General features: G+C 40.4%; 7 protein-coding genes across 15 annotated transcripts; 5 read left to right on the top strand and 2 right to left on the bottom strand.

The window, feature by feature from the left end:
- The first annotated feature begins 36,863 nt into the window (after positions 1-36,863).
- On the top strand, positions 36,864-48,281 carry LOC113031974 (CTP synthase 1-like). 2 transcript variants are annotated; one of them, XM_026184564.2, is made up of 18 exons: positions 36,864-37,036; positions 38,767-38,946; positions 39,996-40,166; positions 40,317-40,417; positions 41,354-41,470; positions 41,713-41,796; positions 42,305-42,385; positions 43,072-43,223; positions 43,840-43,972; positions 44,142-44,230; positions 44,811-44,905; positions 45,392-45,454; positions 45,593-45,636; positions 45,722-45,818; positions 45,899-45,954; positions 46,190-46,286; positions 46,481-46,625; positions 47,075-48,281. In XM_026184564.2, the coding sequence occupies exons 2-18, from the start codon at positions 38,781-38,783 to the stop codon at positions 47,148-47,150; spliced, it is 1,767 nt and encodes a 588-aa protein (XP_026040349.2). In that variant the 5' UTR covers positions 36,864-37,036; positions 38,767-38,780; the 3' UTR covers positions 47,151-48,281. The 2 variants fall into 2 exon arrangements, with proteins under 2 accessions (XP_026040349.2, XP_026040350.2); XM_026184565.2 differs by having other exon boundaries at positions 36,868-37,005.
- A 583-nt stretch (positions 48,282-48,864) lies between these two features.
- On the top strand, positions 48,865-50,999 carry rab42b (RAB42, member RAS oncogene family). Its single transcript, XM_026184566.2, has 3 exons — positions 48,865-49,133; positions 49,282-49,569; positions 50,317-50,999. Exons 2-3 carry the CDS (start codon positions 49,352-49,354, stop codon positions 50,765-50,767), a joined length of 669 nt encoding a protein of 222 aa, XP_026040351.1. The 5' UTR covers positions 48,865-49,133; positions 49,282-49,351; the 3' UTR covers positions 50,768-50,999.
- A 1,595-nt stretch (positions 51,000-52,594) lies between these two features.
- On the bottom strand, positions 52,595-57,535 carry taf12 (TAF12 RNA polymerase II, TATA box binding protein (TBP)-associated factor). Its single transcript, XM_026184595.2, has 6 exons — positions 57,340-57,535; positions 55,954-56,174; positions 54,124-54,201; positions 53,814-53,928; positions 53,091-53,179; positions 52,595-52,949 (listed from the first exon to the last, which is right to left on the bottom strand). Exons 2-6 carry the CDS (start codon positions 56,029-56,031, stop codon positions 52,914-52,916), a joined length of 396 nt encoding a protein of 131 aa, XP_026040380.1. The 5' UTR covers positions 56,032-56,174; positions 57,340-57,535; the 3' UTR covers positions 52,595-52,913.
- Positions 57,536-59,684: 2,149 nt separating this feature from the next.
- LOC113032388 (CD166 antigen) lies at positions 59,685-70,157 on the top strand. Its single transcript, XM_080308457.1, has 7 exons — positions 59,685-60,127; positions 60,752-60,873; positions 61,447-61,645; positions 62,825-62,970; positions 65,002-65,146; positions 68,285-68,429; positions 69,427-70,157. Exons 1-7 carry the CDS (start codon positions 60,076-60,078, stop codon positions 69,512-69,514), a joined length of 897 nt encoding a protein of 298 aa, XP_080164583.1. The 5' UTR covers positions 59,685-60,075; the 3' UTR covers positions 69,515-70,157.
- Positions 70,158-72,198: 2,041 nt separating this feature from the next.
- cadm4 (cell adhesion molecule 4) lies at positions 72,199-238,148 on the top strand. 7 transcript variants are annotated; one of them, XM_026185325.2, is made up of 10 exons: positions 193,946-195,977; positions 203,156-203,302; positions 209,736-210,023; positions 212,713-212,874; positions 215,246-215,336; positions 220,053-220,225; positions 229,077-229,193; positions 234,855-234,983; positions 235,955-236,033; positions 236,183-238,148. In XM_026185325.2, exons 1-9 carry the CDS (start codon positions 195,881-195,883, stop codon positions 235,993-235,995), a joined length of 1,245 nt encoding a protein of 414 aa, XP_026041110.1. In that variant the 5' UTR covers positions 193,946-195,880; the 3' UTR covers positions 235,996-236,033; positions 236,183-238,148. The 7 variants fall into 7 exon arrangements, with proteins under 7 accessions (XP_026041109.1, XP_080164579.1, XP_080164581.1 ...); XM_026185324.2 differs by lacking the exons at positions 193,946-195,977; positions 235,955-236,033 and adding an exon at positions 72,199-73,546; XM_080308455.1 differs by lacking the exons at positions 193,946-195,977; positions 235,955-236,033 and adding an exon at positions 193,670-193,916.
- A 2,052-nt stretch (positions 238,149-240,200) lies between these two features.
- On the bottom strand, positions 240,201-244,217 carry LOC113032325 (adenosine receptor A1). The gene is made up of 3 exons (XM_080308456.1): positions 243,968-244,217; positions 242,304-242,673; positions 240,201-241,582 (listed from the first exon to the last, which is right to left on the bottom strand). Exons 2-3 carry the CDS (start codon positions 242,669-242,671, stop codon positions 240,733-240,735), a joined length of 1,218 nt encoding a protein of 405 aa, XP_080164582.1. The 5' UTR covers positions 242,672-242,673; positions 243,968-244,217; the 3' UTR covers positions 240,201-240,732.
- Positions 244,218-244,946: 729 nt separating this feature from the next.
- rps19 (ribosomal protein S19) lies at positions 244,947-252,369 on the top strand. Of its 2 annotated transcripts, none has more exons than XM_026185335.2 (6): positions 244,947-245,069; positions 245,787-245,857; positions 246,068-246,168; positions 246,519-246,702; positions 249,261-249,315; positions 252,316-252,369. In XM_026185335.2, the coding sequence occupies exons 1-6, from the start codon at positions 245,019-245,021 to the stop codon at positions 252,343-252,345; spliced, it is 492 nt and encodes a 163-aa protein (XP_026041120.1). In that variant the 5' UTR covers positions 244,947-245,018; the 3' UTR covers positions 252,346-252,369. The 2 variants fall into 2 exon arrangements, with proteins under 2 accessions (XP_026041120.1, XP_080164578.1); XM_080308452.1 differs by having other exon boundaries at positions 245,061-245,198.
- The last annotated feature ends 15,643 nt before the right edge of the window (positions 252,370-268,012 follow it).

Genomic DNA, 268,012 nt, shown 5'->3' with positions numbered 1-268,012 from the left:
CTGTACTCAGGCCATCACAGTCATTTTTCAGGCTGTTGACAGCTATAACGACTAACTATGTGCATAGTCAGTTGAGCTGAATCAGTGTGCCAGACTGCTGAATATACTCCCTTCATTGCATGACCTTTAGTTGTTGGTAGTGCATTTACCATTATGAAACCATTGGTCTATGACTTTAAAAATACATATGGTCATTGAGCATCAATTTAAGAGGTGTTGACCAATCTGCCATTCTTAATTTACCTCATTGGCGTTATTCCTGCAAGCCCTTAATTTATGTTACTTCACAAACCAATCAGACTATTGTGATGTTAAGCAGGTAAGCTTAAGAAACACTCCACATATAAAGAGTTACAAAGCTTGTCATCTTAGATTTCATCAAGAGTGGCTAGGTTGTGAAGGTTAATCCATTCATATAAACATACCTACATACCACTTGTGAAAGTGTTAAAATAGAAGAAGAAGAAAAAACTAATCCAAGTATATCTAAAAACAGTAAATGAGTGTTAAAATTTGTCTTTGCATGGGCATGGACCCCAATCGCCTGGGTCATTGTTCCATATTGTTCTGCTTTGGCATTTTATAATACCTCTCACACTGGATTTACACTGGGCCAATATAACCAGGCAGCCACATGTGATCAGACTTCCCTGCTCTATTTGGAAATAAAGAGATTATTTCTGTTTCTGCTCTGACCACATCCAAAACAAGTCCTGCAAAGCTAAGCTTTTGCAACTGCATTCACAACACCTCTTTTTCAGAGTTCTGTAAGTTTTCCAACCATGATTAAGAATGTGAAATACATGGTTCTATTTTTACTTGATCCCGAGACACTCTGTGTCCAGGACTAGACTGTAAGACTAGCTACAAGGGAGTCGCCTGCTTCAGCTCTGGATTTTTCTAGACATGACATGAGAGAGGAACAGGTGAGACAGCAACAGTCCAGTGTAGTCATCTCATACATTAGCCAGGTTTAAACTGCCAACACCCTAGTAAAAAGTCTGCATGATGACAGATTGCACTAGTATGGGAATCTTTTAGGTAGCTGTCCTGTGTAGTTACTGTACCAGTAGTGACGCGATATCATGTGTGTTGCTCCCTATTTCCTGCTGTGAGCTACATGTCCTAAATGTCCAGAGCAGATTTTTCCAAACTGGAGAAAATTCATCAGTGAAATCAGCTCAGGGTAAACTAAATATGGAGGACTGGACTTGAGCAGAATCAGCTGAGCACTAAAATAGCCAAACGACCAGATGCCAGGTTACAGGGGGAAAGTAGACACTGATAACATTGTGAGTGATTATTGTAGGAGCAAAAGCGGAAAAAAGTGGAAAAAATGCATCATGAAAACTGTATTCCCTGGCTTAGCTTTCACACAGCCCTTTTGTTATATCCTCTCTATCCACTTCACTTAATATCCTTGTCAATTACGGGTTTATCCACGTTCTGTGATAGTCCCCTCTCTTTGAGAGACGACCACACAACTTTTACAGCGTGATCAGGGTGTGATGCAACAACTTAACATGTGAGGAAACAAGCAAAGCCAATGAATAGACTAAGGTATCTTTGTACTAAAGAACAAGCATTGCAGAAAGAGATGCAATCTTAAAAAAAAAAAAGAACATTTTTTGAAGATATGCCCCTGTGTATTGGAGAGATGGTGATTATTCTATCAATATTTGAAGGGCAACGTGGGTAATTTTAGGTTGACTGACATGCTGACTATGTAGCTGAAGTAAGCCTTCGTCAGTGCAGTCCCTCCACACTTAAGTACACTCACAAATAATGTCATTGTTGGTGTTGTGTATTTTAAGGGAGGGTCAGTGGGACTGAGGCATTGATCAGCACTTACAGGGTATTGTGAGAGTTGGTATTATATATGCACGTGTGTGATTGTGCACACGTGTTATACTGTATTTCAGGCCACACGATCCAATCTTCTTCTCTTGTCCTCTTCTATCAAATAAGACCCCCACTCTGTTTCTCCACCAGGCTTATCTCACACTGCCATTCATTCTTGTAAGGAGCACTCTGCAAAAAGAGACATCTGCTCAGTGAGAGAATGCCCTAATTATTCATGACCATTTAACCATTCAGGATTTGGTCTGCGTGGCATATGTGGTGTTTCTCATAAGTGTGTGTCAGCCACACTTGTAGTGGCAGTTTCATTACGGTTGCCTTGTATGCTGTACCTCCAAATGATCAAATCGCAGCACATAATAATGCAGTTTTGGCGATTGATTGTTAGTTGATATAATAAGCTTGAATGTAGTATTTATATTTTGTTGCTACTTTATTTTTAATTCATTTTTTAAATTGCTACAGTTCATATGTTTGAATGACCCTTTTTCAAGTCTGAAACACCAGTCAGTTATGTTGAGGACCCAGTGTTACAAGCTGTGCTATGTCCACATGAATGTGTTTCCAAAATGCAGTCCGACAAGCTCTTCCTTTAAGTTTTGATGTGTAAAAATCTAGCATTTTATTAGTCTTTTATTTAGCACTAATTAGCAGATGCAGATCTATCTGTATTGCAATTGGACACTTTATGGATAGAGCTTCCTAACAAAGCTTGCCAATACTAGTTGCTCTCTGCCCTCTCATCCAAATGTGATCACTTCTCTCATCCAAAAACAAACAGCAACAAAAATTACTTCAGAGACCAAAAAGTGGCATCTCGGTGACTGAGCCAATCTTTTCTATACAGTCTATGGGGAAAGCTAACCAATGAGCTGTGTTCATGTAAGTGATGTTGTTCGTTTTTTGACTTAGCTCATTGGAGAAGATGGAGGTCATATTATGCAAAAAACATCTTCGGCGTTAAGTGAAACTGAGTGTGACAAACAATGAAAACTGTCTGCTCCAACCATTGTCTGTTCTTTCAGTGTGCTTTTTTGATCTTTGATGTTTTCTGGGGTTGTCTTCCTCTTCATGGTGAACTGTTTGCTTTCTTTGTTAAGCAAAATTTTTTAATCGGTCAGCATTCTAGCTACAAATAGCTTCATTGTAGTCAGGCTTTTTAGAGGACTGCACAGAAGTACATCTCTCTAGAACTGCTTGAACTCCCACAATCCCTATCTCTGGATAACCAAAGAGCTACACGACTGGACACCAATGCAGGACTACAGGGAGTGCAGAATTATTAGGCAAATGAGTATTTTGCCCACATCATCCTCTTCATGCATGTTGTCTTACTCCAAGCTGTATAGGCTCGAAAGCCTACTACCAATTAAGCATATTAGGTGATGTGCATCTTTGTAATGAGAAGGGTGTGGTCTAATGACATCAACACCCTATATCAGGTGTGCATAATTATTAGGCAACTTTTCAATTCAATTCAATTCAATCCAATTTTATTTATATAGCGCCAAATCACAACAAAAGTCGCCTCAAGGCGCTTCATAGGTACAGAGAAAAACCCAACAATCATATGACCCCCTATGAGCAAGAACTTTGGCGACAGTGGGAAGGAAAAACTCCCTTTTAACAGGAAGAGACCTCCAGCAGAACCAGGCTCAGGGAGGGGCGGCCATCTGCTGCAACCGGTTGGGGTGGGAGAAGGAAAACAGGATAAAGACATGCCGTGGAAGAGAGACAGAGGTAAATAACAGATATGATTCAATGCAGAGAGGTCTGTTAATACATAGTGAGTGAGAAAGGTGACTGGAAAGGAAAAACTCAATGCATCATGGGAATCCCCCGGCAGCCTATGTCTATTGCAGCATAACTAAGGGAGGATTCAGGGTCACCTGGTCCAGCCCTAACTATATGCTTTAGCAAAAAGGAAAGTTTTAAGCTTAATCTTAAAAGTAGAGATAGTGTCTGTCTCCTGAATCCAAACTGGAAGCTGGTTCCACAGAAGAGGGGCCTGAAAACTGAAGGCTCTGCCTCCCATTCTACTTTTAAATACTCTAGGAACAACAAGTAGGCCTGCAGAGCGAGAGCGAAGTGCTCTAATAGGGTGATATGGTACTACAAGGTCATTAAGATAAGATGGGGCCTGATTATTTAAGACCTTGTATGTGAGGAGCAGGATTTTGAATTCAATTCTGGATTTAACAGGAAGCCAATGAAGGGAAGCCAAAACAGGAGAAATCTGCTCTCTCTTTCTAGTCCCTGTCAGTACTCTTGCTGCAGCATTTTGGATTAGTTGAAGGCTTTTCAGTGAGTTTTTTGGACATCCTGATAATAATGAATTACAGTAGGCCAGCCTGGAAGTAATAAATGTATGAACTAGTTTTTCAGCGTCTCTCTGAGACAGGATATTTCTAACTTCAGAGATGTTGCGCAATTGGAAGAACGCAGTCTTACATATTTGTTTAATATGTGCGTTGAAGGACATGTCCTGGTCAAAAATGACTCCAAGGTTCCTCACAGCGTTACTGGAGGCCAAGGTAATGCCATCCAGAGTAAGAATCTGGTTAGATATCATATATCTAAGATTTTCAGGGCCGAGTACAATAACCTCAGTTTTATCTGAATTAAGAAGCAGAAAGTTAGCGGCCATCCAGGTCTTCCTTTCCTTTGGCAAAATGGGTCAAAAGAAGGACTTGACAGGCTCAGAAAAGTCAAAAATAGTGAGATATCTTGCAGAGGGATGCAGCAGTCTCAAAATTGCAAAGCTTCTGAAGCGTGATCATCGAACAATCAAGCGTTTCATTCAAAATAGTCAACAGGGTCGCAAGAAGCGTGTGGAAAAACCAAGGCGCAAAATAACTGCCCATGAACTGAGAAAAGTCAAGCGTGCAGCTGCCAAGATGCCACTTGCCACCAGTTTGGTCATATTTCAGAGCTGCAACATCACTGGAGTGCCCGAAAGCACAAGGTGTGCAATATTCAGAGACATGGCCAAGGTAAGAAAGGCTGAAAGACGACCACCACTGAACAAGACACACAAGCTGAAACGTCAAGACTGGGCCAAGAAATATCTCAAGACTGATTTTTCTAAGGTTTTATGGACTGATGAAATGAGAGTGAGTCTTGATGGGCCAGATGGATGGGCCCGTGGCTGGATTGGTAAAGGGCAGAGAGCTCCAGTCCGACTCAGACACCAGCAAGGTGGAGTACTGGTTTGGGCTGGTATCATCAAAGATGAGCTTGTGGGGCCTTTTCGGGTTGAGGATGGAGTCAAGCTCAACTCCCAGTCCTACTGCCAGTTCCTGGAAGACACCTTCTTCAAGCAGTGGTACAGGAAGAAGTCTGCATCCTTCAAGAAAAACATGATTTTCATGCAGGACAATGCTCCATCACACGCGTCCAAGTACTCCACAGCGTGGCTGGCAAGAAAGGGTATAAAAGAAGAAAAACTAATGACATGGCCTCCTTGTTCACCTGATCTGAACCCCATTGAGAACCTGTGGTCCATCATCAAATGTGAGATTTACAAGGCGGGAAAACAGTACACCTCTCTGAACATTGTCTGGGAGGCTGTGGTTGCTGCTGCACGCAATGTTGATGGTGAACAGATCAAAACACTGACAGAATCCATGGATGGCAGGCTTTTGAGTGTCCTTGCAAAGAAAGGTGGCTATATTGGTCGCTGATTTGTTTTTGAATGTCAGAAATGTATATTTGTGAATGTGGAGATGTTATATTGGTTTCACTGGTAAAAATAAATAATTGAAATGGGTATATATTTGTTTTTTGTTAAGTTGCCTAATAATTATGCACAGTAATAGTCACCTGCACACACAGATATCCCCCTAAAATAGCTAAAACTAAAAACAAACTAAAAACTACTTCCAAAAACATTCAGCTTTGATATTAATGAGTTTTTTTGGTTCATTGAGAACATGGTTGTTGTTCAATAATAAAATTATTCCTCAAAAATACAACTTGCCTAATAATTCTGCACTCCCTGTATAAATCCTAGCACAAAACACAATCACAGAGTTCTCAAACAAGGTCTGGGTCAGCAACATTTCCAAAAGTCTCCATTGTATGGGTCCTAAAATAGGATAGTAATTTGGATGCCAGGCATAAATTCAGGAGATTTTACATGTTCTAATACTAAAATACATCCTCAGACAGCCAAATAATCCCACACAAATAAGCGTCTAAAATACTCTAAAACATATTTATTTAGGGACTTTTTGACTTCTCTTGGATCCTATCCCTCCTCTGTCTCCCTTCATGTATTTGTCCCTATCACAACAAAACCTTGTCACCACAGTAGCTGTGGCCACATAAATCAGTCGGGCCAGCATCATCTGTTCCCAGCTGTTTACCTCCAGCCAAACAAAGAAGTCTGCCTTTTTGTTGTCGCTGGGGTGGAGTGCTGCGTCGGCTGAGGGCTGTTATTCAACAGTGCATGCTGCCATCCATCCCCCTCGCTGAAAAGGCCAATTCAACACAGACAATCAATGGAATGGGTGAGGAGACAAGGAGGGAAGATGTCACTGTGGGGGTTGTTGGACACTTAGAAACTCTGAGCAATTCTTCTTTCCCAAAGGAGGCAAGACAGGGTACAAAGGCGGCACATCACAAGCAAACGCAAAAAGCAAATAAATAGTTGTGCCTCCCCTCTCTTCTCAGCTCAGGTGTATGCAGGAGCAGCTCTCTGGGGAGGAGGGGATTCAGTTTGCGTCTCCAGAGGAGGCTTAGCGAGCGTCTGTGGGAGCTGCGAGGTCTCGTTTGCATCTGCAAATGAGACAGAACCCGGCTGGCCCGTGTCACCTTGGCAACAGGCCATCAGCACCTCCCTCTCTGCTATATTAGCAGCCATGGTTGTCTGTCTGCTTGTCAGTCTGCACCCTGCCTCCCTCCATCCCTCCAGTGCTGGTCTCATCACCACAACAGCAGCTGTAGCACTGTCTACCTGACTAGACCCACAGAATTAACCAATGCCCTAAATCTTTTATTGACTACGTCAAATAAAGGCTGAAAAAACCCCCAAACAGCATTATAAAAGATGAATGCCTTAGGCTTTTGTCAATGTACAAGTGAATCCAACTCAAAGCAAAAGAATTGGCAGCGGCAACATGCTGTGGTCATGAAATTTGCATGGTGTTTCTGTGCCAAGCGATGAGAGACTGGCAGCCTGGGTTCCTTACACTTTTTGGGGGGGTTTTCTTTGCAAATATGTGTTGGTCATTTAAGCGTCTGCCAACAAGTTGCATACAGACACCAGGCAGATCTATGACACTGCAACTATCATTGTTAGAAAAACCATATGGAGCTTATTAAAACATCTTTTGTTTCTTCAGTACTGCTCTTCTGAAGTATTCTAATGTTAGGTGCACTGCTCAAAGTGAGCTGATGTTTCAGTGTCATGTGTCAGACCAATCAGCGACAAAATGCTGCACATCATGTTTCTCTCTTCCTCTTTGGAGAACTATTTTTAAAACATCCGGGAATACCAAATGCTGCCTGTCAAAATACTCTGTGACCATGGAAGTTTTGATGTCTGTCATTTTTTCTTCAACTTCATCGTTATTGTTGTTTTTCTCTAAACTCTTCAGTGGAAAAAAGCATGTGTAGATTATACCTTCTTTCTTTCTTTCTAAGCTTCTTCCTCCCCTCCCCTTCTTTTGACATGCCACATGCTTCCTGTTTACTCTTCACACAACTGGAAAAGAAAAGCAGTGTTTTTGGTTTGGGTTTGGCTCTTCAGTTTTCCTCATATGCCAAAAGCAACCTGCATAATAAAAAGACAATGAATTAGTTCCACTACATGAATTAGTGTTAAGTTAAAGCAAAAGGATATATGTTTTGCTGAATGTCAGTATATGCATAAAACCTTGCTTGACTAGAATTCAGCATGTAGTTAAATCCAATTGTAGACAGAAATTTGCATTGTATGGAATTACATTTCTTAAGTAAAGAGTAATACAAGGCTTCAGCTCAGTGTTTGCTCACTTCAATAACCATGCTGAAAATGAGTTTCCTACATGAGAGACAGTTTTATTTCAAGACAAAACATACAAAGAATTGAATTTTCTTTAAATGCTTAACTGTGTAAAGAGGACTGCTCAGAAGCTCTACTAATGGTTTCACCATTTAATATAGACTTGGTCATGACACTTGGGCATGATAATTTACCCTAAGTGTAATACTTAGATGTTAATGTGACCTCTTTGGGTATTCATGTAAAAACAATCCAACACCTTCTGACCTTTGAGCCTGAGTGCAGAGTGGTTATGTTTGCCTTGGTGACTAGTGTAATGCTAGCCCCAGTGCTGCAGCCACAGGGTGCGTAACTTAATCACATCCGGTGTGATTGGCAACACTGATGAATGTCCACTTTGTTTGCTCAGCCCATCCATCCATCCCCCCTCGTGTTAGGTGCAACCAAGACTAAATCTAATTAAACAAGGCCACCAACCCCCAGTGCTATGTCAACATTAGTAAGGGAGTCATCATGGCCAATGTGTATACTGTAGCAGGTGTGATTCCTTTTATTTTCTTTACCTCACACAAAAGGATCAGTCCTCCCACGTGTGACCCACTTTTCAGAAATCCTCTAGGCAATGAGCCACACCTCTAGCCGCCTTGGCTGATTTTTTTTTATCACAAGTCACAGCACTTTTTTTAATGGATCCTGTGGAGTACAGCTGTTGTAGTGCTCAATGACTCTTTGTCACCGTGGTAGAATCATCTTTAGTCGTGAAGATAAATTAGAAATGGATCAAAGCAAAGTAAAGCAGTGACAACAAGAAGACAAGGTCCTTGTGTCTTTTTGCTTTTCAGTGTGTTGTTCTCAAGTAGGCCCTTGCTGATACATAATGCACACACGCGCACACATGCGCACGCACGCGCGCGCGCGCACACACACACACACACACACACACACTGCTGTAGCATTTGCAGTTACTAAAATGGTACAGCTATCCTTATTATGCAAATTAAATGAAAGAGTGATAGCAAATATATATATATATATTTTCTGAACCCAGAAATTATGTAAAAATGCAACTAAAATAAAAGCTACAACAGAAGCACTCCATGCTAGACTGTGTAATGACCAAATTTGAATAAGTTCCACCAAATACTGCCTCAAAGCAGATATAATTATCATCCACTAAATTTAAATGTTTTTTCAAGTGAAAAGAAACAAAAGTAGATTTCATATGTATATCTTATTGTTATTGTTATGTCAGCATATAAACTAACTTCCCCCACCCGTAGTGTCCCAGCAAATTCTTTTTTGCATGTTTTTTTTTTCTCTTTTGTGTATTTTTATTTGTGAATTTCCCTAAATATTTGTGTTTCTCTTTTTTACAGTTTTTCTCAATCGGTTCGACTCAATTCTCACAGCAGAAAAGTCATTATCACCCCTGTTAATGCATTTCTCAAAGCAAAAACAAAAAAATCAAAACAGTTTTCATAACATAGAATCACCTCTGCAAAAGACACTCAACCGCTCAAAACCTTATGCGCATTTGTCAAAATATGAATAGTCAATCACTTCAACTCTGTGTTACTATGCATAAGAGCATCTCTGAAAGCACAAGACATCTGACCTTGAAGCAGATTACAGCGACAGAAGACCACACTAGGGCCACACCTGTCAGCTAGGAAACGGAGGCTACATCCACACGTACCCGGGTATTTTTGAAAACGCAGATTTTTCTATGCATTTGCACCTTTTGTCCACACGTAAACGGCGTTTTCAGTCACTGAAAACGGAGATTTTTAAAAACACCGGCCAGGGTGGATATTTTTGAAAACTCAGTTTTTGCATTTATGTGTGGACGAGAAAAACGGAGAAAACGCAGCGTCAAAGGTGTGCGCCTTTTTTGATGTCACACTGTGCGCCACGTCATTGTTTCGGTGAAATGAATTTCTACAATACTGTTACTGTTAATTGTACTCTCTGCAGTGTTTAAATGCTTACATATACACACACAGTTACTGTCCCTCCACACATACGACTCTGTTCTGCTTCTATGCCCCAGCTTTGTTTACTATTTCCCACCGAGGCTTCTAGACTTCTGATTGGCCAACATTTCTACATGGTTAGGAATATATCGCCACCTGTTGCTTTGGCATGTTCCTAGCAGCGTTTTCCTTCATTTCTGCATTTACGTGTGGACGGGATTATTTTTTAAAACGAAAATGGAAAATCTCCGTTTTCAAAAATACCCGTGTACGTGTGGACGTAGCCTGAGACGGGAAAGCGCCGTCTTCAAATGTATGCGTGGACGGGAGGCCAAAACGGAGCAAAAACGATGCGTTTTCAAACGAAAACGCATTAGTGTGGACGTAGCCTCAGGCTACATTCACACTGACTCACCAAAATTAGAGGACAGAAGGCACTGTACTGCAATGGTCTCCACAGTCACCAGATCTCAGTCCAGCAGAGCATCCTTGGGTACAGCTATCCTTATTATGCAAATTATTATGCAAATTAAATGAAATTAAATGGGAAATTTGAAGAAAAAAAAACAAACAATCCAGCTGACCACAACTGCAGTAACGAGCGTGGCCACTGTGAAAATCTGTGTGAAATCTGTGTATATATGAAGAAGAACATGAATAACCCAGTTCCAGTTCCCTTTTTTAAGTAACAGTGCAAAGTCAGAGTATTGTATTTTACAATGACAAATAAAGGAACCTTGAACCAGTCAAATCCTGATCCATATATATGGTCATGAAGTTAATGTTACTTCAGATTTTTCTGATTAATTATTTAATATTGACAGACATTTGAATATGTTATGTAAGAGAGCTTGAAACCAAAGGGAAGTTAAAAGTAAAACATGAAAGATGATCTGTGTGATGATGCAGCAGAATTCTGTTTGCACACAGCTGAGAACAAATTCGGAGACTCTTGTGTGCACTGCAGGTTTTATTAAGGACTAATCACTCTGTAGAAATTAGTTAAAACAAGACTTCTAATACTGATAGAAACCCAGTGGCAGCTCAGTTTAGAACTGTATATTTGGAAGATACTGAAGATAAATACAGATGGACACTGGAGAATTGGCTGTCTCCTTTGCACAATCTTGAGTTGAAACCAGAACAGTAGCATGAAGCAAGGAGAGACAGACTGAGCAAGTAAACAAAAAGGAAGTTTGCTTTTCCTAGTCAGCCATTTGGACTAAGGGCCAAGCTATGGTGTTAAAGAACTAAAACGAAGAGTTTCTAGGACTCAAAGGAAATGGTTAACTCATACGCATTTTCATCTCCAAAAGAAATGCAAACTTATCCAACTTTCTGCAGCCCTAACACCAGCAGCTATAGTGAACCTTTGCAAGGCTTTGGTAATGGTGAGTAAGCTGGACATCATAAGTATGAACACAGAATCAAGTGAAATCTATCAAATGGCTTAGTGTGTAAATTAATTTCAGGGTTTCTGCCTAAACCTTGAAGAGAGTATAATGCCATTGATGTCAAGTTTCATTCATTTAGTAAAAAAATATGAAAAAAAATATGGTCAGGCAGAGAAAGGGAAAGAGAAGGAGAGAAAACAGAAAATATTAACCACCAGAGATTAAAAAAAGAGAAAGACACTCAGTTTTTATGCTGTAATTGCTTGAAATAACTTTCAATTGCATATTTTATTAATGATGTATGTGGAAACATCCATACCATAACATCCATAAAATTAAGGGTCTATAAGGACTACCACTGTAAATCTTTCTCATTAAGAAATCATACAGTAAGTAAATTTTACTTGGTAACAAGCCAGATAATAATCATCTCTCACTGCACATCAAATCCATGTACAAGCAGAAAAACATACCATCCTCTCATTGGGTTGATAAGATTGGTCGCAGACTTTATTTGGCAAGTTAATTATGCTGGAAAAACTTTAAAGTTTGTTTCTGGTTTGATTCACACCCCAAACTGTCCTTGAAAGACTGCTGTGAGCCAGGATGACAATAACAAAGTAATGTGTGCTGATAAGGAGCAGCAAAGAAGTGAAAGCCTGAAGGTCAGTCCTGGTTGCGCTGGGAGCTCCCAGAGCGCTGAGGATTCTGCTGACATCCACCGTCTTTGTTCTGCGTAATTGGCTAAAAGACTGAGCAACTATATTTACACATCCCCCGAAGAACATTAATTACAGACTGAGAGAGAGAAAGAAGTAGCATCACTTTACTGGTAGTTGTGCATATGAATGCTAAATAAGGGATGGTAGATGCAGATGGCTTATATAAGCTTTACAATTATGGATGTTCGCTTATGCTAAAATCTTTCTGAACTAAATTTGAACATATCACCTTTCACAGATGATAGGTGATATCTTCTGTACGATCACGTCTTTTTTGTTTTTGGAAATAATGGTAGCAAACACATCATAACAGCAAAATGTTCATTAACTGTATGCTCAGTTTTTTTCCACTTTATTTGCTCATAGCAGCAAAGTCTTCTGTTATGTTTAGAAACTTGGGAACATTATTTCAAAGAAACATTGTTCTTGGGATGTTAATCCTGGTCTTTGCTGAGTTCTGCTGTTAGTATTCACACAATCAACCCTATTCAGCTCCAGGAGATTTTCGTGCACCCCCTCCAAATGCAATTGGCAGAAATTATTTGTAAGAATGTAAATGCCTTTCTTTCAGGATGTCCAGAACTTTGTCAACATCCACTAGGTGGATTGGATTGTAGCGCTAAAATTAGTTATTATTTTTAACTGGATCTGGGTTTTGTTTTGTTTTTTTAACTTTTTGGTCAGGCAGAATTTTCAAAAGATTTGCAAGATCATAGTGTGTAAGAAATACTTGTGAGAGAACCACATGGTTTTCCCAAACAGCAGACATGAACAAAGACAGCTGAATAATCATTCCAGTTTTAGTTCTTTGAAGTCCATTTGAAGGGTGCACATGTATTTGGTGCATTGTATTGTAAGTCCCTGATTATACTCTGTTGCAGATATAGACACTGGCAGCTAGAGACATCACAGCTGAGCAGTTATTCCTGGTATACTCCTTTGAAGTCCAAAGCTTGGGGCGCACATGTGGTTAATGGGTTGTGATGTACAGTCAAAAACAATAAGCAGGCATGTGGACATCTGCATGGACCGTGGTGCTCACTGTCTGATGATGAAATTTAGGTCACTTGGACCCAATTTTTCAATTTAATTAATTAAATTTTATTTATATAGTGCCAAAGGGACCCTAGTGGACCCTAATACATGTGCAGGGGCTGAAGCTATAAAGATGCCTCTAGGGTATTTGCCCACACCCAGCTTTGCTGACTGTCTACATGTTGCAGTTGTTTACTTTCACCAGTGGGCAGTGAAATTATAATTTTTTTCATGCTTCTGCCTTTTCTGCTTGACTCAGCTGTCTCTCCCTTTCCTGTTCTAGCCAAGTTTTCAACCAATCAGTGTTCAACCAATGTGCAGCATCATTAGCATCACACTGTTTTTTGGAGGATTCCATAAAATCATGGGTTTCATGCATATTTGCATAGGTTCTACATAGGCATATAGCTAAAACGCCTATTATTCTGACAGCTATGGGCATATTTTAGGTGTGAGGACAACTGAAACCCAATTTAGGATTCTAGGTGTTAATACAAAGATTTCCCCACCTTTACCTGCCTCCCAGCTCACACTGTACCTAGTCCAAATGCCTGTCTGCGATAGAATTTGACCTAAGCGGCTAAAGAATGGCAGAAGACTGATGCTGTCCAGTGTAGCGAGTGATTTATTCACCATTTTTATGACCAAATAATATTTAAAAAAATAAATAAGAAACTCAACTCCATAGTTAACTCAGTAGAAATAAAAATAACTGAACTTAAATCAACAGAAATTAAGGTCACAGCTACACTGACCTGGTCCTTTCTCCTCAAACACCTGCGTTCATCTACTTAAATAGTCCACTTAACCAAACAAGCTCAGCACTGGACTTTTCCATTCCGTAGGTAAGACAAACATTTCCTTACTCAATCCTATACTGCTACTCTTTCCTAGCAATAAAAACTCTAAGGTGTAGTCAATACATATCACAACACTAAATCCATTTCTCTACAAACACACTCTAAAATCAACTTTATTAAATTACAAGGATTCTCCCCCTTCTTCACCTGGTGACCTCAGACTAACCAGGAAACTATAAATACAGGAAGTTAAGCTCTATTTCCTCCTTTTGATCCTGGAACACAGGTAGGTAATGTGAGTTCAAACTAGACAAATTAACAGTTGAAATAAATAACATGTTAACTTAACAAACTTTTCAGAATTGATTTAAATCAAGATGTTACATTACATAGTCTGTGAAAGTGGAAAACATAAACAAACCCGGGATAGTACATGTTTGCCTGCTACAGAATACATATGAGATATGGCTGAATCAAAACAAGAATGTTAACTAAGAATATGGACAAATGGTGTTCTCACCCACTTTGTCACACTTTCCCTTTTGGTAGTGGCAGCTGATCTATGATTGGCAGCTCCTAAAGAGGCAGAGGCAAAGAAATACTAGCAAAAACCAGGCTTGATGCACCGTTTCAAATTATTCATTTCATATTTAGTGGTGACTTGAACGAAATTCCATTAGGGATTAAAATTTTAGTGACCATCAAGTTATGTATGGTTAACATACACTGAGTGTGACACATGTAACCAAAACAAGAAAAGAACATTACATTGCATTCAAATGGGACAAGATGATATAATATAAAAAAAAGTATCCAAAAAAAATTTATTTACAAGATTTTTTTATGATAAAGATGTTAATAATCACTGTATGTGTGATGATGTTCATTCAAGGTTTTGTAGAGATTGGCCCAAGCCATCAAGGAGGAGATAGGGCACATATAGACATGTATGCATACATATGTTACATATAGACATGTATGCATACATATGTTACATATAGACATGTATGCATACATATGTTACATATAGACATGTATGCATACATATGTTACATATAGGCATGTATGCATACATATGTTACATATAGGCATGTATGCATACATATGTTACATATAGACATGTATGCATACATATGTTACATATAGGCATGTATGCATACATATGTTACAATCACTATAGTAAGATTATTAACAATTATTGTCTGAACTGGTGAGTATTTTTCATTTAAAGAAAGAAAAGCATGGCACTGAGTTTTTATGTTTTTAATGGATAAGATGTCTTTTGCTCTTCTGCCAAAATGATAATAAATTCAGCAAAGGTTTGATTTCCCAGCTGGCTCTACTGATACTGGTTCATTCATCTAATTGTTTAAATCTAGCCACGATTCACAGGGATAGACAGGCAGTTTATTTAGTCACTTATTAAGTATTTTTAAAGATGCCTGCCCTTCCCTAAACCTTATTGCCAATCCCATCTGCCTCAGGTTTACTTTCTTTCTAGGCTTAATAAGAAAATGTGTTTTAAGCAAACCACCCTCTAGTGAACTAAATCATACAGACACACCCTTACATGTGTTTGTACAGAGCTCGGTCACATGCGAAACGCTCAAACTGAGACCTCACCTTTTCCTGCTGTTCACAGTTTGTATCCTGCTTTTTTTTTCTTTTTTTTTTGAGTAAAAAAAAAAATCCTGTATTTGTGGCCCTTTGCTCTGTGACACCGAGGCTGAAAACGATATGCTGTTTTGGAAGGAACTGTGTGCGTTTTCAGTAATGGGGATGGCTGTCTGGGACCTTGTTAACCACTTCCTGTTATTGTGTGTCGCAGGAAGTGGATGGTCACTACACTACAGAAGTTCGATAGCATACTTTCAATTTTTCTCTGCTGTGCTTGTGTTCATAATTTGTAACAGATAAACACAGATTGCAACAAATTCAGGAAATAGAAAAAAAAAAACTCAGAGGAAAAAGGCCAACCCCCCCCCCCCACACACACACACACACACACACAAAAAACATGCACACTTTCTTTGTACATAGTAACTCCAGCTTAGTTATTATGTGCAGTCTGAGCCAATTTGCCAAAATACCCCACTCAGCAAGCAGTGGACTAATCATTTATGCATCAGAAACACTGCAAATCAGTAAAGCACTTTTGAGCACAACCCACAGCAGCTTTAATCATCACAGTTAATTTTAGTATGATGCATTTACAGATGATGCTTCAGAGGTTAGTTTCAAAAGGCAGTTGATTAAGTATGGTGCTGTGCAGTGGTGCACAATACAGGGACTTGACCAGAGAGCAAGGAAAATATCAAGAGAATTATGATAAAAGGCTGCAGGGATGTAACAATCTGGATCATCAAGCTTTATTTCTCTGATATTTCACCCTGGAATTGTGATGAAACACTACACAGAAGGGTTGATAATAGAACACTTTGCAAGGTTTGATATTGTTTGAAACACAGAGACACCTGTGACTTGTAAATCTGACTTAAAAGGGCAATGTTAGGATGAAAAAAAAAATATTTGCTGCTATGGGGAAAGAAAAATCAATTCTGTAAAAGTGTTCTATGCTACAGTAGGATCCTAATCGCCTATGTTATGGCTCTCCTGCCACAGAGAATGATATACCTGAGCAGGTAAGGAATAATTGGGATTTTCCCTGCCTTTAGAAATCATTTGTGAAACTGGGAAAGAGGAAAGGGGTAATTACAGGAGCTGCACATAACCATGAACAAAAGAGTACAAGTGATAAATTAAATCTTACAAGCACTGTTGCATTTGTCTGATGTGTCAAATTACATCATGCTATGCTTAATGTGTGACCAGTATGGCTTATTTATTTATTTATTTATTTTTTTTACCAGGAGTAGTGATGCAACTCAATGCAACAGCCACTCATTCCCCATGGAACATGTTTTTGTGCCTCTTGTGTATTTGGCATAAATTAACAAATGCTGTTGGGTTGTAAACTATCAATTGGCTAGAAACAACATTTTCACTCTTGTTTGTTTATTTATTTAATGATTTTCTAAAGAAAAGGTACCTTAAAAACCAGCTGAAGGAGACAGGGAAAAACAGAAACGTAGGGAAAGAAGAAAACAGTTTCTGCTAAGGAGGATAGGGAGTTGGCTGATGTAATTGAGAGAGAATGAGATGGTATCAGTGCTGGGGTCATCATAAATAAACACAGGGAGGGCACTGAGGACAGCAAAGTGTGTGAAGAAGAAATACGCCTGCCTTGTGCATGTCTGTGAGAAAGCCTTCTCCTGTACGCCTTTAAGTGTACGTGTTGTCCATGTGTGTGTGTGTAAGGCTCATCTTAGTGATGGGGGAGGGGAAGCCTTCTCTTTTAAGCCCTGGGACTGACTGACTGGTGCTCTCCTCTTTAAAGAGCTGTTTGTGTTTGTGCTGCATGGAATAGAGACTTTGCTCTCTGGGAATACCCATGAGACTGTCACCTACGCAAAACACCATCACACACACAGCGTTGTCCTCTTTTAGACTCACGCATGTCTCCCAAATGCATTTCCGCAAACGCCACGCACTCGTGAGCACACTTCTCAGTAACACATCATTCACGTCAGCAGTGAAGAGCTGGGACTCAATATAAAGTGACAGCTGAAGGGGTGATCGTGAGAGACACTCTTCTTGAATATAGAGAGCAGATGCGATCGTGAAGAATTTGCAGAATTATTAGCATTTTTCACACCATGAAGTGGAGTTGACATCCTCCCAATATAAACAGTGTCAGGTAATTTGTCACACGTACTTGTCACTGAATTAACTTTTAGACACGCCTGTGTAAGATGTAATTTGGTTTAAAGCAGGCGATGATTGCACCTACAAAACAGACACAAGTGTGACTTGATAGAACACATTAAGTTTTTCTGGATTGGGATGGGTGGAGCAGGGCTCTGAATAAGTGGATTTAGTAACTGTTCCCTTCCCCCATTTGAGAAAAAGGCTGAAGTCTGTACTGGAGATAATGCAGATGATTTTGCTTAAATGGCCTCAAACACGCTTCAGTACTTCCTGTGTATTAAAAATGCTTGAGAGGAGAATAAATACAAAGCTGTTGCTGGTTTATTTATCATACCTCACATAGCACCTATTTCCTTTTTTAAATACACAAAATGACGTGCTAATCTCATTCCAACAGCAATCTTTCTCGATTGGTGCTAGTAACATTTTTGTTAATGTTTAACAATCCAAATCAGAATGAATGCAGTCAGCACACCTATCAATCACAGCAGTCTAAGGAGTGATGGTTTGAAAGCTGCGACCCAATCACAGCCATTCATTATTAAGTGGCAGATTTAACTGCAAACTATGTCAGCCCTTTTGACACTTTTGACGTACAATGACAATTTTTCCCAGCAATGACTGAAACGTAGCGCAACACCAGTAACACAGAGCTAAACTCCCTTCTAGCTGAGAAAGGAGCTAGCAGGCAGCATAAGGCCATGTGGAGTTAAGATTCATCTTTTGTGAATCTTAACTTATTCCATGTCTAAAAACAATGCTTACTTTCAAGATTCAATCATCAACCACATTTTTAAAAAAAAGAAAACATCTCTGAATCATTGTAACAAAAAATTCACCTGGCTCTGACTTTTTGCACTACATTTTAGTGACTAGCCTGATCAGCTGCTCAGTCCATTGAGCATCTTGGCAAGTAAACAAAAAATGGCTGGTTGTTCAGTCCAGAAAAGCAGTGATATCACATGTGTCTGGCCACACCTCGCAATTACACCAATTGCCCTTAGAATTATTTGCCAGTGCAATGACAAAGGCATGAACCCTCAGCAGCTCTCTATAAATGTATCAGGAGACATGGCCAACACACCACTGGGAAATAAACGTAGGGTTTTACAACCGAGTGGACATATATTTTATTTGGAATATGATTCTGGGATTCCATGGAGTCTTAAGATAAACACATTATGGAAATTTTGGGTGGTGCAGATGTGGTAGGTGAGGTAGGTTAAGTAAGAGTGAATACAAAAACAAATGCATTTATTTCTTTAGGTAGTCTGCCTGAAGCTAATATGAAGCCCAAGTCCCTGGGAAGCGTCTAATAGTCAAGGGGATCCATCTAAAAGCCAGCTCAAGTGATTTTCCACCAGAGAAAATCTTTTGGGTGTGAAGAACTCACCACCTGTAGGAAAAATACTTGCTGACACATCACGTTCACTTTTGAATATTTCTGATTTGACTCTGTAAATTTAAAAAAACAAACAAAAAAACCTATACAGATGGCTACAACATGAAGTCCTGCACATATGCCATAAACACACAAAAGTACCGCAGACGGAGACAGACATCTGCTTTGAAAGCAAGCATGTTGTGGCTAGTGTACCTGGAAACAGCGTCTGGAGAGCCCAGGGACTGAATGAGGCCTTTTGAGATGTGGGTGGTGAGGGGTAGGTCTATTGTTAAGGACAGCTGGGCTTCTTGTTTCTTGGTTACTCTCTGGGGGCAACAGGCACCCAATATGAGGAGATAGGGTTTCTAGCAACTCCCTCGCTGCTCTCCTCACATCTGTAGCTACACTGACTGTCTATCCTTCTTTCCAACAGTACTTACAGACTCTCAGGTATGACAAAACCTTTTGTTGTATTTAAGTCTGGACATGCACTAACATGTAGCAAGAAACTTTATTCTTGGAATATAATAGTAAAGAACCTGTATTGTACAGGACTCTGTAAAATAATATTAGACTGAAGAAGTTAGTTGTTTTTGTTGTTCCTTAGGTATAAACAGAGCTGGGCGTAGCTTTGATAAAGGAGGAAATTTAAATAGAAAAAAGTCTTCATTTGTTTCAGTATCATCCATTAGCATTTAGTGGAAAGGTAATTCATGTGACTATATGGAGGTAATCAGCTTTTTTGTAGTATTTCGTAAATGGCTTTTCAAACAAAGCACAACGTACCGAGGTAATTGAGCACATCTTGTCCACTTCCACTCCTCCACCTCTCTCCTTTTTCCCACACTTGCCTCCTTCCTACTCTGCCTGAGGGAGAACCATGAGTGGGTGAAGCGAGCCACTTCTTACACAGTGTTCTCCTTCTGTCACCATCCTTGTTGCAGGAGAGGGGAATGGAATAAAGCTCCCAAACTGGGCTATTAAAGGCTATTTTTGTCCCTGCATGCCTGTTTCTGTGGGCTCATGCTCCAAATATAGATCTGGCACAAGTGACGCTAATGAAACATGTCCCCCTTTTCACTGGTTTAAATCTACTTATGTAATCCCTTCCTCGGATCAACAGGAGCTGGCCATACCTTACCATCTGGGCCTGATCCTGCAGTTGTCTCTTCCTGTTATTACTCTCTTACCAACTCAGTCCTGCCCTGTGTTTTACTTTTTTTTTTTTTACCCTTGGAGGTCAGGTGCATGAGGGTAAAAGTGGGAGTATGGGTGAAAGGAGCAATGTGTTTCCATTTGGTTGATGACACAGTTCCAAGAAAAGCACTCTGGGTGTGACCTACGAGTATCCTGCCGTTCCAGTGCACAGTTACGGGAGGGAGGTGACAGATCTGTAGATGACTTTGTGTCAGATATAAACACAAATAGAGCAGAGCTCTTTCTGACACATGCCATGCACACTGTGTTAAAAATAAATAAATAAACAAGTCACACAGTTCTGTTCACTTGTTGTTCTCAACCAGGGGTGTCAAAGATAATGCCCTGGGGCCAGAATCTGGCCCACTGGACAACTTCGGAAAATGTGACGGAGGGCATAAATGTTAGACTTAATTGTACTTTTAAAAGTTTTACAGCTTTTCCTATTATTAAAGACAACCCGTATGGCAATTTATAGTACACACTCAAAACCTCAAGAATCATGAAGCAATCATTTTGAGTAAATAACAGCTGAAATATGAAATGAAATATATAAAAGAAAGGTTTATTTATTCAAATAATTAATCTTTTTCTAAGTGTTTAGTATAAACTGAATGTATATTGGCCATTCCATTCTATTAAATCTTATATTTTCCATTGTACTTTTGTAACAAAATAACATGGAAAATTTACATGTAGGAAAATCACTTAAAATTGTGGTCAACAGTGGTCAACAGAAAAAGACAGTATGTGCTGAAATCACCAGTAATCAGTTATGTCACCTCAGATGCAGCTTATTTGTCTGACCTCTTTTTGCAATGAAATTATGGTTTGAGGTCTGAATTAAAAAAATACAAAAAGGCGAGGCAGATTTTAACAATCTCTGGTTGTGATGTTTTATAGTGGGGAGGATTTTGAATGAAGCTGTAAAACAAAAGAAAGAGTTATGTTGACATGAATGATAGGATCACAGTATTCCGAACAGACACTGGATCAATTTTGGCAAACTTGGTGATTTATAACAATAAAGCACCATTCTCTTTTATTCAATAGCTAAATGTGAGTGCGCGTGGCAGCATTCCCCTGTCTCTTTGCTGAATAGAGGTACTATGGGTCAGTGGAGCAGCTGGTGACTGGGAGGAAGAACTTAACCAGGCTTCCTTTGTGGATCAGCTGTCTCTGGCAGAGCTTTGTCATTCTAAATTGGGTCCTTTACATCCAGGGCCTGGGGAGGTTTTGACATGTAAATGGAGGACTGAGAGCTCCAAAGCCCCATGATTACTCACTAAAATGCTACAGGGGCCAAAAATGGTTCCCTGAGATGTGCCACTGGAGGGGTAGAGGGGGAGATGTTCTATCTTCAGTCTGTGTTCTTACCACAGACTGAAGCGTGCCTCAGAGTCAGGAATTATGGTAATGATCTGGACACCAAACACCCTTAAGAGAGTTATTCACCCCTGATACAGGGATACACTGTGTGAGCATGCAACATGTAAGCTCTGTAAAAACCCAGTGGGACAATATAGTTGGTGCAATGAATAAACCTGACTATGACACTTTGTTTATCCCCTGAGAAGACTGACAAGTAGTAGTAATGGAGAAAAGAAACGTTTCCAGTCACATTAAAGCCAGTTTGCAACATGAGATTGCTGTTGGTTTTTATATTTAGCTAAAAGTATGCACAACAACCACAACAACAATAGAGAACTTGATTTAAGCTGAGGTTCTGGAGTTTGTATGTAACACATATGTGGACAGTTCACTGTTGGCAGCATTTTATTGCATGTCATTGGATCTATCCACTTTATAGTCTTTTGTGCTTAACCTGCTCAGGTGTGGTCCATCCCTAACCAGTTTAGCTCCACCCATCAATTTCCTAGAAGAAAGGTGAAGAAATGCCCTGCAGCAATCACGCTAAATATTACACAAGATCCAAACGCTTCAGCTTTTTCTGAGAAACAAAGTGTACAATCAAAAAATATTTATTCTCAAAGTGCTGACTTTAAGCAATTACAGTTTCCACCAGATTTCGTTAGATAAGTGCAAGGTGAAACGTTCATTCTAATGGAGTCTAGTCAAATAAAATGTACTTGATTTGTATGCATTCAGTTTATACCAAGCATATTTTGAATTATTTGAATAAAAAAACTTTGATTTTATATATTTTACTTGCATTTTAATTACTATTATTATTATTATTATTATTATTATTATTATTATTATTATTGCTTTATATGCAAGAGGACCAAGTAATATTTTTATGACCATAGGACTGAAATTGTTTGGTATTGTCGTATTTTGTAAACTGAGAGGCTAAAAATGGGTGGATATAAAAATCAATAAATGTCCTTCTTAACATCAAAATTACAACAAATGTAAACCAAAGAAGTAAAAAATATTAGTAAGGATAAGCTGGAGGAGGTGGCTGGGGAGAGGGAGGTCTGGGCCTCTTTGCTTAGGCTGCTGCCCCCGCGACCTGGCCCCAGATAAAGCGGATGAAGATGGATGGATGGATGGATATTAGTAAGCTTCCAAAAAGCTAAAATTAACAAATCACCATATATTTAATTAGTTTGTAAACAATGAATTTAAATAAAAAATAAAGAGAAAATATACTTTTTGGATATTTGTCAGAGTTAAATGTTTCAGATCCTCTAAATAAATTTTAACATTAGACAAAGATAACCTGAGCAAATACAAAATATAGTTTTTAAATGCTGATTTCACTTATTAAGAGAAAAAAGCAACCCAAACCAAATCTTTCCTTATGTGAAAAAACAATTTCTGCTTAAATCTAATAACTGGTTGTGTCACCCTTGGCAGCAAGAACTGCAATCAACCATTTGCGATAACTGGCAGTGAGTCTTTCACAACGCTGTGGAGGAGATTTGGACCACTCTTCTTTGCAAAATTGTTTTAATTTAGCCACACGGTAGAGTATTCCAGCACGGACAGCTTATTTAAAATCATGCAAGCGAATCTCACTGCGATTTGTCCTGACTTTGACTAGGCTACTCCACAACATTCTTTTTTTCTTATTTGTTCGCTTTTTGAGCCATTCACAGGTGGACTTGCTGGTGTGGTTCAGATCATTCCTGCATAACCCAGTTTGCTTCAGGGCACAAACTGATGGTCAGACCAACAGGTAAGGAGCAGAATTCATGTTCCTGTCAATTATGGCAAGTCGTCCAGATCCTGACCATCACACATTTTGGTCAGCAGTGGTTTTCACCTTGAAATTCTCTTCTTGTTGGTATTTTGTTTTGGTAGTTCTTTCTTATTGTTGAATTATAAACTCTGACCTTAACTGAGGCTTGAGTCGTCAGTGCACTGATGAAGTAATTTGAGTAGGCGGTCCACTCCTGGGAAGGTTCAACACTGTCCTAAGTGTTCTCCATTTGTGAATATTCGCTCTCATTGTGGCTCATGTATTGCCCAAAGCCTTAGAAATGGCTTGTACCCCTTTCCAGACTGATTGATGTCAGTGATTTTGATGAATGTGTTTTTGAGTTTCTTTACATTGTGGCATTATGTGTTGCTTTTTGAGATCTTTTAGCCTACTTCACTTTGTCAGACAGGTTCTATTTAAGTGATTCAACAGCTCTGGCATTAATGTTGCCTAGGTGTGGCTAATGAAATGTTGTTAATCTCTGTTAACTCATGAGTAAGTATGAGGGGCAATTACTTTTTCTCCCTCAATAAACGGAATCATCATTTGAAAACAAATTTTGTATTTAGTTGTGTTATATCCGGTTAATTGGGTTATCTAGTATTAGGATATATTTGATGATCTGAACCACTGAAGCGTGAGAAATCGAAAAAACAAAAAGAAATCTGGAAAGCGGCAAGGACTTTTTCATGACACTGTACAATAAAAAAGTGCATGAAAACCATCTAACAGAAGCCTAAACTTTAATCATTTCAGCAACTCTATAAAATGAAGCTGACAGCCGAACAGCAACGCCCCAGTTAGGTGGTTATTACGTCTGTGTGCCACATGTGTGCATGTGCACAGGCTGCAAAGTGCCCAACACTTCCAACTCACTCACTTGCAGAAGAAGCTGTGCATGCGTTTAAATAGATTTGCAACACTGCTTTAACCGAAAGAGCAAATAAAAACAACTTGGTACTTTTGAACATGCGCCAGAGCTTCAAACATATTGCATTTACACAAACAAAATACACCGTGGCCTGAATAATGCACATCACACATCTGGAGCACGTCTGTCTCGTATTAGAAAGAGAGAAAACCAACAGCACAGAGCTGCTGAGTGGCAAAAGCAGCAGACATACAGGAAGTGAAATTTGCTCAATATACTGTAGCCTGGGGCAGTTCGAGGCATAATTGCTGACACTCCTAGCTTGGGCCATTCTGTGCTGCTGTGGTCAGGGAAACCCTTCTGTTATTGACAGCTGCCTGATGCACGACACACAAAAAGGACATGACACGATGCATGTAAACGTGGATTTATCCTTGTCCTCTATGCTTGCACAGCTTATTATAGAAGGAATCTAGCAGCATAATAAACTAGGAATTCCTGCCTGCTGTGGCAGTGCTTCTTTCCAGGCTGCCCTACTTTCCGCCTGTGGCTGTTGACTTGGATTATTTGTTCTGAATGGCCACGTAGCATAGTTTTTTTCTTTAGTTTTCTGTTAATGAAGAAATATGGTAGCTTGGCAATTGGAGCAAAGAATACATATTCCTATTGCAGTGGATCTGCAATTAATATTTTCCCTCAGCGTCATCACAGTTGTGAGGTCAGGACTGTGTGTATAAAGAAATGTTTTTCACAGTCCTTAGAGAAGACTGTGATAATGAGCTTGAATTATCAGCAGTCCAAACAGCTTAAGTTGCAGAATGTGTTTTAGAGCTGTAAAGCACTTGATAATATGTTTACATTTAATACCTATCAAACAGTATCTGATCCGATGCATCTTTGCAGTACGCTGACGCAGTAAGAGAGAGAGGGGGGGCACGGGAGTATGGGGGGTAAGGAGATGAACAGAACAGCAGATAATGACCTCAGCTTCCATCTGCTGGGCACCGCAGGGCGGAGACACCTTCAACCTGCCATCGGTCGGTCGCCACGGCAATCTGCCGCTCCCCATCGTCCCAGTGACATCTGCTTTTGGGTGACTGAAAGATGAATGCAGTACCAACCGCATGGGCACAGAACAGACGTCACACGGACCTCTAGACGCGCACACTAACACTGCGGCACAGATGGCCACAGACACACTACTGTGGAGATTACAATCCAGGCATTCTCCACTGCCTCTAACCTCTCAGTAAAGTGGATGTAAAATAATCACAGATTTGTACCACTGTTAGCTGTGACTATGTTTTGGGTCTCTTCCTAAAGAGATGGCATAGACTACTACTGGCTGGCATTTCAAAAACCCTGCCTCAGTGCCGTTTATTTTGGCTATCTAATATCCAACCTCCTGTTACACTGCTCACACATGACATAAGCTTCTACTGTTTTATGAAATCAGCATAGTGTTTATGCCTGTTTGAAATCATGACTCTGTTTGTTTTTAAGAGTATGGGGATTAAATGTCTTTGTTTACTAGTACTATGTATCTATGGCAATATCGTTTCGCTTGACTAGAGTCCCCAGCTACAGCTGTCACAGTTATTTAGTGCCTCTGCGGTAACCTTGGAAACACCCATCCAATAAAGTGTTTTCACAAAGTGAGATCCTGATAAACAGGTGACGAGCTGTGAATATGGTGATTACATACAAAGCAGTCGGGGAAAAAGTAACAAAACCACCTTATGTGCTGAGTTCACTTTGAGGAGAAGGACAGCTGAAGAGAGCGAGAAGAGAGGGAGAGAGAGCTGGGGGGTGGGGGGATTAAGGGGTGGGGCGGCAGTGACAGGGGAACAGTGGAGCAGAGAAAGCAAAGGGAAAAAAAGGGGAATTCAGGTCAGTGTTGTGGATTATACATGCTGGGCTGGACATTTTGATCTATCTCTGGTTTGTAGAGAGAATGAAACACTGGGTGAGAAAGGCCAGTTGAGTGATAGATGGATAAAAAAGAAAAAGCGGGAGAGTGAGAGCACGAGAGAGGAGCTGCAAAGTGACATGATCAATTGTAATTGGCTTTCATAATTTCTCAGGGAGCAGGACTGAAACTTTGTCGCAATCATCTCATGAGACAGCCAGTTAGATTTAAAGGGGGAGCTGACAGGTTATGCTTGGCTTGAAATATTACTCAATTCCCAGATAGATAAATGTGATCCCAAATGAAACTGCTCTTTGAAATCAAGGAGGTTAAGCTGAAAGGGGTATTTTTGAGAATCAGAAGTTGAAAAAGTAAACTCAGCCTTAGATGCAGAAGAGCACCAAGCGTTAGCAGAAACAGGCTAATTTCACTGGGTTGACTTGCAGGGATGACTGAATGTGTACTGTAGTTGGGTTAAACAGAGCTATTTAGAATCAATAAAAGCCATTTTTTTGGTTGGCAGAAAAATAAAATATCTGTCAGACCAGAGTCAGAGGTATCCAAATGTGAAAGTGTGTCAACAGTTTGTTTACTGGGTCAAGAAGAATCTAGGTCATCCTGGACACAGATGTTTGTTTTTCTGTGATCCTGCTTGATGACCCTAAGTTGACCACAGAAATATCTGAGTCTAGTAAATAAACAAGCTACAGCCCAAAATAATTGAACAAACTATCTTAATTTTAAATATGAAGATTGTTTTCAGTGAATATCCATAGATGTTAGAAAATACCGTTTTTCCTTGAGATGCTCTACCAGGCCTTTACTGAAGCCACCTTCAGCTGCTGCCTGTTTGTGAGTGTTTCTGAAGTGAGTTTTGTCCAGAATAACTCTAAAGCATGCTCTACTGGGCTGAGATCAAGTGGCAGACTTGGCTACTGAAGAATATCCTATTTCTTTGGTTTAAGAAAGTAGTGGGTTGCTTTAGCAGTATTCTTTGGGTCATTATTAACCTTCTCTGAACTTTTTTTCAACATTTGCTTTTCAGTCCCATACACTTCAGAGTTCTTCCTCTTACTCATATCTGCAGTCATAATATCGTCAGTAAACACTAGTGACTTAGATCTACTTGTGTTTTCTGACTGTACCTACATGGACATCTTCACCTTTCTGCACTCCTTCCTGACTTCTTTTGGCTGCTCACTAAAGGATTCCCCACAGCGGATCATTTGCCTACATCTCACCCTATCCCGAGGATCCCCTTCTGTCACACCAACCCTCTGCATGTCCTCCTTCCCTACTTCTCTGTGATCTTTTTCTTTTCCTTCTGCCTGGCACTTCCATTGTTTAATCATCTCAACCAACTTTGTGTCCAATCCACTAAACTCTGCTTGTCTCTCTGAAATATAAAAATGTGTCATTGTCCAAAAAGTTACAAACCTAACTCTAAAAATCACATCTTACCCATCTGACATTTAAAGGGCTATCACCTCTGTTTTCAAGCTGAATCATGTTAATTTAATGTGGGTGGATAAGTGAGAGTGTCCTATTAAAATTCAAGTTAGAGTTTTATATTCTCACATTGTGCTCCTTGTCTCATTGCCATTAGATCTGGCGTCTCAGCAGGCAGGCATGTCCAGCCTACAGTTCAGATAATTTGTTTTTATAAGCCCACCTGTAACATGACTTTGCCCATATCTAATAACATTAATCAAACATATCCTATTGCAACCTTTTTAAATAACTCATTTTAATTTGAAACGGTCATTAGTTCACCTTTTTTCATATTTTTCTGTGCCATTCTCTTTTTAGCTTTTCTTTAACCACGATGTGGCAATGGAACTCAAACTCTTTATTCGGCTGAAAGAAACAGCTAATGCTTTCAAGTCTTGAAGATTAGCTGACCTGACCTCATGATGAAACACTATCTGGTTTTTGATTAGCCATGTAAAATGTCACTTCCATACATTAGCTTCAGTTACCAGAGGCCAGTGAACTTGCACAACGGATGAACTAAACCTTTTCAGCTGCATAAAAGCGATCCATGGTATTCTAAATTGATCCACTGGTTAGTGTTCGTCTACACTCTTTGTTCCTATTACAAAATTTCAGTATGATCTTCAAATTATATCTTGAATGTTACTTCATGTGACTTTTGAAGAGATGAAAAAAGATCCTTTTATAAATACCTCTTCTTCTTCTGGCTACTCCGTTTACGTCTCCCTATAGCAGATTGTCTGCCTCAGTCTCACACTACCCCTGCTGTCACACAAACTCTCTGCATGTCTTCCTTCACTATATCCTTAAACCTTCTCTCTGGTCCTTTACCATTCATAGTCCCTACATTCAAAGTCTCTACTCTCACCTTCAGGCTTCTAGCTGTCCTTCCCTCTCACTGACTGTGAATATGCCTTCCCCCTCTACTCTTTTTTTGTCTTCATCAAACAGTACCTTAGTGTCCAGCACCCAGCAGGGGCACGAGAAGTACACTGGATTGTGGCTCCCACTATTAATTGGTTACATTTTAATTACTTCAACTTCAGAAATGAACTTTATTTCAACCTCAAACAATTTATGCCCCATTTGGCACGAGTTTTGTTTAGATCAAGGGTGCTGATAGTGCCAACCAGGGGACCTTGCTAATATTATGTGAAGCCTGCATGACAAGAAAATAAAGAGAATAAAGAGGAAAAACTACAAAAAAAACCAATAGAACTAAATAGAAATTTTTACAGTAGTGCTTACACTTGTTTGGCTTGTATTTGTTTTTTCATAGAAACAAAAACATTGTTACTCTACAGCTGACTTCTGGAACTCTTGCTATCCTGTTTCTTGCACTACAGTCTTCAAATTCAACATCACACTAAGAAGATTCCACCCTCTTCCCCCAGCTATGTGTGGCAGCCCACAAAACACACTCACACACACACACACACACAAAATCACATGTTCCCTAGTACACACATCATAGGCACCTACTCACACGTGCCTCCTTGCTCACTACATGAACACACACACATTCAGATCCTGCTGTGCCTGTAAAGTCAGCATAGCTCTCAGAAATTCCTCTAACACCTCCTACCCCATGCACACATACACATTTGAACACGCATGCACGCACTTGTGTGAACCCACACAATTAATGTGAAATCACATCCATCTTCCACCCCGCTGCCCCTCCCCTGTTCTCCATTACAAATAGCTGAGGATTGCATTCTCTCCCTCTAGCTTTGCCTGATGTTGTTTTTACATGTCTTGTTGTGTGCAATACTCTCCCTTATGTAAGACAAAATTACCCAACATGAGTGTTATTCTCAGTGGGGGTGATTGCACTGGTGCATTCCAAACTCAATGAGTGATGGAAGGAGATTGAGAGAGAGAGGTGAGAGAGAAATAATTTTTCCTTAATGATTATCTTCATTGCAGCCCTGCTGCACTCAGTGGTCTACAATGAAGATAAGGGAGGGAAACTGGAGGGATAGAGGTATCCTGCAAAAGCCATGAGTCAAAATTAAACTCACAAGCACCTGCTGAGCTACCACAACCCCCTAGAGTCAACAATGTTAAGTGGATTACTTCTTTGCAGATTTAACCCTTACTTTAGCATGAGTACTGAGGAGTTTTGATAAACACTGACCAAAAGATAAGCAGGCACTGTGTGCAGTTCAGATCCTGTTTGCTCTTTAAAGAATCACATGTGCTAAGAGAGGGATCTGAGAGTCAGTAATATAAGTTCTGGGGGTTTTTGTTTCAGATTTTTCTTCATGTACAGTACTGTGCAAAAGTTTTGAATCTCTCCTAATTTTTTTTTTTTTTTTTGCTGCTAGGAAAATGGAAAATATATAGAAATACAGTACAGAAATACCTTTGAGTTTGAAAGTCAATATTTGGTATGGTCACCTTTGCTCTTCAGCACAGCGTTAGATCTCTTAGTCAAGCTTTATTGTCATTTCTTTAGGTAGACTTCAGAAATGGATCTCTGGGCTTCTTGAAGGACGTTCAAAGCTCTGCTTTATATGTTGGCTGTCTTTTATTCTTTTCTCTGTCAGGATGATCCCACACTGCTTCAATAATGTAAAGGTTCAGACATCAGAGAGGCCAGTACATGACTGATAGTGTTCCATTGTATGTTTCTTTTCCAACCGGGCATGTTTTTACAGCATTGGTAGAGTGTTTTGTGTTGAAAACACTTTCCAGATATCATTGTTTTGTGGCTCAAAATCTGATAGTATTTTTTCTGTGTTCATGATTCAGTTTAACAAAATCCACAAATCAGCTGTCTGAAATGCCGCCCCAAACCATGACACAGCCTCCACCGTGTTTTACAGATGGTTGAAGACATTCATTGTTGTACCTCTCTTTTTACTTCCTTCATACATGTTGTTAACAAATTGAACCCAATAATTCATGTTTGTAATAATGTTCTAGTCTTGTGTCAGATCTTTCTTGATTTTTTTCCCAATTTCTTAAGAACATTACTTGTGGATAACTGTTTGGACCCATCATTCCTTCCTTTGTCCTCCACTTGTCCTGTTTCCCCATATTTCCAATGTCACACTGAAAACCATGGTAAGCTATACCATGTGTCCAGCTAATAGGTATGGGAATCAGTTTGCAAACTGTGTCATCTTTGGCATTTGTTGTTTCTTGAAATTGAAAATGTCTTTTTCCGATAGGCTGATAGTAACAAAATCTTACTATCAATTTTTCAACTTGGTTCTTTTCAAATTTTTCTGGTATCTGTAGACACATCCCCGGTTCATTCCTTGTTTTGGTGCCTTTTTATACTTGAAAAATTAAATGGTGAGTGTTAACTTGCTTAACAAACAAACAAACAAACAAACAAAGCATTCATCTGAAAAAGGAATGTTTTGAAAAAACAGCCAATGTCCAGAGAGAAATCCTGAAAGAAAGCCCAGAGAACTACTGTTGTAAACCATTATAAAAATTAGAAGAAAGTCTCATTCCTTGGAACCAAAATATAAAGAAACAAGATGTGGCTCATGTCTTTTCTACAGTATTAAATCTAAAACAGTCTCTCGGTGAGAATTGATGAACCTTTGCTCTGTGCACATCAGCGCTGAATCCAAACTTGTTATCAAACAGGTCATAATTCACATAGACCCAGCCACTTTGGTTCTGGTTGGGTCATGTTCCTTCATTCTTTTAAACATGTGATCCAAAGTGATATGTCCTCCTATCAAGTCGTTCATTGTCCTTGCACTCCTTCACGAAGACTTCTCACAGACTAAGCAGGGGGCTTAGATACTGACAGAGACAGATCCTCTATTGATAAGGACACCGAAATAGAACACTTCATTGTATAACACTGTAGCTTCTTTGTGGGCACTGGCATGCCCACATGAGGTATGGGACAGGAATAGAGAGAGACATTTGACTGATACTGGGTTATTGTTGGCAAACTAAAATGTATGTGGAATTGGGAGCGTTGCACGGTTATGAAATACTCTGAAAAAATCTAAACATGTTGAAAGAGGTGTTCAAGTGTTAACCCTATGAGTTACACACCATACAAATATTTGTACATCAAATCTGAAAGCTGCACTAATGAGTAGCTTCAGAAAGACATAAACTGGTCACACAAAGAACTTTAAAATTTGCTTTGGTCAGTTAGAAAATGCCTTCCTCTGAAAACAACAATATTAAGATGTTTCATTAATATAGGAATTAGCAAGGACATATCTCAGGTAAGTCATGTTTAAATGGTAAATGGTGTCAAACTTTGAACTTGATAGCATCAGAAGTATCAGCAGCGAGTTGCACCTCTCTTTACTGTGACGGATATTCACAGCTAAGTGGTGTAAGCAAGTCGAGCAGTCTTCAGTGCGTGAAGAGGTTGAAATAACTGAATAACTGAGTTAGTGATAAAAGGACTGCTTGTTCGGCTCAGTCTAGCATCTGACTTGACATGACATGTGGTCTAGGAGTGCTAATGTGCAGGGTCACAAGGCATCAGGGCGTATCTCCTTCTAGAGTATGATCTGTTATCAGACTGACTTTTTTAATGTTACTGGTGATTTGACTGCCACATTGATTATTTTAGGAAGCAAAATTCCATTTGACAGTTAGAGATTAAAGTAAAATCAATTATTTTGTATTTTGAGAAAAACGTTACACAACTGAATTGTTGTTACATAATGACATATGTTACATAATGACAATTCATGATTGTTTGGTCATTTATATGGTGTATTGTTAATGATGTATACACATTTGCCCTTTCTTAAAATACGAAATACTGAACATCATTTCAAATTAAGACAGAAAAATTAAAGACAAGAATCTCCCGTGGATCATGTTGGCTTTGACACATTGATCTTGTCACCGTTCCCTCACTGAAAAAGTCTTAACTGCACATACATAATAGCAGTGCTGGTCAAAGGCCACAATCCTTAGTTCCCAGGCTTGTTTGCACTTTACACACATTATTTATAATGGGATACAGAACTTGATGAATGAGCCTCCATGATTTTGCTCTCAATCTCTCTCTGTTGGGCAGGCATGTTCTGCTAAAGGGGGGCTCAGAGAAGAAAAAAGAGGAGAGTGTGCTTTTTAAATTAATCAATCCTCATTTCCCCCTCTCGTCTTAAGCAGACGGACCTCTCCTGGAGGGGGGTCTGTAGCAGTAACAGGGGGAAAAAAGCACAAAACTGTCATCTGTTTTCAGGTGGCAGAGGCCCAGCTTTAGCTGTGCATTGGCCAGGAGAGTGAAGAGATGGACAGGAAGAGTGTAATAAGGAGGAGTAGGGGGTCATAAGGATTGAGAAGAGAGGAAGGATAGAGTAGAAAAAAGGAAAAAGGGTGAGAGGCAGGTGGTGAAAGTAAGCAGGAAGAGAAGCAATAGGCAGGAGAGAATACTAGGCCCCATACTAGGAGTTGGGTCGGGATAATAGCCGAGGATCATGAGATATGCTGGTCTCCATACATGTACAAAGGCAGCTCACAGACGACAGTGCAGTGGCATACCGGGCACTGATCCAGTCTCATCCCCCCATGGGAAGAGTCTCTCGTTCCCTCTGTTGAAGTGTCTCTCTCCCTTTCTCTCTCACAAATCACTTAATTCCTATTTCTCTTTCTCTCCATTTCACTCCCTCTCATCTCTCTATTGTCATCGTTGGTCCCATGTTATCCAATAAACTCTCACTCTCAATGCTTTTCCTCACTGGTGCTCATAATCAAATTAGATGTGCTCCAAGTAGCAGGAGGAGAGACCAGTAGAGACGCCACAGACAACGCCCTTTAACTGACATTTATTTTCTCAATAACTTGTGGTTTTGGCAAAGAGAATGGTAGGTGTTACACTCCCATAGAGATGCATCCGCACACATGTGTATTAAATAGGTTTAAGATAATGACAACAAACTCAGCGTGAGTTTCCCCTCAAGGTCTACGAGCTGCATTTCTCAGAGAAATTACAGGTCACTTTCGGTGTGTTTACAACCACACATCCTTTTTGTCACATGTGGTTGTCACTATAACTGTAGATGATTGTGTGTGTGTGTGTGTGTGTGTGTGTGTGTGTGTGTGTGTGTGTGTGTGTGTGTGTGTGTGTGTGTGTGTGTGTGTGTGTGTGTGTGTGTGTGTACATATATGTGCTAACCTCTCAGATCTCAAACTGACAACAACACCAGTTCACACGAAAATACAATATTACACAAATATGATATATGTATATATAAAAATAAATAATACATTTGTAACATTATCAGTGGTTACCTGAATTGCTGACTTACAGGAAATTAGAAGTCAACAACTGTGATAAAAAATACATTTTAATGATTCAAAACTTTGCTTTTTATTGCTTTGCATTCACTGTATTCTGGACTAGATTTGAGTCCCCCGTGATTCTTTAAAGAGTAAACAGGATCTGAACTGCACACAGTGCCTGCTTTTCTTAGTTTTTATATTGTTGTTTTAAATAGAATACATTTGGTTTTGGTTTGGTTTTATGATCATAAGTGGTTTGATTTTTCTAGTTCCTTTACATTCTTTTTTCCTCTTTACCTTTGCTTTCTGACCAGTATCTATTTAAAGCTGTTTTGTGTGTGTTTATGTGTGTTTTTGTGCATGCGCTGCTCTGCTGCAGTACAGCACCGATCATTATTATCCATGCTACCCACATGCCTAACCCCTAGAAGCCACAGCCACTGTTTATCCAGCCCACCAAGCACATGAGCAGCCATAATGACACTAATTGCCCAAGAGCTCACTCTTCCTCTGAGTGGTTTTGAACTGCATTGTGCCTTAAGAGCCATCTGTGTTCCCATCCTAAATCGATTTGTCTTTAAAATTCCAAAACTACAAGAGGACAGGGAAAGGCACCACTCTTATTCATAAATAATGTGTGTTTGGCATGAGGGGTGTGGGCTACTGTTTCTGTGTCTGCTTGAGCTGGGAGTTGGCCCTCTCTTGCCCACTGGAGGTCTGGGAGAGTAGAGCAGCTTGTGACATCTGACCCTGCTGCTATGCAGCTTACAGAGAGGAGTGGTGGGGAAACCTGCCAAAACAAACTGATGTTTGACTTTGGTGGAATATTTCTCATCATTCTTTTCTCGTGGATAATTCACTTTATTTGCACAACAGGGAAATGGTTGTTTTCATTATGATGATATTAGTCATTTTTTTGAGTCACTTAATTGAAACACAAATAATCTTCAGCAAAAAAAGCAAGCAGTCTTTTATTTATGATTTCATGGAATCAGATAATTGTGCTTTTTATAACTAATGTAATCAATTACAGATAATTATACAATTAAGGCAGAAATTAACACATACTTTCATCCTGGATTTAACTGCTGAATTTTCCCAGCTGCCTGGTTAATCATCTGGTTTTTAAACATCAGAAAATTGTAAAATTCTCATTACAAGATCATAGTCCAACAGTTAGCATAAATGATCCTAAGGAAGTCTAACATTTCCTTCATAATGATTCCTTAAGACCTGAATATATTTAGCCAACAAAATGTTTTGGCAATAAGTTGCCTTTGTTGTGTTTGTTGTTAGCGTAATTCAAACCATAGCTACTAACCTCATGCTCTAACAAGACAACATAACCACATAATAGGAGACAACAGCTGTCCCGATGAAGTTTAAAATAAACTACATCACTTCTTCTTTTTCTTCTTCTTCTTTTGGTTGCTACCTTTAGGGGTTGCCACAGCAGATAATCTGTCTCCAACTCACCCTATCTCTATAGCCTCCTCCTCTGTCACACCGACCCTCTGCATGTCCTCCTTCGCTACACCTATGAACCTCCTTTGAGATCCTACTTTTTTCTTCCTGCCTGCCAGTTCCATTTTCAACATCCTTTATCCAATATATCCACCATCCCTCCTCTGCACACGTCCAAACCATCTCAGTCTTGCCTCTCTAAGTTTGTCTCCAAGCTGCTTAGTTTGAGCATGTTCGTCTGATATACTTATTTCTAATCCTCTCCCATCCTGGTCACTCCCAATGAAAATCTTATCCTATTTTACACCTAAAGTTCAGTTCTCATAAATAAACATATCTCATCTGTCTGTGCGCAAATAACCTTGAGTGTCAAAAACAGTGCTATATGTTTCAATACGTCTATTTTATTGGGAGTTAGGTCAACAAGTTTCGCTCTAACTTAAGCTTCTTCCTTTTGGCTTCTCTCGCTGTTTGAAAAAGGTATACACACTGATAGTGTTGCATTTATAGAGAGTGACTTTGGATGTTGTGATACACATGACCACTAAGCATTGCAAAATACAACATTGCATGGCACTCTCTTGTCATTTGCATCAAAGAAAGTCTACATCAGACTGTGGGGGTGGTGGGTGCGGCCTTATCCTCAGATATGTTTTGCAAATAGGTAGATTGAGAGAGGTGGAATTAGCTTTGAATGGCTCTCTTGTATTTTAATGTTTCAAAGACACGAGGAAAGCACAGTAGTTCTTCCTGCAGGAGGTTAATGTGTGTCTCTGCTCACTTGTCAGATGTAATTGAAGGGAACAGCTTATGAAAATGAGGTGGCAGGGACGAGGTCTTTAATTAGATCATGGACAGAAATGAATTAGAATCACCACTCTCATTACCCACAGCAAAACTGGAGCAGCACAACAGTGAATACAAAAAACTTTAATATCTTCGAGGCTGTGTTAGGGTGTAAACTGGGTTTTAAGTGGGACTAGTGCTTTGTCTCATTGTGCCACACTTGCCAAACAATAATACATGAGGACATTGAATTTCTGTGTTAGTAAATGTAAGGCTTATTTCCTTCCAGATCATTATTTATTAATAGTATTATTATACTTGTGAAAGGTCAAGCTTTAGCCTGCTTAGGGGATGAATAATGCAACATAGAAAACTGAGGACATCTAGTGGTGAGTCGGACAAATATGATAATTAGAATAAAGTTCTTCTCCACATATTTTGACTTTCAAATTAGAATAATAGCTATATATTTTTTTTGCTTTATTTTAATTAGTAATCACTACTAAGCATGATAATATCTCATCACAGTAGTGGAGAAAATCTGTCAATTTATACAAAGAAAAAAAAGATTAAGAAGGCTTTAATAATCCAAAATCATTTTCCTGATGATTTTTAATTTCTAGTTTCAAAAAAGCTGCACTGACCTTGAAATGCTTTACATTCGCCCCAGTGTGTAGACTCGGGCATAAAAATTCGACCGTAGCTTAATCTGTAAGGCAGAGTTTCTCCGCAGTTCAGCTCTCCCATTGGTTAATCCTGTGTGAGCGGCGCCCAAGGTTTGCCTGAGCAAACAAAAGAAAGGAAAATTTACTTACATTACGAAACGGAAGGACGCAAACTGTCTGTTGGAGAAGTGGCTCAACCAGTCAGCGCAGCCTGTCATACACGTGTTTGCTGTACTGCAACAACGTGGGCTTTCTTTACGAACAGAAAGAAATTCGTTAGATAAACACTACATCAAGGTATTTCTGGACACTTTGCTATAGCCGTTTGGTGAGTTTGTATGGATTTTTTTTATTGACGCTGTATCTCGGAAAGTCGTTTAATAGGTGAAGAAAATGCCGCTAACTTGGTTATTGGTGTCCCAAAATTGGTTATAACCAGTTAACTGATATAATAACACGATAAATATGACATTTTTCTTGTTGGATGCTAATGAATGAATCATTTTTTTTGTCTCTGTAAGTAAAATCCGTAAGCCAGGACTTCACACAAGACAGTATGGATAATGTTAGCTGGGTTACGACAGGTGAAAACTAATCAACCGACCAGTTTTCCTCTGTGAAATATGTATGTAGCAATCCTTTAACGACAAATTACCTGCGGCTAAACTCAGTAACCCGCGAAAGCTCTCAGGAGCCCCTCTGGAGAAGTTACTCTTGCGCTCTTTTTTCCCGCCAATTTAACTTCATACATTGTCAATAAAAACAATAACAAAAGTTAATGATTCACTGCGTGTTTCACACCGGTGTAATTCGATCACATGTTAACACATTCTTAGGTTTTACAATTTGGATTTACCCATTTGTGTTCGTACAGTCTCACTGTAATGCATAGGTCCGAACAATGTAAACAAATGGATGTAAACAAAGGGTTAGCCACACCTCTATAAGGAAAAACACCATCATGCTGTCAGTTTAATCAAACCATGAAACAGACAGGCTGTGCTGTTAAGTGTTATAGCTATAAATTTACTGAGCACATAGCGAAATTCTCCATTTAAATGTTGGTGCAGGGCAAGTACCTTGTTAAAATAGACAGTTTAGGAGACATTCTGTGCAGGGTTTTCCTTGAATCTGACCCCGCCCCCAACGAACACACACACATACGCACAAACAAAATGATCTTTCTCTTGTCCTAACTTCTAGATAACTAAATTAATAAATATAACATATTATTTAACAAATATGACAATTAAAATAAGTTGTTGTTTTTTGTTGCTACAGAAATGTCTTTTAACTGTTAAACCCATTTACTTAACGTCAATATATTTAAAGGACAGTAAGGGTGGTAAGTCCCACAACTTATGTGCAGCCCTTGAAACCTGTTTGAGATGTTTTGTTTTCTTCCGATCTTGTTTGACTTGACTGGGTGATCAAGTCGGTCATTCTGACAGATGGAAGCCTGTTACATATTACCAAGAAAGAAATTCCTTTCAATTCTGTTTACTTCCTTTATTTTTATAACTACATTTTCGACTTTTATAGTCCAATACATTCCACAGCTTGGGTCTTTTTCTGAGGAAACACAAATACTAGCACTGGTTTGATACCCTGTTATGTTTATGTCGTCATCTACAAGTAAAAATAATGTATTGATTCAGCCATGTAAATTAAGTCTTATCTGAAATTAAATGCTCAGTATGAGTTTGATTATCCTTACCTTAAAAGAAGGCCAAAAATGTATTAAACAACATTATTCAATTCTACTTATTTAAGTTCTGGAGTATTGGTGACAGGGTCGTGTCAAGCATAGCATACAGCAACTAAAATATCTCGCTGGATAGCGGGACATGTGTTTATTTATTTTCCCCAAAAACACTATAGAAAATTATAAAATAAAATGTCTTTTTTTCCACTTGCAGAAGGACCCTTGGGACTTTTAATACTATTTGTCTACTTGAGTAAATAAAGCTTGTAAATGCCAGTATTGCTAAGAACTTGTCCTAGAAATGTAAAGTACATTTGCAAGTCATTTACTGGATTCCTGTTTTCTGTGTTTAGTCTTAGATGCCACTATGAAGTACATCCTGGTTACTGGTGGCGTTATATCTGGTATTGGTAAGGGCATCATTGCCAGCAGTGTGGGAACAATCCTTAAGTCCTGCGGTCTTCATGTCACAGCCATCAAAATCGACCCATATATCAATATTGATGCTGGAACCTTTTCACCCTATGAGCACGGTAAGTAATTTATAATTTACTGCTTCTAACAATGTCCTTGTCCTCAGTCAATTGCCATCAGCAGTTTGATTCAATTGTTTGATGGAGTTCCGTGGTTAACATTTGACAAGAAGCGCTGTGGGAGTGTTAGAGCCTTTAAGGTAGAGTGGTGTGGGCACAGGTTGTTTCCATACAGTGTACAGTCCCTGACCATTTTTTGAGGTGCACCTGTTTAACTGATTGCCAATGGAAGTGTAAAATCAACCAATCACATGGCAGCAACTGAGGGCATTTAGGCATTTAGATAGGGTCAAGATGAGCTGAAGAAGTTCAAACTAAGCAGCTGAATGTGAAGGAAAGGTAGATTAAGTGACTTTGTACATGACATGGTTGTTTTTGCCATCTGGGTTGGGATTTCAAAAACTGTTGATCTCTTGAGATTTTTTTATACAGTGGTCCCAAAAAAGAGAAGATATCCTGCATATTCGTGTGTTTGTAACCACAAACACCTCATATACAGACCACCGACAGTTGTGAATGTCTTGCAGCAGCATTTTTAAGCAAAAGCAAGCATTGGGTTGTACTGCTAGTGATGCATTAATGGCATTGCTTGCTTTTCCAAGTTTTTGTTGAACAAACTAAATTTAGGAATGGCATCATTCATAGCTCTGACTTTGGAGGCAAATGGAACACAACATTAGTTCACTGTGCCAAAATCACAGATCTCATTCCAATAGAGAACCTTTGGGATTTGGTGGAATAGGGAAGTTGCATCTTGGACGTGCAGTCAACAAATCTGCACCAAAGTAAGTCATACTTTTATGTCAGCATGGACCAAAACCTCTGGACTGTTTCCAACACATTGATGAATCTGTGCCACTAAGAATTACGGCAGTCCTGAAGGCAAAGGGGGTTCCGACACAGTATGAGCAAGGTGTACGTAATAAAGTGTCAAGTATATATTTATTTGTTATGTTAGTAAGTGGGGCTCAGGAAGGATTTTTACCAGGTGAAAAGCTACTATGAAACAAACTGTGTGAAAACACTGATGTACTGTTTGTCTTTTCCAGGTGAAGTGTTTGTTCTCGATGATGGTGGGGAAGTGGATCTAGATTTGGGTAACTATGAGCGTTTCCTGGACATCCGCCTTATCAGAGATAACAACATCACAACTGGAAAGATCTATCAATCAGTAATCAACAAGGAGAGAAAAGGAGACTACCTGGGCAAGACTGTACAAGGTTGGATATTACTGTTTACATAACTGCTTTTATTGCCAAAACGGGCCTTAGGAAAGCGGATTTGACATGTGTGCATGCATTTCTCAGGGTTGAGTTATACAATGCAAATGCACAGATAACTATAGCTAAAATGTTTCTTTTCTTTGTCAGTGGTGCCACACATCACAGATGCTATTCAGGAATGGGTAATGAAGCAGGCAACCATTTCAGTGGATGAGGACGGTGTGGAGCCTCAAGTTTGTGTCATAGAGGTAAGCTGGGATTTATGTTGTTGGCCAAGGTGACCTGTAGTGTAAATAAATATGCTGCAGTGGGAAGTATCTTATTTACATTACCATGGGTCATTCTTTAGTCTAGTAGTTCTCAGACTTTTAAAAAAATAATGCTCCACTTCAGAAGTGGAATACTTGTTGAATTTTTCTGAAATAAAGTAATTATAATATCTACAACAAATGTATTTTTCACATAAAAATGGATAATTTTCATTCAACTTAGTTTCATTTAACATTTTTCAACTGGTCGTCCATGCCCCACTTGCGGTAGCTCCACACCTCACAGTCTGAGTACCACCGCTTTAATCATTTGTGCAATTCTGTTTTTCTAGTGATTTTGAGAAGTAGATGACATTTTCCAAAAGGATTGAAAAAAAAAAAAAAAAAGCTTGTTGCCTGAAGCGATAGCAAATATTGGCACCATTCAGCAGCAGGTCTGAGAAATAGCTGAACCCGAACAAATGAGTGTCACTGTGATGCACCAAAAAAAAACAAAAAACAGTAAAAACTGGTAAATAGAGGGATTTAAAAAATGATTTGCTGTTGAAAGGTTGTAAAAACACTGGCGCTGTTTCTAGCCTTGGGAAATAAATGTTTTATGTATTTTTAAAAAACAGTGTTAAATCATTGTGTTATAAATCAAGTGTTTATTTTACAGTATGTGCTGCAGAATTATTTCGTCTTTAATATATTTGCAGCTTAAAAGAGTCAAGTTCTCATAAACCAAGTTAAATTATTATCCTGCCTCTAGCAGTTCTTTCTATACAGCATACTTCAAACCAGCGCTGACAGTATTATGGGCTTGGTACTGCTGACAGTGTGCTGTATTTCCCAAGTCTTTCCAAAGTGCTGAGGCTCAGCCTGTGTATTCTTGCATGTAATTCTGTGCTTTAAGCTGGTGTTTTGTGTCCACAGCTAGGAGGCACAGTGGGGGACATCGAGAGCATGCCTTTTATTGAAGCTTTCAGACAGTTCCAGTTTAAGGTGAAAAGGGAGAACTTCTGCAACATCCATGTCAGCTTGATACCACAGGTATGGTTTGCTAGTGACCATGCACAACCAAGTAGTGTTAGCAGATATTGTAGAAAAATTGATTACCTGTAAGATCACCAGATCTAATGAGTAATTTGAAATATTTTTGTTTCATTAGTCTTAAATTCATTCTTTTGGTAATTGAAGGAACGTGGTATTGAACAGGGGGGGATAATCACTTTGGACTTATATTGCACGGCCATTTATGCTTTGTTTTGTGTGGCTGTATCTTTTCTCTAAAGCCCAATACCACAGGGGAGCAGAAAACCAAACCAACCCAGAACAGCGTCCGAGAACTCAGAGGGCTGGGATTGTCTGCAGATTTGGTGGGTAGTCAGATTAAACTGATTCTTATATCTGCAAGTCAAATGGATATCAAATGCACTAAGCATTAAAATGGCTAACTTGAATTAATTTTACAACTGCGTGCTAAATCAATAGATGAACTGTTTTCTGTAGGATTGATTTGGCAGATTTTTTTTTTTACCACTATTATATCAGTATCATCTGATAATGTCTGTCACTGGATTGGGGGGAACTCACAGGGATCATTTTGTGAGGACGAAGAGTCATATGAGATGTGAAATGCCCGGTTTTAGGTTTTCTCAAGTCAGTTAGCACAAAGAAGCTGGTTTAAACTCGCTTAAGAGTGTACCTCTCAGATCTTGTCCTCATTCTTCTGATAAAGCCATCCTTTTGAATCACATGTTAATTTCATTATGTACACAATCAAATAAAATTTGGAGTGTATTAAATCGTAAACACTCAAGTGTGCGCTCTGGCATTATTTTGTTTGTATACATTATCCTGATATATATGTCCTTCTTTTGGCAGATTGTTTGTCGCTGCACAACTCCTCTAGAAACATCTGTCAAGGAAAAGATCTCCATGTTTTGTCATGTGGAGCCCACACAGGTGATTTCCTGTAAAACTGTAGGTAGGGTAGGCTACTTATGTTAGTTATGAGCTAGTGCAGTTCTCATCACTACTCACATCTACTCTTTCAGATAATGTTGTCATATTTTATAAATAGATATAACATTATATAATAATTTATTATTATTAAGTAATTACTTTTTGTTGCTATGATATCATTAGATTTAGATAGATGCTGACCTCAGATGTGGAAAGCATATCCTCTCATCAGCCACTTTGTTAGGTACGCCTGCTCAGGTGCTTGTTTGAGCCAAGCATCAGAATGGGAAAGAAAGTTGATGTGACTTTGAAAGCTGATCTACTGGGATTTTTCATCTCCAGGTTAATTCCAGAGTTCGGAGAAGAATAGACAGACTGCTTTGAGCTGATAGGAAGGCAGCTGTACCTCAAATAACCACTCGTTACAACCAGGGTATTCAGAAGGGGTCAGAATGTGGTGTAGAGAAATTGAAAGCGTGGATCCATCCTACTTTGTATCAACAATTCAGACCAGCGGTGATGTTGCAAAGATGTGGGGGATTTGTAACATTTTATACCAAGAGACACTGTGGTCCTTTTGATAGCTAAGGCATACCTAATAAAGTGACAGGTCAGTGTATTAAAATGGTTTTTAAAAAAAAAGGTAGCAGATGACAACAAATAACACGTCTTCTAATTCCTTTCAGGTGATCTGTGTCCACGATGTCTCCTCAATTTATAGAGTTCCTCTGCTGCTGGAGGATCAGGGTGTTGTGAGGTACTTGTGCGAGCGGTTGAACTTGCCCATTGAGATGAGACCCAGAAAGATGTTAACAAAGTGGAAGGAGATGGCTGACCGGTAGGAAAGAGTATCTCAGCCTTTAACTATTTTGAATTTTGTCTTGAACAGAGAAAACTAGATACATTCATTTAAGGTACAAAAAGGTGGACTTGGCTGCTATGTGTTTTGGACTGTGTATTTCGAAGCCTTGAATATCCACGATGCTGTTTTTGTTTGTTTGTTTGCTTGTTTGTTTGTTTTTGCTCCTTGCTCATGACATAACCTCAAATACAACACAAAAAAAGGACTCTGTGTGTTTATTAAATTTAAAACTTGGTGTCAGACTTGTAGATCATCCAGGCATGATCTTTTAGTCACCATTACACTGCTAATGAAAAAAAATATTATATTCACTTCTTGAACATAACATTACTAGACAAGTAGGCGTGACAGATTCAATCTAAGTTTCAGAACCTCCTAATATGTCAGCAATAATGTTGCTTGTTATGATTTTGGTCACAAAACTTTCCCTAAAGAATGCTGACACCAGAAGCAGATTTATTTATTTATTCTTTCCCTAGTGAGTACAACATACTGAGCGTTGAGGGGATCGGGTAAAACGGGTAGCTGAGGAAGTAATCATTCAAAGAATGCACCAGATTCTGTACTATAAATCATCTCCCTCTCTTTTCAGATCCGACCGTCTCTTGGAGCATGTTTCCATAGCCCTGGTGGGAAAATATACAAAGTTAGCTGACTCCTACACATCTGTTATTAAGGCCCTAGAGCACTCAGCCCTTGCCATTAATCACAAACTAGAGGTCAAGGTAAGGAGACAACTCTCTTCTAATTTCTGAATTTTGCATCGCTGTTTTCAGTTTGGACTGTTTTTAGATAAACTTGCTATACTTAAATAAAACCTCACATATTCCTGTATTTGTACAGCCTGTTGTTGACTGATCTCTATCCAGATTACACTGTTTGTTGTTATTGCAGTACATAGACTCTGCAGATTTGGAGACTACAACCCTGCAAGATGATCCAGTGAAATATCACGAGGCCTGGCAGAAACTCTGCAGTGCTCAGTGAGTAGACAAAACAAGGCGAAAACACGCTAATAAGTGTGGATAATCTTGGATAATCAGCAGCTGTTGATATTAAAATGTACACTCTATTATATATATATAGAGTATTATAGTTCGTGCAGCTATGGTAGTAGCAATATTGCAAATGGGTTAAAAGAAAAGTCCTGCTTGTCTGTGGCTGTTTCAAAAGAAGCAGTAACAGGTTATGCTACAAGTTGGGGACAGCGAAAAAGATTATTGTATTACCGCAGGGGGTTGTTTTGATAAAGGAAACACAATTTAGGATAGTGTTGTTGTTTTTTTTCTTCTTTCTTCTTCATCTTTTTGAAGAAAAATGTCACTAGTGTGTCTTAATCAGATACTATCACAAACGAAAGCTTTTCTAATTATGTTACTTAGTTCACTAACCATACGATACTGAATTATCTTACATTGGCTGTACAATACCAGCCTGGCATTTTGCTTTTTTAAGTTTTCCAGAGAGAGTGACACAAGGTTTAAATAGATTTAAGTGGTTCTACATGTGTCTGTGAAATCTCAGTGAATTGAGCATTGATGGTCTTTTCTTTCTTTTCCACAGTGGTGTCTTGGTGCCAGGAGGTTTTGGTGCAAGAGGGACAGAAGGCAAGATGGAGGCTATTTCTTGGGCACGGAAACAGAATAAGCCATTCCTGGGTAAGGGAGATGTCAGGCTATGCTGTATGTTGTGTATCATATTATATTGCAGTTGGACGTAGTTTGAGCAGTTATTGAAAGACAAATAGGGGGAAAAACATTGAGTTGATTATAGATATAGACTCAGTCTAAGCAGAGACTCTGTCCTACACACCTTAGTGCTGGGTGGTGTAGAGGATGTGCTGGGATGCTGTTCATATATTTTATGTATGATATGAATTTTTCAAATACCGCTTACACCAATGAAAAGACAAACCCCCTACTGGGGTTTTGTTTCAAGGTCTTGTATTTGTTTTGGCTGCTGAAATTCTCTCTGGTGCATATTGAAAGGGTAATCTGTATTTACTGCACACCTTTCTTTACTGACAATTAATCATATGAGGTAGCATTTAATATCCAAATTCATTACATGTAGTCAGTGATTTATATATTATGTAAAAAGATGTTGTTTAATATTTAGAATTCCACTGGCCTTGTTCTTTGCAGGCGTTTGTTTGGGCATGCAGCTGGCAGTGTGTGAATTTGCCCGCAGTGTTCTTGGATGGGAAGGTACGTGATTGTTTAGTTCTGCTGAGGACACAGCTAAGAAACATTTGCTTCCAGTGGTTTCTAATTTAATGATGATTAAGGCTTCCACCTATTGGAAAGCTGATTTGTGCTCAGATCAGTTCATCTTGTGTTTTTCAGATGCCAACTCCACAGAATTTAATCCAGAATCCAAACACCCTGTGGTATGTTATCTTCTTTGTTTTGTTTTTTTACCATGCATGTTTACCATCCATTATTAGTTATATAATCTTGATTTGATCCCTACAGGTAATTGACATGCCAGAACACAACCCAGGCCAGATGGGTGGGACTATGAGGTTGGGAAAGAGGCGGACCATTTTCTCATCCAGCACCAGTGTGCTGAGTATGTATCTCCCTGGATCAAATGATACCTGGACTTCTTCTACCTAATTACTGTTGATAAAATATTTTTTATTCTTCCAGGAAAGCTATATGGAGATGTGGAATATGTTGACGAACGGCACAGACACAGATTTGAGGTAGTGATCCAAACAAGGGTTAAATTTTTTTTTATTATACAGCGAAAAGTGTGGAAATTATTTTGTAATTACAAAATTTATTAAGCAAAAGTATTGTGTGCAGTATCTTATCTAACTTTGAGATTTGATTTGAACATTATTTTGTTTTGTTGGGCCCATGGCTTTTCTTCTAGAAGTACTGCAAGAACAAAACAAAAAATAAAACCTTGGATCACAGAATCTTATCTTATTTCAGGTGAATCCAGAGCTGAAGCATCACTTTGAACAAAAAGGACTTCAGTTTGTTGGTCAGGATGTGGAAGGAGAGCGGATGGAAGTCGTTGAATTAGAGGGTATGGGGAAAGTGTGTTTGAAATCCAGCACCCACCAGCTTCTTCTAATACATACAATTCTTGAACACGATGTAGAGAAATCATGTTTAACCCCAAACTGTCCTTCGTTATGATATCAAACATTTAATCTTTGTTGTTTAAATGAAGCCTGAGGGAGCAGAAACGTGCAGTAATATGCAATTTTTTGGTTTCAGACCACTGTTACTTTGTTGGAGTGCAGTATCATCCAGAGTTCACCTCCAGACCTATCAAACCTTCTCCTCCATACTTTGGTCTCCTGCTGGCCTCTGCAGGAAAACTCCAGAGCTACCTGGCCAAGGGCTGTCGCCTTTCTCCACGGTAAACACCAGCACATCAATCACTTGCCAATCCAAAAGTTATTTAAAGGAAATGAAACTGCAATGGTGACAGTCCAACAGTTTTGAAGTTTAGCTGTAACTGCAGCTATAACTTCCCAGTTCGCTTATTCCATCACGGTGTTTCTCCAACCTCCAAACAGTTGAATGTTATTTCACCTTTCTCTCATTTTTTATCATATTTAGCTGACATTTATGCTTTGATGACACTTTTAATAAGTAATCTGAGTGGTAAACATGTGAAAAAACCTCTTACAAAGAACCTACAACTTGATCAATATTTAACATCAGTCATTAAGCATTTTGCCCACACATATTATATCTGCATTTAAAACTGATGCTATGTCACATCAATTCCCGCAGTTACAGAAAAAATTGCCCCTATAATGTCTTGCTGATGTAATAATCTTCTGAATTTACCTTTCATTTCAGGGACACCTACAGTGATCACAGTGGTAGCAGCTCTCCCGACATGGACATGCGTGAGCTGAAGTTTCTGCCTTTGTAGAAGTAATTTTTGTGTATGTGCCGCTCATGGAGATCACCCAGGAAATACCCTGACTGACTCTGCACAAACAATCTTTGTATTACTCTGTATTTTTGAATTGTTAATACTTTATTGTCATAACAATTTATAATTTATGTTCTTCAAATATTTTGCCTACAGCAAAATATTAAAGGTAGTGAATTCTGTTTATTTTAGTGTTTTAAAGTTGCTGCAAAAATCAAGTATTAATAAAGGTTTTATGAGGGAACTTAAAAAAATTGTTGCTGTAATGGAACTTGTTAAAAAAGAATACACTAAGGTACATGATTAAAGGGAAGACATCAGCCCATCGGTATAAAGTGTACTGCCGTTATCATAATGATGTTCTGGTAAAATAATGAGAAGATGTGTATTTTGGAGTTTTTCAGAGAAATATTTTTCAGAGACTTTCTCTGTTTTTGGAATTGAGAAAGGGTTAGGTGGGATTATATATATATTGGGAATTACTGATATATTTACCTTTTTAAATTGTTGTAATTGTCAGTTTTTTCATCTGTATTTCCCCCATAGTTTAATACTGGTTTGGTTTTAAGCAATCTTTCTCTGTATTACATCCAGATCTGTTTGGACATGAAGCTGTGACTCTTGGGTGAAAATGTGAAATATTCTGCTCTGATAATGTTAAAGATTTAGGCATGAATCAATCACATGGATGCAGGCTTTTAATTTCTGCACGTAAGCTGTCATTTGAAGACTCGCTCACTTTGGAACGCCATTAGTTTGTGAAGCCCTAAAACTGAACTGACCAGTTCATGTTGCACAACTTTTGCCTATGACCAGGAAACATGATTGCCCTTTACTGCTATTTCTGACTAAGAACTGTTTAAATTGAAATATGCTGATGCACAATCATCTGACAGCTGGGGAAATTTAAGCAACCTTTGCGACAACAACAGAATAAAACTAAAACTACGATCTCAAATGGATCTTGAAGCATCAGTAAAAGCATCTAGTAGGTTATAACTATCAAATGTCCCTCTTGCACTTTCAGTCTACTAAGTAACATGAGATCCCATTTTGTTACCATTGTGTGACCCAAATGTACTGAAATGCCTTTTATTTATTAAATTTAGATGCATGTGTTATGCAGCACATCTGTTTATTTGTATTTTTTGGGGGGGGGGAGGTCCTGGAGAATACTACACCTACAAGCTGTAAGTATCTGTGAATGACTTTTCATAAATATGCTGGTGTCACAACTGCCTAAGGATGGACTTTTTATCCTACTAACCAGGACAGTGGAGAGGAAGCTTGTTGCTCTCCATGGTCCCTTCATGTAACTTGAACCCGTTCCATCACTGCATAATGTTAAGAGGTCACAGTCACTTTACATATAGCTGTGAGACCAGTTTGGCTTTCCCAGAGGATAAAAACCGACATTGTTATCAACTTCCCTTTTCAGATCTTCGCTGCACATATGAGATCATAAAGTGATAAAAACTGTTGCAAATAGTGTGGCAACTGTTAGAGTTGCCAACAGTCACCCTCATTTTGTATGTTTGGTGATGATGATGTCCCTACTGGCTCTCAACTACAGGAAACTGCACAGTTTCCCCTGATAAGTTTTTTTTATGCAGCCACTACTTCCTTAAACTTCCCCCTTTCCCACATCTGGCCCTCCCTTTGTCCTTGTGCTCTTGCCCCTCCTTTAGTCAAGTATCAACAAGCAACCTTTAGAAGTACACGCCCCTGCAAAGCCACACTTGTGTACAAGCTTACTGTACTAGTTAAGATCAGCAGCTCAAATGGATCCACTTTGTGGGGAAGATTTTTCTACATACCTGCCCTCGTAGAGGATTTGAAGAGCCACCATGAGAATGAGAGCTGTACTGCAGTCACAAAAGGAAAGAAGCTTGGGATGGCTGTGAACACTGCTGCTGCATTGGTAGTGAGATTAATAAGGAGTGGCTTAATGCCTGTTTCTCAACATTTGGATTGTCAGAGGTAAGAAAGCAACTGGTGTTGAGTTTGTGTGGTAGATAGTCTCCATGAAGTTATGTCTCTTTCTTTCTCTTCAGTCTCAGTAATCTCTCACTATATTTGCTTTTAACCTTTTCTAATCTTTATGACAATCTGTTTTTCTCTTTCCCAGCGCTTGTGCACACCTTCATATCTCCAAAAGCTGTCATTCCTGTCTTAATCTCTTGTAACTGCCAGCAACAATGGACCTGACTTTGTGGCAGTACCAGTTCAGGATCATCATGCTGGGCGATTCAGCTGTGGGAAAGTCCTCCCTACTGAAACGCTACACAGAGGACTTGTTTATGGAGTCCATCAACGAGACAGTAGGTGTTGACTTCTACGTTCACTTCCTGGAGGTGGAACCGGGGATCCGTGTAAAGCTGCAGTTCTGGGACACAGCAGGACAGGAAAGGTTCAGGTATGGATGATCTTTGAATAAGATATATGCAGTCTACAATGATATGAGCTTTATGTTGGAATCCAGGTAACATTTATGTCGTTTTTAATGCATTAGGCCACATTACAAGGACCCTGTTCAAAAAATGAAAATTAGAGACACTTTAGTTGTGTGCGACAACTGAACTAGGGCCTATTCCGTTCACAATGAAGTTGTTTTGCTTTGTTTACTTTCAGCTATGATTGTGTATCCACCCTGTCAGTGCCACAAGATAGGTGTGTACTGTGTACAGAAGTGCAGTTTGTGCAATACTTCTAAATGGAAGATTGAGCTCTTTTAAATGTATTATTTTCCAGGCTCAGCGTATTTAATGAAAGAACTAGGAGAAGCATGCTTCATTCTGTCTCCAAATCCTTTATTTTCCAGTTCTCCAGCTGAATGAACTGAAACAAATTGCAAACTACGCCTGTTTGCATTTAACTTCACTCTGGATGGGATCTATAATCCCATTAAGTGAACCAAAGGCTTGTCCTGTTTTCAGAAATACCTGTTTAGATGAAGTTTTCACCACCTGACAGTTTAGATGACCTTTGGTTCAATAAATCAGGGGGAACTGTTTGTATGAATGCTTGTCCAAAAGAGCTGAAGTTATACACAGCAGCTGTTAACTGCTCATTAGAACAGGACATAAATGTTGATTCTGTTTGCCAGTGTGGGTTTTTCTATCTCTCAAGATTTTTTACCCCTTTGTCTCACTTCTTTCCTCAGATCAGTGACCCGCTCCTATTACCGCAACTCAGTTGGAGGCATGCTAGTGTTTGACATCACCCATCGAGCCTCCTTTGACCATATTAAAGACTGGCATGCTGAGGTGTGCGAGCGAGTACAGCCACATAAGGTTCTGTTCGTCCTGGTGGGTCAAAAGAATGATCGAGATGCTCACAGGGAAAGGGCGGTGAGCCGAGAAGAGGCAGAGAAGCTGGCCCAGCAGCTAGGAACGCCCTACGTGGAGGCATCTGCAAAGTCTGGGCAACATGTAAAGGAGTGCTTCGAGCTCCTCACTCGACGAATCTACCAGGGACTATTGAGTGGAGAGATAGAGCTGCAAGAGGGCTGGGATGGAATCAAGTGCACTGTCCCACAGGCGCTACAGTTACAGCGAGCCAACATGCCTCAGCCAAGAACAGCAACTAAGGACAAGAAAAAGTGTTGCGGTTAAACTGTGGACATGTGGTGCCTATCTATGTGAACTCACGTGACTGTAAAAGCAATAAATAACTGTGAGCAGGTTGGATCGGTGGTGGCATTACTGTAAGGCACAAAAATCATAAAACACGCTGGTATGAAAAGTATTTTTGCACATTTTTTGTGAAGATGAATCTTTTAGAACTATAAGATGCTAGTATTTTATTTTGTGTTGGCTCTGTGAAATAAAATGGGGAAATAGGTCAGTTTAGTGTTTCATTTTTTTCTGTAACAGATATTTTTACACTTTTTGCTTTTTTGCCATCAGCAGGTCATGCGCTCGACTCCTGTTGTATTGATTATCATTTAATGAGACCGAACTTTTCACTGTAAAGCCCAATAACCTTTCCGATCTTGATATAGCTTCACCATTAGGTTAAAATTTAAGTTTGCTCAATGTCACTTGTAACACTGAGCTCAAAATATGCCTTACAAAGTACTCAAAGCTGCTAGTGAAGCTGTGGACTTTTAATAGAAAAATCTATATTCTGTATTTATAAGAGAAATATGGTAATTCTCTCTTTAGTGAGATGCCAGCTCCACAGCATATTACGCTAATGGACTTATGAGGTCATGGCTAACCTCAGTTCAGCTGGGGCAGAGGCTGTAATATGACAAGTTGTTTGTTCTTTTCTCTAATTTGTCTAATGGGTGCTAAAGATGTAATTGTGTCACAGTCACAATTATTCAAAAGTGAGAGAAGAAATGAACAAATCTAAATTATTGATTTCTCTACCTCGAAACCCGTACACTGGTAAAGTGGTTCCACCGGCTTGAAGGTTGAGGAGGCGAGGTAGTCTGCACAGCTCATGCCCACACAAAGACATTACAAATAGCGGTTTGCAAGCAGGTTTATGACTTTGAGGGGTCAAAAGTGATAGGATTGGAGCCACTGCTCCACAAAGGTATTCTGTATTTTCTTTTCAATTTCTATATTCCTATATTGTTTGTTCTGCCAGTAACTGGCAGCTATTAAGGTACTTGGTCCCTTGGTTCAGATTACAAATATTGTCTTGAGCCTTCATTTGTCTCTTCAGTTATTCTTATGAGCCTGAACAGTTGTCTTGTAACATGACTAGTAAACATCCTGCGAGGAACTGGTTGTCTGTAGGTGTTTCTGTGGAAATTCATTAAACTCTCAGGTGCATACATTAAATTGGGGTTTTCCCCCAGTGTCTCTGCAACTAAAACAAGGTCATTAAATGATGGCTGGTAGCCATCTGCTGTTTCTGAATATCTTTCTTTATCCTTGGTTGGCTGCAAGTATGCAGGAAGTCCATTTAATCACATCTGAGCCTTTGTGGTGTATTAATGTAATACATAGTGTGGCAATTTCACATCTACTAGGTAGCTGACTAATAAATGTGAAACAGCATCTCAGATAATTAACATATCCATGTAATTTGACCAACTTAAGTCTGGCAATACATACACCATACTCCAACCTTCCGATTGGTAATTTCAGTCATTAATTTCTTACAATGACAATTTCTTCCATCTGAAGTTTGGAAAATTGCATCCAAATAAGACAAAGTAAACAAAAGAAAAATTAAAAACCAAAACAATATGCTAAAAAATGTGTTAAGGTTGGTGTAGTAGTTTACACCTGAATTAACTACAAAAACCTATAAAGAAGTATAATGATAATCATTGCACAAATTGATTCAATAAAAACAGAGGAGTCCCAATCAGTCATTTACTTTACTTGCAATATATCTAATCTAATGATAAATCTCTAATGAGAAAGGTAAAACCAAGTATTTTAGGAAGGCACGTGAGTCAGGTAACACTGACATCCAAGTAATGAACGATACCAAGAAAGTATTTTTATTGACAAAGATGCAATGGAGTTCTGCCAGGTTTAGCTTAATGGCAACAATACAGAATCAAACATACAAAGACCACTATTGTGCAATGACTCTGGCAAAACACATAAAACTTACAGAGCTATGACAATGAAACATTAATGTCAAGAAAAATACATCCACCAATACCACCTCTCTATTTTAGTCAAAAAAATAAACAAACAAACAAAAAAAAAAACATCCCAGTTGACAGGAAAATAAAAGAGAATGGGGGAAAAAAAAAAAAAAACCCACAATAGGTACATCTTAGTCGTGCTACTTTTTGGTTGTCTTGCGGATCAGCGCCATTCTCTGAAATGAGAATAAATGAAAACAATTAGGCCCAGTGTTCATCATAATACAAACCAAATTAACCATACTGACAAATATAACATCAGCAGTTATTCTACCATTTACAGTAATCTAACATGTGCAGCAGAGGCAATCGCTCACCTGTTTGTGGGCCTCTGTGGTACAAGCCTTCTTGAACGGCCGGATCTCATCTGAGCCATAACCAGGAATCCACATGTTCCACTGGCGCTCTGAGAAAAGCAATGCACAATGGCAGCAGGCCACAGACTTTAAAAGGCTCATCGGGATTTACAATAGATATTGATATCGAAGTGATCATATCTGGCAAATAACCCAGTCTATAAGGAAAGATCTAATTTCCATCTCATTTTCAAAAATTGATATATACATGTTTTTTTTTTTTCTTTCAAGGCTTTTACAGTAAATAATTTAAACTCCCTCTGTGATATTCAAACTTATCACAGAAAGCACATAGTTTACCTAACATTTATCTGAAACCATCTACAAATATTAAATTAAGTTCTTATCATTAATATAATTTAAGTGATAAAAAAATCAATTCATACCAGACGTTTTTTATGCATATAAAGTCTGCTAAATCACCTTGTGCTCTCAAAGTAACAACAAAATTTGAATATAAATAGCCAACAAATGATAGCAGCAAATAAATAATTCAAATCAAATTCTCAAAAGGCATGTAGCACTGAATTAAATATAAGCCTTGATAATATTTCTGTAAACAGCTGCCAACCAATAACTGCAGAATAAACATTCTTACGTTTTTTGTGAGAGCTCAAGGCACACAGTACAACCTGACAAAATAAAGAATGACCCAATCATTCAAAAACGTCACAAGCAACTTACCTAGATGTAACTGAACATCTTTCACCTCCAAGGTGTTGGACTTGCGGTGGCGTGCCAGCTGACAGGCTGCCGTCACTACACTCTCTATAAAATCATCCGCAATTTGTAGCAGCATCTGAGAAGAAAACAGGGATTTTGAAAACCAGACAGCGAACTGAAGAAACCATCCGTTTCACTATAGCTTGGATACCATCATGTTAACAGCATTAGGCAAGTTTTAATTGCAGATGATGAAAAAATATGTAAATGTTATTCAATACAGAGAAGATCAAAAAAAATCTTGCACAATTTATTTAAACTACTGACAAACCTCCTCAACGTCCTCATCCAGCTGCTCATTTGGGTCAATCTCTCTCACCAGGTCCTGCAGCTTTTTCTTACTTAGCACCTGGGAAAAAAAGAAGATGCATCCATCATCCTTTAACAAAAGCTAATGGGTGCAGTTGTGTGGTCTGCATAATACCTTAGTGATAGTAAGAGATAGAGATGGCACGATACCACTTTTTTATGTCCGATACCGATACCGATATCATAAATTTGGATATCTGCCGATACCGATATGAATCCGATATAGTGTGTTTTAATCAACAAAACTGTTTTTTAAATATCTTGCTGCATTTTGTATAAGTTCATACTCAAGTTTAAAACAACAACTACACTAAAGCTATTCTGTTATACCTGTATGCAAAAAAAAATATTTCATAGTTCAGCAATACTGATCAATCTAATAAACTTAAACCTACACCATCCTCCCTATTCTGGTATTTTAAAGAGTACTTAGCGTAAATATTAAGCAACCTAACTAATAGGGTTCCAACTCCCAGCAACAACAAAAATAAATAAATAAAAAATAGGGAACCACCCCTCACACTCCACCTCATGATGCTTAATCGACGTAATCAACCTTAATTTGATGCAGTGTGAAAAAAAAATGCACAGAAATCAATTATTTTTCAAGAAATATTAAATAGATTCAACATCTTTCTTCAACAAAATTGCAGACTGCACAGATGGTACCTTCCCAAAGGAAAAAGTACTATAGCTTACTAGGGTATATTAGACTTAACAGTTACTATATACAATAATGGACTTCTATACATTTTACATCAGATTAAAACTTTGGGTGTAAGATTCAGATAAATATTAAATAATTAAAAGCTCGACATTTTAAATGAGAATAAGAAAGAAAATTATGTCTTTGTGCCCTCTTTTCCCTGTTAATGCCCTATCGGCCCCCCTGGCTAAACTTTGCTAGATCCGCCCCTGCACAGTTACCAGCCGTCAGCTACGTAGAAAAAGATCCTGGTGTAGAAAGTAATATTAAATAAATTCTAACAACAGCTGATCAAGCTTAAACGTGCTGCTGTTGTTCAGCCGCTGGTTTCCTCTGTCTGGTGCAAAGTGGGCCAAAAACAAACAAGAGACACGGACTCGCGACAGAAAAGCCGATCAGCTGATCATTAAGCAGTTTCATGATTGAAGTAGCAGCCGGAGAGCGAGAGGCAGTCGCTCGTTAAGCTTAACGCAGGAATGCTTTACAAACATTCAGAGATGGACTTACACACGTGCTTTACTTCTCTCGGGGATAACTTTGTCGGAGATGAAATGCCGGGTTGCTAGCGAAGCTCCACATGCTATCCAGACCACCTACAGGTCCCGCATGCCACAGCCGCTCTATCACGTGATGCCTACCGCTCCGACGTGCTAACGTTCTGAGGTGAGTTACGGCGTGTTGCAAGTTTTGTGAGGTGCTTTCGTGATATTTAATGGATCGGATTACATTTTTTATTTTTCTCCGATATCCGATCCAGTAATTTAGGTCAGTATCGGACCGATACCGATACGTAATATCGGATCGGTCCATCTCTAGTAAGAGATAAAAAATAAAATGAAAAAACACAATACAACACAGTTTTCTCACATTTAAAGCAAGGAGCCATAAGTTTTGCACTGATATTTTCATGATATTTCATGTAAAAAACAACAACAAAAAAAACCCCAAAAAAACAAAACAAAGAAAAAGAAAGAATCTTCATGTAAAACAAAATACACTCTCAATCTTTTGCATTTTAAGAGGTGAAGTCAGTAAGTTATTACACAGATCCTGGCTTTGGTTCTACTAAGCAAAAAATTAACTAACCTGAGAGCCTTCTGGACTACTTCTACCCGCAGGGCCTGGTGGCAGACCCTTAACCACTGTCACAGTGCTGTTAGCCATGCTGGTGGCTAATGGAAAAGCAGAGAGACTCTGAAGCGTCACTGCGGGGCAAAACAGTTGTGGTAGGTCTCTCTCGAACCCTCAGCAGCAAGTTGAACTCAGATGTGATGAATTACCTCTTTACCAGGACCGCAGCCGTGAATCTGAAATTAAAAGTCACAAATTAGAGTTACTACAGAAATTAATCACAGGTTGATCAAGCTGTTTAGGCTGAATGTCAGGACATTCATAAAAAATCCTTGTATCATCGTCTTCTTTGGCAAAAATGCAGAGTTTATGTCTTTGAAGCCTCTCAATTCTCAGAGCTTGAAAAAGGGGCCAACTGTCTTTGGGTTTGTGAAGCCAGACCTTCCATTTAAGAGGCTTCTTCAGTTCTAAGTCAAAGGAGCTTGCAAAGACAAATGGTGGGATGTCCAGGTATTTAACCCGTACTAGCGATCATCCCCTTTGGAGGTGGTCCTTAGAGTCGTTGACAGACTACTGATCATGAGCCAAAGTGTCAAAAAAAAGTGCGGGTCATTTCCATCACTGGGGGATAAGGGCAAAACTACTCTTGCCCACTCCATCATGTGACCTATTGAGGTTATGACCATCTACACCCACTGTGAACGACCATTATTGATATAATTAGAATGTCAGGTATCAACAAACTCATGATGATGATGATAATGGCCCACTCCTTTACTCACACCTTGGTTCATGTGATGAGTCACATTATTAATAGTGGGTTAACGACTCTCAGGACCACGTAAAGGGGAAAATTCCTGGGATGTCCCACCTTTTCTTTTTAAAATTGAATAAGACTCTTGGATTAAACGTCTTCAGAAACCTAAAGAAGTCCAGTTGCTTTCTTTATTAAAGCTCTCAAGACTTTCCTGGTTTTAAAGTAAAAAATAACACGAAGTTTTACCATAAAACCCGGTGCTTTATATTTACAATAAAGGGCCTTTTAGCGATAGTTGACTTTACTTATTGTTTACAACATTTATTAATAACTCTACTACCTTTACAATACCGAAAGTATGCATAGACCCAAGCCATGCAACTTAGCCGACAAACAATGGCATGGGTTTACTGAAAACATTAATCGAGTTAGTGAAAAATACGACACTCAAAATATAAAAACAACAGATCATAGATTAATCATGGCCGTGGAGTTTCACCGAATAAAACAAACAATAAAAAACACACCGAAGTTTGCGCTAACATTGGTGCTAAAAACAATAGCGGCTAACGTTAGCACCGAATCCGGTGGAGAATCTATATGGAGGCTAAATCTTAAAACTGTGCGTTAAATTGTCAACTTACTCAGTTAAACAAGCACTATCTGTCCATCCTTCGGCGTTGCTGTGATGCCAAATTTGTTGTTTGACACAAAAATCGTCTCTCACTTTCCCCTTTGGGTAGCTGGAAAAATAACCGAGGTTTCCTTTCAATACTTCCGCTTTGTTGATCTCCGTTTCCTGTGGGCGCCGCAGTCCTGGGTCCTCTACTATGCCACCTGCTGGATGTTTCGTGGAATTACAACAACAAAAAATTGATCTTTTAATAAAGAAGCGTTGCTTTCTTTAGTATCTACACGAACTAATTTTACTAAAAAATAAAAGTTTACATGCTTCGAACAATAGTTATAATATATATAATAATATAATAATAATATTTTCATCACATAACTTATATACTTATTCCTTTCCCTTCTGCACAATACAGTGCAAAAGTCTTGAGTCACCCATATTTTTAAATACATATTTTATTCTATTTATTATTCATTATTACATTATGTTTATATATTTTATATTCTGTTCTCAAGGAGTTGCTTTCTTGTAATTCTTTAAAATTTAATCGAGCAATAGTTCTCTCATTTTCATTTTTTTAGTTCTTTCTCGTTCGTTTTCACTTCAATCATTGCACCTGAACATTTTCAAATGATTATTGTGTGATTGTGTGTTTGTTTTGGTTTTTATTTGTTTTCTTTTATACTATTAACACGGATATTATCATTGAAGCAAAAAAAAAAAAAGAAAGAAAAAAGGAGTTTTTCCTTTCCATTGTCCCAGGCCAACACGGTTGTTCATAAAGGGCCATCTGATTGTTGGGCTTTTCTCTGTTTTCTCTGTATTATTGTAGGGTCTTTACCTCACAAAACAAAGCGCCTTGAGGCAACTTTTGTTTTGATTTGGCCCTGCAGAAATAAAACTGAATTGAAGTAAAATATCAGATGAAACTGGACAAGCAGAAGACAAAAGAAGAGGTGGTGGGTCCAAAAAGTTTCATCCAGCATATGAACAGTATCTGAAAGTCATGTCCTCAAGAAACAGAAGTCCAGCAAGAGAGATGTGTTTGGAAAGATGTATCTGGACCTTCAGTTGAACCATCTACTGTTCACTGAAGCCTCGTCAGAAATGGTCTCAGTGAAACAGGGAGAAAAGGCTGAGGTATGACAAATTACACAAAATTTATACAGAAAATCAACGACAACACGTCTTATAAAGTGATGAATCAGAATCTGAAAAATTTCATTCCTCGTCAATATGTACAGTGGAGGTCAGGAGAGCGATACAACAGTGAGTGTCTCAGCCATCTGTAAAACATAGTGGATGCTCTGTCACGGTTTGGGGCTGCATTTCAGCCAGTTCGTTTGGGGATTGTATGAAAACTGGTGGAATTATGAACACAGAAAAGTAGAACACAGATTTTGATCCACCATGCAATACCATCTGGAAAGTGTTAGCAATTGATCTCAATCACACTACCAAATGCAGTGAAAAGCCCACCATAATAGAAACACAAAGAACAGAGTTCAGGTTGTGTTGAAGAATAAAGAAGGAATGTATTTAATTTTAAAAACGTTTGCTTTATTTTAATGTATGTTTGTACGTTTCAATAAATCAACTGCACCTTTTTCCCATTTTCCCAGCAAAATATAAAGTAATGAGAAGTGGCTCAATAATTTTATAAGACACTGTAGTCTCTCTTTTTTTTAAGTAATATGTTGTTTCAAGGCCAAAAATCTAACAAAACATTTCTTTGTTGTTGCTTTTTACTTTATTGGTGTTTTTATTCATCCGCAGTGAACAAATACACAGTAATCTCAAAATATTGCGCACAATATCCCCAAACCCCATGAATGTCCACTGCCCATTTACACCACGGCCACCATCGCTAATAATAACAATAAAAAACATGCAATAAAAACATTAAACCATGAAGTGTTTGACAACATATGCAGTGAAACGGCAATGATAATGAATTACCAATCACTCCCTCAGGGCGCTTTTTAGGGAAAATGGATTTTTATGTTTATCCAGTTCATTCTACTAAATGGAGACATAACAGCACACGAGAGCAAATGACATTTTATAGGATTTTGACAGGTAGTCTCTTTGCTCGGCTGTCTTGCATTGTTTTTAACGAGCTGTCTGCGCGTATTCAGATAACTCGAACATGTGTAGGTCAGCGCATCTGAGGCCCACAGAGTCTGCGGTTCAGCTCCGGTTAACAGCTAATCAATCAAAGGTCAGAGAAAATGAAGCGTAAAACGCTGTGCTTCCCCGGTTTTAGATAGCACGCTCTGCGGTAACGTGTCACAAGTGCTTTCACATTCCGATGAACTTGAGCAGCAAAACACCGACCTCAACGAGTTCAGACGTGACAGACTCCACCGCCCTAAGAGACAAGTGACGCACCGCGAAGTGAATTTCATTATTGGAGCAGCAGCAGCGGTCCTTGTTTTGTTCACTGAGTTTACACTGCGTTCACTTTACAGTGTTTCTTGTGTATGTGACAAATGAGTCACAACATATTCGTAACTAGACTCAGTAAGTCGTGTATTTATGGTTTGGTGTTGACTGGTTGTTTACTTTTTTAAATGCTGGCTGGATTTTCAACTTTTCTTCGAACGCGCTTCCTGAAAATCACACGAAGAAGAAAGCCACACCTACACCCTCCTATACATAAATACTGAGCAAACTTTCATTTCGAGAAAGTGCGCAGGAGCCCACGACGTGTTCTCAGATATTTGTGTTGATATTGTTTTCCACAGCCATGAAAGCGCTTCTTCTTGCTGCAGTGGTCTCCCTGATTCATGGCAGTTATGGTAAATATTTTTCATATTACTCATGGACTTTTATGCGGTTCTCTCAAAGAGCTGAATATTATTTGCTCGTCTGTAATGAGATATTGGTTTAATCTTTCAGCGGGGTTCTGGTCTTCCTTTTTTCATAAATATATTCATACAGCTGAAGCCCCTGGGCTTCGTGTGGCGTCTGCTCGCCTGTTTGTCTCCTTGTCTGTGTGTCTCTTAGTTGATCTGTTCTCTTGAGGAAAGGCTTTGTTTTTCTCTTCTGTCACACTGATAGGTTTTCCCTTGCGACACACAGAGTGAAACAGGAAATATTGTTAGAATTATCGAGAGACTAACGCATAAGAGCAGCTAAATGTTTTATGTAGAGTGTGCGGAGGCCAGCCTCGCATTCAGTTCTTGTGAAAAAAATATGTAAACCATGTTATGCAGCACTTCTTGCCTGAAGTGAAAGAGAATCAGTCTCTGTTATCAACAGTATCCGTCAAGTTGAAAAACCTGTTGGTCATGTGCTTGTGGTGTTTTTATGAGTACTCCAAGGTTCTCCGGGAAGAAAGCTGTTTTGAAAGCAGTGCTCAGGAGGTACACCCACCTCCGCAACCTCTCACTTAATCATCTGTTATGTCTGTCCACATGCAGCGTCTTTGGTCATCAAAGGGCCAACTGAGCCAGTTTTGGAGGGAGACACGGTCACGCTGGAGTGTCTATACACAGACTCCGACCTGAACATCAGCCAGGTCCACTTTGAGGTCTACTCCAAGGTGAGCTGGAGGAAGATGGGTGAAAAAGGAAAAGAGTGCACTTGAAAAATATCACGATGTGCATGTCACAGCTCTGTTTGTAACGTTGGAGATTTTGTATACCTGAGAAGGAGCTCACTGCTATGATTCATTACTGTTCCTAAATTTCGTTTTTCAAAATAAAGATTAAACTTTCTTATAACTATCAAAAGTTCAGTAAACATTATCACTTCATAACATGTAACTCCTAAAAATGATCCACCACAGTAATTCCCAGTAATGACAATGATTATGTAACTTTTCCTCCTGAATATGATATTTCAAATGTAATCAGATGGCTGCAAAGTAATAATTCAAGACACGTGACTTTTATTTTTTTTTATGTTTAATTAAATCATTTTTAAATCACTAGGGATGTGATTACTATTGTATAACCTTAGACTGCTAATGTGTATAACTATCATATTAATTTATTTTCTCTGAGCTTATGTAAGCTCAAAGAAGTATTATGCAGCAGAGAATTTTCATTACTGAAAAGTAAATGTAAAAGAAGACCTCTCTTTTTCTTTTTCTTCCCCTTTTTCTCTTTAACAGTACATGCATGGCTGGCGTCCCGTTATGGAGAGATATTGGTGCTTCTACTCACTGAAGATCCAGCAGCTCGCAGACACGCTAGTGCTGTCTATTCCCCATGCAGGAAGGTACTACGAGGGGCCCTACCGCTGTGTGTCCAATGACGAAAACGTGACCGAGCCAGACAACTCCTCGCAGCCCCTGTCCTTCAAAGTGCATTGTGAGTGTGTCGGGTGGCGTGGGTGGGAGCTGTGAGGAACAATGACTCTGTGACGCTGTGTTTTCCTTTTGACAAATAATTAACCTTAGATCGTTATAGCGTCTGTGTGTGTGTGTGTGTGTGTGTGTGTGTGTGTGTGTGTGTGTGTGTGTGTGTGTGTTGTACATGTCAAATAGGCATCTGCAAAAATCTAGATAAATATGTGAGTAGAAAATAATGCATGGTATTGCTGAATTTCACTTTCAGTAAGGAAAACACAGGACAATTTGAGATTACTAGTATTGCTAACAAAGGGACGAGGATAAAACACCTAAATATACACCGGTAAACAGTCTAAAACGATTGAACAGATAAACTGCGAAACCAATTTCCGTCATATTTCCCACCCAGCAGGAGGTAAAGACAATCTTTCAGACACTGTGGACACAGCTCTCTTCACAGTGAGGGATAGAAAAACATATTAAATATTAATAGACATATCTATACAATGGCACTGCAGAGGTTGCACAACAAAAACAACAGGAAGTAGAGCTCCGATGCAAATATGTACTCTTACCTACGAAAGATTGACCGCAGTTGTTTTATTTTTTTTTTCCATTCGCTTCAGATAAACAGAGCCGTGTCCCCAGCGGGGCGGCTCCAGCTTTAAGGTATCCGTTATCAATGCAAAGCTTCAAGAAATGTCATTCATGGCATAGCTAGTCAGATTTTCAGTGCCCTCTAACTTCTCAGTGGCCATCGAATCGACCATAATGTTGTTTGATAGGCTCCTCAGCCTCACAGGGGTGATCAATATGAGGAAAAGATTAGAATGGACTGTAGGACCGAAGGAGAGAGAGGAGGAAAGAAGCCAAGAGCTGGATGGACGTGGGCCATCTATTGAGATAGAAGAGAAAATGAGCCATTATTCACAACATTGCCTCTCTAAAGACTTCAATAAGATGAAGCCTATTATCATTATTATTGACCGCTTGGTACAGTCTGTACCACAGGGAGGCAATCAAACTTGAGCATTTATGCTCAAATATACTTAAAATATCTGAGTGTTTACCAGCTGCTGCCACTGCAAACATATGTTCAGTTACGGCCTGAACGGTTGACAAAGTTGTTTCAGCTTATATTAAATTTCCTGCTTCATTAATGCCCGATCACACGTTCTCATTCCCGACTGCGTCTTAGATATGGGGGAGCTGTCACTGTCCAGGGAAGGCTACACCGGATACCTGGGTACCCCACATGAGCTGAAGGTGCGACTCGGAGACGACGTGGTGGTGAAATGCTCTGCCAGCTCATCAGAGGAGCCGAGCTACTTCTGGTACAAAGAGGTGAGAAAGCCTCGGGAGCGTGCACAGTGGCTGTGCCCTCATTATGCTTTTGGAAACTTGTCATTCTCTCTCTCACCACTCTCTCCCTCCCGCTCAGTTTGACCTTTTTTTTTTTTTTTTACTGTCCTGTCTTCTTCCATTCTCACCCAGTCTCTGCTGGCTTCTTGCCTTTGTTCAAGCACTCTCTTAGTTTTCTCTCCTCCTTTTCTGTTTCCCTTTCTGACTTTGTCAAGCCACTTGTTTCCCCTTGCCCGCCGTCTTTCCATCCCCTTCACAGAAGAAGTGCTCTGTATTTAAGTGACCGGTTGGCTTGGGCACACCACTCGCTGGGGATTGCAGCTTGCCCACTTACAGAGGATTAATAGTTTAATGAGGTCTAGACAAGAGCCAGTCAACCTGAAAACAATTATGCGGATAGATTTCTAATGATTTTTTTTTCCAGTGTTTGGTTAACCGGCATTGAATTATTCAACTGGGCTCTTTGCTGAGCGAAGAAACTCTTGCCCAAGGGAAATTAAGACATCGCAGTGTAAAATGCCAAACTGACAACTGGCATGGCGTCCAAGAATAAGTTGATGAGTCAGGAAATACACCGAGTCTTCACAGTGAGAAAATTATATTATGCTTTCAAGGTGTCAAAATCGCAACTTGTGTAAGAAGTGTAATGAAGCTATGCAACTATTAAGACATCTAGGGACATGCAGACACACTTGCCAAGTTTCCCGTTTTGTTATTCCTCTTGATAAGTTGGCTTAGGGTTAATATGCTTGTTAAAGGGTCACTGCTAATCCGGGTTTTAAATGAGCTTACAAGTCCAAATCCAATTCAGTGGACATTTTATGCTGTTAATACTGTTTGTCCTCCACATGATCATATGTAATACTTCAAGTTTTTTTGTGGTTATTTAATGTACAACACTGTCACTTTGATGAAGACTAATAATTATAACCAGTAGAAGTGACGGTGTATTGTATGTGCTCACAAATCACTTGGGACCATTAGAAAAAAAGGAATTACGCATTCAGGGAAATAATACGACCAAACAATATGTTCATGTCACAGTTTATGTGAGCGCGTGTGTGTGTGTGTGTGTGTGTGTGTGTGTGAGTTTTTCTGTCTGTGTCTGCAAGCCCACTGTGTGTTTGACAGAAATGGATGTGGGGTAGAAAGTGGCGTACAGTTTGACAGACAGCCGCCGTGGGCACATTGGCCCCCGGTAATGACAGCAGGACAGAGGCAGAAACAGGCCACTGCTTTGGGAGCCAGTGGATTTGCATACAAAATGCTGCTTTGGCCAGACCTGGCCTTTATGGGAAATCCTCTTAATTCAGATCCATTCAAATTGAAATGGACTTTCTTGGCAGGAACTGTAGCTCCCAGGAGCCAAATCATTTACATGGTATAATGTTTTTTTTTTTTTTTAAACTCTCCTCCACGCTCATTTGTTTTTCAATCCTTGTGTTTGGCCTATTATTTGTTTCCTCCCATGTTGGGCTCTATCTCATAATAGTGCTGCTATTTCTGTGTCAACAATTCATCCTTCTCCCTTGCCATCTCATTATGTGTTGTGTTAACAGTGTGTTGTTGCAGCATCATTCTTTGCGGATGATGGTGTTATCTGGGTTATTGACTTGTGGTGATGTGTGTTCATTCATTGGGATTATTGCTCAGGTAAATACGTTTGATTTGGGACTTTTGGGGGCTGCTCTCTGAGGATCAAACACCCGCTGATATTTCTGTCTTTCTGTCCCATTACCAGTCCATCTGTTTCTTCCAGTCTAGATTTCACTTGCTCTCATTTTCCATCCTTGCACAAGTCTGCCTAAAAACGATTCCCCTTTTTCTCTTCTCTTTTTTTTTTGTCACATGGCAGTATATGTTCTCTGTTTCATCTTTTGCGCTCAGCTAAGTGCAGTTTTAATTTGTATGTGTTTAGCTGTTTGTCCTAAGGCTGCGAACAGTCTGGTAAATAGACATATTTTCCTCCTTTTTTCATTCTGTTTTTCTCCACCGTATGTCTTTCTCTCTCAGGGAAGTGACTGGGTTCTGCCCTCTTCTTCACTGAAACTGTCAAAATTGAATGCGATGGATGAAGGACAGTACACTTGCTCTGCTAGGCATCCATCTGTGGAGTCCCTCAGCAAGAGACGCACTATCAGCATTACTGTACTGCCGGGTAAGAAAAGATTTACCTGGGTGAGGCCTTTTGTCCTTTGTACTGATTTTTCTACATTTCCTCTTTCTGAAAACTAGCTATGGTTTCCTTGTAACTGAGGGGAAATTTCATCCATCAATATTAAACATCCCCTGAGCAAAAACAAAACTAAATATTATGTTCCATTTCCTTTTCGCAGTCAAATATCACCAGAAAGGTCAGGTATTAGGATACTTTTACGTCAGCAGGAGCGTATGCAGAAGTTGTCAGATACGAGACGCCAACCTTTGATGCTTTAAATTTATGGGAAGTACAGTACAGGCTTGAGGTTTAATGTATCTGAAGGAGAAATTACAAAGAAATATGAAAAAGGCCACATCGCCCCAACAAAGACATTTATTAAAACACCTCACGTTAAAAAAAAAAAAGGGGGGGGAACAAAGTCCCAAAAGAAATTACCTCTAAAATGTCAAACATGTAAGAAGGTCATACCTGAGGATATAATACATTTTAAATATCATAAACAAATGGTAATAGTACAACTGCCTCGACTTTAAAGGATAAGAGGGTAATTATAAGAAGCTGTGGTTTTACCTGACCTTTGATTCCTTTTTTTCTTTTGACTGAAATATCAAGTGATGGTGTGTAAATGAAGAGCTCTACTGAAGAGTTGTGAAATTTAGACATTATGAGCCATTTTCCCACTGTTACATCTAAAGTCCTATAGTCCCTTAGACATCATACATATACATAATGTACAAATGACGGTATAATATATGACGACAATAACTGACGAATCAGAAAGTGTAAGATTTTGTCAGCTCTGTATGCAAAAAAGTTAGGACATTAAGGCAATGGTTTGAAAATTGCTTCAAGTTTGGGTTTAGTTAAAAAATGAAATGATTCAGTATAAGAAGAGCATCACAGATGCCAAATCTTTCATGAGTAGAGATGCGGGAGGGGTTCATCATTCATAAAACTCAGCAGTCAACATAAAATTGCAAATAATTTGGACGTTTATCATCTGAAATCCAATACTGAATTAAGTTAGGGTCCTACTCAGACACGCTGCACTAAAACCAGACATGATTCTGTAGTAGAAATCATTGCATACGCTCAGGAAGAGTTTTAAAAACCATCATCAGTAAACATAGTTTGCAAGTTAAAACTCTACCATGCAAAGAAATGAATTTACAAATGAGGCACATAAATGATGCCAAAATCTGGTTCACTGAATCAAAATGAAAAATTATTTTTGACAATTGTGGTCACCACATCAAATGGGAAGGAAGCACTAAATTCGCTTTTGTTCAATTCAGTTGTATTTGTTATCAGCAAGCACTTGGTGACAGTGGGAAGGATAAACTTCTGGCAGAAACAGGTTGTGACCGGTTGAAAAGTGAGGGAGGAAAAGGGAGAGTATAGAGAGATGAGGACAAAACAAACCATGTAAAAGAGTAGACAAAATGCAATGACATACAGAAGGGGTGTATAAATATATCAAGAGTGAAAGGAAAAATTGCTCAGAAACTCCCCCAGCAGCCTGAACCTACAGAAGCACAACTAAGGGATGGTTCAGCCTCACCTGATCCAGATCTAACTCTATAAGCTTTATGAAAAAGTAAAGTTTTAAGCCTAATCTTAAAGGTAGATCTATCTCCCCACAGCTTTTTATCAGTGCACAGTGGAGCATTAGTTCCCATCGCATGGGTAACATTAAAGTCTGTAAAGATCCTTGAAGCCTGACCGTGTATAATGGTTTTAGAGCAACACATGGTGGCAACCAGATGACTTTTTCAGGAAACAAAGACACTGCTAAACCACATTCTGCACATTACAACAGCATGACTATGTAGTAAAAGTACCCAGGTGTTAAGCTGGCCTGCCTGCATCTCAGACCTGCTATTCATTACAAAAACAAACAAACATTTAGAACATTGTTAAATTAAAAGCCCAACAGTTCAGGGAGACCCTGTGCAGCTGAAATCCCATAACCAGAAAAAAAGTAAAAAACATTTGCTTTAAAAACAACACTTGGTCTCTTTAGAGTGTTGTTAAGAGACAGGTAATCCAACACCATGCATATAAACATGAAGTTGTTGTTAGCAATAAAGTGATATAAATCTTTTATATTTTTCCAAATATAAAAACAATCAAAAAAATCAGTTTACTTTAGTTTCATTTGCAAATCAATGCATTCTTGCATGCATTCACATTGTACTCAGCTTTAGGTATTTAGGCGCTTGCACAGTCTCACTTTGCCTTTGTCTAAAATCTGCATGATTGATAAGTGATTTTTTTTTTTAAATCTTATGAAACATGATGGTTGCTTTCAAGTACAAAAGTAATTCCATTACAACATTATAGCTAATCCAATTAACAGAAACTCATCAGTCTTCATCGTCTTCATTGCTGATCTGTGAATGATTACAAACTGTTAACACACTGCAGTGTTTAAATGCTATTCTCTCACCCAGTAGGAGCTTTATAGTTCCAATAGTTGAAATTATGCAATCTGTAAAAATGCAATTAAGCCAATAATAATAATGGATTGGATTTATATAGCAAGGCACCCAGAGCGCTTTACAATGCCACTATTCATTCACTCTCGCATTCACACACTAGTGGAGGCAAGCTACAGTTGTAGCCACAGCCAGAGACTGACAGAAGCGAGGCTGCCATATCGCGCCATCGGCCCCTCTGGCCAGAACCAGTAGGCAGTAGGACACAACAACCAGGACAGAGAGCCCGGGGATCAAACCGGGATCAAACCGTGTTGCCTCCAACATGTATTTGTTGTTGCCTCCAATACTCGTAATCTTAATTTTTCAGTGTTTACTTTATCCGCAGCTCTAAAGGCTGGATTCAGAAAAATCCCTCTTTTCTTTTTTTTTTCCCCCAAACATTACCATTAAATTGGGAAATTGTGCACATAACAGGGCCGATCAGCCAGTTCTTGCAAATTGTAACAAGCAGGCTTCTTGAAGATCAGCGCTGCGTATAAGGCTGTAACAGTTTGAACTGTGAGGAATACAGTCTTTTCTATCACAAACAAGCATAAGGTTGCCTTTCGAAGCTTCGCCTGGAGGCAGAATGTGAATACTTTTGCTGATTTCGCATTCCGTGTGATACATGTTTTCCTTCATGTCTGTCCCACAGAGGATGCCCACTGGTATGAGACAAGTGATGGCCGTCTCATGCTGATGATCTCGGCAGTAGCTGTAGCTCTTGTGGTGTTCATCCTCTCGATGATTGTATTCCTGTGCCGCAGAGCCAAAGAGACCAAGACCAGCAAGGGACCCATGTAAGAAACAACTGCGTGTTTGTGTCTTGTCATCTTAAGTCTTCACTTTTTAGATGTGATCTTTTTAAAGCGTGTTTACAATTTGATGGATTGTGTGTCTTCAGTGCAAGAGAATGTTTGTGCTTGTTTATCTAGTCACCCTCCCCCTCCTGTTACCCAGAGGATAGCTTTTTAAATGATTACAGCAATTTCCACAAAATTTCACTCTGTCTAGTGTGATATCATGTGAACCAAAGTCATTTCAGTCACCGTGTAAGTGTAGGTGTGTGCGGCAGTGTGCACCTTGGTGTATGCTTCACTCTCTGACTGTTCTCTCAAAAGAAAAAGAGAGGATGGAAAAAAAAAACTTTACATATGTGCCGACTTCCACCTATTTGAAAAGGCATTTACCATCATGAATATTAAATTCAATCTCAGAAGCCCTGATCCACTTGACCTCATCCTTGATCTTTTTCGTCCTCCCTTTGCTCCCATGCGTTTCCACGCACTTCCTACTCGCCAAAGGCTCGGGCTTATGACAGTAGGTTAAATTCTCTGTCTAGTGTAAAAGTATAAAGAAGGCTACAGCAATTATAAGGAAATTAGTGGAACTCTCATTAATCGTGAAAGCTGACAGTGCCTTAATGTGCACCGTGACCCAATGTAGCTTTACCCATTAACTTCTTTTCCATGTAGATTAAAAAAAAAAAAAAAAAACAGTTACAAAAGGCAGAATTTTCACAAGATTCTGCAGCAATCAGAAGTTCTGCATGTTTGTAGTGGCCTAAAAACAACTACTAAACTTTACAAACCTGTGCTGAGTATACAAGCATGTGTGTACAAATAGATACAGATAAGAGAGGGAGAGGATAATGTACTTTCATATCAGCAGCCAGGTGCGCTTCCAGTGCTTGGTTCTAGTCTATAATTTCCTCACTTATACCTTTCGAGCACCTACTGAGAGATCGATATACTGATAATCATGCTCGTCTTTCTTCTCCTTTCTTCCTCTCTCCAGTGATGACCGGTCTCAGAAAAAGCCGATCTACAAAGCAAGCTCGGAGTCCCTACCCTCCACTTGCGGAGACAATCAACCTCTGGTGTAACTGCAGAGGCAGGTGGAAGGAGAACGGATGAAAGGATGGAGCGAGAGATGGAGTTGTTGTCCATAAAAAAAATAAAGAATGTCATAAAGCAGTAAATGGGTATATTGGGAGACATTATAGGGCAGAGTACAATAAAAATCAGCAACAAGCGGGGTATTTAAAAAAACAAAACAAAAAAAATCAACTGAAGGGCAAGTGATTGCTTTAGAGATGCCTGAGCAGCTTGGCTTGTGAGCGCACGCTGCAATTCTGCATCTTGGACAGAAAGGTGGGCAATTTTCCTTTCATGTATACTGCAGTGTGAAAAATGGCGGGCTACGTTCTTAGAAAATGATGATGAGGATTCTACTCGCAGCGCTATAAAGATGCTCCATTCAGTTTTCTTCTTTTAGTTGCACACATAATTGCTCAGCTGTGTATTGTGAATGAATCGTTTGGGTGATAGGACAAGGTTTTATGTTGTTGATTTGTTTCTCTTTCAACCTTCATGTTTTCCAAAGCAGAACCAGCTCAAAGCGTCTTCGAGAAGGTTATTGTAATCTCTTTACTGTGACAGCTCTCAAGCACATTGCGGATATTTAATTTAATGTAGTTGGGATTTTCTGTGGTATTAAATGGCTTTCAGAAAATATTATTTACCATCCTCCAGTGTGCCATTGATTTTGTTCCATTTAAGAGACACTAAAGGGGGTGAGGAGTATTGACAACATGGTAAGAGCCGGACATGCATGCTTGCTTGGCCGCACATCCTCTCCATCCAATGCCATCTCAAGCTCGCATCAGCTTGTTTACCAACCTTCCTCTTCGGTCTGAAAGACCTTACTTTGAAGCGATGACCTTTACTCAGAGTACTGTGCATGTGCATTCTTGCCTCTATTCCCATCTGCCCGTAAGCAGAGAACTCAGCCCTCAGTCAGTTTGTATACACGTGTATGGACTTGCATTCACAAACTAGAAACTCTCATAATGTGAATAATCGCATTGGCAAGTAACCTTGAAAGCTTTCCCGTCAGTTGTAAGGGCAGACAGTGTTGGCCATTACAAGTAAGTTCTATTTTAACTAGACTAGATTAGTCTTCTCTGTCTCCCACCCAACCCCTCCCCAAAAAAAGCATCACAGACTACAACTTCATCTTTTTAATTTTCTCCTCTGTTGCCTTGTAACCCTTAACGCTGTGCCTCACCACCACCACCACCGCTTATTACCATAACCGTGCTCATAATGCTGAGAATTTCATTACGCTTGTCTGTAGAAGTTATGTTGGGTTTTATGCGGTTTTTATTATCGTGTGTGGTTGACCGTAGGCCGTTGTTAATAATGGGCAAAGCGGCAGTTTAACACTGACACTCCATTAACGGGTGCATGCGCCACAGAGCACAGCCAGGATAATGTTATTAAACTGATTATTCAAGCCCCCTGTACAGCTCAGCTCTGCAGCAGCAGCCTTCCTTTGTTTAGCATTTTACAGACTCCTTGTATTTCTTCTCCAACTCTACAAACTTCTGCTTGCTTTATGTCTGAGGTCAACCCAAGGAATGTGGAAGCATCAGACAGGGAGACTATAACCAAAACAGAAAGACTTAGGGGGGAAAGAAACATGCTTCATAGTGGGGGAAAGAAAAAATACAATGTTGTGAATTTAAAATGCTCTCCTGAATGTTAAATGCCAGTGAGCACCATTTCGTTTTGGCCTTTGAGTCAGTCATGAGTAAATCATTCTGTGCTCCCTTGTGGATTTTGGTCTGGGGGCTTCTGATGTGTGGCCAAAAAAAAAAAAGAGACACAAAATTATGTATCAGGAATTTCACACACTGGAGCTTTCCCTGAGGTACAATGCTCTGGTCGGGAGAGAGGGAAGTGAAGTTTACAGTGACATTTTGACCTTGACAGTGTCTCGATGGATAAAGCACCGGACAACAGCTTAGGTGCTGTGCAGTGCATACAGATTTCCTAAAAGTGTTTTGTCTGGTGCACGCAAGGTCCTGTCCGGATAAGGATGCAGATCTGTACTGTGGCATTAAAGCTAAATAGCTCCTCACTTATGTCCGCAGTTTGTCAAGTACCCTAGCTGCCCTTAGTGCACGCAAACCAATATCTAAAGGTGACTTATACCAAACGTGACACCGCACTGACTAATGCCTTACAGTGCCAGGCATTTGTAACACTGTGTCGTTGACTACTGCTGTTCCCGTCACGGTCACTTGAGTTTGTATGTGCATTCTGCATATGTTGTGTCAAATGGCTGAAAATGAAGGAGTGGAGTTCGCAAGAGAAGCAGGTGTTTTCCCCTCATTACTTCCTGACAATGCCCCATCTGGTGCGGGGGAGCTGCTGCCACAGACTCCCTGCCAACCCGGGAACAAACACTCGCAGAGAGGCTGACAGGGAAAAATGGGATGGGATGGGAATTGGGAAATGAGTAGGGCAGATATTATCCTCGCCAAACAACAAGGTTAAAACTTGTGTCGAGTAATAAGATCTCTCAGTGGAGAGACCCCAAAGCGGGGACCTTAAGATCTAACACAGATCCATTAGTACAGGTTAGCTAAGGGGTAAGAGTTCAAAGCAACTTTATGGGAGTCAAGAGTAGAAATATTAATATTAATACAGACTGCCCAGGTGCTCTGGCTGCTTGAACTTTCCTGACTGTTCAAACTAAACTGACCAAAGTGTCTGGAGGACTTGTCAGAAGAGGCGGAAGCAGATTTAAGACGTGTGACGTGCCATCCCTGCAGTTACCTGAGAGGGGCGCCAAAGACACAGTTTCAAAAAGATGCCTTCAAGCCGTGGATGCTATAAGTCCATAGTAAACACTAGATTAGAGGGGGGACAAAAAGAGATGTGGAGAGAGAAACAATTTTCATAATGGACCAGCGCTCTCTGACTGGAAAACACAATTATGGGCAAACTGTGGCCGCAGCATGAGGGTAAAGTTAAAGAGCCCCTTTAGCACGACCTAATAAGCCCTGACTACAGATGATCAGAAACACCGGCTCATCCTTAGCCCAAGTTTTTGTTCCGAGCTATTACCGTCATTGTAAACGGTGATTTAACAGCTTACACTCAGGTCTGTTTCTTGTTCTTCTTGATGAGTCCTATGCACATTAATTGGATTCAAAGCAGCCTCTGCAACAGAATTGAATCTCAAACTACCCAGAGGCTACTGCTTGGACTGATTTGGCACTGAGTTTCACGGAGTTTCTACCACCAAATAGCCAAACAGTAATTTCAAACGAAGTGCCATCTTTCAAATGATCGCGTTTCTTAAGCTGCGTTTCCCTCCCTACAGTCAACTTTACATTTTTTGCACCACTTGTCCCTAAATTTGAACAATAACAACCATTCATTTCCGTCATCTTAATCAGCGTGCCTTGCATCTTTTAAGTCCTTGGGGTGGAATTTGAAATAAATTGGTTATTTGAGTCGGGAAATTAATGCTGGTTATCAATCACATTTAGAGCGAATTGATTTCAATTAACTGGAAGACGCAGCCCCTCTTGCCTCCCCGGCTCTCCTCCTGGATAGCCCATTTCTTTTTTTTAAACCCAGCCCCTTGCTCACATCCGCACACCCCTCCACCTGCTCCTGCTCTCTGCAATTGGCTAGAAAGACATCCAGGACCGCCCAATTGGCAAGCTTTACAATATATTTACAATGTAAAGTAACCAAGAAAAACCGGCCAAGCCGTCATATTCGGGGATTCAGAGGGAGAGAAAGTGGGTGTGTATGAGAGGGGAGCATTACTATGTAAAGACCTGCTATTACGCTCGGAAAGCCTAACAAAGCACACATTCGTTCACGCACAGTCGCACGCGCGCGCCCTGTCACACACACACACACGCGCACACACACATAGACGCTAAAGGCGCTGTCGGAGGGTGAACCTGCGGGTTCATGTCACTCTGATTTCTCAAAGGAAGAGGAATATTAAGAAAGATATCAGAGGGGAATACCCGCGATGGCTTTCGCGACCGTGTGGAACTACTGCGTCCCTCTAACCATCGTAACAGTGGCTTGGCTGCTCAACACTGGTAAGGCTCAAATGAAAGTGAACGAATGTGATGTGAATGGGAAGAGTGTCACGCCGTCTCGATGTGTTTGGGCTTTTCTGTGCAAGTTTATCTAAGTCCTCTAAGTAGAAGCTGAATAACGCTTAAAATGCACCGGGTCCACTCTGACTTACTGTGCACTTGGACGGGAAGGAGGAGGAGCGCACCACGGAGCAAAACACGTGCAGATGTGCCAGTTTACTGTTGTTTTGTGGACTGGTGTTAATATTTCTCAGTGGGTAATTAGAGTCAATGCCCTTTGCGGAAGCCGGGGCTGTATTGTTACATGGATATGAGTCATTGTCTTAATCACATGTCGGAACTGCTACGCTGGGAAGACCCCTAAAATGTCAAGTCGTTGAAAAGAAAAGTGAAAGGTGGCCACTTTTTTTTGACCATGCATGAATATTTAATGAAAGAAGCCAATGCTCTCTCAACCCTTGTGCGTCACAGAATTTACATTTTCTCCTGATGTTGGGATTCATTTTATTACAGCTGTTGTCTGTTTCGGAATGGGAAATGGGAGCCTGTGACTTATGCAGCCTGTGAATGCAGCGACACACACAGAGCTCCGATTAAATATTCTCATAGAACACACGAGAGCTCATAACAAATGCCCGCAGTGGACCAGACATGTCTCAGACACACCAGCAGCGGCAGTGCTGTTTGTTACTGCTTTTATATTCTGGAGAAGGGTGAGGGACTGTAAAGACCTTTGAGCCTCCCTCTTATCAGCTAAAATAACATCTAACAATGCTTTACAGCAACTTGTAACAGTACCTGTAGTGTTTTGTATTGCTTTTATCACCGTCACTGGAACACTTCAGGTTGGGATAGTCCTGCTTTACTTCTTTTACACAGTAGTTGGCTAGTTATGGTCACTCAGTAGCTTCTTAAGTGCCACATTTGCAAAATATGGGGATTTGGATTAGCCTCTGAAGAACTTCAGCTGGATATCTTTGTGGGATTTGTTTGGATGCAATTTGAAATAAAACTTTCAAAAAGAAAAGTCCATCTGAAGCCTCTGTGATTTTGACTAAGGAGGATTGATGATGACAATGTGCACATACAGTGGGGCAAAAAAGTATTTAGTCAGCCACCGATTGTGCAAGTTCCCCCACTTAAAATGATGACAGAGGTCAGTAATTTGCACCAGAGGTACACTTCAACTGTGAGAGACAGAATATGAAAAAAAAAAAAAATCCATGAATTCACATGGTAGGATTTGTAAAGAATTTATTCGTAAATCAGGGTGGAAAATAAGTATTTGGTCAATAACAAAAATACAACTCAATACTTTGTAACATAACCTTTGTTGGCAATAACAGAGGTCAAACGTTTACTATAGGTCTTTACCAGGTTTGCACACACAGTAGCTGGTATTTTGGCCCATTCCTCCATGCAGATCTTCTCGAGAGCAGTGATGTTTTGGGGCTGTCGCCGAGCAACACGGACTTTCAACTCCCGCCACAGATTTTCTATGGGGTTGAGGTCTGGAGACTGGCTAGGCCACTCCAGGACTTTCAAATGCTTCTTACGGAGCCACTCCTTTGTTGCCCGGGCGGTGTGTTTTGGATCATTGTCATGTTGGAAGACCCAGCCTCGTTTCATCTTCAAAGTTCTCACTGATGGAAGGAGGTTTTGGCTCAAAATCTCACGATACATGGCCCCATTCATTCTGTCCTTAACACGGATCAGTCGTCCTGTCCCCTTGGCAGAAAAACAGCCCCATAGCATGATGTTTCCACCCCCATGCTTCACAGTAGGTATGGTGTTCTTGGGATGCAACTCAGTATTCTTCTTCCTCCAAACACGACGAGTTGAGTTTATACCAAAAAGTTCTACTTTGGTTTCATCTGACCACATGACATTCTCCCAATCCTCTGCTGTATCATCCATGTGCTCTCTGGCAAACTTCAGACGGGCCTGGACATGCACTGGCTTCAGCAGCGGAACACGTCTGGCACTGCGGGATTTGATTCCCTGCCGTTGTAGTGTGTTACTGATGGTGACCTTTGTTACTTTGGTCCCAGCTCTCTGCAGGTCATTCACCAGGTCCCCCTGTGTGGTTCTGGGATCTTTGCTCACCGTTCTCATGATCATTTTGACCCCACGGGATGAGATCTTGCGTGGAGCCCCAGATCGAGGGAGATTATCAGTGGTCTTGTATGTCTTCCATTTTCTGATGATTGCTCCCACAGTTGATTTTTTCACACCAAGCTGCTTGCCTATTGTAGATTCACTCTTCCCAGTCTGGTGCAGGTCTACAATACTTTTCCTGGTGTCCTTCGAAAGCTCTTTGGTCTTGGCCATGGCGGAGTTTGGAGTCTGACTGTTTGAGGCTGTGGACAGGTGTCTTTTATACAGATGATGAGTTCAAACAGGTGCCATTCATACAGGTAACGAGTGGGGGACAGAAAAGCTTCTTACAGAAGACGTTACAGGTCTGTGAGAGCCAGAGATTTTCCTTGTTTGAGGTGACCAAATACTTATTTTCCACCCTAATTTACGAATAAATTCTTTACAAATCCTACCATGTGAATTCATGGATTTTTTTTTCACATTCTGTCTCTCACAGCTGAAGTGTACCTCTGGTGCAAATTACTGACCTCTGTCATCATTTTAGGTGGGGGAACTTGCACAATCGGTGGCTGACTAAATACTTTTTTGCCCCACTGTAAATGTTGCTCTGCTGGTTTGTGTCCTGTGGCTGTTGCACTCTGTGACCCCTTGTTTATGTTGTCCTGAGGCAGTGAAATAGTTAAGTGCTTGGTGAGGCATGGACACACTCAAACCTGGACGGTGCTGTTATGTTGATGTCTCTTGTATACAAGAACTACCTTACCAAAGCCATTTTTGTGGCTGCACTAATACCGACCTCACCAGAGCCAGTATATTGATAGATATTGATTTTTTCCTTTGGAGAAAGTGTGTGTGTTTGTGTGTATGTATGTGTTTAATGAACACTGGGTGGTTAAGGTATGCATGAGCTATAGGTATTTGTATGTTGTTCTCACTGTGTATGGGGTTTGTGTTTGTGGGTTTGGGCACCCATCTATGAATATGTGTGTGTGTTGCAAGTATGTGCTTTACATTAGTGTGTGTGCATGGGCGTGCGTGCTGCGTACAGTGCAGGGTTTTGCCTAAGCTGCAGGCAACCTCAGCTGGGGGCTGCTCACTGATCACTGTCATTAATCTAGCCTCTGACAGGGGCTGAGAGAGACAGGAGGCTGGGGAGTTTAGGGGTGTTACAGGCATAAGGTCGGTGGAGAAAGGAGGGAGATGAGGTAGAGTAAAGATGGTCTGTTTCTAAAAACCTTGCAGATGTGCACCGATGCTGTGTCTGCATTAGGAAAAAAGAGATTTAATAAAGATCTTGTCTCGGTTATTTTTCTTCCACCAATCTGAAAGAAGGGAAAGGTGGGAGGCTATAGAGGGTTGGCAGTTGTTATTATGCTAGAATAGATATGGACAAACTGGGTGGATAGATGGATGAGTGGACAGATAGATTGAGAGGTTGCTGTGACGATAGCGAGGCTGGAAGACTTGGCGCTTCTGTGAAGGATGAGGGAGAGACAGAGGGATGGAAAGATGGATAGAGGAAGAAAGGCAGAAAAGAACGAGGGAGCGAGGAAAAGTGAGAGAAGAAAGGCAGAAAGACTTCACAGTGTGTCTGACGGGCAGGCCTGAGGGACATGCACACACAGTCAGTGCTGTATGTTTGTGCGCAGATTGCCTGGCTTTGTGGAGGTGTCTGATCAACAGCAGCTGCAGGCCAAACTTGCAAAGCACGTACAGTAACAAATGCTGTTAACTCCACCTCTGCTTCGTGCCCACCCTTAATCGCTACCCTCCATCACTTCCATTCTAACAACTCATCCCCATTTCTCTCCTATGCCGCCATTACCACCTCCCTTATCGCAGTGTGCATTAAATCACCTCCATTTGTTTATTTGAATGTGTGCAATGAGAGCCATCCGTTTGAGCTTGTTCCCCATCATCCTGTTTGGACCTTGGCTGGGACTCTGGTGGCTGAAAAACGGCAGCAGTTGGACGTACTTGTGGGAGGAGATTTGAATACCAATTATAGCTGGTGTGTGCAAGTGCGCGTGTGCATATGCACATACACACAAACACTCAGTGAAGCCATGCATAAATCAATGTCGCTGTGAGTCACAGAAGGGAGGTTTGGCGTGTAAACACAAGCATCAAGGGAAATGCAGTACCCACAAAAAAGAAAAATATGGACACATACTATATGATCACTCAAATAAATGCAGGAACGCATATGAACATCCACACACATCTTGCCTATAGACAGCTTACCTGTTTTGAACATAGTTATATTACTGCTTATGCAAGAGTTTGTCTGAACTCAAGTGCAGATTTTGATGCTTGTCAGGCACAGTTTGCATCATTCCAGAGTTAACGTTGCCTTTTTACTTTCTTCCACGTTACATTGGGCTTGCTATTTCAGCATCTTTGTTTTTTAATGTGCTGAAAATGTCTTCACCGTGAGCCAAGGTTTATCCTTTGATCCAAACCTTGGAGCATAATTTTCCCCGTAAATAAGATAAACTTCTTGGCAATTTAATTATGAAGACCTAGACCTCCCTTCTTTGCTCTCTGCCCTGCCATCTGCTGGTTCAAGGTGAATATCTAAAGCCCAGTGCACAATCAGATTTCAGCGTTGAATTCTTTTCCCCCTCAGATTCCCTGCTTTTTGTAGGTCGAAATAATTGGACAACCTGAACTTGGCAGACTATGCCTGTCAACAAAGAAGAAGCTGAAAGGAGCTTTTCTTTAAGGAAAAATATGCTGCCTGTTGCTGCTGCGCGTGGCCATGTTTGATCAACCAGGGCATTCTTAAAGGGTCCTGACAGGGTGGCCCACTATCTCGGCTGAACAACTGGCTCAACATAAGCTCCATAAACAAATTGGACTGTATCACTTTTTGGGATAGTCACAACTGAAAGAGTTACAGAGCTCAGTGTGGGCTGCTTTTATTCTCCCTTGGGCTTTCATGGGTCCATTACTCAGAAGCAGAGGTTTCGAGGTTCACCATTTAGTACAGGTGATGTATTTTACAGTAATTATCTCCTAATTTGCCCTCCAGTCTTCTGTGCAATCCATAATTCATTTGTTTTGATCTGCGGTTGCTTCACACAATAAATACATTTCCGTAACTTCTTCCAGTATTATATACCAGGTTCAAAAAGGATTTTGTTTTCACTTGAATAGAAATAAAAGGACCTAGGAAGGAGCAAGTTCCTCTATATCCCTGCAGGGACACATCATATGACTAAGCGTTCCCCTTTTCAGCCTTTTTTCAGCTCTTGTTTTCACTCTGCTGCGTCCTCACGAACAAGTTCATGCAAACAGAACACATGAAGCACAATGATTGAAAGGGGCACACAAAGACGCCAATTGGTAATTGGATCCTTATATCTCATTTGACCATTTGTTTAATCGTCCATTAGTGAAACTTTCTGTCAATCTAATCAGGCCAGCACTAATGTAGAAACACTCTTTATGGCTGCCACCTCATCTCCTTCCCATTACTATTCCCCAGACAGTGCAGCTTGTGATTATCATAATGGTGATCTATGTCGTCCTTACGTGTCGCTCTTTGAGAACAACTGGCGTTTCACCAACTTTGCAGCTGAAGTTTTTAATGCTGACTCGGATGCCAAGGACGTCTCCTCCATTTGCTGGCATTCGAAGCCTGCCAATCAATCTGATACTCTTAACTCTCTCTGAACTGACTGGCCCAGTGCAAAAGTAGATCGCCTCTTTGGGTCCAGCTGCCCATGCTGCGACCTCGTGTCCCCTGAGCCAGCAGCTTTTCTCCAGATGCTGAACCCTCTCGATGTGTATTTGTCTTTGCCATGAAGCTGTGACTGTGTCACAAAAAGTGATTGTCTTTGTGTAGCTTTTTAGGGAATACTGACAAAGGCAGCTGCTGAGCACAAGGTGTGATTATGTCAACGGAAGCTAACCCTGAATTGCAGGCAGGTAAAAGAGACAAAGTTGAAAGAGGCAGTCCTCTGATGTTAAAAACCCCCCAACTTTGAACCACTAATGCCATTCTGGGGAACATTCCTTGCTATTGGTGACATGGTTTCCATGACTAAGAGTAAACGTTTATGCCTCCTGCCTGGCCCTGGGCTTGTTTAACACCCTTCCTTGCTGCTGTGACACCTGTTTCGGCAGCTCCCACAGGGCGCAGCGCTAACGTGGCCAGACAGCAGCCTCTGGTAATGCCAGTAACCAAGGTGATTATCCCCACTCAGGCACTGCAACAGAGCCCTCACTAGCTGTGATTGGATGAGAGAGCCTTATTTAGCTGAAGAGGGCAAGTGCCTAAAATTGAAGAGTTGGAAACTGTGTACTCTGGCAGTGCTGAGGCTAATACACATCCCGCCTGGAAGACTTGATGTAGAGACAAGACGAGGAGAGGATGACTGGTAATTAGGTGCTCGCGTCGGGGTAAGGAGGGTCAGAAATGAACTTAAACCTAGGTGAAACTGTCAGGCTGGGCACAAATGTTGCCAACAAGACCCCATTTCCCTTTGCTTTTGGGAGGTCTGTGTGTCCAGTGGAGGCTAGCTGATGAAGAGTGACCAGCCTTAGCTGGGGCACTGAGGGACTGATGGGGTCACAGAGGGAGAGTGAAAGGGTTACGGGGAGAGAGGGAGAGATGGCTGGCTGCACAGTGTATAAAAGAACGAAAGAAGACCGCAAGGAGGGGGAGGGAAAGCGCCAGGGGCTTGCGTCACAGACCACTGGAGCAGGGAGGAACAGAGCAGAGGAGAAAGTCAGGCAGAGAGAAGTCCAACAAACGAGTGAATGATTGCAGGATTTCAGCTCTAAAATGGAAGGGCGTGTTTAAAAAAAAAGAACAAGAGAGAGAGAGAGAGAAAGCAATCCCTGCGGTGCAGTATGACTGATCTATGGGGCCAAAAAAGTGAGGAAGGAGGGAAGAGAGAGATTAGGTAGGTGGGGCCAAAGCAGAAAAGTAGAGGGTGCTGATATGAGAAGAGGATGTGGGGAAGGAGAAGGAGGAGGGGGAAGAGGCGAAACAGAGAGATGGATGGCAATATACCGAGAAAAGCGAGCGCGGGCAGGCACTGTGTAGGTGACCACACCTGAGAGGCAAAGTGTCATGATCGATGAGGTCACAGCATGCACATGCACTGTCACACCCACATGCACACAAAAACGCAGGCAAACAAGTATTGAAATTGTTTACCAGCAGCTCGTGGACAGTCCTCCCACTTTCAGCAAAGCTACATGGCGCTTCGGCTTGGAGAATTAAACACCCACACACGCACAGGGCTATTCATCTGTCTGCCATTTAGAATCCTTCTTCATATCATTGCCATTAATAGGTTTGCTTTGATGAGATTGTCGGATGCTGAAAATTGCCAAGCAGCGCACTATCTACTGGGAAATCAGATGGAGATTTTCAGAAGACGGTCACAACAATGCTGGAGAGGTCTCGGATGAGTTTTCTATCTTAGAAAGCTCGCAAAATGTCTCTCCCATGAGTGGCAAATTCATTCGCGCTAAGACCATGTCTGACAGAGATAAAGTGATAGAGTCAGATACAGTGGTTACAGAAACCTCAGGAGTGGCATTTCTGTTCCTTTATTTCAAACATCATCAAAGCTTCATCATGTTAATGAATGTTTAATGCTTTCTGAAAACATTAAAAGTTGTATGGAAAGAGGGGTGTTTGCTTTAAAAATGTATTTAGGAAGAAACTGTTTTCATAGAGTATTTTTCTAAATGTTGCAAAAGTACACATTGCAGTTTACTGTATCCACTTTAAAAACCAAATGCTATCATTCAAGATAACACCAGAGATAACAGCAGCTGCCGATATATCAAAGTCAGACTGCTCAGCTCTGTTCTGCACAGAAGCCAAATGATAGTTGATAAAGGTACCGAAGAAAAAAAGAGCCTCAACCGTAGTTAGCGCTATACTGTCAGAATCACCCCTCAATTCTCTGCGCTGCTTGTCTCTGTCTGTCTGCTCTTCTCTTCATCTCCTTCTACAGCCTAAGACAAGAGCCTCCACATCAGGAGTAGTAGGCTTTGATCCACTTCATTAGCAACCCGTAAACAACCATTAATTAGAGGCAATTAATTAGCAGCACATGAAAACAATCCTCAAAAAGTTGGCTGCTCTCAATATCCCCAAGTGCTCGTAGGAAGGAAAGAGTGTGAAAGAGATGGACACAAAGAAGAAAGAAAAAGAAAGAAACTTAGGGGGAAAGAGCCTGCAGTCATGCTTAATGTGCTGGTGCTTGATTTACTGCAATGATTTGCCAGGCTCTTTGAGATTCATAAGGTCATCAATTCATGCTCTGCTTTCAGCAGGGCAAAACAATAGTGAGGCAATGCAGCCGTCTGCACTGAAGTAAAAAGAAAAGAAACTGAGCCAAATTGGATTGGTGCTACGATTGTTTCTGCAAAGACTGTTAGAGCTGGCAAGGCCACTTAAAAAGTAGCCAGGCACCAATGACCTTGAGGAAAGCTCTGGTTGATTCTCTCCCAGGATTCATTTCCTCTCGAGCGGCTGAAGGGGCGTTTAAGTGCATGACTGCTGATTCACCTTATGCTTGTTAACAGGTACAACCCCTCTCCCCTCATCTCCCATTAAGCATCACCAGTAGATTGAGGTGGTGCTTGACTTGACACAGGCATGTTCTTTCTGTTTGATGAATAGTTTTATCATTGAACACACATGAACCATGGCTCTCCTTTCTGGCCATTGCAGAAGTGGAAGAGAGAAACAGGCTTACAGGCAATGATACTGAATGAGCTTGACACAGGCCTAGGGCACTGGGCGCAGTTGCAGGGAAACAGTGGTTCATAGCAACTGCCACCCACTGGGCAGTACTGGTGAATTGAGCTGTGAAGCAGCTTGCAGGGGCCAGTGGGGTTCTGTGGATGGTACCAAAGTCATTTTTAGCTCTTTTGATCCATGTAGCCGTGAACAGCAAGAGGTTTTTGTGTCTGCAATATGCCGTAGATCCTACAGTCTGGAAGGCACCACAGAACACACAGTACGACACTGTCGCCTCCTGACTGCATATACAGTAACTTACTTTATTGCTTGAGAAACTAATAAAAGGAAGCTGTAGGGAGGAATGTGCTTTCATTCTTGATTATTTTTTCTCTTCCCAAAGGCCATGAGGTCTACCATCTCTCCTCCGTTTATCAGAGCAGCTTTATCTGCTTTAGTGTCCAAGATTCCAGTTGCTATGCAGTACATAGTACAAAATGACCTTTATGGACACACACACACACACACACACACACACACACACACACATACATATATATATATATATATATATATATATATATTAGGGGTGCAACGATACACAAAATTCACGGTTCGGTTCGATACTTTGGTGTCACGGTTCGATATTTTTTCGATACAAAAAATGTTCATGCATTTTTAATTTGTCATTTATTAAAATTATAAATATATATTTTAACTCAAAAGTACAGTTTTTAAATTTAACCCTAACCCTTGTGCGTGTTTTTTATTTTGACAGCGAATGCGCACCTGCGGACCACTTATGTGCAGCCCTGGTTATTTAGCTCGTCATATTGCAGCCACAGAAATTCTTTTGTCCATGAAACCATAAAGCTGCACTTTCTTTTTGCCTTATAGTCTGATTTGTCATAACTTCTCCGTTTTGTGGTAAGCTTTTCTTTGGCTGTCACTTCTTCACCCTGACCTGTCTTATTTGGCTCAGCAGAACTGAAATGCTTTTACACACTCACTCACATAAGCTCAGCGATTCTCTGCGCGATCAACCTCTCACATGTTTAAGCTTGCAGCGGGAGATTTCACTTGTCATGTTTGCATAGTAAGCTAACGATTAATAAGACGATGTCAGAGGAATTGGTGCACAAATTATCATCACTCACAGATCAGTGCTGTCGCTCTCTATACACAGTTCGCACGATTGCAAAGTGAAAGCAAAAAAACAAGCGCAAATTCAAACAAGACTTCAATATGTCACATATTGACAGTGGCTCACCGATGCCAATGACATAATTACCCAGCTACATTTCTGAAAGAATGCAAAAGCATTGACATATATTTTTCCTACAATAGCCCGACGGGCAGGGCAGAGATAGATTTTGGTAGCCGCACTGAAAAAATCGCTAGCTCCGGGACGTCGGGCTATATATATATATATATATATATATATATATATATATGTATGGATAGCAGCTGGATAGCGTAGTGGTTAGACTACACGCCTTTGGAGCAGAGGGTCGCAAGTTCGATTCCTGCCTGGGGCGTCTGTATCCAGTAAGGGTCCTAAGGCTAGACCCCCTATGCTAAGCAAGCCTACCGCAGACATGAGCGAGACAGATAAATATGAAGGCATGCCGGCTCGGACGTCGCCCGGATCAACAAGGTCCGCGTCAGGTGTTGAGGAACCAGGGCACCCTGACGAAAAGTGGGCTACTGGAACAAGAAGGCATCGGTGGGCAAGGGACGAAAACAGGGCGTTGTTGGAATGCTACTACGCAAGTAACCCCGGCGGAAGGGGCTACATGAATAGGATGAGGGACCTATGGATTCTTCGATACCCAACATCCACAATGACGGCGAAACAACTAGTAGCTCAGTGTTCCAACATTCGAAAGAAGGGACTGCTCTCACAGCTAGAGATTGACGAGGTACAACACAAATGCTACGGCAAGGAGGAGTCAGGACGCCAGGTCAGGGGGGAGATATCATCACCCCCACCCGAGATTGGGTACATAGCCCCAAGTGTGATAGGAGAAGGATCGTTGAGTGCGAGAGGAACTGACCTGAAAAATAGGATCATGGCCAAGCTTGAAACCTGGATCCCCCGTAGCCGGTTACCAAGATTACGTGAAGTACCCTCAGAAGGTCTGCTAGATGATGTTAATGCAGCACTACGGGCAATACCTACAACCACGATTACCGACACTAACAAGCTGATCTACAATACGGCAGCAGTGATCAGTGAGATGCTTGGCTACAAGTTGAACAGCCACAAGGGCCAGTACCCTCCATGGAGAAGGAGGCTAGAGGGCAAGATCAAAGTAGCACGGAGAGAGGTTAGCCAACTAACGGAGTTGCAGAAAGGTGCGACGAATAAGGTGCCTAAGAAATACAGCAAGCTGTCCATACCTGAGGCCTTGGAAACTGCCAAGCAAAGACTCACAGCCTTGGCCAGCCGCTTGGGGAGGTACACCAGAGAGATAGAAGGCAGGAGAATAAACCAGCTGTTCTCCACAGAACCAGCAAAGGTGTACTCTCAGTGGCAAGGGAACAATAAGAGAACAGCACCACCAAGGCTGGAGACGGAGCAATACTGGAAGAGCATATGGGAGAAGGATGCAACCCATAACGGCAATGCTCAGTGGCTAGAGGATCTGAGGGCAGACCACAGCGACCTCCCTGAACAGGGTCCAGTAACCATCACAGTGGCAGATATCCAAGAAAGGGTCTCCAGTATGAAGAGTTGGACAGCACCAGGGCCCGACATGGTTCACGCCTACTGGCTGAAGAAGCTAACTGCACTCCACGAGCGTCTGGCAGCACAAATGAACCAGCTGCTAGTTAACGAGAGACACCCGGAATGGCTAACTGAAGGCCGGACGGTCCTGATCCCCAAGGACCCCAAGAAGGGACCGGTCCCCTCCAACTACCGACCAATAACCTGCCTCAGTACTACATGGAAGCTCCTGTCAGGCATCATATCGGCTAAGATGAACAGGCACATGGGTCAATACATGAGCGGGACACAGAAAGGAATTGGCAAGAATACCAGAGGCGCAAAACACCAGCTACTGGTAGACAGAACAATCAGCCGAGACTGCAAGACCAGACTGACCAACCTGTGCACTGCCTGGATTGATTACAAGAAGGCCTATGACTCAATGCCCCACAGCTGGATACTGGAATGCCTAGAATTGTACAAGATCAATGGGACCCTAAGAGCCTTCATCAGGAACTCAATGGGGATGTGGCGTACAACACTAGAGGCCAACTCCAAGCCCATAGCACAAGTCACCATCAAGTGCGGGATCTACCAAGGAGATGCTCTGTCCCCACTGCTGTTCTGCATAGGCCTGAACCCCCTCAGTGAGATCATTAACAAGACTGGCTACGGATACCGACTACGGAACGGAGCAGTTGTCAGCCACCTCCTGTACATGGATGACATCAAGCTGTATGCCAAGAGTGAACGAGACATCGATTCACTGATCCACACTACCAGGCTATACAGCAATGACATTGGAATGTCGTTCGGACTGGAGAAGTGTAGTCGGATGGTAACAAAGAGAGGGAAGGTAGTCAGAACTGAGGGGATTGAACTACCAGAAGGCAACATTGCAGACATAGAGGACAGTTACAAGTACTTGGGGATCCCGCAGGCGAATGGGAACCATGAAGAGGCCGCTAGAAAAGCTGCAACCACCAAGTACCTGCAGAGGGTCAGGCAAGTCCTGAGGAGTCAGCTGAATGGTAAGAACAAGATCCGGGCCATCAACACGTACGCCCTGCCCGTGATCAGGTACCCTGCTGGGGTAATAGGCTGGCCAAAGGAGGAGATAGAAGCCACTGACATAAAGACAAGAAAGCTCCTTACCATGCATGGAGGGTTTCACCCCAAGTCCAGCACCCTGAGGCTGTACGCTAAGCGGAAGGAAGGGGGCCGGGGACTGGTGAGTGTCAGCACCACAGTCCAGGATGAGACAAGGAACATCCAAGAATACATTGGGAAGATGGCCCCAACTGACCGAGTGCTCAGTGAATACCTCAGGCAGCAGAAACCCAAGAAAGAGGAGGGAGACGAGGAACCATCATGGAAGGACAGGCCCCTGCACGGTATGTACCACCGGCAGATAGAGGAGGTGGCTGATATCCAGAAATCCTACCAGTGGCTGGACAAAGCTGGACTGAAAGACAGCACAGAGGCACTAATCATGGCAGCACAAGAACAAGCTCTGAGCACAAGATCCATAGAGGCTGGGGTCTATCACACCAGGCAAGACCCCAGGTGCAGGCTGTGTAAAGATGCCCCAGAGACAATCCAGCACATAACAGCAGGGTGCAAGATGCTAGCAGGCAAGGCATACATGGAACGCCATAACCAAGTGGCCGGCATAGTGTACAGGAACATCTGTGCGGAGTATAACCTGGAAGTCCCGAGGTCAAAATGGGAGATGCCCCCAAGGGTGGTGGAGAATGACCGAGCTAAGATCCTGTGGGACTTCCAGATACAGACGGACAAAATGGTGGTGGCTAACCAACCGGACATAGTGGTGGTAGACAAACAGAAGAAGACGGCCGTAGTGATCGATGTAGCGGTTCCGAATGACAGCAATATCAGGAAGAAGGAACACGAGAAGCTGGAGAAATACCAAGGGCTCAGAGAAGAGCTCGAGAGGATGTGGAGGGTGAAGGTAACGGTGGTCCCCGTGGTAATCGGAGCACTAGGTGCGGTGACTCCCAAGCTAGGCGAGTGGCTCCAGCAGATCCCGGGAACAACATCGGAGATCTCTGTCCAGAAGAGCGCAGTCCTGGGAACAGCTAAGATACTGCGCAGGACCCTCAAGCTCCCAGGCCTCTGGTAGAGGACCCGAGCTTGAAGGATAAACCGCCCGCAGGGGCGTGCTGGGTGTTTTTTTTTTTGTATGTGTGTGTGTGTGTGTGTGTGTAAAAAATGACTGTCTGATTTGTTTAGATACCCACATTGTTGTGTTCACCTGCTAAAGGTGGCACGCAGCTTCACACAGCCCTTCTTTCATTACCAACACTGAGCAACAGTATATGAGGAACTTCGTAAGATCATTAAAACTCCGGTTTCAGCCACGTTAAAGTATTTAATAGCTATCATAAATGTTAACAGGCTGTCACATATGTTAATGTTAGCTCTTTAACTATTAGCAGTTACCTAATAGCCACATTAGCCTTTGTTATTGTTAAGGTAGTAGCTAGTGGCTGTGGCTAAAAATAAAAAGAATGTTATTGCTGCCTGTCTGTAACATTAATAGACTTTATTAATTTCACAGGTTAACACAATAATTGATGACAGAAAAGTGTTATTTTTCTCTTAAAGTCTGAGATTGAAGCAGGAAAAAGTATTGGATCAACTAGACAGAAACGTGGATGGCCTATCTTATCAACTCTGTTTGATCAGCAACAAAAATATGGTACAACTTCACCAGAAGCACAGTACTAACTCAGAAAACCTTAAAATATTGTTGCCTTTATAGTTATTTTTGCCTAGTCAAAATGCCTAGTCGTGCCTATCATGCCTGTTATGCCTAGTTGCCTGTTTTTTTTTCTTCTAAACTTGTCATGTAATGTATGTACCAATGTGTTGTGTTTTTGTGGAAAATATTACAATTCTCACAGGAACGTAGCAGGGAGAATTTCCTAGTTTGATCCAGGAGTTGAAGTTGTATTGCGACCACTTTTGTACATATTAAAGGATGTCAGTGGGGAAATTTGAGCTTTTGTTGGCAGATTTGGAATCACATCTGAGAAGACATAGAAATAATTTTAGAGAGCTGATTAACCTGGAGCAGCATCTAGCTGTGTGTCTGAGATAAACTAGTGGGTTTTTACATTATTTTTTTTTACTATTCGTACATTCAGTACTGGTGTACGTGTTACACTATCAGCTTATATTTCGCCAAATGCAGAAGTCTGATTGGTCAGGTCTATTAAGTTTGAAACTTTGTTAGAAAAAATAAATATAGAATGCTGCAAATTTGTCCAGCGAAATTTCACTATCACTGCTTTGTAATTTTTTCCCTAGTGGTTTTAAAATGTTATTTTGTATTTTCCTGGGTATCAGTATCCAGTTTGAAATCCTAACATCGTAACTACCCTACCTATTTCAACAATATCCTGATCTTTAAAGATTAATTAAATCTTTTAACAATTAAAAATAGCCATGAATTTCAGCCATCTGATTCTATGTGCTAGTCAGAGAAGTTACACAAAAGCAAATTATGCCCTTAAAACAATCATAAAGCCCTAGCTTTAAGGCACAGACTATAACATTAATTAGATTTGTATTGTTACATTATAATAAGTCAGCCATTATCAAATATTTGCCACTGAGCAATTAAACACCAAAAGGTGTGTGTGTGTGCATGCAATCACAAATTTTAGTTTGCGACAGCACTACTTGTATATGCAATTATAACGATGCTTATTTATCATGGAGATCGATTTTAAGTTGAGGTGAGGAAAGCAATTTATGAGCTTATGGGGGAAATGAAAAACAAACATAAACCACTCGTAATTAAAAAGCAGGTTGATCCCAAATGATGACTGACTTGTAAATCAGTGGTTAAGTTACAGAAATGTGCACAAATTTGAATCAAAGCAGAGAGACAGGTTGGCAAGTTGACTCATGCACTTGCGCTAATTTACACACCTAAATTTGCATATGCACAAATACAAACATTGCAAGCACTCCAGAGAGCCTTTGGAGTTTTCATACTTCCTTACTGCAGTGGGGATTTTTGTGCTGTGCTTTTTAAATGCCATTCCTGTCTTCCTTTTTCTAAGCTTCTAGAGTATTGCAGACAAATAGAGGGACACACCTGGTGATTGTGTTTTAAATGCACATTCACTTTTTAGCTTTGTTGTTATGCATGTAGCACTCTTTGTCTGCCTTTTGTTCTCAAGCTAAACCAGTTTTTTCCCCACTTGATTGCTATACTTATTCTCTCTCCACCTTTTCATGCCGTGTTCTTCTTTTTCTGGCTGCCTTTCTTTTATCCTTCATTCCCAATTCTCCCACAGTGTGAAGCTGGTTTAAGGGCCTCAACACTGACTTGCTGTCTTTTTGTTTGTACTCACCATGATCGCTAAAAACCTCTTTTATCCCTCCTTGTGCTCCGATCGTTCTGTGCCTAACCTCGTTGATGCTTAAATGCCCATGCCTATGCCCACACACACCCGCCAGTTCTGTGATCCAGGTGCATGTGTCCGCATGCATCTGCTCCAACTGTTACTTAGAGTTTGCAGTGAGAGGGAGACTCAATGATAGTTGGAAAGACAGACTTGGTGAAGGGGAAAGGGGACTTTTTGTTGCCAGGACTGCTTGCTGATGGATACTTTGGCAGTTTCTCCTGCCTCCCTGCTGCTTCCACCCCATTCCTGCCTCCTCTTGCTATCTACCTCTTCTACTGTAGCCGCGGGCAGGCGAACCCAGGTGTGGAGGGATAGACAGTGAAAGGGAAAAGGAGAGAGAGAGAGAGAGAGAGACACGATTGACAGGGCCCAGGTGGTCACCACAAATGCCTGTGTTTTTGCTTTCTCATTCTCATTTGCATGTACAAAATGTTTTTTCCTTCCATCTGACTCTTTGTTTTTCCTCACCCGCCTTCCATTTACACACGCCGCATCAATTCATTTCCAATATTACTTTTGACTTCTCCGCACCTCTTCTCACCCTCAGTTCCAATTTCTCTTGATAAGTTCAATTCCAGCTTCCTTTCTTTTTTAACTTTATATTTTCTTTTTATACTCAATTGGAGTTTTTTTTTCTTTTTCCCCTTATCTCCAGATTTACCTTCTCTTGCCATCTCTTTTGCTCTGGGCTTGCTGAAGTGTGCATTTTGCTTATACGCTGCACAGCAGTATTCTGAAGGTGGAAGCTCATTTTTGTACATGCCCTTCAGAGACCGTGCAGTCCCTCCAACCATATCCATTCATCTCCCACCCATCTTCCCTTCCTCCCAAGACAGTTTTCAACTAACCCCCTTCTCTCTTTCTCTCTGTCTCTGTCTCTGGCCTTTCTTTTATTTCTCCCAAAGCATAAACACCAGAAGAGAGTCGAGCACCTTCATATTTAATTCCCTCATATACATCCTACCAATTTCCATCTTTCACAGGTAGACTTTTATGCAGGCCTCATTACTTTTGTCTTTCCTCCCCTGCTTTGTCCATCTGTCTTATCTGACCTATGTGGCCCTTATCCATTACATATTCACCTCTCCTACCTGACCTGTTCTTAACATAGTGGTCGTTTTACAGTTTTGTGTGCTCTTATGCATGTATTTGCCTGAAAGAGGCTAAGTGGTATTCTGCTCACACATGCAGGCACATACACATGCATCATTGTCCTAGCAATCTTGTCATGCCAAACACACCTCCGACTGGTTGAGCCTGGCACGTGAAAAAATGAGCATAAAAAGTGTGTGCACCTAGAAATCTATTTTGTGTACGTTTTTTTTTTCTAATCCACTGCACACTTTCCTTTCAGATATCTGTGGAAAGCTCCACAGAATTATATAGGAGCCACATACATATACCACTCACCCTCAAATCGCTGCACACATATTTGCGTCCAGTCACAGACACACATAAGTAGATGCTCGCACACAGACACACAGGAAAACAGCAGTCAGGTTCCCTCAGAATTTCGGAATTGAGTTATGTAGCCTGTCAGTCAACTCCCAGCTCCCACACGTAACATACACACACGATGGGTTTCATCCACGCACACATCTGCCTGTCTGGCAGTGCATATTTCGCATGGGGAGGGACTCAATTACTGCGAAGGTGAAAGAAGCTATAAACATGGCACAGATACAGTGAAGCTCGCTCAGCGGCACTGCAGTCAATCACAGAGCCAGGTAGGTAGCCGCTGCCACTTTGCTCATCCAGTTGTAAAGTTCTAGCATTGGCCAGAGGTGGTGGATGGATAGAGGGAGTCAGAGAGAGGGAGGTGGTGTGGGGGTGCAAAATGCTGCCATCTGACCCACCTGAAAATTATGTTGCTGTAACCGACTTACATGCCCCTGCCGCTGAGACGACAGAGAGCTGGGATGGATGGAGGGTGGGAGGCAGTGGGAGATGATAACAACATCCTACCTTCATTTCAGCCCTCATGCACACACATATTCTTGTTTATGTACACTACCACAAGCACACAAACAAACAGAGTCCCTAGCATCACCCGTACTGTAGCTTAGCTACACAATTTTGTCACCCTCCCACACTAGAGGACTAACAGCACATTCACACAAAATAATGCATCATTTGCACAGATTGCATCTGTTCTCGTTTCCCTTTGTGTGTGTGTGGGGGTTTTGTGTGAGGATGATATAACAAACACCTTTCATGGTATTCTATAACTGCCCTTACCGCCACTATAATGACAGCTGAGGTTTAATATAATTTGCACATATGACCTACCATAATTACAACAAGTCAAGTCTTCAAAACAGCAGCCAAACATTCATTCATATTGTTTTCTAACTGACAGCCAGAAGAAAGGGTTTAATTTTCAAGATCTGCTGTGCTTTTGACCTTGCTGTGAACTAAGTTTTTTCTGATATATTGAACAATAGATAATTCTTTTACAACTTGATCATACTCTTACCTCATTTTTAATATCATGTTTAATAATTTAGTTGAAGAGAGCTTTGAAAAAGTAACCTTCAGTTTTACCAAAGCAAGATGGAAAACAGATTGGAACCCCCCAAAATATGATATGATATAAATATGATATAACTCTATATACTATACTGTGTATATATATATATATATATATATATATATATATATATATATATATATATATATATATATATATATATATATATATATGTGGTATGTGACTTTTGTTGCTATGATGCCAGGTCTCTCTTGTAAATGAGATTTTTAATCTCAATGAGATTTTTACCTGGATAAATAAAGGATTAATAATAAATATATATAACTACTATGCTATAATTTTGTGCAGAACAACTTCAGCCTACTGCACTTACTGTGGTAGTACATGCGTACATCATCTATAACTACAACCAATGTAGTTGAGCTGTAGTGTGCAGCTATTTATTGATAGATTGTTTCAGGTGCACTCACGTTAGACTTCCTCCCTAAATATTGAAGCTTGGCTTGACTTGTTGGCTTGTGTGCTTCTATGTTCCAGCAACATGTGTTTGTTTCTCCTTGGTAAGTACCAAATTATCATTACCAAAAAGAATTTGGCCAGAAAAAAAAAAAAAAGATTCACTTTGGATTCATCCTCTGAATATGAGCCCCTGGTTTCAGATATATGTTAGGTAGACTGGTGGGTTAGTATTTCTGATCATTTTTTCAGCCTTGGGCATGTTCACAAAGTGACAGTTAGTGGGTTACACCTGGCAGGCTAGCTGAAAAATAACATAGAAAGAGCTAGACAAATGACAAAATTCTACTCCATCTCAGCTGTAACAGAGACCCTGTCTGGCACAGTTGACTCTTTTTTTTCACCTGAGTGTCAAAGAATGTAGAAAAGCTCTTTAAATATTGAAATCCTGCAGGTATTGTGATTTTCTTGCAGTGCAGTCTGGCTAAACAGTTAGACTACGTGGCTGTATGATCCAACAAAGCACACTGCGGCTCTCAGAGAATCCAACAGACTTTTCACATACTTGTAAATAGTGATGTTCTGCCATACCCCCTCCCACACATACATGTACTATGCATGCACAATTCTGAAACAGCTCCTCTGCATTCCCACGCACATATAGAGATTCAAGGCAACAGATGGGCTTATGTATTTGTGCTACTTACATGTACCTTACACAAATGCAAACTGATAAATAAGCACTGTTTTGAACTCGTGCACACTTCACACTGTGACAGCTCCATAGTTATTTTAACAGCACTGCACAAAGCTAGACTTGATAACTACAGCTGAGATGGAAAGAGGGAGCAACTGCCTACTGAGAATCCTAACAGTTCCAGCAGTTTTCTCACTTACCTCCGATACCTTTCGATCCTATCTGTCTCCCTCCATCTTTTATTCATTTCTGTTCCCCTCAGCACATCCGTATTTCTCCCTGCCTCATCCTCAGTCTCAGTCTCTCTCCACCTTGTCTGTCTCTGGATTTACCACCAAGGCCTGCCTTTTGGCAGTTCTTCTGCCATTTCGGTTGCCCTGCTCATCTCTCCCATTCTGCCTTTTTCCTCTTGCTCCTTCTGGCTTCCCTTTCTTTCCATCATAGTCTGTTTCGTCAGCTCTTGTCCTTGGTCCTGATATCTTCTTTCTTTCACTCACTTTGCCCTTTCTTTCAAAAGTTTGAGTTGGAGGTAAAGTCTAGAAGACAGGGTGAAAAAAGTATGAATAGATTGATGTCAAGGAGAGACCCATACTGTATATCGTAAACATGCATCTGCCGCTTTTAGATTCATCTTATTAATAGCTTGCACGAAACTTGAGGTTGTGACACTCTTGTTATTGCTTTGTGTTATAAATAAAAAGACTTACAGAATGGAAGGGGTAGAATCAATAAGCAGCCTTAAAGGGAAATTAAAGAAGGAGAGAAGGGGATGGGGCACAGGGACAAGCTTGGTTCAGATCAGACATTGTTATTAGTTGCTGCTGCCCTTTAATGAGAGTTATTTAACGGGCCAGAAAGCAGGCACGCACAGCAACCAGCACGCTGAAGCCTTATTTGCAGCTCCATATACAAACCAAAGTCTGCCAAAACGTCTTTATTTAAGACTGTGAACAATGAAGGTACTGGGAAAAAACCCAAATCATTCCTCTTGGCCAGACCCACCCCATCACTTCTCACAGTAAACTTGTGAGAAGGAAATGGGCGGCGGCCTCTTACAGGAAAAGTATTCATTATTGGACAATAAAGGGCTGATTGGAGAGAGTGGACGATTGTTCAGAACAGTGTGTGGAAAAGCTCAACAGGAGGCAGAGAGCGAGCGTGTGATGGCATTACACACCCGATGTCTTCACTCAAAGGTAGCACTGATTTTCTTCGCACCGTTGCTTACCCCTCAACACCGTCTCAGAGCTGCCGTGATAGAACATTGTTTTTTACGCTACTGGAGTTGAGGAGAGTTCTAGGAAATCATCTTTGCTTAACTGCTGCACTCAGCCTGCAGTGCAAATATAGAGCTATTCATAGACCGGTATGATTACAGCATGGATTTCAGAGACACTTTGGCAATGTCATATTTACATTTAAATATTGTCTGGATCAGTGTCTGACACTCTTCAATTATGTGATTTGCCTCCCATGTGTAAACATGGCTCAGCGGTATAATGCGATTCACTGTAATAAAGACATCTAAAGACAAAGGTGGATGAAGGAGATTGATGGAGCAAAGCAGACGAAGAACATCACTTGCATGGTGTTCAGCCCATGTTATCCTTACCAACTTTTCTTTCATTTTTTCTCCTCTGCTCTCACTTCACAGCTATATACCTACACACAGAGAAAAATATACTCTGTAACTCTGGGTGATCCTCCTCAAAGATGTTTACAATGTTTATATACGACTTAACAGAAGCACGTTTATTCTATAAACCAGCAAAATGACCAGGGTATTACATATGCCTACAGCTTATTGCAGATATATTCACAACCGTGAATGTTTCCTCAGACAGGAAAATATAGAGACGGCACATACAAAAACAGCTATTTCAGTATTTACACCTTGCTAGTACAAGGTTAGACTCCCATTTGACATAGATTCAACAAGGTGCTATAAACATTTCTCAGAGATTTTGGCCCATATTGACATGATAGCTTCACACAGATGTTGCAGATTTGCCAGCTGCATATCTACGATCCAGCCGACCATAACACCAGCCCCACCAGACTGAAACACTGATATAAGGCAGGATTGATCCATGCTTTTATGTTGTTTATGCCAAATTCAAAACTTAGCATGAGAATATTGCATGGAGATATCGAGACTCATCAGACTAGGCAATGCTTTCCCAATCTTCTATTGTCCAATTTTTAATTAGAAACACAAAATAAACACTTTCATTGATTGTTCCTTTTGTTGTTTGCGTGATTCTTCTTGATTAATTACATACGTACTATTTGCTGCTTTGCGACAGAAAAGGTCACAAATGTTTTGAAATTATCACTCAGTCGTTTTTAGAATGATTTGTAAAAGATTTTAGCCAGCAGACACGTTCATTACTTTCGCATAAAAGCTCAGTCGCATTTGATTAAAAACCATTTCGCTAACTGAAACAATAGAAACCCTGCACTGCACATTCGCATTCAAGCTGGAGATAGATTACACTAGGGAAATGGTGCTATTCTGTAAGACAGATTTTTGGACTTTAGTTTTATTAAAATAATGAAACAAATCTTTGTTCTCCAACTTTCATTTCAATGAGTTATTATTTAAAGTTCCGAAATATAAGGTTTCGTGGTACACTCGTAACAGAAGCATCTCATATGACATGTAAAAGTGTGTAATAATAAAAAACAACTGTCTAATCTTAGTTGTAAAAGTATTTTATCAAGCATATCTTGATAGTTTTTGTTCCCATGTAAGTGTCAGCTCAGGCCATATAAAAACACGTATTCTTTTCTAGAGAAAGCTCACAAGCCCTGTCAGAACTGATAGATTAGCCTCTAGGTGTTTACAGGTGTAGGTGAGCACAGTGTTAATTTCCTAGATATGTCGAATCCAGAAGTCTTTGAATAAAAGCAAAACCTGAGTGAGTGTGGGGTTTGGTGCAAAAACAAACCTGTAATGTCTGTCTATCGATTATGTTAGTTAACAAATTCCTTTTTGGACTCAAACCAGAACATTTTGATACTCAATCTGATGACGGATCTACAGCAGCCATTTTTAACCCTCAGCCATAAAAGCTGATAGGGTGCTGTGGACACCACCCTGTCAGGTGGACACTCAAGTTTGTGAATGCAATAACTTGAGAATGAGTTGATGTAGGTGTTTCAAACTGACACCATAGGTGTAGCTGCTAGAAATCTTGGATGGTTCAGAATATCAGTGACCTCAACCTCAACGTCAAGGTCAGAGGTCGGGGTTTCGGAAAATCTAGAGAATGCGATAAAGACATTTTAATCTTTCATATGATATCCTGTATGTTCTTACGCATACTATTGTGACTATACTGAATAATTTGCATGGACATAATGCAAGTTAACCTATCCAGTAAGCCAGTGATTAAAAACATCAGGTTAGTGCAACCGCCTATTAATGGTACTTAGAGATTTGTTGAGAATCTGTTAGAGTCGACTGCTGGAAAGATTAGAGCTCCAAATAAATTGTCGCCTAAAGCCCAGATTCTCTCTTTGATGTTATCTTTCTCTTGCTAGATTGCATTTTCACACTCAGCTCAATGCACTCATGAAGGTCTTTGCAAGCATGATGTTAAGCATGCGTGTGTGTGTGTGTGTGTGTGTGTGGGGGGGGGGGGGGGATACTGAGACAGTCAGTTGAAATGAAATGGATAGAAAATGTATCAACATTCATTTTAGATATTGATTAAACTTTTATAGGTGTACCACTGTGGTCCCGTGTTTCATTCCTGTAAAGTTGGAAGACTCCCAAGAGACTGATAAAAGAAAAATCAAAGCAACAGAGGCAGAAATGAACGGACAATTACTCAAGTTTGTAACAGAGGCTGTCTGTTTGCTGCAGTAACTCTGATGGCATCACTATGGCATCACCTGGAGTAATTTTCTAAGACTTCTAAGTTTCTCCATAGTCCCACAAGCCCTTATGCACGTGGTTCCACAGGCTGCTGTCTGTGAAAAGCATGCTGTCATTTATGTGTATAAAAGAATCTAAATTTACTGGACTATCTGAGAGTTTATTTTACATGGAGACGCAGTGATGCAATGAAGACACAATAACCACTTCCTTTATCTTGGTAGACTAGTCCTTATCAGTGTGGATCTCAAACTTTGACGATTCAACTCACCAATTACCCATTTTATTAGAAGTTAAAATGCATCAGTTATCACACAGAGCTGTTAATACACCATCATTATGCGACACCTGAAGTTCACAGCACAAAGGGAGGAAGATTATGTGATTTTTGCAATAAATCAGATGAGATATTTCTGCCAGTGCATCTTTACTTTTGCTTTTTCATTTGAGCGTATTAATGTATTTCAAGAGGCCCGTGTGTGGGTGTGTATGTGGCTTATTATCTGTGTGTGCATGGCTAGACTTGTGTTTGTTGCTCTTTCTGTTTTGAAAGAGTACAAAGAGCCCACAGCGGGAGTGAAAGCTCAGCCTTTAGCGCTATAGGCCTCTGATGGAGAGATTAGCAGGGAGAGCTGTGAAATAAAGAGTGTTAATTAAAAGCGGAGTGAGGGTGTGGGAAAGTCAGGTACTGGAGATAACATGGAGTCAAAGAGTTGAATAAAAAATTATTTACCTGCCCACACATACACATGCACACACTCGCGCACAAACCCATTTTAACCCAAGAAGATGGAGGTTGAGGAATAAAATGAGCAAGTTAGTGATGTGGAAAGTGCAAGAAAGGGAGCATTGCTGAGTAGGTGGCAATGGGAATAAGGGATTAATTGAATGCGATTTTAATCCTGTTGTTTGTGTTCGCCTGTTGTATACGTTTTATACTTAATTTTAAAAGACGGGCTGGTGTTTACCTTGTGCTTTTTTCCAGGAGGTCAAGTAAGGTGAAAAAGAAAAGTTGAAAAAGTGAAATGCATCAGGCCTATGATGGCATATTAAGAAGAGGAAGTAAAGTCTATTCCCTGCTTTTTCATGTCTGGAGCAGAGTAAATGGAAGGAGATAACATTTGAGTCAGGCATCCGAAATGATTACGGTCTCTTACCATCACATAATTCAAGAGGGGAATAATGTTTGTCTGTGTGTCTAAAAGGGAAGGAGAGAGAAGGCTAAGGGTGAGGAGAAAGGAAGGAGACAAAGTGCCACCTCATAAAAACAGTTTTAACCTAAGAAGTTTGCAGTTATGTGATTGGGGAGTGCTGGAGAAAGTGGAAGAGGTGGAAAGGGCAGCAAGCGAGAAAGGACTAAAAGAGAGAGGCAGCGAGCAAAAAGGATTAATCGAATCTGATTTGAATCCCACCGGCGATATTTGACTGAGTTATATGTTAGGGGTGCAAGGGGTCGGGAATTTAGGGAGAGAGGGGGGCAGGGATGCAGTGGAGTGAGGTGAGGTGAGGAAAGAGAGGTAAGGGTGGGTGTGGGGTTTACTTCTGTAAATCATTTTAATGACTCCTCTCCTCTGCATTAGGGGGCAGCCAGAAGGCCAAACAAACAGTGTGTAATTAGAGCAGGCGAATGGGAAATAGAGAAGGCGAGAGAGTTGGGGCAAGGGAAAGTCATTTGGTAAAGTAAAGGATTGGAACAGGAGACCTTTGGACAATAATGGTTATGGCTCTCATTATATGGTGCCGCTGTTAAGAAATGAGACCTGACAAGGTCTGTGAAACTAGAGGATGATGAAGCTGCGGGCAGACGTGGTACAGTAGTGACGTCAGCTTGTGCTGAGATGCTGACGATGATGCCGATACTGTAAGATGGCATATTTCTGGGCGGATGGTGAATAAGATACACGTATAATGATGATTATGGTGGTTGGAACTGTGATTACATTATTGGGGTTTAAGATAAATGTGATGACAGTAGCATGGCTGCCAGTGCTGTCAGTTTGTCTAATTATCCATCCATCCAATTTCTATACCCACGTATCCTGTGTAGGGGCACAAAAGGGCTGGAGCTACTCCAAGCATGCATTAGGTTAGAGATGAGAGGTATATCACAGTGTAAACACTAACAGTACAGAGAAACACTCACATTAAGATCGTTAAGAGTGCTAACTTCATCTGAACTGCGCGTCTCTGGATTTCTGGAGAGAGATGGAGCTGCTGTGCTCTGATAATTAGATCTGCTAAAAGCTACATTTAAAATAGCTGTTCCACATTATAACGTGTTTGAGAATTCAGCCTGCTCTTTATGTTCGCTGCAAACTGTGCATTACTCCGAGATGCAGCAATTTATGCAGTTTTATAGAGTATTTAAATGGGCTATTGATTTTATTTTGTTCACATATGAAATGCCGGGACAAACAAATATTTAACAAATTATTTTAGTGGTTTTATATCGGATGTTGATTTTTTAAAAATATCTCGTACTTTAAAGGTTAGGGTTGCGTTTGTTCTCAATTTAATTTTATTATGGGGGTTGGAAGACTTATTTGTTGGGATCACTCTTTGTCCTTATCATGCTGTGAATGAATGGACCCCTTCATAATGTGATTAAAGTGTAAGAAAACGGGGACAAAATCTATTTCTGTCTAAAATGGATGCTGAATCTTAGATAAATCTGAGACTTCAGCAGTTGGAGTTGAGCAAATCAAGTGACTAATCAAGTTGCAGTCTTTTTAGTACATTTGCTAGTTGGGTTTTACTGGACAGTGTTTCATTCCTTCTCCCGTGTAGCGATAGCAAGACAAAGAAGCTATTTTTACGTTTTTTTTTTTTCTTTATTAGGCAGCTGATCCTGGAAGAGTGAGAGATTCAAATCAAGGATGTTGCACTTCATGGTCAGTGCCTTAAACCCCATAAGCCTCCAGGGTCCTCCAGAAGGAACTTTACAGTAAAGAGGCTGTAACTGTGAAAGATGACCGCATGATTTGTGTAACTCAAACTTCTGTTCAGTAATGTTTCTTTTACGATGTCACTTATTCTTTAATGATGGAAGATTTTCACAGCCAGTTGTATATGTATAGAAAATAATATTAATCTATTTAATACAACCTAACCATCAGCACATAAATATTTTTAAGCATTAATTATCACATATGACAACATATGCATGTGCTAATTGGCTAAATTACAGTTATAGCCTTGATGTAAACAACAAACAGAGTCTCTTTAAAGCCACAGTATAGTTGTAGTAATGAGCAGTCACAGTTTTGTGAATTACACTCGTGTGGGCAGTTGTAATGACTTGTGTTGTAATGCATTTTGGGTCAGTACCTATATACAAAGGTTTCTAAAATATTGGTAGTGGTGGGTGTTTGTTTTTTTTTGTTAAGATCCACAGTGTTTACAGTAATAATGGTGACAATGAACTGTTACATTTGCTGTCGTCAATAATTTAACAGGACCTCAGGAATTGCCCTCTGTTGTTCTCGTGTGACCTCCTTCTCACACTTACAACAATCCATAATTCATGTGGTGTGTAGTGGCTGCTGGATGGTGATACTGCGATGCTATCTGCCGCACACAGACGAGTGTTTGTTTTGCTGGAGAGCTGCATATAAATGAATGCAGGCAGAAAGGAAAACCATATAGGCTTATCTAATGTGCAATGGATAGTGGCTCTGCAGTGAATGGAGGGAACGATGAACACAAGGATAAAAAGGTGGAGAAGTGTTGCATTGTGCGCTCATCTAATGCATGCGTGTACAGTACGCGGTGCATGTGAGTGTATGATCTGTTTAACTGTGAGTAGAAGACTAGGGGATTGAATGGAGAGAAACTAGATGAGGAGGAAGAACCTGATTAGGAGTGTTTGTGTTTCCTTGTCCTATTAACTGTAGGCATGTTTGTGAGTGATTACTTTCTGACCTGTCGCCTCTGGCTTTGTTTTTTTACATAGACCCTGTCATTTACACCGCACACATGCACAAACACACACATACACACACACAAGTCTTCTAAATCCAGTGCATAAATCCAGCCAAGGGCCACAGGACAGGCAGGAAAAGCACCTCAGAGACACAGAATTTCTCTCTTCCTCCCTCTTTTTTCACCCTCTGATCTCTCCCTCCCTCATTTTTTCTCTTTTTCCTTCTCTCCCTCCTTCCTAAATCCTCATCTCCATATTCATAGACAGAGGGGCTCTTTAAGACGACCGCTATCTGAAATGGGCCGGCAGCACCTCTTGTTTGTGGCTCTCCAAATGGAGAAAAGCCATTTCCTTTTCCTGTCAAGCATGGAGGTAGACTAGTTTGTGCTAGTATGTGTTTGTGCATGCACGTCTAAGATGTGCACTTGTGTTTGGATGAAAAGCAACGTTGTCAAGCAGTTTCACAATGTTATTGGCTGAGAGCAGACCAAGTGTTGGAAGCTCGACCTTACTTACACTTTTAAAATCGCACTTCCCATAAAACCCGCAAATTGCTGGAAGAACTGGGGAAATGCAGAAATGTCCCATCAAAGGGGGAGGGGGGGGATCAAAAAGAGAAATGAAAAATGGAAGTTGAAAATGTTTGCAATTTTTAAACACTGCATGACTGCTCACTTTAATACAAATCTGTGGGCTGTAATTTGTTTAAATTCTAAAAGGTTAAAACCTCATACTTTATACAACTCTGCAAAACATGATTGCTGGTCTCTTGCCAAGTAATGGACTGTCTACATAGACTGAATAATATAATATCCAGACTTGTTGTTTATTATGGATGGGAGTGAATTACAAAACCATACTCAACAAACTTAATAACAATAATAAGAAAAGAAAAGAAAATGCAGACACTATTTTCCAGCAAGTGAGCTTTAAAAGCCCCAAACACAGAAGGTGGTTTGAATTTGATTTTTGGAGTTTATTTATCTGCACAAATGTGGGTCACACATAAATGTAATACCATATGTATTTCATTAAATTCTAGATATATTCCCCCATCCATGACGCTTGATTACCATTGTGCATAACTGCATTGGTAACATCAATAAATCAATGTCATGTAACACTGATATCCCAGCACATTTATTCTGCCGTGGAACAATGCACCATTGAAATTTCAAATTCAGAGTGAACATACGAACAATAGAGAGCAGTGCAATGTAGTTTTAATGCCGGAGGGATGAGAGGAGGCAGAAGAAGGAGGTGAAAACAACAGGTGGGTGTGGAAGTGGAGGGTTAAGCTGTGCAAGTTGAGGAGTGGTGAAGAGTTTTCTTCCACTTGCTTTTACCTTCTCCCATGTGTTTTATTTCTTTCTCATCTTTAATGTATCTGTGATGCAACTGAGGGCAATAGCTGCTTGGAGATTCATTGAATCATCAACAGAAAAAAAAAAGGTCTGATGAAGGAGGTGACGAAGGGTGGCTTTGGCTCCCACTCACAATTTTTTTTACTTCCCTTTCTTGCTTTGTCTCTACCTCCTACCTTGTGCAGATTGAGTCCACTTCTGTAGGATCAAAGCATGATGTTGCATTAGTGGAACGTCACAGGTTATCTCATGTCTTGCGATCCGAGAAACACTTGCGTGTTTGGCTCAGAGTCAGGCTGCTGCCTCACGGAGTCAAATGTTCGAAGCTTTTGCCTCTTAAATCCTAAATCCTTCTGAGCTTTGAGTAGAACATGGGTGGCTTTATGCTGGAGTAGAATTTGAAGGGTGTGTTGTAATGTAGAGACAAACACAGAAGGATTGAAGATTAAACTGTGCTTTAAAGAATTCACTATATTTGTGAGTAATTAGCATGTATGGTTTTAGATCAAAGGGGATCAGATTATTTATTGTTGCATCTGTTCGTGTTCTGTTCCTGGAAACAAGCGAGTGAAAACCAAGTGTTACCGGTGATTGCAACTCAAAGAATTTGCTCAAGAAAATTAATGTAAGGTCTTGTGTCTTGGTGAAAAATTCAATGTAATGTCTGGTTCCCAACATGAAAGGCTTGTACTTTGCATACCCAGTACCCCGAATCCTGTCCCGACCTCCATCATACCTACAAAATTAGAATATCAGTGAATGTAATCCACGCGGCAATTTTGCAGACTTTGAAAAAGCATTCGGCAAAGAAAATGAGTTCTTCAAGGTTGCGTGATTGAACTGCTCGAAGTATGTCCAGTTAATCAAATGCAAATAAAAGCTATGGCATTTTAATCTGTCAATATTTTAGTGTGTAAGAAAAAGGTTTATGGTTCTTCTGGACAAAGTAATGGAGGTGTTATTCATCATCAAAGTTTTGCTTCCAACCTCAGTGACTAATACATGCCTGTGTGAGACACTGATTGGCAAATACAAAGCGTTAATGACACACATGTCACTCACAGCCTACTACCCCTTTTCTGAGCAGTGTGCAAGGGTTTGATTGCAACTGTTGTTAAAATGGTATCAGCAGGTGGATAATAAGGTGGCTTTAGCTGGCTCTGATTTGCAGTGGGTTTTTTTTAAAGCCTTTGCACATGTTAAGGTCAGTCTGGCTTTCCACAATCTTAAAAGTTCTTTAAAACCAGTTCTGTGTCATCACAAACTCTCATAAGACATAAACGAGGAAATGTGAGAACTCTCCCAGGTGACTAAAAACAGAAGCGTAAAATGTGTGTGAAGCACACACCCGCACAAACACCGTAGATTTATCCTCATTTACTCCTCCTGCCTTCCCTCCTACTGCCTCTCCAGTCACTAATCCTTTTTTCAGCATTCTCTGTGGGCTGATTTTCCCTCTACTTCCATCGCATTTTCTCCTTTCTCCCCATTCTTTTCATTTTTCACTTTTCCCCTGTTTATTTCTCCTGACTTGTTCCCTTTTCTTCTCAATCCCTCCCTGCCTGCCTCCTGTCTTTTCTCCTTCCACCTGCTCTCATTTCTCTCCCTGGCTCATTTTCTCCTTCTCCCCCTGTCTCTTAGTGTATCGCTGCAGACTCTTGTAGTCAATTATCCCTTCTGTTAATGAGCAGATAAATCTAATTGCTCTCTCCTTCAGTGCCTGACGGCGTCTCTCTTCTCTGCCTTTCTAAGCCTGCGGTATGAGGAACATTGTCTCAACCCATCATTTTTCAACCCTTCCTTCATACAGTGGCGCCATTCCTCTTGTGGTTTCTTGGTCTTTAAAATGATTAAAATAGATCTTTCTGTTGGTTAACTACCTGCTTCTTCCATGCCATCCCTGCCTTTTTCTTTTCAATGACTGTACCTTTTCTTTCACCTGTCTCCTAACTGTTTGTACTTAAGCTGACTCTTAACCTTCACCTAGACTGCACTTCTCTTCTTCTCTGCACTTCAGTACAGCCATTGGTGTGAGGCAATGGGGGCCATTGTTGTTGATAGTGACACATGGTTGTTGGTTTTTCAACTTGCACAGTCCAGTTCTTTGTCTATCTTGAAACTGTTTTTACAGTGCTGCACACTTGTGGTCACAGACTGAGAAATGGCCATTTTGATAGGTACATCTTGCTGGTACCAGATTGAATGGCTATGGAGGCTATCTGAGTAGAGTGAATGCTGTGGTCATAACGGAATGGACATGGTCAGCAACAATGTTCAGTTGGTATGAAATATCGTTCACGCCATTACACCACCGCCAGCCTGAACTGTTGTTGCAGGGCAGGATGGATGTATTTTTTCCTGTTCTGTGGTCTAAAATTTTTAGACAACCACCCAGTGTGAAGTTTATGCCACAGCTGCCCTAAATTAACAGTTTTATGGTGTATTGGTGATACTGAGAATTTACTGTTTTACCAAAAAGGAGAAAAAAATAAGAAAGCACATTGTTATTTTTAAAATGCCAAATTACAGATCATAAAAAAACTAATAATGAAGCTGTCATCACTGCTTCTTGTGCTCACTTCATTTTGTTGCTTTATTTCTTCATTGTGCAATGAGCAGTGCTACAGTTTTCCTGCTACAGTCACAATAGGGTGTAAACTGATGTGTCAACACTTCATAATGCATGTGAATTCTTGGCAGACGGGCGTCTTATTGACATAATTGATGTTGCTGGATGGCAGGGTGACTGTAATAACTGACATTAAGCAGTAGCAGCATAAAGCATGGGATGAGTTCACTGTGTCATGCAGGGGTCAACATGAAGTATCATTTGTACTTCCCAAACAAGAAGGATGGGTTTGCATTCAAGTTCTGCAACAAAGGCAAGTTAAAACAGTAAGACAGTGTCACAGTTTACCAATCCTAAAAGTAAACTATTAAACTGTACAGTTGTCAGTATGACAAAATGTTTAGTCAGTTTGGATTTGCCAATGTCATGCAATACGTTTGTCAACTATATTCCCAGGAAAAGAGTGGCTTTCCAAAAATATGAGAAATATGAAGCTGAGGGATTTCAGACTTGAATGTGTGGTTTGCTGTTCACCCTCACCCCCACTCCTCTTAGTAACTGCTACAGATGATCAAGCTTTAACTTCCAAATACTTACAACTGTCATGTAGTTTATATGTGTTTCACAGCAAATTGATGCCATAAGACTTTTATGCATTTCTGAGGTGATTGTGAGGTTTCCAAATTTATTCTGTGCATACAGATAATTAGTCCTGGTGATTTAATTAATATAAATAAGTTGCAAGTATTTTTCAGGTGTTCAGAAAGTAATAAATACAAAAGGAAAAACAGACAAACCAAAACAAAAACAACAGTACAACACACTGAAGCATAGTTGGGATTATTTTTTGCATGGATATTGTCCGTGCATATATTTACATCAAAGGTTTCTGCTGTCTGCAACCCAAACACTGATGCATTAAAATAGGTAGCACACACAGTGGGACATGTAAAGATAAAACACTTCCTGAGCACAAATATACATGAAACCACTGTAGTAGAAAATTCACAGAAAATTTTGAAGATGATGTGTATGTACACAGTGGGATGCATAAAATTAAGAAAAGAATGTAAGAACATCACAGGCAAACGTACAGATACGGCCAGAGGGAACGCAAACAGGAGCACGATGAGCAATCATATGGTGCTTTCAAACGGAGCTACATTTATGTACTCATGAAGCATGTCTGTGCGTTTAATGTGTCTGAAATAAAATGCCATTTCAAAACATATCATACAAGAAGCTTTTTATCTACACAAATATTTATGTGTAAGTGTGCTTGTGAAACTACATGAGCGCTGTCTATACTTGCTTGGCAGGTCAGTTTAAGTTCATTTCCACCTCATCTACCTCAAGCTCATCGTGCCCTGCTGAGCCTAATCAGTGTCCTCTGAGACAACTTGTGTCTACGGCAGTACCCTGAGAGCAGAGCTCAGTGATGAACGGAAACATCCTCAGTGCAAATGCACACCTGCATTCATTCAAACACACACACGTGCACACACAACAAAACATGCAGTTCAGACAGGCTTGAGTCTCCCAGTTGGGCAAGCTCTTTTCTCATCACTGCAGAACCCTGTGGGAAGTGAGAAGAGTGGGATAAAGATGGTTGGGTAATGATAAAAGAGGTAGTTAAGGCATAATTTGGAGCCGCACCTTTTTAGTGGCGCTGCTGTCATCAAAAAGGCTCCCATCAAGAGCCAGCCAGTCTTGGCAACCCCACACACAGCACAGGTCAATAGCAATGGCTATGGCAGCCTAAATCAAAGATGGTCATTCTTTCAGAGTGGGTGGTCATGCTGGTGGAGCTGCCATCCCGGGCTTTGAGACTCATTTGCCACCTGCTGGCACATTAAATGCCAAATTAGAAGGCCTGTTGTTTCATCAGAAGCCTGCAAGTGTGACGTTTGTTCAGTAATGAAGAAAAATTGGGCCTGATTACAGACAAAAATCAAAGCCCTTAGGTGATTCTTTTCAGGGTGTTAAAGAGGCATGACAATCTTAAATGATAATTTATGTTTCTTGTCTGAAATATTCCTACAGAGTAAAGCTGTAGATGAATTGCATAGTTAGTTTGACATACCTGCAGATCGCTGAGGTTCTGTCTAACAAGCACTTTACTCTATTATTCCAACTTTCTTTGCATTGTCAGTTTGTTGATAACCACTGACTATCATTATTTTCTGTTTCTTTAAAAAAATACCAGTGTGTTTTTCTTCTAAGCTACATTTTATTTAGTTTACGGTTGCTATGGTTATATCTTGAAGGAGACAGATGCAGCAGTGATTTGATTGATCGTGGGCTAGATCTCCTGTTGTGTCCTTATTTCTATAGAACCACCATTCATTTTACATTTTACACAGATTTAAAAATAAATTGTGAATTACATTCAGTGAAGCTTCATTTTCAAAACATATTTGTGTGGCCAAATAAATAAATGAAATGAAAGATCTCCATCTACATTTTGTGCTGAAAGACTCAAAAAGCAGTTTAGAAAACGACAGAGAGAATAATATTAGCTTTAAATAACTGTGGGTTGAGTATAATCACAATTTTTACTTGTAAATATTAAAAGCTAAATGATGACTTTTTGTGTTGCACAACATACAAATGAAGAGTTCTAGATTTTAATTGAATTTTATTTAGATAGTGCCGCCTTAAGGTACTTTGTATTGTAGTCAAAACCCCAATAACAGAGAAAACCCCAACAAACAGACAACCCCACATGAGCAAGTACATGGCGACAGTGGGATGGAAAAACTCTGGTGACACCAGGCTCGTAGACGATGGAGGTGAGGGCAGGAAGGCAGGGGAATAGAGACACTGCAACGTGGTGTATAAACACATAAAGCTTTTGGTCACATTTTTTTTAAAGACTTTGTCTTGTTTTAAGTTTTATAGAGTTTTGTTCTTGTTACTTTTGATTTCCAGTTATTATTTGGTTCCTTTTTATTTATTGCTCCTCCCCTTATGTCCTCCGGATATGTCAGAGTTCTGCACGTCAGGTCATCTTTTGGATTGGTTCTTATTATGCATATTTTTAGTGTTTTCTCTCTGTTAAGTTCTCATATTTGTTTCTTTCATTACCTGTTTTGCTTTAGTAGTGAGTTGTCTTTTGTGTCTGGTGTTTTGTTTTCCTTTCTCCTCACTTGAGTGTCTGATTGTATTTAATTGTCCCTCGTCACCCAGCTGCAGCTAAAACAATGTGATACCTTCAGTTTTTGACATATAGCATTATTTTTGTGAATAATGTCAAACACAACCATGGTTCAGTTGGAAAAAAACAACAGACATAGCCTCAGTGGTGACCGCTGCGATTCTCATCACTTCCTCACAGGAGAAGGGCACATTTCATTTTTTCCTTTCTATTGGAAAGCCGTCAGATGTGATTGATTCCATTGGAAGATACACCTTGATAATATTGATCACTTGCCCTGCCTTGGGCAACAACCCCTCCACTAACTTTAAGATGAAATCTGCCGCAAACAGCTCAAAGCCAATTTTATCCAAGCCAAGTCCTGTTTGTCTTGTGAGAAACAAGAAGCAGCAGATCTGACAACAGGTACCTTTAGGGGTCTCATAGGAGAGGTGGTTTTACAGATTTCTTGATTTTAATATTGATAACTAAGGCTGGAAAAAAGAAAAGTTTAGTTAAGTTGAATATCTGATGTGGATGTTATATTTTGGTGTTACCTAAGACTTCTTCACACTCTTTATTGTACTTAAATTGCAGGTCTAGATTGTAGCCTTACTTTTTTCAGGTGGAATCGTGTGAAAGGCTATCACAGTGCTGCTGGACATTCATGTAAATATAGTGCTTTTAGCAAAAAGGGTGACATCCAGTTCAAAAACTGGCATTTCAGGTGCAGTTACTGCAGTGAGCTGCATTTGAGTTAAGTGGCTTTGATTATTGCCAGGTGTATTCACTATATTCCTATATTGAAGCAGCCGATCCATCCTGGCAGCAGTTGTGAGAAAACAATTCATTATATTTCTAGCTATTCTTAGTTTCAGCTTTTACTTTTATGGGATGTGATGAAATATAGCAGATCATGAAATATAATGAAAAGGTTTGATCTGTGCGAACCAAAAAGCAGAGTAGCTCATGCACAACAAAGCCTGTGAAATGAATTTAGAAGGAGGAAAATGAGGCACTTGAGGAGTGGAGAAGAGCTGATTAATGGTAGGGAACAAGTGTGATTGATTATATGATGAAGTTAATCTTTATTTCCCTCCCACTCTCCCCCACCCCTCCCATTTTCAAATAAGTGCCCCCCTTTGCTGACCTCAACACCCACACAAATGTTTGAAGCTTCTTTCTTTCTTTTTTTTTTTTTAACACTAATTTCACAGAAGGATGTGTGATTATCTCCAATCGCTGCACTTCAAATCAAGTGCAGTTCAACATGTGCAGCTGATCGGCACAGAGATGCACAGCTGTATCTTTTCCTTTTAGCCCCAAATCAGCGTTGCTCCCGTTATACCCCAAAAAGCAAGCATAAGTGAAAAGCACATTTTCAGAAAAACTGCTTAACTGAAAGGAGAAACTACTGGTGTAGTTTCTTTGGAATTAAAAGCTGAGATTTATTATTAAAAACAGAGAAAATGAGTTCTGAGAATGAAACTTCTCACTAAATGGTCAGGTAAATATTGAAAATTTAGTATTGATCAATAACCCCATTATGAAGCCCTGCAGAAATATATGTTATGATTTTATTATACTTATTATCTAAAGACTTACTGAATTTTTTCAGCCTTTAAACTCCGGCTATTGAGCGAAGACGATTTACAACCAGGGGATGGCATATTATAGACAGCATAATGCAGTTCACACTTGACATACGAAGTGCAGGTTCTACAGATGGAGCTCCAACTGACAGAAAATTATATATTCACTCTGTGTATAAGTTGGTGGTCTAGCCTGTGTTCAAAGACAACCTATCTGTGGTGCAATCTTGTAATATCCACCAGCAAATAATGCATTATGTAGGAAGGATTTTTTTTTTTTTGCAAAGGGTACGTAGAAGTAACAGGAACTAGTTATTTCATTGAAACCGTTCAGTTTCAATACCTATAATTCGATATTCTTTTGTATCCATTCAAAGAATTTCTCCTTATACAGAAAATTGAGAGAACATAGTTTGTCAGAATTAGAATTAGTGTTTTCATAATGTCAGACTTTCAATACACTGTTTTCATGATGCATTTTAATGTTAATGTCAGTAACTGTAATCTTACACTTTGTTTTCCTGCAAGTGAATTACTCTCAAAATACAGATTTAGAGAAGACAGACTCTGTAAACAGAACTGCAGAAAGTTTACAAAACGAACAAATATATAATTATTTTAGATAATATCTTTTTTAAATTATAAACATGATGTCAGCATGTAATTATCAAATATCAGAGATTTCATCAGTAGCAGTTATTACTCGTCAAAATGAAGGCAAAAAAAAAAATGTTGGTTAATGAGTCAGTGCAAGTCCCGAGACAGCTTCAGAGCTGACTGCAAACAGAGCATCTGACACCATACTCACAGACTTATGTGGCCCTACATCATTTTTTCCCTCCTGCATGCTTTATTCAGCTCTGACTGATCGTGAAGACACATTTCCTACTCCGTGTCTCCTCTGTGTGGCTGCATTGTGCTTTCTGAGTCAAAAGTGTCAGGAGATTTTTGTTCTAAAAACCAAGTATTCTTTGAAATACCTTAAGTGAGATATGCTTTATTTCAGCAAATAAAAAGCACACTGTATAAAGCAGTAACAGAGCTGTGGCTGTAACATTACTAAGAAAAGAAAGTAATAAAAGTTAAGGGGCTTATAAAACAACAAACTTCAAAAGTAATGGACCAAAAGAGCCAAAAGACAAAGCCACTATCAATGTGGGAGAGAGAAACTAAATAACAACAAAATCTGACCGAGAACAAATGGAGTTACATTTACACTATACAGTTTTTTACAGACCTTCAGGAAACCTCACATTTCTACGTTATGTTTACAAAACACCCTTTTGAATAATTGATTCAGATTCTCACTGGAAAAATTCACCAATAATACACACAGCAGTTGATCGACACCTATAAAGCTGCCTGAACCGAAAGAGTACATTATTGCTAAAGGACATAGTCTCTCTAATCAATAGATCATCACCATCGATAAACATTGCGTCAATATTAAATGGATTCTAAAAATTTGTTTATTTGTTTTGTTTTTTTAAATTGATAATGTGTGATAGTCTGACTTAAAGAACAGAAACTGTATGGTTCTTCACATCTGTACTTATCTGGAAGCTCAGTGCTGTCAGTTATCAAAGTTATTGCCCAAAATGAACATTTGAAAAAGGAAGCTTTATCCCTCTGGATAAAATGAATACACCGCATTTCCATTGATGGATTGCAGCTGCAGATTGACAAGATTGTCTGTCAGCAGGATGTTTGATGGCGTTCCAGCTCCTTTGTATTCCCAGGAGACTGTGAATCACACACACAGATTCGCACAAACATGCTTCAAAACATAAAGAATAGTTTAAAACTGCACCGCATCAAATTACAGCGTTGTTGGGTCAAACAACAGCGAGAAAAATAGTGGCGATAAACAGAAAACGAAAACTCAATAACCCCTCTGTTTTCCTTCAGGTTGCATTTTCCTCTCGTGTTCATCTTTCGAATTTAAAACTTTTCAATGACTCCAAAGTTGTCTGCGGGCATTCGAAGCCACACAAGAGACACACGCGCGCACACACACACAACACAGTTTCTGACTGCCGTGAACCTTAGCTGAATTACAGAGGCTGTTAAGACTGTTAGTCTCCTGTTTCAAGTTGGCGATAGATGCTCCTGCACTGCTTATAAGCAAAGCCGGGCTATGACAGGTAATCACTATTACTCGCGCGTTTCCATTTGAGTTACTGATCACAGCATAAAAGCCCATAGCTCTGATTTGTGCATACTATAAAACTCGGGGAGTGAAATGAAAGAGAAAGTGAAGTGGGATGTGGGAATGGTATTGAGAAGGGTGGAAAGACAGAGAGATATAAGTGTTAGAGTAGGTGTGATAATGAAAGAATGGAAGCATGGATATATGGAGGTGGAAGGAAGGGGTATCTGAAAACTATTCTCAAATGGAGATGTGGAGATTGGACAGGAGGGTGAGAGACCGGAAGAATGACAAGTGTGTGGGCCAATCAATAAGATCCTGTCAGAAAGATGGCAAATTGGAGAGTGGCGTGACACTGAGACAAATTGACACAATCAGATCTACGAAGATGAACAGTCATTGGAGAGTATGTGTGTGTGTCCGTGTGCGCGAGCATGTGCATGTATGTGTGTGGGACATATAGCAGACAAATAGCCGAATCACCACACACATGGACAGATAAAGAAAGTGGGCGCTGGGCAGACAGGAGAAGATGATGTGAGAAATGGGAATAGAAAAGTAGGAAAAGACAGACAGCAGTCATAGCTGAAAAAGGAAATGAGAGCAGAGCAAGAAGCGAAGGTGTGTGGCTGAGAAGGCGCGTATATACCATAACCTTAAATCTGTCAGCGCTGAGACCAATATTCTCTTCCTCTGTCCTTGTGTCACTCACACATTCCCTTTCCATCTCAGGCTTGCACGCATCCCTCTTTGCAATTGCGCATTAATTTTTCAGTGTCAATCTGGCTTGTGCCCTTAGCTCTGTACTATCTTTCTCACTCTCAGCTTTTCTCATTTCTTTGCCATTTTTTTCTCAGTTCCCATATTTTTGCCTTCTCTGCCTCAGTATTTTGTTCCTCCGGATTTGTTTTCTTGTTTTTGCCGCATGCCTTTGGTTAATGTGCGTTTGTGCTCGTGTGTCTGGGCGCCTGTTTGTACCCATTCAGCTTTAGTTTATTCAGTCAGCACCATTTGTCTCTTTTGTTTGTTTGTGAGCTAGAGATAGATAAATATAATTAGACAAATGAAATAGCGTCTTCCCTGTTTTATCTCCCTTTGCTCTCCCTCTGGTGGGCATAATCCATCTCTGGCTCCTTCTTTCGTCGCCCCTTTTACCCTTCCCTGTCTTCTCCCCCTTGTTTCTCTCCCCCTCCTTCCTAGTCACTTCCTCCTTCCCTCTTCCTTTCCTCTGTCTCTTGCCCTAAACTATTTTCATTTGGGCTGTGAAAGTTGCTGTTTGAATAGGCATATTTGTCCTGCTTAATAGCATACCACCTCGCTCACTATGTGATTTAGCTCCTTGGCCTTATCTCGTGCAAACACAACCACTTCTCACTGTATCTGGAGGCTTCTCTCTCTTTCTTTGCCTGCTTTTTTTTTCTTTCCCCCTCTTGCGTGGTTCTCTCTTTCCGCCCACACCTCTGGCCATTGCAACGCCCCACAGCTTTATCGAAATAATGTTAAAAGCGACAACCATGCGTTTTGTATGACTAGATATGATAACTTTGGCATTTTGTCATTACACTAGTATAGAAAGCAGTTCAACCTTTATCTAATGAGCAGCAGGTAGCTGGCTTTATGAACTTTCTTGTGCCATTAAAAAAGCCCTGCGGCTTTGAGTTTTTGATTTCTTCAACCTAAGGCTGTAAAATGGCATATTTCATGTATACAAAGAGGAAAAATGAGCAAGCAGTTGAGGATTTGCAGTACTGCTTCAATAGTTACCACAAATTTCGAATTCATTTTTCCTCTAATGGGACATTATGCATTAATCTGAGCTCATTTGACAGCTTTTCTTACAATGTGGCGTGCTTTACTCTGACCTTTAGGGAGAATGTAGGTGGGAAACAATACAATTCTGCCCCGACCTGCTGAAATCATCTCCAAGGTTACAGTGTGTCAACCGCACCAGTGCAGCTACTTGCAGTTCAATACCAGAAGACCGCGTTTTCACTGGGGAGCTTCCTGCTGTGGCTGAGTGTAACAGTGAATGTGAATGAATATGAGTTTCACTGAGAAAGAAAATCCATGGCTCCATAGTTTTTACAAGTTATGTTTAGAAACACATGCAGCTAGTTTTCCTGTTACATATCTGCTGCACTTGCCAGTATGCCTTTTCCTAAAATAACTGATTTTATGTTGTGGTTTTCTACTGGCTTTAATTAAAGCCAATATAAACACAGATAAGCCTGAAAACAAATTGTGAATTTCTTTTGTATAATACGCCTCTAGCTTTACAGATGTCAACAAAGACCCTACAGCACTGATTAGGAATATCTGCTGTATGTGTAGTTTGTCTCATCTTAAATGTCAGCGGTTTTGCAACAGGATGCTCTTTCTGTGTCACAAATATCAAAGAGGCAAACATGGAGCCATTCCTCAGGAGAGCAACGATTCCAAAACCCAATTACATTGTCCTTCCAAACCATCAGTCAGGGATTGCGTGCATCTGCACAAACTGGGGGAACAAACCAGAGTGTTGTTCTGTAGACTGAAAGAACATACTGCATTTTTTCCCCTTAATGGGGTTTCATGAACTACAAAGAATGAAAATTCATTTAGAGCTTCTTTTGTTGTTTGTTTTCAACATTTTCCAAATACGTCCGAGGGATCTTTCCCATTCCTTCAGTTTAATACTTGTGTCATTCTGTTACGAGGCAGTGATGTCGTCTATCGGTGGGAATTTATAGACTGCAGACGTGCACCACAAGACCCGTACATTGTAAAGACATTGTAATGCATGCCCACACATGGACTCATAAACACATGTGGCCAAATGTACACTCACAAACTCACACAATGTGACCCTCATGCAAGCGAACACACATTTGCAGTTTCAAGCGGCACACAAATAAACACTTATCCTTGTAGAATTCTTATGTAAGGAGATTTACGTAATCAAAGTCTGAGACTGTGGCTCTACTGTCCGTCTTTGTCCGGTCTGTGGATCGACAGCGCTGGGAATTGCAGCTGCATTGTAGCTTTGAAAAGGCAGTGAGAAGTGGGACCTGACCTCCTTTAGCCTAATTGCACTGATCTTGGTTGAAAGTGTGAGCATAAGTGATATCATGTGCCATTGTCTTTTCCTGAGCTTCTATCAGAAAAAGTCCCCTTTTGTACTTGAGGTTAAGTTTTCACTTTTGTTTTCTTTGGACCATGCAGAGTGAAAAAGTCGTTTATAGGTTTCATGTCCTTTCATGTTTTTTTGTTGTTGTTTTTTTTAAATCAGTGCCAGACATTTCCTGGCATATCCTGTTTTAGAAGCCAGAAATCCCCTAGCTCCCCGAGCTAAAAAAACCCCCAAAACAAAACTAGCATAATTTTAGTAAAATAAAAGTCTTTTCCATACAAAAATCCTATTTATTAAACTTTTTTTCTCAGTCTATATATTTCTGTGGTCCTCTACGCCTCACCTTCAGTATGTGACAACAGAAAAAGTCACATAAATACTACAAGAAAAAAAAGGATCTTTTGATAATGACAATAACTGACATAGTGTTGAGTTACCCAAGTCCTTCACATATTATGACTGACCATGACATTTAAAAGTCTTGCTGTGAAAGCCACAAATGTGTGAAATGATATATGTTTAATTTGAGCACTTGTAATGAATGATAAAAATGTATCACTAAAACACACTCTGTAACAGTAGATTCAACAGCACTGACAGCAGTTATTCAGTCAGACTGAAGTTGTATAGCTTGCCTGTAACCTACACAAACAGATCAAAGCAAATAAAGCCGTATGAATAAACCACTTGCATGTGCACATAGTGTAATAGAAAGGGCTTGGCTGAAGCATTTAGAGGTCAGGGATAGTGCTCGAGGTTGAAAAAGAAATCAAAAGGATGTTGTAACAGAGATGACAATAAAAGACAGTCACCTAATGACTGCCGCATATGGGTGTATTTGAGAGGCCTTAATGTTTTTATGGGATAAGGCACACCTACTATCTCAACTCTGAACTGCTGTCAGCGTTTCCTAATTCACATCGACAATTCACCATTTCCCAGAATCACGTATTTGCATGTCCGTGACACTGTGCTGCAGGTACACTGTGTGTGGGTGTCTATGTTTGGCACAGAGCTCTTTCTCTATATGCCAGCTCGCCACTGTGATTTTTCCCGGGGACAAGGCTAGGTCATGTTTGTACTTGTTAGTTTCGGGTAGCAGGCTGTGAGTGTGTGCCAAGGTGTGACTCTGGGTAATTTAGCATGTGAGCCTGTCTCTGTTATTGACAACCTGTTTCTGTTTCTCTGTCATTACGCACTGTATGTTTGTCTCCGTTTATGCCACAGCTGGTTGTATTTGAAAACGGTTTTATAAATATGGGTGAAATTTAAATCATCCGCCATCACTGATCATGACGTGATCAGTCATAGGCTACCAAATAAATTCCTGTTGTTCCTAATTATATATTTCAACACGTCTTGTGTGCTTTTGGCAGCAGTGTAACGCTTTTGATTGTTCCGTATGCCACTGCTGAATGTTAAGGAGTGAAATTGCAGTATCTGACTTGATGAAAAAGCTTAGAGATGCACATATATTTCGTTTAGACGCTGAGCTGAAACGGTGTAAAAGATTGATTTAAACGAGGTGCAACACTGTCAACAGAGGAGTCCAATCAGTCCTTCGGTGTCTGACAAACAGCCTTATGGGCTCATATTGTAGGTCGCTCTGGCATGTATTCAAATCTGCAATAACTGATGTTTTTCTGACTCAGTACCCACTGTGTAAGATGAAGTATTATATGCATTCAATCAAGTAAAAACTAAAAATTACAATAAATGTGTTCCCAAGTAGTTGCTAGACATCCAGACCAGAACGATCATCCTGGCATACCTAGGGACTTTCATTTTCTGTCCACAACAAGTGGAAATTGTAGATGTAGTGAGAATAATTTGGGAACGGAGAAGTGAATCTGTTCCACTCACGTTGCATTAACAGATGAGATGACCCTCCAGTGGGAGTGAATATGCATCTGGACATCCCCTGATGTATGCTCATGCGCATTAAGAAGGAGAATCTAGCAGTTCTGGAGAAGACACAAACACGTCATGATTCTCAACCATTATAGAGCTAAAGGGAGGGAAGCACTGGCAGCTCTTCTTGGTGCAAATATGCACTGTCACATCTGGAAGGTGCTATTGTCCATCCTTTGGTGATAGGCCAGTGGCTTTGGGTCTGGCTCCAAAAAGGTTAAGCCTGCTCTCCTGGCTGGTATGCACTATCCAAAGAGCAAGATTATTTTTCTAATATAGACGGCATTTTCAAGTCTTTTCAAATGGGCGTGGATATACCACACTGTGTCCTCGACCTTTTTTCCTGATATTGGTAGATAAGAAACTAGCTCTGCCTAGCATTATGTTGAATGTCACTACCATCTAATCTGTTATCAAGTTTTTCGGCAAGATATTCTTTTTTGCGTATCCCTTGTTTAAGTGCTTTTTTTTAAGTAGTCAGATGAATAAGACCTGTTGTGTGCTCTTTGGCGCCTCAGTGGGATTCACTCCTGATGCTGCACACTGTGGTAAAACAATTGTTCAAGCTGATAGCAGAAATCTTTCCCAAGATGCTGTCTTTAAAAAACAGTGCTCCTTTTAGAACCGATTTCAGGGAGTGAGTGACTTTTGTGTGTTATCACTTTCGTTATCTTGTTTTTCTGTCAAGGGAGACAGGACTTTTTCTACTTTACAGGCAAATTGCTCTTTTACATCTAAGAGTAAGATCAGCACCCCTTTCCCCTTGTTTCATAACGGTGAAGTAGGAGGAATCATCACACTGTATGTTCTGTTTCATCATGCTTTGCTGTATGTGGCTAAATATCAGCCACATACAGCAAATGTCCGCACACTACAGAAGATATTCACAAGGTTTGCTCCTGTCAAAACAGCATTGTACTCACTGGCTAGATGATCCTATCACACACGCCTTCATGACTGTGGGAGTAGAGCCTCTGCAGGATGGAGGTGCCTTAGCCTTAATCTCAACCACAGGCCTCCTCAAAGGAGGCATTGGCAGAACTGCACATCATGGGCCTCACTGTGCCCTTTTATTCTTTCTTGTCTTTGCAATCTGTCTGAGTCTTTGGAGACTAACCCAGTTTTAACAATTCAAGACAGTCTATGATTTATTGTCAGATCTGGCACTTTTATGCACATGCTTGAAATCTCATCATGGGTTAATGAGAATCATAAGATGTAACACCTCACTCGCCTGGTACGACAGGTTAGCTGTGGGTCTAATTTTCACTCTGTTTTTTGCCGCACACTAACTGACGTGGTAAATGAGCATGTTGTAACTCATTCCCGTATACTTTGTAGGCCTTTTTCACAGGAGGATTTTTAACGTGTTATTGTTGAGTAATTAATAATTGCACCGTTCCGTTTAAAGGGATCAGGGAGGAGGGCCGAATGAAAAGCTTAAATACACTACCAGGATGGTGCTGAAGTTATAAGGTGGCTGTCATTTATGAAGCAGTGGATGGAGTGCAACTGTAATAAAGAGAAAGAGACGGAGAGATAGAGGCCAAGATCCACACAGGCCAATAGTGCCTCTAGTGACTGATTTATTGATATTAGTTAATAAAAGGGGGAAAAAACAGCTTTACTTTGTGGTATTGGTTTAGGTATTGTCCCGGTGAGCCAGGGTTTAGTGATGCAGACTGCAAGGAAGCTACCAGCAAATCACATCAACAAAAATTTTAGATGGGCTCTGAAATCCAGTGTTTATCTGTGTTAGCTTCCCCGTCTTTGAGTAGATGACAATAGGCAAAGAACAGAAGAAAGGATGTCAGTTATTGTGAGTCACGTGTCCTGCACTTCAGTGTTGAAGGGAACCACTGCAACTCTGTTCACAGTGCTTAACAAACAATACCATTTTCTAAAACGTTTAGAAAGAAAATTGCTGTTGGAAATTGAAGTCTCAGAGTTTCAGCGAGATAAAGTAAAGCGGGTGATGCAGTAATTGGAATGTGCTTCTCATACCACTAAGTTTCTGTAAGTTTTAACATGAATTTTCTTGTTTTCTTTTTGACACACTTCTTTAATGAATTCCATCTGTTAGTGCTCAACTGCTGCCTGTCAGACCCCCCCCCCTCCCCCCATCTCCCCATCTTCCTGTCTCTCTGTGACTATCCCTATCCAATAAATGCATAAATATTCAATAAATAAACAAATAAATAAATGAAGTAAAACTTATTTCAAATAACTGATTAACTCCCCAAACTGATCACTAGAGACGTTACTGGCTTCATGTTACCTCTGTTCTCTTGGCTGTTGGTGTCCTCTGTCTCTCAGCAGCACTGCAGTCGCCCACTCCAAGTTGTCACACAGCTGTTGACTCAGTCTTAGTAATTTAATTTTTTTTTTATTTAAGCCTTTTGGTTTTAGAGGTTTTTTTTCTTTTTGAAAGTTTCTTTAATAAAGCTTAATATTTTTTGAACATCTTAGAGGTTGAACTAACACTGTTTACAGCTGGGGTAATTTTTCCTTATCAGTTTTTTCTCTTTTTAAAAAAAAAAAAAAAAAATTCTTGCTGAATTCTTCCAAGACACAAAACATTTTCCTTCAGGGTAAAAAAGCTGAGCATTTGTATGACTCCACCAAGCCGCATGCCCCATGAGCTACTTCTATGTCAGGTGAAGAAAAAGCGGGTTTAGTGGAAGCAGAACTCAGGTCACGCAGGTAATACCTCCCACAGAGTCTAACCCAAAGGGGATGTGTGCAGAGAAACAAGTTGAAAAACCTCTTTAGTAATCTGGTGCTGTGGCACATATTCAACATGATATAACTGGTCATCTGAGAAAAAGCTTTTAATAGTCATAATTTTTAGATCTTTTTTTTAGCTTTTAGTCTCCACCAACTTACAAAGGAAATATTGGCTCTCACCAATGCTAAAATGCTTCCACTTAATGCCAGCGTTTGCCTGTTGTGTCTGAAAATGACAATGATTAGCTGTAAGACTGCACCAAAACAATAATCCTGCAGACCTTAACACTGAAATGCTTTGAGCTAAAATGCTAAACTGCTCAAAAACGCTCGGTACTTATATTGTGTAATTGCACCTATGAGCAACCCTTCATAGATTAAGCATGATCCATTTTTCCATGATTAATATAAAACTATAAAATTATTGTTTTTATTTACATGAAAGTGTTGGAGCGAACCACTGCAACTCTGTTCATAGTGCTTAACAAACAATATATTGAATTATTGTTTTAAATAGGTGGAAAATGACCCAGAGCGGTGTAAACCATTTAAAAGAAATTACATACTCAGTTGTGGCTGGAATTCATTTTTCTTGCTTATTTTATTATCTTTCTGCCATGTCATTGATTCAAAATGATGTATTCACTGATTATTTAAAGGATGATTTGAGGTTAATTGTAAATCTAGGCTAAATAATAATGAGCAGTAGACTTGCTGTGGACACTGGAATAATAAAATCCCAATTGTCTGTATGTTTTTACACAGAAAGTGTGAAAACACATCATGACACCTGACAGTGCTGTTTATTTGCAGTGCTGTATGCATGCTTGCTCAGTGTGTGTGTGTGTGTGTGTGTGTAAGTGTGCTCCATGTGGAGTGAATGAAAGAGGGAAATTTGGGTTTCTATATCAGACTGTCTACTTGTATCAGTGCCAGAGGTGATGTCTTTCGTGTGAGATTTCTTGTGGACATGTGTTTATTTATATTGCTCTACATTTGTATCAAAGTGTCAAACAGGATTAATGTCACTAAGTTTGCAAATGTCTGGGGTGACTAAGTTAGGTCTTGAGTGTCAGAGATATGCTTTATCAAATGTCTGCTTGGATTAATGCCTTTATAGTATATTTTATAGTGCGTACGTAAGGCAACAATGTTATATTAAGCCTTATGGCTTTTTTCATGAAGTTAAGTCATTCACTTGTTGCATGTATGCACACTGTAGAGTAGGACATGAGGCTTCTTTAGCAGGCTCAGAGCCATGCGTCTCCCTGCTGTTCATAAGACTGTCTCTCCGTCTGGCTGTGTGTCTCCCTGCTTGGCTAATAGGCTTTATGCTTGCTTGGATCACACTATCTGTGGGTGCTTGAAAGCCTGAGAATGCTTTAAATTGTCTAAGTGAAAATGTCCTCAATACAGTTAAGAGACTCCATTTTCCCTATGGAGTTCCTTAATGCAGAAAGAGTAAAAGAGAAAAAGACCAGTAGTGCAGTCAACATCTTTATAATTGTAACGGCATTACTAAAGCTGATTGCACTTAATGTTCCCTAACAATTCCCTGGTGCCCTTTTGTTTATATTGCTAATGTGCATTTCCAAATTATAATTTAGCTGTGCTATAAGAAAATAGGCAGTTTTTTGTTATCTTTGATTGGAATAATGTAAAAAAGAGTGGCATTAAATACATTCGCAGATAGATGGGAAGGAACAAATTCATGCAACCTTGATTGCATGTCTCCGTTTCCCTCTCTGTATATGTTTGGTCTGAGGGGATGAATAGATGGATGGACAGATGAAAAGATAGCCTCTTCCGGTCTTTGTGGCCGTCTGCATGTCCAAATAGTTTTCAGGGCTTGCTGGCAGGCTGTCTGTCTGGCATTTGCCCAGAAACATTACTTCTCAGTCCCAGTTTCCTATGTGAATGTTTAATAAGAGCAGCCTGCATGCTAATAGGGCTGCTGTAATTACGTCTCCCTCTCCTTTCTTCCCATTTCTCAGACCACAGCCGCCCAATCCCAGTGGTATTGCCAATGTTATTTTTAGATGGCAGTAGTGATAACTCTGTCACGTCACAAACATTTCCCGCACGGTAGCTTTCAGAGTCAACCCTAACCTTCACTTGTTCTCGCGTTTGGTCACCTTTTTCTTTTTGGTGTTCTCCCCCACTCTTTTTCCATATCACCAGCTCATTCCTCTTCTCTGCCCACTCTTTTCTAATCCCCTCTTTCCCTCTTTCATCTCCTCTGTGGAAAATGGGATATCAGCAAACATTCTGCCTTGCTCTCATTTCTCTTTTGCTTCCTTCACCACCCCCCTTCCCACATCTATCCTCCGCTGTACCCCTTGGCCACCCACATGTGCTTTCTCTTTCTTACCTTTCTCCTCTATTCATTCCTCACACCTTTCTTGTTGCTCTGCAGCCCTCCATCCCATGTCCTCTGTAATAGCCCTAAGTTTTAGTGACTGCACGAATGTGTCAGCCTGAGCGATGGCCTTTTCCTTTCTCCCTCCATCTTTCTGCGTCCCTTTGATTTTACCCTATCTCTTATTTATCTTTCTTTTATTATTTCTTCCTTGTAATTCTTTGCCTCAGAGGGTGAACCTCAATATCCTATTGGATTTTTTTTTTTTTTAGTATGACATTCATGGCATCAAAGGCTTTTATCACAGCACCACATCTACTCCTACCTCTTGCTTGCATCCAGTCTCTCCTCTGTATGCACACCCTCTCAAAACTTCACCACACATATTGCATTGACAAAGGGGTAAAGCCAAGCACCTGTAATACCTCTAATTCAGATACTAAAGAACCAACTTTTATTTTGGCTCTCAACTCACCTTTAATTTTTTTCTGCACCCCTTCTCTTACTCTTCATCCATGGCCTCCACTTTTAAATCCCTGTCTGTGTCTGTTATCTCCTCTTGCGCTCTCTACTTTCTCTCAGCATGTGCTCAGATTCCATTTGGATTCCTGTCAAAATGAAGATATCCGTGTGTAATTCAAAAGTGGAATAATAGAAAAATGAAAGGCAAGCAGGCTGAATGAGTGAAAGAGGGAAAAAAAAAAGGCTTGTTGGAAACTTGAGTAGGGCAAACTGTCTTGTTCGTGTTCGCTGCCATTCTTTTACTCTTTCTTTCTCAGTTACCTCTATTCTCTCTGTCTCTCTCCCTCTCTCTCTCACGTTATCCAGGCCTCCAGAGGGATCCACTTTAGAGCTGCATGAAAATCAATCACTCCCAGTGTCCCGTCCACCCCCCTTTCATCTTGTCGTGATGTGTGTGTGTTTTGGGGGTGGTGTGGGGGGTTCTTTCAACCTTCTTTTGTGCTTCCCTTGTTCTTTTTGGGAGGCTCAATCCCATCCATTTAAAAAACAAATCACTTGGTATTTGCTTAAGGTGGAGGGGGCTGATAAAACAAAGCAAACCCAGTTTGGCCTCTCTGTGCGCCCCTCTGAACACTTGGCTCCATGATCTGCATAGTGATTGGCTCGTAAGACGGTGGGACTCTAATTCATGTTGTTTTAAGGTGTGTCCTTTTTAATTCTTAGAGTGGCTGCCTGGTCTGTAGGACCGGTAATCCAATAGGTTGCCCTGTTTAAAGGACTAAATTAACCCCCGTCTTACCCCCAGTCTTCTTCTGTCTTCCTCGGTCTGTCTTATTCCCTCAAGCAGTGCTGGAAAGGGAGGGAGAAGAGACAGAGAGGGGGACAGACACTCCATTTCAAACAAAGTTATTGTGTTGCAGAAGGGTTTGAGCACAAGTGTGAATGTGTATGTGTTCCAGTGCTGCTATCCTTGTGTGAACCAGTCTGAGCTCGAAACCTTGGAAGCAAGGACGTCTCTGGCAAGTGAAAATGGTTTCATACAAAGTGAATTTTCAGCTCTCCACTTCAATACAGGGACGCTTTGTGATGAAGTACTGAAAATGTAAAAGTTACGTTTAAAAAAAAAGAGTGTTCTGTGAATAATGAATCGATACAATTAGATATTATAAAGTGTTTTTTCTACACTCAGGTGAACCCTGTGATATTTCTTGTTTTTTTTCCACCCATGTACGGCGCGATTGGCGGAGCATTCGTGCAATGCCTGAAACTCATCGACTGGAAGCAACTGAGCTACAGTGTCAAAACATGGCCAAGAGGAGCACCGATCCACTGATCAATAGATGGCTCTACCTTCTGAATTTTTTAAATGTCATTTTTCAATGACGTGAACATCATATGAAATCCAATTCTCCTCCACCATAAAGGGTTTGAGGCAGAAATTTTACAGATGGACATTTCACAACATAAACCCAGTAAACCCGAGGATGTCTGCCACCAGGAGAAGAGAGAAAATATGTCTTTCTAATTTTGGTGAGTTGCTTTGTCAGAGGGCAACTCTACAGAGTTACTAATCAGAGCCTGTTAACAAGTCTTGAGAAGTAGTACTGCGTGTGCAAAGAGAAGCTGATGGCGATTGAGGCTGAATGCTGCAAAGAAATATCAAAAAACCTTGCATTGCAGTGCCAGAAACCAGTCATCTTTCCAGATTTCTATAGCCCGCTCTTACCTTTTGCTCAAGATTAGTGGCTCAGCAGGCTCACTGGTTATTTTGCTTTGTGAGTAATATCGATACCAAGATTTGACAAAGAATACAGAAAATACTAACTTTAGTTTTACAATGAAATTTTATGTAAGAGGTCGTTATTAGCTCAACAAAGTTGCATTAAGTGCTTAGTATGTGTCTAGCATGGCTTTAGCTGAAGCCAAGTGATGCTAAAAATGGTTATGAATGAGTTGTGGGTGAGGGAACAATCAGCGGACAGGCTGTCGTATATTTAAAAATAAGATGACAAGATGTTTTTGTGCACCACTCCAACACTAAAATGCACTCATAGAAATACATACAGGAACACAAAGGTTTTTTTTTCTTTTTGGATATGAAAGCAGAGGCAAAATAAAATACTCTATACGCTCCCATAAATGCCTGAAGCGATGGAAGATTTATTTGTAAGACGCAGTGCCAAACCCCCTGGAGCTTTCATCGTATTAAAATTGTTGTATTCACCAGTCACTCACACACACACACACACACACACACACACACACACACACACACACACACACACAAGGACACACTCCGTTTTGCATTCCATAAAAGAATCCGATTTTTCCCTGATTTTCACAACACTTTCTTTCTTTCTTCTTCCTTACTTTGCGGGCAGGTAGAGCAGGTCATCCACTCCCCAGCAAAGTCTGCGATGGTATCCCACTGATGATGAAAACTGATGAACGTAGATTAGAGATGAAATGAATCTGATGTCATAAAAGTGAGCGTAAATAGGTGATTATGGTTTATACTGTTAACCAAATATATAAAAACAGTTCATTTAGTAGAATTACCACAACTGTAATCATCCTCATGTCCTCTTCCTACCCTTCCTGATGTCGCCATCTTTTTTTCTTCTTTTCGTCGTCTGTTCCCAGTAGTCATATCTAAAGTGTCCGCTGGGGATAGAGCGCTTTCATTAAAGTCATTATGCAATCGCCCATGCTCCCCCTTTTTCCGAATCATTTTATTTTTCCTTTCCAGTGGCTTCTCCCTCCTTCCTTCTCTCTATACTCTTCCTCACTACTGTCTGTCACATGCTGTAAGAAATACAGGAGATTAATATATTTTGCTCCTTCTCTGTTATTGCCATGGTGTATCTGGTTGATCTCACTAGCATCTATCACTCACTCTCTGTCTACCTTCACTTTTTATTTCACTGATACTTCTGTCTCTCTCTCTTTTGCTCCTCTCCTCACATTATAATCTCTCTATTTTCTCTGTTATCTACCTTTTCCTGCTGACACACAGCTTGCCTTCATAACATGGGATGCTACATGTAAATCCTTTACTATTCTCCACAGATTAACCTCTGTTTTCTATCTGTTTTCCATACTTCCTTTGATCTCACTATGAATTCCCTCTTTCTCGGGCTGTCTGTCTTCTCATTTTTACCCCTTATACCTGTTACTTTGATTTTTTTTTTTTTGCCGCTCATCGTCATGTTCTGCTTTACTCTGTCCCTCATCTGTGCATCCCCCTCCCTTTCAACTAACTTTGTTTCTTGTCATCTTTGAATCCCCTTTTTCCCTCCCCTGGTTTCTTTTCCTGTTTAAATTCCTCACTATCCACTCTGTCATTCTTCTAGTTTCTTCAGGCTTCTTCTACGCTTTCCCTTCATCTTCCTGTTAACCACCCACTCTCCCAAAAATCCATAAAAAGGCCTCTGAGTTTATCAGAACTAGTTTTTGCTTCTTTTTTTTATTTTCTCATTCTTGCCTGACTTCTACCCTAACCCTTTCCCCATTATAACTGTATGTATACTGTGTGTGTATATATAAAAAATATATCATTGTGCCCTAGGGCTTGTCCCAAATCTAAATGGGGCCCGTGGGGAGCACACCTCCCAGCAGTCAGGACCCAACATGAATATTTCAAACAGTGCCTTGTTTCTGTTTATTTAATGACACAGCTAATTCAAATGCCTCCAATGATTAAAAATTCATTTTATTTGTTAGATGCTTGCCTTTTATTTATTCCTGCCACTGCGTACATAAACAGCCAGAATGAGAGTGTGTGTGTGCGTATGTGCATATGTTTGTGAGGCTATTTGTGGGGAGTGCAGACACATGGAGACAAGTGGAGGCTTGCTTTGTGCTTCTTGCAATCCCCTTTTGAGTGGGTAACATGTGTTGCGCAGAGTGAAAGAGCACATGTGCATGTGCTTGTACTCGTGCGTCTGTGTGTGAGTGTTTGCATGGCCTAATTTTCACATTGTTTAGATTTTTCCATCTTTCCTCCAGAGGCCTCACTATCACAGCAGAACAACTTCCTTCATCACAGAGAAAAAACACAGAAACCGAACCGCTCTAATGCATTCAGACCTCTTTGTTCCATCTTCCCTTGCCTTCTCATTTATTCGAATGATTGGTGCTGTTCCATCTTTTCAACCAGCTGTTTCTATATCGCCTATCCTTCCCTGTTGTCCCATGTTGCCTTTCATTTCTCCTGGTAGAACAAGTGCCTCTTTATTCCTCTTATTGATGTTCATATGCTTGTCCCAGTCATCGACAGTCATAACACTGATCCTTTGCGCTAAAGGTGCTGATGCTGATTAGTTGTGAAAACTGTCAAAGCTTTATGTTTATGGTCTATATTTTTTGTGAACAGCATGTATGTACCAAGGTGCACATGCATGTTCACCCCACAAATTCCAAGTGACAACTGATCCATCAACGCATGTCGTCCTTTAAGTCTTCTGTTCTTTATCTCTCTTTTCTGAGTCTCCATGCGTACCTTCTCTCTGATCCTCCTCTTTGTGTCGTTTACACTCTCCATCTCCTCTCCTCTTCTCCCCTCTATTCTCTTTCCCTTTGTACCTCTTCTACATGTCGGGAAAGAAATCTCTTTCATTTGATTTTTATTTCCCCCTTCCTTCCTCATCTAATCTCGTCACAAGGCGCTGGCAAGTGAGGAAAAGAAAAGGCGCGTGTGAAAAATGGGGTCTTTATTCATGTTGTTCCACCCTTTCTTCTTCGTATATGCCGCCTCTTTTGCCGGAAGGGTGAGTTTGTCGCACATATCTGAGAAAAAAAGAGTCGGGGAAAAAAGCTCAGTGGAGGAGTGAGAGATGGTACAGAACAGCAGGGAACAAAAACAGGAGAGAGAGAGTCAGGAAGGGATTTTTTTTTGAAGGGTTGTCAGGCCATGTCGAGTGAGAGAAAAGAAGGGACATGAAGAGAGAGGAAGAATGCGGAGGTGTCAGATCTGTTTATCTCCCTAAAGAAAGTGACAGTCGTTTACCAGCTAACAATCCATTCTTGCTACTGCACTTCTCTGAGTCCTTTTGTGTGTTATTCTGTCTTTCACCCTATTTTTCTCCCTCTCTCTCCCCTAGAGCGTGCTTTCAGAAGCGGCCTTGCCAATTTACTGTAACTCTCCATCATCTTTTTTCCCTTTTCCTCATTTTCCTTTTTCATCTCCCTGCATTTCCTTTCTCAATCAAATATACATGGGCTTTTGCAGGACGCCCTGTCTTTCTCTCTTTTCTCTCTCTTTCAAACATTCTCTGATGTTTTCTTCCACCACTGTCACAGCATTTTATCTTGACATTTCAAAACCAAGGCGCTCTCTCTCTCCAGGAAAAATGTCTCAATTGTACACATGATGTTGGGCTCATTCATGTGCTCGACTGTGTGTGTGTGTGTGTGTTTGTTACCCTGCCTTTATTGAAGAATGTGTGTAGGCCATCTATTTCATGAAGTATTCTGGTGCCCTGAGGCGTCACTCAGACGCACACCATTCATATCGTCTGCGCTCTGTTGTCAACTTTTAACAACAGTCATTCTGTTGTCGCGTGAATGTCTCCATTTCTATATTTGTGTGTGTTTACATGAATTTGGGATTGTTCATACGTGGACAAGGATTAATAATTGATTACGCTGAAAGTGCAGCCACTATCGTCACTAGTGGCGATAGTGGCATGTGTGTGTGGGGGGCATTGCATGTGTGTGTGTGTGTGTTGTTGTTTGTGTGTGTATGTGTGTGTATGTTTGCTCCCTCAAAGAGTAATTATCACTGGAAGGTTGCTGCCCTATTGGCAAATGCCAAATGTTTTGTTCTGCTCTGCTCCAGGTTAATTGGCTGATTGAAGTACAAGACTCCCACTAATGCTTTCTTGTGCTGTAATCTGTGTGAGAGAATGTACGTTTTTATCCGTGTGACGGTGCCTCCCCCTGTGTTTATTAGAAAAGAACAAGTTTTTATGCTTAAACCAAGACAAGCAGTGCAGGAGGCGATGATAAGGATAAATCCTGTTATTGTCATAGTTTCTGCTGGTTATGTTGACATTATTCTCAACAAAATTACCATCTGAGATCCGGGTCTATGCAAAAATTAGGTGTGGTGCTGCAAATAACTAAAGTGGTGTAATGTTATGGTTTAATAAAGAATTAGTGAACTCTAATGCAGCATGGAAAACAAAACACAAAGAGAATCTGGAGACGTGGACTAGATGGTGTGTCAGGTCAGAGTGAGACGCTGGAATTGGTGAGTGGGCTGGTAGGCAAAAAAAAAGCAGGCAGGCAGGGTCTCACAAAGTCTAGCTGGCACACGAAGGAGGTCTGAAGCACAGAGAGAGGAAAATGTGGTAAACAGAGGCAGGTCAAAAATACAAGAGCTAGAGAAAATGCTCGGGGAGCCTGGTTTGTCTACCACAATAGTTGATGGACAATCTGGCAAAGAATGGGCGTAAAAGCTACGGTGTTTATATACTGTAGGTTGGTGTTGTAGTTGATGTGAAACAAGTGTGCCAGCTGAGGAGTAAACCATGTCCGAGAGAGAAAAAAGGACTGGGAAATAGCTCTGTAACAAGCAGCAACCTTAAAGACAGAAAAAATGAAGCCAAAATGGAAATGCCCAAAACTCAGTTTTATTTAGTAGCTCGAAAAGTGATTCAGTCCACAGAGACCTCATCTTAAAATACACACGTTTGAAGCAGAAATATACTATTTTGACAGCCTAGTACAAAACATGGCTGTGGTCTCTAAAGCTAATGTACCTCTTTCTGACAGCTGAATGGGTGATGAAATTTTATATAACTCATTCGTTTAAATTGTATTCGAGATTTAAGTTATGCACAGTTGGGCGCTTTGAGCTACAGGTTGGTGCAAATTTATCTTGTTCTAAGTTGCACAAAAATGGATCCTAATGATAGAAATGTAGTTTTAAGCCTGCTGTTTGGTAGCCAATATTAGCACATCTTACAATTAGACTGGTGCCTTATGAAGCTAGGCAGTCAGTACAAGTGTTACTTGATGCTTACATAAGAGCTCTCGCCTGAAGTATAGTCACTTCATATTTAAAAAAAACCTACAAAAGGCAGCAGAAAACTGATCTCTTTAGCAAATCCTGTACACAAACCAATGCCTGGCGTGAGATTATATTTAATATCTGGATCTTTTTTTTTTGTTCGCGAGAGCTTAAAATATTTATTTCCTGAGCTTTTCAAACCAAGATACTACCAGACACCATAATAAACATATAAAATAAGGAGCAAGTTTTTGTGTTTTGTAAAAACATGATCCAAGACTTACTGAAAGCTGACAAACAGCAGACAGACTTTTAACACAATTACTCTGAGGGCCATTTGTTAAAGAGTACCTAAGCTGACCCGAGCGCTGGATTCTCTGTGGGCGATGTTATTCTGAAGCTGAAATGTCGCTTATGCTTGAAAAGAATGCATGAAAAGCTCTGGACATGTGTGCACATGAACATTGTGCGGATGTCTACGCTTTGTGTTGAGAAAGAAAGAAATTTTGATAAAGTGTAGCCTGTCAAGTTTGTGTGTGTGTGTGTGTGTAGTTCAGAGTGCTGGTTAAATGAGAGGGGTAATGCTATAGCTTTGTGAGAGCAACACGGGGCCTAACTCAGCATTAGTCCGACTGATCTCCATTTGTTCCACTCTTGTAGAGAGAGGCAGGGAGAGAGAGAGCAAGGGAGAGAAAAAAGGGGTACGGAGAGATAGAGGAAGCGGGATGGATTACATAACCATTTGGGGGAGAAAAAGAGGAAAAATAATAATCTGTAACAAGTGAGCCAGCTAAATTTGAATGATGTATTAGGTCATTGTGACAAAAATCCTCATCCACTCAAAAATCCCGCTTACACACAGTGAAGCACAAATTCTTCTTCTTCATAAATTTATAACCTAGACCAAAAGTCAGGGATGCAAAATGACTTGTGTATATTACCTTATGTGGAACACAGAGAACCATTCGAAAAAGAAAGTCAGATTGTCCATTTTTTTTTAGCTTTTTCTTTCTTCAAAAAACGTAATCTTTTGTGGATCCAGGGCCAAAACAAAGAAAATGTGCATTTATAAATTTGGTCTAGTGAGCGGTTACTCTAAAAGAGGGAGGCAAGTAATTTTAAAGGAGAGAAAATGATAGTAAAGATAGATAGGGGAGAAGAGGACTCTAGAGCCTTCTCCCTTTTCTTTCCCCCAACATTGCAGTCCTTTGATCTGAGCTCATGCCAAATTTAGAGATGTGGTTTAGCCCTAACCTTTCGTCATCTCTCTCACTTTTCTCTCTCTCGTACATAGAAACACTCGTTGAAAAGGCTCTCTCTCTCTCTCTCTCTCTCTCCTACCCTGTGTTTCTCTCTCTCTTTAACACACACAGCACAAATCCATGCATTCACATGGCTTCATGCTGTTATAATTTGGATTCCGCGTGAGTGGGTGCATAACGATGACAGCTAGAGGACGGCATGAAAGAACTGCCACCCAGTCCTCGAACTGAGACAAGCTCATATACCCAAACCCAGCCTATCTGCTTAACCAGCACCGGATCACATTATAACCAAGTCCCAAAAGCCTAACACTGATGCCTCGGGCCTTTTTTTCTCCTTCTTCAGATGTAATTATCATTAACACTAGAAATCACTCCTGCTCCAACGCTGCTACTTTGAAAAAAATATTCATTTATTTTTCTTTTCGACATTCACAAAGCTCAGGGACTGTAATCTGTTTTCTGGAATGGAGAAGTTATGCATAGTCAAAAACCAAGAATGCATGAAAGGTGGTAATTAGAAATGGAAAAAAAAGTTCTGATGTTATCATCAAACCAAGGTTATCTCAGTAAGGAAAAAAAAAACAACGGAAAACTGTAAAACCTAAAGTTAAAAACAAACTAAAATATTAAAACATAATAAATATATGTAGAATTTTTTGGTCCATGACAAAAGCCTCTTAAAACGAAGGAAAGGAAAAAATGTTAGGAGGTTAAAAACACGTATTGCACTCATAATTTCTTTCACTGACCTTGTCAGCAGGCTAAAGCATAAATCCTAATTGTGTTGATGGCTGTCTTATGACTGAGGTATTCATATTTCATTTAGATTAAATACACTTACATATGAAATAAATGTATACATTTTTCATTTTATTTCATTACAGTTCACATACAAAACACACACACTTGATTCCAGTCTGGGTTGAACCTAAAGAGAAGCAGTGAAAACATTTAAAAATATGTAGTTTTGGAAGCATTTATCCTGTGAAGTAATTGTATTTATCATTACTAAAAATCTCACATGATGTCACACCATTTGTTTGATAGCAGGACTTTTTTATTGATTTCATACCCCAGTCCCACATGCATTTTTTTTAGAGCTGTTCTAAAACACTGACATTTGTTGAGTTATTGGTCTTTGCGATAAATCTTTCAAAGAAATCTAAACCATTTTTTTGATATGTACACAGAATATAGATTCAGAAGCTTTGCTACATAAAGATTAAATAAAATGAAATATGCTGGAAGCTATATAAATTCAATTAAGTGAAATAAAAAATAGAAAAGCTGTAGGATTTGAAAATTAAATTATATCCATATATTTCCCTCTACTTATCCAATTATGGTTCACAGGGAGTGGCTGGATCCCATCCCAGGCAGGGTGCACCCAGGACAGGTTACTAGCCTGTCACAGGGGCTAACACTGGGAGGCAGGCGACCATTCACACTCACACTTACAATTTGACTAATTTACATAACATGCCTGTTTTTGAATTGTGGGAGAAATATAGAGTGAAACACACACACACACACACACACACACACACACACACACACACACACACACACACACACACACGAGTCCCAAATGGGTGTTGGCTCTGAACCCAGGACCTTCCTGCTGTGAGGTGACCAGTGCTAACCACTGCGGCACCCCTAGATGAAAATCCTATTCTATAACGCTGTCTGTGTTGTACACACCTGGTCACATTTACTTTGTTTTGGGCCAGCGCAAAACCCTCTTTTGGCATTAAAAAATGATTTGCTGGGGAGGTGAAGTGATAAGTTTGGGAATGAAATGCTTAGACATTTATTTTTGGTGTGTGTATTGCATATTTGGAGGAGTATTTGCAGGCATTTCCTTTGTAGAGTGCTGAATTTGGGGAGGAAGGTATTTAAATATACTCATACAGTGTGATTTACTAAAGTTTGCAGAAGGAAATTTGCTTCAAATCCTGTCATTATTTAACACAGGAAAATAAAAGCATCTCTTGTTTTGCACTTTACCTGCCTGTGATAATAGCAGCTAGGAGGAGAACACTGTGTGAAGTAGAAAAGAGAGAGTTTTCTCCATTTGTGTTAATCTATTTGGAAGGCCAGCAGGCCATTGCAAGGTATCAGTTGGTCAGTCAGGTTATTCTTAATTTTATGGAGAAAATCAAAGATCATCTTGAAACCTCAACTAGACGAAATCACAAAATAAGCCACAACCAGACAAGCTTTTCTATCTGCTGTGGTTTGTGTAGTGCACATTTTTGTCCCTGGCCCTCAGGTTGCTGATGTCAAGAGCACATATAATATTTCCAAACTGCCAAGAGGCTCTTCAAAACGTGAAGCAGTTTCAGCCACAGAAGATTTCCCAAATGTCCTATGAGCAATTAGGAAACTCATGTTTAGTTGATTTGCCCATTTGAAGCCAAGCATGTGTTCTGCATGAGAAGGCAAACACACACTGCATAAATATCCGGGTAGTGTGTAACCCCACCACACTTATTGCCAGTGTCGTGGCTAAACACCCATGATCCATCGATGATTCATTTACTGTCTGTAATAGCTGCCTTTTTCAAAAAAGTAAAGAATAAAGATTAAGTTTATATTTTCACGGTTTGTTTTCTTACAGCTGGTAAACTTTAATGCATCGATAACCGCCTCACTGTCTCTATTTTAGAAGTGACCATGCCAGCCCCTTCTAAGGTTTGATAGTCACATCAGTCCAGAGGTCACTCCTCCGAGGTCACCATCAGAGGAGTGCTATGATAGGCTGACATCAGTCCTCAAACTGAAATTAAGTCCATAATCAATGTATTCAGTCTGTTTCCCTGTTCTAAATCGAACCGGATGGGCACGCCTCCACAGCCTCAATAAGGCCTGCCACATTGCACTGTGCAATGGGATGCCTGTTGTGATGGTGGAAGAGCCCAATGATGGATTTAGCCCTTGAACCACTTCTGATCTCATGCAGGCTGTAGATGGATAAAAGACATGGGAACTGAATATTAATGATGATTATTATTTATTTTTTTGGTAAAATTTTCATATTGCTGTTTCTGTCGAGCATACAGAAAGCTACATGTGATCTTTAACTTAATGACATTCAGTTTTCAGATAATGTTGAATGCTTCAGTCCCATGGACAGCGAAGTTATATTTCCCACAGAGATGTCAGTGGGGTAAATTAGCCTCTGTTTTCTGCCAAACTGCTTCCGGGAAGTTAGGCAAGTTAGCGTGGGAGAAAAAAAAGTCCTTGCAGTGGTAATGAAATGAACACGGGTGAGTCGGGTTACTGCCTGATGTGAAGCTTTCTGCAAGAAAGAATCAACTGAAACTTTTTTTTACTAACCAAATATAGCAGATTAATGATTTATAAAAGGAGGCGACGCAGAAATCAGAGTGTTTTTGGTGTGCAGTTGCACATGCTGGTGTCATTTAGACAAATGAAACCCAAGTATCAGCTTAGAAACAATCAATCCAAATTGTGCACAAGATTATGAAAATACAACCTTCGAAAATAAAAAAATAAAACGTTGCCAGATTCTGATATCAGCCCAAGCTCACACACTAGGCTTGTCAGTGCTGCTGTGATTGTAACAGTTTGCATATTGTGTTCTTCAAGTCACTGCAAGTCTATGTCACAGACAAGTAGTTGCTGGGATGAGAGAGTGTGTTCCAGTCTTGAACCACGAAAAACAACAAGACCCAGTTAATCACTGGCATAAACTCTGGTTCTGAGAATAGACAGCTGTTGAGGTTGTTAAAACAATAATCTGAGTCTTTAACGGCTTAACAGGTGCATTGTTGTGTACTTCAATTTATGCTGCACTTCCCATTACGCACAACATTATCATTTACCTTGTGCAGAACTCTCCTGAAACGCTGGCGTCATTGAGCTTTGCACTGAAAGGCTGCTGCGTCAAAAGGATATTTGCTCAGCAGGGTCCCGACGCATCTTCTCCAAGGCTTTATTAAATGAAACATTTTCTTTTGGACATGTCATCAAATTATGTCATCGTTTCCATCTGTTCAACACGAATCTCCCCACCCCACGCATTAATTTTTCTCACAATGTTGCTCCAGATTCATATAGATTGAACATTCATTTTACTGTATTTGTTACATGTCTCCTCATCACTTATTGGAAAGTTGCTTTTCTCCCTTGCCCGTCCTTAGTCTACACTCCACTGCATAAAACATATGCTGCACTGTAATATGTTTGTCACAGTACAAGTAACAATCTGTGCCTATGTGTTAGTTGATTGGCCTCATAATCATCATGTCTGGTTCTTTACGACAGAGCTCTGATTTGTGCTGCGCTTGTTAGATTGTGCTTGTCATTACTGAAACGAGCAGGTGGGGTCGGCGTTCACAAATTGTACCTGCAAAACTTTACACTAACTTTGTAAATCTTGTTTTGGTTAGAGATGAGGTTTAACAAGACGTCGTTCAAATAGCTGTTTCATATTACCCTTTTATCAGTTAGGCAAAATGAAAGAAACAATCTTGCTGGTGAAAATAGTAAAAAACTCACAAAGAGTTCAAATACACCATCAGGAAAACTTGTGACCTCTCACTCCGGAGGCCTTTTTTTTATCCTACTGAGATTACTGAGATAAGGTGCAGAGCCACAATGCTGATGTGAGAAGATGGTGCTGATTGGAGTCGAGACAAGTAAGTTCACAATGCAATAGTGAGCCAATCATATCATATATACATTTATGTCTTCCTATATCGCAACACTGAACAGACAAGTGGAAGAGGGTGGACGGACGGATGGATGGATGGTCTGACTGGGCCACTCCAGTCTGTGGAAACTATATCAGCATCTAAATGTTTATTTTTCCATTGTATTGAAGTCAGTGTTGACTGTGAAAATAAAATCAGCATTTGCAGTGAATAGAAGGTGATTTTTTTCTTTCCAATTGGTTTTAGCTCATACAAATATCAATAGGGCTATGTCTATGTGGGGAATTAAGTCAACAGCTTTCTCTCCATAAATGAAACAACCTAAGGGCTTCAAACTGCTGGTGTGTCAACACAAATTCTGCTCTGTCAAGTAAGACAAGTAAGACCTAAAGTGAAGATAAACCTGAAGCTGTCAGCAGAGTCTCATCTATGTCAGATGCATTCCCACCACTGTTTAACCTTCATATTTTCACTGAAGGATGGTGCCTAGGTGGAGCATGGAGGAAGCAGGAAGCACGACACCTCACTGAATATTTTGGATGATTATCTGTTCTGTTCTCACATGGGCTCAATTATATTGATTTCAACCAGGGAAACAGCAGGTTAAAATTACCAGCATGGCTGATTCAGACATTTGCGTTCTTATATACAGCGCCGCAGGGTAATGTCTAGAAAAGTTCAGGGTTGCAGTGCATGTGTGAAAACAGCTACAGTATATTACACTCGGCTTGACCTTGCTAATGGCATGCTTCCAATTTGAGTTGGTGGCCTACAGTGAAGGTGTATTAGGAGCGAAGCAGCAACAGAACTGGAGTCTATGTCAGAATGAGCTTGCTGGTGGTGCACTGTCTGAGCCTGCGGGGTCGACCATTACCTGCGTTCATGGGGTTTTATTGAGAGATTTTGTGTGTGTTTGTGCCAAAGCAGATTGCACATGTGTTCATGCGATTTTGGGTGAGTGGTGAGTTGATGTGCAGTTTATTGTTTGTGTGTGTGCAGGTGCTGCTGCGGGGTTATGTGGCGTGTTATGTGAAACTGAAGGTTCAAGCAGCATTTTTAGATGAATAATGAGCAGTTTTGGTAAGTTTGGGGACCACCGTGTAGATTTTTACACATGGGTATGGGGACGTCGTGTGTTCTATCTTGTGGGCAATGTACCGTGTGTCATGTGTGCAGTGTTTTCTCTTGCTGTGACTGGTGAGAGGTCTGGATAGCACAGAACAACAAAGAAGAGAGAGAGAAACAGCAGGTGAGGTCAGTTAGAAAGCTATGCTGGCCAGCACTTTCTAATGAGACTTGGAACCTGCCCTGTAGCAAGGAGCTTGGCAGGCATAGAAATGAGGTAGGATGGTGGGGAAAAGGGGTTAATTACAGAGGGAGATGTGAAGAAGGTTATTTTCCATAATCACCTTTGTTATATTATTCTCTCTTTTTTGCATTAATTTTCTGTGTGATGGCATGAAAATAAATTGATTTTCAGTTGTGTGTGTGAACATCCTCATCTGTTATAATCACAGGGAACGAGTAGCAAGGGTGGGAAGAAGAAAAGGAGAGAAGAAGTCAGTAGGCTAGTTGCAGATGAGGGAGATGAAGGAAAAAATGGCTAAAGGCAAGACGCTGATTGAGACAGATGAGAAAAAAATTAAATGAAGAGAGAGAAAAAATACAGCTGAAGAGGCATGTAAACAAGTATTGTCTTCAAGGCTTAAACAGATCTGGAGCAAAGACACAAGAAGGAAAGGAAGCTGGGAAGGAAAGGAAGGATTAAATAACGAAAGAGATTTGAGCGATGCCTGAAGTGGCAGAGAACGGGACTTTGGAAAAAAGGAAGGAGGAGCTGGAAGATGGGAAAGTGAGAGGAGAACAAGTTCAGAGTCTTAGTATCAAAACATTTCCCTCCGCCTGCCACTATATTTCTTTATAATGACTTTTCTCATTCAACCTCCAGTCTTATTATCGGTGCTATTCAGCCGGCCTGCCCACATGGGTCAAGTGATGTTGACCTGAATCCTAAGTACCTTGTAGCACCTCAGACCCATCTCTCTAAGTCATTCATTAACAACCACGACGAGAGCTCAGGGGTGATGGCGAGTCGGTTGATTTCCTGAGCTCTATTTTTTGAGCTTTAGTGTAGAGCATACAGAATTGCAGTGCCAAGTCGTTCTGAAAACTCAAAGCAGTTGTTGAAAGATGTTATAGTTTGCAGAGTTACTGTAAATCACAGAGTTGATGAATGAGCGCTTTCAAGCAAGCGGGGTCAAACATCAGTTTAGACATTGATTGTTGGTACAATTGTGCTTTTTCATTTGCTGAGTGAGCGTTCCTGAGCCAGCACAATCAGCCAGTGGTTGTAGAGATCCAAGAAGTTCATGCTTAGAAATGTCTGGCAATCTAGTGGGCTCGAGATGCATATACGTGTAAATATGCTGACTGAGACTGGGTAAAGCATATTCACAGTCTAATTCCTCTGTGAATTGTTTGTGCAGAATTTGTGAAGAAAAATCTGTAATGAGGGATGGCAGCACAAAAGCCAGCATGGTTCAACTTTTGTCATCAGATCGCTTGGATTAGATAATGACATTAGGAGGTGTTAGGCCAAATTACAGCTCATATACACTAATTAGCAGAATGCTACTATTACACAAAAATGTAAAGTGCTGATAAAAGCTCTGTGGATCGTGAGCCAAAACAAGAAGCCATCAGTTAAAATGTGTTTCTATGAATAAGGTGAGAGAGATGTACACACTACAAAGCAAAAGAATAAAATAATATCACAGTGTAATGAAGGGGATAATTGTAGTAATGATACGGTGTGTTTGTGTCCATGAAGCTGTTTACCTGACTGCATACTGAACACCGGCTTACTTTAAGTGTTCACTGTAATTCTGTTTGCATTAAAGTGCCGTGCAAATTAAGGATAATTTGTAACCCCTTGCTACACGATGATGTAAACGCAAGCAAACATGTAGGGTGCTTTAAAAAAGCGGTATTATTTTTTTAAGATTCAAATAAAGTAGAGAGCCGTACAAATCCATTAAGAGGAGCTGAACATTTGTACACTTGCCTTTCTTTTTTTAGCAATGCAAGCCGTCAAACCACCTCCTGCCTCCATGTCTCCTCCATTAATTACAGCTTCCGTTCTCCTCTCCACCTCCCACCTCTCATCACTCCATCATTGGAAAGGGGTAAAAATATCACACCATAAGATCTCCTTACCAACGTCCCCCCCACCCCACTCCCCACCAACACCTTCATCCCATCTTTAAACAGTCACCCTCATTCTTTCATCTTGCCACATTACCCCCTCCCTCCACTTACATCTGCCTTCCTCGCTCCGACGTTATTGTCACATTCCTTTTTTTTGCTTCTATCTTTCCATCTATCTACCCCTCCAGAATAGCCATCTCGCCATCTCTTTTCCTCTCTATTACGCTGTTGGTTTTACCTTCTAGCTTCCCTCATCTCTCACTCTCCCTTCCTTTTTTCTGAGGCGCAGCCTGCTCTTTCTCTTTTTGTCAGTAGAATGAAAGATAAAGATCTTTAATTAATCAATCCACATACTGTTGCCGACAGTGTCTCGCAGTCCTATGTCTGTGGCTCTGCCGCTGTAAAAAAAAATGCCCTTTTTTAACCTTTTCTATAATTCATCTTTCCTCTAAGAATACAGCAGTATTATTATTTTTTTTTCCTGATACGTTCCGAGGTCTGACCCTTTCGCACCTGGATGAGATTCTGCACAGGAATTATGATGAAAGTTTTCCTTAATTTTTAACCTGAAGTATAAGAAAATAGTTGATGTCTTTTTTATGATGTCTTTTTTGTATGACAGTTTAAGTACAAGTACTTCAAATTCAGTTTTAGTATTTTTGGTCTGTTGCGCATTTCTTTTTTTTCATGTCAGTTTGAGAAGCAACCATTAAAACTCTTCTTTTTCCAGGAAATTCAACTCGGTAAAATTCACTCAGTGTCAAAATGAATGGGTCCTCGTGGCTAAGTAAAATTGTATTGTAAGGGCCCCTTTATTTCGTTCATTCTTGGTGCCTTTGTCCTGCAAGCCTAATCAGTAATTAGCCCCAAGCTGGCAACTGGTGTATACCAGGTTCTTAAAGTCAGACAATGGAAAAGTTTTGATGAAGAGCAGGTGGGCTAGAAATGTTACAGCTACCAAGCTGCAATAAAGAGGTAAAACTGGATTTTTGCAGTATGGAAGCGATTTTTGTAAATGTGCTTTTTAAATGTTTTTGGGTCGAACGCCTGACCTTTTTTGGTATGGATGTGCTTTTTTCCATCTCATGCACTGCAGTGTGAAACGCCCTTATATTAACCTTTGATGTGTACTGAATCTGATCATATGCATCTGTGTATTCTGATTTGTCTGACTTATGACACCTAGAATGAAAGCAATTTTGATGGAAATTGCAGTTCACTCCGAGGATCTTTTCGCTAGATGGGCCAACATCCTCATTTTATTTTTGGCAACATTTTTTGGTAGATAAAGGCAAATGGCTTAATCAAGAATTGAGCTGCGGTTTGGGAAATGCCTCAAAGGGGACTGGTGGTGACTCCCGGGCCTGGCAGATCCCCATGTACTAATGAGAGTAGTAGTAGTAGTAGTGAAGAAGTGAAAGAATTGAAAAAAGGGGACGAAGTGTGGGACACGAAAATGAGAATGAACAGCTTGTAGAACTGGGAGGTCATATATAGATAAGACCCAGAAGGGGCGTGTTCGGAGATATGGTCCTGCTCCTGAAAGAGCTGGAGCATAGAGCTGCCTCTATGTCGCAGCTACAGTTGCAGCCCCAACTGCTGACAGTATTGATAAGCAGACCAAATCAGAGCTAACTTCCTGTTGTTCTTTGAACACCGACTGTCCGCATGCACCTGTCCGCTTACTCGTATGTAGCATCTTTTCCTCACGTCTCTCCATCTCAGCTCTCCCTCTACCACGTCAGTTCTCCCCTTCCCTGCTGGAGGGATGAATTTATGGATGCTTGGAAAGTTTTCTGCTTGGCACTCACTGCCTTCCCTTTCACTTTATTGCACCATACAAAAATCCTACTTGATGTGAAAAAAATTTGCCCTTTGTTTTTTTCAAAAGTTGTTGCGCCAAGAGCAAACAATGTGCCTGCCTCGCGCTGCTGGCTTCCTTCCATCAGAGTATATGTGTCTTTTTTAGCAGTCTAGGCATATTCACTCTAAGTTACACTGTACGAGAGCCTTGATCAGATGCCTAAAATGTAAATGTCAGCTTCTGTACAATGTCTCTTTCTCTGATTTATAGCTGCTGCACAACACCATATTGTTCCTTTCCTTGGCTGTTGTCATGCTTTCTTAGCCTTTCCCTTCATGCCTACTGTTCCTTGTGGTGAGAACAGAGCTGTCAACAAACACATACACATTCACACAGATGTGTGCACATTACACCATCACACATACAGACTCACTGTGAGCCATGATTGTCTTCTACAGACAATGAGCGCCAAGTGTGACCTATTGCAGCATCCCTGTGTCTTACACTATCACTCTGTAATCCCTCATCTGTCCCTGTCCTCATCTACACCTGCTTCTCTTCACAGTCCTCCTCACGCTGCTCATTCCTTACAGTTGTTTTCTTTGTTCACACCCTTGTCTTTGCTAATATTTTTCTTTCTTCCTCCATTCTGCATCCCCTTAAGTTTCAATTTGATCTCTCCTCTTAAAAATACAAAAAAACCAATGTTGTTTTATCTCTGATTTTCCTTTCAGCAAACTAAGCTCTGAGCTCTCATCCCACCATCCGATTATCTTGACCTGTTAGCTTGATCACTATTGACCCTGGCGCTGTCCCACGATCCTTTCATTTCCTTTCATCTCATGCTGTCCTTTGCCAAATCTATTTTGGGCTGTCTGTTTACCTCTCCATTTGAATTAAATTTAAATGAATCAAAATTAGCCCTAATTACTCTTCCTATACTGGCAAGCATGGAAAATGACTTAATGTTACAAGGGCATACTTCACTTGTATAACAAAACTGCAAGACACTCGGGCGATATGTCTAACTGGATAAACACTAATTAAATAGTGTAATTAAAAGACAGTGCAAAGACGGAAAGAAGGTCATGCACAATTTAGCACAGCCTGCTACGCCACAAAACCCATTTGACAGGTTCGTTTGAAGTTTGTATGATTGACGTTGATACGTAGCTTTTTATTTTTTCCAACACTGACAAATTTTAGTTGATGGTTCAAGTTCAGTATAAGACAAAAATCGATAGAATTTCCTAGCGAGTAGCATATCTAAAAAACGTCTATTTTACAAGCAGGTATAGTTTGTGATAGTGTGTGTTGTGTTTTTCATTTTCTTGTTATCAAAAAAGCCTTGGGTGAACAACAACTTCTCCATTAGATCACTAAAGCTCGGTCTTCAATAGCAGATGACTCTGATAAATTGTCATGAATTTGCAGCTATTCACTTTTTTTCTCCCCTGCAGACATTAAAATGATGGTTTGAATTTCGTTATTACCCATATAGATTCTTCTGCTGACACTGACATTAAATGATTGTATTCTCCAGAACAGCAATTAGATGAACTTTGTGGTGAGTGATGAGTGAGCGATAATGACTTTGAACATTACAGATTTCATACTTTTAGGATCATGTTATTTTAAATGAGTTGGAATGCAAATGTAACCCGCGTGAACTCGTCTTACTCCGTAACACTGCATAGATATTTCCAAACTGTAATGTTGTGAGCTGACACGCAAAGTGCAGTGTCGCATAAATGCCTCACTCGCTGTACAAGTAGACGACTTTAGACATCTGTCACAGAAACGTAGATTGTATGTAACAGTAGAATAACCTTTGATCACTTCCCTCTCAAAAATACAAAGTGCTGAAAAAAGAGCTACGGCAGGGAAGAACTTTTGTTCCTTTAAATCTTGAGTCAGTGTCAATCAGCCACTCCTGTCTCAACTGCAGGAAATCGCTTTTCAGACTAAAGATTTTTTGAATGTCTTATTTCACCAACAGCTCAACAAAATATATTGGCTGCCACTGTATTAAACAATGAATGTCAAAATGAAGGCGTAGTGTATATTAAAGATGTGGACTTCATGTTTTATGCATCAATCTGATTAATTATCCTTTCTGAGAGTGTGACGTGTTGAAACTGATTTGGCAGCCGGGGACTGCACCACCTCTACCCCTCCTCGGTGAGGAGGGGTCTGAGTATTACAGAAGGAGAATGAGATGAATGAGCTTGCAGTTACACATGAGAATCAAGTTTATTTTTCCATCATATTTGTAACATAAAAATAAAATAGTCTCTTGTGTCTCTTTTTGTTTTCCTCTCTGTCTCACTCCATCTCTGCTGTGTTTTCCACCGTCTCTCATTTAGCTCTCTCATTCTCTCCCCCTCCGCAAGCGTGTCCACTATCTGTGGTGAGAGACAATTATTTAAAAGATTAATTGCAACCTACTGTACTGTGGTTACTGTCAGAGGCCCCACTGGACCATACGGGAAAAGAAAAAAAGACAAAAGGAGAGAGTGAGAAAGGGAGTAAATGCAACGAGGGAGCTGTTAACAGACTGAGATTGAGAGCGAAGAAAGAAAATAAGAGGTAGCGTATATGAGATGAGAGAGAGAGGGGAATATAAAGGTGGAGGAAAAGACGCAGAGAGGGAGAGGAGAGAAAGTGGCAACGAGTGCGAGACGGGGACAGGGAGGAAGGTAGCGAGGGAGGGGTCGAGTGAGAGCCAGCAGAGTAAATGGAATTTGAGGCTACTGTAGCGTTACTCTATCTCGATGGGAAACTAAGGATATAGGTGGATTCAACACTGTTGTGTGTGAGAGAGAGGCTATATGCTTTTTTGTGATAAGTTTGTGGGCCCCCGTGTGCAATTGCTTCCATGCACTTCTTTCATGTCAGCGTGTGTCCTGGTGGGAATAAGAGACTGCAGTATCGTTGTGCTTCTCTGAGGGGAGGTAGCACTGAGTAGCTCACAAATAAAGCTCGATGTAGGCACACACTGACAATCCCAGCATGGACAGCGTGAGCGTGTGAGCACCTGATGTACCACTCATTATGGAGACTAAGCCCTCATTGCTCCTACCTTGATCTTATCGTGCTCTCAAATGAAAATAGGGCATTTTCCATTTCCTGACAAGATTTTTTTTTTTCTAATTTAGCGTCGTGTTTACTTATGTAAACCCAGCTTTACACTAAATTTGATTAGATCACTCGTGTTAATAGTTTGGAGATTACTCTGTGTTTGCAGTGATTCTGCATGAGTAGCTTTAGATTATTTTTACGAAAGCCTTCCTTTTTTCCCCCACCTGCACTTTGAATCGTTTCAATAAAATATAGGGCCGGTAATGGTTGCGGTAATGGCAATGGCATTAAAATATATGCAGTTTCACTTTGCATACTGCTTAACATTAGCCATAGCTTGAAGCTGTCAGTGTCCTCAAGGATTCTCCTGGCACTGCCTCATTAATTACCTTGCTACTCAATAACTACTGGCAGACTCAAGTACAACAGTAAATGAGATTCTTACATAATACAACATGGACCAATAATGACACTGTGAGCTCACTGCATGCATTAAGTTTGGAGGCCATGTAGTGCAGTTAAATTAAATTAAAACTCACAAAAGATGTTCTGTGTTTTTTGTAACGTATGTCTCAGTTTTTGTCTCACTGATATGAATATAAGAGTCAGGGACGTGAATAATAAACATGTTGCCAGTGCTTGAAATATTTTGAGCACAACCTATGCTTTTTCAGGAGACAGTGCAGTTGAAATAACGGGTGAAATATGGTGAGGTAGCACTCGCGTGGTTATACACAGCCACATAAACACCTGTAAAACAATACTTCCACCACAGATTTCATTGTTGGTGTTTGCAGAAACAGGCAACAGATAAATTACCACATAAATTTTTACTGAGCTAAGGGCAGAGATGTCCAAGTTAGGTAATCAATGTAACATATAGACTTCCTTTTGCTATCATACAGGTATTATGCAGAGACCTTAAAAACAGCGCCGAGTTGTTGTGAGAACCCATGATACAAGTCGATTCCGGATCAACTCTGCCCTCTCTGCAACATGTCCACGAGACAGATCTATATGTGTTGAAAGTTTTGAGAATTAACTGGAAGCAGCTTCCCTACTTCACTCCAGTTTTCCATTTTACCTGGACGTTACTTCATGGCAAAACTTTATACTGATGTTAGCACACCGAATTGCACTGAAAGTTTACTGTGTAACGCACAATACAAGGGTTGAATTTGAACCAAAAGTAGCATTTGCTTACTACAGCAAACGCACCAAGCAGAACAGAAAACAATAGGACCCCACATGTGACAATTTGAGTGATGGGTGGCCAGTAGTGATATACAAAGCAATATTATGCACCACAGATTGCTGAGGTGTTGAGAAGTCAGGGAAAGTGAGCTGCAAGTGAAAAGAAAAAAAAAAACTATAATGGAAACTCTGAAAAATAAGCAACCCGGTGCAATGGCCATGTAACATGCTACTTTTGTGCAACCTGTAATGTTTAATCTGTATCGACACGGTGTCAGATCAGTGTTCATTTAACTCTGGTACTGCTGATGTTGAGCTTTCAGAATTGGTGGAGCTATGGGAATGTGTGTAAAAGCTTAAAACCTTTACAAATGTAGCATGAATAATTGCAGCGGGCCTTCTTATGTTTCGTCTTTGCCTTTAGCGGTCTGACACGCAGGCGAGGAGAGGGCTTGTGAAACCACACAGACGGTCAGCATTTGGTTGCTTTTAGCAAGTGTTGGTCAGTTTATAAATGTGTTACAATCTGTTACATTCTGATGCTCCAACCAGCCCACACACTGAATACTAAGATTTATTTCTCTTGTTCAGTCTGTCCACACGGTATGTGTCTATGCATGGTGTCTGTGAGAGCTGATGCATGCGTCTATATTTTCTGCTTGTGTGCCTCTGTGTGCCCTTTAAGTGCATAAACTGGTCTTTCGTTTGTTTATAATGTCCTGTGTGTATATTGCATTTACATGTCTATATTTGTCAATGCACATGTCATGTCTGTGTGAGGCTGTCTGCGTGTGTCCTTTGAAATGTGCAGAGGGGGTTGTCATTGTTCGTCTGTCAGTCTTCCTGTCAAGACCATCAGAGAGCAAAGCCAAGGAGGGAGGAGTGTGAAAAGCGCTGGAGAGGAGGACGGATGAGAACAAGAGAGAATGAGAGACAGTAAGGCAGTTGCCGGGAGAGAATTAAAGAATTGTTTCAGGCGCTACACGTTATGTTTAGTCCCGCACTGTTCCACATGACAATGAACACAATCTACACTTATGGAATGAGATGGAGTCCTTACAATGATAGAGAAAAAAAACCCCAACTCATGATCAATTTCCCAATTATGGGATACGCATCCACACCTAAAGAGAGACAAGGGCTTGTGCGAGGGCACAAGAATTCATTACTTTATTAATAATGAAACGCAGACACACAAAGACACTGACGCAAACACAGAAATCCCAGCCAGACAGGAGTCAAACATCCTTTTTAGAGATAGTTGGATTCACACAAATGCAGTAATGAGCTCTTCAAGCTTTGCCTACACACAGGCTGGCTCTCCCATGTGTATTCACCCAACTCAAACATTAACAGGGTAAAAGATTAAGTGCAGACACGCACACACTTACACGACACACATAAACCTCCCGACTCTCGCTTTCTCCTTCTCTCACCCACACAGACAAACACACACACACACATTAACAACAGGTCTGATAAGCATGCCCCTGTATCTCCAATGAAGTGTCAACTACACTTTAATTGGGCTTGAATCTGATGGCTGCATGTACGATTTTATAACCAAGTCTGTGTGCGTATGTGTTTTTTATGCTGAGCTCTATGTTCGTCCTCTGTTAGCTGTCGCTGTATTTGGCCACCCTCGATGGATGCTTTGGCCCTGATCTCTCAGGTCCTCAGTATCGTTCTCTGGGGGAAATCTTCCTCATGCAGCTTAAATTATGGCCTTGTTCCATCATAAGCTGGCAGTTTAAAACCCAAAAATAAGTTTTAATAAAAGTTTTTCAGTGGATAAATGAAACACTGCTGGCATCAAGTTTTGGTTTGGACAGCGAAAATCAAATCGACAGTTTTTCTCTTGTTCTGTGGCAGTAAAGTAAGGAAGGAAACTTTCTGTCACCCCCGATCCCACTCTGTGATCACTCACTTTAAATGTCAAGTCTATCTCACAAAGTACATACTGTATTTATTTGAAAGCCATCTCCTTCACACAATAGTGATCTGATTGATAATTCTGAGCGGCACAGAGTGGGCCTGCTTTTTTGCTTGTCAGATATTTGACAGCAGAAATTGATAAATATATGAATAAAAATGGCTAAATTGTAACTTTGTCTGCAGAGAACAGTGTCTAAGGTGGCCACCGCCCAGAAGAAACAGGGTGAATGAGTGCAACTGTTTTATTTGCAGAGGAAGAAAACATTTAGTTTTTGTTCTGTTGCTTGCATTTAAAATGCATTTTCATTTTTTAGTGGGCTTAGTGTTGATGTAGTCTAAGGGCAGTGCAGGAAGAAAAGACAAGAAGGAGAAAGCAGAAATTTATGCCATTTGTGGGATTTCTCTGTTTGTGTCTTCTGCATTATAACAAATAGGATATATTTGTGCCTGTGGGAGGCCTGTTTGTGTCCTTTTCTAGGTGTGTATTTGCACCTGAATGCGGGCGCTCTTATCTATATATAACAACGTTGGTGATGGGAAGCAATCAATCGTCCAACTATCCCATTAGGAGCAGAAGCTCGAGAAAGGATATGTGTGTGTTGGTGGTGATGGTGTGGGTGTAGGCGGTCCTCTCTGTTAATTTGTGTCAGGCTATTTGCATTCACAACACAGCTAGAAGAGGACAGAAGGAGAGAGAGAGAGAGAGACGAACAGGAGAACCGACTGAAAGGGACAGGAAACAAATGGAGTGGAAGGAAAAACAAGACCCGTGGCAGAGAGAAAGAGGGACAGATTAGATGGTAGAGGACAAGACAAAATGAGGAAAGTGTCAGAGAAGGCCTAAGAAAATGAGTCAGTGTTTAAACCCTTAGGCTGCTTACAGGTGAATAAGGCAGAAATTGACTTCACTAGAAGTTACCCATCACATACAGTACAAGTAGTGTTTCTACAATTCAATTCCATTCAATTCCATTTTATTTATATAGCAACAAATTACAACAACAGTTGCCTCCAGGCACTTTACACTGTAAGGTAGAGACCCTAGAATAATACAGAGACATCAGAGAAAACCCCAACAATTATATGACTATGACTGGAGACTGGAGACGGTGGGAAAGAAAAACTCCCTTTTAACTGGAAGAAACCTCTGGCAGAACCAGGCACATTGAGAAGTGGCCATCTGCTGCGCCTGGTTGGGGGCGAGGGAGGGGAGGCTAATAATAACTAATGATTAAATGCATTAATGTGAAAAATGTGAGTGAAGAAGAATGACGGATTCATCTCTGAGACATTGACATCTCTCATTTTTGAGATGAGAGGTCAGCATGTACAAACCACTGCCTACTGACCAATTAAAAATAATATTCCTCACCGGGCAACAAGAGGGTCACCAATAGTTATTCCTTTTTTGAACTGCAACAAATGTTAAAGCCAACTGGCTGTTGTGTAACGCTAACAGCTAATTTAGACTTCTGTGTAGAGCCCTACGACATAACCTACGTAAGTGGCTGACGTCGTCACCAGATTCATTCTTGTGCCTGGGGTTTTACGTGATAATTACCTTGTTGTCATGTCCCAGTGTGTCATATGTGGTGTCAACCATACAGACACAAATACATTTTTCTGACTTTTTCAAGATCTTTACCATTTGTTGTTATTTATTTATTTATTTATTTTTGCTTTGTTTCGTTTTGAAGGCAAAGATTCTTCTCCCATATTTTAAAAACTGAAAACAGTTGACAAAATAGATGGAAATGCACAGGAAGAATTGTCTGTGAAGGTTCTCAGTCATCCAGGTCATCGTAGTCAAAGGAGCTTGCAAAGAAAAGCGTCTGGACTTCTTTAAGTTGCTTGAAGACGTTTCACCTCTCATCCGAGAAGCTTCTTCAGTTCTAAGGTCAAATGGTGGAGAGTCCCAGATATAAACCTAGTGGGAGTGACCCCCACAGAGGGACAAAAGGACCCCCTGATGATCCTCTAATCGCCTGAGCCAAGGTGTGAAACTGGGTGTGGGTCCCAATCAGCCAAAGTTTCGGGTGTGTTCATTAGGGCTGCCACAAACGATTATTTTGATAGTCGACTAGTCACCGATTATTTATGCGATTAGTCGACTAATCAGATCATCATCCACTGGACGTAAAACTACAGCTTATTGCACCAGCAGCATCTGCTCTTATATAACTATCATTAGCTTACAGCTTTAAGTGTTTAAGGTGCTAACTAAAAATAAAGACAAGATGATAGTTTATTCAATTTTAATGAAATTTGCAGATTGTTTCGGTGAAGTTTAATGAACTCCTTGCTATCTAAAATATAACAGGACAACGGAGTATATTCTCCAGCATCTCACACTTTTGATAATCAGCTGTCTGCTTGACGTTTATTCAGCTGTGTAAAAACTATAACTTTAATCTCAGACAAACCGATTTACTCAGGAACAAATAAAATACAAAAAAAAAAAGCCAAACAACAACATTTTTAATTTATCTAAGTGACTCATATATATTTAACCTGAGTAGCGAAAGACGGCGGTGGGTTAGAAAACAATTTGCCGGGAGTCCGGTGTTCTCACCGCGCTAGTGACCAAGCCCCCGGCTAGCTATTGAGCTGGTGGGTAACAGACGTCTCCGAAAACGTCGGAGTGCTTTTGAAAATATGTGGTGTCCTGATAAACTGAGCCGATATTTGAGGTTTACACAGCTACATTCTCGCCTGAAAATATGTTAAACGTTTATTTTCTGACCCAGAAAGAATAATAAGAGTAATATTAAAACTAACTAGCTGCCGCCATTGTTGGAAACTAAGCTGGGCCACGCTATGATTTCTGGGACACAGCTGCTTCTTCGGCAGCTGGCATCCTTGTACATGCAGTGCTGCCATCTTCTGTTTCAGTCCGTTATTACACTCTTAAATCCTGCTACTTATTCCTGCGTCTTTTGGGATCTTACAAAGCTTCAAACGACGCGTCGACTAATAAATCAGTCGTCGACGATTTTGATAGTCGACGTAATCGTGACTAGTCGACAAATCGTGGCAGCCCTAGTGTTCATTGTGAAACCTGGCCCCACCTTATCATGCGAATTCCTGAGGTCAGATGGCCCAGGATGTGAGTGGGCGTTAAGGCGTCTGGGAAGGGATCTCAAAACTGGATTATAGATGGCAGAGAGTTGGTGTCGTAAACCCCCGCCTCTGTTCAAAGATGGTCGCTCACAGTGGACATAGATGGCTTCTTTCACTCCTCTTTCAAACCATCTGTCCTCTCTGTCCAAAATGTGAACATTGGCATCCTCGAAAGAGTGTCCTTTATCCTTAAGATGCAGATGGACTGCTGAGTCTTGTCCTGTGGAGGTGGCTCTTCTGTGTTGTGCCATGCGCTTGTGAAGTGGCTGTTTGGTCTCTCCAATGTAGAGGTCTGAGCATTCCTCGCTGCACTGTACAGCATACACCACGTTGTTAAGTTTGTGTTTTGGCGTTTTGTCTTTCGGGTGAACCAGTTTCTGTCTGAGTGTGTTGCTGGGTCTGAAATGCACCAGGATGTCATGCTTGGAGAAAACTCTCCTGAGTTTCTCTGATACACCGGCTACATAGGGGCAGTGTTGGGGAGTAACGGAATACATGTACCGCCGTTACGTATTTAAAATACAAAATATGAGTAACTGTATTCCGTTACAGTTACCGTTTAAAAAGGTGGTATTCAGAATACAGTTACTTTGTTGAAATAAATGGATTACACTGCGGTACTTGTTTCATTTCGTCGCGGGTCAGGACTGTTTGGGTTTTGTTTGACAGCTACGTTCTGTTGTTCCAGGCGGCAGCGTTACGGTTGCCATGGTTACAGGGCGACGCTCTCTCTCTCTCTCTCTGCGACTGTGTGTTTCCTGGGTGAGAGAGTGCCTTTCCGTTGTTGTTGTTGTTGTGCTAAGCTAACAGGCAGAATGCTACAAGCATAGCTCTAAAGAATGTAGCATCATGGGCAGTGTAGTCCGTGTTGCAGGGAGAATGGACTGCCATACACGTTATGGGTCTGTGAGCGCGAGGAGGGAGAAAAAGGGGAGTGGAAAGGTACGAGTTGTCATCGAGGAAAAACGGGAGCTGGAAGCATGTAAATATAATAATAACCACTTCAGCCAAGAAGAGTGCCTGACGAGCCCAGTTGTAAGTAAGCTATTAAGACTCGACTGTACGCTGTGTTCGTGTTTTCCTCCGAAAACAATAAGTTCCGTTGGAGCAGCCTTTCAATGCCTCTCTCTGTCTCTCACAAGAAAAGTTGACCCACACAACAAAGTAAAGCTATTTTTCGGCTACGAGCCGACAGGGACCCCGCCGTATTAGTCAGAGGTCCCTTTACTACAGTTCGGAGTCGCGGACCTTCAGTAATAGTAGTAAATCACACAGCAATAGTACATTCACGTTGTTGTAAAAAGCATGATAATATATTAAGTAATCCAAAGTATTCAGAATACGTTACTGTCATTGAGTAACGTAACGGAATACGTTACAGAATACATTTTGGGGCATGTATTCTGTAATCTGTAATGGAATACATTTTAAAAGTAACCTTCCTAACACTGCATAGGGGATGACAATGTTGTTGCATCTGTCCTTCTTATCCTCCCTCGCTGGTGTCTGGTCTTCTTTTCTGTGCCTCTTTGCTGACTTTAAGAACGCCCATTTAGGATAGCCGCACGTTTTGAGTGCTTCCTTTACAGACGCCTTAACGCCCACTCACATCCTGGGCCATCTGACCTCAGGAATTCACATGATAAGGTGGGGCCAGGTTTCACAATGAACACACCCGAAACTCTGGCTGATTGGGACCCACACCCAGTTTCACACCTTGGCTCAGGCGATTAGAGGATCATCAGGGGGTCCTTTTGTCCCTCTGTGGGGGGTTTCTCCCACTAGGTTTATATCTGGGACTCTCCACCATTTGACCTTAGAACTGAAGAAGCTTCTCGGATGAGAGGTGAAACGTCTTCAAGTAACTTAAAGAAGTCCAGACGCTTTTCTTTGCAAGCTCCTTTGACCACAGGAAGAATTGACATTACTGAACAGACCAATCACAACAGTTGCTGGGTATGTTGAGATGTAGGCAATGCTGTAGGGTTTTGGAGGAGCTTGCTGTTACACCAATGGCCAAAATTGAACAGAAATACAGATTACCTGTGAATGCAACAATGTAACCCTAAGGCATGAAGGTAGGAATTTTTGACATTAAAATATTTTGCAAGAATGCCTATGCACCAATTTTCTGTCCATCCATGAAAGACTTACTTTTAACTTTTATGTAAAGGTCAGAAAATAAGCCTATGTATGTCTACGCATACCAATTCTACACCATAGGAATAATCTAACCATCCAGTTCATGCAACAAAGAATATTCCTTTATTTAATTTGAATATTTTTGCTTGGAAAACATTTTTCAAGTTGATTTGAGTTGGTTTCTATTTACTCTGTAGTACTAATGTATCTCTTGATATATCCCCCCAGCAGCTTCACTGCTGCACCATGACAAGGGTATTAGTTACTCCAGAGCAAATTACTTAATTCACAAGCCATTTAGCACTGATCTCTTCCACCCCAGTAACCAGATTCCACTGTCTGCATGCTTCCACTAGCATTAGCCTTCATGTTCCTTTCCTCATTGTGTTTAGCATTAGCTTAGCTATAGGCAATGCACTGCCCTATTAATTAAGTCTGTTTTGAGTGTGGAGCATTTCAGATCACGTTAACATGCTAACTGAAGCAGGACCACTCTGTCTTGCCTTGTTACCTCCCTCATCACATGCCTGTTTCTCTTCTGGAGCTTTCTGTTTTTGAAGCCTTGCCTTCTCTGCCTTCATTTTCTCCTGGGGTCACTGACCAACCATAACACCAAATGGAAATAAATAATAATAAAATCTGTGTGTTTTTATCTTGAATGTATGCAATTTTTTAATCCTTGTGAGAACTGAGATTTTACAATTTTGTTACAAATTTTGTTCTTTATTCTCTTATTCTTTGTTTTGTTTAGTTTTTTGGTTAGGATTAGACATGTAACAGTGAAGGTTAAATAGTAAGGATACAGCTCACATAGTGGTTCTTCCATTATCTGCAGTTTACCTCTGCAAGTTGGGTTTATCTATCTACTCTTTTGTGTGTATGTGTGTGTGTGTGTGTGTGTAGTCTTATGTGAATGGAAAAGTATCTTGTTTGGCTGATGGCACAATTTAGATTGAAGTTACGGAAGAACAGAGGATAAATGGAGGAAAGGAGATGAGGAGTGAATAACATGATAAAGCAGAAGCTGGGAAATTGAGGCAGAAGTGTAGGACACCTGTCCAACTTAGGAAGGAGATTGGAGGTGATGGTGGTAAGAAAAAAAACAAGTGAATAGACAGTAAAAAGAAGGAAACAACTTCCAAATAATGCTTACTGGATTCAGTATTCCTCAGTGATGACAGCAGTGTGAGGACTGTCTTCTACAGGTGTAAACAAGAGCTGTTAGTGGTGATTGTAATTGGTCAGAAATACAAGACAACAGAGTCCATGTAGTTGATTTAGTGTCACTTGTGACTCAAGGAAAAAAATCTTACATAACTTGAAAACTCCTTTAAGCTTGTGCCTCTTTATTTACAACTGCATTAGAGTGAAGTTCTGTGGCATGATAAAGTGCCACTTTGCAACAAGTAGAGTGGCAGATTATTGAATTTAAATGAGCATTTCAGAAATGAAATGCACACAGACACAGTCACTGCAACTTTTCACATACAAGAGTGGCACACAGCTCCAGGAAGCTGCCAGGATAAATACACTCCTGAATGCAAAATTCACAAGTGGCAAGACAAACTACCACAACATTACAGAGGGAAATAGTACCATTACCTTTAAAAAATAAAAATAAAAAAATAGCTAGTTTTTTAAATACATATAAAGTGTGGGGATGAGCAAAAAGTATTTTACCAGCATAATATAATCTGCAGTATGATCATTGCTTTAACAATGTAACAGATAGCTTTAAGATGGCCTTAAGATGTTTATGCATACAAGTTATTATATTAATTTTGTATTCCAGGTGCAGTTATAACTATTTTATACATATTGCATATCTGTGCTTATTTGAGTTGATGTTCAGGTTCTTTAAAGGTCTTAAGCTTCACTGACGTGACTGTTCAGGTGATACATGCTGAGGGAAAACTAGAACATAGAAGGAATTGCAATACATGCTTACAAAACACTTATATCAGGTCATTTTATATTAAGGTTTTAGTGGAGGTTCTTGGTTAAAACATTTATTTAGCAGATGACATATACATAGTCTCAGTGAGCCTCTGGTCTGGTAAAAGGTCAGAAGTGCGAGAGGTGACATCGAGGCTGAGTGAGGTCGTGACACACACACACACACATGAGTTAGATTTATTTAGAGGAGAGAGAGATTAGTCATGTCTCGGTAAAAGAGGAACCGTTTCTTGGTGTCTCGGCAAGAAAGAGGAATAGGACAAGAACTGAAAGGTACACAGGAAGAGCCAGCCATGAAAATAGAAGATGATGTTCTGTGTAAAAGGTCATTGTGGTGTTGATTTGACGTATGTATAAAATGTATCTGTGACGCATGAAGGGGCGTCAGTAAACAAACCCTGATGTTATAAAATAATTGTTTGTGCTTTAGTAAGTCGAAGATCAATTGCTGTTTCCAGTGATCTTCCCACGTGTGAATTAAAATCTTCGTTTGACTTCACCCGGCCGGACCAGTGTGGTTATTTTTCGATCACCTCTTGTACCCTTTCTCAATTCTTGAATCTTAACAAAAGCCTTGTTTCCAGATGTGTTAGGGTGCTGTGTATACTTTTTAAAAATGTTTTCAAAAATATGATTATATTCTAAGAAAATGGTAAACAGGTGTTGTGATTTACTGAAATGTAAAAAAATACATGGAAATACAGTATATTTGGCAGTTCTAATGAGCTTTAAATCAATATTTGTTGTGACTCTTCTAGGCAAGCTTTCTTTGCCTCTTGTTTTTCTATACTACTTCAATAATGTTCCAGCTCTGGGGGGGAGCAATCCATGGCTGATAGTGTTCCATCAAGTGTTTTCTATGTAGGTATGTTTATACTGCATTAGCAGTGTGTTAATGATCCTTGCCATCCTCAGCTATAAAGCCACCACCAATCAGTTGCTTTCCAGATGGTTTTGTCTGGTGACAAAATAGTACCATATCATCATCCCATTAGAGCAGTTTTTCCTTCCTACTGTCGTCAAAGTGCTTGCGCACATGGGGTCATATCATTGTTGGGTGTTTCTCTGCATGTATTATTGTAGGGTCTACCTTACAATATAAAGCATCTTGAGGCAACTGGTGTGATTTGGAGCTTTATAAATAAAGTTGAATTTAATTGAATTGGTGGAACAGCATCTTTTTGCATTCATGAGTCCATCAGTTTTTGAAAGAACCCAGAACTATTGGCTGAAATGCAGCTGCAAACCAAGACACAGCCTCCATCATGTTTTGCAAATGACCATAGACACTCACTGTTGAACCTTTCTCCAGACTTACTCTGTACAGACTGATGATGATATGAACCCAAAATTTCAGATTTGCCTTCATCATTCCATAAAACCTGCTTCTTGTGATTTGATGCCATATAAATACAACTGAATTGAGTTAATTGAGCTGAACTGAATTTGAAATTGAAAAAGGGAAAATTGGCTTGACAGTTTTTTAGTGCTGTATTACATACAGAAATATTGTTACTGACTTATATAAGTATTAGGCATAGTACATAGGATGCTGCAAGTATGCACAAAGTAGTTAAGCTCTGATCTGCTAGTATATCATGAAGAGGGAGAGTTAAGGAAAGATGATCATACTTGCATGTGTTAGCATAATGCTGACTGTGGCTTATGTAGTCCTGTCTGTTTTAATGTAAATAGATATATACACTGGCAGTGCATTTGCATTTTTATCTATGTTAAAAGACCATTAGCTGAAAAAAGAAGGATTGCACAAAAGTAGAGAGAAGAATAGCATGATAAAAAAAAATGAAGCGAGCAAAACAAAGTTAGAGATACTGAATGTGAAGCAGAGAAAGAGAGATGAACAAAGACAGCACAGAAACACCTCTAATGAAGACGAACAACAGAGAGAAACTGTCACTGAAGAGGAGCGATGGTTGATAGATGGCAGCGATAAAGAAGAAGACGAGGGTTTAACTCTCACAATGCTCATTCCCTTGTCTGCCTGTATCAGGCTACCCATTCTGGCCACCCGGTGACATCACTGCTCCTTACTGTTGGGCGTTAGTGTCGCCGCGGCAACTGGCTCTCCTCCAGCTGTTGCCAGGCGGCAGTCTCCATGGAGATGTATATGGTGGGGTGAGGGTGAAAGTGGGAGAGGGAAAGGGAGAAAATGAAAAGGGAGCTAAGAGGCTTCACACACACACACACACACACACACACACACACACACACACACACACACACACACACACACACACACACACACACACTCACTCACTCACTCACTCACTCACTCACTGACTTGTGTTTTTTTTTTTACTGTATTCTTTCATTGTATTCCCTCTTTCCTGCTTCATTTCACCCCCCTTCTCTCTAACTTCCACCTCAGCATCTTGTAATCAGACGTGAGTAATACATATTGTCGCTGCTGAGCAAAGACACTCCACCCCCCTTTTTTCCTTTTTACAGTCATAACACATACACTGTGTTTGCACACATGGGCAAAGTCTACATGTACACACTGTCTACATTTCTACAGGTAACACATCCTGCTCTCTGCACCAATAAAAAGTATTTAACCAGCATTGTGCAGATTATCCTGCACTGGTCTTTTGTCAAGTGTTCTACTGCACAATACAAAAATATGAACTGAAACTGAATATAATGGATGTGCACATACACTTATAGTCACTTATACTTATAGCTAATATAGTCAAATAAGTGCCTTTTACCCTGCAGAAATGTAGTCCTATTATAAAGTAAGGCTGAAGAAATGATCACCCCACTCATGAATTTCCAGCAGTTATAAACTCAATGTCTTTCAGCTCTGTACTAACATCATTGTGGTACTTAGGGGTTGCATGTGTTCTTTTGCAAGTGCACCGAATTCAACAGTTTCTGCTTCAACATTTCCTAGCTGAGGAAAAATCCAGTGTTCTGTTCTTTTCTGTTCGCTACGTACTTATGTTCATTTCATTTCATTTCATTTTTATTTATTTCACACTTGGTACTACAAATCAAACAAAACAACTTATATCACCGGTGGGCATGTGTATCATGTTCAAACGTCATCAGTCTTTGTCATCTGCTGAGTGAAATCTGATGGAATCGTGTTGCGGTGATCAATTTAGATACAGTAAGAGCTCTAAACAATAGTATCACTCATTAAATATGCTGGGTATGTTGTGGGAACTTGCCCAGGGTTAAAATAAACTCGAACTATATAACTATGATTGTTGATAATTCAGTGAAGTATGAATATAATATAATATAATATAATATAATATAATATAATATAATATAATATAACATAGTTAAAATTAGGTAATTCTCTTAAAGTTATGTATTCTTATGCTTCACAAAACTTTTCCTTTCCAGACGCTAATAATGGTTTTACCTGTAAATGTTTCCTGAAAAAGTAATATGCAGTTAGAGTCGGAATTGCCTGAAGTGGGCAAGTGACTGTAGTTTTTCCAGCAGGTGTGGAACCTTTGATGAGGACGATCAGGTAGTTAAACAAGTCTTTTCCACATGTTAAAATGGGTTAATATTTCAAACTGCGGCATAACTGTTGAAGTTAAAATGTTATTTTTGTTCCTCAGGGGAAGTGCAGGCTGTTAGGACCCAATATTTGTGCCTGCAGGGATTAGTATTGTTACTCTGTGAACTGAGGCTCCCTGGCTAGCTCTGATCTACTGTGTCTAGTTGCAGCTCTGCCAGTTTTTCTGCCAGGCACTTTAATCAGCTCCTCATTGCTGCATGAATTCCCAGTGTAGGCCTGGCCTCCCTCCCCTTGTGCCTGGCAGCCTGTTATTTTTTCCTGCCATATCCGCAGCACATCAACCTGTAAGTGTCATTTAGCTATCAACACACATGGCTCCCTAGAGCTTTTTTTGTTATTAAAAATTGGGACACGCTCTCCTCTAAACCAGGGTGCCATGTATTTTTGTGTGCAAGCGCTTGTGTTGATGTTCATTTTGGCAGTGCTATTACTAAGAGTAACCCCATATTCCTCTGGAGGAATCAATGAATCAGGGATTATTTGTCTATCGCTTTGTGTGTACGTGTATACCTGTGTGTAAGTGGGTCTTTAAAACTGTAGGTGTGCTTATTCACACATGCATTGCTCTCAGTGTGTGTGTGTGCGTGTCTGTGTAAATGTGTGGTATGTGTTATTCCTATGCGTGGGCTGAATTCTGAAAAAAGCTCAAACTGCAGGAGAATTATAACCCATGAAAATCTTGTTTTCTCTCATTGGTGTATGTCAGGTCTGAAATTCACTCTTTTTTTATTGCATTTTTTTCTTGTGAATTTTTCATACCTCAGCCCAGATAAGTACGCTGATTACCTGCTTACATGCGTTTGATTTACCAGCTTGTACAAAAGCCTCCTGAATGATAAGTTAAGCTTGCTACTGGAGAGACCAACCTGCACCTGTGCTTGTGTGTGGCTATTTGCAAATGCTATTACATACCCGTTTATTCTATTATTTTTTCTCAAGTGTAGATTGAAAGGAAGGAAGAAGAAATATCTTTGCAACACAGCTGGCTCCCATTACAGGTTTGGTATTTTACCATCCGTGTAACTGGAGCAAAATAAGCTGCCAGACAGACTTCTCTGTGCATAAATTTGTCTCTGTTTTCATATTTCTTATTCGATCAAAATTAGGCTGTCAGAGATTTACACGTGTGCCTTGTGTGCACTCTTGATCAATATCAAGATTCACTGCAAGTGTGTGTTGACATTTGAGGTCGTGTGTGCTTCAGCTTTTACTTCAGTGCCACATCTTTTTGGATGCACACTCTAACAGGCTTTAGCCTCGGCTAAATCTGTGCCATATTAGTATTTATATATTCAGCTTCATTTTCCACTCATTTACACGCAAGTGCAAGCACATAGGTGCACAGTCTGCACACACACAAACAAACACACACACCCCAAATGCTTTATTTATTTGTGGGAGTTTTTAAGCTAATTAGTTTGAGTCCAGGGGAAAACATTAATTGCCTCCCAGGAGTAAAGGTGGATGACAAAGGGAAAGGGGGAGGAGGGAAAGAAAGAAAAGTGAGAAAGACAGAGAGGAAAAAGTTGTGGACTGGGTGGAGCATTACTGGCAGCTTGAGCATGTTCAAAAGGCATGTTTTGACATGACTATTTTGCAGTGTGCCCCTCTGCATATGCAGGTGTCTTTGAGAGTGTATCAAGACAGCGTGACAGATCAGTATTGATGGTGATTGACACAGTGTCTTCTCCGAGACATCACCTTTGTGCGTGTGTGTGCACGCACAGGTTTGCATCCGCTAATGGTGTGTTTGCAAGCGTGGGCGGTAAGCACAACATCCCTAACTGACAGTGGCAATACTGTATAATTTGAGTGACAAAGAGAGTGAGCAACGTGACAAAGACAGGCAGAGGCAGAGATGCCAAGAGAGGTGCAGAGAGGAAAAGCTGTTTAAAGACTAAGAGGGATTTACAGTAAGACAGGAAGAGAGGCAGAAAGACACAGTGACAAAGTTAGAAAACAAAGAAAGACACAAGAAGACCCAGTGGCAAAATGATGGAGGGATTGAAATATAGGTTAGAAGAACAAGGCCTGAAATTTATTGCAAGAGAAAAATAAAAATGATGAAAAGAAGGGCATGTCAGAGGGATTTTTTTCCCCGTTTGAGCCAAAGCAATCAGTCATTTTGTTCATCTCAGACCTTAACCCAACTTTCTATGAATTTAATCTTGACTCACTGCCTTCTGCTCCCCAACACACAACATTTTTGTTTGATGTCTCTCCTAGTTCCCGCACTGTTTAAAAAAACATAATAGCGTGTTATTGGAAGAATACATTGGCTTGACCTTAACAACAACATAATAGGATAATTACTTATTTATAATAACGCAACAGCCGGCAAATCAACAAGACACATTAGTTTGATGTAATGCATCCAAGATATCAACTTCATACCGTTCTGCAGATAAGTAAACAAAACAAACAAAAAGGAACAAGTGGAAACAAAGATCAGCCACAAAAATAAAAGCCAAAAATGAAACCAAGTGTCTGTAAAACTGCTACTGCACTCCAGCTGTTGTTGTTTGTGCCTTTGATATCAACCCCATTACAGGCAGCTCTCCATGTCGAAAGAGTTCTGTTTTCTTAGATTCCACTGAGTGAGTAGGGTGCTCTTTACCGTGATGTGATTCAGTCTGCCTTGAAGCCCAAAAGACACATAGGGCATAATGGGATATTTATAGAATACAAATTACTCGAAAAGGCATATTCACTTAGCCCCAGCTATTGTTTTGTTTTGTTTTGTTTTTTACTGCAGGGTAATACCATAGTTGATGTATAAGTGCATCTGGTTAACTATGTGTCTTGCCTTGGTCACGGACAACTTTCCACATCACAAATCAAGTGAGGGATCAAATTGCCAACCCTGTAAAGGGAGCATAACCCACCCTGATCTCAAAGTGCTCAAAGGGCTAGAGAGATTTCTTAGACCAACGAACCTGCTCACTACAGAACTGCAAAGTTATTAAAGTTGATTTTTCTTAGTCATCTGAGTTTGCATAATGTTGTAAAATTTAGCTAAAAAGATTGATACACATTATCCTCTGATTATCTCTGCTAACAAATGCATTATATATATATGAGTGTGGATGCAAGGTTGGTGGCATCTACCGACAGCTAGTCCTGCCCCTGCAACTCCACATTACACTTTAGAAGTCAAGTCCTCATGGCAAACATACTATGATTAAACATGTACAGGTAACAAGACAGCTTTGAAGTTGCAGGAAAGCTTATTCTGCCTCTTTTAGCATGCAGAAGCTACCACGGGATCTTAAACCATAAATGAATACCTCCCTGACAGATTTCTCAATTATTACAGGATGAAAAGACTAAATAACTGATCAGTGTAGCTGTCAGTTCAGTTTACTTAATAGTAGACTAGTAGTTTACTTAGTTTGTAGCTTAGCATACTTCACTTTACTCGAAAAAAAACCACACCTTAGAAGAAGTCACAGTGCCAGCAAAAGGTAAAGGCAGCTGGTCAAAAATGGTTCTATTGTATTTGATTGTATTCTGTTCAATCTTGGACTGCAGATGTTGTCGTGCTCTCTCGTCCTCCCACTTCTCTCCTACACAATATCTTGTAATGACAATAAAAGTATACGGTGTACCTGTCATGTTTAGATATGATTTAACAAAATACAAGTGGATTATGTTCTTCAGTACACCGCAGTGATCCGCCACCTGCCACAGTAAAAAATTACAGAAAGCTTTATCTCAGTTTGCTCAGGATCAACAAATGCCTCTTTGTGCTATAAAGCACGTTCTCTCTAATGTTCTTAAATGCAGCAGATTTTCAAAATCATGGCTGATGGCTCTGAGTATAACTGATTTAAGGTGATGGAAGACTCCTGTAGAAGAGGACTCGGACTTAATGTATGCCTCATTCTGTAATTTACTCATGAAAGTTGCCTCTTTCTCATTTTCTGCAGAGAACACTCACATTAGTGAATCATACTATTGTATTAGACATGTGAGTCATGTGATACATATAAAGCTTAACGATTTACCGTATTTTCTTTCTGTTAATTTTCCTGTTATTTGTGTCTGTTGTAAATGTAACTACACTAAACATGGATTAAAAGGCAGGTTTCTGGTCATTTGTCTTCAGCAGGATTTCAGCAGTAGATCTAACTTCTAGCACTGCAGTGCTTCTGTCTGCCCCATCTCTCCCCGACTCCTTCCATGGCTGTCTCGGTTTTCTTTTCAAATTGCACTGGTTTTACGTACAGTGTGACATTTTTTTCTAAAGGTTTGTTTCCATCAGTGGTTACTCTTCTGGTCCTTGTATGTTTCAAGGCCATTAGTCACATTGTCACAAGGTCCATAGGTCATGACAGAGTGCAGCTTGGGCTTGTTTACGCCTTGGTTCTCTGGGCTCATCTGTTCATCTTTCTGTCTTTCTGTTTCTCCCTCTACTTTTCTGTCTCATTCATTTATAGCTCTGTCTTTCTATTTGGATGTGTGATGACCTTCTTCTACACTCTACATATCAATCCATCTATCCATCCATCCATTGGTGAATATGTACATGCAAATCATGTAAATCAACAAAGTAAGGCAGTCAGCAAAATGTTTATCAATCACCTGATTAATTGCCATGATGACATTTTACACTGTAGCAAAATGCAAATGGAAATGAGATGAAAAGTGCATCTCAGTTTAGATTAAACTAATCAGTGATTAAACATTTCCAAAGAACATTCATTTGCACTCCCACATAGTTACTATACCACTTTACTACTGAGTATAAATATGTTGGACATGTATTGTTTATTTTTTGGAAAACTTAAACAGCTGTGCACTCTGACTGTATTACTCCATTCAGTGCTGCTAGATATATTCAGATCCTTTACATAATTAAAAGTGACAACACCATTCAAATATTCTTCTACCAGTAAAAGTCTAACACTGTACTTTAAGTCCTTCACTTTAAAAATAAGGAAGCTCTAATTAAAAAAAAGTTAATTTGTCCATTTTTCCAATTAGGTCATTTTTTAAATATTTTACTCTTGAGTAGTTTAATTTCGTTTTTCCACCTAACAAAAGTAATTTTGAGAGTATGAGTATGAACATTTTTTTAACCCATAAAGGAGCATGAGGAGAAACACTTTCTTTCATTGGAAACAAAAGCATTAGGTCATAGACAGCATCTTTACTGCACGTCATTCATTGACTGGCCAGTTAAATTAGGAAAATCAAGTCAATCCACTGGCCAGTACTTGTATTCACTGAAAGTTAAGGTCACTTTATTTTGTAATCCAAATGTGTGTTTATGCTTCTTAGTTTTAAAGTTATATTTCAAATTTTCCATCTAATTTGTTCCATATTCTTGAGTTAAAGGTGGAGCCACTGATGGGGATGAAAAGTAATTACTGAGGTTAGGCACATGGTTTACAGTGGACAGTAAGGGATTTAAAAATTTGGAAAGGAATCTAAAAAAAAAGCTTTACTGATTATTCCTGTAGCAGAAAATGTAGTTTTGATTCAAAATAGGCAACACACACAGGAGAAAGCATTATTTGCCTTAGGGAATAAGAATAAGTGGAATGAAATAACTATTGGTGTGCTTTTCATTGTAGTTAAGTGAATGTCGTCTTCTTCTTTCATGTCACCATGTCCTTAGCGTCGTCCCCTGTAATACAAACCTCCTGCGTGTCTTTCTTCACTACATCGATTAACCTCTTCTGAGGTCTTCCTCTTTTCCTCCTGCCCGACGACTCCATTTTCAACATTATTTGTTCAGTATATACACCATCCCTCCTCTGCACATGTTCAAACCATTTCAACCTTACCTCTCTGACTTTGTCTCCAAACCGCTCAAGCTGTCCCTCTGATATACCCATTTCTGATCTTGTCCATCAATGAAAATCTTAACATCTGCAACTCTCCAACCTCCAGCTTGGCCTCCTGTCTTTTCATTAGTGTCGGCGTCTCCAAACTATTTATCAAAGCTGGTCTCACTGCCACCTTGTAAACCTTGTCTTTTGCTCTTGCTGGTTTCCTTCTGTCACAAATCACCCCTGACACTCATCTCCACCCGCTCCACCCTGCCTGCACCCTCTTCTTGAACACTGTCCATTGCTTTGGATGGCTGAGCCCAGGCATTGTAAACATCTACCTTCACTACCTCTGTTCCTTGCCGCTCTCTCTCTCCCACATTCACACACATGTGCAGAAAGTAATTACTGTAAATAATCAACACTTTGTTTATCTCTATAAAAACATTCTCTTATCTCATTTCTCTCTTGTTACTCTGTCCTATGCATCACACCTTGTTTCAAAGCAATTTAAGACCTTCAATGGTGTGATATATCATCTACACACTGCTAAAGTACAAAAACAATATCAGTGCATTTTATATTAAATATATGAATATTTATACACACATCTAAAAAATGTATTTATAGAGCTGTATTATTTTCATATGTTTACCCAATTTTGTAGCTAAGTTCACTGAGCATCAGTGAGGTGATGATTTATTGGATTATTCCAAGCATATAAAATAATTATGCTCTTGAAAATCACAACAATAAATATATGTTGTGAGTGGGAGGTGTAAAGTATGATGAAAACTACAGTTACAAGTGCAAGTTCAGTATTTGTACAAGTTAAAAAAAAAAGTTCTCCATCTGTTTAGCCTGTTTCTTCTACACTGTGTCTTCCATGCTTTCCTCTTTTACCCCCCTTTCTGTCCGACTGTCTTCTGTGCAGCTTTTTAACTGTATTATAAAGCCATTTTCTTACAGTAGCCACTCTGTCTCCTTGCCTCCCCTCTGTACCCGTTCTGTCCCCTCCTACAGCTTCAAATCAATGAAACTGCACAGGCCCTTCCTCTCCCCCTGGCTCGATGAATACTGTTCTCGCCCGTCCTCTGAATACTTTTCCTTCCTGCTGTGTCTTCTCCCTCTCGCTTTCACTCTTTCAATACTTTCTTCTTCATCTCCCTGTCACTCTTTCTCTAGCTGTCTCTCTGTCTGTCATCCCTGTTGGACATTTAGTCTGTTTTCATAAAACTTTCTCTGTCCTCGGCTTGCTGGCTTTTAAAATGTCAGATGAGAGCCAAAGAGCAGTGTTTTTTTTTTCCTTTGACATACACAGTGTCTTTCACAAACACACAAATGCAAGCAAGTAATGACACGCACCCACACTCAAACATTAATGAATGCTTCCTCCACTTCTCCGCATACAGACACACAGTTACGTGCATGCACTTTGTCACATCCTCCGCACACATACATTTGATGACTCACACTAATAGGTAACGCTATCTTTTTTTGTGCACACATGCACACATTTGGCTGTCACAAAAACCGAGCAACACTCTCAAACAATATATACACATATACACGGTGTAGTGTCTGCTGGTTCTGTCTAATTTTACCCGGCCACATGTAGGCTTGCCAGTAATGAAGCCTGTGAAGAGTTCTACTCTTCAGCGGTACAGCCAATTACAGCAGGCATCCCGAGCAAGGCTTTTAAATCCTCTACTGTGAAGGATGTGAACAGTGTGGTGCAACTGCCATGTTCTGTCACACTCTCACATCATTATAACTTTACCATTTCTCCAATGGAGCATAGGGAATAGGACGTGACTCTGTCATATGCTGGCAAGTAGTATGTTGTGGAGTGTGAAAAACAAATTGATGATGATAATCTCAGTAAAAGAGAATTTGTTTAATTGGAAATCCTCATGATGGGGGAAAGAAAAGAAAATGTGGAAAAAACATGTGCTTTTGTGTCTGGTTAACCATTTGAAAGATTTTTCAACAAGTCAGATATAAAAAAGAAGTTTAATTTCACAGCTACTTGGAAACGTGTTTCTGAATTTGTGTGTGTGTTTGTGCAAAAGTGCAAACAGAACAAGTTGTGTGTTTCACTGTTTTTCTTTGTCTGTTTACAGCGCCCGATGCACAGTATATGTCTGTGTTTGTATGTGGATTGTTATTGGGTGTGCGTCCATGTATGTTTCTGTTTGTCCACACTTGGACTAGTACAGTATGTTTCTTGTTATAGATTGTCAATAAAAGTGTATGCGTGTGTCGTGTAACGCAGCAGCAACGCGTGCGTGTGCACACGTGTTTACCAGCAGCTGTGTTTGTCTGCAAAGGAAATGGGTGGAAAGCTCTTTGTCCAATTACAAATAGGCTGTAATGTGTGACTCTTATTCAGAGAAGGAGTGAAAGACTTACAGTTGCAGCTTCTTTCAAATGGCTGTTAGGAATAGAGACGGATGGAAAACGATAGAAGAAAAGTGTTTACAAATGAGAGAAACAAAAAGGAGGAGGTAAAAAGCACATTATGGCAGAATGAAAGTGATCTGTTTCCAAAACAGCCGCTAAATAAGCAGGACAGAAAAAAGGGGGCAATGCCATTCTAAGTGACTAATATGGGAATGGAGGGATGGAGGAAAGGGAAAAGGAGGGTTGAGCAGTAGTTGAGTTGATGAAACACTGGGTGAGAGGGTAAAACTCGAGAGAAGCATGCATGCTAAAAGAGAGAAAGAGCGAGAGAGAGAAACGGACAGGGTCATGCCAGTTTCCTTGCCATTGTCAAAGTCAAATGCCGTGGGTCTCTGAGGAAACATACAAATGAAATGTAAATGAGCGGAACCTCTGGAGGAGGGGTAGTTTTCATGTTGATGTTTCCATGGAAATGCACACTGACACACACGCACAAACAAACGCACAAGAGCACGTGTGTGTGCGTGTGTTTGTATGCTGGAACGTGGCTGGATAGATGGATTGATCGAAGGATGAGAGGTGGATATAAAAGAGGAGGAGGCTGACGGGTAATGAAGATGAAAGAGAGGCTGTTTACCTCAGAGCTAAAAAGGGGAGAGTTTGGAGAAGAGGACAGTAAACTGGATCTGGCCATTAATGCAAAATACTGGAGAATCCAAGAACAAACTTAATAGAGGGAATAAATAATAGGCTAAGGTAAACAATTGATGTTATTGGTGGTAAATGGAACAAGGCAAGTGGAGAGGAGGGAAGGCAGAGATAAGAAAGCCTGTCTGTGTCGTCTATTCATCACTTCCTTCTTCTCTTTCCTTCAGGTTTTTCATCCTCTTCTAAATTTATGCATCAGTCATTATACTACATCTTTTTGCTTTCATAGTTACCCATCAACCTTTCCTCTGAATTTTCAAGGCTTATTCTCTTTGATAGCAGTTGTTTAATGTAACTATTAGGTAAAACACACACCTGCCTGCTGATGTTCATTTTCAGCTCAGATCGTAGATATTTTTTGGTCCCAGGTTACTTTCACAGCTGTCCTACAAGCAGTATTTTTCCTTCAAGTGTTCTCTTTAAACGAGGACAAGCTATTATAACCACAATAAGTCAACCAGCCAGCCTGCAGGTTGTTGCTCTAACTCCGAGTAACAGCAAAAACTTTTATCATTCTCAGGCACTTGCTCTTGGGAATGAAGCCAGAGTGAGCAGCAGTACATAAAGTATGCCGTTTAAAATTGGGTTTCAAGAGTGACTGCATCTTTATGTGCAAATCAATGTGATACGTGATACATGCAGTGAAACAAACTCTTCATTACTGTATGTGTAGGACACTGATTGAGATCCCCTCAAAAAATAAAAAAAATCCTAAATTAAGTACAGGATGGTGAGATGGCGGAGGTAATGAGGGAGCAAGAGTAACGAAGGACAGAAGGGGAAAAAAAGATATAATGAAGAAGAAATCTGACGTGGACTAGTGAGACTAAATGAGAGAAAAACAGAGAGGGGGAGGAAAGGGAGGGAGAAATAAACAGGCAGAGAGGTGGAGATAGCAAAAGATGCAGGGTGCACAGGAGGTATGAAAATGATGGAAACGAGAGAAGAGAGAGGGAGAAAGAAGGGAAAGGGAGGAAAGGAAGTAAAACGAGTGATGCGAAGGGGAGAGCGGATGGACAGATGAGGGAGGGGAGCAGTCGTGCAGGGAATGGCTTTGAGGAGAGGAAGAGGGCTAACGGAGGGCCATGTTTAACAAATTGCCATTTGAGATGAGCCAGCGGAGGGGGGGATACAACAACTGTAGAGCGGCTGCAGATTGCACACAGCGAGAGATGTACTCAGGCACCTCCAAACACTTCATCATGCATGCACAGATGAACACACACGCACACACAAACACACACTCAAACACAATGATTCAGATACAGGTAGACAGAAATCGCAGATACATGATTACATGATTTGATGGAAAATTGGAGAAGATGCTCGTCTTTGTAGCTGTGAACTCATCCGCACTTCTCATTTATTACCCTTATTCAGTGACCCCTTAAACATACTATCTAAGCTCTCGTACACCAGACTGCTGTGACTGAGAGACATTTATTTTATAGCTCCAATTCTTAGCGCGCCTATAACCGTAAGCCTAGTTTTAAGTCACATGGAAATATTTTTTCTCCTTATTTTAACCAAAACATAACCTCAAAATCAAATTATATCTAAACCAATCCCCTGAAACTGTACTGTAGTAAATCAGATATATGCCTTACCTTTTTTTAAACTGTCTACTACATCATTTGAAGTGAAACATCATCATTTTTAAACCAGACAAGAGAAGAAATATAGTAACAATATGATGTCGCTTTCTAGAAATGTCTTGCCAATATGTGATGGCGCTTCTTTTGCAGAATTTTATAATGTGCTGCAGTGTCAGGGACTGCTGCATGGTGCGATTAGATAATTTATCACCATTGTAATAATGGCCGCTTCCTTAAAGGAGAAAGACATGAGAAACTGTCATTACTTAAGTGTAAAGGAGTTTACATAAAAATGGTTTTTCTGTCTGTAAACAGTTTTACTGAAAAAAATCCAATCTCCAGACTCTTAAAGGAGAAATATACATAACAATCAAAAAAAAATTCTGCCTCTTATATTCAGCTTCTGTTCAAGGTAGAACTTTACTGAATTCTTTATGTGTTCTTGTTTGACTTTAACCCAAAAACAAAACACTAGTGAAACTTTTAAAGACATAATTCAGAGTTTTTCACTCTGTATGTAGAAATAACAGCAGAGTGTAGAAAAGCAACCGACACACAAAGTGGCAGAGCCTCTGTCTCTTCCCCACTCTAAGCCCTCCATAACCATCAGGCGCTCTCTCTGGAGCATGTCTTTCCAGAGGCCCTGCTGACATTCTTCTCTATTGGCCGTTATCCCGTCTCCTCCAACTCTACGCTCCAATGACACAGGATGTCATAAAAGTCCCATCAGCACAGCACCACCTTTCATACCCAACAACTGTCCTTCCAGCCTCCCATATCGCAGACTGACTGCCCTCCTCTTGTGCACTCTGACCATCAACAGCAAACGAGGAAGGAGACTGAAAATGAGAGAAATGTCCCCCTCCCAGGCAGCTTTTATTGGTATTTTTTAACATTTTTTGGCCTCCCTCTTTATATTCACTCATACATCTCTACATTAACATTTGCCTCCTTATGTAATATATTACCAGAGCCGATCATTTTAGGCAACTGTTTGATTGGCAACTGATTGTCTCCCTTCTCAGTTTTGTGCCACCTACTCTGTTCTCCTTTCTCCTGTTTGTGATCCAAAGGTCAATATCTGTGTGGCATCTTGAAGGATGTCTCAATTCCTAAAACACATTGCATGGATAGAGGAGCGAGAAAAAAGGAGGCTATTTGTAGAAGCTATGAGAAAGAATGCATGCGAGTGGATAGGAGGAGGAGTCTTTTCAGCACTTGCTTAATATTATATAGGAATGACATAAAGATGGACTATAAAAACAACAAATAGTCATGAAAATAAGTTTGTATACTTTATTAAAGTTCATCAAACACTGCCACATCATGGTTGTCACATTATGCCACAGTATGAAATATAGCCACGCTATTTAAATATATAAATCTAACAATTGTCATGAACACTGTTAGGCTCAATTGACAGAGATCACAAAATCCAGGCTATAACAAAACAGTGGGGAGATGATGCAGCTGTGCCATGCGTCCGATTTAATTAATCTCTTTAAAGTGACCACTGTGAAGCGAGGCTGTCTCGTTTTGTTACATGCATGTTGCCTCGACTCCTCTCTTCGCATTTTACTTCCTTGTCTTCCCTGCCTACCTCCCATGTAGGAGGTTCTAAGACATGAAGAGGCATAGCGAAGAGAGAAATCACAGAAATAAACACTCAGAACCGAAAACTGGGATGTGTTTATTGACATAAACAGTGTAGACACAGTGGTCTGTAAACACCCAAAAGAAAAAAATAATAATTTTGATACAGGAAAATGGGAAGTAGAAGCAGTGATTTATTAAACTCAGTCACTGCAAATATGCATTGCCTCATATACTGTATGCAAATGCAGTATATGAGGCAAAAACAGAGTTTGTGCAACTCTAATTGGTAGGAGCACATTTACTTCAATAAAACTTGAATTGTCTTAGGCAAGATTTCTTGTAATTTCTTTAAGTAGTCTTCTGGAATCATTCTCCAGCCTTCTTGAAGGACATTCAGAGCTCTTCTTTGGCTGTTGGCTGCCTTTTGTTTCAATCTTAGTCAAAAAGATCCCTCACTGCTTCAATAATGTTGAGGTCCAGCTTTGGGGAAGCCAATCCATGACTGATAATGTTCATTTTTAAATGTTTTTTCTCTCAGGGTATGCTTTTACTGCATTGGCAGTTTGTTTGGGATCACTGTCAAGCTGACAAATGAAGCCACTGCAAATCAGACACTTTCTAGATGATATAGCAAGGTGGACCAAAATCTGACTGTACTTTTTTACACTCATAATTCCAACACCACTGGCTGAAATCCAGCCCCCAAAACACGAAGGAGCTGTGGCCACTCACTATTTTTCCTCTCTCCTGATGTCCTCTGTATATATTGGATGGATGGATGGATGGATGGATGGATCCTTTGATGGTAGCTAAATATATGTGCTTGTATTCAAATCCCATATTTTCACTTCATAGAGTTTATAGATAGATCCCAGTGTGATTAAGTTAGCGTTACAGAAATAATAAGACACTTAACAAATACTCTATTTGATGTAATCTAATCTGACTTTTATTTGTTTATTTTTGTTATTTTTAATTAAAACATTAGCAGTTCTGTAACAACATATCTTAATAAATGAAAAGCGGCATGTGTTTCTTTATTTTGAGTCTTATGCACTATAATAACTTCATGGTTCACGCAGCCACCTAAAAATTCTATTATTGTTTTGTTTTTGTAAGTGGCACCAACTGCTAGTGTTTTCACACAAATAATATTCAGATCAGACTATACGCTGTACTATTTATAATATTCAGTGAGAACAGTGTAGCTGATAATAAAGAAATGATTCTGGGGACAAAAAACACACACACAAGTTAACCTAACTTACTTTTTTGTCCTGCTTTTGCTTTTTCTATCCTAGAAATATTTCCAAATGATTGCCTATTGTGCTTCAAATAACTGCTAGAACTATAGGCTTCAGGCTGTTAGTGCCGGAGAATTTAGAGCTGGTTCACAGAGCCAAAGTTTTTTTGTGAAGAATCAGCCACAGGGTGCGTATCACCTCGTTTTTTTGATTTTGTGTCACCGAGTGCAAGTAAAATGCAATTTCAATATTCTTTCTGGAAAACCTGTATGTCTCTTTGCGATCGAACACCTGCATATATTTTGGTACTTTTTAGCCCTCGTCTCACACATAAGAAAATAGTTTTTTGTTTGTTTGTTTGTTTTCTGGCTCTTCGTTAGTCTGGAACAGGGAGAATAAGGTGAGAGTGAATCGTTGCTTATGCTGTACTTGGAGTTTCAGACCTGTCATATTGCCTGTAGGTTGGGTTATACTGTTTTCAAGTATGTCTGAGTACCTGGTTGTACAAAGAGTCCTTTATTGATGTCTGTGTTTTATTGTATGAGAATGCCTGTGTCTGTAATTTGTTTCACTTTATTGACTTGAGAGGTGGTTTGAGGCACTTTGTGACTCTAGCTATATAAAAGGCTCCACAAATACATTTTACCTTATGTTGTTCTTAGAACAGTAAATGTAAAACATCTTTATGAAATATATTTTGCTGAATTATGGTTTTACCAATAGCTAAGGCAAACAAAACAAACTTTTATTTATTTGAGAATACACACAAGAATGCACACACACACACATTTTACATACCTACCTCTCAAGGCTGACAAGTTAGATAAAAGGTTTAGGTAAGAATAACACCTCACTGCTTCTTCTGCTTTGCCGTGTTATCTGTATTGATTTTATTTTTAAATTCCATCCATATTCTAGACGTTTCTTTCTTTCCTACCATATATTCACCTTCAGAGAGTTTCAAATGTAGCATCATATTGTGCCTGTATGCAATGAGATCATTTCCACCACCGAGTAAAATTGTGCCTTAAAGAGGAGGTTATGGTGTAGCGTTATTTGGTGTGCCATTCAGGTAGTGTGAGAACTGTGTCACACTGTTCTGTCTCATACTTTTACAAAGGCCTTCACCATTCTGCTCTGTCAATATAGGGCAGATCCACTGGGGGAATGGACTGAATACAAGAGCCATTTGCAGAAGAGCCTTTTCATGCACTGTCTCTTGGGTCTTCTGAATTCTGTTTGTCACAGAGACATGCACTGCTGGTGTTTGTAAGGGTCAACAAAGACTGATGACATCCTGACGTAAGAAGGAATAACAGTAGGGTGTCCTGACTGTAAAATTAATAGATAAAAGCTCTACTGATTCTTTTGCATAGGCATGCGTACTCACCTGGTTTTGCTTTGTGTCATTTTCTGCACCCACCTCAGTTTCACTTTAAGTAATTTTCACTGCTTTACTTTTCCTTTCAAATCCTTTATTTTATGTGTCACTACCGCTCGGTTCATTAAAAACCGACTCTGAATTAGTGTGTCTTTGAGTCTGCAATTTAGATGATTAAGAAACAGTGAAAACTAATTAAAAAATTGCTAATAAAAAAATTAAAAATGAAAGAATAAAATCTGCTGCTCTTGTTCTCAGCTGCTCTTTTAAGTTTTTTAGACGAAGCATGGGTGACTGTGGCTGACCGGTTTTAGACTTGTTGGAGCAGGGGAACCATATAAGCTTCTGTGAGAAGTGATATCAAGATTTTAAATTGCAAAATGAAATGCCAAGAAAGTACTTTTGACAAAGTGAAAAAAGTACCCCAAATATTCTCTTTGAAGTCTGAGAAAGAGTGAAACCATTGTGAAACCTTCAAAGGGTTAGTATGCATTTGTCCCCTCAGGTTTCCTGTAGGACGGTTAGGTCTTTTGCTCTGCAGGTTCACAACATGAGCTACAGAAAGAAGAAGAAAAAAATGTTTCTACCTGTGTGGCCGCTTGACCAACAGAGTTAGAAAGAGGAAAGAGACAGCTTCATCTTTAAACACACAGGGGATCATCGAAATCCATCTACAGCTTAAATGGGTTTAATTAGCAGCTCATTTGAATTTTGTCCCCATTTAGCTCATGTCATTATGTCTCTAAATCATTATCTGAGCTTTCTCTTTGCAAACGTGTCTAAATGGCTGTAAACAGCACTGATCACAAAAATGCTTCTGAATGAGCGAGGATAAAAAACAGGTGAAGGAAGCTGGAAAAGTATCTGTTTCTTTGAGAAATTGTAGAAATTTGTCTTGCAAAACTGGTAGAAGCAAAAGAAAATGAGACTTGTCAGCTTTCTCATCTTGGTGTGAATGCAGAGTGAATGCGTGTCTATAAACTGTGTGAGTTTATAGACACGCTGTGTGTAAATACGGACAAACTCCTCAGCAGAGTGTTTACTTCATTGTTTACTGGTCACCATATTAGCTGAGTGCTATTTTCTCACCCTTTGGGGGCTCAGTATGGCCCATAGTGTTTGCTCTTCATTGCAAAGGAACCAATTTTTGAATTTTAGGGGATACAATGTGGTATCTGGAAAAAACAAATTCGACAGAGGAAGGAAAAGTTTCTTTCTTTGCTTTTATTTTACGGCTCACAATGACCTCAGTGTTTGACAGACAAGATGGGAGGAAGAGTGAGAGAGATGAGCTAGCGACTGAAGTGGCAGATGATGCCAGAGATTTCTGTAAATGATAAACAATCCCAGCAGAGGGAGACAAGTGAAGCAAGGGAGTTGGGAATAACGGGAAGACATGGGGAGAAGAGTGGAGGACAGATAATTATGCGGGGAATAGGGAAAGTCAGAAATATGTGGCCTCCTGAAAATGCACCATGGTAGCCTGGTCTCCATGTGAACACAGAGATAAGTCAGGGGATGACATTTAAGCATGATTCTTTCGCAAATGAATTTCAAGCAATTATTTGGATTTTCCGTGTCTGGTAATCACACCGAATTTGACTTTATCTCCTTTCATTCAGCCCACGTAGGCATACATGCTGGAATAGATGCTGACACTTGCGCACGCTCACCATCTAAACTCATGTACTTGTGCGCACATACACACAAAGCCACCCCTATCCTCTCTGCCTCCCTTTGTCTGCCCTGATGAATAAACAATAAGTCATCTTTGTGACAATAAAAGTTGACATTCCACCCTTCCCATGAGCATCTCTTCACAATGAATGGCTCTCAGCACAGTGAAGGAACATCACACACTCAGCCTGTCCCACCTCTGCTTCTCCTTACTGTTTCGTTGCCACTTCTCATACTCCCCACCCCCCCTCAAGCCCTTTTCCATCCCCATCTCCCTTCCTGGAGTTAAATTCAAATTGTGCAGTCTGCTTGATGAATCCATTGTTACCAAAGCACTTCACAGAGAGAGCTAAATGCGGGCTGAATTAATGGGGGCTCAGGACCAAATAGCTTTCAAAAGGCAGCTTCTTTTCAGCTTTTGCTATTGCTCATGTTCATCCCTCGCTCCCCTTTTTGCTTGCTTTCTTGTATACTCTGTCTCCCCTCCTCCCCTCAGGGCTTAGATAAATACTCTTTTTACCTCTTCCCCTTCTCTGATGAAGATCCCCCCCCCCCCCCCCCCCCCATCTCTCTCTCTGAAGTCTTTCGAGCGTTCTTGTTTCTGTGTTTTCCATCTATCTATCTATCACTGGTCATATCTCAGTTGCTTCCTTCTTCTCTGTCTCTCTCTTTTGCTACCTCTTTGTTTTCCCTTTCTCATTCTGTCATCACAAATTACCTCTCCTCTCAGTTTCTCCTTCTCAGCACAGCATCCTCTCCATTTGTATGTCTCCCTCGTTGGTCGCCATCTCCCATCAGCTTACTCTTTTTGTTTTTCTTCTTCTTCCCTGCATCTGTCCCTCTATTCCTAGCAGGGTGTCTAGAGTCCTCTAGGGTGTGTTCGATGTCACGGTGAGGCTTGTCTTGTCGCCGCAGGCAGCTTTTATCACCATCGACCTAAAAGGAGCACACACATGCATAGACAAACACACATATTCACATGTATGCGCACAAATTGCAAGATACTGCCTTGGGAGCAACTAGGGGTTAAACCTTAAGGGACAAGTTTGGCCTAAGGGCTGTGACATTATCAAAGTGCTCTCCTGAATCCAGTACCCTTGGGTGTGTGTGACTGTGCCATAACTCTTCATTTATATCACTGTTTCCTGCGCGTGTGTGACCGTACATCCCCGTACTGGAATATGTTCCCCAATACGTCACATTTAATCTGTGTGGCTGCAATATGTGTGTCCCCTGTTCTCCAGTATTGTGCGAGAGCCATAACTTGTGTGTGCAACCCATCTAGCTCCACCCCACTCCCGTCCTCTCTGTGAACTCTGCCCCAACATTCACCGCAATAACTGCCGGACAAAAAGACCATTCCAATCAGATTCTAGGGACACACACATATGGTTAATCCATTTCATTTCTTAACGATTTTCACTTAAAAAAAAAAAGAAAATGGACCAAGAAAAAGAGAAAGAGACTGATGGTTCATCAACAAAAGCCAGTTTTCTCTTAAATTTCATGCTCACGTGCACAAGAAAGTTGTTGAGTTTGCCACAGTTTAGAGAAAACCGTGCTCCTTCTGTCGCAAAGATAATGCTAAATATGTCTCTGCTAATAGATGGACACAAAATGAAACAGAGATGCAAATTATGCTGCTGATTATACTCGAGATCACTCCTCGTAGAGGCCTTAGAAGTAATTAACAGTAACACAATAAGAAAATAAACACTATTGGTGCTAAAAATCTTTTTTTGTTTGTTTTTGAAAGATACTATTTTGCATTTTTTGGAAAAAATATTTTCATCAAAAATTAAAAATGGAAACGAGTGGGTCAACAAGTAGGACACGCCAATGTGTTAAATGTGGAAATTGCTTTGAAGGCGAATGCACATTGTAGCATCAGCACATGGAGAGAAAGACGGGGACAGCGATGAAAGCTAGATAATGGCATCATGTAGAAGAGATGAAACACAGGACATAAAGAAAGAGTGAGAGAGAGTAACGAATTTTGAGTACCCAGCAAAACACAGAATGTGACAAGTAGATAAGAAACAGCATGATGCATGGTGACAGGAAGAAGGACAGACGGAGTGATGGAGGGAGTGGCAGTGGAAGAAAAAGGATGGAGTCAAGGAGAGGTAGCAGGATGGAGGTAGTGGGGAAGGAACGGGGTGTAAGGTACAAGAGAACAACAACATGAAGAGAGGGAGAGAGGGAGAGAAGGCGAGAGGAAAACGGGGGCTGGTGAAGCAATGAGGCGAAAAAGTACAGCACACCAGGGAGAGATAGAAATGATGGAAGGATCGCAGCTGAGGCACAGGGACAGACGGATAGAGACACAGTGACAGAGAAAGGCACGGGGAGGGATGGAGTGAGACAAAAAACAGGAGGTTTTCAGTGTTTCCTGCTGCCTGAAATGATGGCACAGTACTTTACCAACAGTATGACAGAGTTGCAGCCAGAATTATGCATGTACATTTTTATTAGTATGAGGTGGCCAGAGTGATAATGGAGCCCTTAAAGTAATTCAAGCTCTTAATACTTTAATGGCATCCGTAATGTTCCTGAACAGAGTTCACTGAAATTCACTGCATATATTACAGGTAACTGTAGAATTTTTAAAAAGTATTTAAAAAGTGGGTATAGCTATATTTTATGGCTGCTTTCTGAGGAATTTCCCTACATAGTGTAATGCTCTAATTTTTAAAGTGCTAAAAATGTTGGTTGCATATATATATTAAAAGAATAAAAAGGACTTTTGGATCCAAAAACTGTGCAAGAATAAAAGAAAAAGGAGACCATCGTGAAATGAGAGAGAGTCAGAAAGGTGTAAGACACAGACAGAGAAAGACTGAGGCTGATAGTATGCCCGAGGATTATCGGGCTGATTTGCTGCAGATTTGCCCACACGGACAATTGGATCAAAGGCTTGATCAGGACTAGTGGTCAACCTAAATATATCTGGTAGAGTGAGAGGTTTTAAGATTCAATTTCAGCCAACCCCGTGAACTTGTAGATTGATTTGAACTACTCCAATAATGTCAAACATGTCCAATAATTATCGCTGAACATTTGCAAAGATCCGGGCAAAATCCTGTGCTGCACAGAGATCGTTATGGCTGATCCGACGACTGTGCGTTACCAGTCAGGCAAGCGGAGTTTATTAAAGCGTGGTGTGAGGAAGAGCATACTGAGGCTGATGTTTTGCCTCCATTGTTGTGTTCATTGTGATTATTTTGTAAGTGGTAAGTCTGCATAAGTAGGATTGTTTTGGTTTTATAATAACAAAATAATATTGTGGTTTAGTTAAGTTTGCCTATAAACTTAAACAAATATTATGTTTCTTCATAGTCTTCATTATTTTCCTAATGTTGTTTTAACAGCGTTGGAGACAAAATCGTTCATTTTCACACCAGCTCTACAAGCCAATATTCTGTTGTTCTGTTTTTTTTTTTTTATTCAACTTGAAAAACAAGTAGCACACACTTGGGAAAATTACCTAAGACAGAAAATCCATCCAACAACAAAAAAATAAAAAACCTGAAACTGTGATTTGGTCCTGTTAGAGTTCTAGTTTATCATTATCTCATTGTGCCAGAGTCCCCAGGATGAGTGTTTTCATATCACTGTGCTACAGTGTGCTCTGCTTACTGTCAGTCACCTCACAGCTTCCAGAAAAAAATTTCTCTGCTTCGACATCATCCATCTCCAAACATGTTGCATTACACTGTCTCAGTCTAAATATTCTCACAGCAATATTTTTGTATTTGAGGCATCTTTCTTGGCCAGGATGGTTGTAGATTTCAAAATAGATATGAGGCACAAATGTCGTCCAACCATTATTCGTGCTGTTTGGATGAGTGAGTGGTACTCCATGTTTCTCTATTCCTGATCTGTCTTTCAGGATACTGATACAAAAACATAAATGCACTGGAGTCTAGAATGACTTTGTCCTTAGGCAGTATATTTGCAAAATAGGTTTGAGTTTTAAAGTCAAAAAGTGCCACCTACACACAGTGAGCGGGCAAAAGAGAGGAGCAGGGCTGATGAGAATGAGGTTCGAGTGCTTTGACATTGATAATTGTGTCAAAGGAACATTAAAACAAAGTGAAAAGCTTGAGAGTGGAAAAGGAAAGGAGATTTCTGCAGGCGACATTGAAACCATATTGACTAACTCCCAACCCTTTTTTCTTGATCACACTAGTTTGTCCCAGGGGAGCAACTCACCTGATTGGCTGCCTTTCAGGGGCAGGCTACTCTGGTCCGGAGGTGAGCTTGTTTCCTGATAGGTGGTTGCTAGGCAATGGATGTTGGGTATGGAGAACAGACCAGCTGTAATGGATGATTGTGTGTAACTATGCCTCAGTGTGTGTGTGCGTGTGTGTACGGGAGACAGAGTTTCTGTGGGGATTGTGTCTGTTTTTGTGCATTTGCATCATTTACTATGTTGGTGTCTTTCCAAAATAACTCACACTGAACAGCACATGTATCAATTAAATGGTGTATGTGTGTGAGTGTATGTGTGTGTGGTTATGTGTGTGTGATAGCCTCCTGCAGGCAGAGGAGTGTAATAACTGTCATTACCAAACCATGGGCTTAAGTCCTCATTTAAAGTCTAAAAAGAATTTAACCCTTGTGTGGTCCACGGGTCATTTTTGTCCTCTAAAGAAATCTTTTGCTATCAAAAATGTATTTGTTATTCATCAAATGGGCTGAAAATAACAGAAGTTATTCATTACTATACTATGAATGATTGTAATAAGTTTCAAGTAATTTGATTTATTTATGTGGTTTTTATTGAATTTTATAACGTTGTTTGCCCTCGTGGACAAAAATGACCCCAAAGTACAAAGTGTTGCAAAGAGCCGTATTTTCACACCATACTGTTTTCAAACATCTTTGATCTTGGATCACTGATGTGTGGGGTCAAGCACTGGTCATAACAACCACAACAGGCAGCACAATGAGGAGGCAGGTGCTCTATATTCAATGAAATTTTATTTATACAGCGCCAAATCACAACAACAGCCGCATCAAAGTGTTTCGTATTGTAAGGTAGACTCTACAATAATACATACACAGAAAGTATCCTCAAAAGCCTCCATTGCACTGGAGATTTGCATACTTTGATGAGCATACTTTTTTTTACCATGTTGTGCAAAGCAATGACCAGTAGGACAAAGCACATATTGTCCTCTAGTATAATGAGGAGGGAGAATCAATGTTCAAGAAGATCCAGGGTTAGAAGATATAGAAAATATTGTCAATATTTAGAGCACATGCTACCCTTTCTCTGAAAAAGCACATCAGCCACCTGCAGAAGTGGAAGAAGGCTATGAAGTGAAGAAAAGTGATGAAGAATCTGAACTATGTTCAAGTAGGTTCTCAGGCATCCAGGACATGGTAGTCTGAGGAGCTTGGAGAGAAAGTGACTGGGCTTCTTGAAGTTTCTTGAATTTTCAGAATGTGAAACTGAAATAGAAGATGTGTCAGAGGACTACACATCATCCATTTCAATTATGATGAAGACAAAGAATCAAGCAGGAAAGAGGAATCAGCTGAGACAGAGGAATATTTGCAGTAACGTGAGGAAACACTGATCTGGTCTTCTAACCTTCCCAGTGACAGACGATGCCTGACTCTCTCATGTGCCTCAGAGAAAGATGATCTACCACAGTCCAAGCACATGTGCCAGGTCCCATACTCCTTCAGTGGCTTTTCTACTCGAGTACTGAAAGCATTATACACAGTGTATTCTGCTTGTATTCTGCTTTTTAACGTTCACATGCCAATGGATGCATCAGAGACCAAGTTGGGGTTCAGTAACTTGCCCAAGGACACCTTGGTAAGAACTCCAGACTAGAGCACACAGAGATTGAACCAACAACCATCCAATTAGCAGATGACCTGCTCTACAGCCAACTCAATGATGAACAAGGAGGGACAACAAGAGAGGAAGAAAAATGGACCGAATGCAGCTGTAGGCATATGTGGGTGTGTTGATTCTTACTGCCGTGCATCCAGTAGAGTCGCTACGGCCAGTTTATGACATCCTGAGTCTGGTAGAGAAGTTTTCATGCTGACACAAGATTAATCATAGAAGCACAAAAAGGACATAATTTCTTGATAAAGACACAATAGATGATCGTCGTTCATGACACAAACGTGCTCCCATTTGAGGTGTATGATGTGTGTTGGTGTTGACTTGACTTGAAACACAAGTGGGTGTTCCTCCTGCTGTGATGTAAGATCCTGGTACTGATGTGACTGTATGAGCACCAAGTCCCCTTCAGAGGACTCTGTCCCCTCCAACAGAACATCCAAGTAAACCAGGGAACTTTGAGACAAAAACATGGGCAGCATGTGATGCAGGTCCAGCTGTACATGGAACATGCTCGTGTGCAATGGCAAACCGTCTGTCCTGCAGTCAGGACACGAGTTGTCCCTAACATTGCAGGTTTCCAAAAGAAAACAATCACCTGTAACAGCTTGTTTACTGTATATGCCCCTTGGCCTGCAACTGCAGAAAGAATGCTGTCCATGATGGGACCAGTGCAGAGGAATAAACCTGAGCTTCCTCCTGCACTTGGGTCAAATATGGACACGCCTTTGTCCTCATGAAAGTTTGCCTTCACTCAGACTCATGCCCTCCTACCATGCCAAAATATAGAAAACTGTCAGGCAATGAGTTGGAATAAAGTTGAATAAAACCTTGAAACACAGAGATGGATGATATTTTATACTTGTTGCTTCAAAGCAAACGGGGTCATTTTTGAGCCCTGAGGACCACAGGTGTGATTATGTGCTGCCATTTAAAATTTATAAATGGTTCAAAAAAACTTTCTCACTAAAGTTCAACATACAGCACTCTGTATGTTGAACTTTAGTGAGAATTTTTTAAAAAAAAAAATTTTTTTTAAATATTTAATTTAATTAAATATTTAATTTTCTTGTTTTATTTTCGCTAAAAAACAGGGTGTATTTTTTGTAAACAAGGTCTGGTGGCCCTAAAATGTAAAATGTTGGGTAAATTATGTGTTAATGTGTTGGTCTTAAGTAAAACTAAGGTGTAACACTGAATTGATTGACAATTTATACTTTTTACTTAAAAAAAAACAGTCAAATGAAGTGGGGACATTTTTGACCCCTGAGGACCACCAGTGTGATTATTTGCTGCCATTAAAAATTTTCAAACGCTTGAAAAAAAACTTTCTCACTAAAGTTCAACATACAGCACTCTCTAGTTATTCAGATAGTCAAAATTATCTAAACAATTAAATATTTAATTTTCTCAATTTGTTTTCGCTAAAAAACAGGGTTTATTTTTTGTAAAGAAGGTCTGGTGGCCCTAAAATGTAAAATGTTGAGTAAATTTTGTGTTAATGTGTTGGTCTTAAGTAAAACTAAGGTGTAACACTGAATTGATTGACAATTTATACTTTTTACTTTAAAAAACAGTCAAATGAAGTGGGGACATTTTTGACCCCTGAGGACCACCAGTGTGATTATTTGCTGCCATTAAAAAAATTTAAATGGTTCAAAAAAAAAATTCTCACTAAAGTTCAACATACAGCACTCTCTAGTTATTCAGATAGTCAAAATTATCTAAACAATTAAATATTTAATTTTCTTGTTTTATTTTCGCTAAAAAACAGGGTTTATTTTTTGTAAAGAAGGTCTGGTGGCCCTAAAATGTAAAATGTTGAGTAAATTATGTGTTAATGTGTTGGTCTTAAGTAAAACTAAGGTGTAACACTGAATTGATTGACAATTTATACTTTTTACTTTAAAAAACAGTCAAATGAAGTGGGGACATTTTTGACCCCTGAGGACCACCAGTGTGATTATTTGCTGCCATTAAAAATTTATAAACGCTTGAAAAAAAAAATTCTCGCTAAAGTTCAACATACAGCACTCTCTAGTTATTCAGATAGTCAAAATTATCTAAACAATTAAATATTTAATTTTCTCAATTTGTTTTCGCTAAAAAAACAGGGTTTATTTTTTGTAAAGAAGGTCTGGTGGCCCTAAAATGTAAAATGTTGAGTAAATTATGTGTTAATGTGTTGGTCTTAAGTAAAACTAAGGTGTAACACTGAATTGATTGACAATTTATACTTTTTACTTTAAAAAACAGTCAAATGAAGTGGGGACACTTTTGACCCCTGATGGCTCACATTGTATGCAAATCGGGAGGACATTATGAGGGAGAGCTGCTGCCAGAGCCATAGCAATCATAAAACTGTGCGTGTGTGTGAGCCTTAATGTGTGCTGGCTAGAAAGGACGCACATAGAATAAATATACAGACATGCTTTCAGTTATGAAGGGTCATTTGGCATAACTCTAAGGCTTCCATCTGTTATGCTTTCACACACAAACACACAGCTTAGAATGTATGTATTGTTGCGCAGGCCCCACATAGAGCCTTATTAGGCCTGTTTGTGACTGCTGCAGCTTAATTTAGTCCCCTGCTGGGGGTGTTATTCTCTTCATTTGAATTATCAACAGGTGTACTGGGGCCTTACAAATAAAACCCAGCCTGATAGTGGCGGTTCTACAAGTGTTGGTAATACTAGTCGGGCTCTAATTCTTGTTCTGCTGCTGTGGTTAGTCTTTAATAGCCTCAAATCCCCCAAGTCCCCTTGAGCTAGGTAACCAAGCATGATGTTGATCAAGCTGAATTAAAAGTGAAATCTTGAATTTTTTTAAACGAGGCGAGAGGTATATAAAATTTAGTCTGCTTAATTGCTGCGAGCTGCCGATTTAATGGATCCCTCTGCTGAGCCTTGGCAGATTTTCCCTCCACTTTGAGGAGTCCAGGAGTAAATGAAGGAAGTGCACATTTGTGTCCTGAATTCACTGTGCCCTGTATTCTGACAGGTGCTATCGTCTCACTGAAAGACCGTGAGCAGGTATTTGATTGCTGAAGACAAACAGCATCTCGCAGCCCTCTGCACAATAAATGAGGGAAAGAAAGAACTTAAGATGAACTGATATGTTTTCTTGTTCCACTCGGTGTAAGAAAGATAGAAGATGAGCTAGCTTTTGCTCTTCTTAGCCCCAGCTGCGAGTCACTAAGCATCGTCTGTGATTGACAGCCCTTATGAAAGAGAGGGTGAAGTGGAAATTTAACAGATTTCTTTCCATTAATTACCCTTTTTTAACTGAAACTGATAATAATCAGTCAGCAGTCCAGCTTGAAAACAATTAGCATATTGGAGAGGCTTTTTAAGTTTTGCAAGTGTGTGAGTATGTGTGTGGGTGTTACTATGGCCCTCTCTGCATATTAAAAGTATGATTAATAAACTTTAAATATGTCTACTTAATAGTTCTCGCACAGTGACGTTGATCTGTGTGTGGTGTGTGCAGATTTTTGCAGATGTATGTTCACTGCTCAGTTGGCTGCAAGACAGCATTAAAGCTTATTATGTAGGTAAAAACAGCAGTGGCGAGTGATAAATGAATAAACAGAGCCTGAGGGCAGTTAGAGCTGAAGGACGTGAAGAAGAGAGCAGAATAGAAGAATAGGGCGTGATGAATAAAAACAGTGGTGTGTCAGGGTCACTTGTGTGGAGGCAGTGATAGGTACTGTTGAACTTGCCAACTAGCTGTTTAACGCAGCGCAGATGCACGTGGGCAGTGTGTGAAGTGTTAGTGAGGGAGGGACAGAGAAGAGAAAAATGAATTTGATGCTTTTAGATATCTGATGTCAGCAAAAAAAGAAAAGAAAAAAACCCACCAAGAATGTCAGCCATATTTTCTCATCAAAAGAAAACAAAAACATGCTTGCTCACATATTAGCAAGCAAAAAAACACCCAAACCCATAAGGCCGTTCAAGTTTTATACTGGAGTCAGCTGTGACAGATAGACAGACAGTGGATGGGCAAATGGAAAAGAAGTTATAGTCTGTCGAAACATCATAAATTTCTGTTCCAATAAATCATACTTTATTTTTACATCAGTAATCATTACTATAATCCATTTACCAACCATTGGCTCTTAAAACACAATTAGTAGCCTTGTCATGTGTCACAATTAGAGAGATAGTAATTTGTCTGCATTGATCTTCATTTGTCTGACACAGTCATTTAACTGTGGGTAGTTTAATGTGGGAGGATGTAAAATCTTATACAAAAGCAATCCAAAGTGCTGTTCAAGGTAATAAAGAAGCAGAAAAAAAGTTATGAAATGCATATAAACAGGTTGAAATCTATTATGTCACTGTCACTCTAGGGAAAACAGCAGTTACAATGCCTTTGAAATCGCTGTTTCCAAGTGGTGACTACTCGCAGTGGGCTGCCATCTTCAAAGTGACTTTGGTGCATCAAGACGGCAATAAAACTGCATTAAGATGGAGTCAGTCTGCTATCAGTCTGCTATCAGTTTGTGATTGAATGGGTTCAAGTTGGCAATTAAATCTAATCTGTTTGTGATAATATAGCGATTAACTGTAATAAATTGGTGAAAATTACAATTCTGTTGCCATCTGCTGCCATCTACATAGTCAGAAGTTCACATTAACTACTCACATTCAGAGTCCAGCCCGAACCTCATAGATTTCAAACAGAAATTCAGAAATCTCTCCACAAATAGTGACATAGTTACTGCAGGGGCGCAATTTAACTGCAAAATGACAAAGGTGCTGGGAAAACTTGCTTTTACATACGAATATAACCAAAATACAGCCAGTTGGCAATGAGATGAGTTGAGTCCCCCTGTTGCAGAAGGATGGGTTGTGGATGAGTTACGTTTATTGGCGCAGACTAACTCAGACTGATTGCAATGTGTGGGCAATCTGTCTGTATTTATAAATTAGAATAAAACTTCTGCCAGTCTGTCTGAGTCGGACCTGTTTGGAGACTATTGATTCCCAGCAGGTGACCTGTGCAGTCACCTTGTAATCACCCAGAGGCTCAGAGTGTTGCACTTCTGGGGGCCCCAAAAGTTGAGGCTGCTAACTAGTTGCAATCATTTACTAATTGCAAAAGAATTCAGTGCAATGACTAGGCAGCCATCAATTTTCCCCATTCAGAAGGAGGTTGCCATCCTATTTTTGCTTGTGTGTGACTGAGTCATTAATCGTCATTTGGTGATTTTCATGAAAGAGTCAGTCAATTCAATTCAATTTTCTGCATTTAAACATACTTTTAGGCTCTCAAAAACATAAAAAGTCTTTATAAAACAACAGTATAAAACACCAGTTCTTAATTGTTTATAACACGTACACTATGTATAATAGATCAAACCAGATATTCTGATTTGCAGAAATCAAATCTCACAACATGACAAATGCTATTTTTCTAACTTTGAAAAGTGTGTGTGAAGAAAATTAGTATGAGGGAGAGAAATGTGAAGGAAAGGAAACTCTTAGAAGTGAAACCAGAAGGACTGCTGTCAGAGTCACCTTGTAGGAGCAGTAAGTGAGTGTCCCAGTGAGGGATGTTTGGTACAAGCCTGCTCAAAGAGGAGAGGAAAGGGGTTGGAGGAATACACTACAGAGTGATGAAGGAGGAGGAGTACTTGGGACAGAGCTCTGACAGATTGTCATTAAGAAGGACAGCTGGCTTTTTCCGTAGTGACTCTTATCATCTTTAATCCACACATCAGATACACACACATACAAACTCGCTCACATTCTAATTTTTCCTTTCTTCTTTCAGGTACCATGGTCTCATTTAATTTGAGATCATTGTTTCAAGACAAACTTCAGCAAATACAAGTGACAGCACAAAAGCAGTGTATGCTAATTTAATAACGCGCTCAGTCAAAATACACATAAAAAGGCAATTATTAAACTTCTTGGCAAATACGAAAGGAAAGACGTTTTTTTTATTCTACTGTGTTTTTTTATCAAGTTTTTGTTTACAAGCAAATTGGAAATTATGCACAATGTATTTAATTATAACAGCATCTGTGAAATCTTGCTGTATTTATTGGACTTCAAGAAACTCAGTTGTGAACTGCATAGCTAGCTTTAAAAGAAGGTTCAAAACAACATACAATAGATATAATGAACTGCAATCTGCCTGTTAGGCTGCTTGTTTGACTCCCATATTGTGACTTAAATCTCCTGTAATACAGACACTCAGGTTGACTTAACATGATACTCACCCATATTGTAAGCTGAAGGAGTTAATCTCTGTAATCATCCCTTCTCTCCTGAGCAACTGTGAAACAGTACACTCCTGGCTGAAGTTGTAGTCAGACAGAACTTCAATTTTGGAGGTAGCACAATTATACACTGGGACTGGATGAAATCCGAGTTCACACAGGGAACCCAGACAGAGGCAAACTGAAAAATTTTAAACTTAAAATCTGGAATATCAGCATGGCCCTGGAGGAGTGATGCTTGGACACAATTAAACATGCTGCAAGTACAAGCATGCACACACATCCACACCCCATCAAAGAAGCATAGAGGCATAAATTAACTAATTAAAAACAATTTTGCTGACAAATACAACGCCGAAAGTTCCTAAAACTGTGAATGATTCAGTGTATGTACTTGTATATATTATAACTTTAATGCAGGGAGATAAAACAGAGAAGAAGGAAAAACCAGGAAGAAGAGGAAACGTTACAGAAAGACAGAGAGAGGCTGGGAAAGAAGATGCAAAATCATGAAGGAGTGGAATGAAAATGCATGACGGGGAAAGAATGGAAAGAAGAAAGTGGGAGAGTGATAGGGAAGCACTAGAGCAAATCAAAGTAAAATTAAGTGCATTTACATATTTAGATGAGCGCTTCTAGTCAGCCTGTCTAATTATTTCATCTCCATTTTTCATTTGCACGCTGTTCGATCCAAAAGCAGCAGGCCGTGAGGAAAGTCTCTCTCTCGCTCTCCCATTCCCTTCACCATTACTTTTATCAAACTCACTCTCAGCCCTCTCTCCCTCTGACTCTCCACCCCTCGCGGCCGCCTTTCGTTATCCGGGTCATTAACATACGCTTTTTGTCCATTCACACTTGTTCTTCCTATCTCCCTCACGCCCCCTGCTCCCACTGTCTCTCACCATGTTTTATGCATACGAGGATACTGCCCCACATGTGTCCGAAAGTCTGTGTGTGTGTGCAAAGGTTCACTGCTAATGCCCCTTCTACTACCATGTTTTATGCATCGCGTTGTGCACCAACCCAATATTAAACCCTTCAAATGAACTATGTCAGGAGCAGCCAAGCCACGTTAACCTTCTATGACTGATTTTTCCCTCTGTTTTTATGCCTTCTTTTCACACTCCACAGTTCTGTCTTTCTCCTCCCTCACACACTCTGCTTTCTTTCCCCTCTGTTTTTGTTTTTGTATATCCTTTCCGACTGTATTACTCACCCTTGCTGCTATAAATGTCTTTCTCCGTCTACATCCACGCTCATCAGCGCAATCTATTAGTGTCTTGCATGTTTGCGTGCATGAGCATGTGTATCTTTGACTTGAAGTCTTGGTTTGATTTTGTGTTTGTGTGCACCTCTTAGGGAGCAATGATTGTATTTAGGCAGAATTGTGTGTGTGGCATCCAGGGTATGCATTTTCCTGCTACTGTTTGCATGCAGCACTGTGTGCTTCTTGCATCGTGAATATATGTGTTTGTGTGCATGTGCATCTGCGTACATGTGCATCTGCTGGCATAAAAGGTTGTTATGTGCTTTAGGTGTTAATTGGCTGCGGAGCTTCGTTAATATTCTCCTTGCGAGCCTGCTCGTCAGGAACAGAGCCGGCAAACTGATGAGTTTGTGATTTTCCTCCAGAGAGACGAAGAGAAAGAGGGAGAGAGAGCGAAAGGGGGAAAGAGTAAGAGTGACTCCAGTGCAAAGACCTGCTGTAAGGTCATAGTGAGAGAAGAGTCGAGCAAGAAAAGGATTGGAAAAACGTAACAGAGGAAGAGAGGGCAAGCAAGGCGGGAGCGAGAGACATACGAGTGAGGAGCGGGTGGAAAAAGCAACAGACACAACAGTAAGAGAGACAGAGAAAATGAAGGGATAGAAAGAGAAATGTGATAAAAAGCCACAAATGGTTCCACTGAGGCAGCGGGTGAAAGGAAAGATTATATCATGCAAGGGAGAAATTATCCCTTTGTTAGGCGTTAGTGAATTGGCGGAATGGGGGCAAAGCTGTTGGCAGGGCACTCCCCAGCGAGCTGGCCCATCGCTGCTCAATTCTAATCACATACACTATGCCACGACAGCACACAGCTAACCTGTACCAGACCCTGTTTACAGCTACACATTCACACTGAAATATACAAAGCCTCTGCAGAGTGAATAAAAATGAAACATCATAAGCTGCAGCCTTGACAGGCTGATATCAACATCAGTATCACATCATATGAACATACCTGCAAAGTAAAGGGCAAGATAGTGAGCTGGTGCATACACATGCAGTCACTGACAGCCATTTGTCACACATGTACATATCAGGGAACAAAGGAGGGTTCCAAATACATAACGCACAAATGTTAGCACATGCAGTGGGGACACAAAGAAAAGAGACTGACACATGCAATGCAGCAGAGAAAACAGTGAGCGGGGAGTTGTACCCTGTCACTGGGAGGTACAATGCCACATGGATAATGAGTGTTACTCCCAGCAGGTAGCAGCGTAGCATGTGACTCATAGCGACACTTGTTCAGAGAACAGCTCAGAGAGTACGTTTTAGAGTTGGCAGGTAACAATGTTTGCATTTATCTTACTCAATGAGAGATAACTGAGCTTAGCATTCTGTAGCGCCACAGTAGGGCTCCTATGGTCATGCATAAAATGTGCGTGTAATGACTTGTTAAACTTAAACTGTGTATCTTTTTACATGCATGACAATGGCATGGGTCTGGAGGAGATTTACAGAAAGTGCCAGGCTTGTATTAAAAAGATCCCAACCTTGCTGGTCAACATGCTTTACACTTTGCTCTACACCTTCTCTTTATCTGCGCAAATGAGAAACCCCGCAGCTACCTTGATTCCTCATGCTTTTTTTTGTGACTGCTAGTGTTACATATTTTATCTGCACTAACAAGGTCTATGGGGTCTTCTTACATGACCTGCATGATTCCAGGTTAACAACTTGCAAGTATGCAACTAAAGCTAATCTTTACTAAATGTCATTGGGTTTGCAGACATTACTTACAGGCACTGTAACTCTTGTCAAATACCAGGATGCTTTGGTACAATGCAATGCGGTCTTCTAAAATATACCATTTGGACTGATTATTGGTTTGCCAGCTATGTTTAATAGGAGAAGTAACTGAAGCTGAAAGTATGCTTACTGGCAGTCTTTCAAGTTGATGAAATCCAACTTTCTTTTACAGCTCAGTGTAAGAAAGTTTTTCTTATCCAAAGCACGGGACTTGGACACCAGTATTCACGATTTTTGCCAAATTCACTTCAGCAAACCTGCAAACTCTAACTATGCTGCACGCTTGCTAAACTGAATACTACTAACTGAATATTTTCAGGAATGAGAATAGATCTGAAGCAGGTTTGTATTCCTTTTCAACAAGGCCTTTACGCTGCCTTTACTCGTGTGCTTTTTGTGTCTAAAACAAACATAAAATAGTTTTTAAATAGCATTTTGTTATGTAAAAATGAATAGGGCATAAGGAGAAGGAACAGAGTGATACTGGACATTTTTATACCTACAGTATAGGTCTGAATGATGCCATATAAATATTTTGCATTTGCAATTTAGCTTTGTTCAAAATGTGCATTTTCTTTACTTCTTTTTATAAATTGACTTAATTATTGCAACATAATTTTCCATGTAGGCTATGTAACTTTGCAAAATGTGAAAAGTACTTGAAAGAACTATACTGTTTGTACTGAGACATTTGATGACTCTGGGGATGTTAAGATGTTCAACTTGATCCTGTGCTTGAATTGGAAGAGCAAATTCATTCACTTCTTCACACATTTTTTATTATTATTATTGTATAGACACCCCTTGAGAAGTGAGTCGTAACAGAAGTGAGTTTTTAGCATTTGTGTGAGTGCTTGATGTGAGAGGTGTTTTCTAGCTTTTGTCCAAATCATTTAAGAGTATCCCAATGTGCCACATCATTTGTTTCACAGAGTCATCTTGGAATGCTTCCTTGAAAAATGTTCGAAAAAGAATTGTCACTTAAAAAAACACATTGACAAACTATTCAAGTCAACAAACACAGGACTGTGGAAAAGCAGAAGAGGAAAATCAAGACATCGTTTTTGTCTGTGTCGCTAGGTATTTAGCATTTCTTGTGGTGTTTTTGGTATACAAAAAGTGCTCACAGGAATTCACAAAAATATTTGGTACGTGCTTAAGAAAACACTCTACTTGTTGTGGTAACAAAATCACACCAGCAGCTGTATTATTGACCAGTAGTTCCACATGCTGATGGTGATTGGACAGTCCTTGGGATACAAGTGCAACTTGAAGCTTGGAAAGATGCATTTTTTCAGCGATCATGATAAAGCAAAGCTTCACAATATGAATTAAAATGCAAGATTCCCCAGAGTTTTTTGTGGAGATAAATTGCAGTGAATTAACCAAAGACTGCATATTTCTAATAAAACATTCAGCTGGCTTGTTCCACTACAATAGCACCGGGCCATCAACACAATTCTTTATCTTCGTTTCTTGCAGTGTGACACTTGAGAGTGTTGTGGCTTAAAATTTGCCATGGTGGAAAAAAAGTATGCTAAAATTGCCAATTTTATGCGCGGTTGATGCATTGTAAATGCTTAATGGGACTAGAAATAACAATAGGATGTCTATATATGTCTACCTCAGCCCTGTTATGTCTTTCCCTCAACTCATAAAATCAGTGAAAAGAAACTGCCAGTACTGTTATCGACCATAAAGTGAGTTTAATCTCAGGGTTAACTATACATATACAAAGCAGAAAGCTATGACAAAGCAGTGTTTTATTTATTTACTCGGAATAGACAAATGTGTCAAGTAGGAAGTATCTGAATAGGCTACTTCCTCTATAAATGTGCTCAGAAACATCAGTGAAATTGTCTCCGAAGGAATACTGCCTCTATAAATGCTTTTAAAAGTAGAGAGGTTTACCATTTTAGGTAGAAAATATCAACTAAAATGCGCAGTCTTTACACATAACCTATTTCCATGCAAACTACGTCATTTCAGACAGCCAGTGATTCAAGCCCCAGTATCGGTTTTGCATTCTTATGAGCCTGTCGTGTTGTGAGCAGCATTGACTTTTATTTATTCGCCAGCCCCCAATGTCAACAAACAGTGAAAATAAAGAAAATCAAAACTTTCTAATCCTAAATTGTGTAAAGAAAGGCTGTTGGTGTCATTCGAAAGCCACCCCAATGATCGGGCCATATTGATCCCTTTGCCCAGGAGTGTGAGGTGAGCTGGAAGTAACCTGAGCTGTGCCTCCAGAAAATGCAGTCACTGATAGTGTCAAATAGATTGAGGAGCTGTGACTTTTCTAATTAGAGTTCAGAGCAAACCCAGCTGGATTAGCTAGTGCATGGCTCTAGGGTAGCTATTAACACCAAGTCAACCAAACAAGAAATCAGAAAGATGAGAGGAGAAAGAGAGCAGAGGGCCAGGGAGAGGCTGATTGAGCTTGTCAGGCCCGATATGAATGTACTCAGAGCTCGGTCAAAATAGTTTTTTTTCCCTTTTTTTTTTTTTAAAAAAAACAGATACATGACCTGCAATTTAGAATTTCTGATGTTCTCCTTGTAAATTCCTATTCATTTTGTAGTATCTCAAACAGCAGCTGCAAATAGATTTTTTTTATTTCTTTTTCATTTTTTTGCGTACACTGAATAAAACCCAGAGGATATTACTCAATCAGGACAGTTCAGATAACATTTGGTTTTTGTGACTTTCTCGTAGTGTAGGGCTTTGTAGCAGCTCATAAAACAAAATCTATAAAGCAAGAAAACTCACACGTTTCTGAATATGCAAATTTAACGTACAAATTCACGTGCCTGTGTTGTTGCCACACTAACAGCCTACTTGAATCTTAATTTGACTTATTTTACCTTTCAGGAATACACCCCCTCCTCCTCCTCCTCACTTTGACAGTTAATAAACCTACAAATTTCATGCTTACATAGACACATATACATATGCTCCACCTCTACGAAGACATCACCACCTCGTGCTTAGGCGCACACATACACTCATATGTTCCAAACCCACTCGCCTCAACCTCAAGGGAGACATAAGAAATAAATTCGACACTTCCGCTTACCCAAGAAGCGCCTTAAGGACAAAGAGAAATTTAATCTCGGATAAGCCTCCCGATAGAATCTCTGCATTAGCCCTCTGCTGCTGGTTCACAGCTATCCCATCAACCCTTACCTCCCACACCTTGGCACAATTCCCCTGCATCCCTCCTCCTCAACACTGATTTTTTTTTATTTCCTCTCCTTCTCTCCCTCCCTTTTCTCACCACTTCTTTTCACTCACCTGCTTCCTGCTTTGTCATTAAATTCAGTTTTCTTCACCTCACTGCTAATCTTTCCTCTTTTAAAGTCCCTCTTGTCTCCTCATGACTTGTCCATCTCATGCCTTCACAGTCTCTTCCCATTCTTCCGGTGAGGCTGCATCTGTTCCCAGGTGTGGTACATACTGTATATATCTATATTTCTGTTCCTCTCCCTTGTCGGAGAGCTTTAATACCATTGGTATTAAATGCTGGCACGACCTCCTCGGCATACTTAAGCAGGCAGTTGTAAGGCTGTTTGAGTGCTTAATATTTTCAGCACGCTGCTGACTTAAGCCCCTTAAGTGCTTTGGCAACACTTATTCCACGGTGGCACCAATGAAGCCCATTAAAAATTTGATTTGGATGAGAGAGAGGGGGAAAAAGGGAAAAAAAAAAGAGGAAGGGGGATAGGGGACACAATTTGCCATTACTTCCATTCCTTCCGCACACACTGCGACAAAAACAAATACACCCATCAGGGGGTTGCCCACACAGGGACTTTGCAGACAAACAAATACGCACATACTCACCAGTTGTGGGTATGATTTGCAATGTGTTCTTTTTGTCTGTAATTATGTCCTTAGTTAATCTATAAAGTACATTGCCATGACCCTATTTTGATAAAAGCTCTTGATAAATAAATTTGACTTTATTTGACTTGATGATAGGGAACAGCGTGTTTCAAATTAAATGCATTAAGATGTTTGTAAATACAGCTTGTGGCACATTAGGACCGATAGTTTATGATTAGTTGATTAAGAACAAGTAGAGGTGCTATTATAAAAGCAAAGCTGTGTTGCTTTTCGCTTTTTACAGGACAATGAATGTCAAAGACGCAGAGTCTGCTGCAGTTAGCTTCCACTATTGGCTTTGTATTGCAGGTTTTATTGCCAATAGCAGTAATGATAGTACATGAGCTTGAACAAAGGAATTTCATTATACACAATGTGGTGAAACAAAATTTACTGTCAGGTTGGTCTAGCTGTTAGCAATGATTTCTGTTTCATCAGTATAAAAATATGGAGCCGATACTTTTTGATGGGCCAAACTCGCATCAGCGTAACTCATATATACTCATAGTCATGTTCATTTTTCCTTTCTCCGCATCCAGTTTGAATTACAAAGACAAAAAACACGTACCCACTTCTTGTCAGCAGACAGCCATGTGCATCGCTGCAGCCATAAAAAACGCCCATTTAACATAAAGAGGCACTATGATGCCTCTGTTCGTGGCTGCATGGATAAATTAATGGCTAGTAGATAGTGAAAGGGCTAAACAGTCAACCAAATGTACACTCTTCTTCAGTCAACACAGAACAGTCAAGCACAGTTCACACACGCACACACACTGCCACTGTTTGTTGACCTGAAAGGCATCCATTGTCACTGCTTCCATCCACACACAGACATCTCTAACCTTCACAAAATAGTATGCCAAATATGCAGACACTGATCCCACACTGACACACGCACACAGAGTCTAAGCAAGGAGAGGGAGGCCAGGCTTATATAAGCAAGTGAACGACAGAAAACAGACAGATGGATTTGATCAGCAGTGATAGCACGCTGGGATTATGACAGTTTTCATAGATCAACAGGAAAGAAGCAAAACGAGGACAAGTTGTGGGAACTAACTAGCTTCTGCGGACCAGAGGATTAAAAGAAGAGGACAGAGAACGGGCGCTAGAATGGATAAACTAAGCACGATTTGAGATCAGTTTTAACAAGTGGATAGACTTTGTTTCCATCTGAGTGCTGCAAGGCCTTAGACCTGCCAGACCCGAGCTGCTGGTGTACACCAACACAGAGTAATTTTCTCAGCATCAGCCAGTTGACCAATGAAGTCAGCGCTGTAGGGAAGATTGGCGATGATCCGCTTTCAGCTTTGCCAGGAGTGTCAGAGCAATCGCCGTTAGAGCTCATTGTGTTTGCAGTAGCACAGAGAGTGAGAGAGAAAGCAGACAGTGTGTAGTAATCTAAGGATGACACCCGCACTTTATTCCATCAGATAGTGCTCAGTGAGGTGTGCGGTGCAGCTCGCTGCGCTTTGTCTCTACACTACAAACACACACACATTAAGCACTCACAACTACACACACACAAACACACCAGAGCCACACACTTACACAGACCAACAAGGCATCAGGTCCTGACAATCAGCGAAACTGTGTCTGGACCTTGAACACAGCAGGGTTTGAGATCAGTGTGTTTGAGCGAGAGTGTAACTGGAGTGCACCCAGGCGCCGACTGCAGCCAGTGGAACACGTTAGAAAGGAAGCGTTAGGAACGCCGATGCTGCATGATTAAACTGTCCGATAACCTGTGATTATTCAGAGAAGTCTAAAATTACCGTGTAAAATCTCTGTCCATTTGCGCTGCAGTGTGTACATGATAGCTCATCTGCAAAGTTCTAGCATCCAAGCGAATAATGGTAGAATTCTTGTGAGGATCACGTGCAAGTCTCCGGGGTAATATAGCATACCAAAATATGTAGCATCTGAATGTAAAGCATCTTACAACAGTTTTGTTTAGTGCTTTGCAAGTTCGTTCTTCTACACAGGGCAAGCACTTTCACTCTGTCTTTTCAGCGCTGCACTCGAGCTCAATGGATTTTATTTAACCTTGGCTATCTCTAGATGAGTTGCAGTAAGATAGTGTCTCAGTCTCTCAAGAGGTCTGGATGGTTTGGTATTAGCTCTAAGGAACATTGACTTCTCTGCCTACTGATTTGTTGGGTGAGAAGTGCTGAAAACCTTGTCTAACTCATTAAAATACAATCTGTTTGAGGATGAACGTTGTTGCCCTAGATTCTTCTGTCCTTAAGGGCATAGCAATGGAGATGGTTCTATTTTGAAAGTTGTAATATTGTCAACACCAGCAGAGAAAATCAGACCTGCTTTGGATGTCAGTTTCTTGTGCTTTATTTGACTGAAATATTGTAATACTGATGGTTTATTTCCCTTAAATAAGTGTGGTTTGACCCAATGGAGACAGGTTGCCTATTTGTTGTTGTGGTTAACTGTGTGGCTCATTATTGCTCAGACCCTGCTATAAGCTCCAAGTGTGACGCTGTAGTATACAGCTGAAGAATTAATTAACCTGTACCTCATTCAGTTAATTGCATAGCTGCCATTACTGAATACTCTTGTTAGTATACGGTCTGTTTGGCATTGTTTTTCTCAGTTTATTGATTTTGAGAATCTCAGACTTTGGTCTCAGGAGACTTAAAGCGCTACAATAAAAAATTACATTTTCTTTAAATTGAACTGAGCCTCTGTAGGACTTTGCAGTGGCAAATCTCCTGCATTACATGGAATTAAAACAATGCATATTCTAAATTCTGTCTAAGGAACACAAGGAGCTATAGTCAACAAATGAACTTTGTTGCTGTAAGCTTTTCTCTGTGTGCATTGTGATATAGTGTCTAAATCGCTTGCTCTATAATTGCTCTGAGCTCTGGCAAAACATTTGTGTGTTGCGTGCAAACGCTTGCTAGAAGTCAGTCTTGTGTGGCTTTGTTGCTAAGGTAGTTTCTTTGCATGTGCTTGGATGCTGTATAGCAGTTTGTCCTCATACAACAACAGTTAGCATGTGCATTTGTTGGCATTGTTTTTGAGAACAAATCCAATTGCATATATGTGTGTGTGTGGACTGGTTTGTCAGTAGCAGTGCAGGCAGGGTCACAAAGGAGCCATTGATCAAACAGTCACAGCCACACACACACACACACACGCGCGCATTTATACATACAAACACAAGTTCTCAATACACAATGAGGCCTGTCCGAAGCTCTGTCCTCTGCCGCCTCCTTCCTGCTCCTTACTCTCTTGCTCTGCGCAGCCTAGTTCTGGTCCTGCTCTGCATCACTCGTAAGTCCTGCACTTATTCACATGAACTCACACCCACATACTGGTTAAATGAAATGCGCACAGTTGTTTCTACTGCTACTCACTAAGCAAGTCAAGGAAGCAAGCATTTCATTTTCACTTGTAAACACTCTTAGTATAGACAGTATACATCAGCGTAATTTACATTTTAACTCCCTGCAGATATTCATCCAAATGTTGTATAAAAAGAATAAGTCATAAGTATTTGGTGTCCAAATGTGCAAAAAACTAAAAATTCCAAGATTTGACCAAGGGACAGTAACACACAATGAAATCATTTTTCAGTGTACTGGTAATTATACTGATCAGATGCAACATTGCAGCTATATTGTGTACGACCCCATTGTGCTTCCAGAACAACTCTGACCCACTGGGACATGGAGAAGGTGTCGTGTAGGTGTTAGCATTGGATCCTTTGGGTCTTGTGGGTCGGGGTTTCTCAGTACTTTTGATTATGTTGCTGCTCAGCCTAATTTAAGTTTGGTAATTGCATCTAAGGTTAAAGAGAGACAAAATGAAGACAAGCATGTATCCCCATGAGATGAAGAGACTAGGGAATAACTTGAGGACTTAAGGAAAGCAAATGAAACATAGAGAAAGCAAGAGTGTGGTTCAAGAACCTAATGTGAGAACGTTAGACCCACAGAGTATGAGAGAATGGTGCAAGAGTGAAGTGCAAGAGACAAATATTGAGAGAGAGCCAGACTGACACAAGGAAAACACGATTTGGCCAGACAGACACTTGTACTGTATGTGAGGGAGGCAGGGAGCCGCAGAGGCAGAAAAAGTGAAATGGAAAGACAGAGATGGAGAACAGTGCACTCTGTGTGTGTATGGAAGAAAGACAGAGATGGAGCGGATGGTACAGAGATGAAACAAGACACTAAAAGACCTCAAAAAGAGTTGCATGAGATTGAGATTTGAAGCCAAGAGATGATTGATTGAACACAAACCAGAGCAGTAGATGAAGTGGAGTGAGATCAGCAGTAGAGTTGCTGCTGTGCTATTAATACCTCCTGTCATTATTATTATGAATTTAAAGCAGAGGAGATGTTGTTTCCCTGCTACTCACTAGTAAACAATATCCTTTTCCCTTCATTTAAAAATTCTATTACTTTTGAAGTGACATTAATAGTGATGGTACTATGATGGAATGTAGAGGGGGTCTTGGGTTGGGGTAACAAGTGGGGAATAATCTATATGGAGAAGGAGTTTTTGTGTTGGCAGTCAGCTTTTGGCAGTCGGGGTTTAAATTTCAAGCCAGCAAAGCAGTTTCGAGTTGTGCCTTCAATGAGCATTCACATACACTCTCTCGCATGCGCCATTTCAAAGGAGTACGCACACATGATTTTAAATACATGCACATATCAGTGCATTCTATTTCCCACACATACACATCCATGAGTTTCACACATATGATATTCCCAATATACACACACCAAAGGAAAATTTTGAAGGGGTGTTAAAACCAGTGCTTTTGGCTGTGTTGAATCTCCAGTGTAGTTGCCGTGGTTGTAACAGCCTTGTAAATTTCCTTTAAGCTGCTGTTGGGGTATGTGTGGTGGCCATTGTTGCAGGGTTGTTGGGACTGTGACAGACTCAGGCCGTAAAACGCTGCAGAGTAGATGGAGCTAACCAGCTTTGGCTGTCAGAAAATGTGGGGAAAAGGAGGGGAAAGAAAAGAGAGAAAGAGATGGTAATTTGTGAAGCATAAGAGGAGGTGAATAAGGGAGCAAAAAGAGTAATGGGATGGGTGGACAAGGGGAGCAGAGAGGGCTCAGACAGATACAATTCAGTGGGGGAGGAATGAAGAAGGTATGGGACAAGGCAGGGATGAGGTGATTGAAATACGCTAAAGGGCTAGAGAGACCTAAAGATGCAAAGGTCAAAATGAGAAATGTGTTGAAAGGAGGAGAGGAGGTGTGAGGAAAAAAAGGGGGATGAGAGCAGTAAAATAATAAGATTTCAGTGCAATGGAGGATGGAGGCAGTGTGACTAGGGAGCAAAATCAGAATGCTAAAAACGGGATTTGAAATATGTAAATAAATGAAAGTAAATGTTTCTAATGAGAGGTCAAGAGTGAAAAGAGACAATTTTATGCTGATTTGCTGATTAGCAGTGCAGTTCTAATAGCACAACATTGGTTGATGGATGAAATGAGGTCTAAAGTTTCTGCTGGAGAGAGAGAAAGAGAGAGAGATTAAGAAAAACACAGAGAAAAAAGAGGGTAGGATAGAGGGACAGGGCTGAGCTATATGACAAGTAATTAAGAGAAGAGAAAGTAGAGAAGATGAAAGAGGGGAAACTGAAACATTCGGTCTCTTGCTCCACTTATTTTTGTTTTGCCCTCTTGTCCCATTCATTCCTCTCACTTTTTTCTGTCTTCCCCTTGCTCCTTCTCTTCCCCTCTCCCCGCACACTATAAAAACAGCATGATTATGCTGCAGACTTGAGCTGCAGAACAAATCACATTTAGGGAAGGAGAGTGTGGAGATGGAACCAGCAGAGAGGCAGGAAAAGATTCCCACTGAGTCACAAAAAGAGAAAGAATGAGAGAGATTGCAAGGGGAATGAAAGCATATTGGAGTTCAGAATGAAACTATTGCAAAGCCAGGAAAAAAACTACATGAAGAAAGAAAAAGAGAGAGGGAGAAAGAGTTTAGAGACCAGAGATAACAGGGAAGATTTAAAGAGAAAAAAGTTGCAAAAATTCTCCTGAGGCCCAGGAGAGAAGCGGAAAGGGGACCTTTAGGACAGCATTAATGAAGAAGATGCATGATGAACGATGCAATAAAAGATAAGGGAGATGAGAAGGAGAAAGAAGATGGGCCGAAAGGAGAAGGAACGCTGAATGACGAAGAATCAGGGATTAGATAAGGCAAAAGGTGGGGAGGAGATGGATGGAGAGACTCTGGGTTTAAATAAAAAGAGGAAAGAGGGAGATGTGAGAATGAGATTAGACAAGAAGACAGCGGGAGGAGAGAATTATGAGCTGTGGATGAAGTAAAAAATCGGGGACAGGGTAGTACACTCAAAAACTGAGAAGAAAGTGTGAGCTTAGGAGGGGAAAAGAGGACTTCAGAAAGGGACTGAACAAAGGTAATGAGAGAGACGACAGCGAGATTTGTAAAGGATTATGTATTATTTATGTACAGGGAGAATTTTTTTTCTTGGAACTGGATTTGATTGGCAGAGTTCTGCCTCCCTGTGAGATAAAGCGATAATTTTAGACAGGGAAGAGAAAGAGGGGAGAGGGAACGGGAGAGAGTTGCGGGTCTGCAGTGGGAGGTTTGGAGTGGAAGAACGTCAAAGTCAGCTTTTTCATAGAGTCGGAACGCTGCAAAACTCTGTGATTAACCTAGAGCAAGTGTTCGTACACACATGCTCATAAATATACACTCACGCATATAAACACTGCACACTTCATTTGCATACATACCGTAGAAACCGACTTGCCTCGCAGACTCACGGGATAACGCAAGATAAAAATATGTACATCCAGATGGGAAGTGATGGAGAAGTTGCCAAAGGACGAGCCCTTATGAGTGGAAACTATGAGCTGCTGTTATTGTTTTAATTAAAGCAGTAACAACATCAGGGGTTATGCATTGTAGTCTACAGCACCAGTTCCCTTGTAAATCCGTGACCAGCATGCAAAGAAAACACAAGCTCTTGGCCCTCGTCCAGTTGAAAGATAATGACAGATAATGAATAGGGAGACAGTGACTGCACTTCTTCAAGGATACATGAGGGCTTGTTTGGGGCAAATGGAGACAGTTCATCTCTTATGTGGCTTGTCTTTCTGTTCAATCTTCACCTTTCTCCACCTTCAAAGACATGGAGAGAGTGAGTTAAGGGGAGAGTGATACCAAGTGAGAGAGACGCAGCAAGGCCGTAATTCAGCCTGCTAACCCTGCACCAGTGAGACAGTTTCTAGAATTTACCGTGACCAAGGGTGAGCCAGCAGTCCACCTGGCTGCCTCCCAAATCCCCTTCTTTTAGCTCTCTACACCTCCTTTCATCCCCTCACTCTGTCCCACTACCCACCGGCTCCCTTGGCTAATAACTCACCCTATTGTGGGACCATTAGGACGGGTCCCTTGTCTTATGAATTTGCCTGCCTATTATTTATTTATTTGTTTATGTATTTTGAAATGATGGCCCTTCTTGGATGTCTCCTGCCATAGTAAATAAGGGCTTCTATTTTCTTTTCCAGGGCTGTGACAGCGGGGGCAGTGGCATGGGAAATGATAGGAATTTCACTGCTATAAAATACTGCCCCCGCTTGGTTGGAGAGAGAAGTGATTGTTTTTGCTCCCCATCCAGTTTTATTTATCCACTGCCATAACCGTCAGTGCACTACCATGATATCGATTGCACTCGCCATTCTCTCTTAATACGAGTCGACGCTTGTGGAGTATTTTATTATGGGCACAGATTTTAATGGGGCCGAGATTAATACCTCTGTCACAGAGGTTGATTCCCTCCCCCTCCTTCTCATTCCCTCTGTGGATTGTACCATGCTGGTGATCAGAGGCACAGGCTCATGGCCTTGATGTGAATGGCAGCCTATAAAACCTACAGTCAAACTAAAGTGCTGTACCCAGCTGCGTTACGAGCGGGAGTTGAAGAATATGCGTCATCTCTCGCATATTTCGTCCAGCCCCCACCAGCTGCATTATTATACCCGAACCATCACTTCCTAACTCCCTGCTATCATTTCCTGGTTAGAGCCCTCATTCCCCGCCATCTCTATATCCCTCTGCTCTTTCGTTCTCTTTGCTGAGATTGATCATACACCAGCATGCAGCAGGTGTTTCTGGGTGGCATCTCTCAGAAAGCAACTGCGGATGTCAGTCATCACTGATGCATAAGCCACTAATGAGTTTTAATTTTTATTTTTCTTTCCCGCTTTTCTTTGTGCTTTACCGCCATCCCACCACAGCTAATTTTCTTTGAAGAGGTGACAGCTGTCAGGAGAAGTGGGTGTACAAATGGACAGCTAATTAGTTTCTCTGGCCTCAGCCCAGAAGCAAACTTTTGACCACTTTCTGTCTTGCTCTTAAGGGCACGCTTTCTGTTGGTTCCGATGGGTCACTAGTCACGCGCAGACCCGGCACTGTTTTTGTCAGGATGCGCAGCAGCGCTTTTGCAATTACATCTGTTTAAGACAATGGTGGCCAAGCCCAGTTTCTATGGTGATGAGTAATAACAGCCATTAGAAAAATAATTGGGATGGCAGTGGCAGGCCCTGATGGCCCCCGATATGAATCACAATATTGATGCAGAGAATGAGAGCAATAATGACTACAATTAGTGGTAATTGTCAAGATTTTTTTCTCCATTCCATAAAGTATTAGAGTCTCCTTTGTCTTTATTCCCCCTTGGTTTCTTTCTGACTTCAGTTCAATATCCATTGTGTCTCTGTGTTTCCCCTGACGTGATGAATGTGTAGGCTTTGAGTATTTCATTAAAAAAGATTATAATCAAAGGGGGATTAGATTTGGATGAAGTTCCAGGGATCAGATGATGTCAAAGTAGCTTAATTGCAATATGTTAACACCTGCATATGCACAGCCAGTGCACACACAGACATGCATGCAAAACGTGCTCAGGACACACACTCTGTTGCAGATATAGACATTTATTTTGGCCCAAAGCAGTCAAGTCAGCAACTCCTACTACAGCAGCTGCCGTCTGTTTGTCTCACAACATTTCTTGCTTTCTGAAGGTGTTTTACAACGCTCAGAGACACTGCTAGACACAGCGGTGAAATATATATAACATTGCCGTCTTTATCAGTTCTTCTCATTGCCTGCTTCATCACTGTGTTTCAATATTGGTGTCGTTCTTCCTCTAAATCCTCCCCGCAGCCAACACATTGCCAGGGAGAGAGGGAATGCAAATGGAGATGCAAATTGGTAAATACTAGTTTTGGAGGCCCAGCAAGCTGGTACTCTCTTCAAGGCAATCACATTCCACTCCTGGCTGGAACCATATGACTAATTGCTCCGCAAATCATTTGAATTCAAACGACGGCTCTCAGTGTCCATTGTGCTCAGCGGGAGGTGTGACTCAGCCGAGTCGTGTCAACAGCCTGACCCACAAACATGGAGGGTGCAACAATCAGAGCATAATCAACCTCCTCATTACTGACTCTTGAGCTGTCAGCAACATCAAAGAGGCTCCCTGCTATTTCTCAGCCCCCTTGTCTAAAAATATTGAGTTGGAGGAGCCAGACAAGTTTGTTTGAAAGACTATGTAAGACAGTTTTTGGGACTGTGAAAGTCACTTTCCGTGCACACGTGCTTGTGTGTCTGTGCTCATTTGTTATTGCGTACTTTTCCAACCACGTGTACATGAAAGTGTCCCTATGAGAACCATTTCATTTGGATAATGGAGTGTAATCAGTGGGTTTAGAATGCACCTGGTAGAGAAATGGCATTAAGAATGTGTGAAGTCCAATTAAAGCTCCCATCCTGGTTTCATAGCTCGGCACTTTGGCCAATTACAGACTTGTACAATAATGCTGCTGCAACTTAAACTGTTCATATACACACAAGTAGTGACAGGGCAGCAGTGTGGTCATCTGTTTGAATGAATTTAAGTTGTGTGCACATGTGTTTGGCTGTATGCCACCAGGTTTGTGCTTATGCATGGCCATTCAAGCATGTATCTAAAGCCCAAGAGACAAACAGCCACTTAAAGATGTAAGCGTTATCTGTTCAAATGTGTTTGTTGATGCATTCTGTTAGACTAGCCCAAAGCAATGTGGATGTTGTATGTGTGTTTGTGCATGTAAAGAAACGAATAGCAGTAATTATAATCATCCATCTTATTATCGTATGAATGCAGTGCTCGAGAACCTTCTTTTACCTGTTGAGTCCTTCGGTGGCTTCTCTTTTGCTCTCAATCGCTTTATCACTTTATCTCTTTCTCTTTTTTCCCTCCTCTTCAACATTTATTTCATTATTGTGTCTGTGTGATGAATAGCAAGCAAATGAATCATCCTTTAAGTACTATATTTTAAAAGATTCAACCTCAAGAGAATTGAACAACTCTCTATTCCCTCAATCTGTTTTCTTTTCTTTTCCCCTTCTTTCTTCTGGATTGTCCAACCTCTGTATCACTATGTTTACGTCTCTCTTTCTCTCCCTCAGCCCATTGTCAGGCAGTGCAAGCAGAGAATGTAACAGTCTTGGAGGGGGGTACGGCTCAGATCTCCTGCCGCCTGCAGAACTACGATGGATCAATCGTGGTCATCCAGAATCCCCGCCGCCAGACTCTCTTCTTCAACGGCACGCGAGGTGTGTATCTGCGTGCACGCTGGTCTCTGCAGACAAACCTAATTTATCCTTGTCTATGTATTTGCCTTTGGTGACATTTAAAGCGAGCCTTTTAGACACATTAGCAGTGACTCACCAACACTTTCATTTTACATTTTTCTTCTCGCAAATGTCCTCATTTTCCCTTTGAAGTGATTTCACATTAGAAAGTCAGCTAACCACCACGTGAAATTAGGAGATGGGTTTACTGTGTGCCCTAACAGTGTGACTACTTATCTGTTTTAAAAGCACAGTTCGAAGCTTTCTGCATAATCTGCTGTTAACCCCAGTGATGAGATCAGAACTTATTAAAGTCCTCATTAGAGCATGGCCTTGACAATCACATGTTTTTTTAAATACAGCTTTATGGCAAATTATCATTGTAACCAATATTTTAATGAAAGCAGAATTCACTGAGGGCCTCGGGGCAGGCAAACTCTACCTGTTTTTTTTTCTTACTAATTAAGGGCAGAAGTTGCTACCTTAGCCAGATTTGCAGCAGAAATGCTGCTAGGAAACCTCTGAGCAAAAGAACAGCGATCAAGGATATTAAACATTGCTTTGAATTTTGTGTGTAGCAGCTTAATTGAACCAAAAAATGTGTTATTTATGCACTACATAATCTATGTGATAAGACATTAGTTTGGGCTTAAGGCTACAGTTTCATACTGTGGCTTGTAAATGTTCACAGTAAAGGGGAGGATGGTGTATGTGTTTAGTTCAGGCATATAAGACACCAGTAGCCTGGTCTCCTCCGAGCTGAGCCCCTTTCCTTCAAGTCAAACGCGAACAAGTTCTCAAGGAGAAAAAAAACAAGCACAAAAAACATAGACACTGATCAGTAAAGAGGAAAATATCTGTTTAACTCCCTTATTTAGTGAGCTGGATTTAATATTAAAACCAAACAAACTTTGAAAACAAAATCCTATTAACCAGCTAATCAGCTAGCTGCTGCAATCTCTCTGTAACGAAGGGCCAGCACAATTGTGTTCACAGTTGCTTGGTTTTGAGCATACATGATATTATTATGCACAGGAGTCTCCACACTGCCACCACCGCCGCCCCCGCCAAAATCACATCAAAAGCACAGTCTGCAACAAGCGTAAAAATCATCTCTATCTGTTTGGAAGAGCAGCCAACTAGAAAACCCCAAATCCCCCAGCAAAATCACTTGCTCATCTTTCATCCAAGGAGCTTTCTATTGTGAAAACTTCTCAACAGTGTCTACTTTATTGAAGATCTACATACCAAGATCCAATTCTTTCCTTCAAGTGGCAGAACACTCGTCTCTATAGTGCCTAGCTACTCCAAGAAATATGTTTTGATTACTTGTTATTTGGAAAAGGATTTTTTCGCTGCTGTAATTGCGTGACAGGTGATAAGACAGATAATCTGTTTGCTGAGCTAACTTCATTCAAGCTGCTCTTGATGACTGTTTCTGAGCGCCTGAGTATCGTACACATTAGCATTTTAATTCCAATCTGCAACTCTTGCTAAGTCAATAATTCTGAATTCTTATCTGAGCATCTTAAAATTTGACTTTTACAAAACATTGTGTTTGTGCATTAGACAGTCTAAGGTCCTAATAGTTATTTTAATGCCACTGGCAGTTTCACGCAGCTTTAAAGGTTTAATAGTTTGTTTTTCAGTGTGCAGTAAGTAGGTAGAAATTGTAAAATGCTAAAAGGAGCTTAATGTCAAAATAATGAACGGCCAATAGATCAAGAGCTGATTTTCTTGGTGAGGTGGTACAAGGTGCAATGCTCAGACTTTTTAAAACCCTTTGCTTTTGACCACAGTAAAAAGGAGACTCTTATACCTCAAAGTTGTAATTGCAGTCATCTAGTGTGATATTTATATATGTGAAAATTTGCACTTGAACACATTTTCAACTTTCTAATCATTAAAACCTGCAGTTCTTGTAATTACATTGATCCGACAATCAACACTCCCACACTCCCCACAGGAACAGTCTGCAAAATAGCAGTCAATGAAAGTTTTCTGAACAGAATGCAAAGATGAGAGAAAAATCAGTAAAAACAAAAATCAGTTGCAGGCGTAGTTTCACTGTTCACAGGTGCAGCACTCCAGTGCTTTTGTTCCATACACTTAGCCTTCACTTGTTAGTCACCTCGATCACGGAGCGGACGTAATTGGGTAGTTGAGGTTGCTGCTTTGGGAAACCTTCTCCCCCCAATTCTATCAGATCAGCACGCTGCCGGTAAGTTCCATTAAGTATTTAAACAGAGTCGCTCCGTCTGCTCTCCCACGAGGCTTGGACTTGCACCCTTTGGAAAGCATGATGAGGCCTAATCAAAACGAGGAAGAAGAAGCGGTTTGAAGGCTCAAATGAAAGAGAAAATGAGAAAGAAAGAAAAGAGTGAGGGAAATGAGAAAAGGTGCTGAGGGTTAAGAAAAACACAGCCACAGAGAGAATAAGGAAAGGGAGGATCAGTTGCTGAAGAAAGACACCGCATTAGGAAGTGCTCCAAAGTCTAGCAAAGCTATAAAGCATTGATGGCTTCCCATAACTAATTTGGCTCCTGTAAGAACAAAAAAAGCCTCATTGTGGACACTTTCTGGGAGTGTAAATTGCACCTCATTCTGGCTCTCGCCACCTCCACCATTTCTTCCATCACTTCCACTCTATTCCCCATCTGCCACCCAGATTACAGGCTAAGAAACTAAGACCTTTCTCTGCTGATGTATTCCACACTAGCTGCCCAAACAGAGCTGCTGCACTAAGTGCAGTGAATTAGACTGCCCGTTTTGCTAGTGAGCAAGTAGTCAGGGGTGTTTTTTATGAGATTGTGGGGACAGAGAGCTATAATAGAGCAGTAGAACTAACTAAATGGACCCTTTCTCCGTAGTTGTCCATATCTCTCTTTCTCATCTTATTGCCAACTCTCCTCAGCATGCAAATGAGATAGGACAATCATGGTGAACTTGGACTTGAACAGAAGTCTGACATTTAGTTGCCATTTAGTGCAGAGAGGGGGAAAAAGATTTACCTGTCTGCAGGGAATGGCTCTCTAACAATGCTCTCATTGCCATCCGATGGAGGGGAAATTTTAGGGGTGGGGTGGACAGATTAGTGTGGTGTACCTCCAAGAAAAGTGGACTAACTCCATTGCCCCAGGCTGCTCTCTTAGTCTCCTGTGGATTTCTGTCTTTATATTATTTTTCCCTGCCTGCTGCATTATGTAGTCTATTTTTCTCGTTTTTCTACATCCCTATTTGCTCACTCTCGCTCACACACACACAAGCATGCACACACTCCCGCAAAGCTAATATCTATACCGTAGTGTCTGTTCTGTGTTGTAAATTGTCCTGCGAGATGGCCAGGCCAAATCCAACACAAAGGAAAGAAGAGAGGGACAGAATAAAATAGAGATGGAGCATGAGGGAGGTTTCACAGCCAAGTCAATACAAAGTGAGTCTCAAAGGTATTTATGAGAATCTATGGACATGAAACTACTGTCAACCACAGACTGTTATTGGTGTTATTTGTCATTATCAGCATTTTTCTCCCTGTTGATTGTACTCTTTCTTTGCTAACAAAGGAAAAGTTGTTACATCTTCATTACTCCTCATCCCTCATGTCACTGTCCTTTCTTATTTTTCTCCTTTTTGGATTATATGGTTAGTAATTGTAGCTTATTGGTCTGAGATTCGGGATTGGCTTTAAAATTGTTGCCTTTGATGCCTTTTGTTATTTTCTATTGTTTGACCTACACAGTATGTTATACACAACTGTAGTATTCAGCACGTATCTCTGACTCAAAAGTTTGTGCCTCTGAATTTAATATCTTTCCAAAAATGAAATAAATGGCGTGTTTCAGTTCTTCAGAGAAAGTAAAAACAATAATGATTAAAATCTAATAAGACAAACAATAAAAATGCCAGATGCTAATTAAGCATGGGCTTAGAGAGGAAAAAGCATGCACTTACAAAGAGAGCGAATGAATGCATTCTAGTTAACCAAAGTCCAATCATTGCTTGGGGAAATGAACGACACTCTCCCTCTAAACTGGAAATGAGTGAACCAAGACATCTGTTATGTTGTATCAATGTGCAGCCTGGAGCTGCTCCACCGAGACTGACTTTGCAAAACTGTTTATGAACTTTTCTATATCAAACCAAGCTTTGGATTTAACAGCACTATCAATTCCCGAGCGGCAAATCAACAGGGGTGCTGTCGCAGCCACAGTTTCTCCCATGTTTTGTCATTTTTTTTCCTCTGCAAAGCTGTTCATGGGAGTGACATCGCAAACAGAGGGGGAAGACTCTTGTTTCAGAGTTGGTGAGATATAACTGACTGTTTGCTGTTACAGCGCAAACTATCATGAGGCCACGAAGCAACTGATTCCAATGATCAAAATGTCATGTACCTCTATTGAAGCAGCCTTTAGTTCTCTTGTGCTGTTTGACAGATACTTTCAAAATACTGCAAACAAAATGTAAATGCACTGAATTTTCAAAGATGCACAAAAAAAAAGCAAATCCTGTTATTTGCAAAGTACTTTCAACCAGACTTGGCCAATTTGATTCAACTAGAGTCATATCAGAAGTCCACCCCAACCTGTAACTTTGGACCTATAATTTTAATCTTAGCTGTAATAAAAATACATGCAGTTCCAGCAACCTGTTCTTGCTTGGTTAGTAACAGGCTGCCTCAATGGCCCTCCAACTACTCGTCCTAATTGCTTTTATTTTGCATTGCTGTACAGGTTCATCCTAGCCTGTCTCAAGACCTCTGAATCTCTGCCCACATAGAAGATACGTGTAGAGTTCCTGAACTGATGGTTATTTCTTGAGCAAAAGTAATGTCCTTTATCTGTGCTGACCCCTCACTTCAAAAAATAACAGAAAGTTACCCCAAAACTTGCATCAAGGTTAGATAAGACTGACGCAAATAAGCAGGTTGTTATGTTGTTCGCCATGTCTGACTGAACACTTGCCTGACCACCTGAGGTGTACAGAAGCAGACGAGGCAAAGATCCTCAAAAGCACTGTCACTGCACAAAAGTCCTGTCAAAAGAATTCTTTCGCTTTAAGCGCAGTTTATGTTGCAATTTCATTCAGTCTGGTTCTCATTGCAAAAACCTGCATTTTGCTGAATAAAAGTCCAGCCGACTCCAAGTTTGTCTGTAGTCTTTTAGTGAGTTTTCTATTTAACTTGTTTTTATACTCTACCCAGTATATTTCACAGACAATCACAGTGCTTTTTGCTTCACCACATCTCCCTGACACCTTTGGTTGCTTATTTTTCAAGTTACGATTTTACCATATTTAGTGTATGAAGAGGTTTTTTGTGTTTTTCAAGATATTAGGCAAAATTGTTTATACACACTGAATGAAGAAAGTATGGAGCTTTTCATTGATCTAGTGTTTCCTTTCAAGCAGCCAATTATCTAAATCTCTTTAATTTAGATATTTAATAGCTTTGGAAGGTTGATTGTGGCCAGATTGTGGCCATTTAAGCTACCCATCACCAGACCCGTTTATTGATTTAGCCAAGTCTACACCGAGCTCTTTTACCTGTTGCGCAACCTTTCAGAAGTCAAATGTCTTTTCAGGTTTTATCAGCTGTCCCGATCACAACAAAGTAGCCAATCAAAGTAGAATACAGGATCCTAATAACTGACCAGTTGGGACTACCTTGTCACCAACTGATTAGCTCCCTCTTGTGGAGAATTTGCATCCTGCAGAATAAATTACCTTTTGTGGGGACTAGATGTCAGCTTTCTGATATGCTTTTAAAAATGTAAAATTGATAGATTTACCAAGATGAAAGCCTGCCAAGTAAAATGTATGAAAACAGAAAATTTGTAAAATATGGCATCCTTAGCAGTCATAGCTTGTGTGTCTGCGTGAATGTAAAAAGATCTACATACGTTTTTTGGGTTTAATTAATAATGACACAGTGGGTAGATTTCAAATAAATGCTTTACATTATAACTAGCAGTGGCTCCATATTAGTGTAGTGGATTGCACATTTGCTTAACAAGCGTAAGATTGCCTGATTCTGCCTGACTTGGGAGGAGACACAAATCCCTTTGTGTCAAGAAGAAAACCTGCCAAAGAAAACCTGCAGTGCTTCCTGTTGTGGTGATCCCACATGACTAAGGGAGCAGCCAAAAGTAGCTTTGTTTCTTATTTCATTATAAATTGTAACTGTCTTTTTTTTTATATTTGTTTGCTGACTATTGAACTCACCACCCATCATCTTGTTCTTGAGTTCCTCACCAATTCCATATTTTTGTTCCATGTCATTTTCATCACCCCTCCCTTTCTTTCCCACCTTTTCACGGTCCTCTTCTCCGTATCCTCAACAATGCCAACTCATGCGGTTTCACTTCCGCGCCACCCTCTTCCCTCTCCTACTCTCTTCTTTGTCTTTGCCCAATTCCAGCCTTGAAGGACGATCGTTTCCAGATGGTGCTCTTCACGCAACGGCTGGTTCGCATCACACTGACCAACGTTAGCGTGTCCGATGAGGGCGGATACTTCTGCCAGCTCTACACGGATTCCACGCACCACCAGGTGGCGACACTCTCGGTCTTGGTTCCCCCAGAGACACCCACAGTGGAGGTGAAGCAGGAGGCTGTGGAGGGCGGCGAGGCGGAACTCACCTGTGTGTCACCACGCAGCAAGCCGGCCGCCACCCTGCGATGGATGCGTAAAGGACGGGAGATAGCAGGTACATGGCTGACAGATGGACTGATGAATGCTCAAATGATTGTTTGAGATAAATGAGGGAGTTAATTGGGTAATAAAGGGCAGGTGAAGTAGAATGGTTGGGTGATATCACAGATTGAGTGCTGAATAAAAGAATGAGTGATTGATCGGTTGATTGGGGACTAGCAGATGGATGTGTTGATAGAAGCAGGTAAAAAAATAGGTGAATGATAAGTGAGCAGGGAAATGTGCATCTGGGCTGTGGGGCTGCCATGTTTTTTTCTCTCCAAACCACTTTCTACATTTTGATCCACTTTTTTTGTGCAATATTTATAGGCAACACTAAAGTTCCAACTGATTAACAGCACTTCTTTTGAGACTGGAACAGTAGTATTCCTTCTATTTCAAGTTAATTGAAGAAGTAAATCTGTGTTCATTAAATCAACATCAGCTAAATAATGTAACACTTTTGCCTCTCCGTGTCCACTACAGTGAACATCTTTTCATTCTGAAAACATATACATAGACTTTGTCCGTTCTCTCAAGCTAATCTCTCATGAAAATTAATTTCAGTTGAATTTATTTGCACGTAATCTGACAAGCACACTATTATATTAAACTGCCAGAAGCCTCGCGCACTCCTGATTTTCTTCTTTTCCCATGCTATCTCTTTTACAGCTTCGTGAAGACAGTTTTTAATTCAACATCTTCTGACTTTCCCTACTTCTTTGCTGCTGATAAATCTATGAGCCATCCATCAGTCAGATACCCTGATCTATCCTTCGTCTCTAACTCTCTGTCTCCTTTGGGTTCCCTCAGTTAAAGGAGCACTTTGCTCAATAATACATCTGGGAAATATCTTTCCATGGCCCTTCAACCTATTTAACCCCTGAGAAATCATTTTTGTTTGTTTTTACACCCACCCATTTTTTTTTATTAATTTTCTGTTAAATCAGCATTTGTGTTTGATTTAAATTGCTCAAAAACTTTATTAGTTGACTGAGCAACAACAAAACAGCTCTTGGGGACTAAGTCATGCAAAGCATTTCTGACTGAGGCTCATTGTTATTATTTTTATTCGGTTTTATCTCCAGTTTTTAATAAATGCAGACGGTATTGTTCAAAAGTACAAACTGGTGTCAGATGTGTTTTGTATTGTTATTAATTCATTCATTTATCTGTAACTTCAGATAGCTCTGCACGGACCAGATTAAATAAAGCGCGATAATCTGTTGTCAGCAGCTTATTGGACATGCACCGAGCAGCGTTTTGCCCTTTTAAACTTCATGTCAGCTGTCATCTCTTTTACCTTCTATTTTTGTCTGACACCGGGTGTCTCTTTCATCCAGTCTCTTCTCTTTTTCTCTGTCAGAACGCACCTGTCACCGTCATTCTGTGTTTTTTCTCCATGTCCTTATGCTTAACTTCTTCACCTTCTTTTAAAGCAGTCTCTTTTTTCCTTTAAGTTTCACTGCTGACAAAGACGTGAGGCTCCTCGGCGTAGTTGTTGGCTACACAACACTTTAAGAGTCCAAGAGACAGACAGGGACTGTCCTTTTACCTCAGTTGTCTTATCTTGTTTCCTAATGCTTCTCTCTCCTCTCTTCTCTTCCCTTCTTTTCTCTCGCCTCTTCTCTTCCACCCATCTCTTTTGGCCCTGAGTTAAACGAACTGTGACACCAAAGGTTAGAAGCAGATCCCAACAGATATCAGAAGTACTCTTTAATTAAGACGCTATCTTCCCGCCGCACCCTTATTCTTGCTCATCTGCACACGCTGGCATCCTCTCAGGCCTCGATTAAGCTCACTTTCATTTTCTTGCCAGCAATAATTGAAAATTCAGTGCAATATAAGTATATTGTATTCTGCCTAAACAAGCACAAACTCCCAATACGTGACCATGTCAAGTCCCGTTAGTTTGCTGCCACTATTCCTCCTCCCTCCGTCTGTCTCTCCTCCTCCTCTCTTCTTGCATCTTTCTTCCACTCTGCATCTGCCTCGCGCTGTTATCATCCTCTTTCATGTCTGCCCCCACCACCCCACCCCTCTCACACACACACAGACACACACACACGCATCAATCATGCTTGTTTTGCTGCCCTCGTTCTCTCTCTGTGCGTCCCTCTCTCCTTTCCTTTTATTCTCTCACCCTGTTCCTTTGACGTCCTTCTCTCTCTCCATGTCTGGCTCAGTTAAAATCTCAATTGGGTTATGCATATTTTCTCTTTTATCCTTCTCTCTCCTCTATCTCTCTCTCTCTTTCTTTCGCTCGCACACAGACAAAACATTCAGTTGATTTACTATCGGAAAACAAACTGTGCTGCTGCTCATAATTGCCATGAAATATAGATGCAAATTGCTTTCTATTCTCTCTATCTCTTCTTTGCTCCCTCACCACTCATCCTCCCCTTTACAGGTACCTGGTGATGCTCTAAAAAGCTCATTCATCAATCCCTCACTTCTTACTCTCTTTCTGCTCAGTTTTTCTATCCCCTTTGGTTTCTCATCAAAAAAAAGAAAGCGAAATCCCTTCTTCTCCTCCATCTCGCCTTCTCCCTGCAGCTCACAGTCCCCTAACATAGGTGTGATGTCTCAGCAGGGAGAAAGTAAGAACAGGCATATTTTGGCTGCTAAAATGTTTCTTGGCCACCTCACCGGTATTATTTACTTCCATTATTTCAATCCCCCCTGCTTCCCCTGCCTGTCTCCAGGTGTGGTATCCCTGCAGGACAATGGGAAGACATTCAGTGTGTCCAGCACCATCCGCATCCCGGTAGAAAGGAAAGACGATGGGGCAGCTCTGAGTTGTGAGGCATTCCACCCTGCACTTAATGGGCAGAAGAGGATTCGGCATTATCGCCTGGATGTCTATTGTAAGTCCCTTCTCTTCTTTTGTGTGTGTGTGTGTGTGTGTGTGCCTCCAAACAATTTCTATCCATCTTTCAGACAAGTTAAGTAACATAATGTTCATTGCCAAATATTTCAAAACAAACATTATTTCATCTGTATTGCTGTCACTGAAATTGCTACTTCAGGCCTCTTCATTATAGTGTTTTACTTTAATGCCAGCAATAATTTTGTCAGGTTAGCAGCCTCATTTTTCAAACGGTGATATCTCATTTTAGAATGATCCTCTTTTATACACCGTCCAGGATTTTAACAGTGATATTCAGAACTGCCCTGTATGAGACCTGCACTCATTAAAACCTAATACATACAAATCTTGTCATGCAGGGAGCTGCCAGAGATAGGAACACGGCCAGGTTAGGCTCCTGGCCTGTTGTTTAAACAGCTAAACAACATCAAGTGAAAGAAATGTGGAGTATATTAGTATGTGAAACAATCCCTGCCCTACGTTGACTTTGTCTTTTTGTTGCTGGTGTCTTTGCACAAGTTTGTGTGCACTAAATTGTAATGTCCTCTTAGAGGAGGCAAAGCGGGAAAACTACTGAAAGAGATAACTCCCTGGGTTTTTGTATTATATATTTTATGCCACACTAAATTGTCAGCATTTGTTTTGTTCTTTTTGAAGTCTGTTTCAGTAGAATCAGTGTATAAAATGAGAAAATCAGATGTAAGCTTGTCAAGTTTTTGATGTTTGTTTTTGATGTGAGGAGGAACAAATATTTGCTTTCAGCTCAGTGTTTTGATTTGAAGATATTAATTTGTACTACTGTGTTTGCATGCTGCCTAAGTGAAGCCAAAAACTGAAATGGACTGGAAGATTAAAATTTAGAAAAAAAGAAGGCACTTTTTGGAAAATACAGGGAAATGCGTCTCAGTAACAAAATCCAGAAGTGACAGAGACTAATCAAAAGCAGCGTGCTAGCAGGACCGAAACAAGGGACACTCAAATATACAGGATGTGGTTCTGTTAACCTAACCACCGGAGCTGATTGCAGCCACTCAGGCAAAAGACAATGCTTCTGATCCCACCAGAGTACACTTTGGAAAAATTCCCAAAATTACTCTCCCCTCAGAATTTCTACTTTTTCATGGAAGTCACGTCAAGCAGCGCAGAGCAGATGAGGAGGGCAGGAAGTTAGACATGGGGACGGGATAGAGAATCTGGTCAGTTTTCAGAATATAAGAACCCATGCAGACTAAACGCTCCATTTCTGAAATGCTACTGGTGCGCCTTGAAGTCTTGTGATAATGGAGCAAAAGTGTGTCAGAGGCAAGACATCAAAGACATGTACCACATGTATTTCAGGGGTCAGGAAAAGGGAACAACAACATAACAAAATCTGTGGGGAAAACGCACAAGCTATACACACCAGGGAAAAGGCTAATAAGACAGGTGACAAGACACAGAAAATACTACACAGGGACAGAACAAAACAAAAAACATGTTCCAGCACAGAAATCGTGGCACATTTTTATTTTATTTTTTTTTATTATTTTTTTTAGAAAAACAAAGATTGTGCAAAGTTCATTTTGTTTAGTTTTTTCATGTGGATCCCTATTTCCTTCCATACTGGAATTGTCTTGTGGGCAGCAATTGATAAAAGGCATTATTATAGCAGATAAACTGTGATGAGAATACAAGATAAAAGTGCATACAGTGTGGTCTCTCTTCTCCCCCAATATTAATCTGATGAATTTCAGCAGTCAACCATATTCAGTAACTCCATTAGTTCTATCTTCACTGTTCCTGACAGCTTGATGTGATTGCTTGATCCAACAATATATCATTTTGAATAGTCAAACATTTCCCAGGCATATGTAAATATTTATAGATGTGGATGATTCATATTTGGCGAATATGTTTACATCGGCCTTGTGAGTTCAATTAATTTGCCACTCCTATATTAATGTTTGTTGATAGATCAGACTGGTGAGCTATCAACAAACATTAACATCTCTGCCTGGATGCTCCTCCAGCCAGAAAACTGGCAATAATGACCAACCGCGGGTGTGGATTTGGCTCCTGATTGTTCTGTTACTGAAGCAAGTGCACTACAGCAGCTGCTGGAGCGGTGGGCTGCTTATGATAACAGGTGTCTAAACCATAGGATTGTCGCACGGTTGCCTTGGAAACAGATGTCAAAGACAATTTTCCTTCCATGTTCTAACTTTTCCCTTTCTGTTACCTGTCTTTTGTTTCGGATTCTTTTTTTCTTTCTTGATTTTTTTTCCTGTTCCTGTCTGATTCTTGCATCATTCGGATCGAGAAATGTTTTTTCTGTTTTTTTCTCTGAAATGCTTACTCATGTCACCCTCCTCCTTTCTGCTTTTCTACAGTTGCACCTACAGTTCGAATTGTTCCTCCTGCTGGCATTTTGCGAGAGGGCGACTCGCTCACCCTCACCTGCTCTGTCACTGGGAATCCTCTGTAAGTCTATTTGTATATGTATGTGTGGTAAACAGCTTGGCATTGGTGCGCTTTACATTAAGAATGTGCTGCTTTTGTCTTGCTTTCCACATTATTTACCAGGACACATTACGAAGATAACACATTCATGACAAATGAATTTAGCTTTACTTTTCACAAGATACGTAAAAGTTCTGTTTGCCATCTGGTTTCAGGCGCTACTTGTGAAAGTGTTGCAGGCTGTCATAAGAGAGAGATTTTTCCATAATTTTTAAAATGAATTCCAGATGAAGTAATCATAAATTATAAATTGTTTGCCTCGACAAAGCAAAGGGTTTTGACAAATTAGTTTAAGGGTACGCAAACATCGTTTGACTGACAAGGGCGTGCAGGAGTTTGCAGAGTTCAGTATCAATCCTTACAAATAGAAAATTTAGCAAAATTGAATCGTGTCTAACACAGTTTTGTGGAATTGTTTTGAGCTGCTGCTACAAGAATGACATTTCATTTCTAATATTGCTAAAGATTTGTAAGGCTTGACTTTATCTCTGCCAATCTGTTAGCAGAACTCTGTTTTACACATTTACCCAGACCATTAATTATAGATCATAATTAAATCCCACCAGCTAAATATAGAACGAGCTGGAATTGAATAACAAGCAACCCTAAAGAACTGCAAAAGAGCTGAAGTTACTGCGCCCCAGTAACACTAGAGTTAAATGTATTTGTTTGTTTACTGGTTTTCTTTTAATATGTTTCAAAGAACAAAAATATGTGAAAAAATCTATCAGAGTAAACTTAAATTTTGATTTGTTGAAGGTTCAGAGAAAGTGTTAGCTGTCAACAATGTCAACAATGAAGTGATAAGGGGTGCTACCAAAACCTTTTTGCCATTTATGGGCTATAGAGGTAAATTGGGTGCAGTAGGTGATCTGTGACTATCCAACAGAGAGCGTCTCTGAAATATATTACTGTTTATTTTCCAAGTAATTACTATCCACTTTCGTTTAAAGAAAAATCTCCTTCTTAATTGCTATTGTGGAAACATCCTTGAATAACTTCTACCTGCTCCAGTGGAGCTTTTCACAACAGAAAACAGGTTTTCCTGGGCAGCTCCTAAATGTGTGAGTATAAAGCAATTATCACAGAAGGGAGAACATGTGTGCTTAACCAACATTACTGGTTCTAAAGGAAGAAGAAAATCAGCGAGACCTTGGGCACTCTTAACCAGAAAGCTACAACAGATTCATTGTTTTTGTCTAATACTTTTTTCACATTCGTCTCTTTCTATATAATTTCTCACTGTGATCCTTCATTTCCAGGATTCTACTTCAGAAACTGAGTGCAATTATCAAGTACTTTTAATTTCAGCCATCTTTTTTGTGTCTGTGAAATTACTATATTGCATAGACTTATCTTTGTATTTGTTGTATGTTCTTGGTACTGTGCTCAGAAATCTAAATATCAATACTTATTATTGAAAATATTGGGAAATGGACTTGAAATATGAGCTGTAAGCCATATTTATCTTCTATTACACGTGTAAATGTACAATATTAAACCACGTAATATATTTCTTGTTATGTAAGGACACGTGAACGTAGCAGTGTTCTTCTGACTTTGATGAAAAGCAGAAGAGTGGTTTCACCCGACATTTACCGTTTGACAGATGGATAAAAACCTGATCCATATTTTATTGCATGAAGGACAAAGAGAAGAGGCGCTTTAGACTGTGTCTGATAGGATATTGGAAGTGTGTAAGGGGATACAAAAAAATTCTGTCTAAATGTGGACATGGTATGCACTGTGTGTGAGGTTACCCAAACCCAATCAGCAGTCAACAATTTTAAGATCCGACCTTGAAATGAAGCCTTTTTCTAGAGTGTTGGCAGCCCTTTGGGCACTTTCTAGAAGGGTATTGGGGCCTAAGCTCTTAAACCCTCCCCTAGATTGTCTGTCTGTCTGTGGGCATTGGGTCCGCTAAAGCTCCCTAGTAAAGCCCATTGCAGCTAAAGTGTGTGCATGTGTGTTTTTGTGTGTGTCAGTGTGATGAATTTAGTGAAATCCCACAGTTAGGACTGGCTGAGAAGTGTATTGGCTATAGCCCCACTAAAGCTTTGTAACGGCTGGTTGGGGACACTGTGTATGCGTGTGTGTATGTGACAGTGAGGGATGGGACTTCAGGCAGCACTGGACTATGACCCTCATCTCATGCTGGACTGCACACCCATAGACACACACACAGACACACACACAGTCACACACACATTACAGTACCCTTGTCACCCTCGTGCTTGCTCCCTGGCCCTGTTAACTGCCTGTTAAGCATTAATTACTAATTATATGTCACTTCCTTGTGGCGAAGGGTACACTCACTGTCTGTCTGTTACTAGGCGGGGAGATTAAGGCAGACAATGTCTTTTCATTTAGCTTGATAGCCTGATTATTTGTGTGTTATCTTTGTAAGGGATTACTCAGAGTAAGAGTGCAAGTTTGCTGTTGCAAGAGAGGAAAAACTGGAGATTTTGTTTTAAAACATCAGTGTGGAAAGGGAGAAACTGTGTATATGCATCTATGCTGAACCAAGAAGGTGGTTTAATTAGACTTCCTGAGGGATTAGATCCCAGATGAGTCAGGATTGTAATCTGGCCAGGGTGGCAAGAGCCATGAAACCCTGCCAGACACACACACACACAAAGATTTGGGGGTCTGTAATCCTTGTACCTCCCATCTGCTCTGCCTTCCCAGCCTCGTGACCAATGCATTTTGTCTGCCTGCTTCTGCACTTCAACTCCTACTACACATTTTTTCCCTCACTCTACCTGTAATACATTCTTCTTGTTTTCTTTCCTACTCTTAACACCTGACAACCCTTTACTCTGTCATCTGCCCCCTTGTCACTCTTACCCAGTTCTTTCAAGCACTCGCTGCCCTCTAACCACATATCTCATGATTATTTATCGGGATGCATCCCTCGCTTGCCACGATTTCTCCTCCAAGACCCTTCTTTCATTCTCTTGTCAACCTCACCCTATGGGCTTCTTTACCCTCCGTCTTCACCTCTTTTTTTTTATCATGCCACCACTTCTGGTAGTGCCAAAGTCAATCTGATACTGACTTCCTTTGCTTCTAAAATTATTTAGCTCTTCAGGCTTTATTAAATATCTTTCAGACTATCCGTATTGTATCCATTGCATTGTTATGCGAGGTACTTGCTGACAGTGTTAAGCAATGTCCTTGGAAATATTTGATTCAATAACCCATATTTTTATCCCGTGAATTTAATAACAGCATGACTACAATGATTATTAAAGAAGTTATAAATTACATTACTTATTAACTAACTACCATTTCTGTCAAAAGTGCCTCTGAGCTGATCTAAATCTTGAGCAGCCTTATATCCTGTCTTCTTTATTTGACAAGCATAGAAGCATAAAGTAATTATACAATAAAGTTATTTTTATTTGGACAAACAACAAGTTACATGTTAGAGATACAGTGGCCACTAACAGCTAACTAAGGCCAGTCTTTTACCTCGTTCTTCTACTATCAAGGTAAAACCTAAGGGTTAGTCGTCTCTTCAGAAAACATGAACTAAAGTGTGTGATTACTGCATGTAAGCTTATCTTGAGATATCTTTTTTCCACAAGACATCTCTTTTTTCAAACAATACAGCTTGCTTTGTCATTTTGAAACCACATACCAGCAGAGATGCAGAGCAATGATCAGGGAATGCAGGTAGAACGTTTCTGAACTGATAAAAGACATGCAGCTACTCAAAACGTGTATGTCACGGGGACAGCAAGTAGACAAGCCGAGGTCTCGTTCTCCCCAGCCACCTCGTCCAGTTCATCAGGGGAAACACAGGGGCATTCACAGGCTAGAGTGTCCTGGGTCTACCCTAGGGTCTTGAAACACCCCACCTAGGAGGCCCCAGGAGGCATCCTAGTAAGATCACTGAACCACCTCAGCTGGTTCCTTTCAATGTGGAGGAGAGAGGTCTACCCTCAGCCCCCCTCAAATGACTAACCTCCTCATGACATCTCTAAGGCAGAACCCAAACCTCATTCAATGGAAGCTCATTTCTTCCACACATATCTGCAATATCATGCTTTTGGTCACAATACAGAGCTTGTGGCCATAAGTGAGGGTAGATTGAGAGCTTCACTTTAGCACTCAGGTCTCCACCAAACTCCAATCATGATAGCAAATACCACTGCTTGTTGTAGGTATAATAACAAACTGCAAAAATTAGACATCTAAAGCTAAAACCTATAATATTTAAGTTAGAAGATTCCAGCATTCTGGTCAGTTAGGGCATTTGTAGTACATGTATGAATTTCCTTTGGGCAGTCCAGTTTCCTGGGCCAGAGACATGTATGTCAGGTTAATTGGTGACTCTTAAATGTCCATATATGTGAAGATGCTAAGGAATCAGGGTTCCGCCCTCTCCTTAAACTATCAACAGTCTTTGACAGCACTGATTATGTCATTTTACTGACAGATTATGGAACTGGGTGGTACCTGTAGCACGGCTCTCAAATGGTTCTCATCAAACGTATCTAACTAGCACTTCAGAACTGCATGTCCTCAACAGGACCACTCATGTGGGTCCCCCGGGGCTCAGTGCTTGGTCCAATTCTGTTTTCTTTATATATGTTAGCCCTGGGTCATCTCCTACCATTGCTATCGCGGTTGACTTTTGATAACTGATTGAAGGTTTCATATTTCTTACAGGCCCAGAAACACTCAGTGGTCCAAGATTAATGACACCTTACCTGAGAGGGCAGAGATTTCTGGCACTACTCTTCAGATTTCCCGTCTTAGCCAATCACACAACGGGACATACCTGTGCCAGGCCCAGAACGACTATGGTCGTGCTGCTGATCATTACACGCTGTTGGTATATGGTGAGTAAAGATCACTAACAGTGAATTTGCTGTCCATTTTCTTAGTTTTAAGACAAGTGCTTGCAAAGTTTGCTCCAGTGGTTCTTTTTATGTCCCTTAAGTTTTAGTACCTGAGGCTGTAGTTAACGGTCCTGAATAATTTTATGTTCAGTGGTTGCTTTGTTAAGCTTCTTATTTCTTTTCTTAGTCTTTGATAATATTTTAGAGAAGTCTTTTAAATTGTATTGATTCTTTTATCTTCCCTGAGTATTTGGAGTCTGGCTATACTGTCAGTGGGTAACAAACCCACTACAGCATGATGCTTGTCTCATTTTTCTTTCAGCTTTATTTGTTTTTTTGATTCGGACACAGCAGGAAACCTTTGCTAAGCCTGCTGTGCAATTGATTTCACAGTGCTATTGATTCCACGAGGAGACTAGCATGCACAGATACTAGTCACCAACATTATTATTCTGGCTATCGCTTGTAAAGAAGCAGCTTATTATCTCCACTGTGACCCAATCTTCTCCTCAAGGAATTCAAAATAACTTATCTTCAAGTGCAATAGCTAAAGATACAAGATATTTTGACAACTAATGAATTTCACAGTGCGTAATGACACGGACAAGACAAGGACAGAAGTTGAAAGACAGTGTGCAGTGAAAAACCTGTTGGAATTCTTTTCTTGTTGCATGAACAGAGGTTTTAGAGGGGAGGAAGATGCTGGTAAAATGGCTTTGTTATCACGATCTGCAAATAAATTCACTGGTGCTACATTCCCAAAGTGTATGTAGTAACCTGTTCTAGTAAGCAAGCTCACAATACCCGTCTATAGTCTTACAATGGCCCCCAGTAGATTTTAGACTTTGTTTTAAGCACTAAATGGAGAAGATCCAGATTGTTTATCTCAGCTGCTTCTCTAACACACTGCTGAGATGTATACTACTAGGAAGTTCAACAAAGCCAGGCTGGCTTAACAAAACCCCAAATCGCAGTTGGAGCTGGTATCACAACAGCGCGATGGGCATTTCACGCGTCACAAGAGTCCACTTCCACACAACGTGATCTTTGAGAATGCCTCCTACTCCAGTTGAGATATTATAAGGTGATGATGATAAAACAGTGATATAAATCTATAAACAATATAAAAAAATCTAACAGTCAATCGCAACACTGTCACAAATAAAACAAGAGATTAATGCTGCAGAAAAATCAATAAGCTTGGAATTAAGTGCGCAGAGTGAAAAAACAAAGAGCAAGTTAATTATTTTATCGCCACGTGTGCTTTCAATGTTGCTGTCTGTTTCTAACGTGACAGCCACGCTTTAGAGCTCAAGAAAATATAAACTGGATGCAATAAAATATTAAAGGTTACCATTCCACAGCCTAATAATGGAGATGTGGAAATTGCTTTGGTTTATCGACAGATCAAAGTGGAATTCATTCTATTGATGTGTTTTCTGTGTTCTGGTAGCTGCAGTTTCATCAGTGTAAAACAGACTTAACAGTACATTAGAATCAAGTATACAAACATTTATACATTTATTCATACCAACTGAATATATGCACATTCGAGCGACAAAGCGATGCGGCACCTGGGTTGCTGTAACTTTACAGCAGGGCTTCATGTATGATGTTAGTAAGGCGTGGCTTAAGAACTTGCACATATGAAAAAAAGGGAGAATCTATGTTGCACTTAAAACATGCTGTATATATAAGAATCAGTGTGAAAACGTCTCTTTTCACAGATTTTAAACCCAAACTCTGATTTTAAACTCAACACAGCTCACTTACCAGTTAGCGCTGTTAGCATTCTGTGATTGCAGGTTCAGAGTTTCTTAGCTATTGCACACAAGATTGAAGACTGTGGAGTGCGATGTGACCCCTGTGTCCAAAGCAAATGTCTCCCAAGTGAGACAAATGAAGAGACTTTGACTTTGATAAGCCTACATACTACATACTAAAACCATGAAATTAAGATGTTATATTTTTTTTAAACTGGAACTCTTTTAAAAAATCAGCTAAAGACTTATTTGTTTATGTAGCGTTTCTGTTTTATTCGATCTTATTGATAATGCCTGCTTTAATTATCAGCTTTTGTTTCTTCTGTTTTATTCTGTGTTTTTGTTGCTCTTTACTATATTTAAAACTTCTGTTATTTTTTGTGATTATTTCTAGTTTTTATGTAATTCTATTTTGTTTTACAGCACTTTGTAACTCTGTCTCTGAAAAGTAATTTATAAAAAACATATTTGTTACTAATCCACTTACTTGCTATGCTAGTCCTTATTTTCAGTAATAAGGACTGTGCGTGTGCGTGTGTGTGTGTGTATGTATGTGTGTATGTATATATATATATATGCACATACATATATCACATTACACTGTTAGATGTTCAGCACGGCCAAATTTCCAGATAATGAGGTAAGCATAAGTCCAATTAATCCCTTTGAGCTGAAACCTCAGGCATCAGATTGCTCTAAATGTTTGGTTTCAGCTACTTGTGGCTCTGTATCATATCAGTGAGAGCTGATATCCTTATTAGGGTCATTTGTAACCACAGCTCTGAGCGTAAGCACATCACTTTCCTACCTCTGTTTGTGAGGGGCAGCTGATCAAATGAAAGGGTGACTTGAAGGGAGGGTGGCGAAGAGGAATTAAAACAGCTTCACCAAGGCTCAAAATAAATAAGCATATTTTTTTTACATGTGTAAATGTTGCTAGCAGAGTTCAATCATACAACTGTGGAAATGAACACAGCAGTTATCCCTTATTAATAAAAGGCGATGCTAGCGATGCCGCTTGCAACATCACATGAATATCTCGCACCACTTCTTTTCAGGAAATATGACAAATTGGCTAAACTTTCTCTCTGGCTTAGAAGTACATTTGAAAAGAATATGTTTAAAGTTGTGTGATCCAAGAGAGTAAGAACTCTGTAAAACTTGCAATCAAATAAGGACAAAACAAGATTTGTGAAATTTTAACAAGACAGCAGCAGTAGGGCTGAATTGTAAAGCAAGCTCGTCATTAGCGGCTTATATGGATTCATATCCAATGCATTTGTGGTTTGACCTAATTACGTGCACACCACTGTCACTCAGTAGGTTTGCCCTTTTGATCTAACCCCCCACTCCCCCACTGGCAGCTCCTGTCATGTCATTCTAGCACCTGGTTTGAAGATCAGAAGCAGTGGGAAGAATGAAGGGGGCTGAGACATCATATCTTATGTAACATTCTTAGGTTGCTTTTAGTTAGCGCACCCTCGTCTATCTATCTTTCTCACTGTTGCACTAGCCATCGCTTTCTTTTCCACACCGAGTGCACTTTTGTACAATAATCAGATGACACACGTAATGGCAGCTTTCCACAGACATCACGGGTGGCAACACTGGCAAGATGAAAGATGACATCACCATCAGCTCTCCTTTCTCTCGCACTTATTCTTTCTTTCGTTCTCTCTGTTTCTCTATTCAAAAAGGTTAGACATGTCGAGCTTTGATGTGTGTTGCCACCACTGTAGAAAATGTTCTGTCTTTTTCCACTTCACCATTTCCTTAGCAGTCGTCTCCATTTATTTTCCTCTGTGGCATTTTTTCCTCAAATTTCATCATTTATCTTCTTTATTTAATGTCGTTGCTCTGTGCTGCTTGTTAATTTGACATATCGCTCTTTTTTTTCTTATCCTTTCGTTTTGTGAATAAAATGATACTTTCAGATCAAGGAATCTGGCCTCAATAAAAATCCATAAAAGACAGGAAATCCTCATAAACAACATAAGCCTAGCTTCAGCTCCTTTGTGCTGCACCATAGATTTTCAGCAATCAGCTTCTTAAGTCCTCTCGGTGTGCCCCGTATCAGTGGTAGGTTGCTGTACTTCAAAAAAAAAAAAAATGTAGTCACCCACTGGGCAGATTGTTTTAAACCTTATCTCAAAGAGCTCAGAGTTGTTGATGCAACCATCATATTAATCTGTAGGCAACTGAAAGTCGCACTTGATTTTCCCGAATGTCACAACTAATAATCCAGCTAATATGGTGAAAATTATTTCTTGAGAAATGTCAAACGTATCCATTGAATTCAAGCTCTAATGTTTTCGGTAATATGTGTGTCTTTGTAAATGCCGCAGAACTTAAATGCACGCTTTACTATACATTTGTATTGATGTAAATAAACCACCAAGGATGATTTAACATAGTGCTGGTGACATGCTAGCTTCTGAAAACTAAATGAAAGTCGCCAATCAATAATAAAAATGATGGGATTTAATGCTATAAAACACAAGATGAATCATAACTCCAACATTTTACGCAGCATGTGCTTTCTTTCATTCCAGCACCCACATTGTTTAAGTAGGTGTCATCATCTGTTTCTTTCATTCAAATAATGATTAACTTATTTTGTAGCGAGGATCTTCACTTCTTCCCAAAGCATTATGCAGATCAAAAGAAATGCAGTTTTACTGGTGTATTGATGTAGTCGCATGCTTTACCTTTTCAATCTCTCTGAGGTTATTTTCTTTTTTCTGTTTGAAACACTCTTGTTATTCACCTTTTCCCATTATACCTTGCTGTATTCCGTTCCTCAATGTCATTTTTTCCTTGTGCTTTCAACTGTTCTCACCTTTTTAGCACCTCCTGTCCACTTCCTTTTCCTGTCCCTGCTCTTCAAACACCATCACTATTTCTCACTTGGCCACCGGTCTGCCCCTTATTCTAGGTTCAGCTGCAGTTCAGTCTCTTTACCAAAGAAGGCCTTGCTCTCTGAGAAGGCGACACGGAGCAAACTGGGTGTAAAGTAGTGAGAAGTTGGATTGGGGGAACGGGGGTAGGGGGGTGTGATGGAGAAATGAATAGGGGGAGATGAAGGACGATGGAGGTTGAATGCAGGTTAACATTCAGTACCACGGCTTGTCAAATACACGAAATGTCAGTTTAGCTGGCTCCCAGCCTTCCCACAGGGAATCCCTGGGTGCACTGGAGGAGGAAGTGCAGGCAAAGAGGGGATGATGGAAGATGTGTGTTATAAGGTATGAGTCAGCAGAAATGAAACCATTCTGTTACAGGTGCAAAGAAACTTGTTCATCTCTATGTCTCATTTTGTGTCAACCGTCCCTCTGCGAGAATTACCTGCCATCAGGGTCTGCAGCCTGAGCTCAAACTCAGGCAAAAGGGGCTTCAGATTTGTCGCAGGTGCTTTAAGTGCTGTCACTTTACAAAGAGAGGCAGGTTTAATGCTAGCCAAGGAGAATCGTGAGTGAGAGGTGGGAAACTCTCCAAGGGCCTTGGTTGTGCAAAGACATGATGCATTGAAGCTGAGCTTTATTGGACGAGTCACACATTCCTACCGCATATTACTCTGTGTGTGTTATTGAATTTTTATTCCTGTATACATGCATGTTTATGATTTAAGAGCGAGGTTTCTCAGAGTGCCCGGGGACCAATCAGAGGGCTAGGTAGCATTATATGGGCTGCACATTCATTCCTCCACAGTTTATGGCTATTTTCACACATGGTCTTCATCTCTGACCTTATATAGATATTACCCAAAATAGGTGTGAGCACAGATGTACTAAATCACAGTTCATGTGAGTCCACAGTGATCAAGGAAGCACCTTACCCAAGACAAACTGAGTATTTCAAGTATTAGAGCTAATGTTGCTTGTGGGTGCTTTTAACTCTTTTATTCTAGTGTTCATAACACACAAACACGTTTCTGTCTTCCTAATAGGACAGAGGGTGCTGGTTTGAAAGCTAGAAACCAGCACAAAAACGATTTACTGAAATTAAATGAAGAAATTAATCACCAACATAAACCACTATCCTCTAAACAGACACATTAAAACGTTAACTACCCGTGTGTGATGTCTGCATTTTTCTGTTATGGCTCTTAATTCATGCTGATTTCCTTAATTGACACACTTTAAGAAGCCTTGATTTAGAGAGAGTGAGATATTTCCTGTTGCTGTGCATGTAGGTGTGTGAACAAATTAAAACAATGAAATTAACTTTCTGCAGCATTCAGGAGGCCACTATTGATGTAAATGTGAGAAATTTCGAAAGAATGAGAAAGCAAAGGCACACGCACACAAACACACAGTCTCGGAGCGAGTATCTGTAAGATCCTAAAAGGATGTGGCCTCTGTTGGGTGTTTCATCTCTGTGCCACCATTGTTAAGTAGAAATTGGATTTTTTTTTTTTTTATGTGTATGCGCAAAGATGCATGAGCATGCGAGTGCCTGTGACGGGGAGGAGAATGTTGTTGATTGTCTGGTGAAAGCCCAAAGGGCTTCCTTATGTAATTGAACTTAGTTGCTGCACTCAGATGAATCGCCAAGCCAATAAAACCTATTAGAATTGAATTGCATGAGAGAGTGTGCAAGATGGAGAGAGAGAGAAATGTCTCTCTCCATCTTGGGGAAATAAGTATTATAGTTTTCATATACTTAACACATGTGCATGCACGTGTATGCATGTGAGGGTGCTCGTTTCTGTGAAATACAGAAAGAAGCGAACAGTGGGAAGAATGCAAGCTGGAAACTGATTTACAGAAAGTTGCATGGAAAGCAAAGCAAGGGACAAAAAGATGAAAGGGTGGGTACACGGTGAGATAGAGAAGGATATTAGGTGACCAGGGATTAGTCTGTCTCCTCGACTGTTGTAATGAGCCGTCAGGGTAATTGGAATGAAAAAAAAAACAGACCTCCACTTAATGAAGAGAGACTTTCAAAAAAAATAGAATGAGAAGGAAAGTGTAAAAAGGTTAGAGGCAGGGGGCCGAAGAAGCTAGACTGAGATAAAGCCGAGTCGTTTTAGTTTTAAAAAAGAAAAGCTTCAGTGCTATTTTCTTTCACTTGTGACAATGCACCTGACATCCAAGTAAATTTTCTATGAGTTTTCAGGTAATCAGTGTCGACCTTTATGGTCACAGTAGTGGACCTTCGACCAATGTCTAAGCACTCAGTGCGCTAAAAGATAACTGGCTAGACAAGCAGTGCTTTGGGCTAAGCCCTTAAAATAAAGAACACTGAACATGAAAGAATAACAGGGCTCATCCAAAATGGTGGTACCGTATCCTCAGGCGCACTACTGTGAGAATGAGATACGAGGAGAAACGTCATTATCGCAAGTGCCGCCTCATCCATCCCTCGAAATAACATGGGCTGTGTGCCTGATTGGCAGGCGTATAGTGTTAATGAATAACAATATGATGTGGGGAAAAAAGGACGCTATCGGCCAAGAGAACGACAGCTGTATGGCATTCTCCTTAATTAAGTTGAAGAGAGGCAGTGAGGGAACGCAGTCACAGAGGAATGAAACCAGAGAGCCAGCTGAGGCAGCCAAATGAAGGGAAGTGGAGAAGTGGACAAAATGGGTTGGGGAGCGAGGGTGAGGGAAAAAAAGAGTTTTGTTGATAAAGAAAGAAGAAAAGATGAGTGAGACTGAAAAAAATAAGAAAAAAGTTTAAAATAGTGAGCGGGGAACATTTATTTTTTCATGATAGTCAAAAGAAATTAATCAGCGACCAGTTAATTGGTGCAGTGACCTCAGCAATTAATCTTCCGCTCTTAGGCTCAAATGAAATCTACATGCATCCACACACACACATACAAAAGCATATAACATACAGCAACTCATACACTAAAGAGAGATTTAAGTAAATTCTATTTTCTATCAAATTCGATTTGTTCCACTCTCCATTTTACTTTATTTTTCCCGCAGATAACTCTTCATCTTTTGCACAAAATACATTATGCATCATGTAAGTCACGAACACCAAGGCTAGTCTTGAAGAAAGGGAAAAAAGGCAGTAGTGGGGGAGGTATTGTGCTGACATAAGAGGAGTGCAAAAAGAGATTGATGATCTCAGGGCCGGTGGGAGAAAGAGAGAAGAGACAGAGGAATACTTACCAATAAATTACTCCTGAACAGAAAGGGCAGCGTGTGTGCATGTGTGTGTGCAATTAGGCATTTGTGTATAAGGACATGTACACTGAGTATGCGTGTTTTCATGCACAAGTGCATTTTCCTCTATTACAAAATAACTTCTGTGTGTGTGTGTGTGTGTGTGTGTGTGTGTGTGTGTGTGTGTGTGTGTGTGTGTGTGTGTGTGTGCGCCCTACACTGAGCACATAGACTTCCTTGCATGTTGCAGTTTTATATAAATTGTCTGATGAAGTGGCGTATTATTCATTCTGAAAGTGCTGATGCACACACACTCACGCCACCATCTCCCTTTTAGTTCTTGTCAGCCATTATTTTTATCTTTAACAGCACTGAACTTGTCTTTTTCTACCTCTCTACCTACCATTGTGTCTTAGCCATTGATTTGGAGAATGTGTCAAGATCCAAGCTATTGTTCAGCATTGAATGAGACAGTCCCTGCATGGCACTGTTCCATTGGGAATGCATCTGTCACAGACAATGTCTCTGTCTCTCCTGCCATTGTACCATAGAAAATGTGTCAGTGATAGAGAATGTGTTCCTATATATTCCAATTGCTTCACAGATGAATGCCAGTCTGCCAGGTGTAATTCTCATCAGCTGCCACTTTAAAGCATGTTTTTCACATCGTGAGCATCTTTAACCTCCTTAGCTGGTATATAACCTGCCAAAGAACATTGGTAATGTGTTTGTTTATCACTTTTCATGGGTCAGAATATATTTCTTCTTGAAATCTGCATACATTTTGGGGGAAAATGATTACTAATGTTGATATTTTAGTGTTTGAAACAACTGCAGCCACAGAAACGAAAGAAGCATGTGTCATGTTTTACATCCAGTACTAACTTTACTACAAAACACCTTTTAAAATGTCCCTCTGTGTTGTATTTGTATGTCTGTGTTTATCCCATTCCCTGTCTGCCTGTAGATAATGTGTCTGTCACTACCATGGTCCCTTCCACTCCTACTCCTACCACCCCACCAATCACCTCCCATTCTACCACCCCAACCCTCCTACCACCCACCTTGGCCCTGGATCCAGAAGGTAACACACATGCATATCTTTCTTTTCTGGCTTTGCTGCACCCCAATGGGAAAACAGATAACTATGACCTGCAAGGAAGAGATCACATCTGGGTTAGCCTAATTCTTTTCTCCAAAATGACTATACTTAAGTTTAGGGTTTTTTTTTCTAGCTTACCTTTTAAAATTTATTATGGATTTACTACAGAAAATTTTTTGTATTTTTAAACATGGAGCCAAAGAACAGTATAATTAGTAGACTATAATCCCTTTGAGCAGTTGTCCACATCAAAGTAGCAGTACTTGTTGTTGCCACTGAAAGCCTCATGCTTTCTATACATTCTATCTCTTTCATTGTGGCCATTACTAAGGTGTTCAAGTGGATTGTCATTTAATTGCAGGATTTCAGCCCTATTCATTGTCCCTCCACATTTCCCATAGCACTGTGATGCAGTGCTACATGGATTACACTGAAAACTTTTCACAGTTACGGGTTACCATTCTTTTTGTCCCATAATTTAAGCTAAACTGCAAAAAAAAAAATAAAAATAAAAATAAAAATAAAATATATATATATATATATATATATATATATATATATATATATATATATATATATATATATATATATATATATATATATATATATATATATATATATATATATATATAATGTATTCACAAATGTAGATAGAAGACAGAGTGCCTAATCTCTCTTGGGTTTCTCCCTAGTCGTTCTTGTGACCCAGCTCTTGCAGGTCATAGTCGCTGCATCTCTCGCCCTGTCATTTCCTTCTCTCCAATGGTGTCCTCCACCGCCCTACCTATACTCCACCTCCCTCCACTCACACATGCAGTCGCACACACTGTACTGCTGCAACCTTCCTTTGCCCTGCATCCACATGAGCGACCCGCCTGCAGACGCTTGGGTATGCACCATGCGCAACCATCTATTCTCTCTTCTCTCATCACTAGCTCTTTGATGCTCCCCCCGACACGCGCTCATTGCCCAGTCAGCATTTTTACACGTGTGTGTGTGTGTGTGTGTGTCTGCGTGTGTGTGTGTGTGTGTGTGTGTGTGTGTGTGTGTGTGTGTGTGTGTGTGTGGCCTAAGCAGGATTCCATGGTGCTGTTTTTTTTACCGTTAATGAATCTGCATTAACAGTTAGCAACACACCTAGTTTTAAGCTGACTAATGTTAGCCTATGGCAGGATCAGAAGGTGCTACACAAACCTTTATCTGCTTATACACACACAGACTCACAAATGTACATCAAAAGAGAGAAGGAGAGCATGAAAGTAGAAAAGATCAGGGATCCAGGTGTTTGTAATCATATTTGCTCAGATGAGTGTTACGCTGCAGCTATAAGCATGGTTGCTGTGTGCATATTTATAACTGCACACTCTCATTCAGTACGCCGTATCTTTTTTCGTCTACAGAATCTAATTATCTCATTCACTCACAAAAGCACATGCTCACTGTTTTCGTCCTGCTTTCCACACCTTCAGCTCCTCTCTGTCTGCTCTCTGTTTTTTTTTTAAAAGGAAAGATGAAGCAAAGAGAACAGGAGGATTCTTCTTGTTCTGCTGTTGCCTCTGTCACTATCCGTGACAGGTAGAGGTTGTTCACCTGCTGGGCATGTGTGGAGATGTCATAAAGGGTCTTAAGAAAGTTTCTATTTAGACAGTTTTGTGGATGTTTATTCAATGTGGTGTATCATAAGGACTCCTTAGGGAAACAACTATTTTTTTTAGTCAGTCATTTCCTGTGGTGCTTTGGGCCACTGAGGATTAACAACATATTTTTGGAGATAAAGACAGATCTCTTGAGTATACCTGTTTTTTCTTTTGTTTTGCTTTTCTTTGGCTCCTAAGAAATATTCCTTATTCTCACTGTGTGTCCTCAAATAACTAATATTCATTTAAGTAATAAATATAGATGCAAGTCTTTTGTCATCCACAAAACCAGAAAAGTGATGCAAGTTGCTCAGTAAGACATTTGTCCAAGAGATGCATGTAGAGAAAGGATTTTTTTTAAGTCATTGATCCTCAGTTTTCTCCTTTCTCTTCTTATCTTTCACCTCTCCCACAAGTCTCTCTTCTTCTGCTGATATCTATCTGTTAGCACTGTATTAATGATTCATGTTTTAATTCCGCTCTATCAAGGTTCAAGAGCTGCATCAATAACTCTGTGTCCTTGCATTCTATTGGCTTTACCAGCTCTTACACTGACTCAGCCCATCAAAAGGCTTTTGTTATCGCCCGCAACTCAGACACAAGTCCAGACTCAAAGACATATGTTTTATTAATTTTTTCACAACAACAAAGAACGAGACAACACAGACAAAGCAAGACAGAGATGCATGGGCTTCATCTGCAACACTTATGAGTTATATTTTATACATGCTAGTAATACCATGTCAAAGAGCAGACAAAAACTATTTCTGTGATTCATTTGCAATATGCCACTAAAAGCATCAGCAGGATTAAAAGAAGTTGCATTTGGAGTCCAGTGGATGGTGTAATGGTATGTTGTGGTAATATGACACAAGTACATATTTATGAACTAAAAAAGTCTTATACCACTAAATAGAGTATACCCATGAGAGGATATTCATCATAGACATAAATCCATACATTCACTGGTGATTTTGTTAGGTACACCTGTCCAACTCCTTGTTTTAGCATCTAATCAGACAATCACACAGCAGTAGCACAATTAATTTAGGCATTCTAGACATGATCTAGACAACCTGCTGAATGAAAGAGAGCATGAAAATGGAGAAGAAAGGTGATTTGAGTGACTTTGATCATGGTTGGTGGTGCCAAATAGGCTGGTCTGAGTATTTCAGAAACCACCGACTGGGATTTTCACACACAATCATCTCTAGGGTTCACAGAGAATCATCCAAAAAAGAGAAAATATCTTTCTGAGAAAATGCCTTATTGGTGCCAGAGGTCAAAGGAGAATGGCCAGACTGCATCAAGAGGACAGGAACTCAATAGTAACCCAAATAACTACCTGTTACAACGAAGGTGTGCAGAAGAGCGTCTCTGAATGCACAACACATACAACCTTGAAGCAGATGGGCTAAAGCAGAAGAAGTGGTTCCCACTGGGTGTAATTCCTACCAGCTACAATTTGGCATGTCTGATGAGTCTCGATTTCTGCTGCGACAGAATGTGGTGTAAGCATGGATCCAACCTGTCTCGTATCAGTGGCTCAGTCTCCTGGTGTAGTGGTTTAATGGAGTGTGGAATATTTCTTTAAAACAACTTGGGCCCAGTAGTACCAAATGAACATGTTTAAACACCAAAGCCTATCTGAGTATTGTTGCTGACCAACTCCATCCCTTTATGACCACTGTGTCACCACCTTCTGATGTTTCTGATGCATCCAGCAGTACACCATACCATGTCACAAAGCTCAAATCATCTCCCTAAGTCCACTGTACTCAAACGGCCTGCCCAGTCACGGGATCTTAATCCAATAGATCATAACCCAAAATATCTATGGAACGTTTTTAGCACCCAGTTGAATCTATGCCATAAGAATTAAAGACAGTTCTTAAAGAAAACCAATTCAACCAAGTACTAGCAAGGTGTACCTAACAAAGTGTTGGGTGTATTAATGTATGTACTAAAAATGGAAAAATGAAAGAGTAAGTGGTTATTAACTTTGACATGAATATGCATAGGTTCCTTAACATATGACATCTACATACAAACAAAAAGTACCTTGCCTGTGTGTGTGTGTGTGGGGGGGGGGGGGGTCAGAGTGTGACCCCATTAATGACTTCCCTAAACCTGCTGGTCTGGAAGTCCAACAGTTCATCTAAACAAAAGGCACTTAGCCTAAAACAGATATAGCCACGTTTATCCTACCATAAAACAATAAAACAAGGTACGACCTCTTCCCATGCTCCCAGGATGTAGGTGTGCATTCCAATGCACACCAAGCCTTTGCAGCCTGCTAAAGATCACACATCCTATCACTACACAATTGATTATACACCTCTAAGCATATATGGTTAAATATTTCTAAGCATAAATGACAATCAACAATACAAAACCTAACACACTCCTAGCTTATTTTGCTTTATTATGTTCTGTAAAAATGCAACAGCACATAGGTTCATTAGTGCTCAAAACTAAAAAATGTTTCTTTGTGCCAATGTGGGAGTCAGGGGGCCTTTTCTCCATCCAGTGAAGAACAATTCACATCCTTGCAAGAAGCACACATTTAAAGTTAGCTCTCTGGTGGATAATTAGAGCTGTCCTGTAAATTCAGGAGAAACAAGGCTGATTCCAATTATCTTAATTCTCTCTATCTCTGCATCTGTGCATGTAAATACCTGAGTGTCTTTTTTTGTTGTTGTTTTGCCAGGATGTACTACTGAAATTGTATAAAGACACACATAAACACAATCATTTCCTTTGGGTTTAGCTAAATGATCTGCAACAGGTGCAACTAACAATAAAGCTTTTGACTTTTGAGTAATCTTAATTTTGACAAACTGCTTAAAGGGCGGCACGGTGGTTAGCACTGTTGCCGCACAGCAAGAAGGTCCTGAGTTCAATTCCAACATCAGGCCGGGGTCTTTCTGTGTGGAGTTTGCATGTTCTCCCCGTGTCTGCGTGGGTTCCCTCCGGGTACTCCGGCTTCCTCCCACCGTCCAAAGACATGCAGCTTGTGGGGATAGGTTAATTGGATAACCCAAATTGTCACTAGGTGTGAATGTGCAAATGAATGTGAGTGCGAATGGTTGTTTGTCCCTGTGTGTTAGCCTTGCGACAGACTGGCGACCTGTCCAGGGTGTACCCCGCCTCTCGCCCTATGACAGCTGGGATAGGCTCCAGTGCCCCCCGCGACCCTGAAAAGGATAAGCGGAAGCGAATGGATGGATGGATGGATGCTTAAAGGGGAGCATGACATCTCAGAGCACTAATCGTGTGTGTGTGTGTGTGTGAGAGAGAGAGAGAGAGAGTGTGTGTGACTTAACAAATTCTTCTATTTTCATTTTCTGTCATTTGACTGTTTGATTGATTGACCGATCAGATATCAAATGACAAATCTTTTCAATACTAACATGCACTTCTTTCATCATTTCTCATTTTAGCCGTCATTATTTCTTACCACAACTGCAACTTTATACTGCAAATTTTCACATAATTTGTCTTTTTCCAGGTTTTGAGCTCACTTAACTCATTTTGCGGTGAAATGTTTGGTTTCATTTCTGACGACTGCACTGCTTGAGGTGTAAACACAGTTTCCCTCATTCAAAATGCATTGTACTCTTGACAGGTTCCTGAATGGAGTGGTTTTGCAGTGGCTGACATAGGCTACTTATTCCTTTATTCAGTCTCCTCATTTCTTCACCCTTTTCTCACTCATTTTGACTGTCTGGCATTCTGTGGAGTGAGTGGGGGGGTTATGAAAGGTGATAATGCAAGTTCGGCTGAAGATATCGACTTCGCTTTTCTCGTGTCTTGCTCCCTCTTCCAAGCTGATGGAATGTGCTGCCTTTCTTTCTCTTTTATCTCGCCTGCTTTCATTTTTGATCCATTTCTCTCTTTTTTTCCCCTCAGTTTCTTTGCCAGCACTTTTCTTTTCCTTTTTCTCAACATTTCCCTTTATGCAGTCTACCCACACACACTATTTGTCTTTCTTGCTCTTCCTCAGATCCTGGTGCAGTGGTGGAGACTCACAGTGCAGTACCCTATGCAGTGATAGGTGGTGTTCTGGCGCTGCTGGTTTTCACTGTCATCTGTGTCCTCATTGTCACCATCTGGTGCTCTGTCCGACAGAAAGGTAATCCACAGACACACTCAAATTCACATATCAGGTGACACAAAAGTTACTCTCACAAGCATACCTCACATTTTTGGGAATCGGGGTATTTTATCAAATTTCCACAGGCATGTTTTCTCATTTCTCAACTTTCTGACTTAACGCGCTGTGAAAATATTATTGGATTCTAGTTACACTCAGAGTCTGTGAAACTCTGTGTAAAATTGTCAGCAGAAAGCATGCAGGACAGGATGCTCCTCTCCAGCCAGGCACTGTCTGTGATAAACAACCTTGGAAGAGAAAAGGTTGGGTGGGAAATGTAGGTGTGGTCCCCAGTGTTTTATGACTACATGTTAGTGTATCAAGGCTCATCTATTAAAGCAGAGTCGCCGCGTTCCCTATCTTTTTAAGTGCCCTCTGTTGGCAGCCACGTACTATGCACTAAAGCTGCCAAGAAATGATCTAGGAATAGTGCAGCAGGCTGCGACCAGGGTAACTTACCCTATGGCTAGACACACCGTCAGTCAACAGTCAGTATGGCTTGACCGCCAATCAGCATGAAGACAGGACCATTACAACCAATCAGTGTTGAGACAGGGTATTAGGGCTTTGTCTTGGTCCCTTGTGACTGTCAACATGCCAGTCAACCTCTGTGGTGCAACGAATAAGGATGTCAGTCACCCGTGGAGTGAAGGGACACTCCAGCATGAAGATGACTTGAGTGGTTCTTGCTCTCTACAAGTTGTACTACACAGATTCATTAATCATACAGACCTGAGGGGTGGTAAAATGAGTTTAATGGGTTTTCTGAGTGACGCAAACGTGCCATTGTTCTCTTGCACCTAACTTTCCCTCCACCCTTTTCTGCCAATCTCTCTTCCCTCCCTGTCTTTTATTCTCTATTATCTTCTATTATCCTCCCTCTATTACCTCCTCTCCTTGTGACTCTTCTATTCACGCATCCATTCGCCAACTCTGATTTCTGCTGGTAGGCTCATACCGTACACGAGAGCCAATTCTTGCCTGGTATTGACCTAACAATCAGTTAACTAATGAATTAATCAGTCAAAGGTATGCTACGGAGTAATATTAGCACTGACTGGTTTGATTTTGCTGCATGGCACTACAATGATCATGACGCTTTGCCGCCTAACCTTCCCCCTACAATCTCCCTCTTGTCCTCTCTCTCTCTGTCCCCTGCTCTCTTTCTGTTCACTCAGGTTCCTATCTTACCCATGAGGCCAGTGGGTTGGATGAACATGGTGAAGTGCAAGAGGCCTTCCTCAATGGGAACGACGCCAGCCAGGGCAAGAAGGAGTACCTACTGTAGCCCTTCTCCTTCCCTATTCCCTTTTCTTCTGACCTCATACCCTTTCCCCCTTCCTGTCCTTGTGTCCCACCTTATATACAGTATACACACACACACGCACGCACGCACACACACACAAACACAAAATACAATGCGCCATAAGAGGCAGCCTTCTGAAAACGACTGTATACAGATACCGCACACAGCCAATCCATCCTGTTCCAGTCCACTCCATATACATCCTGTAAACAGACATAAACTAGGAGACAGACTGAGAAAAGAGAGCCTCTAGACCCACCAGCCATTAACGACTGTGCCATATACTGTAAGCTGGAGAAACTGGGGAAAATATAGGGAGTGAGAAAGGGAGAGAGGGTGAGGCCACAGAGTTAGGTGAATGTAGACAAAAGCGAAATGATGCCATAATTATTTTGATTGAGAGGGAAACGGGGAGCACAAAGAAAACCGGCACTCTGCCTGTGCAGCCGCCAAAGTGGAAAGGGAATTAGAGGCAGATGACTGCTATAATTCCCCGCCTGGAGAATAGAAGAATCCATTTCACAAAGCTCAATTTTTTAACTGACGGAGACAGTGGGAGCACTGTGTGAGAAGGGAGAGAGGACAAAGGGGAGAGAGAGAGAGTTGACCAGGAGCTTCTGAGTGCTTGATGCTTGAAAATGGATTTTTTTTTTTTAATTGCCAAACCATCTTGGCTACACAGCTTAGCTAATATATAATTCCCTAACAAAACTAAACTGAGTCCCAGGAAGTATCCATACTTTATGAACAAACTAACTGTCCTGTTTTGCTATCCTTGTTGGGTGGCCTGCCAATTTGTAAAAAGAAAAAAAAAAGAAGCATCTTTTAGTGTTATTTTTCCCCTCTCACTGCGACAGTGGAGGAAATGTGGTCCTCTTTTAATTTGCTTTGCGTTCACCTGTTACAATCCTCTCCCCTTACTCGTATATCTCTCGTTGTCTCTGTATGTCTCTCCCTCTATCACTTCTTCTTTGTTGGCTCCTAATAATGAAAGGATTAGTATTGGGCTGCGTTCCTGAGAAAGAAGAAAGGAATATGACTTGCTAAGGCATTAAAGAAAAGTATAATTATTTTAGAATGTCATTAAGAGGATAAAAAGGTTTAAAACTCTTAATAAGAGGGCCAAGAAGAATCAGAGTGAAAGGACTGAACGAGAGAGTAAAATAGAAGGCTTTTTTCCCTGAATGCTCAAACACATATGCAGATACATGCACACATTCATACGTACAGTAAAACACGTTGACAGTATACATATCTCTGAATTCCTTGTTTGTATAAAAAAGAACTTCGACATAAATTAAATTAAACTTTTAAGAAATAAGAAAACAGTTTACTACTGAAACGCATTATGAGCAACTATACTAACACAGAATACTAGCCTATAGAGGTGCAAAGCCGAACAAACTACTGTCCAGTGATCTTTAAAGAAAATGAAGAAAAGAATAAAAAAAAAACATTTGTCTTTATGAGAAACCAGAGGTCTTATTGATTTTCTATTAATTATTATTATTATTTGAACAATTATGATTGTTGTTACTGTTATTATTATTGCCGTTGTTATTATTATACTTGTAAATGTTAAAGAAATGTACACTTCCCATGGTTTGTTTTGGTTCTACTGTAGAGAAATTGCTGTCATTTTTCACTCTTTTCCTCTTATCTTTCCTCTCTTTCCCAGTCTTTCTCTCTCTTTGTCTCCTGTGCCTAGTTGTCTCTTCTCCTGTCTTTCACTCTTGTTGATTTTACCGTCCATGTGTCATTGTTGATATATAGCTAACTATTTCTTTATAGGGGAAAGATACAAAGCACGACAAAATAAAAAAAGAATCCAAAAATAACTTCGGGTATCAGACTGTTTTTTTCTTTTCTTTTTGGGAGAGGCTGGGGGCGAAGGGTGTTTACTGCATAATTAGCTGGTACTGATTTTGAAATCCTGTGAATGCAGAACAGGAGATGTAGCATATGATTAGATCAATGGGGAATAGTGGCGTTATAGGTGGGAAGATAAAGATGAAGGCAGCGGAGCCGGTTAAAACTGGCAGCTCTTTCAGAATAAACAAAACAGATGCTTGTGTGGCAGTGCTAATGAATCATGAGAGCAGATAGCAGGCAAGAAAAGGTGACAGGAGGGTTGATTCAGACGCACGCAGAAAAATATGACTCTGCCATTAACTTTCACGCAATCAATACCCGATTCTGTCGGGAAGCACTCAACATGTCCATCTGTGTGCAGGGTTAGATTTGAAAGCTGCTGGAGGTCGCAGGGTGATAGATCGATGTGTTTTCTTCTATCGATGGCAAAGCTCCTTGGTCGCCTGTCATAAAGACAGATTGTCAAACGGCAATCAAAGTAATGGACTTGCCAGGCGCTACCAGCATGAGTTGACACTCTGGCCAGCAAACAATTCAGTCGAAACTAGACATATCTTGAGTTTATGATGACGCAACAGTACCACTGGAAGCGCTTGCTATCAAACTCACTGTGGTCGATGAGTAATAAAACTGAGAATATTGCCCCTTTTTTATGTCTTAAAAACAGAAGTGTGTGTCCTTCAAACAAAGGTTTCATCTGTTTGTTTTCCTGTGGGATACACAGCACTCAGTCTGGTTGTCTTTGTTGGTTGTTTGATGCTGATATTTCTGCTCGTCCTCACAGAGGGGAGAAAGAAAAAATAAAACTCTACAAAAAGTAAACTTTTTAGTTCACAGTTGTGTTTGTGTTCCCCTATAGAGTCCTCATAATCACACGGAAATTCACAGCATTGACTGTTGGCTGGGTAGGCTTTCTGGGAAACTAGGCTGGACATACTTATAACACAATTCATATGGTATTTCTGAAAGCAATACGACCACCACTGTGATCGTGGAGGGTGATTATCAAATCGAAAAACATAAAAATCGAAAAAGTGGAAAGTAACAAGCCATCAGTTCTTAATCCACTTCTATTTATGGCACGCAGTGAATGTACCAAAATATGGCTAATAATATGACAGGAAAAAGTATGAATAACTCATATAGCTTTTCTCTGACGTTGGTTTCACAAATTAATCCCCTGGAACGGGTTCACATCAGAGAATTTCCCATTTGTGAGAGTCATATTTCATTTTTACAATTTGCAGCTAATATTTGACTTCAGTTCAAAAGGAAAAAAAGTAATTTTATTTTACTGCCAACATGCATGATTGTATCAGTCCTTTCTCTTTGGTTTCACCAGCGACCCTAGCATGGCAAAGAGGTGACAGAGTAGCTTGAAGCGCAGGTTACTGAAGTTTCCAAGCTGCGTATAATCAGGAAGTAGGGAGCTTCCAAGCAGGCAAAACAATTGAATATGCACCTGTGCCAGGGAAGCTGGAGAAATTTAATTCTTCACTGAGTGATATTTTTTTACCCCAGACATTACTACATTTCTTTGTCAATAATGTGTTCCAGGGAAAGGTTGTTTTTTTTTTTTTGCAATGACATGAAGCATACCAGTCTGTGTATTTTCTGAATACATTAAGATAAAACTGAAAGTGCTGAAGGATTTGAAAAGTGAGAAAATGAATAAAAAATAGGCACAAGGTCTATAGAAAGCTGGAGAGACAGAGCAGGTCTATGATCATGAGAAACAGGGGGGAAATGTAAATTAGGGTGACCATATTTTGATTTCCAAAAAAGAGAACACTTGGCCCAGCCAAGAAGAACTTCAATAATGAATGGTGAAATAAAAAATGTCATATAGGTTTTTACAAGTCAACAAGTGCAAAAAAGAGGACAGTTGGTCACCCTAATGTAAATGGCATGTTCACTGTCATACATATGTCCTATGCAGAGGGAGATGGATTGCTACTGTTTTCTCCATCACTGATTTCTTAATACTAACATGCTTCAAGATGAACAATCCAATTAGTGTGAATAAGGACCTTTTTATTACAAGAGAGAATCGTATTGTATTTACAAGTTTAATCAAAGCAGCCATGAAAATTGTGTCATAACCAGGTTAATTATGTTTTCCTTACAATCCCACCTTCTCTCTAGACCGCTACTGAAGGTTTAATTAAATGCTGTCACTCATATATCTACATTACTGGTGGTTGGCTTAGTAGAGATTTAAAGCAGGCTTAGAATAAGACCCATAGGAAGAGCAGTCAAAGAAAACAGACATCTGTGATCAGGATAGTAGTTATCACCTAGAGACTTAATTTTCTCACTGACATTTGGTGTGGGACCTGATAATTAACTGGCCTGATCATTTGCTAGTTATGCATTATGTGTGTATACAAGGTTGCAGATTGCTTAAAAGCCAGCAACAAACAGAAATATGCCACATTTCTTCAGTCCACAGGTCATTTGTTTCCAATACTAACTATTTTTTACGCACACGAAACATGGAGGGAATGTTGCTCTATCTGCTGTGAACAATAGCCCAGATCTTCCAAGAATTTAGACCTCTGGGCACACTTTGGCTTTAAGGGAGTGTTTGGCTGAAGACCATGGAGCTGCCTGCATCGCCTCACACAGTGCTATACGTACAGATTTCCCTCTGGACTGGGCTACTGCAGGTGGAAGGTTGGTAACAGTTAGAGGGAATGATGCCTGTTCTCCCCCCATGTGTTTCCTAGGAGGAGTGAAAAGGATCTGGGGCACAAGACTGTAGAGCTGGAAGAGGAACAAGGCAAATATACGAACCCAGTGAGGAACATAAGTACTCGGGGTAAAAAGCAGGAGAGCGTGGATAATGTGGAGTGGCAGGCACAGCAGAACTAAAAGGGAGAGGGAGAGGGCCAGGGAGCGGGCCAAGCAGGAGTCATGTTTTGGGGGATCTGCATGACTAAAAGGAGTCTTCCTCTGCTTCATGCATAGCAGGTCAATGTAAATGGCCAGGAGCCAAAGCAAGGGGAGGATAAATGCCGTCAACCCGTGAACATAGACCAAGAATTGGGGACTGAGAATAGTGTCAGGAGCACAGAGTGTCCAGTGGCTGCTGTGAATCTCAGCATAGGTAAAGTTGCTCATGTCCTCCACATAAAATTTTGACAAGAAGCCTCCGTATGGAAGGTACTTCCCAATGACTTTGACGTCATACTTAGGGGGTGGGGAAGAGGTAAGATGGGGTGAAGAAGTTGTCCAGTTACCATCCAACTCAAGACCCACTGTGCCTGGGTCCGTACTGCTCGTGCTGGCATTGAGGACATCTGTGCCGATGAACTGAGCAAAGGAGGAGAGAACAGAGGCCACCCAGCACAACAGAACTACACCCAGAGTTCGCTGACGAGTGACCACTGTGGAGTATCTGGCATCCAAAGACATGAAAAACAACAACAACATATTAGCGTGGAGTTAATACTGAGACTCAATAGTACTTGATAAGAAATTAGGACATCACCAAGATGATTGTTCCTAACTGACTCCTGTCTACCACCAACTCCAAAAATACAAAATGGCACGCCGTACATCTTTGAAGAAAGTATTTTCAGTCTAAAATGAATTTCTGATTTTCCATTCAAGTCCGAATTTGTGGGTCACTGTCAATCAAACATCTAAGAGCCTTGGAGCCAATTGATATTTACTCACCATCACTCACATCGCATCACAAGCAGTTCGCAATAAGAACATCTTTATGAGCACTGAACAAACAGGTTGTTTTACTACATACAAAGGTGTGCCTTGACTTTTTTTCCCCCTTTTGCACTTATATTGATTTCTTTCTCTCATTTTTGCTAAAAGCATGCTTACAAATCTTGGTTGACTCTTGCCACCCACATATTCACCCTTTCCCACACATATACAAAAATGTATTAAACCACTCTTTTCATTTTTGAAGTTTTATTTTACTTTGAAAATGAGTCTTATATAAGAAATGTCTGCTTTTGTGTATTTTTTGTTGTGTGTGTGTGTGTGCGTGTGTGTGTGTGTGTGTGTGTGTGTGTGTGTGTGTGTGTCTGCTTAAACTTTGAAACTGAAATTGAAAACTTGTGTCCTTTTTCCTCTACTGATCAAACTGTTACGCTCACCTGTCTGCCAAACGATGGTATAGGTGGGTGTCCAGGGTAAGCAGTACCAACAGGAACATTGTAAACTGCCTGACCATCATAGGGCAACACACAAGGGTTATGCAGGTGTACAAACACTGGGAGCTTCGCAGGTTGAGTAACACGTTCAGAGGGAGTCCTGCTGCACCTCCTATGGCTCCGACGCAACCCAGACACAGTCGAAGACAGCATGAAACACTCCCAGGCTGGGGCCTGGCAATCTGGGATCCGTCTTGGACATCAGCCATCGTGCCCTTGCTGGTGACTGCCATGCAAAGCCGCACGCTCACCACAATTATAGATAAAGATAACATGCACTGGCATAGGGAATACAGCCACGTGAACTCCATGTCTGAGGACAAGTTTTAAGAAGACAAAGAAACAAAAATTTGTGTTTTTACAATTTTCAAAACAAAACAAAACAAAACACTGATGATAATGATGTGGGCAAACATAAATTCAAGAAAATACATATTGATGCTTTCTATGCAAATAAAACCTCCTACTCTACCTGTCACCTCTGCCCTGTGTTCCCATGTGGTTATTGGAGCCAAGACGGCTCCTGGAGCATCGCTTTGACTTGAATTGTAAAAGCGATGGTCAAACACACAGAGAAAGACAAAGAATAGAGGGAAAATAAATGAGAAAGGAGTGACAACGGATGGAGGAAATTGTAAGGTTAAGCAGTGGATTGTGGGTCAGAATACAAAAAACACTCAGCAGAGGGAGAAAAGTACAGTTGTAGAAGGATTTAGAATGTGATGCAAGTTTGTGCTAGGGGCAGAGAAGCAGGCAGAAAGGGAGTAGATATTTTGATAGGTATTGGAGAGCTGTAAACGTGTCTGGAGAGTGAAAAGGTCAGACCAGACCAGACTTGACAGAACTTCTCCATGTAGGATGTGAGCACCATGCAAACACATGACAACAAGCACCAAGCTGGGTGGCAACATAGAGTTACACGCTATGTTTTCTCATACCTTGTTCCAATGTTTAATGCACCTCTTTTCTCCCTCTGGCCCACCATATTTCATTCACAGACACATACTTCTTGAAGCACAAACAGTGCTAGACATTTATGCGTAAATAAATGGACAGCAACACTCAGTTACACAAGTGTGCAGTGCCAGTGCCTGATGAGTAATTTTCAGCAAATGTATTCAGACATGATTGACAGCTAATTTTAGTGCGTTTTCAAACAATAGTCTCCCAGAAAGCAGAGTAAATGAATATTGAAATAGCAGATTTGCTGCCTCAATGTGCCACCTGTCCATTCCATGTAATTAGTTTGACCTTTCTGAAACATTTGGTGTTAGTCCTCACTTCCATAATAATCATGACTGGCTAAAATAACCTCTTTATAACACTTCATAATCACTTTACACAGTTGTCTCCTGTCTTACTACTTGAAGGGGCTCAGCAAAATTGATTTACTGAAGTAATTAATGTAGTTCAAATCCACCTTGTGTGAGTTTTCAATTCAAATTGGTAGCTGGACACTCCCAGCGTAATGAATTGCCTTAATTAATCAATTAAGCTCTTTGAAAGTACATAGGGCCAAACTTTTCATCATGGCAACAGTTAATTTGACAGAGTTGAGAAATCAGTGGGTGCCAAAGAGGTGAATTAGATTAAAAAGGTACAGTTACCTGTTGTGAAGCCCCTGCGATGATGAGCTCTAACCTATCGTTGGTTATGACTTGGCTTGCTTTTTTATTCCGCTCAAGGATCTCTATCTCTCCCTCTCACCTCTCAGTCTAACTGTCTGCCCCCACTGACAGCATAAACCTGATTCATAAACCTCTGCTTATCAACCTGCCTTCTATCTCTCCCTTGTCTCTGCAAACATATCAATTGTGTCAATGTTGGAGCATGGCTGCCCTTTCCATCTGATTTGTGCAAAGGGCAACACATTCTCTTCCAGCCAGGGAACTATGTAAATAAGGTACACCCCCCCCCCCCCCCCCCCCCACACACACACACACACACACACATATACATTTATTATGTTATATATGTAGTTTTCTCTAGATTTTTTTAAAATAAAGAGTAAAACACTATGCAATTCTTAACAGCTTGCTGTTCTGATGTAGCAGTTTACACTATCTATAGACACGAAAACAAATATGCAGGCAGAAGTGTATTGATGTCTATATACACCTTTAAGAAAGTCTCTCTTGCCCCTATATATATATAATTAGAAACAAACAAACAAGCAAAATACAAGAAATCAAACTGTAAGATTGACATTTAGGTCCTTATCCTCCAACTGTCTGCCTCAAAAGGGCCAAGCATTACGGGAAGAGCACAGTTACTGACAAATCAATAACTGATGTAAACGTACTAACTATTGGCTGCTGCCATTTTAAATGCAGCCATAGTTAAATGTGAAAGTGGAGATCTCCATGAGAGAAGAATGAAAACAAGCGGATTTTTTTTTTGATAGAAACAGATGAAAATAAATGACCAAAAACCGATTAAATACTATGTAAAGTACAACTTGTAGCACTAGTATGCAATTTCCCTAACCCTAATCTATTTATGTAGATGATAATAAAATAGCCCAAATGACGAACAAAAGAGAGTCGAAAACGGATAGATAGATTAGATTGGGACGGTCGACACTAGTGATGAGCGGCATCGCTGGAAAAAAACAACGCGCTGGTCTCGCGTTAAAAAACGAGATGTGCCCGTTCTATCATGGGTTGGAAACCCCGTTCCACCCTCTTCCCTTGGCTGTCCATAAGCAAGGTAACGCCGCATTTTTCACTCCTCGCTTATTTAGCAATAAATGTATTCAAAATTCAAACAATTGTTCTTCAAACGTGGTCTGTTAAAGTATAAAGTACAGATAATTACAGTGGTTAGGCTTTACACGAGGTATTTTGACGTATTAATAAGTTTTTGCGAGAATTTTGTTTGAATGTTGCGCTCATATCATATCTGCTAGTAATGGCTGCCCCCATGCTACCTCGTTGAGGCCTGCTCAACTGGCTAGTTGTACTGATTTCATTTTGTGTTCTGTGCTATAATATATGAATATTCATATTACGAGAAGTGATATCGTGTATCGGTTGGGCAGATATTTCTTTATTTGTCGATTTTTAGGTCGTAAGGATAACAATTGAAAACGAAGTGTGGTTGAGTGTATGGTCAGTTAGCGCACATGAAGCTAAAACACCGGGTGAAACGTGCAATTTCGCCAAGAGTCGTACACATGTATCCTGTCCAATTTGTCTTGCTGCATAGCATTATTTAGTATTTGTTTTCTTGATGCATTTTAATAATTAACCTAAGCTCCGTATTCTTTGAAGCTAATTGGGATTGATGTTTAAGAGTTCTCCTGGTTTGAGGCGGTGAGCAGCGAAATCTTAGAGCAATTATGAGAGATGCTTGTCTGGTGTGTTGCTTTTTTTGGTAGATAAACGTTAGTTTGTGTGTATTTATTCATATTTTAATCGCATTCAGATGCCAGGTGTCACAGTGAAAGACGTTAACCAGCAGGAGTTTGTCCGTGCCCTGGCGGCCTTCCTGAAGAAGTGAGTTTTATTTTCTCCTCTACATATTCAAAGCTTGTTAATATATTTTATATAGTATGCTCCACTGAGCAGCTTTACTTTTCATTGAACATATTTTTAATCAAATTTTGTGACGCTGTTTAACTTAACAGATGCTAATGGCCCACTCGAATAAATTATTGATATAGTCCTCTGATGTACTTCATACTGATGTACCTTTTCTGTTACCAGGTCAGGAAAACTGAAGGTGCCTGACTGGGTGGACCTTGTCAAGCTGGGTAAGCACAAGGAGCTGGCCCCCAGTGATGAGAACTGGTTCTACATCAGAGCTGGTAAGTCTTGCAAGTTTTTTTTTTTTTGTTTTTAATTACTAAGGTTTTCAGAAGTTCTCCTGAGACTTATTACAGCTTCAGGCTTGTATTACCACAAGACATTTCCATTTACATGTTTAAATGGTGCTTTGAGATGGGACAATTTTACATGCAAATGTGCTTTTAATTAGTAAAAGGTTTTTGAATGCAACAGACTACACATACTGATCATTTTAAATTCTTTCCAAATTTATAACCATTGACACAGTAAGCCCACTTTATCAAAAACTTAATATTCACATTGTACAATGCTTAGTGTTTCAGGTTCTAAATATTATATGACAACACTGTCATCTCTCATGCTTCCGCAGCATCCACTGTTCGCCACCTTTACCTCCGTGGTGGTGCAGGTGTTGGCTCCATGACCAAGATCTATGGCAGTCGCAAGAGGAACGGCGTGTGCCCTGCCCACTACAGTGTTGGATCAAAGAATGTGGCTCGCAAGGTGCTGCAGGCTCTTGAGTTGCTCAAGATGATTGAGAAGGATCCCAATGGGTAAGTGCCGGTTCTTACTGTTTTTATTGGTTGGAACTTAAAAGCGTTTTTTTTTTTTTTTTTCTTCATACACTTCAGCCCCAGACCTTTTTAAATATTAGACACAGAAAGCTGTGAATGCAAAAACGCTGTCTGATAGACTTACCCGTACGTGTGATGTCTGAATATATGTGACACAAGGAATCCTTTGGTGAGCAAGTCACCATAATATGGCCTGCCTCCTGGTTGCCCTACCAAGAAAGCATGGTATGGGGCATCTCTTCCTTCATGTGTGGAAATCACCTAACGTTTAGAGCCAGTCAAGAAAGCTGATTGCATGTATAAGTTGGCATGTGCATGATGCTTAGAGATGGGTGAAATAATTGACTCACTGAAGAATAGTTTTTATATTTTATACATCTGATTTTATTTGCAAATTGTAATCAGCTATAGATATCGAGTCGTAAGGCTAACAGTGCCCGTGTCAGTCATCTTTTTTCTGTTGTGTCCAGAAGGGGTTTCAAGAGCACTCACATTCAGTTAGAGTGAGTGTAAGTGTAGCTTGAACTGTCAAAGCTTTAAAATGCATGCGTCTCTAGTTGTCCATTATACGTATGTTTACTTGGAGTTGCTTGGTAGCCTAAGTGTTAAGTTCTGCAATGCTATTGATGAAGCGTGTCCCCTTAATGCTGTGCAGTAAGGTTTGGTTGGAATGGAGCATGCTGACCAACCTTGAGTGAACTGCTTTAGTTGATAACTCCCACCCCAGCACCATTATCCAGTATTACACTACATCTGTTCAAATATTGAAAATGTTGACTCGGTATTAACTTAATTTGGTCCATCCATCCATCCATCTTCATCCGCTTTATCCGAGACCGCGTCGCGGGGGCAGCAGCCTAAGCAAAGAGGCCCAGACCTCCCTCTCCCCAGCCACCTCCTCCTCCAGCTTATCCGGGGGAACACCAAGGCGTTCCCAGGCCAACCGAGAGATATAATCTCTCCAGTGTGTCCTGGGTCTGCCCCGGGGCCTCCTCCCGGTGGGACATGCCTGGAACACCTCACCCAGGAGGCGCCCAGGAGGCATCCTTGTCGGATGCCCGAACCACCTCAGCTGGCTCCTTTCGATGTGGAGCAGCAGCTGCTCTACTCTGAGCCCCTCCCGGATGGCCGAACTTCTCACCCTATCTCTAAGGGAGAGGCCAGCCACCCTTCGGAGGAAGCTCATTTCTGCCGCTTGTATCCGCGATCTCGTTCTTTCGGTCACTACCCACAGCTCGTGGCCATAGGTGAGGGTAGGGACGTAGATCGACCGGTAAATTGAGAGCTTTGCTTTTACACTCAGCTCCCTCTTCACCACGACGGTGCAGCGTCCGCATTACTGCAGCTGCAGCCCCAATCCGTCTGTCGATCTCCGGCTCCCTTCTCCCATCACTCGCGAACAAGACCCCGAGATACTTGAACTCCTCCACTTGGGGCAGGAACTCATCCCCGACCCGGAGTGGGCACTCCACCCTTTTCCGGCTAATTTGGTCATTAAACATTTTTAAATTCTCTACAATTGTTTCTTGTTTTTAGTCACAGTACATTACTTGAACTCCACAGTACAGTTTCATAATGTGTATTTCCACTAAAAACTTGGTCTTTAGTTGGGGATATTAAAAAGATATTAATTTGTAACTCTGCATACCAATATTAGTGGACATCATGGTAAATGGACTTACAAAGCTGTACGCCACCTTTAATTGATTATTCGTAGCACTCATTCACACAATCATACAGACTTTTTATTTATTTGCTTTGTAACCATCGCGGATACTTGCACACTGCGATGGATGCCTTTGAGGATAACTCGGGGCTCAGTAGTTTGCCTAAGTATACTTTGGCACATGGCTAGAGGAGTCAGATGACCAACGCTACCAGATGAGTCATGGCTCTCCACACAAAACCTCAGTGCACACACAGTAAGCAATTGGATGCAGCATTGGAGTATGAAGCTTAAATCCCCCAAGTAGCATACTTTTGCACAGCTTTCTATTGCTGATAAAACATGGAGATGCCAGCTAACTGACAGTTGATATTTTGATACTTGGTGAGCTCAAGAAAATGCCACAATATTGTTTTGAATTGATTTTTTTTTCTTGTTTTATTTTATGGGAAACATGGGCACAGTGGTACACACCTACGCCAATGCCTCTACGCATGCTGTTACTCATTCTTGCAGAACTTAGTAACAGTGTCTCAGCTTTCTGTTTATTGCATTTGCTGATGTGAAATGGGCCAGCTTATGTGATGTGGATAACTGAAATCTGTAAATGCATAAGGTAGAAATCATTTTTTTGAGACTGCAGTAAAGATTTAATCACTCTGTAACAACAGGGCTAATTGATTGGCTTGGGATAGAAGTGAGCAAGAAAATTAAGTTCTGTGGAGAAAAATTGTTCAGTGGCTTCTTCACTGTAATGCTGTGGTTAGTGTGGCATAAACTCATTATTGTAGTGTTAAGCATTTTTCTAGCGGTGAATGGTATTCTGTTGTATCAGCTAATTTCTGCTTTTTCTTGCTTTTTTTAAAATCAGTGGTCGCAGACTGACTTCCCAGGGAACCAGAGATCTGGACAGAATTGCTGGCCAGGTGAGAAACTCATTTGGTGATTTTTTTTTTATTTTATTTTATTTTTTAAAAACACACCAAACTGTCTAAATGCTAAGAAGTTTGCATACACTTAACAATAACTCAACTGATTAAATGATCCTAATAAAACTTTATTCAGAGATGGCGTCGTGGTCTTTACCTTCTTATACGGTACAGTGGAGGCTTGACATATTCAAGGGGTCTAAAACCTATGCAAACTGAAAATCATTAGGTCTGCACAAAACCTAGAGAGGGGTATAAATGGGTTGTAGCTAAATATTCTGAGGACAATTAAGTATCTAAAATGGACAAATTAATTTGCTAATGTTAAGTAATATTAATGCTCTTGGTTACAATGTCCAGTGCAGCATTTCCCCTCAATAAATTAAGACCATACACATAGATTGGGAGATGGACTAATGGTCCTTAATGATCTCAGATGATATAATTTGCACTGTATCTGTCACTAGTCAGTACACCAATTATTGTGTTTGATGTTTTAACATGACAACCTGTCTGCTGTTAAACACCATGACCATGTCTCCCTTTCTCTGCTACCTTTTTGCTGTTTTGTTAAACTGTTCAACTCAGTTGTATGCGTTGTATCAGGCATTCAATTGTTTTTATTTATTTAATTTTTTTTTTTACGATACATGTAGTGTTTTTTGGCTTGAATGTGTATCAAATTGTCATCTTCCAGCTGGATGAAATCATTTACTAAATATATTCAGGTGCTCTGCAACATTAAGTGGCAGCAGCTAGTGAGAGTATTGCTAAAATGCTGCAGTTATTATAGGTATTCAACTTGATGTTTTCAGTTTAAGAAGATCCTGCTGAACTCCTGATGACTTTTTGTTTTTTGTATGTCCACACTTTTGTGCAGAAGCTACAGCTTTGCAGGCTGTTTTGTTGTAGCTGTTTTCTGTCACCTGGGGGCAGTGTCACAACCCATGGGTCTTTGGGCAACTCTCTTGTGCTGCTGTTGGTTCGGCAGCAAACCATAGAGAAGGGCAGTTGTAACGTATAAAGAGTTAAAATGAAATTGAGTCAAGAACCAGTGTCCACTTTCATAGTCACCTTCTGCTGTTATCCTCCTTTTTTGATTTTTCACATATATATATATATTTGTGGTATGGCTTTTCCGTTTTCTGGTCCAACTCTCAACCAGTCAGCACTTGCCTTACTCAGAGGATTATCCATTTTGAGGCCCATGCTATTGGGCTTTAGCAGTATGGCAGGTATTTTTCAAATACCTGTGCAAATAGACATAAATGTAGTACTGTAAAATAGGCTTAACACAATGAAAGTAAGTATCATTAATGGTTGAGAATGTTTACACATAGTAAACCAAAGAAAACCATCTAAATTGAGATGGGTAGGTTTTGATTATTTGTAGAGACATTTGTGTAACATGCAAAAGAATCCCCAGTGTGAGACAAGGAGGGGAGACGCATCCCTTTGGGAGTTGATTCAGGAAGGAAATCCAAATCGACTATGCGAAGGTACCTATGGGTGACCACTTGTAAACAAAGGTGCAGCTATTTATAGAAGTAAGATTCTGCACTGTTGAGAAGAATTTCACTTAACCGTGTATTTTATAATGAAAGATGTCAACCGCGTGCAAGTCTGAAAATGGCGTTCCTAGTGAGCATACCCCTTTGAGACAACTTTGGTGTCTCTTGTAGGGAATGAGTCTCAGCTGCAAATGTAAAAAGCTGCAGCCACTGAAGTATAATCTGAAAGTGATCTGTAGGTACTGAAATCGGATGTAAAATGTTTGTCACAAAACACATTTTGATAGTAACCTGTGTTATGTACCAAGCTTCAATATTAAGCCTATGCTTAAAATCACATGGAATCTAACATGCTACGCTATATGTCAGCCAGCTCTAGTTCCAGCCTGATGGAATTGGTAGAAAAGAAGCGGACCACTATCAGGCTCCCCAGCTGTTAAATGTCATACGACCTCATGCTGGCCAGGCAAAGGTTGTTTCCTGTGACTGATTTTGTATGATGCTCTCTGTCATTTTATGTGACGTTCTGACAGACTCAGGGTGGTGCCTTGTGTGATCACCACAGAAATATCATCCTCTGCTTTGATGCGACACCTTGTCTGTTGTGGGAGTACATTGCCCCCATCACTTTGGCATGCAAGGTTTTTTTTTTTTTTTTTTTTAAGCACTTGTCCTTGGGCAAATTTTTTCCCTCTGCCAGCCAGTTGAGTTATGTTTCTTGTGTGGCACACTCCTGGAATTGTTTGTTAGCCTTCGCTAAAAAACAAATCACACTTGGGCCTTGTCAAAAATCAAGAGAGAGTCAGCAATGTTGTGATAATCCAAGGGTAAAAGGGGTAAACATGAGGAGGGAATTTCATGCTTGGCAAGTCCGCCGTATGGCACCAGTTTTCTCCTTGTTTATCCATGCTAATGAGCAGTATGCAGATGAGCAGACCTGGGCTGGGCCCTGCCTGCTGCACAAAAACTGGCAGGAAGCTTGTTGGTGTGGCTCCCTTACCACCTCTAGAATCTCTTGTGTGTGTTGTACTTTCTGATGACTTTTTATGTGAAAGGCTTTTCCCTGGCAAGTGCGGTTTCTGCCATGTATTATCAGACTATTCATGGTGGGTTTTGGCAGCAGCAGTAACAGTTTCTCTTCCAGACTGTGTTTGCTCTCAAGTCCCTGTGAAATTACATTTTTGATAGCATCTTGCTCCCTCAAGTTGTGGACTGACTATTAACGCAGTGGAGTGACATTTAAAAATAAATGAATTAAATGTGTGTTTTCATTTGATTGCTTTAGAATAAAATTAGTTTAAATAGTTGAGATCATCTTCTTCATCCATGGCAGCCTAATGAATTGATTAAATACCCCCCCACTAACACTGCTGGTAATTTTATTCTGAATTGAAGGGATGTTTTCAAAGGTGTGAGATTTTCATTTGATGCAGGATGTCACTCACTGGCTATATCTCATAATGTTTTCTCTCTCTTTTCTCCACAGGTTGCAGCTGCAAACAAGAAATCTGTTTAATAAATCTTTTTTGGAAAAGTCAAATTGTCTCTTGTGATTTTTGACTTGCATGAACAATTAGTTTGAACCCATTCAATCAGTGTCTTCAAGCTAATGAACTGGAATGAGTTTTATAGATGAACTGCTGATAAGCCCGTTTCCCTGAATATTATGAACCACGCTTTCTAAAAGAAGGGAAGTCTTTGTAGTAATTCATCCCTAGCTGATGTCTGGCACTCTGGTCTAAATGTCATTTTGTCTAAAGGGCAGTGAATGACCATTGGTCGTGGGCTCTGTTCACATCCTCATATCCTCTTGCTACTAAAAGCTTGATGACTGGGAACTGTTTCATCGGGCAGTTTGAAAAGGCTTCCGGGGAGCTGATCCATCACTAAGCCAATGCAGCTTCTCATCACTGGCCAGACACTGCTGTCACATTGCCCCTTTTCCCATCCATATTAATCTTTTGTTTTTGCCACTTTGTTCATCTATCAGATGTGCTTTGTACAAATTGATCGCTGATACCATGACAACCGCTGGAAATGGTTCACTTAACAAAGGCAGATGATTACATTTCCATAAGGAACCTAGTTAACATTTCAGTTGTAAAGAATGATGTCATGGTTTAACAGCCTCATTCAGGGCCACAGTGCCATCTACAGATTAAAACCAAATTTAATAGGAATGCTTGACAATTTCAGCAGAATGGGGAAAATATCGGACATGTTTTTCATATGACTTCCACCCCAGACGCAAAACTTGGGAAAACTAACCATGAGGTATTTCCATGAAGGATACGTGATCTGTATTTTAAGTAAACAAATTCATGTATGCTTAACTTGATGTTTTAAAAGGCATATTGTCTCAATCCCCATCTAAAGCAGTTATGTAAGTGTGTGTATATATGAAAAATGTGGTATTCAAAATACATCTGCAGTTGAATGTTCCGTTGCATAAAAATGAAGGCAGACCAGCAGCATCCTGGGTCACATGCGTAATTTGTCAGTGACACTAAAATCCTGCAGAGGGTGCCAAAGTCAATAGAATCTGTCTATACATATAGTTTGAATTAATAGGCCATGAGGTGATTTTTATAAGTGTTAAGTGTTAAGCATTAGTTATTTTCAAATAAATACAAAAACAGCCTCATTCACATCCAGAGGTGCAGTAATATAGTTACATTTCAGTATCCTATTAAATGTGAAATTGGTTTATTAGTTTTTAGTGTTCGTTATTTTCTGCAGCCACGAATTTCCCCAAAGTAATTAAACTAGAACATTATACAAAACTTCTCAAATGTTTATTACAACAGCTTCAGGATGTAATATTCAGGCAAGTAACTGAAAATCATCGCATCTGCATTTTAATTTTCATGCTTTAATCTCATTTCATGTCTCCACAAGGCTTGGGGCAACAAAAAATTACAAGCACAACCAAATGAAGAGTGCGTGGGTCGTTAGTCACGGTGCAGCGCAGTACACATCTATGTCCTCTTTTTGAGAATATAGATTTATTTCATGTCAATTATGTCTGTATTTAAAGGAGGAAAAAAATACTGCAGGCTTTGTGTGCTCGCACAGCCGAGCTCATGTACACAGCCTGCTGTGTGTGTTTGAGTGAGCTTATAGATGGCCCTGTGTTTGAAAGATAGCATGTTGTTGATCCATGGACAGTAAGCCTGCTGTGTTTGCCAGTCTATCATCCACTGTATCTGTGTGTACTGTCCACACTGTGCAGCACACACAAACCATTGTGTGTCGCTCCATCCAACTGACTGTGTGTTTTTCTCATCTTTTCATAATGCCATTCATAATAAGCAGTCTCCATCAATTACTCAGTGCTTTTCTTGAGAAATATTAATCATTTCATACACCTATCCCACTGTCTCTGCCATCCCCTCCATCTCCCTGTCCCCTGTCCGCCCCCTCCTTCCTGTTTTTATTTGACGACCAGCTGTTCCTGAACACCTGAACCCATCATCCCTTCCTCCCCTTTTCATGATCCTGCTTTTTGTTCTACCCTGCAATTTAGAAGATGGGAGAGGCTCAACATGTCCTTGAGTGGTAGAGAGAAATGTATGGAATCTATCCGAGGACATCTTATGTTTGTTCACTTGTTACTGTTCCTGTGTGTGCGTGCTTGTTCATGTATGTGTAGTTCCTGCAACCACATTTGGTGATGTGTGCCTCTCTCCCCAAACAATTTCAGCTGCCGTCAGTCAACTTGTTTGTGCAACAATTTTTCATTGTGTGCAGTGTCATTATCAGCAGGCTTCACTATGGCAATTACTGCTGTGGAACAATTACCACTTTAACAAATGCACAACCAAGTGGATTTTTGAGCCTTGTGTGTGTGTTTGTGTGGAGGTGGCTGCACCTACTTGCGCTCCCAATTCTTTGGCAGCTCGGCTTGATCACACTGAGAATGGATGCAGACCTTCCTCTCACCTCTGCGGGGTTGGAAACAGCCGATAACTAAGAAATGAATCCTCTGCACAAGTCTTTCCAAAATAGAACAGCTATCAGGAGAGCTCCTGCACATACACATGTACACACACATTGTCAGTGCACAGCTCTATGCCCTGTGGCATGTTTTCCCCAGAAGACAAGACATTCCTCTGAATTTTTCCCAGCATTCCTATCTCCTCCATAATAGTTTTCTTGGGAAAGTTGACCCAGATGCTACTGGATTGGTTAAGATAACAACTTTTTTCCATTTATCTCATAAACCACACAGATTTATTAGTTGTTATGGAGTTAAAATTCACAGTGTCATGCAGGCTTTATATGCGTGTTTGAGGTTGTTTCACTTTCATTTATTTATTTTCTGGGAGCTGAGATATTCTTTCATTCTCGTTGCTTACATCTTGATGTTTTAATGCTGTGTTATTGATTTATTTATATCTTACTATAAATTCCACTGGTTAAAGAAGCACAGCAGGTTGGGTGCAGAGTGTGTTCATGTGCTGTGGTGAGGGTCAGGCCTCGTCTGCAAGAGCTTGTTTATAGCTAACCCTTGTAAAGCGCTTTGGGGTCCTTAGGGACTAGAAAAGCGCTATACAAATACAGGCCATTTACCATTTACCATAGAAATTAGTCTGAGGCCAAAAGGTCAGTGTTGTTTTGGTGAAGAGATGAGCTGCTGCCCTGTGTGTTACAAATCCGTGAGTAAGAAAACTCCTGAGCTATAAGAATACTGGTTTACAAACTTATCTCCCAGTGGGCATGAGCGGCTGATTGATGGATGGCCCTGCTGTTTTGTTGTGTGTGCGTATGGAAGAAAGAATTAGTTTGACCTGGTTGACTTCCTGGGTAGTTTAAGGGTGGTATATAGACCTACATCTGTCTACTGTATGTTGCTGTTCTTCTGTGGGCTGTCAGATCTAATCCCTCATCCTCTGTTTGGCCTAAGAGCAGGTGGTATAAACACGCGACGCACTGCTCAGCCTGCCTGGCACCATGGGGCACTGTAGCTCTGCACCACAGCAGGTGTGTATATATGAGTGTGTGTGTGTAGGCGAAACACTAACCATGTGTCAGTGGAGTTTAGTGTGTGTCTCCTCAGCTTTTGAGTCTGAATCCCTTCCACCTGTCACAGAGGGTGGGGTGCAAAGGGAAGATGACGGGGTGCAGAACAGATGCTGTCTACAAAGCCAGCCGAACCGACTGAATTGCACAGTGTGCTCTCTGTACATGTGTGTATGCAGACCATATTATTTTCTAAGCTGTGCCCATGCTTGTGTGTGCTCACATTGAGATCAGAGCTTTCAAGTCATTCATACTTTGATGCTGCGGCCCTGCGCTTTCTTCAGCACAGAACAAAAGACTGACAGAGGGAGACAGCTAGACACCAGTGTGACACTGAACGGCTGTGGAGATAGTTGACACAGTGACAGACTGAGATAGGACGAAGTGTGTGTGTGTGTTTGGAGTCCTGTGCTTCATCATCCCTCTATCTCCCTCACTATCTTTCTAAGTGTAGCAGGGAGGGAAAAATCTCCAAAGAAATGCCAAGCAGAGGTGTCAAAAGTGACCAAACCATGTAAGAACCCAACCAACACTGCGGCTTCCACTAGCTTCTCAGGGCCAGTATCTAAAACTCCACAGCTCTCTCACACACAGCTCTGTAAGATATTTATTAATATCTTTTGAAAAATATGTCTGTGTGGAAATGTTTATTAGAATTTTGACATGCATAAGATGATATCTGAGATATCTCCTGATTGGCTGAGCTCCCACTGTACTTTTTTTTTTTTTTTTTGCCACATCTTACTTCATGCTGGTTTACTGTGAACATGAACACTAGACTGAAAAACAGTCTGAGTTTTCCAATGAAAATTATGGGGAGAAACATCCCAGCTGTGGCAAACTGTTAAAGATTATAAATGGGTATTAAATATCCAAATTATATAAAAGAAATAAAAATTATCAGTTGTAAACACAGCTCTTAAAATAATTTAAGAGTTGAGACTTTATCAAAGTCCATTTCTGGCTTCTCGCCTTCATTCCTTCCTTTTTTCTCTCTTAATCATCACCCTTTCTCCTACTCCCTCTAAAGTCTTAACAAATCCTTCCAGCTACCTCTTCATTGCTCTAATGATCTTCCACTTTTTTTTTTATATTGTTTGGCTGTTTTCCCCTTCTGCTATCCTCTTTCCTCTTCTCCCTTTTATCCCTCAGTGCCATTAGCACCCCATTAGCCCTTCCCCCGGTGTTCCCCCTTCCCTATCAGGACTGAAAGCTCACCAGCTTTATGATTTGACATTGTGCCGTGCTTTACCTCTTCTTAAAAAAAAGGTTTGCTAAAAGTCTCTTCACCTCTTCAAAAGAAATGAATAAATAATCATGAAAAATAATTTTCAGTACATAACTTGAAACTGAATTGCAGTTTCTCAGAAGGGAATTCATGAAAGTGGCGAATGAAATTGCTTTAGCTGTTAAATGTACTTTCATTGTTTTATGTTGTTGCTATGTTTTTTGTTTTTATTTTTAGTGGTGCCAGTTGCATGGTTCTACTTCTCCTATTTTCAAGTCATTTTTTCTCATAATACTGTAAGAGTTTGACTTGTAACAGAGTATTTTTAGTTAGAGCTAAGTTTTAAATAATTCCTCCACCACTGCCTTGTTTAGTTGTATAATATTCATTTATATATATGTTTTAAAAAATCACTTTATATGGTTTAAAGTTCAATGAAATGTGGTAATAACATACATTATTGGACATCAAAACTGTGTTTCCTACTATGAAACTTGTGGTTTATCAAGTATATAGATCTATAAACTATTGTTTAAGAAACACTTTTACTTTTACATTATTTTCAAATGTGAAAATAATGATGCAGTGATGTTAGTGAGGGAAGTAGATCTACAGTTCTAAAATTTTTACCAGTTTTCCAATACCTTAACCAGGACTGACTTTACTTACTGTCCATGGACACATTTGCCAGATGTATTCACAACGCCCAACACAGTGTGCTGTGTGTGTGCTTTATGTGGGCACATGTGAGTGGAGAATATATATTGTGCAGGGAGGGTTGCAGAGGTTAGAGAACTGTAGTTTCAGACTTTTGTTACACTGCTGCATGCCCAGTGTGTCTATTTCACACAGTGACCTCCTTGTCTCAGTGTCCTCTGCCTCCCTTTGTGCAAATCCCAACATGCCCACATTTTTCCCCTCATACCTGTATCTGTTCCAAACTGTTTTCTGCGAATATTATTGTTTTCCATCAAGCACTTGTGCCCTAATATAGAGTTTGCAGTCATATTTTTTTGTGTTGGTTTTTCTTACCTGATTCTGGCTGCTTTTGCAACTCAGGCCAGACAAACAAATATGTAAAATATGTGTTGTGATTGTGTTGCCGACTCTTGTGCGCGTGCAAGTGCATGTCAAAGAGAGGCTAGGCAGGTCCCGTGTGAGTGAAAATCTGTGGACACTGCCTGCGTAAATGTGTGCATGCAAAAACTGACAGACAGACATGCGATTGTGTTAGCAGAAATCTTATTAACTACCGAGCTGCCCCTCTCGTTAATTCTTTAAAACAGTTCCTGAGAAACTCCTCGGCTCTGCACTTCATTTACTCTTTTGAAACTAGCTGCGGATGCAGATTGGGCATATTTCTGCACATTTCCACAAAATTGAATTCTTCTCCAAAAGCACATAATGACTCTGGTCTTTTGCAGCTGCTAGTTTGTGAGACGAGATTGGGTGCCGTTTGGGACCCGTTGGATTCATGACTACGGGGTGAGAAAGAAGCGGATACCAAAAGCTGCATTAGACTACTCACAACAATCATCGAAATAGTACTCTTCCTCCGTGGAAATTCAGGCACACCACGGGGACCCATCTTCTGAGAGAGAATTTAATTTGACAGCCGGGTCCTGCTGTGGCAGACGTTTGCTAGAACATTCAGTTAACATCGTGCACTAGCCTCTGGGCCTGCCCAAAATGGGCAGGCAGGGTCACGCTTCTCTGGGCCCTGATAGAGAAACTGTTCTCCTGGTTTCTCTCTGTCTCAATTTCTCTTCTCATTATTTCATATTTTTTCACTCTCCATTATGCAGTTTTTCTCACCCTCATGGTCTCTGCTGCTCTCCCTTTCCCCCATCTGACTGTTCCAGCTGAAGGTCCTGTAACACAGGGCACATGGAAATCTCATGAATAGCAATGTATCAAACTGACAGGCACCCTGACATTTAAAAAGTGTGTGTTAAACTAAAGATCATTTCAAGATTTTGATTGCAAGTTAAAGTGTCTGCCAATGAATGCTTCTCTTTTATTTTTGGCCTTTTCCAATCTGGGAAATGAAAGTTAAATCATCTTTTTATTTTGTGTGTCATTTAGACAAACCTGGTTGTTGCATATTTATCAGAAGAGAAAGACGTGCGTCTTTTCTCTTTGCAACACAGTGTATCGTTTTACATGCATTCACACACACAGCTGATCATCCCTTTCTGCCTCTGTCTGCATTTTTCAAATCAGCTTCTAAGGTTCAAGGTCTGGTCATCTCTGAGGCCAGTCTGAGTTTATTCACATGAACCTTGTCTCGCCTATTAGAGTTTGTGTGTGGGGGCACTTTCCTGTCTGTGTGGGAACATTTGGTGTCTTTGAGATAGTCTTGATTGAGTTTTACACAATTTTAGGTCTGCCATTTCAATTTTCTACATTTCCCCAAAACATCTTTATTTGCTCTTTCACCTTTCTCCTGACATTTCCTCACCCTTCACTTTGTTGCTGTTTAACTCTGTTTCCTTTACCCCCATTATCCACCCACCCACTCCCTCTACTCAGCTGGTGGGCCAGCCAGGAGGCTGTGCATGCATTTGAGGAGCGTAATCTGCTTTTTCTCTCATTCCCATTTCCATTTCAATCCTCCGTTCACAGCTGGAACCAAGGCACTCTGCATGCAGATGAGTAAGAGTTGACTTTTTCCAGAAAGTATATTCAGACACAAGATGGGCAGGAGATGAGGGGGAGGAGGGGTGGATAAAGAGAGAGAGAGGGACAACTGAAGTTAGAAGATTCAGTCATAAAGAAAAGCAACAGTTACTGATGGGGGGGAAATCGTTCAATTCAAACTCATTGTCATTCAGCCTTAGAGAAATGCACAGAGGAAGATGACATGTTTTTGCAGGTCACAGCATCTCCAAATAAGAACAACACAACAAAGTGACAGGAAAATCAAGTCCATCCATCAAACTCTAGGTTAGAATAAAATCAAATGTAAAAAGCAAAATAGTGAAGCCCATCAAAAAAAAAAAAAAAAAAAAGGTGATTGTCTTTTTACTTTGAGAACAGCAATGAGGATTCACCATTCAGAGGTGTATATTTTAAGGTAAGAGAAAAGTGCACCTTGAAATTTGAATAACATGTTGGTCTCTGGGCTTGTGTTTTATTGGAAAAAAAACAAAACAGTTTCCATATGGCCTTGTGTTAATTATGGATCTGCTACTTCAGCTAAGACTTAGAAAATCTAAATTATTCCCTGTGTTCTTTGTAACTGGAAAGACTGCAAGAATAGAAACCTTCAAACTGATTTCTTTTGAATAATTGATTTCTTACAGAATTTACACAAAGCTGATTCACACACTACATCACAAAACTCAATAAACCAAACACAAAGATACACTTTCATGCCCCCTGCCTTATGACCATAGACACCTCATGACCATATGACACCTCATGATCAGAGAATTTTGCTCATCTCTATGCATAGTTGAGTGCTGTGTCACCATCCCTCACATCCCGGCAATGATGACACAAGACCACTAGGTCACCGCTAAGAATGAGTCTTAACAAGCGGGACCATGTCCATGACATCAGACTTTGGTTAATTAACAGAAGAACAACACGAGTCATGTTGGTGAAGTTATTAATGATGAATGTGTAGTATTGTTTTTGGCTGACTGCACACAGAGAACTTTTTGGCTGTCATATGATCTTCCATCATCGCCCACTGTAGAGGGCTCAGATACAAACACATAAACACTCATAGATCTTATTGTTGAGGAACAGGGCCCCTAATGCACTCTGCTCAATTGCTTTACAGAGGGCCACTCAGATGTCAGTTGAATCCCACTTATGGTAAAAAACCATCTGCTGTCAGTTGATTAAAATAACAAATATTGATTTGAACAGGCAGCCTCAGCAGCAGAAGTAATTTTGTTATAAGAAGGCAATGAGGTATGACAAAACATACTGACCACTTAATATAGCTATTAAATCTTTATTGTCATATTGAATATTCTTGAATTACAAGATCTCTGAAAAAAAAAACTTCCTAAATTCAGAAAAATGTAAAAGACATGCTGTTTCTCTGTGCACATCATTCAAATAGAAATTAATGGAATGGAAAGTAACCCCCACACCCTGACACACACAGACACACACACACATACATTCTGCCTCCTCTTGTTCTGTCACAGCAGTGTAATATACAGCCTTGCTACTAGCCTCATTCCTGTTGGCAACCCGCAACAGAGTTGCATTAAATCTCATCATGCCAAACGGTCTGCCCAGCACAGCAAGTCAGGTTAGACAAACTGCACTGCTGATCAGTGGGGACCTACCAGCCTGCAAAGCACTCACTGTTTCTTTTATTGACAGAAGCCTCTTTCAGCTATTCTTGTTCTTCTTTTCCACTCTCTACATCTTCTGCCCCAAGTTGATTTAATGCAGTCTGAAGCACATAACTCTCCCCTACTGTTTCCCTTCATTCAGTCGATATCTTATGATCCAGGCTGTCTTGAATCTTCTCTCTTTTTTCACACTATCTCTGCCCTTAAAAAGATCTAACTAACCTGCTCCCGCACTTCTTTTTGCCTTCATCTTTCCTGTTCCCTTGCACTAATTAATTCTTTACAACACCTCTCCACAAACCATCATTTCCCTTCCTTTCCTTTCTAGCCTACCTCTCCTCTCCCTTAATGCCCTCCTGTGGAGCCACAGAAGTCTGTATTGAAGACAACACTTGGCCACAGTCTGTGAGCGTGTGTCATGGTTCTCCAACCCCACTGCACAGTCTTTGTGGCAGTAATGCCATAATTACCCCCCATTACGGGCAACAGAGATTGAGAGAGAGGTATGTTCAAAGCGAAAGATACAGGGAGAGACGGGGGGTTTGATGTGATGAGAGATGGAGGTGGGGGTACAGATCGGCTGAACGGAGGGATGAGTGAGGGTGAAAATGCTGGAGTGTGTCAGAAATAGTGAGAAAAACAGTGAAAGACGTTTGGGGATTAATATGGTGGTCAATAGATAAATCACAATGGACACAGTCTTGGAGCTGGTGTGTCTCAGGGGACAGTCCCACCCCTGTTGTGAAGAGTGACATTAGTAGAGATGCAATATCTTAAGCTTCGTTGGACACACATGGATGGGCCACTCCCTTTAAACACAGAAAACAAACACATGGACATGTAGGTGGAAGAAAAAAAATCAAGGAGCACAAGAGAAACATGGAGTCAGATATAGTTTATCTCAAATCATAAGCTCGTCATCAGATTGCAATTAAAAGGCCATGTAAACACAAAAGTTCTGGAGTTAAAAGCATCAATATTCCACCTACTTCCTACTAAACCCCCAAATACTAAATCAGAAAACTTGCCCTGATCAAACATCTTCTTTTGGTGATTTAGAATTTATAAGCAGCTGAATTATAGAACACAGCTGAAATATATATAATTTATATTATCTGTAGAGGCAGTTATAACATAATGGATAGAACATCAACTTCTGTCAGGGTGGAATTTTTCCAGTGTTGAGCATCTTACTTCGGATAGCGATACCTCCTAGAATTGAGCTCAAAGCACAGCATGTTTGCACAAACACTTGTGTGTTCATTTGGGAATGTACACAGCAAAATAGCATTTAAATTGCAAGATAACAATGCTTTGGGTCCTATCAGGAAAAACCACCAAAACAGCTAAAGATGCAAATAAAGTGTCTTCATAAATACACCATTTAGGCTTGACAGGGATGCTAAGGCTTTCATACTGCTGTTGTAACCCCGGGGAGGACACAGAGAAATTGCAATTGCCCACAATTCATTGAGTGGATGATTAATATTCTTCAAAATGGTTTATGTATTCATGTTCAAAGCTTCAGGGTTTGAATGCAGAGACAACGCCAACGTAGAGTTGGTGTAGGCATGATAAAGTCCACGCTGCCCAGCAGGCATGGAGGATTATGAGTGTGTATTTGTAAGCAACTTAAAGTGCAATGCAGAGACTTTGAAGGCATAAGAGCTGATTCCTAATTAATTTCCCTCTGAAAGCTACATTTACATGCATTGCAGAAAAAGACGGCGTTCAAGAGTATAAAAGATTAAGCTGCATGAAAAGCCTAAAAATATATTATTTTGCAGAGCCACATTTATATGGTCTTGCTTGTAAAACCCTTTCGGTTCATTCTGTTGTTCATCCTTTCTGCACCCAGACTTAATTTCTTTTCAAAACCATGAGCTTCTATTTATTGCTTTATAACCTTTTTGTGATGAGCAGAAATACAGTGCATTAATTAGTGTGCTATAACAGGGAGATCAAATGGTATTGGTTTAATTTCATATGATATTATGTATAGAATTAAATACATTTCATTATGTTTATCATTGTTCTGTTGAAAATAACTGTGAAAGCTGAAAAACAGATGTTTGTGTCTTAATTATAGTTTTTTTTAGTTGTTGTTTTGACAATTTGGTGTAAACAATATGACAGCATGCATCCTGCTTTGTATCAATGGCTCAGGTTGTTGTTGGTGGTGTTGGTGTAATGGAGTGGGGGATATTTTTATTGGGATACTTTAGCCCCCTAAGTAGCAACTGAGCAGTATTCAAACACCACAGAATACTTGACTATTGTTGCTCATCCATTTATAACCACAGTGTAGACATCTTCTGACGTGACAAAGCTCAGATCATCTCAAACTGATTTCTTAAACATTACAGTGAAAATAGCCTCCACAACCTCTAATAGAGCACATTTGGGATGTGGTAGAACTGGAGATTTGGCTCATGATTGTGCGGCTGACAAAGCTGCAATAACTGTGATGCTATATGTACCAAAATCTCTGAGAGATTTTTCCTGCACCTTGTTTAATCCATGCCATGACAAGGAAAGGGGGAGGAGTGGAAAACATTGCTGGGCAGAAAGCTGCTTGGATTACAGTTTTTAGCCTGATACCGCCAGGCCCAACTTGGGAAAAGTGGAAGAAAATTGATGGACTGTATATGGAGTGGCTCCAACATTTGACTGTACATTACGTCATCACTCTCTGCTGCTGCAGTAGGCGGTATAATTCCAACCTTGTGCATTAAAACGGTACTGTAGAATGCTATCATAAAGGACATTTGTTCCTTGTCCCTTGCTCCTTGTTCTTGTGTGACCAATTTATTGTCAAAGACGCTGCCAGCAGTTGACCACAGAGATGAACTTTATGATGCAGTTTCCTGCTCAGTAGGCACAGAGGCGGGTATGTGACCACTATATTCTTCGGCATCATTTCCTGGAACTTGGCCCTGTTTAAAGTGAGCATAACAGATTTCCCTCCCACAGAGTTACTGTCAGAGTGTTTAGTATAATGTATGGTGCCTGGCTCCGAGTCAGGCAGAATCCACTGTGAAAGCCAGAAACATATACTGAAAGGGGTTGTCCCAATGACACCCATTAGGGAAAATTAACAAAGTGCTGGATTTCACTTTGTCTGGTTTTAACCAACACTGTATTCACACCACCCGGAGATGTTTTGTAACAAAGTACTTTTGTTGGGCTCATTTAGGTAAATGACTGGAACAGAAAACAGAAATGATGCCAGGTGAATCATGGTGATGGTGCTCTATTGATCAACAGAGCCACTTGGAAGAAATGTGAGTGATATGAGACTGCAGCATCCCGAGTTTCCATTTCACTCAGAAATGCTTCATCACTGTGCAAATCCTGCACTGTGACTCACACGCCACTGTGTATGATTGCTTGGAAAATAGCTATGTGATCATCTATTGCTCAGCCAAGAAGAAAGAGGCCAAAAGAAGAACGGTTGAAAGGGGGTAATAGAGACACATAGAGACACTGGAGTGGACAGAGATGGAAGGCACATATGGAAAGAGAGGCCAAGAGTGAGACAAAAGGATAGATCAAAGAATCATGGTGGGATGTGAAAGATGGCGCTACAGCACATCATTCTTTCTTTCCTGCATTGTGGAGGCATGAGAATTAATGCAAGATTACAGCTACCTTCACTTTTTATCTTTTCCCCTCTTTTTTTCTCTGCCTATACTTTGCTATAATTCCCCAGGGCTATATGTTACCCATCCCTTGACTTTGGAATTACAGTTCTTCCCTCCTCTTCCACTTCTAATCTGTTCCCTTCATTATTCTTTCATTACACATCTCTGTTTCCTTTGTAGTGTCTCTGTGTCTCAGTTCCTCTTTATCCCTTTGCTTTAGGCTGATGTGTCAAATATTCTCTCTGTCAGGTAGCTTAATTTTTGACATGGGGTAAGGGTGGGAAATCACATAAAACAAGGGACTATAAAGTAGTCTGTCGGATTTAGTTTTTGAAGGTGTGTCAGTGTCTTATACGGAAGTTCAATGAGTGTCTAAAAATGCTGACAAGTGTTGGTGCTTGCAGAATTCCTACAAGTTGTGACAATAATACAAATTTTGCAAGTTGTTTTAAAGATACTTGTTTAAAAATCCTTTTGCATGCTAATGAAAAAAATACAAAAGGAAAATCAAAATTAAAAACTGGCCACTTTACTGGTGCAGTTAAGAGAATGAACGTTTTGCGCTTGGCAAATGTTATCATATGATCTGAATATGGTGAACAATGGGTCAGTAAACATACTTTCCACTTTTCCAGTCATCTTGGTCGACCGTCTTTGTTTTCTTGCAAAGACACCAGAGGCTACTTCAACCAGTCTTTGTTCCCTGAACTCGAAGATGGCTGATGTGTCTGTTTCTTGTCACGAGCTGGGGGTGGGAGTACGAGATGTGCGACAAGGCTGTTGATACAAGAAAACTGGTTGTATAACCAAAGAGCACCATCCAGCATCCCCATCTACTGTCTGTCGTCACTGAAAACTTGTACCTGGGCACCTGTTCTTTTGTTTATGAAATGAATCTCAGTGCAGACTAGGATTAGGAAGTGTCCTATTCAGCACTCTCTGATATTTGTTAGTGATGGAATCAGGAGAGATAAAATCTACCCAGGATGTGATGTTAAAGAGACACTTGAGTCTGAAAACAGTGCTTTTAAATTATTGGCCAAACTGCATTCCAGTCCTAGTCTAAGTGTATGAACTTTGGATAGTGACCAAAACAGTTAGCTGACTCATGCAGCTAGCATACGTTTCCTTTGCAGAGCAAGGTGCCTGGACATCCAGTGCTTGGAGTAAGACTCTTTAGATGGACCGAGTTGCATTGTGGCATTATTAATTTATTAATGGATGTCCTTTTGGAGGGATTCTGTGGATGTTTAATCCCACCTAGATTGGAAACATACCAAGGATCTTGTATGAAGCTGGAAGACAGCAGGCATATGGGTTACCTTTCTTGCTCTGCGCTAGTTATGAAATAGGTCCCAGGGAGCTGCAATAAATGGGTTAATGGAGTGCATTTAATTTTTTTAAGTCAGCTATTAAGACACAAATCAGCATAATGGCAATATTTAGAGGCAATGCTATGCTGAGACCAGCACCAGCACGATCATTTATATTTTCACGGGGCTTGGCTTTTGAACACATGTTTATATTTATACTAATTATGACAGCTGTAATTCTTGAGTAACATTTGAATATACAATTCTGTAATTAGTTGGCTTACAGTGGATGAAATAGTAATTGTTTAAACAAGCACAAGTACATTCATTTCATTGAACCACTCATCTTACGCGGTTTTAACAAAAACTGGTTTCATTTTTAATATGTTTCACTTTTGTGTCACCTGGAACAAATCGACCATTCTGCTGGCTTCAGCAAATAGTAACCACACTAATCACTTTATGTATTAATGGACTGGGTACATCCACTTCCACTATTTTCTTCCTGCATATTCCTCACCTCTACAGTACTTATCTCTCTCGTTGCCACCTGCTTATTACTTTGTTTCCTTCATTCCTCAATTGCACGGACTTGTATAATCCACTTCAGTCTCATACTTTGTCCTCTTTCATCCAAATCACTTCTCCCTTCAGCTGCAGCTCCATTAGGTAATGAGTCAATACAGCTACTGTATCTATGACTAAAAGCCTTTTGTAAAAATGCCCTATTCTTGGATAAGTCAACGTAATCCACAGCTATGCAGGATGATAAGTCGTATTTAAGTTGGTGCAAGACTGATTACTTCTTCCACCATATGACAGACGTCTTGTTAGTAAATCTCTACAGCATGGAGAGATGATTATGGCTGGGTCGATATCAGGGACGAGTGGCTGTATTGATGTTAGATAGCTGATGGGAAGAATTTCTTCCCTCCCTCCTTCATAGCCAGAAACACAGTGAAGAAAAGAGAGTTTAGAAGAATCAAAGTGTCTAAGTGTGCACAAGCTGCCTTAGTCTTAGCTACTTCCCAGGAACCCTGTCAAGTGTAGAGAGAGCTGTTTGGGATCCAGCCAACCCCATCAACAAATCACATCCATGGCTAGTGTAGATCTATAAATAAGTCTATGTTAAAGTAGAGCAAGTTTGCAAGGATCCTATCGCCTTTCCTCTTTGAACAGGACTGAAAAAATATTAACGAGCACTTTTGAGCCAACTATGTTTGGAATGCGTGTCTTTGAGTGCAACTGCTCCACAAGGGGGCTATTATTACCTGCAGGGAGTGTCGATTGTTTAGAGCTGCTCATGGTCATCAAGTCCCCCGCTAGAAAGAAACTGCAGCTGGGTAGATGTTTATGTTGTCTTCAGATCGTAAACCCATGGTGGTTTTTGTTTTTCAGTTCCAAGCTTATGGGATTTGACATCAATCGGTTTCATCGGTCAGGCAAGATCCACTCCCAGCACAAAGACTTGTATGACTATACTGTGGATAAGCCACTTAGATCCTCATGATAATTGTTTATGTGAGCAGTAAATACCAAAATAGGCTGTGGCACACCCTTTAAAAACCCAAAGAGATTCTGAAGAGATTTCATGTCTAAGAATGAATGGTATGTCTGTCAATGACAGACAGCTTATCTTGCTCCAAGAAATGGCCTC

Source organism: Astatotilapia calliptera, chromosome 11 (assembly GCF_964374335.1).
Source record: "Astatotilapia calliptera chromosome 11, fAstCal68.1, whole genome shotgun sequence".
NCBI classification, from domain to species: Eukaryota; Metazoa; Chordata; class Actinopteri; order Cichliformes; family Cichlidae; genus Astatotilapia; species Astatotilapia calliptera.
Note: the sequence above shows the minus strand (reverse complement) of the source record. Positions and strands in the feature narration are given on the sequence as shown.

Excerpts from the sequence above, each read along its gene's own strand:
- LOC113032388 (XM_080308457.1), top strand. The coding sequence starts at position 60,076 with ATGAAAGCGCTTCTTCTTGCTGCAGTGGTCTCCCTGATTCATGGCAGT. Across the intron at positions 60,874-61,446 it reads ACTTTGAGGTCTACTCCAAG|TACATGCATGGCTGGCGTCC; the intron begins GTGAGCTGGAGG and ends TCTCTTTAACAG. Across the intron at positions 65,147-68,284 it reads CAGCATTACTGTACTGCCGG|AGGATGCCCACTGGTATGAG; the intron begins GTAAGAAAAGAT and ends TCTGTCCCACAG.
- rab42b (XM_026184566.2), top strand. The coding sequence starts at position 49,352 with ATGGACCTGACTTTGTGGCAGTACCAGTTCAGGATCATCATGCTGGGC. Across the intron at positions 49,570-50,316 it reads GCAGGACAGGAAAGGTTCAG|ATCAGTGACCCGCTCCTATT; the intron begins GTATGGATGATC and ends TTCTTTCCTCAG.
- rps19 (XM_026185335.2), top strand. The coding sequence starts at position 245,019 with ATGGGTTGGAAACCCCGTTCCACCCTCTTCCCTTGGCTGTCCATAAGC. Across the intron at positions 245,858-246,067 it reads CTGGCGGCCTTCCTGAAGAA|GTCAGGAAAACTGAAGGTGC; the intron begins GTGAGTTTTATT and ends TTCTGTTACCAG. Across the intron at positions 246,169-246,518 it reads CTGGTTCTACATCAGAGCTG|CATCCACTGTTCGCCACCTT; the intron begins GTAAGTCTTGCA and ends ATGCTTCCGCAG.
- cadm4 (XM_026185323.2), top strand. The coding sequence starts at position 195,881 with ATGAGGCCTGTCCGAAGCTCTGTCCTCTGCCGCCTCCTTCCTGCTCCT. Across the intron at positions 203,303-209,735 it reads CTTCTTCAACGGCACGCGAG|CCTTGAAGGACGATCGTTTC; the intron begins GTGTGTATCTGC and ends GCCCAATTCCAG. Across the intron at positions 234,984-236,182 it reads GTGCTCTGTCCGACAGAAAG|GTTCCTATCTTACCCATGAG; the intron begins GTAATCCACAGA and ends CTGTTCACTCAG.
- LOC113031974 (XM_026184564.2), top strand. The coding sequence starts at position 38,781 with ATGAAGTACATCCTGGTTACTGGTGGCGTTATATCTGGTATTGGTAAG. Across the intron at positions 38,947-39,995 it reads CTTTTCACCCTATGAGCACG|GTGAAGTGTTTGTTCTCGAT; the intron begins GTAAGTAATTTA and ends TGTCTTTTCCAG. Across the intron at positions 46,287-46,480 it reads GGAAGTCGTTGAATTAGAGG|ACCACTGTTACTTTGTTGGA; the intron begins GTATGGGGAAAG and ends TTTTGGTTTCAG.
- taf12 (XM_026184595.2), bottom strand. The coding sequence starts at position 56,031 with ATGGCTAACAGCACTGTGACAGTGGTTAAGGGTCTGCCACCAGGCCCT. Across the intron at positions 54,202-55,953 it reads GTAGTCCAGAAGGCTCTCAG|GTGCTAAGTAAGAAAAAGCT; the intron begins GTTAGTTAATTT and ends TTTTTTTCCCAG. Across the intron at positions 53,180-53,813 it reads AGATGTTCAGTTACATCTAG|AGCGCCAGTGGAACATGTGG; the intron begins GTAAGTTGCTTG and ends TGCTTTTCTCAG.
- LOC113032325 (XM_080308456.1), bottom strand. The coding sequence starts at position 242,671 with ATGGAGTTCACGTGGCTGTATTCCCTATGCCAGTGCATGTTATCTTTA. Across the intron at positions 241,583-242,303 it reads TACCATCGTTTGGCAGACAG|ATACTCCACAGTGGTCACTC; the intron begins GTGAGCGTAACA and ends TTTGGATGCCAG.